At 43.5% G+C, this 250,558-nt stretch overlaps 2 protein-coding genes across 6 annotated transcripts; one reads left to right on the top strand and one right to left on the bottom strand.

Moving 5' to 3' along the window:
• Positions 1–11,521: 11,521 nt before the first annotated feature.
• Positions 11,522–237,110, top strand: mcf2la (mcf.2 cell line derived transforming sequence-like a). Of its 5 annotated transcripts, none has more exons than XM_059967758.1 (30): positions 11,522–11,593; positions 73,393–73,473; positions 83,780–83,894; positions 95,615–95,705; positions 106,342–106,461; positions 117,937–118,053; positions 118,637–118,786; positions 120,802–120,926; positions 121,726–121,840; positions 141,563–141,682; positions 155,235–155,426; positions 158,443–158,634; positions 159,704–159,869; positions 164,838–164,926; positions 168,286–168,359; positions 170,204–170,270; positions 180,543–180,658; positions 181,715–181,784; positions 182,659–182,751; positions 187,475–187,567; positions 191,329–191,454; positions 199,441–199,662; positions 209,315–209,407; positions 213,896–213,974; positions 216,560–216,626; positions 224,765–224,865; positions 228,455–228,570; positions 230,835–230,947; positions 234,142–234,245; positions 235,731–237,110. In XM_059967758.1, the coding sequence occupies exons 1-30, from the start codon at positions 11,563–11,565 to the stop codon at positions 235,823–235,825; spliced, it is 3,333 nt and encodes a 1,110-aa protein (XP_059823741.1). In that variant the 5' UTR covers positions 11,522–11,562; the 3' UTR covers positions 235,826–237,110. The 5 variants fall into 5 exon arrangements, with proteins under 5 accessions (XP_059823741.1, XP_059823746.1, XP_059823743.1 ...); XM_059967760.1 differs by lacking the exon at positions 11,522–11,593 and adding an exon at positions 11,608–11,906; XM_059967761.1 differs by lacking the exon at positions 11,522–11,593 and adding an exon at positions 11,621–11,748.
• On the bottom strand, positions 14,346–17,122 carry LOC132393037 (plectin-like). The gene is made up of 2 exons (XM_059967765.1): positions 14,748–17,122; positions 14,346–14,469 (listed from the first exon to the last, which is right to left on the bottom strand). The coding sequence occupies exon 1, from the start codon at positions 16,767–16,769 to the stop codon at positions 15,072–15,074; it is 1,698 nt and encodes a 565-aa protein (XP_059823748.1). The 5' UTR covers positions 16,770–17,122; the 3' UTR covers positions 14,346–14,469; positions 14,748–15,071.
• Positions 237,111–250,558: the final 13,448 nt, after the last annotated feature.

Genomic DNA, 250,558 nt, shown 5'->3' with positions numbered 1-250,558 from the left:
GTGTCCTCAATGTTGTCAAGGGTAAATGCTTCCAATAACAGTTATGAAACAAACTGTACAGCAACTTCACCGGCGCCCCGGTGCCGAGGATGGCTTTAACTTGACTTCCATCCATCCGTAACAACACCTGTGCGCATGGCCCCTCTAGGCCTTCAGGAATAGGGTCTGTTCCTTTCGGGAATTCCTTGGTACATTGCTGGGAACGTGCTCCCCCAGAGACCCCAAGCCGTTCCCCCACTGGGCCTCCTCTAAGTTTCCCGACACCTCTCGAATCAACGGAACAACTGATCCCCTTGACAGATCCCCTTGGCACCACAAGCAATTTATCTGCCCCCCTAGGCAAAAAGGGATACCCTAAAAACTTCCCACCAATCTCCTGCCACAGATATAATAAGCCCCCCAGCTGCGGCATTTGACTTCCAGTCGAACCACACGCATTTTCCCACACTTTCCCAGAACTGGCAGCGGTCACTTCGAGGTAATTGCGCCTGACAGTTCTAACAAAGTCACCAGCCCGCCTACTCAAACTTTCAACCCGTCCCTGTCGCTTTTCCTCAGCCAAGCACTGCCACTCACCCAACAACTGAGGGGTCCGCTCCGCCCACGCCTCCGCCCCTTTAGGGCTGGACATTATTCCAATAACTGGGCGGAGCTCACCACTGCTGAAACATCCCAACCTGTCACTCCTCAATCTCCAAACAGTACGGACAACCCATGGTCCCACCACCATTTCGTCAGCACTAGTCGGAACTCAAACAACGACAATTGCTACCAACAGCAACCACCCCACCCAACACCGCGATAACCAGCAATCGCACACCCACAAAGGCACACCAGCTCTTCGCCGCAGACACAATTTAAAGAGGGTGATCACACAGCTTCCACAGAAATCAATCCCGGACGAGCCCCCACAATGTAACTCCCTGGGTCGCCTCAGGCTTGCTCAGCTCGTTCTCGTCCAGGGGGAGCAGCCTTCGGCCCCGCCAAACTGGGTAATCAGCTGGTGTGGATGCTGTGTGATGTCCCCGCCTCGCCCAAAACCAGACAGTACACCATATGCGATTAAATGAGTACAATTTATAAAGGTTACTATAACTAAGTGATTAATAACGATACAGTATATATGAAGAGAAAATTAAAGAAAAGGCGCCAAACTTATCAAAGTCCAAACCACTTCGTGCACAACCGTTGGAGCTCAATTACTGAAGTCTTCTGGCCACCATTCGATCCCCTCCGAACTCCTCGACTCGCAGCTCAGGACCCTCCGAACTCCTCGACTCTCCAAACAGCTCAGGACCCTCCGAGTGGTCAACCAAGCACATCTAGCTTCATCCCCCCCCCCTCCTCGGAGAATCTCCCGGCCTCGGACCCCCCTTTGGGGTCCGATCCTCGCCCAGCTTAGAGCATTGCGTCCTCTCTTTCGACCCCCTCGCGCCGATCTGCCCAAAAGCCCGTCAACAAAAGCTTACAGACTCAGAAGAAAGAACATTAATCCCCATTTGGTTTACAAAGGAATACCATTCTCGTTATCAGTAAATTAGCATTCCTGCTAGTTAACAAAAGGAAACCCTTTCCTAACAGTAACAAAGAAAAAAAAAGAAACCCCCTTTACAGAAGCATAGAGAGTTGTTAGCATTGCTGGAAGGAACATTTTCAAGCTCTCTTCAACTGTGACTGTGTCCATGGTATAAACCTCTTCTACTCCATTTCTGGGTAACTAATTAGTCCACTCATAGAGCCATTTATGACCAGTTTGTGGTACTAGCCGTATGCTAAGTAAAGAGCAACAAAGCTTCAGGGGGAAACATGATCTCCACTGAAGTTCAAAAATGTGGTGAAGAACTGCAGTCACAAATACACAACATCAACTTCCACATCTGGGATGATGAGAACATACCAGAGGCCTTCAGTTGTACCAGAGAGACAAATCTGATTGTAGCCTGGTGGTCCAAAGCTGCACCCTGAATCTCATTGTGAATTAGCTTCATTTCAAGACATAATCTTCACTAAGCAAATAAGAGAAATAAGAGAAATCAGGAAGCAGCACCAATCTTAAACTTCTTACTTAGTCTTTTTTGACTTCTACAAAAACTCAACCAAAAATGTATTCTCAGATTTAGCTACTGATTAATTTCTATCTTACATCTGTTGCATGATGGCAAGAAGTTGTGATCTTAACCAAAAAATCAAAGTGCTGCTGTCTTTCTCTTGCTCTCCATGATCTTAACCAATGGGTCCACAGCATACCTGGTCTCTGGGGTCAAACAAGGTGGCATTATTGCCCTCAGACCCTGATCAGTGTTTCTTGCTGTACTTCAGCAACATTGCCTCCAATAAGCTTCCTGCTGAAGTAGAGGTAAGTAACAAGGCAAGTGGGATATTTTTCCATCTACTTCATCTCCACTCCAGAACCATTATGACACCAACTTCAGTCATTAGGTTGTAATACACAAGGGCTTCTGTGTATTCAGGTTCTGAGGCCCAGCTCCAAGTTATTATTCGTTCATTCACTGAAGCTAATCAGAGAACGTAATGCATAAAAACTGCAAAACAAAGGTTCTCAACTAACCTATTTACTGTGCAACACCACTATTCGATAGGAGAGAACCATGAGGAGATGTAGCTGATATTGTCTACATCTCATAGGCTGATGAGAGTTACCCATCATGTTCAATACGACAATCTATTGCCTTTTACCATAGAACCATAGAACATTACAGCATTGGAACAGGCCTTTTGGCTTTTCTTGGCTGTGCCGAACCGTTTTTCTGCCTAGTCCCACTGACCTGAACCTGGCCCATATCCCTCCATACACCTCTCATCCATGTACCTGTCTAGGTTTTTCTTAAATGTTAAAAGTGAGCCCACATTTAAACTTTGTCTGGCAGCTCATTCCACACTCCCACCACTCTCTGTGTGAAGAAACCCCCCCTAATGTTCCCTTTAAACTTTCCCCCTTCACCCTTAACCCATGTCCTCTGTTCTTTTCCTCCCCTAACCTCAGTAGGAAAAGCCTGCTTGCATTCACTCTATCTATACCCATCATAACTTTATATACCCCTATCAAGTCTCCCCTCATTCTTCTACGCTCCAGGGAATAAAGTCCTAACCTATTCAACCTTACTCTGTAACTCAGTTTCTCAAGTCCTGGCAACATCCTTGTAAACCTTCTCTACACTCTTTCATCCTTATTACGTAATATCCTTCCTGTAATTCAGTGACCAAAACTGAACACAATACTCCAAATTCCTTATACAACTTAACCATAACATTCCAAATCTTATATTCAATACTTTGATTTATAAAGGCCAATGTACCAAAAGCTCTCTTTACTACCCCATCTACCTGTGATGCCACTTTTAGGGAATTTTGTATCTATATTCCCAGATCTCTCTGTTCTACTGCACTCGTCAGTGCCCTACCATTTACCTTGTATGTTCTACCTTGGTTTGTCCTTCCAAAGTGCAATACCTCACACTTGTCTGTATTAAACTCCATCTGCCATTTTACAGCCTATTTTTCCAGCTCGTCTAGATCCCTCTGCAAGCTTTGAAAACCTTTCTCACTGTCCACTACAATCTTTGTATCATCGGCAAATTTGCTGATTCAATTTACCACATTATCATCCAGATCATTGATATAGATGACAAATAACAATGGACCCAGCACTGATCCCTGTGGCACAGCACTAGTCACAGGCCTCCACTCAGAGAAGCAATCCTCCACTACCACTCTCTGACTTCTCCCATTGAGCCAATGTCTAATCCAATTTACTAGCTCGCCATGTATACCTAGCGACTGAATCTTCCTAACTAACCTCCCATGCGGGACCTTGTCAAAGGCCTTACTGAAGTCCATGTAGACAACATCCATTGCCTTCCCTTCATCCACTTTCCTGGTAACCTCCTCGAAAAACTCTAATAGATTAGTTAAACATGACCTACCACGCACAAAGCCATGTTGACTCTCTCTAATAAGTCCCTATCTATCCAAATACTTGTAGATCCTATCTCTTAGTACTCCTTCCAATAATTTACCTACTACAGACATCAAACTTACTGGCTAATAATTTCCTGGATTACTTTTTGAGCCTTTTTTAAACAACAGAACAACATGAACTATTCTTCAATCCTCTGGCACCTCACCCGTAGATACTGACATTTTAAATATATCTGCCAGGGCCCCTGCAATTTCAGCACTAGTCTCCTTCAAGATCCAAGGGAATACCCTGTCAGGTCCTAGGGATTTATCTACTCTGATTTGCCTCAAGATAGCAAACACCTCCTCTTCTTCAATATGTATAGGTTCCATGACCTCACTACCTGTTTGCCTCATTTCCATTGACTCCATGCCAGTTTCCTTAGTAAATACAGACACAAAAAACCCATTTAAGATCTCCTCCATTTCTTTTGGTTCCATATATAGCCAGCCACTCTGATCTTCAAGAGGACCAATTTTATTCCTTACTATCCTTTTGCTCTTAATATACCTGTAGAAGCTCTTTGGATTATCCTTTACCTTGACTGTCAAAGCTACCTCATGTCTTCTTTTAGCCCTCCTAATTTCTTTCTGAAGTGCTTTTTTGCATTCCCCAAGTACCTTATTTGCTCCCTGTTTCCTATACATGACATACATCTCTTTCTTCTTTATCAAGAGTTCCAATATCCCTAGAGGACCAAGGTTCCTTATTCTTATTCACTTTGCGCTAAATCCTGACAGGAACATACAAACTCTGCACTCTCAAAATTTCTCCTTTGAAGGCCTCCCACTTACCAGATAACCATATAACCATAATACAATCACAGCACGGAAACAGGCCATCTCTGCCCTCCTAGTCCATGCCAAACTCTTAATCTCACCTAGTCCCACCTACCTGCACTCAGCCCATAACCCTCCACTCCTTTCCTGTCCATATACCTATCCAATTTTGATTGGCTAGGTATATCCAAATAAATGACACAACTGAACTGGCCTCTACTACTTCTACAGGAAGCTCATTCCACACAGCTATCACTCTCTGAGTAAAGAAATACCCCCTCATGTTTCCCTTAAACTTCTGCCCCCTAACTCTCAAACCATGTCCTCTCGTTTGAATCTCCCCTACTGTCAATGGAAACAGCCTATTCACGTCAACTCTATCTATCCCTCTCAAAATTTTAAATACCTCGATCAAATCCCCCCTCAACCTTCTACGCTCCAATGAATAGAGACCTAACTTGTTCAACCTTTCTCTGTAACTTAAGTGCTGAAACCCAGGTAACATCCTAGTAAATTGTCTCTGCACTCTCTCTAATTTATTGATATCTTTCCTATAATTCGGTGACCAGAACTGTACACAATATTCCAAATTTGGCCTTACCAATGCCTTGTACAATTTTAACATTACATCCCAACTTCTGTACTCAATGCTCTGATTTATAAAGGCCAGCGTTCCAAAAGCCTTCTTCACCACCCTATCTACATGAGACTCCACCTTCAGGGAACTATGCACTGTTATTCCTAGATCTCTCTGTTCCACTGCATTCCTCAATGCCCTACCATTTACCCTGTATGTTCTATTTGAATTATTCCTGCCAAAATGTAGAACCTCACACTTCTCAGCATTAAACTCCATCTGCCAACGTTCAGCCCATTCTTCTAACTGGCATAAATCTCCCTGCAAGCTTTGAAAACCCACCTCATTATCCACAACACCTCCTACCTTAGTATCATCGGCATACTTACTAATCCAATTTACCACCCCATCATCCAGTTCATTTATGTATATTACAAACAACATTGGGCCCACAACAGATCCCTGACGCACCCCGCTAGTCACCGGCCTCCATCCCGATAAACAATTATCCACCACTACTCTCTGGCATCTCTCATCTAGCCACTGTTGAATCCATTTTATGACTCCAGCATTAATACCTAACGACTGAACCTTCTTAACTAACCTTCCATGTGGAACTTTGTCAAAGGCCTTGCTGAAGTCCGTATAGACTACATCCACTGCCTTACTCTCGTCAACATTCCTCGTAACTTCTTCAAAAAATTCAATAAGGTTTGTCAAACATGACCTTCCACGCACAAATCCATGCTGGCTACTCCTAATCAGATCCTGTCTATCCAGATAATTATAAATACTATCTCTAAGAATACTTTCCATTAATTTACCCACCACTGATGCCAAACTGACAGGTCAGTTACCAACGACATCTTTGCCAGAGAACAACCTGTCCCAATCCACGCTTTTTAGATCCTTTTTCATTTCTTCAAATTTGGCCCTTTTCCAGTTTAGAACCTCAACCCAAGGACCAGATCTATCTTTATCCATGATCAAGTTGAAACTAATGATGTTATGATCACTGGAACCAAAGTGTTCCCCTACACACACTTCTGTCACCTGTCCTAACTCATTTCCTAATAAAAGATCTAATATTGCATCCTCTCGAGTCGGTACCTCTATATATTGATATAGAAAATTTTCCTGAAGACATTTTACAAACTCTAACCCGTCTAGACCTTTAACAGTATGGGAGTCCCAATCAATATGTGGAAAATTAAAATCCCCTACTATCACAACTTCATGTTTCCTGCAGTTGTCTGCTACCTCTCTGCAGATTTGCTCCTCCAATTCTCACTGACTATTGGGTGGTCTATAATACAACCCCATTAATGTGGTCATACCTTTTCTGCTTCTCAGCTCCACCCATATGGCCTCGGTAGACAAGCCCTCTAATCTGACCTACCTGAGCACTGCTGTAACGTTTTCCCTGACTAGCAATGCCACCCCCCATCCTTTATCCCTCTGCCTCTATCACGTCTGAAACTTCAGAACCCTGAAACATTAAGCTACCAGTCCTGCCCCTCCTGTAGCCAAGTTTCACTAATGGCTACAATGTCATAATTCCATGTGTTAATCCATGCCCTCAGCTCGTCTGCCTTCCCCACAATATTCCTCGCATTGAAATAGACACACCTCAGAAGATTATTACCACCGCACACAACTCTTCTATTTGTGACTTTGCATGAAACTTTAACATAATTTATTTTCACCCCCACTCCACTATCTACTCTGTCACTCTGGTTCCCATCCCCCTGCAAATCCACCCCCCCCCCCCAATAGCACTAATAAATTTCCCTGCAAGGATATTGATCCCCCTGTAGTTCAGGTGTAACCTGTCTCTCTTGTACAGGTCCCACCTGCCCCAGAAGAGGTCCCAATGATCCTGAAATCAGAAACCCTGCCCCCTACACCAGTTCCTCAGCCACGTGTTCATCCTCCAGAGCATCCTATTCTTACCCTCACTGGCACGTGGCACAAGTAGCAATCCTGAGATTACCACACTCGAGGTCCTGCTTTTTACCTTCCTACCAAGCTCTCTGTACTCACTCTTCAGGACCTCCTCACTCTTTCTTCCTACGTCATTGATACCGATGTCTACCTTGACATCTGGCTGATCACCCTCTCATTTCAGAATGCTGTGCACGCGATCAGAGACATCCCTGACCCTGGCACCCGGGAAGCAGCTAACCATCCAGGAGTCTCTGTCGCAACCACAGAACCTCCTGTCTGTACCTCTAACTATCGAGTCCCCTATCACTACCGCTCTCCTCTTCCACCCTCCCTTCTGCACTGCAGAACCAGACCCAATGCCAGAGATCCGGCTGCTGCAGCTTGTCCCAGTAAGTCATCCCCTCCAACAGTATCCAAATCGGTATACTTGTTGTTGAGGGGAATGGCCACAGGGGAGCCCTGCTCTGCATGCCCTTTCCCCTTCTCTCGCCTGACGGTAACCCAATTACCTGTGCGCTGCTCCTTTGGCGTAACTGCTTCCCTGTAGCTACTTTCTATAAACTCCTCATTCTTCCGAATTATCTGGAGGTCATCCAGCTCCTGCTCCAGTTCGTTTGTTAGGAGCTGCAACTGGATGCACTTCTTGCAGGTGTCGTTGTCAGGGACACTGGGGATCTCCCTGACTTCCCACACCCTGCAAGAGGAGCATTCCAACATCCTGCCTGGCATTTTCTCTACTCTAAACAAACAAAACAAAACTTACTGGAAACCTACCCTTGCCTCTGCCTGTTCACGCCAAAGCCTGTTGAGCCAAAGCCGTCCCACTCTGACTCAGTCCACTCCGACGATGGCCGCTGTATATGGCAGTCTTTTTTTTAAACCTTTGGCGTGCTACGTCATGCACCTGCGCAGTCTAGCCTCTTTGCCCCGATCAGTTAAAAAAAATGACTTCTCTCCGAGATTCCTTTGCTTCTTCACTCTCTGCCTTTTGCTTCAACTTAAAAGACCGTTGAAAAATTCCTCTCCTTTTTAAACCTTTTGTAGAAGCTTGATTATTGTAATTTCAAACCTTTCACAAAGTTCATGATCTACCAGGCAGCTCTGATCCTGCTTTCCTGTACACTTCTCAGAGAAATGTGAAGTACACATACCAGACTATTTAAAGCACCAAGGAATTGTTACCAGTGCTGTCTCAGCGGAGTCCTCCAAATCTATTGGCAGTATAGGAAAATTGCTCTCAGGCCATTATTCCACAAACTGAGGGCCTAAATGCCTTCAGTCATCTCCAAAGCACCATCTGCATGCCTAAAACCAGGCCACCCCAAAGAAAATGCCATTCCCGGCTCTATCACATGTAATATACCACTGGACGGACAGAAGAAAAGATTCAAAAGTTATGAAATTCTTATTAAAAGAAGTATAACATTTCCACAGACCTATGGAAATTCTTGGTCCATGCCCTCTTAAAGTGGAGAAAGAAGATTTGAACCAGTCTATTTGTTGTGAACCCACAGAAACCCAATGTACTGTACATGACTATAAAGTGTATACCACCTCCAAAGCTATTTACTCTTGCACCTCATGTCTATTTGCTCCCAATTTAGCCTCATTGGCCACTTGAGAATCCACAAACTGAAAGAGTAAGTAAATCATTACTTGTGCTGTAGCCAATCAAAGATGAAGGTGCAATGAAAATAATCCAGCACTTGGTTAATGAAATGAGATTGTGTGTATGTTTTTTGAATATTTGTCTAGGGCTATGGATGGAGGCTTATGTGTGTGGTTGGTTAGGGTAGATTAGGAGATTCTTTGACATATAGAGATAACAGAATAGAGAAGAATGGACAGAAAAATAAAGTCCTAAAAAGTAATCCTGACCCCCTTGTACACAAACTTGTAGATCTGTTCATGACTTTTGTTGTGGGTGCGTATCCAAGAATATGTTTTCTTTATTGTAAAATTCAAACATGGGAATGATGGTCAGCCATGTAATAGTTCAGGTCTGTTCTAGTGAGGTCATGGTTCATCTCTGACCACATATCCAGCTTTTAATAGCTTTGGTTAACAAAAACTTATTGATCTTGAGTTTAGGATTAATAATTGATTGAGCCTAAACTAGTCTGGAGAAGACATTCACAGATCTCCACAGTACTGTTCCTTTTCAAGCCTGAATAATCATTTCATTTTTGGACTACTTGTCACATTTTATATAATGTAGAAATGGTCATTCAGCTCATTGAGTCTGCATCAGCCTTTAGAATGTTCTCAGCAATCTAATTTCTTCATTAATATCTGTGTAATCTAATATCTCCCACATGCTAATCAACTTGCTACTCCTGCTACTATAAATGGTAATTTATAGCACTTATCATCCGGCAAGCCTTTGGAATGTGGCAGGAAACTGGATCAGCCAGGGGATACCCATATGGTAAAAGAACACTTCAACTTCTTCAAATGACGCTTGATCTCAAATTCTGAGAGTGGAAATAAATTCTAAATATTAGTTCCTCTTAGTATCTTTAAAACTTTGGTCAACATCTTAAATCAAGGGACTGCAGCCTGAGTTTAACCCTTGAAGTCCATATACTGTACTGGCTTTTTCCAGGTGCATTCAAGTAAATCTCTTCAATACCCTTTTAAGGGTGACTCCCATAGCATAACATAAGAAGTGAAAGCTGAATTAGGCCAATTGATCCTTCATACTTCCTTCTGCTATTCAATAAGATGGTATTTTATCTTTTCTAGACTAATCCCATGTCCCTCGATTCTCTTAATAACTAAAATTGCATGGATCTATGTTTTGAAGAAACTTCTTAGCTGAGCCTTCTCAGCACTCATGGTTGTAGAATTTCAAAGTTTTACTGCCCGGTTGGTGAAGACATTCTTTCTCATCTCTCACCTAAATGGTTGATCTTTGTTTTGCCATCATGACCCTGATTCTAGATATCCCAACCAGGAAAACCTCTTCCATACTCTGTTAAACTCTAAATTTACAACAACTTTCGGATTCTCACCTTTTGTTTACCATAGTGGATGACGTTGTATACTTTCCACCCATTCTATCTTGCCACTTCTTTGATTATTAAACTTAACCTGTCTATATATATCCCTCAAGAGCTGTCTCACATTCATGCTGCCACCAAGCTTTGTATTATCAGCCACCTCAGATATATTACACTGAACAGCAACTGTAACCATGTCACTGCTTTGTACTGGCTTTGTGAGACCCGACTTTTGTACTTCATGCCTCTTCTTCATAAAGCTCAGTATTCCACCTGTATTTTTGACTGTTAGGTTAACGTACCCATCAACTTCAAGGAAATATGCAGATTTTTCAATTTTTACATCTCCTTTAAAATGCACCATTTAACTTAGTCTTTGTTCATTTCTCCCATTTCCTCACACTTGATTTCAAATTACCAGCTTTTCCCCATTTTGTCACGTATATTTTCTCTTGAGGCATTTTACTACCTTTCTCACAGTTTATTACATATCAGACATCAATCTGATCATCTTCACAGTCTATCTAAATTCTATCATTCCGTGCATAATATGATTATCCTTACTGGCCTCATAAAGTGTACATTGAAATCAGTTTGCCACAGTTTTCCCTATTCGTGCAGTCCATTAATAACTGTAATTTTATGCTTTCATTTGGATCATTTGTAGTTGACAGATATGTCGGCTTATTTGGGAAATCTATTGCGGGAAAGAATCAAGTTCACTTCCAAATTTTATAAAGCTGTGGACATTAGACATGTGATTAGGTTAAATACCCATTTTGCAATATATTTGCTTTGGATGAAAGTATTGTTTAATAACTATTTGAACTATTATTTTATTCCCCAAAAAATAAAGTGTAGAGTAATCATGAAGAGATAGATAGGAGTGTTAATTATTGTCTAATATCGTCATTTTTTAGCCACCAGGGTTGGATTTTATGTACAACCTTGTTAACAGGTAGTGGCATTTGAATTCTCAATCAGAGGACATGCTGTCCATTTTCTTAGAACAGTATCACCTGACAGGATCTATTAAATCTCCCTCAAAGGGCCCCTTAGGGAGGTTTTAAACCATCGACAAACAAGTGCACAATTTAACTTTTAATTGCTTATGTGATTATGTGAGATTATTCTTTAAAGGTGGAAATTTTAAGTACATCTGTCTTGATTAATTATTAGTGGAATGTGTTAACAAGTCCAAGAGGACAACACAGGTGTATGTAAGATTTCACCACATTCAGATATACCCTGCAGGACCTACCCAGGCTGCTGGATGACATGCATAATACTCTCCTGAGTGTGGTACAGGGTGAGCCCTTGGTCTTGTTGCTGTTGCTCAATGAGAGAATGAATAGCTCCACTCCTATAATGTTTATCTTGTAAATTGGCACAATGAATAACAATTGGTTTCCTTGTTGTGTGAGACTATTGCTGAAACGTGGCTGCAGCTGAAACAATTGGCAGGTGCGTTTTGAACGGGCTGCTTCTATTGCTATTCTCCAGAGATTGAATAACCACAAGTGTTAAGTATCATAGGAGCAGACAGGCCAGCAAGCAGAAGTTTGAATCTATATCTGGTGGAGCAATTCACTCACTAAAATCGGAATGAAAACGCATCTGCTGTAAGTACTCACCTTGTAAATGTGTCACTGAAGGTGGGAAGGCACTGATGTTGTTGGTGGACCTGGATCTATCCAATTTACAGTTTGTGAATGGGGACACATCAATGAAGCTGAGGCAAGACATGCTTGTGCACTGAATCTGTTTCTGCCATCGATGTGGTCAGGGTCACCGACAGAGGGACAGGGACAGGTCAGGGTCACTGACAGAGGGACAGGGACGGGTCAGGGTCACCGACAGAGGGACAGGGACGGGTCAGGGTCACTGACAGAGGACAGGACTGGTCAGGGTCACTGACAGAGGACAGGACCGGTCAGGGTCACCGACAGAGGGACAGGGACCGGTCAGGGTCACTGACAGAGGACAGGACTGGTCAGGGTCACTGACAGAGGGACAGGACTGGTCAGGGTCACTGACAGAGGACAGGACCGGGTCAGGGTCACTGACAGAGGGACAGGACCGGGTCAGGGTCACTGACAGAGGGACAGGACCGGGTCAGGGTCACTGACAGAGGGACAGGGACCGGTCAGGGTCACTGACAGAGGGACAGGGACTGGTTAGGGTCACTGACAGAGGACAGGCCCAGTCAGGGTCACTCATATTCATATTAGTTTATTATCATTGATGCCAGATTGCAATGAAATTTCTTGTTCGCATAAAGCCAACAGAGTAAATGGTGTAATGATAAATATAACAGGAAATACAGGACTGAATGTAAAAACATCCTGGTGAGAAGTATAGTAGTGCACACCCATATAGTGCAAAACAAAATGTTGTAGTGACAATAACTGAGAGAGGTAAAATTTGAGTTTGTGACGACACCATATAGAATGGTGTGTGAAGGAGGTGATTGCTTCAGAAGTTTGGTAGCAGTGGGAAACAAATGAGTTTTATTGTCTGAGCTTTCAAGCTCTTGTACCTTCTCCTGGAAAGTAAAAGAAAGAAAATAAATAGCCAGAATGTCAGGTGACACTATTGACAACACTATTAAATGTCCAGATGCAATGCACGGTGAAGGAGGACTGGATGGAAGAAGATGATCAGACTGTGATGGACTGGGCAGTATTCCCACCCTCTGCTGGCTCTGTCACTCCAGAGCAGAGCAGCTGACATACCAGGCTGAGATACAAGCAGTCAGGACACTTTCTATAGCACTTCTCTGGATGGTCAAGAGGAGATTTGTGGACAAGCTAAATCTTCTCAGGTGCTTAAGAAAATACTTATGCTGATGGTCTCTATGTCAGTATGGAGGGACGAGGAGAGGTTGCTGGAGATACGAATGACTGGGAACAGAACAGTTGACCATCCCTTTTGCCCACCATTGATGAGGATAGGGTTGTGTATACCCTGTTTTATTAAGTCAACAACCAGCTCTTTCAACTTGCTGACATTAAGGTCTGGGTGGTTGTTCAGAATGTATTGAATGACACCGGATTTGCTATCTCTTTCCCGCACTCTGTCCTGGGCCTCCAACAGTGGTGCCTTTGGTGAGGCTGAGTTGATACTGTATGTGGCTACATGGAGTAGAGCAGTGGACAGAGCACACAATCTTAAGTAGCACCAGGTTCAAGGGACATGGTGGATGAAATGTTAGGGACTGATTGGTGTCTCAAATAGTGGGAGGGGACCGTTCAGTGTCTCCGGTGGTGGGAGAGACTGGTCAGTGTCTCCAGTGCTGGGAAGGGACCGGTCAGTGTCATGGATGCTGGCTGGAACCAGTTTGTGTCTCTGACAGTGGGAGGAGACTGGTCAGTACCTCCGATGGTGGGATGGGATCAGTGAGGGTTTCCAGCATTGGGAGAGGACTGGTGAGTATGCCATGCCCTTAATATGTAGATTAATACCAGTGAAACAGTACTGTGTGCTGTTTGTGACTGTTCTTTATTTTTTCAAACTTTCACTTTGTATAAGGAGGTTAAAAAAATCATATTGTGAATTCAAGAAATGATGTTCTGTGTTTGCCTTCTTCCACATATTTCCTTGCAAATAGGGAAATTAGTTTGGATTATGGTGTTTTCAGATGTATTTGACAAATAGTATGATTAGACCATGAATGTTGATAGGAGGAAACTACATGAGAGTATCATCAGCGATGGGCAAGGATAGTTGGATGCATTTGCTACATTACCAGCTTTAATTTTTGCCTACACATCACCCTTATGGATAGAGATTGAGATTGGGATGCAAATTCATTTGCAAATCACCAAATGCAAAATTTGTCATGGTTCAGCATGACAATCTAAAATATTCAATCTAAGGTATGTTATTTGAAAGGCAACCTGGTAATTTAATGTGACTGAAAATAAGTTTATCACAAAAATAAATTGTTGAAGAGCCTCTTCATTTCAAAACCATTTTCTAGTTACATTGCAGTGCAGTAGTGAATATAGTAATTGTAAAAATAATCATTAAAAGCTTTTAAGGTATGGCTGTCCATGTAACGTTCTCCTTCGGGTGTAACGAAACGCCGAATTTAACGTCCGGATAAACCACAGTTAATAAGAACCAGATCGCAGTAAGATTAACCATTTACTGTTCACTCTTCACATTAACATATGGTGAAAACTGTTGATAAAACAATACAAGATTGATACAGTATTTGTTCCTTCCTTAATATCACATTTCAAGTGTAAATACTTGCAAAGGTGACTATAACTACATTACACTAAGGTGCAGTATACAGGGAGAGTTTACCTGCTCCATTGACTACTTTAAATACACTTCCATGCAAACTATCCGCGACTCTTTAACTAACGAAAGCATAAACATTATCTACCGTCGTTACCTCTAACAGGATCAGCATTAACATCTTAGTTCAATATATCGATTATCTATTAACTTACAGCGTTGCTCTCACTGTGATTTCTCATGCCTGCAAAACTGCTTGTGCTCAGGTGAGCCTCGTGGAAAGCCCCCACCCTCGCGCTAATTTCAAACCGGTGTTTTCCCACAAGACGCGGCGAAACCGGATGTGACGTCATCGCATGCCGATATATTTTACATGCAATGAATACACTTTAAACACTTCTAATTCTAACTAGAAAATACTATTGAATGAATTACTAAGCGAAAATATTATAAACTAAATAACTGTCGTAAAGACAGCACACTCCCCGCTTGACCTTCGTAAGGTCACAATGAGCAGAGTACAAAACTTAGTCTCTTAATCAGTCATTGGGTAGAAGTAGAATAACTTCTGTAACTGGCCCTTGGTAAATTTTCACATCGCCTTGGTCGGTAGTCTTCAATTCGATCTTCCTGACATGTCCATCCTCGCTAGGGAATGTAGCAGTGATTCTGGCCGTTGGCCAGCTGTTGCGAGCGACTTGCTTGTCCCTGAGCAGGACTAAGTCTTCAACTTGAAGATTCCTTCGGGGTTCTGTCCACTTTTGTCTCTGTTGCAACAAAGGTAGATATTTTTGTCTCCAGCGAGGCCAGAACTGATTTGCCAGAGCCTGGACTTGTCTCCATTGCCTTGTGTACAAATTCTTGTCTGAGAAGTCTCCTGGTGGAGGAGGTGCTCCTGCCTTCTGCGTAAGGAGCGTTGATGGCGAAAGTATAAAGGGGTTTTCTGGGTCAGAAGACACAGGTAGGAATGATTGTGCGTTTATAATGGCTGTGACCTCTGCCATTAGGGTGCACAGTACCTCGTGGGCCAATCGGGTGTGTTGCTGCATTTCAGGTTTCCTTTTCCGGGTTTTCCGTAAGGACGTGAACCGTTTGACTGCCTGCTCTTTGTTATCTGGTGAGCGCTGGCGTGGTTCTCTGATTGGCAATGGGGCAACCCCATTATTTGCTTCATCTCTGAAGACCTTGGTGTCTTTGGGTTTTAAAGAAATGGTATCTTGAGCTGATTGTGCAAGTTTGTTTCCGTGCTCGGTTTGAACGAAAACTGACTGACCTAGCGTCTCGTCGGTTACTTTACGCTTGGTAATGTCTTGTTGTGCTTCTTTAGGGTACACCTCAGTGAGGCAGATCTCGGAACAAGAACGGCTTGACTGAGTTTGACCGCAAACTTCTGTACAGTTCGAGCCGACAATTGTTGTCCTGGAGTGAACCTCTCCCTCCCCGCCGTCCTGTTGTGGGGGTGAAGGAGCGTTGTCGGTTCTTTCATTCTTGACTTCATCACGGAGCCGTGAGGGTAAATTTCCTTCCTCGTATGGATGTGATGCAATCGTGACTCTCTGAGGTTCCTCGTAGCTGGGGAAGTTATCGAATACGTATGGAGAGGGGAGACGAGCCTGCCTGTCTATTTGAGATTGTACATAGTCGCTTGTGCGTTCCAGTCTGGTCCTTTCTAAAGTAGATCTTACTTCGGTCAGATCACGCGACCCTTCAGCTTGTTCTATGTACTTTGCTTCCGCCATGGCAGCTTCTTCTTCTCTTTCTAGCTGCAGCACTTGCAACTCTGTCGATATTTTTGCCATTTCCAACTGGGTTTCGGCTTCTCTGGCGGCCTCTTCTCTTTGTCTGGCAGCCTCTTCGGCTTCTCTGACTGCCCTTTCTTTCTGGATTTCGGCTTCTCTGGCAGCCTCTTCTCTTTGTCTGGCGGCCCTTTCGGCTTCTCTGGCGGCCCTTTCTTTCTGGATTTCGGCTTCTCTGGTGGCCAGTTTCATTTTCAAAACTGCTTCTTGTCTGGCGTAACGCAGTAGCACCTTGGCGGCTTCTGCCTTGGCTCTTGCCTGTGCGGACTTACTTGATGTCGTTCTACTGCCCTTGTCGCTGGGCGCCATCGACTTGATCCCGGATCGAGCTGACATTGCAGCACTTGGAACACCTGATAACGCCCGGGTGGGCTTACTTGATGTCGGTTTACTGCCCTTGTCGCTGGGCGGCGTCGACTTGATGCTGGATTGAGCTGACATTGCAGCACTTGAAACACCTGATAATGCCGCTTTTTCACTGTAACGTTCTCCTTCGGGTGTAACGAAACGCCGAATTTAACGTCCGGATAAACCACAGCCAATGCAAACCAGATCGCAGTAAGATTAACCATTTACTGTTCACTCTTCACATTAACATATGGTGAAAAAGCGTTGCTCTCACTGTGATTTCTCATGCCTGCAAAACTGCTTGTGCTCAGGTGAGCCTCGTGGAAAGCCCCCACCCTCGCGCTAATTTCAAACCGGTGTTTTCCCACAAGACGCGGCGAAACCGGATGTGACGTCATCGCATGCCGATATATTTTACATGCAATGAATACACTTTAAACACTTCTAATTCTAACTAGAAAATACTATTGAATGAATTACTAAGCGAAAATATTATAAACTAAATAACTGTCGTAAAGACAGCACAGTCCATATTCTTGTTGCCACACATACAGCTTATGTTTACAGGCCTTTAAAGCCGGCTAGTAGATAGTCAGTACAAATTCCAAATGGTGACAAGGCTTGAAGTTAGGGCGTGCCTAGTTTTTCAGGTAAATATGTTCTAGTATGATGTTTTTAGTGCTCAAAGAAATAAAATATTCCAATAACTCAAGTGAGAAGGCACAGATTAATGGAAACTCTGGGCTATAAGTACAGATGTAACAGTGCTGTTCATTCCAGTTGTTAGTTTCAGTGTTTGGTTCAGAAAATTGCAGTCAACAATATATAATTATTTGATGCATAACCCAAGGAGAAGGTACAGCAATGAGATTCTCTTGGGATTGAATTATGTTTTGAATTCCTTGCACATCCTTTGTGAAGAGAATCTAAAATACAAGAGGCAGACATGAATAATTCAATCATCTGGGGTTAGAGACTGTAAATGAACAATTGGGGTCAGAGCTGGAATTATCTGGCCTTGATTCATCTAGCTACAAAGGATTCAATAAAATGAGATTATTAAATTATATTTCAGTAGTCTGCTCATTTCGAGTTTTCAACTATATCTCACAATTCTACTCATGGTACAGTTTTGAAACTTATTTCAAGTGCAGATAAACACTTTTGATGGGAGGCCATAGCAGTTACCAACAATGAACGGGAAAAGAAAGGATCGAACTACAAAGAAGTGGAGTGGTATGGAAGTGGAAATCACTTGAAGTAGCAAAACAAGTTAGCAAAGCCACTAAAGGTGCAAACTAAGGTTTATATCTAACCAAGTAAATTTAAAAAGTCAGAGATGTTACCTTAAACTTCAAACTGTTGTAAGAGCGCAATAGACTGTCCTGTTCTCTATGTAATTAGAAGGAAACAGAAACACTGAAGAAGGCACAAGAAGTATGTACCAGAGGCTATATCTATCATGAAAGACTGAAAGGACTTGAGCAGAGGCTCCCAGTGTTTTTTATGACATAGATCCTTACCATTAACTGAGGGGTCTGTGGGCCCCAAGTTGGGTACCCCTGCTCTAGAGTTTGGAGATGCAAGAGATTGTGAAATCTGGAGGACAAAAGGAAGGATCTCAGTGAAACCTACTGGACGATTAAAGGCCCAAATAGAGTGGATACGGAGAGAATGGCTCTATTTTAGGAGAGTCTAGGGTCTGAGGACACAGCCTCTGAATTAAAGGATGGCATTTTAAAACTGAGATATGGGGGAAAAAAAATTTATCCAGAGGCGCTGAATCTTGAATTCATTGCCACACATGGTTGTGGAGGCCAAATTGCAAATTCTCTCCAATCTGTAAGAATGGAGTAAGCAGAAGAAAAGGAAATTATAGGCCAGTTAGCCTGATTTTAGTGGTTGGGAAGATGTTGGAGTCCATTATCGAGGATGAGGTTTCAGGTACTTGGAGGCATTTGATAAAATGGGGCAAAATCAGCATGATTTCCTTAGGGAGGAAATCTCAGCAAACAAATCTGTTGTAATTCTTTGAGGAAATAACAAGCGGGATAGACAAAAGCGAGTCAGTGGATGTTGTTTACTTGGATGTTTGGAAGGCATTTGACAAGATGCCACACCTGTGGCTGCTAAACAAAATAAGAGCCCATAGTGTTACAGGGATGATACTAGCAAGGAATGGCTCTGGTTGGCTGCCATTGACATTATATGTCAATGATTTGGATAATGGATTTGATGGTTTTGTGGCCAAGTTTGTAGATGATGTGAAGATAAGTAGAGGGGCAGGTGGTGTTAAGGAAGCAGAGAATCTGTAGAAGAACTTAGATTGGGAAAATGGGCAAAGAAGTGGCAGATAGAATATAATGTATGGCCATGCACTTTGGTAGAAGTAATAAAGGTAGACTGTTTTCTAAATAGGGAAAAATCAGAAATCAGTGATTCAAAGGGACATGCAAGATTCACTAAAGGTTGACTTGCAGGTTGAGTTGGTAGTGAGGGAGGCAAATGCAGTGTTACATTCATTTGCGACAACTTGAATGTAAGATCAAGGATATAATGCTGAGGCTTTATAAGGCATTGGTCAGAGTGCTCCTGGAGTATTGTGAGCTGTTTTGGGCCCCTTGTCTATGTTTTATAACTCAAAAACATAACTAATTGGAAGAAAAGCATGAGCCTGGGGATGCAAGTCTTAGTTTCATTTTGCTTTCGATGAGGCACACACTTATGATGTATACCATTCATGTACTTTTACATATAATCTATAATGAATTATTTAAATAACAAAGAATGCTTAATCAAACAACATATTTACAATATTACTGAAATATTAAATACAAAAAACTCCTTCCTGCTTAGCTATAAACTAACTCAATATAAAAGACACCCCCCCCCCCTTTTATCACCAGATATCAGAGGTGGCTGACATAGGAAAGTCCTACCAATGGCTGGAAATGACAGGGCTGAGGGACAGCACAGAGGTGCTGCTTGTGGCTCCACAAGAGTAATAGAAGCAGGGGTCTATCACACCAGACAAGACCCAAGGTGCAAGGAATTTGCTGTAACCATCCAGCACATTGTAGCAGGATGTAAGATGCAGGCAGGGACAGCACATACTGAACAGCACAACCAAGCTGCAGGAATTGTATACAGGAACATTCCCAATTCCAAATGGGAAACACCAGAGAAGGTAATGGAGAATGACAGAGCTAAGATCCCGTGGGACTTTAAGCAGGTATAGGCCAACCAGCCAGACATAGTAATACTGTACAAGGAGTAAGATTAAGCAATAATAATAATAATATTAATACATGTGGCAATCCTGAATGACAGTAACATCAGGAAGAAAGAATACGAGAAACTGGTGTAGAAGATGATGAGAGGCATTGATCGTATGGATAGTCAAAGGCTTTTTTCCCCAGGGCTAAAATGGCTAGCATTTTTAAGGTGCTTGGAAGTAGGTACAGTAGAGAGGTCAGGGGTAAGTTTTTTTACACAGCGAGTGGTGAGTGCATGGAATGGGCTGCCAGTGATGGTGGTGGAGGTGAATACAATAGGGTCTTTTAAGAGGCTCCTGGATAGGTACTTGGAGCTTAGAAAAATAGAGGGGTATGGGAACCCGAGGTAATTTCTGAAGTAAATACATGTTCAGCAGAGCATGGTGGGCTGAAAGGCTTGTATTGAGCTGTAGGTTTTCTATGTTTCTAAATACCAGGGCTTGAAAGGATGTGGAAGGTTAAAACCAGAGTAACCCCACTGGTGATATGAGCACTTGGAGCTGTGACTCCTGGACTGGGAGAGTGGCTCCAACGAATCCAGGGAGCAACATCTGCGATCTCGGTGCAGAAGAGGACACTACTAGGAACACCAAGGATACTGAGCCGAACCGTCAAGCTCCCAGGACTCTGGTAGAGGACCTGAGATTGAGGAAGAAATACAATTACACGCTACTCATAAGATGTGATAGAAATCCTCTGTTGACAATGTTTAATCACTAGGTAACCAGTTGTTTTTTGGTGAATGTGAACAATTATCTTCATTGTTGCTAGAGTCCCCACATGCACTTAATGTATCCTCTTTCATGTGGGTTGCTGTTAAAGTAGCATTCCACAAATTCCATGTTGTCCCATCTCATCCATTTATGGTTTGATTTGGTAGCCAGTTTATCGACAGATGGTCCCGGTTCCCCAACCATTGGCATGGACCTTGTTAATCCGGTGATGTCAGAGCTGGCATGACTCTTCTTGTTCTTGTCACTCTCATCTGCAGGTTTTTGTGGGCAGATTTAACATGAGTGTGAGGGATCCAGCCCAACACCCCTACTAGACTGTCACCAATGGGACCCGAACCTCAGACCCCTGAACTACAGCTGGCAGCAGGGCAGAGCCCAGACAGTTCCTGGTGTTGGCCTCCACTCCCAGCATCCTCAGGCTTGACCCGAGTTCCGGCAGTGCCCCGTTGATTCTAAGTAGTTATGTTATTGTGGTCTTTCTCTGTTGTAAATGTCATTCCCACAGGGGTTGTCTTTTCTCCAATATGAGTTCTCAGTTGGATATCTGCAGGCTTCGGTTTAGTATGTTTGAAATGGCATCTACAAACTCTTTTGGTGGAATGACTGAAACAGCTGAGCTAGTGTGCAGTTCCATCTTAATTAATTTGCCGTTCACTTCTGGTGTAAGCCATATCACTTGTCTATTGTCAGTTTTCATATTGTAAATCTCAAGACCATTCAGTCCTGTATCATTATCAGATATTTCATCAACAGAATGCATATTTGATCTCTTTTTGAAACTGCAACTTGACTTTTTATCTATTGCTCTTCGCTGTGCAGTCTATTTAATTTTTGTCTGCCAAACATGCTCTTTGTACGTGTCCTACTTTTTTGCAATATCTGCAGGTTTTGCCTTCAAATCTTTATAGTGGGCCCTATAGTATCTTTATAGTTTCTGTTTCTGCAATTTTGTTCATGCTCACTTTCATTCCTGACTGTAACTCAACAGTGTCTCTGTCTACTGTTTCTATTGATACAGCTGCTCTTTTCAATGTGAGTTATGGTTTTTGAATGCTCTCTTGTAGGTTTCTACAGACTAAATATCTCTCAGTGCATCACTAAGCCTATCACTGAACTGACAATGCTCACACAATCTCTTCAATTCTGCAATCAAGAATGGATTTTAGTTCTAAATGTTCCTGCATTACTTTTACAGTATCAACAAAACTCTGTTCGGCTGGTTTGGTTGGAGCAGTTAAACTTTTAAGCAAACTGTATACTTTTCCAGCCAATCCACTCAGCAAAACTAACACTTGCTTTGCAAGGGCTTTTTCATTTGCTTCAAAATAGTGCTTAGTTTGTTCAGTATTCAATTTTTAGTTATCTGTTGTGAAATTGAACATGTCTTGCAGTATCTTTCCAATGTAGCCATTTATTTCTGCTGTTTTTTGTATTATCAACTGGTACTCACTGTTGGTAAACCCGTGAATTCATCCATTTTCTGCCTTTTTTAACTCAACTATCTCTGTCCCTTCCCAAAGAAGCACATGCTGCTCCAAAGAAAAAAACGTGCTGTGCTTTTTTAAAACTCAAACATCTCACTGTGCTTCAAAAGGTAGGCAGTTGTGTCAAGTTTGTTTAAACTCCCTCATTGCCATTGTTATGTTTTGTATCTCCAAAAGATATAATTGGAAGAAAAACAGTGAGCCGAGAGATACATGTCTTAGTTTTGTTTTGCTTTTAATGAGGCCACACTTATGAAATGGCGTCATAATGATGTATGCCATTCATGTACTTTTACATATAGCCCATTATGAATTATTTAAACAACAAAGAATGCTTAAATCAAACAATATATTTACAATATTACTCATACCAATTAAATATTAAATACACAACAATTGCCTCAGCTCTCCTCAACTGATCAATGTGTTGTCTGCAGATGACAACAGACACAATCTCCACAATATAATGGGGGAGTCTTGAGAATCCCTGTGCAGTTGAATCCTGGATTTCCTCACTTGTAGACCCCAGTCAGTCCAGATTGGCAAAAACATCCCCTCCACAATCTCCATCAGCACAGGAGCATTGCAGAGGTGTGTACTTTGACCCCTGCTCTACTCGTTTTACACCTATATGGCTAATAAGTCCAACACCATATAAAAGTTTGCTGATAACATCACTGGTGTGAGCTGTATCAAAGAGGGTGATGAATCAGCAAACAGGAGGGAGATTGAAAACTTGGCTGTGTGGTGTAATAACAACAACCTCTCACTCAAACAGGAGAAAATCTGCAGATGCTAGAAATCCAAGCAACACACACAAAATGCTTGAGGAACGCAAGAGGCCAGGCAGCATCTATGGAAAAAAATCACAGTTGATGTTTCGGGCCAAAACCCTTTGGCAAGACTGGAGAAAAATAGCTGAGGAGTAGATTTGAAAGTGGGGGGGGGGGGGAAGGGGAGAGAAAAACACCAGGTGAACACCTATCCTCTCACACAATATCCATAAGACCAAGGAACTGATTGTAGACTTCAGCAGAGCCAGTCATCATTCAAGGATTGGAGAGGGCCAGTAACTTTAACTTCCTGGGCAAAGGCAAAGAGAGAAGCAATTTAGTATTGGTGTATGAGGTGGGAGGAGCATGGATTAAACAAGGGCATGTTCTTTGATAGGCTGAGACAGAATGACATAATTAACAGTTAAGGGGCGAAGTTAATGGTGAAACTGCTTAAGGTGTGTGCGTGCGCGTGTTTGAAAAAAAAAGATGTTTTTAATAGTAAGACTGTGGACAAAAAGAGGAAAAGCTGAGCCAAAATGATGGTAGACCAAAAAGGTAACTTGATCATTTCCAATGACTATTTCTCATACAAAGCGAATGAGCTAATCATCAGGAGTATTCCAAATCACGTTCTGTAGGCTGCCAAAGTTAAAACATACTCTTAGTTTCCATCTTGTGATACCTCCCAAGAATCTTATGTTTTGAAAGTCACCTCTCATTCTTCCAAACTATTTAGGACCAACCTGCTCATCATCTGCTTATAGAACTAACTAAATTGACGAATGATCTCTCTTTAAATAAGAAGACCAAAACTGCGTGCAGTACTGTAGTTCCTCAGAGCAATCTACACAGAAAGGACTACCACTGTTCAAGAATGCATTTCACCACCACTTTCCCAAAGTTAATTAGTGACATAAGATAATAAGTACTGGCCTTGTTAACAATGTGCTGATCCTGAAAATGAATGCATTAAACAAATGCTGTGGTTTCTCAACATATTATGCAGTTGTGACAAGTTTTCTGTATATTTAAATTCTGTCGTCTTTGCAGTAAAAGCTAGCTTGTAAAGCATTAAAATGTGAAGTCATCCACTTTGGTAGAAAGAAAAGTCAGAGTGTTTATAAATGATGAGAGATTGAAGGCTATTGGTGTTCAGAGCAATCTGCATTTCTTTCTACACAAATCACTGGAATTTAACTATATAGATACAGCATCTAAGTAGGAAGGCAGAGAGATATGTTAACTTTGAGTAGAAGAGCAGAGAAGTGTTATACAGAGTCCTGCTGGGACTGCATCTGGCATACTGTGTATAGGTCTGGTCTCCTTGCTGAAGGGAGGATATTCTTGTGATAGAGGGACTGCAGTAATGACCAGTGTGATTCACTTGATGGCAGATTTGTACTGTCGGCACTCCGTATCCGTGGGTTCCGCATCCACGGATTCAACCAACTGTGGATCGAAAATATTCAAAAAAAAATAATTCCAGAAAGTTCCAAAAAGCAAAACTACGCTGAGTCCACGCGAATGAAGTGATGTTCCCTGCTGTAGCCTCCCGCCATTTCACAGATCCTCAATCTCTCTACAGCACTCATTGTTTGAGCATTGTTTGCCTCGTGTCTCGTTCGTTTGCTACTTGTATTGTGAATGAAAGGAAGGTGTTTAAGGCTAGTAAGGGATGGCTGGCTAGCTATGTGAAGCACTACAGCCTCAAGAACTTAAAGATCACGGAAGAATCGGCATCAGCGTTCCCAGAAGAGCTACGATGGTTGCATCTGTACTGAACATGTACAGACTTTTTTTCTTGTCATTATTCCCTAAACAATACAGTATAACAACTATTTACATAGTATTTACATTGTATTAGGTATTATAAGTAATCTAGAGATGATTTAAAGTATACGTGAGGATGTGCGTAGGTTATATGCAAATACTATGCCATTTTATGTAAGGGACTTGAGCACCTGCGGATTTTGGTATCCATGGGAGGCCCTGGAACCAATCCCCCGTGGATACTGAGGGATGACTGTAGTATGAAGAGAGATTAAATAGACTAGGATTGTGCCATCTTGAAGTGGAGAACTACAGAGATCTCATGGTTTGGCTTGTTTCCGTAAGGAGAAGGATGGTAAGGTAAGGGAACGTTGGATCACCCAAGAGCTTTTAAATTTGGTCAGAAAAAAAGGGAGCACATATAGGATTTAGGAACCTAAAATCAAACTGGGCCCTTGTGGAATATAAAGATAGCAGGAAAGAGTTCAAGGAGATGATTAAGAAGGTCAAAAGGGGCCATGAAATGCCTTTGGTGAGTAAGATCAAGGAGAATCCCTAGGCATTTTATACTTAAGATAATTAAGGAGAGGGTAGGTCCACTCAAGGATAAAGGAATGAATTTGTTCTTGGACTTAGAGCAAGTGGTTGAGGTACTATTAGGTACTTAGTGTTACTGTCTATCAAGGAGAAAGATTTGAAAGATTGCATGCTAATGTGATGTGGGACATTGAGATTGAAGAGGAGGTAGTTCTGGATTTTCTGAAAAGCATTAAGGTGGATACTGGTAAATCACCATGATCAGATGGCATACATACTAGAATACTGAAAGGATCAAGTGAGGGGATTGTTGGGGCTTTGACAAAAATCTTTGCGTCCTCACTAGCAACAAGTGAGGTCCTTGAAAATTGGAAAGTAGCAAATGTGCCAATGTTCAAGAAAGGAAATAGATATAATCCAGGAAGTTATAGCCCATTGAGCCTCATGTCAATGGTAGGGAAGTCATTGAAGGGAATTCTGAGGGATAGGATTTATGCGGATCAGGAAGGCATGTCTTATTTAGGGGCAGTCAGGATGACTCTGTGCAAGTCACGCCTAACAAACTTCATAGCATTTTTTTGAGGAAGACAAAAGAATTTGATTATGATAAGGCTGTGGGCCTTATCTGCATAGATTTCAGGAAGGTATTTGATACTCATGATAGTTTGATTCAGAAGTAAAAACGTATGGGACCCAGGGTGAATAGCAAGTTTGGATTCAGAATTGGCTTGCCTGTAGAAGACAAAGAACGCTGTTTTTCTGGATGGAGGTCCATGCTGGGACCTCACTGGTTTGTGATGTATTTCAATGCTTTGGATAAAATTGTAGATAGGTGGATTAGCAAGTTTCAGGATAATACTACCATCAATCCTGGATTGGTGCAGTTTTGGACAGTGTAAAGGATTACCAAAGAATAAGGCGGTGTGTAGATCAGTTACAGAAATGAGCAGGTGAAGTTTAATCTGAGCAAGTGTGAGCTGTTGTACTTTGAGAGGTCAAATGAAAAGAGAAAGATTTCCATTAATAGAACTGAGGTACAGAGGGATCTTGAGATCCAGGTTTGTAGTCGCTATGCAAGTGGATAAGATGGTAGAAACAGATTTGGTAGGGGTGTTGAAAATCTGAGTAACAAAGTCATGTTGCAGCTATATAAAACTTTAATCAGACACTTGGAGTATTATGTACAGGTCTGAATGCTGCATTATAGGAAGGATGTGGAGAAGGTGCACAAGAGTTTTATCAGGATGCTGCCTGTATTAGCCTCTATGATGTATATGAAAAAACTTGGGTTGTTCTCTCTAGAACACCAGAGGCTGAGGGGAGACCAGACAGAGATTTTAAAAATTATGAAAGGAATAGACAGTCAGAATTTTTTGTCCAGAGTGGAACCATCAAACACCATAGGACATGAGTCCTAATGAAGGGTCTCGGCCCGAAATGTTGACTGCTCATTTCCATGGATGCTGCCAGACCTGCTGAGTTCCTCCAGCTTGTTGTATGTGTATCTTTGACCCCAGCATCTGCAGTGTACATTGTGTTTATCATAGGACATGCTTTTAAGGTTAGCAGCATTCTTTTAATGCAGTGAGTGGTGGTGCCTGGAATAGATTACCATGGTTAGTAGTCGGATCAGGCACTCTGGTGGCATGTAAAAGGCTTTTAGATACACGTGAATATGAAGGGAATGGAGGGATAGGGATGATACACAGGTGGAGGGCATTTAGTATAAATTGGCACCAAGTCTGCACAAAATCGTGGGCTGAATTGTCTGTCCAGTGCTTATACTGTTCCATATTTTATGAACAAATTTCTTACCTTGACTGGATTAATTTCAGTCCTGAGCTTTGCTCTGGCTAGGAGTCCAGAAGCAAGCATCACAGTCACAAAATAAGGATTGGTCATTCAGGGCAGACGTGCAAATCTTTGGAATTCTGTACGGTGGCTCAGTTTCTGAATATGTTCGACCACTGAGAATGATAGATTTTTTGGATTTTAAGGGAACCAAGGGATAATGGGGTTAGTGAAGAAAAGTGGAACTGAGGTGAAAGATTTTATGTATTTGCAGACCAGGCACTTCTCATTATTCTGACCTTACAGTTTATCCATATTCCTTTAAAGATTCTTTATGCTTTCCTAATAGTTTGCTTTTAGACTTTATGACTTAGAAGTAAAATTAGACCATTCAGCCCACTGTCTGCTCGACCATTTGATCATGACTGATTTATTTTTCCCTCACCATCCATTCTTCTGTCTTCTCCCTATAACCTTTAATGCCTTTATCAAGAACCTGTCAACCTCTGCTTTAAATATACCCAATGACTTGGCCTCCACAGCCGTCTGTGGCAATGAAATCCACATACTTAGTGTCCTTTGGCTGATGAAATTCTTCTTCATCTCTTCTAAAGGCACATCCTTTTGTTCTGAGGCTATGCTCTCTGGTTCAAGATTCATCCACTATAGGAAACATCCTCTCCACCTACACTCAGCTTTGAATATTCAATAGATTTTAATAAGATCCTCCCTCATTCTTCTGAACTCTAACAAGTACAGGCCAGGAATTATTTTCATAAACCTTCTCTGAACCTTCTCCAATGGCAGTACATCCCTTCTTAGATATGGGGCTCAAAATTGCTCACAATACTCCAAATGTGCCCTGCCTAATGCCTTACAGAACCTTAGCATTACATCCTTGCTTTTGTATTCTCACCCTCTGGAACTGAATGCTAACATTGCATTTGCTTTCCTTACTAATTTTTAGGGAACCCTACTCTGGACTCCCAAATTCCTTGCACCTTCAATTTCTGAATTTGCTCCTCATTTAGAAAATAGTCTACACTTTTATTCTTTCTAACAAAGTGCATAACCATACACTTCCCTACATTATATTCCATCTGCCACTTCTTTATCCATTCTCCTAATCTTCTGCAGATTCTGCTTCCTCAGTACCACCTGCCTCTTCACTTATCTTTGTAACATCTGCAGTTTCCCCCCAAAGTTTCCACTTTTTATGTTAATTAGCAAATTTGGCTACATCACACTCTTCCCTTTATCTAGAGTCAACCATAGAGATTTTAGATAATGTTGAGGGGTCTGGCATACCAGGGACAGCAGTAGGGGCTTAGTCTCTGACACTGAGTCTGGCTCAGTGGGTCAGAAGAGAAAAAGGGAGAAGCAAAGAGTGGTGGTGATAGGGGATTCATTAGTTAGGGAATAGACAAGAGGTTCTGTGGATAACAAAGAGACTTCCAGGTTCCTAGGTCAGAGATGTCTAGGATCAAGTACCTGCATTCTTAAGAGTAGAGTGAGGAGCCAGAAGTCATGATAACGTTGGTACCAGTGACATACCTAGGAAAAGGGATGAAGTTCTGAAGCGAATTATAAGGAGTTAGGAAGAAGGAAGCTAAATTATAGAACATTGAGGGTGGTAATCTTTTGATTGCTGCCTGCACCATATGCTGGTGAGGGTAAGAATATGATGATATAGCAAGCAAATGCATGGCTGAAGATTTGGTGCAGGGGTCAGGGCTTCGGATTTTTGGATCACTGGGATACCTTCTAGGGAAGGTATGATCTATACAAAAGGGACAGGTAAACCTGCACTCAAGAGGGACCAAGTCCTCATGGGCAGGTTAGCTAGAGCTGTTAGGGAGGATTTAAACTAGGATGTCAGAGCAATGGAAACCAGAGTGTGAAGTGAATGAAGCAGTTGGTGCAAAGGTAGATTCAATGTGCAGAGAGACTATGAGGAAGGATAGGCAATGGACAGAGCATTAATGCAATGAGTTAGATGGGTTGAAATGTGTTTAATGTGAGGTTATTAAGGAGGGTGATGCATGGACTGGTACATGGAATTATTATATTGCGACCATTATGGAGACTTGGCTTTCACAATGGCTGCATGATATTCCAGGGTTATTCCAAGGATAGAGAGAGAAGTAAAAGAGGCACTGTCAGGGATACTTTCACAGCTGCAAAAAGGGAGGACATTGTGAAGGGATTGTCTCCCGGGTTAGTGTGGATAGAAGTCACAATTAGGAAGGGAGCAATCAGTCTATGGAAGTAATTTATAGGCACCCTCCACCACCTGGGGCAGAATTTTTTAGATGTGTCTAAGAAGGATTCCTGTCACAGTACGTGGACAGGCAATAAGCCTGGTCAGATGACAGACTTCTCTGTGATTTTTTTCAGAAACAGACACTACAACTCCCTGATCATTGAAATAGCTATGGACAAGGATAAGTGCTGAGAGTATAGAAGAGTATTTGACTGGAAGTGAGCTAATTATGATGGTATTAGGAAGGAGCTTGGGAATGTCTATTGGGAACAGATATTCTGAGGAATATGCTCAACAGAAATGTGGAGGCTATTTAGGAAGCATTTCCATGAGGGAAAGGATGGTAGGTAGGAGGGAGGAACCAAGAATGGTGGAATTTTAGTCGAGAGAATGAAGGAAGCATATTTAAGGTTTAGGAAGCAAAATATCAGTCAGGGCTTTTCATAGTTATAAGTTTGCCAGGAAGGAGCTTAAGAGAGGACTTGGTAGAGTTAGAAGGGGACATAAGAAGATCTTGGTGAGTAGGATTAAAGGAAGTCTAAAGGCATTCCACACATGTACGAGTAACAGGAGGATGACTAAAGTAAGGGTAGAACTGCTCTGGGGAAATGAGAAAGGATGTGCCTGGAGTTCAAGGTGCTAGGAAAGATCCTTAATGAATACTTGCTTCTGTGTTTGTCAAGAATATGACGTCAATGTAGAACAGGCAAATATGCTGGGACATGTCAAGTTTAAGGAAGAGTCACTGTTAAAGCTTGTGAAAAAGCAATAGGCATAGGTAAGTCTCTTGGACTGCATGGGATATACCCCAGGTTACTACAGAAAATGAGACAAGAGATTGCTGGGGCATTGATGATGACATGCACCCTTTCTGGTCACTAGAGAAGTACCAGAAGATTGGAAGGTGGCAAATGCTGTTCCATTGGTCAAGAAAGGTAATATGGATAATCCTGGGAATTATAGACCAGTGAGTTACATCAATGTTGGGCAAACTAATGGAAATGATTCTTAGGAATAGGACTTACAAGCATTTGGAAAAGCCTAGTCTTAGTAGGGATAGCAGAGTTTTGTGAGGGGCAAGTTGTGCCTCATGAGCCTAACTGAGTTTTGCAAGGCAGGTTTGCTAGAGTTGTCTGGGAGGGTTTAAACTAATTTGGAAGGGGAGTGGGAACTCGAGTGATAGTACTGAGGATGAGGTAGTTGGTTTACAAACAAAGGCAATCTATAATGAGACTCCTAGCAAGGAGAAGCTGAAGACAGGGCAAAATTGCAGTCAGCAGGATGAGTTGTAATGTAAGAGGCAATGTAAAATCAAAAAGGGGGAATACAGGACTGAAGATGTTACATTTGAATGCACGCAGTGTATAGAATAAGGTAGATGAACTTGTAGCGCAGTTATAGTTTGGCACGTATGACATTGTGGGCATCACTGAATCACGGCTGAAAGAAGGTTATAGCTCAGAGCTTAATGTCCAAGGATACATGTTGTATCAATAGCACAGACAGGTAGGCAGAGTGGGTGGTGTGGCTCTGTTGGTAAAGAATAAAATCAAATCATTAGAAAGAAGTGACATAGGATTGAAAGGTGTTGCATCATTGTGGATAGAGCTAAGAATCTGCAAAGGTAAAAGGTTCCTGATGGGAGTTGTATACAGACTCAAACAGTAGAAAGGATGTGGTCTATAAATTGCAACGGGAGATAGAAAATGCAATGTTACAACAATCATGGGGGATTTCAATATGCAGGTAGAGTGGAGAAATCAAGTTGGTGCTGGATCTCAAGAGAGGGAATTTTTAGAATGCTTATGAGATGGATTTTTAGAGCAGCTCATGGTTGAGTCCACTAGGGGACCAGCTATTCTAGATTAGGTGTTGTGCAAAGTACTGGAATTGATGTTAGAGAGCTCAAGATAAAGAACCCTTTAGGGTAAATAATCATAATATAAATAAATTCACCCTGAAATTGGAGAAGGAGAAGCTAAGTTCAGATGTATCGTTATTACAGTGGAGTAACAGAATTACACAGGCATGAAAGAGGAGTCCGTCAAAATTGACTGGAAAAGTACACTGGCAGGGATGACAGCAGAGCAGCAATGGCTGGAATTTCTGGAAGCAATTAGGAAGGCACAGGATATATACATCCCAAAAAGGAAGAAGTATTCTGAAGGCAAGATGACACAACCGTGGCTAACGAGAAGTGAAAGCCAACATTAAAGTCAAAGAGAGGGCATATAATAGTGCAAAAATTAGAGGGAAGTTAGAGGATTGGGAAGCTTTTAAAAAAAAACAACAGAAGGCAACTTAAAAAGTTATTAAGAGGAAAAAGGAGGAATATGAAAGTAAGCTAGCCAATAAAATTAAAGAGGATACCAGAAATTTCTTCAGGTACATAAAGTGTAAAGAGAGGCAAGAGTAGATATTGGACCACTGGAAAATGATTCTGGAGAGGTTGTAATGGGGGACAAGGAAATGGTGGATGAACTGAATAAGTATTTTGCATCATGGAAAGTATTTTGCATGTGGTGATGTTCCACAAGGTTCCTTGTTGGGACTGCTTTTTACATTATATGTCAATGATTTGGATGATGGAATTGATGGCTTTGTTGAATGATTTGTGGATGATACGATAGGTGGAGGGGCAGGATGTTTTGAGGAAGTAGAGTCTACAGAAGGACTTAGACAGATTAGGAGAATGGGCAAAGAAGTGGCCAATGGAATACAATGTATGTGGTCATGCACTTTGGTAGAAGAAATAGGAGAATAGACTATTTCCTAAATGGAGAGAAAATTCAAAAATCTAAGGCACAAAGGGACTTGAGAGTCCTTGTGCAAGATTAACTGAAAGTTAATTTGAGTCTGTGGTGAGGAAGTCAAATGCAATGTGTGCATTCAATTCAAGAGGGCTAGAATATAAAAGCAAGGATGTAATGTTGAGACTTTATAAAACACTGGTGAGGCCTCACTTGGAGTATCATGAGCAGTTTTGAGCCCCTTATCTCAGAAAGAATGTGTTGACACTGGAGAGGGTTCAGAGGAGGTTCACATTCATAATTCCAGGATTGTATGGCTTGTCATATAAAGAGTGTTTAATGGCTCTGGGCCTGTATTCACCGGAATTCAGAAGGGTGATCTAATTGAAACCTATTGAATTGTGAAAGGTCTTGATAGAATGAATGTGGAGAGGATGTTTCCTATGGTGGGATGGTCCAGGTGTCAGAATGAAGAGGCGTCCATTTAGAATGGAGATGAGGAGGAATTTTTTCAGCCAGAGTGGTGACCCTTTGGAATTTGCTGCCACTGGTGGCTGTGGAGGCCAAGTCCTTACGAATATTTAAGGCAGAGGTTGATAGATTCTTGATTGGTTAAGGCATGAAGGGATATGGGGAGAAGGCAGGAGATGGGGCAGAGAGGAATAATGAATCAGCCATGAGGAAATGGTGGAGCAGACTCAAAGACCCAGTTGGGCCTAATTCTGTTCCTGTATCTTATGATCTTATGGCTTAAAATCAAATTGAAGGTAGAGCGATGAATGGGGTGTACATAGGACTTAGTAAGGTGCTTGTCAAGGTTTCCCATGGTAGGCTCATCCAGAAAGTCATGAGCAATCTGATCCATGGAAGTTTGACTGCATGGATTCAAACCTGGCTTACTTACAGAAAGCAGAATGTGTTAGTAGTTATGCCTGAAGTTTGGTGACTAATCTGTTTTGGGATCCCTGCTCTTTGTGATTTTTAGAAATGACTTGGATGACAACATGGAAAGGTTAGTTAGTAAGTCTGCAGAAGAAACAGATGTTTTGGATAGTGTAGAAGGTTGTTGTGGGCTACGATGGGATATAAGCAGGATTCCGAACTGGGCAGAGAAATCGTAGATGGAGTTCAGTCTGGAAAAGTGTGAAGTGATTCACTTTGAAAGATTGAAATTGATAGTGGAATACAAGTTTAATGCCATGTTTCTTATCAGTGAAGAAGCATAGAAGGACCTTGGGGTCCAAGTCCATAGATCTGGCACAAGTTGATAAGGTGGTTAAGAAGACATATGGTGTTGGCCTTCCCTAGTCAGGGGATTGACTTCAAGAGAAGGTTTCAGCTCTTGCGAACTCTGGTTAGACCCACAATTAGAATCTTGTGTTTAGTTTTGGTCACCTCATTAAAGCTTTAGAGAGGGTAGAGGAGATTTACCAATATGCTACTGGATTGGAGATCATGTTTTATGAGGAAAAGTTGTGTAAGTTGGTGCTTTTTTATTAGAATATACAACATAGAACATTGCAACATAGTGCAGGCCTTTTGGCCCATGATATGCTGACCTTTTAACCTCCTCTAAGATTAACCTAAGCCTTCCAAAATTTTTCTATCATTGATATATCAATCTAAGAGTTTCTTAAATGTCCCTAATGTACCTACTTCTACCAACACCCCTAGCACCCACGATTTTCTGTGTAAAGAACTTACCTCTGACGTCTATGCTATACTTACCTCCATTCACCCTCATATTATGCCCCCTTGTATTAACCATTTCCTCACTGGGAGAGAGTCTCTGGCTATCCATTCTATTTATGGTACTTATTATCTTTTACCCTTCTGTTGTAGGGTAACGTAATCGGGAGAAATGTATGTAATTCATAACCACTGACTTTGAGTTGGGGTTTCACTTTAAGGGGTTGGTCTGACATGATGATGTTGTTACGTAAGGATTTTAGCATGTTTTTGTGGTGTAGGTTTTGGATTTCAATAGGATGCGTTACTGGTTTCATTAAACTTAAAATGCCTCACTTTGTTTTATTTGTGGAAACCTACATTGGTAACCCCAGTGCTCTAGGGCCATTCTGGGGTTATTGAACATGTTGACCAATGCAGTTGCTTTGTAGTTTTGGGAGCAAAATACAGTCACTTGGTTTGTATAAGCTGAGGCCCATTTTGCCCTGCAAGAAATCTCTGCTAACAACACCAAATATTTCAATGTGGTTGAATCCTCAGCAATTCCACAGCAGCGAGAGTGGTGTGTCTGCACACTATAAATACCGATCACTGAAAACTCACTTTTGGACCATTGGAGTTTGAGCTCACCACAGTTGTTCTCCTTACCCAATCTTGTCAATGGTAAGCCTTCAGAGCTAATGGACCATGTGCTGTCTCTCCTAGGAAATCACCACCCTTGTTTTATTTTTAAAGAACTCTTCATGCAGAAAATGCCTGATTCAGTTCATGTAACCCTCGTTAATGCTCCTGTGATGGACTATAGGGAGCTTGCTAAAAGAGCTGACAGTCTAAACTCAGCTAGGCAGCAGTGCACCATTCCTCCTTCTCTCTCTACCTCAATAGGCCCCTGACAGGCTGCGAAACAGATGAAGCCGGGCCTGAGCTATTACCTTGTTTGCTTTGGCAGGAACACTAGGAAGTGCTGACTGCCTTGCAGCTTCGATAGAGTCAGAGCATTGGGACATCAGAGGTCTGATAACACTGTGGGTTCCATCTGCCATTCAGTTCATCACAGACACCCTTTCAAGGCGACGTCTCCTATGTGGCACAGATGCTCAAGTAAATGGTGTTACTGGCATTGCATATTGGTGAGAAGGCAAAAAGTGATGAAACATCTCTGGAGGCTGCCAACAGCAGCAGGAACCAGACTTATGGATCATGATGGCTGATGCTGTACTTCAGTGGAAAATGATACACTTGGGATTTCATCCTGGCTAAAATGGCTAGACCTCTGCTTGGTGCAGATTTCCTGTGAACCCAAGGGCTGTTAAATACTGCCGGTTCGTGGATGTCAAGGACTTCGGGGTGTTACCCTACTCCCCGGAAAGTTCCCCACAATGACTCTGTCAAGAGCATGGACCAGTGCATGTGAGTTTACTCAACTGTTGGGTGAATTCCCAGATCTCTCCAAGGCCACATTCTCCATACAGTCACAAAAAGTGGGGTGAAGCACCACATTCCCACAACGGGCCTGCAGTCCATGCCCGTGAGTGTAGACTGGACACAGAAAAGCTGACAACCACGAAGGGTGAGTTTGCGAAAGTGAAAAGACTCGTAATTATACACCAGTGGTATAGCTCCTGGGCTTCACCCCTGCATATGGTCTCTAAATGCAATGGTGGTTGCCGCCTAGCTGGTGATTACTGACGCCTTAAAGAGGCCACCAACCCCTATCATTACCTGGTCCCACACATTCAAGACATTTTGGCACATTTAGCTGGAAAGTTAATTTTTTCTGAAGTTGGTCTAGTTCAGGGCTACCATCAGGTGCCTGTATGCTCTGGAGGACATTCCCAAATCAGCTGTGATCACCCCATTTGACCTTTTTGAGTTTCTGTGCATGTTGTTTGGGCTAAAAAATGCAGCACAGACTTTCCAGTGGCTGATGGACTCTGCATTAAAAGACTTGGATTTTGTTTTTTGTTTATCTGGATGACATACTTGTTGCCAGTGCATCCAAATCCGAACACTTATCTCATCTCCACACACTTTTTGAGTGCTTAAGCCAACACGGGTTGATTATTAGCCCTGCTCAATGCCAATTTGGGTTGTCAATTGTTGACTTTCTTGGACATCACATCTTTACAGCAGGTGTGAAATCCCTCCTATCAAAGGTAGCTGCTAGTATTGATTTCCCACCACCGCGCACTACTAAAACACTGCAGGAGTCTTTAGGGTTAGTTAATTTCTGTCACCACTTCATTCTGTGAGCTGCTGAACTTGTGCTTTCCCTGTAAAAGGGGAAGCTTTTAAATTCTCATTTAAAGTCAATACCACTAGTCAAGTGCTTGACTGGTCAGTGGACATGAGCAGGAAATTTGATGATAGCAAACGAGCTCTTTCTAGTAAGACCCTGTTGGCACACCCGCTCCCCAACCCACTTCAGACTGTGCTGTGGGTGCTGAGCACGGACAGTTGGTCAGAGACGTGTGGCAACCGCTCGCCTTCTTCAGGTGGCAGCTCCGACCCTCCAAAAGGAAGTACAGCACATTTGACCATGAGCTTCTCAGACTCTATCTGGCTGTCTTCCATTTTTGTTTTCCTCTAGAGGGTCACCATTTCACACCATTCATTGACCACAAACCCTTCATGCATATGATGGCCTAACTATCAAACCCTTGGTCTGCACAGCAGCAGCACCAATTGGCCTACATATTCAAGTTCACAATGGATATATCAAGGGGAAACTTAATGTTGTGGCGATTGCTCCTCTCTGCCAGCCATTGAGGCCGTACACATTGGGGGTTTATTATGCCTGTATGGCAGCCAACCAAGTTACTGACCCAGAAATCCAGGCTTACCAGACAGCAGTTACAGGCCTGTGGTTGGCTGACATTAAGTTCAGGAAAGTTGGGGTTTCTGTCCTGTACAATGTCTCAACTGGTCATCCATGCCCCATTGTTCCCACAAACTGGAGATAGACTGTCTTCGACTCCATACATGGCCTTTCATATTTGGGCCAGAAGGCCTCACAGAAACTGGTGACACTAAAGTTTGTTTGGCACAGCTTCAGAAAGGACGTGCGTGATAGAACTGCAGCCAGTGTGAAGTGCCAGTGAACAAAAATTAACCATCATATTCAGACACCATTGGCACCTTTTGAGGTCCCTGAGCAACGGTTTGATAATGTCAACGTAGACCTTATTGGTCCACTTCCCCCCTCTTGTGGTTTCATGTACCTTCTGACCATGGTGGACCATACCTTCAGGTCACCAGAGGTTGTCCATCTAGCATCGATGATGGCCACGGACATTTCACCGCTGCTTAAAGGTTGCTCTGAGGGCTTTGCTCACTGGTTTGTCTTTGCACGATCATCTCCCATGGGTTCTGCTGGGGCTCAGATCTGCTCCAGCAAAGCACCAGCAGTCACCTGTGGCTGAATTGGTATGTGGGCAGCCACTCTGAGTGCCAGATGTTTTCATTCCTGATGCCATGACTGCCTGGTGGGCTCTGAATAGTGTTCCACCCTCCTCAGTAAATTCAATTCCGTTTCACCTATTTCTACCTCCCTTCATGGCGTACAGCATTCTTGGGTTCCTGCTGACCTATGTTCCACCTTGTTTGTTTTTGTCTGCCATTAGATCCCTTTTTGATGGCCCATTCTGCTTTTTGGAACAGGAAGAAAAGACTTTTATCATAGATTAGACAAGTAAACCTGAATGTATTTCAGTATTACAGTGTATTCCAGTGAGGATGCAATGATCATTGCCAAAAGCACAGCATTTTCTTCCTCCTTTCCCATTGCAACCTAGGTATATCCAATCTGGCCTTCAGAAGTTCTAGCATATCCTCAGTATATTAGCCTGTTTTACACTGTCCTCTCATTGGTCACTCTGCCCCTCTCTGGTGAATATTGAAGCAAAGTATTCATTGAGGACCTCCAACACCAGGTACATGTCTCCTCTACTATCCCTGATCAGTTCTACCCCCACTCTGGCCATCCTGCTGTTCTTCATATATGTGTCAAAATTCTTGGGAGTTTTTCTTAACCCTACTCGACGGCTTTCTCACTCTCCTATGTCCATTCTTCAGCTCCTTCCTGGCTAGAGCCCTGTCTGATCCTTGCTTTCTAAACCTCTGAGTATGTTTCCTTCTTCTTTATGAAATGTTCCAGCTCTCTTGTCAGTTACTGTCGTTTACCCTACCATTTTTTCCGTCTCAATGGGAGAAACCTATACAATACCCCCAGCAAGTGCTCCTTAAACTACCTCCACCTTTCTTTTGTGCATTTCCTTGAGTACATCTGTTCTCAATTTATATTCCTCAGTTCCTGTATAATAGCATAACTCGCCCTCCCCCAGTTAAATACTTTCCTTTACCATCACTTTCCAAGACTATAGTAAAAGGACACTATCTCTGAAATGCTCTCCCTCTGAACGTTTTGACACCTGATCTGATTCATTGCCTGGCACTAAATCCAATTTGGCCTTTCCTCAAGTTGGTCTACCGACATATTGAGTCAGGATTCCATTCTGGACACACCTAACAAATTCTGTCCCATCCAAGCCTTTTGCACTGAGGAGCTGCCAATCAATATGAAGGAAGTTGAAGTCCCTCATGACAAAAACTCTGGTATTTTTGCACCTTTCCAACGTTTGCCTACCAAATTGATGAGGATGTCTATAGAATACTCCCAATAGACTGATTGCTCCCCTCCTGTTTTTGACTTGCACACACACTGACCCTGCAGACAACCCCTTATGATGTCCTCCCTTTTTTGCAGCTATGATACTAGCTCTGATTGGCACTGCCCCTCTCCCACCTCTTTTACCTCCTTCCCTGTCCCTTTTGAAACATTTAAACCCTGGATCATCCAGCAAGCCATTCCTGTCCTTGTGACAGCCAAGTTTCCTTAGTGGCCACAACATTGTAGTTCCATGTACTGACCCCTGCTCGAAGTTAATCATCCTTGTTCCTGATATTTCTTGCATTAAGACTGTCAGACATAGGAGCAGATTTAGGCCATTCGGTCCATTGGATATGTTCCACCATCCATCATGACTGATTTATTTCTCTCTGCATTGTAACCTTAGATACCCTTATGAATCAAGAATCTATCAGCTTCTGTGTTAAATATGCCCAATGACTTGACCTCCACAGATTCACCACCCTCTGGTTAAAAAAAAATCCTTCTCATTTCTGTTCTAAAGAGACATCCTTCCTTCTGGTCCTAAGCTTCCCCACTATAGGAAGTATCCTCTCTACGTCCACTACAGACATCCCACCTCTCCCAGAAGTTCGGGGAGTCTCCCATGTATTGATAGCGGCTCCCTGACACCTGCAAATTATATACAATATCCTGGAAATCGATTTTTTTGAGAGGGGGAGGGAGAGGAAGAGTGAGAGGGAGCATCCTGATTCTACTCTCTTCATGCTAAGTAGAACTATCAGTTGTCTCTGTGGGTGGGCTTTACAGTTGACCTCAAAAATAATGACAGTGTTGCTCGCTGCACTGTTTGCTACAGTGACTTTTCTATTGCCCATGGTGGGTTAAAATGTAAAAGACATGTTGAGGTGAGTTTAACAGGTGTCATTCAGTCATTAGCATAGCTAAAGTTATTTAAACTAGCTGGCTAGCTGCTAAGGAGCTACTCTATTGATGTCCTACGTGATGAGGCCAAACTCCCTGTAGACTTGCTTAAAGTTGTAATAGAATAAAAACATGACTCCATGATAATATAAGTACATATTTTAATGTCACATTTTCTGCATATACCCAACTTGGTTTACAGATTAGACAAAATCACTAAACGAAGTATTACATACACTCTTGGAGTCAACTGGGGTTGGGGGTGCTACCTCCCTGAAACGAGTTTTTACAGGGTGGGATGTCTGCAACAACATCTAGGCCTTTCAATATCTAGTAGGTTTCAATGAAATCCCCCCTTATTCTTCTAAACTCCAGTGAGCAATCAGATGCTCTTCATACATTAGTCCTCTCATTCCAGGGATCATTCTCATGAACCTCTTCTGGACCCTGTCTCATGCCACACATCCTTTCCTAGATAAGATGCCCAAAACTGCTTATAATACCACAAATGCAGACTGACCAATGCCTTATAAAACCTCAGCATTACATCGTTGCCTTTATGTTCTAGTCCTCTAGAAATGAATTTATTTGCCTTTCTCAACACCAACCCAACCTTTAGGGAACCCTGCACCAGGACTCCGAATATCTATTGCACTCCTGATTTCTGAATTTTCTCCCTGTTTAGAAAATAGTCTATGCCTTTATTCCTTCTACCAAAGTGCATTACTATATAGTTCCCTGCATTATATTCCATCTGCCACTTCTTTGTCCATTCTCCTAATCTGTCAAAGTCCTTCTGCAGTCTCCCACTTACTCAAAATTACCTGGCCTTCCACTTATTTTAGTATTGTCCACAATCCTGGCCAAAAAGCTATCAAATCTATCATCCAAATCAATGACATATAACATGAAAAGAAGTGGTCCAAAGACTAACCACAAGACTATAAGATATAGGAGCAGAATTAGGCCACTCAGCCTATCAAGTCTGATCATATCTGATCCAGGATCCCACACAGCCCCATAAATGTGCCTTCTCGCCATAATCCTTTGATGCTCTGACCAATCTGGAAACTATCAACTTCTGCTTTTTTTAGTTAATTTCTGTTGGTTTTTAAAAGTTTCCCAATTCCTTTAACTTACAATTAATTTTTGCAATATTTATATGCCCTTTCTTGCAGACTTTCCTTGTCTGCAGTCGGCTCATCTTCCCTTTAGAATGCTTCCCTTCTTTGGGATGGATCTACCCTGTGCCTTCCAAATTGCTTCCAGAAATTCTTAGTCATTGCTCTTCTGTTGTCATCCCCGCTATTGTACAGTTCCAATCAACTTTGGCTGGCTCCTCTCTAACGCTCTCGTGCCTCTGCAGTTCCCTTTACGCTATTGTAATACAGTACTGATAAATCTGATTTTAGCTTCTCCCTCTTAAATTGCACGGTAAATGCCATTGTATTACAATCACTACTCTAAGGGTTCCTTTACCTTAAGCTCCCTGATTAAATCATTTTCATTACACTATACCCAATCCAGAATTGCTTTTCCTTAATGGGCTCAAACCAAAGCTGCTCTAAAAAATCCCTTGCAGCTCTTAACTCTACCCACAAGGACTCTGCATCTTACTATCCAATATCACCTCTTTCTAAGGATTTAATTTCATTTTTTTATCAGCAGAGCCCACCATCCCTTCTGCCTACTTGCCTGTACTTTCGATGTGATGTGAATTCTTGGATGTTAAGCCCCCAGCAGTGATTTTCTTTCAGCCAGGCCTCAGTGATACCCACAATATTATACCTGCCATTTTCTAACTATGCTACAAGGTTGTCTACCTTATTTTGTGCATTCAAATATAACCTCTTCAGTTCTGTATTCATCATCCTTTACAAATTTACCCCCAGGTTACCAGAAATTAAATTCTTATCCCATTCTAAACTTATTGTCTTTTTATTTACTTTGGAGACTTTTGTAATATCTCCTGCACTCTCCTTCCCTTTTACTTTAGAAACATAGAAAACCAACAGCACAATACAGGTCCTTTGGCCCACAATGCTGTGCTGAACATGTCCTTACCTTAGAAATAGCCTAGGGTTACCCATAGCCCTCTATTTTTCTAAGCTCCATGTACCTATCCATTATCCTCACTTTTCTAAACTGTTGGACTGTTGAACCTAATATCTAGTTTAAAAGTTCAAAGTACTTTCATTATCAAATTACATTTACTATATACTACCTTCAGATTCATCTACTTACAGGCAGCCACAAAACAAAGAAACTCAATAGAACCCATAGCAAAGCAAGCAGATCTTAAGGTTGTATAATTTATACATTTTTTGATAATAAATGTACTTGAATTGTAGAAAAATGAAGACTATCAAACACCCTAGCGTGCAGAAAAAAACCAAGTTGTACAAACAATAAAAGCAAGTGAATAACATTTAGTAAACACAAAGTACACGTTGATGCTGTGGTCAAATCAACATGTACAAATATGCTGGGGGAACTCAGCAGGTCGGGCAGCATCCATGGAAATAAGCAGTCAACGTTTCGGGCTGAGACCCTTCATCAGGACTGAAGAAGCAGGGGGCAGGGGCCCCATAAAGAAGGTAGGGAGAGGGGGGAGGGTGCCAGGTGAAAAACCAATCAGAGGAAAGATCAAGGGGTGGGGAAGGGGAAGCAGGGAGGACATAGGCAGGAGAGGTGAAGGAGGAATGTAAGGGGAAAGCACTATGGGTAGTAGAAGAAGGCAGAATCATGAGAGAGGTGATAGGCAGCTGGAAGAGGAGGCAGAGTGAAAGCGGGATGGGGGAAGGGAGAGGGAGGGAATTACTGGAAGTTGGAGAATTCGATGTTCATACCAAAGGGTGGAGACTACCCAGATGGTATATGAGGTGTTGCTCCTCCAACTTGAGTTTGGCTTCATCATGGCAGTAGAGCAGGCCATGTATGGACATATCAGAATGGGATTGTGAAGCAGAGTTGAAGTGAGTGGCAACCGGGAGATCCTGTCTGTTGTGGCGGACGGAGTGGAGGTGCTCGACGAAGCAGTCCCCCAATCTGCATCGGGTCTCATCGATGTAGAGGAGGCCGCACCGGGAGCACTGGATGCAGTAGATGACCCCAACAGACTCACAAGTGAAGTGTTGCCTTACCTGGAAGGACTGTTTGGGGCCCTGAATGGTGGTAAGAGAGGAGGTGTAGGGACAGGTGTAGCACTTAATGCTTGCAGGGATAAGTGCCAGCTGGGAGATCTGTGGGGAGGGACGTGTGGACTAGGGAGTTACAGAGGGAACGATCCCTATTTAGAACTGAAGTTCACGAAAGTGAGTCCCCAGCCACGAAGTTGGTCATCACTACAGCTGATCCAGTGAGACTGACCTATCATCCTGCTTCTTATCCCCCTGCCAAGCTGGTTTAAACCCTCTCCTATATAGTTCTAGCAGATCTGCCCATAAGGGTATTGGTCCCCTCAGGTTTAGAGTGAAGAAGCGTGAGATGTGACTTGATAGAGGAGTGTAAGATTATGAAAGTCATAGCTAGAGTGGACAGTAGTGGATTTGACCCAGTATATCATGAGTAAAGACATCCCAACCTTTCGGCACATTTACATGCTAGAAAAAGTCCATTAGTTCCAGGTAATGTGATTGGGTGGAGAAAAACAGAGTTTATACACTGTTGTGACCTTTAAGATAACCTTTATCTTAATTACTATATTCCTTTTTATATATTTAGTATTTCATTTTATATTTCTTATCATGTTTCTCGCACAATCTTAGGTGAGAGTAAGCATTTGGCACGGACTAGAAGGGCCAGGATGGCCTGATTCCGTGCTGTAATTGTTATATGGTTATAATCTATTTTTCCTCTCGTATTTTTGTTTGTCTTTTGTTCCTAAATTAATGTTCTTTCGGGTTTACTTTTTTTCCAGTTTGATACTATCCTTGATATCCTTTCTTTGTAATGAAAGAATCATCCTTTTTGTAAAGTTTTATTTCATAGTGGGATATTTCCATGAAATTTATAAGATATCCCTTTAACCAACTACCATTTCTTATCCAATTAAGAAAAATCATTCTCTTATTACACACTTTGCCTCCACTTTCATAAATGTCATAACTTTAAGAAGTTAGTTTCAGGTCTAAGTTATGCTAACTGTTCTGTGGTTCCTGCTCCATGAGAGATTTCCCTCATCCCTTCTCATTACTCAACATTTCTAAACTAGCCTATTCCTTGACCAATTCCATGTTAGACAAGAGAATGTCTCCAGTGTATTCTGTGAACTCCTCCAAAGATACTCTTGCAGTTTAGTGCCTTGGGAGGGTATCAGGTGGTTACAGAGCTTCTCCTTTCAAAGTTATTCATCTTATTCTTCTGTACTTACTTGTCATTTGTCCATGTGATAAAGGCAGATGTTTGGACCGTTCTAGAAGGAATTTGAAATAAGTTATCCCCATGATGGCTTACAGTGGGGTGAGGATAGATAAATGGTCAAAGCTTTAGAGGGCAACAATTGAATATGGCATTGTCATCAAGTGAGACTGAGTGGCATTTTATTGAGCAATTAGATGTCTGAAGGTCCTATAGACCTTAACAATTCTGAACTTCTCAGCACCTAGGGAAGTGTTGCTCAACGAATAGATGCTTACCCGGGCTTTGCAGGCACTTCCGGCAATTGCTTTCTTTCAATTTAAATCCAAGGAAGAATCTTATAGAATTGTCAGAAATAGTGCATTTGAAGATGAGAGAATTTTATACTTCAGAGAAGATGGACCAAAATAAAAAAAGGCAGAAAATTCAAATACAGTAACAAGAAACATAAATACAGCTATAGTAACTATCGAAAGTTCTTAAAAAGGCAAAGTTTGAGTGCTTTAAAGACAGACCACAGAATGTATAACTAGAAATAAGAAATGAGTATAATAATTAAACCATGACTTTGCATGAAACTTAACAGAAGAAGATATGCAAAACCTACTGGATTTACTAGAATATGAATATATTGATAAGGATGAGGAACTGAAAGAACCAAGTCAACAAATAGTACAAGAGTAGTTGGTGGGCTTGAAAGCCAATAGATTCTAAGGAGCACAATGATCTACATCTGCGCACTTTGAAGGAGTTGTCTTTAGAGGTAGTGGAATTGCCTTCTAAAGCTCTGTGCATTCTGGAGTGTTCCTAAGGATTAGAGGGTGAGCTAATGCAATTCCACTATTCAAGATAAGAGGGAGAGCAAAAACAGGAAAGTTCAAACCCATTAGCCTGGTATCTGTGGTAAGGAAAACATTGGAATCTATAATGACGATTGTAATATATTGCAATTGTCAGAGCCAATAAGGAAATATCATGGTTGACAAATCTGCTGGAGTTCTTTAAGGATGTGATGGCTAAAACCTGTGGATTTTCTGAAGGCACTCGATAAATTGCCACACAGGAGGTTAGGGCATCCACAATCTGATGTGGATTAAACATTGGCTATTGTAAGGTAAAGAGTGGAAGGGATTCTTCTTATCTTGCTAAACTGTGTCTAGGTTGGTGATGGGGTGGGGAGAGAGAATTAGTGCTTGGTCTTTAGCTTTTCACAATCAATATCAATGACTTGGCTGAGGAACTCAATTTCTTATTTCTTAGTTTGCTAACAAAACTAAAATAGGTGCGACCGTGGGTACGGAAAAGATTGTAATGAAGTTTCAAGGCACATGGAGGAGTTAAGCGAGTGAGGCAGTCAACTTAGTGTATCTTGTGGGAAAATTCCCGCTGCTGCCTGTAAGGAGTTTGTATGTTCTCCTAGTGGCTACGTGGGTTTCCTAGTCTTCTCCCATTGTCCAAAAACATATCAATTGATAGGTTAATTGGTCATTATAAATTGTCCTGTGATTAGGCTAGGATTAAATTGGAGGACTGCTGGGCAGCATGACTCAAAGGGCCTACTCTATACTGTATGTCAATAAATTAAAAAACATTGTGGAACAATCCACTTTGGTGCACATAACAGAAAAAGAGACAATTTTGTGAGATAGTGAGAAACTGGGTGGTGATAATATTCAAAAGGACCTTGTATACCTGTCACTGAAGACCCAAATATAGGGTCAGTAAGTGAATGAATAGGACATAGTATGTTGGCCTTTAGGTTGAAATAATTTGAAGACAGGAATACAGAAGTCTTATTGCAACTACATTGATTACACAGTTTTGATTTCCTTACCTCAGAGGATGTGTTGGCTGCCAAATGAGTGTAGCAAGATTCACTAGATTGGTTCCAGGGATATCAGGATTGCCTAAAGAGGAAAAATTGACGAGTCTGGCACTGTATTTTCATTGAGAAATACAAAGCATTTCTGAGCTTGCAGGCTGGATGCAGGGAAGATGTTTTCCATGGAATAAAGGCTCTAGGACCTGGGAGACAGCTTCAGGAGAAAGACGTGGACATGTTCTGTATAGCTGAGCTACTGTTTTCTGGGAATAGGTGCCAGTCACAGCTTAATCTTGCCATCCTTTCCATGCATGCTGAAATCCTAAGGAAGTATTGTTGTTTCCTAGAAACTTGGTGCAGTTCTTTCTCACCTTGTAAACTGTAGACAAAACTATTCTGTAGTGCTGTAAGATCTCAACAGAACTGGATAAATTCTCAAATAACAACCTGCTGTTACCTCTAATTCTGTTCACAGTTCCAGAAATCCCGAGCAGTTGTGGATTGCGGTAATCCACTATCATTGTTGGTGAGAGTTATTTACGTAAATGACTCTTTAAGGATGGTATTGCAATAGTATTACATCTGCTAGCATGTAGTGCATTGCTGACTCAGATTAGCCAGACTCAAGCTTTAGACGTTGTAAAGCACAGCAGACTTCAGTAACAGAATTTGTGCTACATAGCAATCTGCTTTATCTTAAATGTCAATTTGTTTTCTGCTAATTGAGTTTGGGAAGTCTCCACCCAACTTCTAATGGCTTCAGCAAAAAAAATCTTCATCTAGCATTCTGATAATTGTTGTTTTGAAGTGTTCAGTAGGAATATGGCCTAGAAAAAAGAACAACAGACTCATAACTGAAAAGTTATTTGATAATCAATCGTTCTGTTCCGAGCTTAATAGAAGTGGATGCCTGAAATATTTAAGTGTTCCACCCCCATAGCCAGCATCACATTAATTTATTCAAAGTTAATACAGGTTTCATGAAATCACCCTGACCATCATCCTTCTTTGCAGTATCATCTAATATTTCTAATATTGTGGTCTGGATCAAATATGTTCACCTTTTGGAAGAAACATACACAAGTTGACTGATAGCAGATTTCTGTAAACGGAGGCTCCATCTGCCCGTCTGGTGCCCAGCTTGGGGCACAAGCTGAAGAGGAAGGAGGTTCCTCTGCTGGGTCAAAACTTATCCCTCATTTTTGCTGTAAGTGGGACTTTGCTGGGCACAAGTTGGCTGCCATGTTTCCTTCAATTGTGTGCGCACAATTACTTAATTGACCATAATGCATTCGGTAAAGGCATTGAATGAATGCCATTTTGTTAACCCATGCAAAAAGCTGACAAGGCTGCAGAAAACAATGAAATATCTTCAGAAATATATTTGAATAGATAAGTGGGGACTATTTTGCATATTGTGCCAACACAGCTCCATGTCTGACAAGTAGAAGTTTCACTCCTGTCTGGGTAATTCTGAAGCAGACGTTGCATCCTACAATGCAGATGTGCTTTATTCTTTGAGTTCCTCAGTTTAAGGTCGGTGTTTAAATTTAGCTTGACTATTACTAGCCAGGAAGGAAGCATGCACACAGAGCCTTCCTTTGGGCTTATTGTATTTGTTGTTGTAATTGATTTTTAAATAGGATGAGTGGCTGTTTCAGCTTTACCAGAGTGCTTCAGTCATTATAAAGACCATTGATTGCCCCAGTTTCGTGGTAAGGACAGAGATGCTTGACTTGTATTGTTGCTGAAAAGCTGGATAAATGATTGAATTCTCCTAGCTTGCTTGTGCTTGTTTTAAAAAAAACACAAAAACTGACTGCTCTGCAAAACAAACAGGAGAACCTTGGAACATTCTCCGTGAAATACGGTAGTTATTTTTAATTTTTTTCAGTAACAGTGCAATTGAAATACATAACTATTAAGTAATAATAAGAGAAATAAGTTCTCCCATATTTAGGCAGATGACTTGATCTTGTTGAAGTGGTATTAGAAAGTTCACACAAACCTTTTTTAATGTGTTTTCAATTTTGCAACAATGGTCAGAGGTAACACCAATCAGAGATTAAAACAACTTGAGGTAATTTAAGGAAAGCTAGTTTATAGATTTATAAAAGACAAATCAGCTTGAAACATAATTAAATTGATGAAGCAACAGAAAATTTATGAGGGGAATGCAGTGGAAATTGTCAATATGGATTTTTAGAAAGAATTTCAGACAAAGTGCTGTTCAACAAAAGTCAATTTAAATAAAAAATAACAGTGAATCATGATAACTAGTTATTTTTAATACTGGAGGATGGTAGAGACTGTCAGGTCCACTGTATTTGTTTTGATACATGTCTAAATGACTTGGGTATTAGTATCGTTGGTAAACTTTAAACTCGGAAGGATTTGAAAAAGGACATAGGCAAGTAGAAAGAATAAAAAGGGAGATGGAATTTAAACAGAAGAGAGGGGCTGCTACATTTGGTCAAAGGGATGGCTAGTGATAATGGAGACTTTATGGCCATTGTAAAGATTGTGCGGGAACAGAAGGATCTGGGGATTCGTGTTCAGATATCTTTAGCTGTGACAGGATACACTGAGGGATCAGATTACGAAATATATGGATTTTCAGGCATCATAAACAGAGGCATTGAAAATTAAAACTGAAGTTATGTTGAACCTATAGAAGACTCTGCTCACTCACAATTAAAGTACCACATTTATTTGCGGTCGTCATAATTTAAGAAATGTGCAGGTGTTTGAGAAACTGCCGACAAGATTTTTCAGAATAGTTCCAGGAATGAGAGATTTTAGCAGAAGGCTGGATTGCAGGAACAAGGGTTGTTTTCTTTATAATAAAGCAGGATGAAGAAGTACAAGATTATGACATTTTTACATCGAGTAGATAATTCTCTTCCCATTAGCTGATGATATAAGTACTGAGAGATGAAAATTAAGGGCAAAGAGACACAAGGAGGGTATGTGGATTACAGTTGTTACCCATTCTGCCTCAGAAGATGGTAGAACTGGAGAACATTAAAAGGAAATTGCAGACACATTGGCCTTTGACAAGGTCCCGCATGGGAGGCTGGTCAGGAAGGTTCAGCTGCTTGGCATTCAGGATGAAGTAAGGTAGTACATTGGAATTGACACTGGCTTCAAACGAGAAGTCAAAGCATGGTAGTAGACGGTTGCCATCCTGACTGGACTAGTGGTGTGCTGCAGAAACCGGTGCTAGGCTGTTGTTGTTTGTCATCTATATCAACAGTCTTAATGATGATGTGGTAAACTGGATCAGCAAATTTGTGGATGACACCAAAATTGGTGGTGTAGTGGACAACAAGGAAGGCTATCAAAGTTTGCTGTGGAATCTGGACCAGCAGGAAAAATGGGCTGAAAAATGTTAGATAGAATTTAATGCAGACAAGTGTGAACTATAATGCTTCATAACTCCAAACTAGTTGAAAGAAAAGCATGGAGTTGTGGATAACCTGTAAGGCACACACTTTTAGTGAGGCATACACTTTTGACGTGGTTGTGTAATGATGTCTGCCATTCATGTACTTTTACATGTAAACTGTAATGAATTGTGTAAACAACAAAAAAGCTTAATCAAACAATATATTTACTTATATAATATACTGTACTGTATATATAATACAACTCCTAAACAGATGTCCACAGCATAGTAAATTTTAAATTGTCCTATTCAGGCCTAAAGATTTAGTTGCTGTGGAGGATTTCTTACATAATTGGGATAATGTTTTTCCTGCATGGCAGGTGAGACTTGTGGCTGTGAAATAATCTCAGGTTCCGGGGCCTTGTGGCGGCCCACTTTCTGCGCAGGCAAACCGGCTCACAAATAGTCAGTGCGCGGGGGGAGACTTTGGTACTGCACCTCTGACGTAATTTCCGCCTGGAGAGGGCGGGCGCGAGGGATTAAATGCCAGCGCCACGAAGTTTGAATAAACTAGTCTCGAAACGACTTACCGACTGTATGTCGTTATTTCAGCGCTGTGTGTAGCACATCGCTACATTGGTGACCCCAACGGTCCATACGGGATTTGGACCAAAGATGACCGACTCTTCATCTGTTCACGCAGTTTCGCTAAAACTGCCGACTTTCTGGACGCTGCGACCACGCGTGTGGTTTAGCCAAGCAGAAGCCCAGATCCAGATTCGGCAGATATCCTGATTCCATGTGTTACTACCACGTGGTGAGCGCCCTTGACCAGGAGACGGCCGCCCAGGTTGCGGATTTCATACAGTTGCCCCCGGCAGAAGGCAAATATGAAGCATTCAAACTGCTGCTCATTGGGACCTTTGGCCTCTCATGGCGTGAGCGGGGTGCCCGCCTGCTTCACCTGGACGGTTTGGGAGACAGACTGCCGTCAGCATTGATGAACGAGATGCTGGCCCTGGCTGATGGACACAAGCCCTGCCTCATGTTCGAGCAAGCGTTCCTGGAGCAACTGCCCGAGGACGTACACCTGCTGCTGGTCGACGCAGATTTCAGCGACCCCAGGAAGGTGGTGGTTTGGGCAGACGTGCTGTGGAAAGCCGAGAGGGAGAGCGTGGCATCCGTCGGTTAGATTACCAGGCCACGCGCCCAACAGTGGACCAGACCAGGCCTGGCAGGAGGGTGCACACAACACAGAGGCAGGAGTGAGGAGGCCAGTGAACAGTGGTGTTTCTACCACCAGCGGTGGGGCACAAAAGCCTGCCGTTGTCGCCCACCCTGCCAGGGCCAGGGCCAGCTGCCGCTAATGACTGTGGCGGCTGGCCACCAGGACAGCCTCTTGTACGTCTGGGACAAACAGTCGGGACGCCGCTTCTTGGTCGACACCGGAGCGGAAATCAGCGTCTTGCCCCCGAAGGGGTACGACACCCGCGACAGGAAGCCAGGACCCTTCCTGAGGGTTGCAAATGGCAGCACAATACGGACCTATGGCACCCGCACAGTGCAGCTGCAGTTCGACACCAGCCGGTTCACGTGGGACTTCACACTGGCCGCCGTGGCCCGACCACTCCTGGGGGCGGACTTCTTGCGAGCTCACAGCCTGCTGGTCGACATGCAAGGGAAAAGACTGGTACATGCCAAGACTTTCCAGACGTTCTCCCTGGGTGAAGCCAAGCTGCCGGCCCACACCTGGACTCCATCATGCTGTCAGACAACGAATTCACCAGAATCCTGGTGGACTTTCCATCGATTCTGGCACCGCAGTTCACGGCAGCCATGCCCAGACATGAGGTACAGCACCACATTCCGACCCAGGGACCACCCCTCCACGCCTGCGCACAAAGTCTCCCCCTGGTAAAGCTCTGCCTGGCGAAGGAAGAGTTCAGGAGGATGGAGGAATTGGGGATCGTACGGAAGTCCAACAGCCCATGGGCCTCCCCCCTGCACATAATGCCCAAAGCAGCCAGGGGTTGGAGACCATGCGGTGACTACCGCAGGCTGAACGAGGCTACCACTCCAGACCGCTACCCCGTGCCGCACATACAGGACTTTGCAGCAAACCTGCACGGGGCAAGAATATTTTCCAAAGTAGACCTCATCCGGGGGTACCATCAAGTCCCAGTGCACCCTGAAGACATCCCCAAAACTGCACTTTTCACTCCATTCGGCCTGTTCGAGTTCCTCCGAATGCCGTTCGGCTTGAAGAATGCCGCACAGACGTTCCAACGGCTAATGGATGCGGTGGGACGCGACCTGGACTTTGCGTTCATCTATTTGGCAACATCCTTATAGCCAGCAGTAGTCGCCAGGAGCATCTGTCCCACCTCCGCCAGCTCTATTCCCGTCTGAGTGATTTCGGCCTCATGATCAACCCGGCCAAATGCCAGTTCGATCTCGATACCATTGACTTCCTGGGCTACAGGATTACCAAAGACAGGGCAACACCTCTGCCCGCCAAGGTAGTCGCGATCCGCCACTTTGCCCGGCCTAACACAGTCATAGGCCTGCAGGAGTTTGTTGGTATGGTGAACTTCTACCACTGTTTCCTCCCCTTAGCAGCCCGTATCATGCACCCTTTGTACACCCTGATGTCGGGTAAAGGCAAGGACATTACTTGGTACGAGGAGGCCGCGGCCGCTTTCATTAAAGCCAAGGAAGCCTTGGCAGATGCCATGATGCTGGTGCATCCCAGAATGGACGTTCTGACCGCACTCATGGTGGATGCATCTGACACAGCAGTCGGTGGGGTGCTGGAGCAGCTCATCGAGGGGTGCTGGCAACTACGACCACCCGAACTCCGAACTCAAGTACAGTGCTTTAGACCGGGAGCTGTTGGCACTGTATCTGACAATCTGGCATTTCAGGTACCTCTTAGAAGGCAGGCTGTTCGCCACATTCACGGACCACAAACCGTTGACCTTCGCGTTCACGGAGGTGTCCAATTCCTGGTCGGCTCGCCAGCAGCGACATCTGTCCTACATTTCCGAGTACATGACGGACATCCAGCATGTCTCGGGAAAGGACAACGTTGTGGCGGACGCACTCTCCAGACCAGCTGTCCAGGCCCTGTCCCTGGGGGTGGACTATGCAGCACTGGCGGAGGCGCAGCAGGCAGACGACGAGATGCCCAGCTACAGGACCGCAGTCTGGGGTTTACAGCTGCAGGACTTTCTTGTAGGCCCAGGCGATAGGACCCTCCTGTGCCACGTGGCTACCGGCCAACCTCGCCCCATCATCCCAGCAGCCTGGAGGTGGCGGGTTTTTGACTCCATACACGGTTTGGTGCACCCATCTATCAGGACAACCGTCCAGCTGGTCTCCAGCAAGTTCGCGTGGCACGGACTTTGCAAGCAGGTCAGTGAATGGGCCAGAACGTGCGCACAGTGCCAAACAGCCAAGGTGCAGCGGCACACTAAAGCCTCACCACAGCAGTTCGAACCCACCCACCGGAGGTTCGATCACATTCATGTGAATGTCGTGGGCCCCCTACCAGTGTCCCGAGGACCGCGGTACCTCCTAACGGTGGTAGACCGATTCACGAGCCGACACATCTGCTGATTCCGAGCACTGATCGCAACCTGGGTAGCACGCTTCGGGGTACCGGCCCACATTACCTCCGACAGAGGCGCCCAGTTCACCTCCAGCCTGTGGTTGGCTGTGGTCAGCCTGTTGGGAACACAGCTACACCACACAACTGCCTACCACCCACAGTCGAACGGACTAGTGGAATGCATCCACTGTCACTTGAAGTAGGCTCTCATGGCCCGCCTGAGAGGACCTAACTGGGTGGACGAGCTTTCCTGGGTCCTGCTTGGAATTTGTACAGTGCCCAAAGAGGATCTGCACACCTCGTCGGCTGAGTTGGTGTACGGCGCACCCCTGGCCGTCCCGGGAGAGTTCATACCAGCCCCAAGGGGGCAAGAGGAAGAACCTGCGGTAGTCCTGGTCAGGCTACGCGAGAGGCTCGGCAACCTGGCCCCCGTGTCAACTTCACAGCACGGACTGACCCCGACCCATGTACCCAAAGACCTGCAAAACTGTAATTTTGTGTCTGTAAGAAAGGGCGGACACCGGGCACCTCTACAACGGCCGTACAAGGGGCTGTTCAAAGTGATCAACAACAACAGGTCCACGTATGTTCTAGACATTGGGGGGAAAGAGGAGGTTTTCATGGTGGACCGACTCAAACCAGCCCATGTGGACTTGGCGCAGCCGGTCGAGGTTCAGGCACCGTGGCGCAGAGGCAGACCTCCCAAACAGAGGCTGATCCAGACTGTGGACATTGGGGGGGTGTATCGCCGGTTCTGGGGGCATTGTATGTGGCGGCCCACTTTCTGTGCAGGCGAACTGGCTCACAAATAGCCAGCACGCGGGGGAGACTTTGGTAATGTATCTCTGACATCTTTTCCGCCTGGAGAGGGCGGGCGCTAGGGATTAAATGCCAGCGCCGCAAAGTTTGAATAAACTAGTCTTGAAACGACTTACCGACTGCATGTCATTATTTCAGCGCTGTGTGTAGCACATCACTACAGCCTCCTCCGTGGTGGTTGTAGGAGTTGACTCCGGGCCTGTAGGAAGTGGTCCAACAGCTCTGGACACCTTTCTTCTTTAACAATTGGCTCTGCTCTCCTTTAACTGATCAATGTGTTGTCTCCAGATGACTTCAGATTTAATTTTCACTGTGTAGGCGAGTGGTCCAGTTCTGTCCTTAATTTTTCCAAGTACCCACTTTTGATCAGCTCTATAGATGCACACCAGGACTGCTTGTCCAGGAGTGAAACATCTAACGTCCTTTGTTGAGAAGCTGTTTGTCGTGCACACCTCTGACATTGGATTTTGAGTGTATGCAAGGGACAACCCAGGAACAGCATCAAGAACAAATAAGTTAATAAGAAGTTAAGTTAAGAAAAATTCCACATGGTGTTGGTAAATCCTTGTGGATACCGCTTCATATGAAACGAAGGTCTGAACGGGCAGGGAAATGGAAAATAGAGAAAATCCCTGTGGATACCGCTTCATATGAAATGAAGGTCTGAACGGGCAGGGAAAGGAAAATAGAGAGAATCCTCGTGAATACCGCCTTAAGAGATGAGGGTCTGAATAGACGAGGTGCAAAGAGCAAGTTCTGTGGGTACCGCTCTGAATAGAGGTCTGTACGGGCAGAACAGAATAGGAAACAAGGACAATCCAATATATAGTTTAAAGCACTGGTAGATAGATGATAGACTAGGCATAAAATTAGAGTAAATAATATTATCCAGTAAACGAACTGTGAATCTCTGAAATACCTTAAAAAGAGAGAACAACATGACAGGTAAAGGAACGGCAGTAGAGATTCTGAGCAAAAAATTCCCGGTAAATAAATATGAGATCACAAAAACTTCAGAAAAATGGGAAAAGAGAACCAAAAGCCTGGTCACAAAATGGCTAAGAGAAGGAACGTTTGATGTAAGTTTGTGCGAAGAAATGGAGACACTTATTAAAAATTACAAACCAAAAGATAAATCTAAGAAAAGAGGGCAAAAAAGAGAACGAGAAATGGAAGCTAAAACTCTTCAGAACGGAGGGAGAAAGGCTGAGGAAGACAGGTAGAATATTGATTACAAACGAGGAAGACACTAAGGTGCTGGAGAAACAGCCTGTTAGAGAGAGAGGTAGGTATAGTGAGAAGCTGGCTTCAGCTCCATACCCGGATGCATAAGAAACAGAATAGCCCCCTCCCTATAATGAGGAAGGAACCCCTAAGCAGTGCCCCTGCTGACGGGAACAGTAAACGTGCAGGGAGAAGTACAAGTTTGGGATAATGAGGAGGAAAAAAGACAATACGAGGAGGAAAAAGTGGCGAAGGAGATACAGGCAGAAAGCATAAAGGTGGAACAGGCAAAGAGAGAAATGAAAGAAGAGACTGAACGGATGAAATACTCGAGAGAGGAAAAGGAGTATGAGGAGTATCGGTTATACTGTAGAAATAAACAGACCAGAAAAAAAATTGGCTCATCAGGGCAGGAAGAGATGAGGCATTCAAGAGGAAGTGGAAAAAAGATAGGAGATGAGAGTCTTGGAGAAACACAAGAGAGAAGGGAATCAAGCACAAGTAAGGATCATGAGGAGTCCCTGCCACAGGTGTACAGACACGGACAGGAAGAAAGAGAAGGTGACTCATTGGAGAAGCAAGAGTTAAGTGGAGAGAGAGAGAGAGGATGCGAGAATTCGTGGAGAAGAGGTAGGAGGCCTAGAAGAGCAGAAGGAGGTGGTCGGGGAGCGACTTGCGGAAGTAGAGAGAGAGCTAGATAAGATACTGAGAGGGGATTGCCAGAGGAGATGCGAAAAATACTCCAGGAGCCAACCAAATATTGAATCAGGACAGAAAGGAAGGACTCCACAGGGAGACCGAGGGAAGAAGAGGACCCCGGAGAAATTTATGTGGGAGGCAGTAAAGACATAGCCTGAGACAGATGGGGAGTCAGGTGAGGAGGAGAGCCAGGGCAGGTGGGAAGAAGGAAGAAGACTAATGCTGTTGTTAGTTAAAGGATCAGGACAAGTGCAGTATATCCCTTCGGGATCCCAGGACCTAGAAGGGCTGAAAAACACTGCCCAATCTACATGAAGGAGCAGGGAAATGGATTAGAGCCTTTGAAGAAGAAACGGCGGGATGATTATTGGCTATGGCACTATTGATAAGGTTGATGGGAACCTCCAAATTTAACGAACTAATGGAAATGGTTGGCATAGTAAACTCAAACGACCCGAGAACTGATGGAGACGGGTTTGTTTGACAGAGTGAGGCAGAGGGTATGGCAGGCCCTCAGGAAGCTTTATCCACCCAAAGTGGAACCCAAAGCCTTAAGAGGGGATCCACTGGGAGACACTGAAAACCCAGCAGCCTACGTAGAAAACCAGTTGAAAAGGTGGAGACTGGAGACTGAGCAAGAGGTGGAAAATAGCTTATTTATCACCACACTGTTCCGACATAGCATTTTGGATGCAATGCCTCCGCAAGTAAAATCCAAACTGGAGGAAGTGGTTGGGCTAACGTCAAAGACCCCACAAGAATTTAGAGACCACGTAGTCCATGTGGTTGAGAAATACCGGAAAGACAAACGAAGATTGGCTGAGCAGCAGGAAGAGGTGCAAAGAAAGTTAATACAAATGCAGTTCGAAGAACTCAAAAAGGAAAAAGAGAAAAGCAAAAAGATGCTGCCAGCAACCACCGGTCCGAGTACAGCCATCGAACTGGACAAAGCACCGCTATATGGAGGAACCGATCATACTGTAAGACAAGGGCCGGAAAACCCCATGCCAATAATCAGCTTCTTTGGAGGAGCATTCCCACAAATGCCCTATCAGGAACAGACTAAATTCAAACAGCCCAAACAGGACTGGAAGTCCCAAGGAGGGGGACAGAAGAGCTATGGGCAGGGCAATCAGCGGCCCAGGGTAACAGGGAGAGAATACTTTGAGGTTTTGGTGCAGAAAATTATAGTTTAATCCGGGATTTGGGAATAAGTGCTTGAGTTTATTGGGGCTTTTGTGAGCGGACTCTTAGTCTTTCTCTGTGTGAGACCCTATCAAAGGGGGGATATATTGGAGTATAAAAGTTGCATTGTTTGCTGTGTAACCAAAACTATGTAGTCAGTTTTGATGTAGATTATGTAGTCTGTGTGTGCTATTTGCTATGCATGTATCCAATTTAGTAGGAGAATGAAATCTTAGGAATGTAGAAGACAATGGTGTGTTAATGAGAGGTAGCTAAGAGATGTAGATTAGAACATGATTAAGTCAATGGGTAGAAACAATAGTGGTGGATGTACTTGTGATACGCAACTATAGACCGATTGGATATGCTAATGCAACTAAACCAGGAGATTGCTATAAAACATGCGATGTACAAGGATCGGTGGGCAGTCAGCGACTAGCTCAATGACTGTCTCAGCTTTGATTTGCAAATTAAAGTTTAATACTTCTTGAAGAATCTTCTGCGTCTCCTGGTAGGGCACGAGAAACCACGACAGTAGCTGCATCCATTGCTACCAAGAAATTTATGCCCATGAATGGTCTGGCAAAATCCATGTGAATCTTCTGCCAGGGCAATGCAGGCCATTCCCAGGGATGGAAAGGGACTGTTCTTGGCAACTTCTGGACATGTTGGCATTCTGAACAGAGCATGGCAAGCTGTTGATTTATCCTAGGCTTCCAGACAAAGTTTCAGGCCAACACTTTCATTTTAACCACACCTAGATGACTGGCTTGTAGCTTCTCCAACATTTTAGTTCTCAGCTTGCATGGCACAACAACTTTCAATTCCCACAGAAAGCAACCTCTGTCAAGGGCAAATTAATCCTGGCACCAGTAAAAATGGAGGAACTGGAATTTCTGCTGCACATATCAGTCATTTTGGATTGCCATGTAGACCTGAAATAGTGTGGTTTCTTTTCTGGTTTCCCTTTGGGTCATCTCTGCCATAATAGAGAGACCATTGATTTGCATTAGGAAGAATATTGCAAGAGGAAGGTCCTCTTTTGTAGAATTTTTAGGTATTTTATTTTCCAAAGTTGAGTGGAGCCCATGAAAATGGAACAATCCATCAACGTTTCCATGATTAGTTGTTCTTTTGAATTTGATCTTGTAGTTGTGTCCTCCAAGAAACAGAGCCCATCTCTGTATTCATATTGCTGCTGTTAGTGAAACCCCCTTCTGTGGATTGAAAAAGGACAATAGCGGCCGATGGTCAGTAATGTGGGCATACACTCTCCCATACAAGTACTGGTTGAAAAATGCTTTACCCCAAACTAGACTCAAGGCCTTTCTGTCAATTCTTTCCTGCAGCAGTAAGGGATTGTGATGCAAAGGGTATGAGGCGTTCATTTCTATCACTCATAATTTGATTGACTGCACTCACACCATAAGGTGAGGCATCGCAGGCAAGCTTCACTAGACCATGTGAATCGAGATGTGTGAGTACAATGCCTGATGCCACCATTTCCTTTGTCTTTTGGAAAGCCACCTCACACTGCTTTGCTCATCGCCATTTCTTCCTGATCTGTAGTAATGAGTTGAAGGGGTGGAGCACAGTAGCCAGGTTTGGCAGGAACCTGTATAGTAATTGACAAATCCTAAGAAGCAACTGTAACTGTAACACATCCTTTTCCTTGGGTCATCTACCACTACTTGAATTTTTGCAGCTCACCTGTGTAATTCTTGTGTGGTATGGTGTTAATGCAGTAAGTGGTGCTTGGTTTAAAGAATTCACACTTGTTGCAACATGTGCAGAACCCATAATCTTCTAATCTTTTTAACACTATTTTGAGGTTTTGGGGTGTTACTTGTCATCCTTGCCCATAACAATGATATCATCCGGGTAACACTGCATGCCTGGCCAGACTTGCAGCACCTGGTCCATTATTGTCTCCAGAGTGCAGGTGCAGATGCTACTGCAAAATCAAACCTATTATAGTGAGAAACACTTTGGACTCTTCTTCCACCTCCATCTGTAGGTAGACCTCAGTTAAGTTCACTTTCAAAGTGTTTCCCTTTGGAAATGTTTGCGAAGATATCCTCTATCCTGGGCAGAGGGCATTGATCTACTTTAAGTACTGGGTTGATGGTGACCTTAAAATGACCACAGATCCTGACAAGACCCTTTCTTCTTGTCCACCATTGGTGTTGCCCATGGATTCCACTCAATCTTGGAGAGAATTTCATCAGCTTCCATATGATCTAGCTCACTGGCTGCTTTATCATAGTTTGTATAAGGAACCAGATGGGCTTTGTAATTACACCTCCCTCCCCTTTCTTGATCTTTCTGTCTCCATCTCTGGAGATGGCTTATCTACTGATATCTACTATAAGTCTACAGACTCTCACAGCTACCTGGACTATTCCTCTTCCCATCCTATCTCTTGCAAAAATGCTATCCCCTTCTCACAATTCCTCCGTCTCCGCCGCATCTGCTCTCAGGATGAGGCTTTTCTTTCCAGGATGAAGGAGATGTCTTCCTTTTTTAAGCAAAGGGGTTTCCCTTCATCCACCATCAACTCTGCTTTCAAACGCATCTCTCCCATTTCCCGCACATCTGCCCTCACCCCATCCACCCGCCACCCCACTCGGGATAGGGTTCCCCTTGTCCTTACCTACCACCCCACCAGCCTCCAGGTCCAAAGTATAATTCTCCATAACTTCTGCCACTTCCAACGGGATCCCACTACCAAGCACATCTTTCCCTTCCCCCTCTTTCTGCTTTCCGCAGGGATCGCTCCCTACACAACTCCCTTGTCCACTCATTTCCCCCCCCCCATCCCTCCCCACAGATCTCCCTCCTGGCACTTATCCTTGTAAGTGGAACAAGTGCTACACCTGCCCTTACACTTCCTCCCTCACCACCATTCAGGGCCCCAGACAGTCCTTCCAGGTGAGGCGACACTTCACCTGTGAGTCAGCTGGTGTGGTGTACTGCGTCTGGTACTCCCGGTGTGGCCTTTTATATATTGGTGAGACCCGATGCAGACCGGGAGACCATTTTGCTGAACACCTATGCTCAGTCCGCCAGAGAAAGCAGGATCTCCCAGTGGCCACACATTTTAATTCCACATCCCATTCCCATTCTGTTATGTCTATCCACAGCTTCCCCTGTTGTCAAGATGAAGCTACACTCGGGTTGGAGGAACAACACCTGATGGCATGAGCATTGGCTTCTCTAACTTCCGTTAATACCCCTCCTCCCCTTCTTACCCCATCCCTGATATATTTAGTTGTTTGTTTTTTTTCTTTCTCTCTGCCTGTTCTCCATCTCTCTCTGGTGCTCCCCCACTCCCCCTTTCTTTCTCCCGAGGCCTCCCGTCCCATTATTCTTTCCCTTCTCCAGCTCTGTATCCTTTTTGTCAATCACCTTTCCAGCTCTTAGCTTCATTCCACCCCCTCCGGTCTTCTCCTATCATTTCGCATTTCCCCCTCCCCCACTACTTTCAAATCTCTTACTATCTCTCCTTTCAGTTAGTCCTGACGAAGGGTCTCAACCAGAAACGTTGACAGTGCTTCTCCTTATAGATGCTGCCTGGCCTGCTGTGTTCCACCAGCATTGTGTGTGTGTTGTTTGAATTTCCAGCATCTGCAGATTTCCTCTTGTTTGGGCTTTGTAAAACTTAGGTTGGCATTTTCATTTAACACTATGTTACCCTTTGCAGTTTGCAGTCAAACACATTGCTGTTAGACTGGCAGATTTTACAGGCTAGAATGGGTAAAAGTGGCAAATTTTCTTCCCTGTTGTCCTCTGTACTGTGGGATTTTATAGAACATAGAGTGTAGAACAATACTGACCAGAAAAGGACCTTCAGCCCACAATGTTGAGCTGACCCTTAAACCCTGCCTCTCATATAACCATCCACCTTAAATTCCTCCATATACCTGTCTAGTAGTCTCTTAAACTTCACTAGTGTATCTGCCTCCACCACTGACTCAGGCAATGGATTCCACGCACCAACCACTCTCTGAGTAAAAACCCTTCCTCTAATATCCCCCTTGAACTTCCCTCCCCTTACCTTAAAGCCATGTCCTCTTGTACTGAGCAGTGGTGTCCTGGGGAAGAGGCGCTGGCTGTCCACTCTATCTATTCCTCTTAATATCTTTTATACCTCTATCATGTCTCCTCTCATCCTCCTTCTCTCCAGAGAGTAAAGCCCTAGCTCCCTTAATCTCTGATCATAATCCATACTCCCTAAACCAGGCAGCATCCTGGTAAATCTCCTCTGTACCCTTTCCAATGCTTTCACATCCTTCCTATAGTGAGGCGACCAGAACTGGACACAGTACTAACCAGAGTTTTATTGAGCTGCATCATTACCCCGCGACTCTTAAACTCTATCCCTCGACTTATGAAAGCTAACACTCCATAAGCTTTCTTAACTACCCTATTCACCTGTGAAGCAATTTTCAGGGATCTGTAGACATGTACCCCAGATCCCTCTGCTCCTCCACATTCACAAGTATCCTGCCATGTACTTTGTACTCTGCCTTGGAGTTTGTCCTTCCAAAGTGTACCACCTCACACTTCTCTGGATTGAACACCATCTGTCACTTCTCAGCCCACTTCTGCATCCTATCAATGTCTCTCTGCAATCTTCAATAATCCTCTACACTATCTACAACACCACCGATCTTTGTGTCGTCTGCAAACTTGCCAACCCGCCCTTCCACCCCCACATCCAGGTCGTTAATAAAAAGAAGTTCCAGAACTGATCCTTGTGGGACACCACTAGTCATGACCCTCCAATCCGAATGTACTCCCTCCACCATGACCCTTTGCTTTCTGCAGGCAAGCCAATTCTGAATCCACCTGGCCAAACTTCCCTGGATCCCATGCCTTCTGACTTTATGAATAAGCCTACCATGTGGTACCTTGTCAAATGCCTTACTAAAATCCATGTAGATCACATCCACTGCACTACCTTCATCTATATGCCTGGTCACCTCCTGAAAGAACTCTATCAGGCTTGTTAGATACGATCTACCCTTCAAAAAGTCATGCTGACTGTCCCTGATCAGACCATGATTCTCTAAATGTCCATAGATTCTATCTCTCAGAATTTTTTCCAGCAGTTTTCCCACCACAGACGTAAGGCTCACTGGTCTATAATTACCCAGACTATCCCTACTACCTTTTTTGAACAAGGGGACAACATTCGCCTCCCTCCAATCCTCCGGTACTATTCCCATGGACAACGAGGACATAAAGATCCTAGCCAGAGCCTCAGCAATCTCTTCCCTCGCCTCGTGGAGCAGCCTGGGGAATATTCCGTCAGGTCCTGGGGACTTATCCGTCCTAATGTATTTTAATAACTCTAACACCTTTTCTCCCTTAATATCAACATGTTCCAAAACATCAACCTCACTCATATTGTCCTCACCGTCATCATTCCCTCTCAATGGTGAATACCGAAGAGAAGTATTCATTGAGGACCTCGCTCACTTCCACAGCCTCCAGGCACATCTTCCCACTTTTATCTCTAATCGGTCCTACCTTCACTCCTGTCATCCTTTTGTTCTTCACATAATTGAAGGGTTTTCCTTTACCCTACTCACCAAGACCTTCTCATGCCCCCTTCTTGCTCTTCTCAGCCCCTTCTTAAGCTCCTTTCTTGCCACCCTATATTCTTCAATGGACTCATCTGATCCTTGCTTCCTAAACCTCATGTATGCTGCTGCCTTCCACCTGACTAGATTCTCCACCTCACTTGTCACCCATGGTTCCTTCACCCTACCATTCTTTATCTTCCTCACTGGGACAAATTTATCCCTAACATCCTGCAAGAGATCCCTAAACATCGACCACATGTCCATAGTACATTTCCCTGCAAAAACATCATCCCAATTCACACCTGCAAGTTCTATCCTTAGAGCCTCATAATTTGCCCTTTCCCAATTTAAAGTTTTCCTGTCCTTCTCTGATTCTATCTTTTCCCATGATAATGTTAAAGGCCAGGGAGTGGTGGTTACTGTCCCCCAGATGCTCACCCACTGAGAGATCTGTGACCTGACCTGGTTCGTTACCTAATACTGGATTTAGTATGGCTTTCCTCCTAGTCAGCCTGTCAACATACTGTGACAGGAATCCATCTTTATCACACTTAACAAACTCTACCCCATCTAAACCATTGGAACTAATCAGGTGCCAATCAATATTAGTGAAGTTAAAGTCAACCATGATAACAACGCTGTTATTTTTGCACCTTTCCAAAATCTGCATCCCAATCTGCTCCTCGGTATCTCTGCTGCTACCAAGGGGCCTATACAATACTCCCAATAGAGTTACTGCTCCCTTCCTGTTCCTGACTTCTACCCATACTGACTCAAAAGGGGATCCTGCTACATTACCCACCCTTTCTGTAGCTGTAATAGTATCCCCGACCAGTAATGCAACCCCTCCTCCCCTTCCCCCCCATCCATTTTAAAGCTCTGAAATCCAGGAATATTGAGAATAAAGGACTATGAAGGACTATTTTCTTAAGTCATTCATTCAGTTATGTAGGTAATTTTAGATATACCACAGATTTATGAATGTAGCATTGGGAACTTCATTGGTCTCCACTAATGCTGCCATTTACTGACACAAGAAGATAAATGTCTAGTAAGTCTACTAAAAGTCTAGTGACAAGAAGGCGTACAGGAGTGAGATATATCAGGTAGTTGAGTGGTGTCGCAGCAACAACCATGCACTCAACATCAGTAAGCACACAGAATTGATTGTGGACTTCAGAAAAGATAAGTTGAGGGAACACACACCAGTCCTCATTGTGGAAAGAGTAGGGTGAGCAATTTCAAGTTCCTGGGTGTCAACATGTGTGAGGATTTATCCTGGGACCAACATAAAGTAAGGCATATTCATATATTTCATTAGGTGTTTGAGGAGATTTAATATGTCAGCAAAGGCAATTTCGAATTTCTACAGATGTACCATGGAGAACATTCTAACTGGTTGCATCACCATTTAGTATGGAGTGGCCATTGTATAGGATCAAAATAATCTGCAGAAAGTTGTAAATTCAGTCAGCTCTATAATGCCTTCCCAGCATCCAGGATATCCTCAAGGAATAATGCCTCAAAAAGGCGGCATCCATCATTAAGGATCTCCATCAGCCAGGACGTGCCCTCTTTTCATTGCTACTTCAGGGAGGAGGTACAGAAGCATGAAGGCACACAATGATTCAAGAACAGCTTTTTCCCTTCAGACATCTGATTCGTGAAAGGACATTCAACCCATGAACACTACCTCACTACCTTGCATCCACCACTTCCGCTGGCAGATCGTTCCACACTCTCACCACCCTCTGAGTGAAAAAGTTGCCCCTCATGTTCCATTAATCATTTCACCTTTCACTCTTCACCCATCATATCTAGTTCTAGTCTCACCCAAACTTAGTGGAAAAAGCCTGCTTGTATTGACCCTATCAATACCCCTGATAATTTTGTATGCCTCTATCAAATCTCCCCTCATTCTGCTATGCTCCAGGGCAGGGGTTCCCAACCTGTTTTACGCCATGGACCCCTACCATTAATCAAGGGGTCTGTGGACCCCAGGTTGGGAACACCTGCTGTAGGAAGTAAAGCCCTAACATATTCAACTTGGGTCCTTCACTCCCTGCAATATCCTTCTCAATTTTCTCTGCACTCTTTCAATTTTATTGACATTTTACTACAGATAGGTGACCAAAATTGCAAATTAGGCCTCACTAATGCCATATACAACTGCAACACAACATCCTGATTCCTGTACTTATTACTTTGATTTATGAAGGTCAGTGTACTAAATGCTTTCTTTACAGCTCTATCTACCTTTATGCCACTTTCAAGGAATTATGGATCTGTTTTCACAAATCCCTCAATTCTACTGCACTCCTCGGAGGCCCACAACTCCCCATCCAAGTCCTACAAACACGAGAAAATCTGCAGATGTTGGAAATTCAAACACACACAAAATGCTGGTGGAACACAGCAGGCCAGGCAGCATCTATAAGGAGAAGCACTGTCGACATTTCGGGCCAAGACCCTTCATCGGGACTGATCTAAGTTACCTAAGTCCTACCCTGGTTTGTCCTTGCAAACTGCGACCCCTCATACTTGTCTGCATTCAATTCCATTCACCAATTATCATCCCGTTTTTCCAGCTGGTTCAGATTCTGCTGTAAGCTTTGATAGCCTTTCTTGCTGTCCACTATGCTTCCAATCTTCGTTTCACCTGCAAATTTGCTGATCCAGTTTACCACACTACCATCCAGATTATTGATGTAGGTGACAAACAACACCGATCGCTGTGGCTCGCCACTAGTCTCAGTGCTCCGAACAGAGTCACATCCATCTCCTCCTACTCTTACTTCACCCGCCAAACCAATTTACTAAATCCTCTTAACCAGTCTGTCATGTGGGACCATGTGAAGAACATCGCTTGCCTTCATGAACATTCCTGTTAACTTCTTTGAGAGACTCTTTAGGATTGGTTAGACATGACTTGCCATGCACAAAGCCATATTGACAATCCCTAATCAATCCCTGTCTATTCAAATACTTATATATCTGGTCTCTTAGAGTATTTTCCAATAACTTGCCCACTACTGATGTCAAGCTCAGCAGCCTATAATTTCCCAGTTTATTCTTAAATAGTGGAGTGACATTAGCTATCTGCTAATCTTCTGGCCCCTCAGCTGTGGCTAAGGATGTTTTAAGTATCTATGCTAGAGCACCTGCAATTTCCGCACTGGCCTCCTGCAGTCTGATGCAGCAACATGTCAGGCCCTGGGGTTTCTCCATCCTAATTTGCCTCAACAGCAAATAACTCCCCCTCAGTAATCTATATAGGGTTCTTGACCTCGCTGCAGCTTTGCCTCACTCCTATAGACTCTGTGTCCACCTCCTGAGTTAATACACTTGGCACTGTGCATAGATAACCACTCTGATCTTCCAGAAGACTAATTTTGCTCTGTAGAAAGCCCTTGGGATTCTCCTTCACCTTATCTGCTAAAGCAACCTCATGTCTTCTTTTGGCACTTCTGATTTCCCTTTTAAATGTTCTCTTGTATTTCTAATACTCCTTAAGTATCTCATTTGCTCCTTCCTGTGTTATGGTCCGGTCTGGAGCCCGCATTCCAGGTCTTGATCCGGTCCGTGGACTCCGGACTCTGGGTCTTTTAGCCGTCCCTCCTTTTACCCTTAAGCCCAAATAAGATCAAGTTGGCTTATGGAGGTGCACCTGATGCCTATCGGCTGGCAGGTGTATATAAGGGGCTCTGGGACCGAGTCTAGTTGGGGGATTGTCCTGTTCCCCTGTTTGTCTTGTACCTGCTGTTCTGTCTGGTTTGCCTTGTTCGTGCTGTTGCGCTGTTTGCCTGGCTATCCTGTTTTGACCCTGGCTTGGAGTACCCACTGTTAATCATCTAGTTCTGTAAGTCTGTTCTTGTAATCACCCTGGACCGAGCTCCCTTCCGATCCCTTGCCTCCGTCGGGTAAGCAGGCTGGACTGCCGTTGTCCGGCGGGGGACTCTGACACTTTCCTACCCCTCTCTTCTGATAGATTGTGCCCCACAACCTGCCCAGGTACTCTGCGTCTTGCCCAGGCCCTGTGTTCCTGCCTGGGAGGCGGTCCTGCCCAGGAGCTATGCGGCTCGGCCTGAGGACTCTGACCTTTTCCTACCCCTTGCTTCTGATGGGTTGTGCCCCGCATCCTGTTCAGGTGCCCTACGACCTGCCCAGACCCCTGTGTTCTTGCCTGGGGGGCTGGGCACTGCCCAGAATTAATGTGGCCTGCCCAGGGGGATATCCTCCCAGCATTCCTTGTCCCATAGACCCATCCTTTCGCCATGAACTCCAGGGTCTTGCCTTTCGCCATGAACTCTCTGAACCCCAGGATCACCTTTGCATGCCACGGTCTCCCCATCTTGTTCTATCCTTCAGTTGTTCCTGTCCTGCCCCTAGTACTTCAGTGCCTGCGACCTGCATTTGGGTCCAATCTCCACGTCCCCTTGTGACACCCTGCTGCCTTCTTCTTAACTATGGCCTCAATATCTCAAAAATCAAGGTTCCCTATCCTCATTTTTTATTCTGAAAGAATCCTAGATAAAGCACTCATCGTCACAGGAAGAACATGCAAACTGCACATGGATAGCACTGGAGGTCAGAAATGAACTCAGGTCATTAGAACTCAGAAACATTGGCTCTACAAGCTGTGTAATAGTGCTGTGTATACAGTTCTCATTTACATGCCTTAAAGATGATACACAGCAACTGACTTGGGTGGCAAAATGAGTTGCAACTATGGTACCAGAAATGCAAATAGCAGGAAAAGAGTGGATCAAACTTCCAGAGAGTGAACCTGTGGAAAGCATCTGGCCTGGATAGTGTCTTTGAATGTATCCTTAGATCATGAGCAGATCAGCTGCTGGAATATTTGTAGACATTTTTTTTTAAACTTCTCTAAGATTCAATCTGAGATTTTCTAATTCTTTTATAAGATCACTATCATCCCAGTACTTAAGAAAAACAAGGTTACATGCCTGAAAGATTACCACCCATTGCCTCTGACATCCATCATCATGAAGTTTTTCAAGAGGATGGTCATGGCATGGATTAGTTTCAGCTTTCTAGAAACATCTACCCACTGCAACTTACCTACTGACAAAACAGGTCTGTGGCAGATGCCATCAGTATTGGCCTACATTCATCTCTGGAGCACCTGAACAGTAAAGACACCTACATTAGAATGTTGATTATTGACTCAACATTCGGCACTATAATTCCAAACATTTATCTCCAAACTCCGAAACTGGGACTCAATGCCTCCTTTTGCCGCTGGATCCTTGACAGACCCTAATTAGTAAGATAGGCAGCAATGCCTCCACCAATATTATCCTCCACACTGGAGACCCACAAGTCTATGTCCTCAACCCAGTCTATTCAAAACTATGTAGCCAGAATCTGCTGTCACTCCGTTTGCAGATGATACCCCTGTAATGGGCTGCATCTCAAAGAACATTGAGAGTACAGGAACAAGGTAGATAGCCTGGTAATATGGTGTCATGACAACAGCCCCAGTCTCAGCAAAGCAAAGATCAAACAGGAAGGGGTGTAGTACACATGTCCTATTTACATCAGTGGTGCTGAGGTTGAGAGCATCAAGATCCTCGGAGTGACATTATCAATAGCCTGTGCTGGTCCATCCATGCAGATGTCACAGATATGAAAAATGCACCAACACTTTTGCTTCCTGAAGAGGCTAAAAAATGTTGGCATGTCCCCTTTGACCCTCACCAATTTTTATTGAGGTACCATAAAGCATCATTTCCGGATGCATCATAGCTTGGTATAACAACTACTCTGCCTGAGACTGCAGGAAACTGCAGAGATAATCAAAGACTCTGATATTAGATCACCGAAAACCTACAGCACAATACAGGCCCTTCGGCCCACAATGCTGTGCCGAACATGTACTTATTTTAGAAATTACCTGGGGTTACCCATTGCCCTCTATTTTTCTAAGCTCTATGTATCTATCCAGAAGCCTCTTAAAAGACCCTATTGTATCTGCCTCCACCATCAGCAAATTTATTAACCCATCCCTCCACTTCCTCATCACGAAGAGAAGGGGTTCCAGAACAGATCCCCGAGGCACAACACTAGTCACTGACCTCCATGCAGTATATGACTCCTCTGCAACCACTCTTTGCTTTCTGTAAGCAAGCCAATTTTGGATTCACAAAGCAAGGTCCCCTTGGATCCCATGGCTCCTTACTTTCTCAATAAGCCTTTCATGGGGTACCTTATCAAATGCCTTGCTGAAATCCATATGCATGACATCTACTGCTCTACCTTCATCAATATGTTTAGTCACATCCTCAAAAATTTCAATCAGTCTCGTAAGGCATGACCTGCCTTTGACAAAGCCATGCTGACTATTCCTCATTATATTATGCCTCTCCAATTGTTTCTTAAATCTCTAAATCCTCAGGATCTTTTCCATCAACTTACCAACCATTGAGGTAAGACTCACTGGTCTATAATTTCCTGGGCTATCTCTACTCCCTTTCTTGAATAAGAGAACGGCACCTGCAACCCTCCAATCCTCCGGAACCTCTCCCATCCCCATTAATGATGGAAGGATCATTGCCAGAGTCTCAGCAATCTCCCCCCTCACCTCCCACAGCGTTTCATCCGGTCCCAGAGATTTATCCAACTTGATGCTTTCCAGAAGCTCCAGCATATCCTCTTTTCTGTAGTGAATACTGAAGCAAAGTATTCATTAAGTATCTCTGCTATCTCCTCCAGTTCCACACACACTATTCCACTGTCACACTTGACTGGTCCTATTCTCTCATGTCTTATCCTCTTGCTCTTCACATACTTGTATAATGCCTTGGGGTTTTCCTTAATCCTGTCTGCCAAGGCCTTTTCATGGCCCCTTCTGGCTCTCCTAATTTCATTCTTAAGCTCCTTCCTGCTAGCCTTATAGTCTTTTAGATCTCTATCATCACCTAGCTTTTTGAACCTTTTGTAAGCTTTTCTTCTTGACTAGATTTTCAACAGCCTTTGTACACCATGGTTCCTGTAACCTACCATCATTTCCTTGTCTCATTGGAATATACCTATGCAGAACGCCACACAAGTATCCCCTGAACATTTGCCTCATTTCTGCCGTATGTTTCCTGGGAACATCTGTACCCAATTTATGCTTCCAAGTTCCTGCCTGACAGCTTCATATTTCCCCTTAATCCAATTAAACACTTTCCTAACTTGTCTGTTCCTGTCGCTCTCCAGTGCTATGGTAAAGGAGATAAAATTCTGATCACTGTCTCCAAAATGCTCTCCCACTGAGAGACTTGACACCCGACCAGGTTCATTTCCCAATACCAGATCAAGTACAGCCTCTCCTCTTGTAGATTTATCTACATATTGTGTCAAGAAACATTCCTGAACACACCTAACAAACTCCACCCCATCTAAACCCCTTGCTCTAGGAAATGCCATTCGATATTTGGGAAATTAAAATCTCTCACCATGACAACCCTGTTATTATTACACCTTTCCAGAATCTGTCTCCCTATCTGCTCCTTAATGTCCCTGTTACTATTGGGTGGTCTATAAAAGACACCCAATGGAGTTATTGACCCCTTCCTGTTTCTAACTTCCACCCATAGAGACTCAATAGACAATCCCTTCATGACTTACTCCTTTCTGCAGCCCCCACTATCTCTGATCAGCCACACCCCCATCTCTTTTGCTTCCCTCCCTGTCCTTTCTGAAACATCTAATGCCTGGCACTCTAAATAACCATTCCCGCCTCTGAGCCATTCAAGTCTCTGCACTGGCCACAACATCATAGCCCCAAGTACTGATCTACTCTCTAAGCTCATCCGTTTTATTCATGATGCTTCTTGCATTAAAATAGTCACATCTCAAACCTTTGGTCTGAGCATATCTCTTCTCTATCACTTGTCTCTCGCACTGTCTCCAAGCTTTCTCAATTTGTGAGCCAACCACCCTTTCCTTCATCTCTTCAGTTCGGTTCCCACCCTCCAACAATTCTAGTTTAAACTCTTCCCAATAGCCTTAGCAAACCTCCCTGCCAGGATATTTGTCCCCCTTGGATTCAAGTGCAACCCATCCTTTTTGTATAGGTCACGCCTGCCCCAAAAGAGGTCCCAATGATCCAGAAATCTGAATCCCTGTCCCCTGCTCCAATCCATCAGCCACTCATTTATCCTCCACCTCATTCTATTCCTATACTCACTGCCGAGATTACTACCTTTGAAGTCCTGCTTCTCAACTTCCTTCCGAACTCCCTGTAGTCTGTTTTCAGGATCACCTACTTTTCCTGTCTGTGTTGTTGGTACCAATATGTACCACAACATCTGGCTGTTCACCTTCCCATTTCAGGATATCTTGGATGCAATTAGAAACATCCTGGACCCTGGCACCTGGAAGGCAAACTACTATCCGTGTTTCTTTCCTGCATCCACAGAATCGCCTGTCTGACCCCCTAACTATAGAGTCCCCTATCACTGCTGCCATCCTCTTCCCTTCCCTACCCTGCTGGGCCACGGGGCCAGACTCTGTTGCTTTGCCCAGGTATGCCCCCCCGCCCCACAACAGTACTCAAATAGGAGTATTATTGTTAAAGGGTACAGCCAGAAGGGTACTCTCTAGTATCTGACTCTTGCCCTTCCCTCTCCTGACTGCAACCCACTTAACTGTCTCCTGAGGCCCCAGTGTGATTACTTGCCTATAACTTCTCTCCATCACCTCCTCACTTTCTCTGACCAGATGAAGGTCATCGAGCTGCATCTCCAGTTCCCTAATGCGGTCCCTAAGGAGCTGCAGCTCGACGCACCTGGTGCAGATGTGACCTTCTGGGAGGCCAGGAGTCTCCTGGACTTCGCACATCTGACAGCCAGAACAGAACACAGGCCTCACAGCCATGTGCCCTGTTTCTATTCTTCAGAAGTAACCTACCTCACCTTGACCTGTTATCGCTGAAGCCCTGTTGAGCCAAAGCCCTCCTATTCTGTCCACCTCTACTCCGTCACCTGCTCCTCTGATGTCCACTCTATAAAGCTGCCTTCTTTTTAAACTCTTCCCGCTGGTTTAACTCGTTGACATCCACATGCCTGCGTGGTCATTCCTCAATCAAACCTTATTCTTTGAGTCTTTGAGAGTTGAAGTCCAGGGAGTCTCTTTTCTCTCCCCAACCATCAGGCAGAAGATTATAAAAGCTTGAAAGCGTATACCACTGGCCTCAAGGACAGCTTTTATCCCACCTTTATAAGACCACTGAATGGTTTCTTGTACAAGAAGGTGGACTCTTGACCTCATAATCTTCCTCATTATAAGCTTACATAGAAACATAGAAAATAGGTGCAGGAGTAGGCCATTCGGCCCTTTGAGCCTGCACCGCCATTCAGTATGATCATGGCTGATCATCCAACTCAGAACCTTGTATCTGCTTTCTCCCCATACCCCCGATCCCTTTAGCCACAAGGGCCATATCTAACTTCCTCTTAAGTATAGCCAATGAACCGGCCTCAACTGTTTCCTGTGGCAGAGAATTCCACAGATTCACCACTCTGTGTGAAGAAGTTTTTCCTCATCTCGGTCCTAAAAGGCTTCCCCTTTATCCTTAAACTGTGATCCCTTGTTCTGGACTTCCCCAACATCGGAAACAATCTTCCTGCATCTAGTCTGTCCAATCCCTTTAGAATTTTATATGTTTCAATAAGATCCCCCCTCAATCTTCTAAATTCCAGTGAGTATAAGTCTAGTCGATCCAGCCTTTCTTCATATGAAAGTCCTGCCATCCCAGGAATCAATCTGGTGAACCTTCTCTGTACTCCCTCTATGGCAAGAATGTCTTTCCTCAGATTAGGGGACCAAAACTGCACACAATACTCTAGGTGAGGTCTCACCAAGGCCTTGTACAACTGCAGTAGAACCTCCCTGCACCTGTACTCAAATCCTTTTGCTATGAATGCCAACATACCATTTGCCTTTTCCACTGCCTGCTGTACCTGCATGCCCACCTTCAACGACTGGTGTACAATGACACCCAGGTCTCTTTGCACCTCCCCTTTTCCTAATCGACCGCTGTTCAGATAATCTGTTTTCCTGTTCTTGCAACCTAAGTGGATAACCTCACATTTATCCACATTAAATTGCATCTGCCATGAATTTGCCCACTCACCTAACCTATCCAAGTCACCCTGCATCCTCTTAGCATCCTCTCACAGCTAACACCGCCGCCCAGCTTCGTGTCATCCGCAAACTTGGAGATGCTGCATTTAATTCCCTTGTCTAAGTCATTAATATATATTGTAAACAACTGGGGTCCCAGCACTGAGCCTTACGGTACCCCACCAGTCACTGCCTGCTATTCTGAAAAGGTCCCATTTACTCCCACTCTTTGCTTCCTGTCTGCCAACCAATTCTCTATCCACATCAATATCATACCCCCAATACCATGTGCTTTAAGTTTGCACACTAATCTCCTGTGTGGGACCTTGTCAAAAGCCTTTTGAAAATCTAAATATACCACGTCCACTGGTTTTCCCCTAGCCACTCTACTAGTTACATCTTCAAAAAATTCTGTAAGATTCGTCAGACATGATTTTCCTTTCACAAATCCATGCTGACTTTGTCCGATGATTTCACCTCTTTCCATATGTGCTGTTATCACATCTTTGATAACCGACTCTAGCATTTTCCCCACCACCGATGTCAGACTAACCTGTCTATAATTCCCTGGTTTCTCTCTCTCTCCTTTTTTAAAAAAAAGTGTGGTTACATTAGCCACCCTCCAATCCTCGGGAACTAATCCAGAATCTAAGGAGTAAGCTTGTAACTGTTTGCCTGCTTACACTGCCCTTTCTCTGTAACCGTCCTCTATTCTGCACTCTGTATTGTTTTACCTTTTGCTACATTAGTGCACTTTTGTAATGAATTGATCCATACGAATGGTATGCAAGGCAGGTTTTTCATTGTACCTTGGTAAATGTGATGAACCAGTTTACCAAGCTGGGTCAATTTCATTTAAAAAAAAGTCATCTGCAATATGATCAGTATAATATTTCAAAGGAAGTGTTTTGTTAGATAGCATGCATGCAGTTTTTACTGGATGGAGAGGAACATAATTAGAAGCCATTAACATGAGGGAGTCACTTGGAAATCAAATAGGAAACCGATTACAGACATAAGTGATTGCAGATGCTGGAACCTGGAGCAACACAGAACATAGTCGAGCTGAAGGTTCTCACTGAAAACTTCAGCTGTCCATTTCCCTCTTGTGCTACTGAGTTCCTCCAGTGTTTTGTGTGTTTGTCCAGTGAGTGGAGTGAATTGTCATGTACATATGTGAGGCATATTTGTGGTGATTCATTTAGGAGGAAACTAAATAAAATACTTATTGTTCTGTTTTGCAGATGAGATCATGCATCAAGACAGCCCTTTATATGCTGCTGACATCACTGAACAGCTGGCCAAACAATTTGCCTTTCGATCAGGTAAGGGTCTTTGAGCACGCAACATCATTTCCTCAAAGTCTTTGCCTTGTCAGGATGTGTGGAACTAAACTGAAGCTCTAGTTCCTTTTTCTGTTCCAAGATGGGAAAAGCATGATTTGTAAATATTGTAACATTTCAATAGGACATTGACTTTCAAAATTCAGATATTATGTATAGAAGTGAAATTTCTCTGTATTGTTAGCCTGCATAAAGCAGAGAGTTGAGAGAAAGGAACAGAAAAACCGAGTAAAGAGGAAATGTCTGCTTTTGGTTCAGTAGCCACGTTGTTGTGGAAGCGAACTGAATGATACAACATTAAAATGGTGCAGATGAAAGGAGCTTGATTTAACTGATTATGTAATCCGCCTGTATTATCAGTGGAGACAATTTGTGAAGGACTGCATATCAAATTGTGTTATAGTGGTTTTTGTTTCTGCTTCTTCATATTTCATGAACTGGTTGCATGTCTGTTATTATAGTACAGAGCAATACAAAACAAATACAGGCTCTTTTGCTGACCATAGTGCCCAGTTTCCTGCTCTTGGCCATGTGTCTCCTCTACGTATCCCTCCTAGTGCTTCCTAAATGATACTACTGTACTGCTTCAACTGCTCCTTCTGGCAGCTCTACCACCCACTGCATTGAAAAATTGCCCCTCAGGTCCTTTTAACTCTTTCCTCTCTCACCCCTAAACTTTGCCCCTAGTTTCAGTCCTACCTACCTACTATTATCGATAAAATATTTCAATTATATTTTGGTAATTTTCTGTGTGTGTATGTATATATTAAACATCCTTGTTAATTTAAATAATTCATTATGGGTTATATGTAAAAATACATGAATTGCATATGTCATTACGCTAGATGTGATACACATGCGCCTTGCTTAAACTTGAATTAGACCTGTATCCCTAGACTCTGGTGTGTTCTTTGAATTAATTTAATGTTTTGAAGTAACAAACCATAACACCTATGTTGGGAAACAGACTACCACCAACCAGCTTAACTACACCTCTTACAATTTGAAACACTTATAAGATTGAAGAAAACCTTTCCTTCTCCTATGTTCCATAGAATAAAGACCTAGGCAGGCCAACCTTTTCCTGATCACATTTATTCCTATATACAGTATCTATGTATAATTGTAGCTATAGTAAGTTGCATCTTTAAGTGGAAAGATGACAACATTTATCCTTGAATGAGTTTATCACTCTGATGCTTCTTGAGAGTTCAATTGCTTGGACAGTTAAATGCAGCAGTATTGGACAAGTGATTATGGCTGTACTAAGAAGCAGCCTGATGTAGCAGTTATTAGGAACTTTTGGCGGGAAGATAGAATTGCCAAATATTCTGCTGCTTAGTCTAACTAGACAACTTAGTCAACTTAGTCTTCTCAAGTCACTGATGAACTATAATGATGCAGCAGGCTGGTCTATAAGTGGCTGATGGAAGTATTTGGACAGAGTCACTTCCAAAGTCTTTGAGTTATGAGCAACAGCAAGTTTAGAAAGTAGTTATTTGCAATATGTATCATCTTTGTTATTCTCTTTGATTTAAACACACTTTAATGAACACAATTCACTCGGTTTTACATTTGTTATATTGAAAATAACTTCAAAGGGGCAATTGCTTTTCAAAATTCCTTTTCCTTAACTCAGAAACATAATTATGTTGTGCACCATTCAAGGGATATGCATCAGAAGGGTTAAGTGTTACTGACCCTGTGTCCTTTTGAGCAGTTGAGGAATCTGAAGAGTTTGACTGGTGGAGATGATTATTTCCTACTCCAGTTCACTGTCAGCATAAAGGTTCTTTGATGATGCTCTCGTGAAGTGCCTTGGAACCTTCCAATATGTTAAGAGGGCTGAAGTCCAACTATAGATTAGAAAGACCTGGCACAGCCTTTGTGTTGGGTGCATAAATAATATTGCATTTTTGGTCAATTGAATAACTAATCAGCCAAATTAACTTAGCACCCTGTATTCTGGATATTCACTAGGTATTTCCATATTTTCTTCACATTCTGATACAAAGTGATCTGGATGTCCTCCTGCAAGATTGACAAAAGGCTAGCATGCAGGTAAAACAAGTAATTGGGAGACCTGGCAGAACGTTATGATTTACTGCTGTGGGGAATGAATACAATAGTGGGGAGGTTATAGTTCAGCTACATTGGGAATTGATTTGAGACTGGATATGGAATATCCTGAATAATATAGACTAATATCTGGATTACGCAGGTTGTCTGATGAGGAAAGGTGGACAACCAGAGATTTACGTGCTGTAGTTTAAGAAGTGGGAAGTGATTTGACAGAAGCATATACAGTAGTATCCTGAAGGTCCTTGACGGGACCAATGTGGAGGTAATGTTTATCTTCTAGAAGAATCTAGAATTTACGGGTGATTGTTTTAAAAGAAGGGGCAGTTAATTTAAATCAAAGAAAAGAGAAATACTTTTCCTACAGTGGATTGGAATACTCTTCCTCAAAAGGTGGTGGAGGCAAGGTCTGGATATTTTAAATAGAAGCTTGTTAAGCAAGGTGATCAAAGGGTACTGTTGGAAGGAATAATGTGCGGTTGAAATTAGTCACATTAATAGCAGAGCAGGTTTGAGGGGGCAGGGCCCACATTTGCTTCAAATTGGTATGTTCCCTGTAGAAATAAAGCTTCAATCCAAACTTTATGCAAAGTGCTCAGAGCCCTAATTTACATGTCATTTGGTTGCCATATCCTGCTGCTTCTTGAGGACAGCAGAAATAGAACATAAAGAATGAGCGTAACACTCAGGAGACCCTTCCCTAATCTTCCAGATTATTCTTGAGTTTCTGTGAATTCTGGACTGATATCCTGGATGCTGCTCTGAAAAAGCCAAAAGAAAAATCATATTCTCAATAAACAAAGCTCTTTATTAATTTTTTGAACAATGTAATACATACACTATATTAACACTAAAGATGAAATAGTGGATATAGTGTTTAACTGGATAGGGAACAATTGAAGATTGATTGGTTATATTGGTTATGTTACCTGGGTTTCAGCACCTAAGTTACAGGGAAAGGTTGAACAAGTTAGGTCTTTATTCTTTGGAGCACAGAATGTTGAGGGGGGACTTGATAGAGGCATTTAAAATTATGAGGGGGATAGATAGAGTTGATGTGGATAGGCTTTTTTTCGTTGAGAGTAGGGGAGATTCAAACAAGAGAACATGAGTTGAGAGTTGGGGGCAAAAGTTTAAGGGCAACACGAGGGGGAATTTCTTTACTCAGAGAGTGGTAGCTGCGTGGAACGAGCTTCCAGTAGAAGTGGTAGAGGCAAGTTCGGTATTGTCATTTAAAGTAAAATTGGATAGGTACATGGACAGGAAAGGAATGGAGGGTTATGGGCTGAGTGCGGGCCAGTGGGACCAGGTGAGAGTAAGCGTTCAGCACAGACTAGAAGGGCTGAGATGGCCTGTTTCTGTGCTGTAATTGTTATATGGTTATATAATGACATCTGCAGGAATAAATTCAACTAAAGAACATAATCCCACCCATTTGCCTGTAGTAAGTCCTGTGAGGAGTTATAACATTAATCCTTCAGGCTCTTTAGCTATCAAATTCTTTAGTTCCCTTCAGATCCTGAAACTAAACAACGCTAGTCATGACCAAAGGCTGAGCATTCTTGTTATTGACATGAAGAAGCAAATAACAAAGATGATTCCAGGGAAGTGTTTTAAGGAGAGATTAAGGAAGCCAGTCCACAATTGCCACCCCAGGGTACTGGATGATGACTCTTTCATTGCCCCTGCCAATTCCCACACTGAACTTTGCTTTCTTTGATTTCACCATCCTTGGTCTTCTCCACTGCCAGGGTGAGACCTAATGCAAAGTAGGGGAATCATACTTCATATTTTAATCGATATAGTCTACAACCCAATCAGAATGAATTTTATAACCTTCATCTCTGGAATTTTACCCCCATTCTTTCTCTGGTTGTCCCATTTTTGACCCCTCTCCCATATACTCCCTCCATCACCCCACAACCCATTTTCATCTCCTGTCCCTCCTAGTTCCCTCCGCCTGCTACCCACACATTGCAATATTAAACTCTCCAGGTCCATCTCTCCCCATCTGATTCTGGTTCTATTGGCTCTTCACCTCTCCGCTATTGGTTCCCATCATCACTTTCCCCTCTTATCTGATTCCGGCATTGATAGCCTCTGCGTTCCTGTTTTTCACCCTTCCCGTAGCTGACCCCATCTTCACCCTGCCCTTCGTGAGGTAACCTGGCTTTACCTGATTTTAGTTTTGCTTGCCTCTGTCTCCCAAATCCAGTCCTGCCCTGCCCCACCTTGCTCCATCTGCCTGTTATCTTTCACCCTTCCGTGGTTCATCATTTACTCCTGTCTCATTGCTTTGTCTCTCCTCTTTTTATCAGCTATCTTCCCTTTCCACCTAGTCTTGATGCAGGATTTCCACCCAAAACATTGACAATTATTCCCCCTCAAAGATGCTGCTTGACTCACTGAGTTACTTCAACAGGTTTTGTATTGCTCCGGATACCAAAAACTACAATCAATTTGTCTCTGTCTTTCCCTTCTAAGGAGGTCTGTGACCTAAAGTCCTAACGATCATAAGGGGGATTAATTAAATTTGACCAGGGTAGCCGTTCACTGGAGTTTTCGAATACCATTGAACAGAGATTAACAGCATAGCAATCAGTTGTAAACAACAAAGATGAAGCAATTCCCCCTTACCTTCATGCACAACATTATCTTTCAGGAAGTCATAAGGTAAAGCTATTGCTTTGTGCTATTTAAAAGGGGTTCAATTTATGTATGGACTACCTCTAATGTCCTGAAAACGTCTTCTTGTGCCAGTGGAGTTATCTAACAAAACCAGGCACTGAGGATGTAATGAAGTATTCAGAGAAACAGTCAAGAGTCCAGAATGATTCCATGCGGTGATCCTGAAAGGTAGTTGGGCTGCAGGAGATTATAGAGACAGGGAGGAATGAGGCCATGAGGAGATTAAAATGCTTACCTGAAGATCTTAGTTACAAGTGAACTCAGGCAAGGAGGGCCAATGATACTTTTATTTGTGAGAGAGATATGAGTGAGAAGCTTTGAGTAAAGTAGAGAGAGATGGTTGCAAAGACCCTGGATTGGCCTAAGACAATAGTCAGGAAGAGGGTTGGATTTGGTAATTATGGATGGTGAATGAATATTGGATGCTGGGCAAGTAATGTAAGATCAGAGGGAATGGAGAAGTGGGAACAGGTGATGATATGTGGAGCAGTGTACTTTTGGATCCAACTTGCCAAGGGCTGGCATATGGAATTGTAGGAGACAAAAATAAATATTTGGGATAGATATGAGGTGATCTTTCTCCCCAGTGAGAGATTTAACAGAGACTTTAAAAGATAACTTTTCCATCCAGTGGGTGGTCCATATATGAAAGGAAGAGGTGGTTAAGGAAGGGATATGGACAGGTAGATGGATAGGATAGGAATGAATTAGAGGCATAAGGGGAAAACACTAGAAAATGGGGCTAGTATCTTGGTCATCATGGACCATCTGGGCTGAGGTCTGTAAGACCATAATATATAGGAGCAGAATTAGGCCATTTGGCCCATTGAGTCTGCCCCACCATTTCACCATGGCTAATCCATTATTCCTCTGATCCCTAATCTCCTGCCTTCTCCCTGTGTCTCTTCATGCCCTAACCAATCAAGAATCTATCAACCTTTACCTTAAATATACATAAAGACTTGGTCTCTACAGCTGCCTGGGCAATTACTTCCACAAATTCACCGCTCTTTGGCTAAAGAAATTCCCCCATCTCTGTTCTAAAAGGACACCCCTCTATTTTGAGGTTGTGTCCTCTGGTCCTAGACCATAGAAATCACCCTTCTCAGATCCATCCTATCAAGACCTTTCACAATTTGATAAGTTTCAATTAGGTCACCCCTTAGTCTTCTGAATTCTAGTGAATACAGGCCTAGAGCCATTAAACACTCTTCATATGACAAGCCGTTCAATCCTGGAATCATTTTTGTGAACTTCCTTTGAACCCTCTCCAGTGTCAGCACATCCTTTCCAAGATAAGGGACCCAAAACTGCTTACAGTACTTTAGTGAGGCGTCACCAATGCTCTATAAGGCCTCAACATTATATTCTTGCTTTTATATTCTAGTTCTCTTGAAATGAATGCTAACATCACATTTGCCTTCCTCACCACAGATTCAACCTACAAATGAACTTTTAGGGAATCCTGAACAAGGACTCCCAAGTCCCTTTGTGCCTCAGATTCTTGAATTTTTTGGTCCATATAGAAAATAGTCAACCCTTCTATCAAAATGCATGACCATACATTTCTTGACACTATGTTCCATCTGCCACTTCTTTGCCCATTCTCCTAATCTAAGTCCTTCAGTAGCCTCTTGACTTCCTCAAAACTTCCTCCATCTATCTTCATATTGCCTGCAAACTTTGCAACAAAGCCATCAATTCTGTCATTAAGTGACATACATGTAAACTGAAGCGGTCCCAACACAGACCCCTGTGGAACATCACTGGTCACTGGCACAGAGTCACTGTATCACTCTATGACTCTTTGAAAGCTGGGTCTACTAAACATTTCCACTGCCCATGTGTTTGGTCTGGACATAAGCAGCAAACTCTACTGATTGAATTAAGACAGGAAAAATAATAGATACAAGGATGACATTGGAGCCATTTCTGTTCTCGTGTTTGTAGTGAGGACTGAGGCAATGGAGAAGGAAACTGTGAATTAGGTTATGAATTGTGAAGAAGGCAGAGACTCTTGTCATACACACCTGCTTGCACCCTTGTGTTTGGCAAATCAGCAGATCCCAGCTACTAAACTCGAGAAAACTGGTCCTACTTGAAAAGGTTTATCATAAGTCCTCTCCCAGTAATAAAGTAATCACTTACCATCACTGTAGTGAGTGTGCCTATTTTTAACATTATGCAATGGAAGCCACGTGTATCTGGTTGGTAGGCCTGAATTCAGATCTACATGGCAACGGAGCGATACCTTGGTTGCCTTGGTCACTATCTATATTTACCTGTGTGCATTTGTAGTTCCTGGGAGCAATTCTAATCCAAGCAGGAAATAAACTGTCACTGCCTGTTTGAAATCATTAGTTTGAGTTCTTCATCCATACTAAAAGCATTTTACTATTTATAACAGGTTGACTTCTGTAAGTGTAACCAAGGTGATGAAACCCAAAAAATATTCCAAATGACTTGAAATCAAAATTTGGCCCCTATCTGCCACGTTTACAAGACAAGATGTAAAGGTTGTCACAGGACTGAGGCTTGATGAACATTGATGCTGTGTGGAAACGTGCATAAATAGGGCCGAGACAATAGACCAGTGGTAATACCATGCAGTTTACTGGTGTGTTCATTTGCAGAGTTACAGCACCATGTGTGATGCCGCTGGTCAATACAGGAAGCACACCAATGAAAGGACATGGAAGTTGTTCTTTGTGTCAAATTTTAAAATATAGGAATGATGAGACCTGAATATCTCAGTTAGGGGATAGAAATACCTAGAACAGTTCATCATATAATAGAGTGCCCTCCTGGTGAGAAGCTACCAGTAGTAATGTCTTCTTGGCAAGGGACACCAATGGTAATGCCATTGGGAGTGAGTATGCCATAACAAGAATGATCAATTTTTGTCATATCTGTGAAATAAGATGAACAAAATGCTGGGCGAATAGTGTTATGTACCCCTCGGGTTCATTTTTTCTGTGGACTGTCACTTTAAAACGCCGGGAGAATGAGACTGACTTCTGGAGACTTGGATTTCTGCTGACTGCGGAGTTGCTTGCTTGCCATGGTGGAGAGAGGTGGAGTTATTTGATGGGCAATAGAATGTTATGTTTCCTCTGCAGCTTGTTTACTTTTTACAAGGACAGTCACAGACGCACAAAAAGCCACAGTCAGAGTCAAGATGGATTCAGTCAACGAAAGACACCAGTGAGTCGGTCGCTGGTTTAAACTTTCAGTAGCCAAAAGGGGTGAGTTGAGATCAATCCAGTGTAGTGATAAATGACTCTCACAAGTTGCCGCAACTAGAAGAAGTTTGCAGAGAAGAGGAGGAGAGGAAGGTTTGAAACAGAAGCAACCTAGTGACAGAGAGATCACTGTCTGGACTCTCTCTCCAAGTAGGCCGTGAGGGTGAGTTTGTTTCCATTTGGCTACAAAAGTGCGATTGTCACTTAGTTAATCCACAGAAGTGGGTTCTCTGGTGAGGGAGGAAACCTTTGTGAGTACCACATGTGTGTTTACCCTTTGTCTAGGTGTGGTAGTTCACTGAAGAAAGGCATCCCTGTGGCAAATCACCGTTGGAGTTATTTTGTATGTCATGGAACTGGATAAGTGGCTATCACGTTGTGTGTGATTGGGGTAACCCTGTGGAATCGACTGGTGTGCTTACCCTTGCCTGGGTGGTGGTTCCCTTGAAGATGGTCCCCTTTGTGATAAGCTACTGTTGGTGATAATCCATACGTGGATTCTGTTTGAGTATCCTGTGGCCAACGCTTTGGGATGACCTGTAGCTGAGTTCGGGTGTGGTACCACTTGTGTTGAAAGGATATTCGTTGAAGATCTCTGTCGGTGATACTTTGTGTGTGGAGTAGAACAACTTTGGAGATAAAACCTACTGCTGTTGTTATTTTGTATCGCTGTTGTGGAATCTGTGGAATATCGACATAAATTGCCTTTTCACAACATTCGCCTTTGGATTACAAACATCTTGCATTAATTAACCTGTGCATCTGAACTGAATTTTCTTATATACCATGTAAGACTGTATTACTTACCACCTAAAGTTGAAGAAGTTTGGGGATTTGTATATTTACACCTAAATATGCATAACACCGTTAACTCCTGATTTACCTGGTTTAAGTTACTATATGACATAGTTACTAATAAAATAGTGTTTTGTTAACAGTAAAACCAGACTCCAGGTGTGTCCTATTGCTGCTGGTACTTCTACAGGGTTGCATGTACGTGACAAAAGCAATACTTAACAATGCTTTGACTATGGTGATAGGGTTGTGTCTTACGCAATTGAATTGGAATTATTCCTCTGACATGACAAATGGATCGAGCTATTGGGATTCGTAAGTTCTGGTGGCTGATTGTCAAGGATAAACTTGTCAGTGAGGACTGTTGACTTTAAGGGTTAGTGGATGATTGTGAGGGTTGGTTTTGACTGAGGACTATCTGTGGTCAGGGTTGGTGATTGTAATTGGCAATTGATTGGCACAGTTGATGAATGTAATAGTTGGGGTTTGACTGGTAGGTCTGATGATTTCAATGATTGGTGACTGGCAGGACTAATGATTTTAATAGTTGTGATTGATTGCCAGTGTTAATGATTGTGGCTTGATTGTCAAGTTTGATGATTTGTAATGCTTGGAGGTTGTAATGGTTACTTAGTTACTTATTGCCCATAACACCACTGGCATTTAGGGCAGCAATGGGGGTCCTCCATCTCTGGCTGTGTTCACAGCTTCCTTTTATCACACCAGTAGCTTCCTCTCGTTTTTCACTACTGTCAATCCAACAAGTCCTGGGTAGATACTCAGGAATACTGTCACACTCAGATGTAGAAGGATTCTTCATTGCTGTTTCCGTAACAATTTTTTTTTTAACTAGTCAGGGTTGTTAGTCCTGAACAGAACCCCTGACTCGCTCACTCTGTCCTCTACACTTTGACCTGTTTGGCATGGGTGACCCTACCAAGAGCCAAAACATAAAGCCTTGACACAAATCTTCAAGTTCAAAGACAAGGTTGGAGTCCTTTTGGAGGGGTTGTAATGGTTGGTGATGAAATATTTGGTGATGTGCTAGGTGTTTAAAAGCCAGAAATGTTAATGGAACCACAGAAATTGATGGACTTCTGTCTATAGATTAATATTACCCCAGGACTGATATGATTAATAATTACCTTGCAGTGTAAACTTGACATTATTGTAAAAGCATTTCCAAGAATGTATAGAGCTGCAAAAGATGAACCCTTACCAATACATAGAGCTAGGGATATGGAAATGATAAGTACAGGGAAGGGAAAGGAAGTCCTGGATGAAGATGGATGCGTACAGGTGAGAAAGCATTAAAGTATCTACTACTCCAGTTAAGGTGGATTCGGAGGTGGTCGATCATGCTGTGTAACCACAGTGTCTGATTCAGTACCTTTGTATAACCAGCTTCCTTTGTTCAGTTTAAGTGTGCAAAAGTTTAAAAAATTGTAATGATGATAATTCTGTAATATTATTTTTCCTTACAGGCGGTCGAGGAGATGGTGGGTGTCCAATTATAACCTTTCCTGAGTATCCAAACTTCACTGATATCCCTGAGGAGGAGTTCCAAAATGTTATAACATATCTGACCAGTGTTCCAAGGTAAGATTCAGGTAGTTCCTATAGTAGTGGCTTCCAAACATTTCGCCTGAATGACCCATTAGTTTCATCTCAGTTACTTCAATAAAATTGAAGTCCCACGGACTCCATAATCCTTGGCATTTATACCCCACAATCTCTGACATGAAGGGGTGGTTTACAGAAAAGCAGAGCTCTTGCTGGAGCTGCCATTTCACCAGGAATGATGTTAATTACATGTTTTATTTAGCTTACTGCAAGTGAAGACTAATAAATGTAACGCAAGAAAGAGGTGTCATTAAATGATGAGTGCTTTAACTTCTGAATTTCTAATACCTGGACACCGTGCAGGGTTTTCAGTCCACCAGATGGACTGAATGGCGGTATCAGGAAAGGGCAGAGGTATATCAAAGGTACATCCTGAGACCAATACGTGTAATTACAAGGAAGGCATAACAGCATCTCTATTTTCTCAGAAGTTTGCGTAGATTTGGCATGAAACCAAAAACTTTGACAACATTCTATAGATAGTGGAGACTATCCTAACTGGTTGCAAGATGGCTGGTACAGAAACATCAGTACGGGGAACAGAAAAGACCATAGAAGGTGGTAGATATAGTCCAGTCCATCACAGGCCAAGCCCTCCCCACCACTGAGTATATTTAAGTGGAGTCCTGTCACATGAAAGCAGCAGTCAACACAGAGACCCGCATCATTCACACCACGCTCTATATACACCGCTACCATCAAGCGGGAGGTGTCACATCACTAGGTTCAGAAACATTTATTACCCTACAATCATTGTACTCCTGAACTGAAATGTATAACTTCACTCACCACAACTCTGAAATTATTCCAAGCTCCACGACCTTTACTTTATTGTCACCAAACAATTGATACTAGAGCGTACAATCATCACAGTGACATTTGATTCTGTGCTTCACGCTCCTTGAAGTACAAATTGAAGTAAATATAATAAAAATTTAAATTATAAATCATAAATAGAAAATAGAAAAGGGAAAGTAAGGTAGTGCAAGTCAGGTCCGGATATTTGGAAGGTACGGCCCAGATCCGGGTCAGGATCTGTTCAGCAGTCTTATCACAGTTGGAAAGAAAATGTTCCCAAATCTGGCCATATGAATCTTTATGCTCCTGAACCTTCTCCCGAAGGGAAGAGGGAAAAAAAGTGTGTTGGCTGGGTGGATCGTGTCCTTGATTATCCTGGCAGCACTGCTCCGACAGCATGCGGTGTAAAGTGAGTCCAAGGATGGAAGATTGGTTTGTGTGATGTGCTGGGCTATGTTCACGATCTTCTGCAGCTTCTTCCAGTCTTGAAGAGGACAACTTCCATACCTACAGACTCAATTTCAAGCACTCTTTACAACTCATATTCTCACTATTAATTTTTCTTTATTTACAGATTGGTTGTTTGATAGTCTATGCTTATGTTTAGTTATTTATAAATTCTAATGTACTTTTTAATTTTTCTTGTTGATGCCTGCAAGAAAATGAATTTCATATGGTAACATGATGTATTTTGATAATAAATTTACTTTGAACTTTAATTCAAGAACAGAAAGAGATCTAAATAATAACTAAAATAAATGCATATGTAAGTGGAGATTTGAGACTGTAGTTGCTGGATTCTGGAGTGAAAATTGATCTGCTGGAAAACACAATGGGTCTTGTAGTATCATGGAAGCAGAGGGATGGTTAATGATTTGGCTTGAGATCCTGCATCATGACACAAAACTTCAAATGACCCTTTGCGTCTACCATTGCTGCTTGATTTGCTGAGTTCATCCAGCAGATTTTTTTTTGCTACAAATAAACTGCGTACATGAGTAGACAATTAGTCTCCTTGAGCCTCCTCTGTCATTCAGTAAGATAACAACTGATTTGATCATAACCTCCTCTCCGCATTGTGGGTAATCTTTCACCAACCCTTCCTCCACCTTCCCCAACAAGAGTCTATCCCCAGCTTCCAAAGATTCTGCTTCTGCAGTCAAGAGTTCCACACAATCCGGGGAGGGAACATTTTCAGATCCAGAGAGAGTGATTAATTTTTTTTTCTCTCGGCCCTATTCTCCTGCCTTCTACTTTTTGATGCCTTTACTAATCAAGAACCTAACAACCTCCTCTTTAAAAGTACCCAATGTCTTGCCCTCCTCAGCCTTCTGTGGCAATGAATTCCACAGATTTATCACTCTCTGACTAGAGAAATTTCTTCTTATTTCTGTTCTAAGTGATGTCCTTCTATTCTGAGGTTGTGCCCTCTGGTCCTAGACTCTCCCACTATAGGGAACATCCTTTCCACACCAATGGTATCTAGACCTTTCAGTATTTGATACGTTTCAATGAGATCCCGCCCCCCCCCCCCCCCCATCCTGCTAAACTCCAGCAAGTACAGGCCCAAAGCCATCAAATACTCCATATACATTAACATTTTCATTCCCAGGATCATTCTCATGGACCTCCTCTGCAACCTCTCCAATGCCAGCACATTCTTTCTTAGATAAGGGGCCCATACCACTTACTCAACCTGCAAGTCAACCTTTAGGAAATCCTGTATGAGGATCCCCAATTATCTTTGCAGCTTTAATTTCTGAATTTTCTTCTGTTTAGAAAATAGCCTATACCTTAATTCCTCTACCAAAGTTCCTTCTACCATACATTTCCCTACATCACACTCCACTGGCCCTTATTTCCCCATTTTCCTAATCTATCCAAGTCCTTCTGCAGACTCCCTTTTCCAACACTATCTGCCGCTCCAGCTAGCTGCAAACCAAGCCACAAAGCCTTCCAATTCATTGACATAAAACACGAAAAGAAGCAGCCCCAACACAGCTGCTAGCCACTGTCAGCCAATCAGAAAAGGCTCTATTTATGTCCACTCTTTGCTTCCCGAAAGACAGCCATTCTTCTAATTATGCCAGTCTCTGTCCTCTAACCCAATCCCTGGGCTTTTACTTTGCTTACCAGCCTCATGCGTGGCATCTTGTTAAAGGCATTCTGAAAATCCAAGTAAACAACATCCATTGACTCACCTTTGTCTATCCTGCCTGTTATTTCCTCAAAGATTTCCAACATATTTACCTCCACACCTGTCTCTAAACCACTCCTTGCCTTTGTTAACATATTCAAAGATCTTGGTCCTGTGCTTATTTTGGAATTGCTGTCCTATCAGATAATTAAACTTTATACGTTATTACGTAATACTATCACATAAAACCAGTTTGTTTTTCGGGAGGAATATGCATTTACAGATCAAGGATAGGCTCTTCACCCCTCTGACCCATACTGATATGGTCATTCCAATTCTATGGACTTATTGCCACCTTCTGGAGATCTTTGTACACCTCAAAGAGGCACAGAGCGTTCAAATGCCTTTCATTACAGGACATGGGCCAGGGATTATCAGAGTCAGAGAGAATGTTGCATTTATTCAGAGATCTTTTGAAAATAGTTTTGAACTTTCTCTTCTATTTACCAATTAATTGTTCACCATGAAGCACTTCTTCAGAAGTCTGGTGTAAGGAATGCAGTTATTGACACAGGGAAGATGGCAGTGCACTTGGATATAACGGCCACTCCAGGTCCAATCGAAGGTGTATTTTTTCATCTTGTATGTCTTCTTTATAATTGCAAGTCACTGCTGGATACTAAGAACATCAATTACTGCAGAATTATCGCATCAGTGAGTTGTTCGATAGTGATAGAGCTGGACTTATTGTGTACCATTGTTGTGTATCAGTGGACAGTGTGCAGTGGGAGTGATGGTCTTGGACAGTTTTATTGTGCTTGCAAGACCTGGCTGGACATTGGTAATGTGGAATACTGCAAATCTGGTTCATTGGTGAGACTAACGGTGGTGCAGTTGCATTACCTCGGTTGTGGAGAGGACTAGGCCGAAGCCGCGGAGTCACCTGCTTCAGCTGACCAGGAGAGGAGACACCAAGGTGGTGTGGGAAAGCCCTTGTGGGGCATGCTGGAATCAGTATTGGGTTGGAGCTGGCTTCTCTGTCAGTGCTGCTCTCCAGTGTTTGCTCAGTGCTGCCTTCTGGTGTTATCTCGGTGGAAGAAACAAGTTGGATCAGGACAACTTACTAGCAATTCTACAGTCGTGCCATTCTGGGACTTGGGCTATATTATTTAATAGGTTTCAATAGGTGTATGTAATGTCAGAGAAATGTATACAATATACATCCTGAAATTATTTTTCTTCACAGACATCCATGAAAACAGAGGAGTTCCCTAAACAATGAATGACAGTTACAACATTAGAACCCCGATGTCCCCCCAACTCCCCCTCCCACGCACAAACAGCAAACCCCAATGCCCCCTCAATTCCCCCTCCCACGCACAAACAGCAGCAAGATAATGATCTCCCACCCCCCACCAACCGAAAAAGCATCAGTACCCTCTGAGCACTCAATCCTGCAGCAAAGCATCAATAAAGACAAAGACTTAGATGACACTTAGATGTTTATTTGAGACTGTGTTTGTTTTTCCAAATGTGCTATTTGTGCTCCACAGTTCCTGCCAAAAGACCCCAAACCAGACCACTGTCTTTCAGAAAGCTCTTCCCCACAGCTCTCTAGAACCTTCTTTCACATCCCACAATTCTGATTGGCTGACTCACATTTCTAAACTGAACATCGTCTTAGCTGAACCCAAAGCACACTTTTCTGCATGGGACGCTGCTTTTGCAAAAAACTGCTAATATAAACTACCTCACTGCATAGCAGTAGAAATCTTAGCCAGGACATTACACTCTCCCCCCACTGAAAATAGATATGTCCTCATGACTTTGGAACTTACTCAATCATTATTAACAACAATGTACAATATTCAAATGATTTTCATGATTTCAGGATCCCCAATCCATTTGTACATAAAGTAAATGAAGTAAAAGAAACATCGCTTTCAACTGGATCTGGGCAGACCAACACTGGTGTGTCAGTTACTCCAACATCTGCTTTCGAAAACTCTCGTTTTAATGACAAGTAACCAGCATATGGCTACTCATCAGTACTAAGCTCCCAAATCTCAAGGGCACCGAGTGGCATCAATGGTAAATGTATCAAATAATGGTTGTAAGAGGATCAATAAAGTAAAGTAACTTGAGAACCTCCGAATTTCCATCAACTGCTGAAGGATCCATTAGACCTTTCACATCGGACAACTCTTCCCCTCACTTTGCAGAAACGAGAACAACTGTCTTTAAAGTCTTTACCCTCAGCTACGTGCCCCCTTCTCTAAAAATATGGACTGCCTATGACCCTGCCTCTCTGGGGTCTTCCAATCTAACAGGTACGGCAACTTCAGTTACCTCAGTGCTTGCCTTGGGCTAACACAGGCATGGGCAAACTACGGCCCGCGGGCCATACGCGGCCCATTAAGCTTTTTAATCCGGCCCGCAGAACTTGATGAAATTATATTAATAAACCTTGTTAATGTTTTTTCCCCGCAATTCTGGCGTTTTCCCAATAGATGACGCACTCTATATACATTGACCTTTGTTGAGGTGCAGTGTATTACTCCACATTTGCGCTTTACTCTTTGTTCGGCTTGACCTATTTGTGTGAACAGACGTTCAGCGTCCTGAACATCAACAAAGCCAGCCACAGATCCAAGTTAACTGACCAACACCTCAGATCCATCCTGAGAATCGCCACAACAAAACTAAATCCAGACTTTGATGCGCTGGCTAAAAAGGGAGACCAACAACACTGTTCCCACTGAAATTAAAAATAAGTTTCTTCATTGTGTTATGTAAAAAAAAAATGCATTTGAAAATATTTTTTTCAATAAGCCTTACATGTTACATGTCATTTCTGTTAAGTGATGGACATGAGTAGTGCGCAGGCGCACGTACGTTCTCAAAATAAAAAATGCGCTCCAGATCAAATAACGCACTCCGCATACTGGTGCGCTGTCATTGTTCTGTCCTTGTGCTGGTCGTTGTTGAGTTTTGGCACAGGGGACAATTGAATAAGAAGGAGCAGGACAAGTAGACCTGCATCTCCTACCGTTTTTGAAATAAAGACAGTCAGGAGGAGAGTGATGATGATAATATCTTGAAGGATAACAGAATTTTCAGTGCTTTAAAATAATAACTGTTACTATTAAAAAAAGCTGTATTTTATTCATTTAATTTTCAGTGTTTTAAAAATCATTTCAATAAATAGCTAAATACCATGGGACTTCAAAGACAGATATTTTGTTGTAATGCATGTTCATTTTCAATTGAAATTAAAGCACATGTTTTCTACATATCCCATGATATTTTATTTTCTCTTATGAGGTGTATTACCAAAACACTCCGTCCATCTGCTCCTGGTCCAGCCCCCCTGTCAAATTTTAGAACCCTTTGTGGCCCACAAGTCAAAAAGTTTGCCCACCCCTGGACTAACATGACATCTTTACCAGCTGATTAGTCAAAACACTGGTTAATCAGTGTAACTTTTCCCCATGCTTTTACAGACCTCAGCACTCTCAGTAGCAGTTTGTCAGGAATTTGGACATCCACCCCATTCAGAACACAAGTGTAATTTGTGGAAAACTGATTCACATCTCCCTGCAGCATCTGTAATAAAGTACCTCGTCACTTTCCCCAACACTAGTTTAAACACAGGCTTTAACACACAAACCACCTAATTGATCCTAAAACAGCATTCAAACAACATCTGAAATCACCAGTCTTGATAGCTAACTCAGCTAATAGCCACAGGACTTAGCAGTAAGGAATATACGTCTCGGGTCAGTATGATTTTGGATTCAACCAAGCGGAAACGTCATGATGTTCCAATTAAAGAAACTGTGATTTGAGTGAATGCTGTGTAAATACTGCCCATAATTATCTGTTGGCAAGAAATAGCAGATCGTACACCACATAAAATTATAAAGAAAGTATATTCACCAATTTCAGCTTTATCAAACAGTTAACAGGAAAAAAGAAAAGAAGGGATTATTACATTAAAACCAGTCCAATGTGCCCATAAGCATTGGAGCTCATACTGGAAAATTGGGGGGCTGTAGCTCTTACTCACGTGCTGGATCCACAGCCTCCTATACACACCTGCCACATTTTTGAATTCCCCTCAAAGTGTCTCTCTCTCTCTCTCTCTCTCTCCTCCCCCTCCTCTCTCTCCCATCTCTCTCCTCCCCCTCCTCTCTTTCTCTCCCCTCTCTCTCCTCCCCCTCCTCTCTCTCCTCCCCCTCCTCTCTCTCCTCCCCCTCCTCTCTCTCCTCCCCCTCCTCTCTCTCCTCCCCCTCCTCTCCCTCCTCCCCCTCCTCTCTCTCCCCTCTCTCTCCTCCCCCTCCTCTCTCTCCCCTCTCTCTCTTCCCCCCCCCCTTCCTTGGAGCCATTCATCTGCACAAAGCACTTCTTACAGCAGCATTCTGTGGCATCTTCCCATCTGTCCCAATCTGCAGCTCCTGCCAAAAGACCCCAAACCAGAATACTATACTTCAGAAATCTCTTCCCCACAGCTCTCTAGAACCTTCTGTCACATCCCACAGTGCTGACTCACATTCCTAAGTTGGGCAACATGGCTGTTTATCTTAGCCAAAACCAAAACACACTTTCCAGTGCGGCACACTGCTTTTACAGAAAACTGCTAAACTACCTCACAGCAGAGCAGTGGAAATCATACACAGGGCATTACACACTTATTCACATAATGCAGAACAAAATTTCCAGAAGTTTACTTTGTATAAACACTAGAGGCATGTTAAACTGTTATGGCCATTAGGAATCATAGTGAGCACTTGTAATTAAATAATTATGTAAAATACTAGCAGATAATTAATAGTTGAGCCGCAAAGAAAATGATGATTAAGTGGTCGGATACAACAAAAATCATGCATAGTGGTTAGTACTGCTCCCTGCATTTCCTAGAGTTCTCAAGCAATGAAGACCATGTTCATTGAAACATACACAAAATGCTGAAGGAACTCAGCAGGTCAGGCAGCATCTATGGAAATGAATTCCCTGTTCCTGACCTAATGACACTCAGTAGAGTTCCCTGATTACTACCCAATGCCATACCAATCTAGTTTCCTGATTCCTTCAGAATCCCATAGCACCACCGAGTTTTCTTATTCCTACTCAATCCTTCACAGTTCCCCAAGCTCTCCATCCAGTAGAGTACCATGTTAGAGTTTCCTGTGCCATAATTTATACCCTTTTACATCAGCAAAGTTCCCAGTTCCTTGAGCCTTGAATAAACCTACACTTCCTAAAGGAAGGAGGCACTTGATATACAGAGGGTGTGGTGAAGTTTCTTCAGACTGGTTCCTGGTAAGGCTGATCAAGAGTCAGGAGCGTTACAGCACAGAACACGCCCTGTGACTCACCTTGTATGTGTCAACTGTCAACAAGCGTTTACACCAATCTCCCGTTTTTAGTTCTCCTCTACTCCCCAAATTTTAACATTCACCTACACAGTAGATTGCTGAAAGTTCAGTCTTGCCTCAACTAATTTCCTGTGTAGCAAGGTGAACATTCTCCAACATTTTGCATTGCTTTGTGTATATAATTACCAAATCATAATACATGTCATAGAGAAGAACAGCACAGAAACAGGCATCTAGTACATGTTGAAAACATTTAAACTGCCTACTCCCATCAACCTGCACCAGACCATATCCCTTCATATTCCTGCTATCCATGTACCTATCCAAACTTCTCCTAAACATTGAAATCAAGCTTGTATACACCACTTGTGCTAGCAGCTCATTCCACACACTCGTGATCCTCTGAGTGAAGAAATTTCCCCTCATGTTCCTCTTAAACTTTTCATCTTTCACCCTTAATCCATGACCTCTGGTTGTAGGCCCACCCAACCTCAGCAAGAAAAGCCTGCTTGCATTTACCCTGTCTAAATTGTTCATAATTTTGCATAGCTCTATCAGATTTCCTCTCAGCCTTCTATATTCCGAATTATACAGTCCTAACCTATTCAATCTTTCCTTTATAACTCAGGTCCTCCAGATCTGGCAACATCCTTGTAAATTTTCTCTGCAATTTTTCAACTTTTTTTACATCTTTCCTGTAGGTAGGTGATCAAAACTGCACACAAATTAGGCCTCACCAACGTCTTACACAACTTCAACATAACGTCCCTTCTCCTGTACTCAATTTATGAAGGCCAATGTGCCGAAAGTTTTCTTTACAACCCTATCTACCTGTGATGCTATTTTCAAGGAGTTATGGACCTGTATTACCAGATCCCTTAGTTCTCCTCAGTGCTCTGCCAACTCTGTAAAATCTACCCTGGTTGGTCCTACTGAAGAACAAAACCTCGCTCTTATCTGCATTGAATTCTATTTGCTGTTTTCTCCCCATTTTTCCAGCTGATGCAAATCCCTCTGCAAGCCACGATAGCCTTCCTCACTGTCCACTAAACCCCAATCTTGGTGTCATCCGCAAATTTGCTGATCCAGATAACTATATTATCATCCTGATTGTTGATATAAATGACAAACAACAACAGACCCAGCATCAATCCCGGCAGCACAGCACTAGTCACAGGCCTCCAGCCTCTAGTCAGAGAAGCAACCATCCACTACCACTCTTTGACTTATTCCACAAAGCCACTGTCTAATCCAATTTACTACCTCAACCTGAATGCTGAGTGACTGAACCTTCTTGACCAGCCTCCGGTGCAGGACCTTGTCAAATGCCTTGCTAAAGTCCATGTAGACAACATCCACTGTCTTCCCTTCATCCACTTTCCCAGTAATGTCCTCAAAAAACTGTGTAAGTTTGGTTAGACATGACCTACCATGCATGAAGCCTTGCAGACTATCCTTAGTCAGTCCATGTCTATCCAAATACTTATTTATTCATTGTTTAGAATTCTTTCTAATAACTTTCCCACAATCTGTTTATAGTAATCACTTTTTGAACTAAATTGGACATATACACTCAGTGGCCTCTATTAGGTACACCTTTACACCTGTTTGTTATCGTAAATATCTAATCAGCAATCAAGTGGCAGCAACTCAATGCATCAAAGCATGCAGACATGGTCAAGAGATTCATTTGTTATTCAGACCAAACATTAGAAGGGGGAAGAAAAGTGATCTAAGTGACTTTGACCGTGGAACGTTTGTTGTACTAGTATCTCAGAAACTGCTGATCTGCTGGGATTTTCACAGACGACAGCCCCGAGAGTTTACAGGGAATGGTGTGAAAAGCACCCAGTAAGCTGCATTTCTATGGCTGAAAATGCCAGTTAATGAGAGAGGTCAGAGGAGAATGGCCAGATTGATTCGAGCTGACAGGAAGGTGACCATAATCAAATAACCGTGAGTTATGACAGTAAGTATACAGAAGAACATCTCTGAACACACAACACATCGAAGCTTGAAGTGGATGGGCTACAGCAGTAGGAGATACACCTGTAGGTTCATGAGATGCCTTATAAAGCGGCCACTGGTGTATGTTCCTTTATTCAGTTTGAAGGTGGATTCAGGAAATGAAGAGCGACGTAACAGAAGACAGGATTGTTTATACAGAGACAATATGGCCAAAGGGGCCTTGATAAAATAAATAAATAATAACCTGAAGGTACCGATTGAAGTTTGCAGGCAAAGGAACAAGAGTAGTTGATAAGGAAGATTTGTTTTGTTCAGCATGTTGTTATGGTCAGGTTCATTGCTTGATTAAATAGTGAAAGTGGTTTCAATTGTAATTTTAAAGGGAATTACATTAATGATATGTAGAGCTATGGAACCAGAGAGCAGTGTGTGGGTTTAACTCCATAACTCTCTCAAAAGCTTACGCCGGCATCTTGAGCTAATTGTTCTTGAGTGCTCTTCCTTTCACTCTACAACTGTCCTCCCTGTAATTCTCAAACCATTTAAGGAATGTAATTTGAAAATATAAACCAGGTTTTTGCTCACCTCCTCCACCGATAGTCACAAAACACTGCAAGATCTCAAGATTGAGATGAGAATGTTGCTGTCGAACAAATCATGCAGGTGCTATGCCACATACTTGTGCCCCAATGAATAAAGAAGAAGAATTTTACAGTAGAGCTGCTGAGTCTGATGTCTGTATTTTGGTTCCATGTCAGTCCCAGAACCAGGAATAGAAATGATTGCTGTCAGTAGACGTGCTAGCCCATCTTTTAAATCCCATGTGGGTAGCCAGAAGCCAAGTTCTGGCATTGTACAGTCGGTTCAAATTTACAGGGTCTGTGGTTTGCAGACTCATTTGGCACCATCTGTGACACGAGTTGTTGAGTGAAAGGTAAATATGAAGCTGTTTCTGGCGAATCAGTGCTAACCCCCTCCCCCCAACTAACTTACCCTATGTCTGATTGCATTCTTGTTTCATTCATGAGGAAATGTTGCAGTTTGATTTTCTATTAGAATTACCATAGATCTGGGAGAATTCCTGAGTCTCTTTGATGAAAATAATTTATAACCTACCATTAGCATGTTCCCTCGTCAGCAACAGTTACCTAACGTAATGCATGATGCGGAAAATGAGCTTTGATTGTGCCCCCAACCTGGGTCATGGCTGCATCTGGCAGCAGTTAGTGTCTCGCTAACAAATGGGAGTCGAGGCTTTGAACCCTTTCCTCGGTGCCAGGAGACTTAAGATCCATGAGGGTGTGTGCAGCAGGAAGATCAGCACACTGGGGGGCTTTTGATGGTGTAATTATCTGGGACAAGCTGATGTTCTTTTCTATTATTAACTTATTTTCTGAACTGCTTTTCTTGTTCAGCCTTCAAGACGGTGGCGTTGGATTTATTCTGCTCGTAGACAGGAGACAGGACAAATGGACCTCTGTAAAGGCGTCGCTGCTGCGAATTGCGGTGAGTTTCATTTCATTACAGACTTCTGAACCTTCATATCTTTAAGTCAGGTGCTGAATAATAAAGAAGTCAAAAGAAATTCAGTCATCAGTGACACATGATCAGCATGGCATGGAGTGCATTGGCCGGAAGAGGACTGCCAGCTTTTGCCTGTGTGCAGATGTTCAGAACTGCACTGTGAATCTCCGCACTGCTAAATGAGACTGTTGTACTTGGCCATTGGACTTCCCACGAAGTCCAGCTGCTGAGTGTAAACCTCTGCAAATGTTCTTGGGCTTACACTAAGACAGCCTAACATGCACAGGTTAGCACTGCAGTGTCCTATGAGCCCCTTCATTAGAGAGGAAAACATATCTGCAAGGGAAAGGGATGTACAGTGATTTTAAATTATTTTTAATAATTTTGTGTTTTATTGTTAAATGCTAAAAAAATTAAAACGTGCAGTTTTCTAGGTTAATCGGCCTCTGTAAATTGGCAGTTTCTGAGCTGTAGCTTGGTGATTCTATGGTAATTTTATCTTTTATATACAGGCTGTCTCTGGATTATAACCCCCAAATTTATGGACACCCCTCCATACAAGTATGTCCATACATACATCTCTATGAATGACAAAACCAATTTCCACCCTCCACTTACAGTAATTGTTGTTTCATATCATTCTTGGTGTTTGATAATGTTTATGGTTATCAGAGATGTGAAGAACATTCAATCTCTGATGAAAAGTAACTCTGCTCGCCTCCACAGATGCTGCCTTACCTACTAAGTGTTTCACCATTTCCTGTTTTCATTCCAGGTTTCCATCATCTGAAGTTTTCTTGATTTCCCTTCGGCCTCATTGATAGCTTTGAGAGGTGATGATGTGGTTTCAAAGGCTGTCAGTTAGGGTGGAGGGACTTGTGGTGTATGATGTGAGCCGGCAGCCAGCTTCCGAGCGTAAATCCACTCGCGGGGTGGTGGCAGCCAGCTTCCGAGCGTAAATCCACTCGCGGGGTGGTGGCAGCCAGCTTCCGAGCGTAAATCCACTCGCGGGGTGGTGGCAGCCAGCTTCCGAGTGTAATTCCACTCGCGGGGTGGTGGCAGCCAGCTTCCGAGCGTAAATCCACTCGCGGGGTGGTGGCAGCCAGCTTCCGAGCGTAATTCCACTCGCGGGGTGGTGGCAGCCAGCTTCCGAGCGTAATTCCACTCGCGGGGTGGTGGCAGCCAGCTTCCGAGCGTAAATCCACTCGCGGGGTGGTGGCAGCCAGCTTCCGAGCGTAATTCCACTCGCGGGGTGGTGGCAGCCAGCTTCCGAGCGTAAATCCACTCGCGGGGTGGTGGCAGCCAGCTTCCGAGCGTAATTCCACTCGCGGGGTGGTGGCAGCCAGCTTCCGAGCGTAATTCCACTCGCGGGGTGGTGGCAGCCAGCTTCCGAGCGTAAATCCACTCGTGGGGTGGTGGCAGCCAGCTTCCGAGCGTAATTCCACTCGCGGGGTGGTGGCAGCCAGCTTCCGAGCGTAAATCCACTCGCGGGGTGGTGTTGCAGGTTTAGTGGCTGGGTGGCTAACTCATTGTGATGTACAAATGTGGCAGTTCTGTCTCAGTCCTGCTCATCCAACCTAAAAATCATCTAATGGTCAAAAATTTGTCTTTTTATCTGCCATGAGAGTAGTCTGCCATCAACCTGGTAGCAAAGTACATTACACCTCAGGTCAATGCCAGGCAGGTACTAGAGGAGCTGAGCTCCATGATCAGCAGTCATGAAGAAGCAGACACTGATGCGGGGGATTTCATCCAGGCCAACTTGAAGAATTCTCCGAACAACTACCACCAGCATATCACCTGTAGAACCAAAGAAGCTAACACACTTGACCACTGTTATACCACCATCAAGAACTGTGGTGTACAAAGGCTGTTGTAAATCTAGTCAAGAAGAAAATAAGAGCTTATGAAATGCTCAAAAAACTAGGTAATGATAGAAATCTGGAAGAATATAAGGCTAGCAGGAGGGAGTTTAAGAATGAAATTAGGAGAGCCAGAAGGGGCCATGAGAAGGTCTTGGTGCACAGGATTAAGGAAAACCCCAAGGCATTCTTCAAGTATGTGAAGAAAAAGAGGATAAGACGTGAGAGAATAGGACCAATCAAGTGTGACAGTGGAAAATTGTGTATGGAACTGGAGGAAATGGCAGAGGTACTTAATGAATACTTTGCTTCAGTATTCACCATGGAAAAGGATCTTGGCAATTATAGGGATGACTTGCAGTGGACTGAAAAGCTTGAGCATGTAGATATTAAGGAAGAGGATGTGCTGGAGCTTTTGGAAAACATCAAGTTGGATAAGTCACCAAGATAGGATAGGATGGTACCTCAGGCTACCGTGTGAAACGAGGGAGGAGATTGCTGAGCCTCTGGCGATTGTCTTTGCATCATCAATGAGGACAGGAGAGGTTCCAGAGGATTGGAGGGTGTCAGATGTTGTTCCCTTATTCAAGAAAGGGAGTAAGGATACTTACTTCAGTGTTGATGGTAAGTTGATGGAGAAGATCCTGAGAGGCAGGATTTATGAACATATGAGAGGAATAATATGGTTAGGAATAGTTAGCATGGCTTTGTCAAAGGCAGGTTGTGCCCGCTTGCCTGCTGGGTTGCCCGCAGAAGGCAAAGAGTGGTTGTAGACGGGTCATATTCTGCATGGAGGTTGGTGACCAGTGGTGTGCCTCAATCTGTTCTGGGACCCTTAGTGATTTTATTATAAGTGACCTGGATGAGGAAGTGGAGGGATGGGTTAGTAAATTTGCTGATGACACAAAGTTTGGGGGTGTTGTGGATAGTGTGGAGGGCTGTCAAAGGTTACAGTGGGACATTGATAGGATGCAAAACTGGGCTGAGAAGTGGCAGATGGAGTTCAACCTGGATAAGTGTGAGGTGGTTCATTTTGGTAGTTCAAATATAATGGTAGAATACAGTATTAATGGTAAGACTCTTGACAGTGTGGAGGATTGGAGGGATCTTGGGGTCCGAGTCCATAGGATGCTCAAAGCTGCTATGCAGGTTGACTCTGTGGTTAAGAAGGCATACGGTGTTGGCCTTCATCAATTGTGGGATTGAATTTAAGAGTAATATTGGAGCTATATAGGACTCTGGTCAGACCCCACGTGGAGTACTGCGCTCAATTCTGGTTGCCTCACTAGAGGAAGGATGTGGAAACCATAGAAAGGGTGCAGAAGAGATTTACAAGGATGTTGCCTGGAAATTGGGGAGCATGCCTTATGAGAATAGGTTGAGTGAACTTAGCCTTTTCTCCTTGGAGTGACGGAGGATGAGAGGTGAGCTGATAGAGGTATACAAGATAATGAGAGGCGTTGATCGTGTGGATAGTGAGAGGTTTTTTCCCAGGGCTGAAGTGGTTAGCATGGGAGGGCACAGTTTTAAGGTGCTTGGAAGTAGGTACAGAGGAGATGTCAGGGGTAAGTCTTTTACGCAGAGAGTGGTGAGTCCGTGGAATGGGCTGCCAGCGGCGGCGGTGGTGGTGGATACGATAAGGTCTTTTAAGAGACTTCTAGATGGATACATGGAGTTTAGAAAAATAGAGGGCTATGGGTAAGCCTAAGTAGTTCTAAGGTAAGGACATGTTCGGCACAACTTTGTGTGTCAAAGGGCCTGTATTGTGCTGTAGGTTTTATATGTTTCTATGTTTCTCTAACCCTTACTGTGCCATTGCACATCCACACTTTGGAAAGTCCGATTACTTGGCTGTACTTCTACTCCTTGTGTTTAGGCAGACGCTAAATACCTCAGCACTAGTGGTAAGGACCAAGAAGGTATGGTCAAGGGAGGTGGAGGAGCATTTACAGGTCTGCTTTGAGTCAGTGGACTGGACAATATTCAGAGATTCATCTTTGAATCTGAATTCATGCCATAATTGTCACTGATTTCATCAAAACCCATGTGGATGAGTGTGTGACTTTGAGGACATACTCCACATACTTAAATCAAAGCTGCGAATGAACTAGGAGATTTGTAGTCTGCTGAGGGCTAGATCTGTGGCATTCAAGACTAGCTATCCAGATCTATGCAAGAAGTCCAGGTATGACCTACAGAAGACTTTTTTAAAGGCAAAAATCAATTCTAATTGAGGTTAGAGATGGAAACACATATCCATCAGCTCTGGCAGAGTTCACAGGCCATTGCTTTCTACAAAGTGAAACCTAACATCATGAATGGCTGTGGCGCCTCACTTACAGATGAACTCAATGCCTTTTGTGCTTGCTTTGAATGGGAGAATAAAACTACATCTATGTAAATTTCTACAGCATCTGGTGACCCTGTGATTCTATCTCAGAGGCCAACATCAGAACATCTTTCAACAGAGTGAACCCTCGCAGGGTATCAGGCCCTGATGATGTATCTGGTAAGGCTCTGAAAGCTGTGCCAACCAATTAGCTGGAGTAATCAAGGGCATCTTCATTTTTTCACTGCTGCAGTCAGAGGTTCCCATCTGCCTCAGATACCAAGAAGAGCAGGGTGAGCTGCCTCAATGACCATCAGCCAGTGGAACTCACATCTACTGTTCAAAGTGCTTGGAGATGTTGAGCATGGCTAGAATCCACTCCAACTCCTGCCTAAGCAAGGACCTGGACTTGCTGCAATTTGTCTGATGCCACAATAGATAGCGGATGCAATCTTACTGGCTCTCCACTCGCCCTTGGATCACCTACACATTAGTGATACTTATGTCAGGCTGCTGTTTATTGACCTCAGCTCAATGTTCGACACAATCCTACCCTCTGCCCTAATCAACTAACTCGAAAACCTGGGCCTCTGTGCGTCATTCTGCAACTGGATCCTTGACTTCTTCACAGGGAGATCACAGTCTGTGTGGATCGAAAATAGCAATCAACATGGTGCAAGTGAAGGTTGCATGCTTAGCCCACTGCTCTACTCTCCCTACACCCATGACTAGGTGGCTGGGTATAGCTCAAATACTATCCATAAATTTGCTGATGACACAATTGTCAGAATTTCAGCTGGTGATGAGGCATACGGGAGTGAGATAGATCAGCTGGTTGAGTGGTGTTGCAGCAGTAACCTGGCATTCATAGTCAGTAAGACCAAGGAACTGATTGTGGACTTCAGGAAGGGGAAGAAAAGGGAACATGTGTCAGTGCTCAACGGGGGAATCAGAAGTGGAAAGGGTTAGCAATTTCAAGTTCCTGGGTCTCGACATCTCTGAGGATCTATCCTGGGCTGGAACATATTGATGCAAATACAAAGAAGACCCAACAGTGGCTATATTTCATTAGGAGTTGGAGGAGAATTGATATGTCACCAAAGTCACTCCATAATTTCTACAGATGTATCATGGAGAGCATTCTAACTGGTTACATCACTGTCTGGTATGGAGGGGCCACTGCACAGGATCAGAAAAAACTGCAGAAAGTTGTAAACTCAGCCAGCTCCATCATGGACATTATCCTCCCCAGCATCAAGAATATCCCCAAAAGGCTATGCCTCAGAAAGGTGGCATCCATCGTTAAGGACACCCATCACCCAGGACATGTCCTCTTCTCCTTGCTACCATCAAGGAAGAAGTACAGGAGAAGTACACACACGTATCATGAACAGCTTCTTCCCCTCTGACATCAGATTTCTGAATGGACAATGAACACATGAACACTTCCTCAGTGTATTTTGCCCTCACTTTTTGCACTACTTATTTAATTATTTTTTCAATATACTTGTAATTTATATTTTTATTACTAAGTATTGCAATATGCTCCGCCACAAAACAACAAATTTCACGATATATCCTGGTGATATTAAACCTGATTCTGATTTGAGTTGCTTGCTGATCAGTAGGATGTCTATGACAAAGAGTTTTGTCGCTGGCAGTCAAGTCAAACGTTTTGCTTCGGAACTCTATGGTACTTGTCAAAGCTGATTTCAAGAATGAAAGTTCCAAAAACATTGGGTCAATGCAGGGTTCCACTCTTTACTCTCTGACAGGAAATGTAGCTTAGAGATCAGGCATACCTCAACACATCTGCTCCCTAGTGGGACAGCACGGTCACTGATTTTATTTAATACTGTAATGCACAGCCACATTCTAGGCCTTTTTATTGTCACTGTATGTCAAAACTTAAATCCTTCAATTAAGGGTTTCTGGTGCTAAAAATTATTTCACCTAGATGTTTTTGTGCTCAATGTGATCTACTTAACCTTTGCACAGGTTTGCACTTTGTTTTAGATGCCTTTCCTCCCCCATATGTATGACATGGAAGCTTCTATGTCCTATCTTATTGAAAGAGGCTTCTGTGCAGTGTATCACATACTCACAAAAAACAGAAACTGTTTGGACATTGTTATGCGTGGGGAACTAAGGCTTTTGCTGTCACAACTTGATCCAGATATTTCAACTCCTGCTAAAAACGATCAGGCTCAAGGATCACATTGAGATCGAAGCTGCTGCACAGAGCATAGGCACTGTGTAAACTAGGTTTAAAGATAAATAAAAATTTAAAGCAGAACCATTTTTCTCATGTTAGTACATGGTAGACATTTTTTTACACAATGGGGTGCTGGAAAGTGTATTGTACCTAAGGTGGGTTTTGGCAAGTATGAAGGTGCTTTGGTAGGGGGGGGATGTTGGCAAGTACAAAAGTGCTTTAGGCGGTCTTGGGTGAGAAAAGGTTACAAAACACTGATCTTGGAAGTACTGTGATGTAAAATAGTGTGCCCTACATCTTTTGATCTTGAAGGAAAATATCTATTTCAGGACTTTGGTATTATGCCTGTCCATTGGAGTCAAATGAGTATAACTAGAACCTTGCTATGGACCCAGGAGAGGATGTTGACATTGATTCACTTATCCTGCCCTGGATTTGGAAGATTTTGAGGAGAACGCAATGCTGGTATCTTTCTAATGCTTTGAAGAGCCTCCAGGAGAAAGTCCAGGTCTCAGAAGATTGAAGGAAGGAGAGAAACTGTGTTTTGTGTAAGGCCCATTCTCATGCCCACTTCAGTGGCAATGGTGGCAATGATTCAGAGCAGTCTCTGAAAAGGTACCAACGTAAGCAGCTTGTTGGCCAGGATTAGAGTGGTGTGGGTTATGGGGCAGAGGTGATGTTAGCTGAATTGCTTCCTTTCAGACTTGTCGGTTAGTCCCACTCCAGTAGAAATCTTATTGATGATGAGGTGTGGCATTGTGGCAAGAATGGTTGAATAAAGTGTTGGCCCTATGGTATAGCCTTAAATGATGCTGGTCTGTTGTGGTTCTATTGGATAAATTTGCAGATCTCATACTTAGATGAAAGATAAATTACCGAGGCAGCCAAATTTGATAAAGGAGCACAAAAGATCTTCTTGACTTAGGGCTTTTGTGCGTTTATAAATGCCCATGTTGATGCTGCTCTCTGGAGCTCTCTTGGAGTTGGCATGGGGTGGAGGTCAAACCTATTGCACCTTCAGAGAGACAGATCTGTCTGCTCACCAGAAGGGGCTGACTGACCAATGTAACCTCTACCAACGTAACTCTACATTTTGCTCGATGAGTCAATTAATGTAAGCCTTGATATTTGTACTCGAACTTCAACATCCACAGTCTTCTGAAGAGAAAATCCCACATTTCCATTTGTGAAGAAAGCTTCTGCCTGGTCTAAATCCAGAACAGCTGGGTGTGAGTGATCTGGGACCAGTGGAGGAGCCAGCGTTTCCTGGCATCGGGATCTTGGTGGAGAAGTGGACTATCTTTTCTGCCTTAGCTTCATACCTCCACAGTGTCATGCTCTTCACCTCTCATTGCTTAAAATCCTCCATGACCTGGGTCAACATGTTGCCATCGTGTGGAGGGTTGCGTGCTTCAAGGACACCCAACAGGCGATACCAACTCAGGGCAGCCCATATGGGAACAGCTGTGGATGAGATGCCAGATGAAGATCGATCCATCCTCAGCTCCTGAATGAAGAGACTCATGTTTGCCCCTCCTGGGCCACACCTCATCATAAATCAAGCCAACTTTTCAATATGTACTGACTCAGTCACCACCCAGAATAACAAGGTCCACATTCAAGGTGCCTAGAGTCTGCCGTGTTTGAGAAGTATACTAGACGCAATGAGCTCAGTTTGCCGCGGTTCATCGATGCGGCCGTGAGTTGGTGGAGTGGCTTGACAAAAACCAATCAGAGGTGTGAAGAGAAAGACAGCTGCCATATTAAACAATTGACTAACATTGTGGGGTTGGGGAAAGAATGATAATAGAATCCAAGTGAATGTTCATAAACTTCAAAGAATAAGCTGAAGTTATCCAACCTGCTGGTTATGTTAACAGGATGCTCTGCAGACTGAATCAAATGGTGGAGGCCACCATGAAGAGAATCTGCCCTTAGACCAATCTTGTCCGCCCACCGCACCCTATTAACAGCTCCATGTTCTGATGACCTGTCCCATTTCCTGTGTCCTTCATTTCCCATTCCTTCACCCCTGACCTTCTTCCCTTCAGTCCAGATCTTTCCCCTAAGCTGGTATCTGGACCTGTGGTCACTCTTTGTTCTCTGATGCAGACAGCTATCCTCTCAGTGAGTTATTTGAGCCTCGTGAATAGTGATACGTTTGTAGCAATGGGACTGAAAAGAAATATTCCTTGGCTCATTGTTCATTGCCAATTGCGATGGCTTTACAGCTGCTGAGAATTTCTAGTCCTGGTGACTGTTCAGTTGCCTCATTGCTTATTGTAGGGTTTTACATTAAGTAATCAGTGAATGCACTGTCTTTTTCCTAAGTTTAGGGAATGAAACACTGGAGGATATGGGTTTAAGATGAGAAGAGAAAGATTTAATAGGATCTCGAGTGGCAGCTTTTTTTTTAAAACATAGAAGCTGGTGCATATTTGGAAGGAGCTGCCAGAGGAAGTGTTTGAGACAGTTATAATAATCTATTTTAAAAGAGAATTGAATAGATATACTATATATGGATAGGAAAGAGAAAGAAATGGGTAAAATGTGAGCAAATGGGACTAGCTTGGATGGGCATCTTCGCTGGCATAGGTCAGGGGCCAAAGGTCCTGTTTCCATGCTGTATGACTCTATGACACTAAATTCCTTGCATCACCAACTCTTCCCAAAACTTGCATTGGTTGTGCACTTTTAGGGAACATGAATGCTTGAAGGGTGAAGAAGTTGATAACAATTTGTTTGTTCTGTGCACTCAGAGAACCAAAGGCACTGTAAACTGCAATCACAAATTAGTCTTTGATTCAATCCTCTTTTCAACCAATAAACTGGGCAAATGTGGCAGCATTAAATACTGAGTGGGTGAGGCCTTTGTCAGTCAGGGTCGACTTTGGATGTTGCATCCTAGCTGTCGAGATATGCAAGCCTGGGCAGTACAATATGGAGAGCAAGCTGTTGCCCATGTGGCAAGCTCCCCCTCTCTGTGCATCTGATGAACCTAAAAGAATGACAGAAACCGATACAATTTGACATTAGCAGTGTCGCAGGAGTTGCCAGTCAACATTGAATTCAATGTAGGACTGCCTTAGGAAATCCAGCTCCAGATTTTTTCCTTGGGGTTTACTCCTGAAGCCTTCCCCATGAGTGAGTATAGCTGCAACGCAGCAGAGGTTTGAGGTGACTTTTCCTTCTCCTAGATGAGCTGCCAACTATGGCTGATGAGCCACATCTTTCCAAAGCAACTGGTTTTAAGGCACCCCTTCTCCTTTTGCCCTTCTCCTGTCAATAGAACTAGACTTGGTTGTCAGAGGCTATTTGAGGCACACACCATTGGGAGCATTTAATAGGTAATGGGAGCTTGTCCCTCATTACCCCCCCTCCCCCAGCTATAACAACCTTTAAGAACCATTAAATACTATGGTCTAGGAAATCTTTGGAGATATTAGATTTACTGAATAAGATAGCTGATGACCATTTTGCGCACATGGAAAAAGTCAGCTATCCCAGCACATAGTTAACACCATCAGTTGTGGGCCTGACTGGTGTTCGGAGGGGAAAGGAGTGCTGGGAAGCTTTGTGAGAGGGGTTGTGGGGAGTAGGACAGGAGGTGTACTGCTCTCCTTGTGCAGGAAGTACACAGATAGTGCTGTCCTTTAAGAACTAAGCCAAAGCTTACAGACAATAATTTACGATGGTGTAAACAAAGGAAAGACAAGACTTGATTATGTAAGTATGCTTCAGTCCGCCTGAAAAAATCCAGCCAAGACAAAATGACTGCTCTCCTCAGGTGCTCCATCTGAATTTCAAATTTAAAGGCGGCAGTACCATTAGAATTAAAGTCAGCAGTCTGAAATAAAAGTCTGAACAGGGGGTTGAGATGTGTTGGGAAAACTTTCCATTGTTGATATATGTCTTACCTATGGAAGCCTTCTTTCAATAGAGGCCACTACATCCTGCCATAAATAATGTGGAAATCATGTTGTCAGCATGGGATAATCAGGAATGCTCAGTCAAATTTCCAAAGTGTTTCATCTGACTTGGAAAATAACACAATTGTTCTTCCCCCTCCCCCCAGAATGAAATGAATTACAGCACTAGGAAAAGAACTGTCCAATGAAACACAATTCATGGCCTTACAGTAATTGCCTACATCACTTCTTAGAAGAGAATTTTTAGGAAATTAAGTTGACCTCTTTTTTTTTCTTATTTTAGGGATCATTTCCAGGAAACCTTCAATTAGTTCTCGTACTTCGGCCTTCAGGAATCTTTCAGCGAGCAATCTCTGATTTTAACCTGAGGTTCAGTCGAGATGACTTTAAGCTGAAGGTACCGGTAGGTGAAATGTCTCGATCTGATTTTCATATTTGGGTTGTTGATCATAAATGTTGTATCTAGTAAAAGGAATGGATCCAAAATATTGGTTAGCATCCTATGAGGCAGGATCTGCCCACTGCTTGCCAAGGGCAGCACATTGGTACAACTAACAGATCTGCTGCCTCATAGTTCTAGGCACCCAGGTTCAATCCTGGTCTTGCGTACTGCCTGAGTGGTGTTTGCATTTTCTATTTGTGACCACGTGGGTTTTCCCCACATCCCAAAGACGTGGCCTAACCACACCAACCCCAAAACTCTGTTTTTCTATTTCACAGACACCTCAATTCCTGTTATAAGTACATTGGGAAATAAATATTGGCCAGGGGTTTGAATCCTACCACTGTCTGTAAGAAGTTTGCACATTCTTCCCACGACTGTATGGGCCTCCTCCGTGTGCTGCGGTTTCCTTTCACATTTCAAAGTTGTACTGTGGACACGTTATGTTGGCTCTGAAAGCATAGCAACACTTGTGAGCTACCCAGCATGATGCTCGCTGATTTGACCTGATGCAAAGACAGCACTGTTCACTGTATGTTTCAATGTACATGTGACAAATAAAGCTCAGCTCTTTATCTCTCTTTACATCAGGGTAATTTTCTGTTTTAACTAACTGGGGACTTGTTGGTGTTGAAAGAAGATAAAGTTGGATCTGCAACTTTTCACTTCATAAATTATTGACCTGGATGAGGGAATTGATGGCATTGTGGCCAAGCTTGCAGATGATACCAAAATATGTGGAAAGTTAAGTAGCGTCATTGAGACAGGGAAAATGCAGAGGGATTTGGGCAAGTTGGGAGAGTGAGCAAGGAAGTGGCAGATGGAATGCAGAGTGGGGTTATGTGATTTGGCAGGAAGGGTAAAGTGTAGTCTATTTTCTAAATGGAAAGAGAATTCAGAAATCAGAGGTGTCACAAATTTGATGTCACCTAAGTCAATGACAATAATTCTAATTCTGATTCAAAGAATTGGGATTCCATCAAGGTTAACTTTCAGGTTAAGGCTGTAGTTAATGAAGGGAAATGCAAAGTTAGCATTCATTTTAAGAAGACTAGAATATATAAACAAGGATATACTACTCAAGGTTTATAAGGAGTTGGAACTCATTGGGATATTGTAAGCAGATTTGGGCCCCTTACCTAAAGAAGGCCCGGGAGCGGGTCCAGAGGATATTTGGAAAAATGAAACAGGAATGAAAGGCTTAATGTATGAGGAGTGTTTGATATCTATGGTCTATACTAAATAGAATTCAGAAGGATGATTGGGGATTTCATACTACTGGATACTGGGAAGCCTGGATAGAGTGGAGAGGGTGTTGTCGTTATTCGGAGTCGAGGATCCAAAGTCAGTCTCAGAACAAAGGGTGACCTTTTAAAAATGGAATAAGGGTTGTGAATTGGTGGAATTTGTTGCCACAGAGGGCTGTAGAAGCCAAGCCACTGGGTGTATTTAAGGCAGATATTGGTAGATTCTTGATTGGCAAGAGGGTTAAAGGTACAGTTAATTATGTTCCCATGTCTGCATATTAAGAAAAAATTTAACTGGACCTATTGGGTGCAAAATATTCTGACTCATTCTCGTGGCTTTTGTCATTAATGATTGTTGCTATAGAATAAAGTGGTTACTGGATGACGTCCTGGATGCTGGCATTTTAAACTTACCCAGGCAATGCACTAAAGTGAAATGCTATTTCATGTTTCTGCACAAAATCAGTAACAAACACCATGCCAAATTAAACACTTTGCTGCATTTAATCCTGTATCTTGAAATGTTGGACATTCCTGTGTCTGTGATTTCCATTTGCCAAACATCAATGATACATGGTAAAATTAGTGTTGAAATGGTGAGATGCTGTGCCATGTAGAGGAACCAAGAAGAGATAAATACAGACTGGGTGAAAAATGATATAAATGAAAATTATTTTAGGCTTTTTTTGAATTCCTAGAACCAGATTTGGTATGTTGTCCAGCCATTCACGTGGAAGGTAAAATAGTACTTTGTATAGAGCTTACATCAAAACTGTGAACTATTACAGAATGAATATAACTGGAAGATTCAACCAAACTGTAGATAATAGCTGACAAAGCTGGGGGTAAAACTGTGGAAAAAAATATTACCTCACCAATGTTTGCCACTCAAAATAGGAGCTGTGGTACTTTGGCATGAATGTGGTAGACCAGTTACTGGCAAATACCAGTTATCTAATATTTCACCCCTGCCACTGCTGTGGACAAAGACCTCCCAATATAAAGTGAGTCAGTTTGCCTCTAAAAGCTGCAAAAAGCTAAAATCTTGTTTTGCAATATCTGGAGGGGAAAAAACAGGCTTTTAAAACTGCCAAGATTTGTTTTTCACTAAAGCACATAACATTAAACATAACCTTTTCCAAATGCTCCCCCAAAGTTAGCCAAAAAGTACTTCCAAACTGCACGGCATCTTTCTCATTATAAGAAAATAGGACAAATCAACTCTGGCTATTTGACACCTGGTAAGTATTTTCTCAATCTTCAGCAGATGCTGGAACAGTGCTATCAAGTGGCACTGAGTCTTCATAAACTTGTTCACTGATGTCTAGCTTAGATTTTTCTAGGACCACTTGGTTGCAAACATCATCACAGCCTTGGACCAAATGTGGGCAATGCAGAGGGTGATGCCCTTTGACATCAGGTAGCATTTGTCTGATTGTGATATTAAAGAGCTCCGATAAAGCTCAAGTCAATGGGCACACTCCAAAGTTTGCAGTCATGTTTTGTTTGAAGGAAAATGGGTGTGACTTTTGAAGGACAACCCACCCAGTCCTAGGGAATCACTGGAGGAACAAAACAGAAAATGTTGGGACAGTGTGATAGTGTAGCAGTTAGCATAATGTCGTTACAGAGGCAGCGAACCTGGATTCACTTCCACTGTTGTCTGTAAGGAGTTTCTATGTTTCCCCTGTGTCTTTGTGGGTTTGCTCTTCCAAAGAGTGCAATTCCAAAGTTGTATGGGTTTGTAAATTGATAAATCTCATGGTGTAACTGGACAGTGAAGGCTCATTGGTCCAAAAGGGGCTGTTGCTGTGCTTATCTCTAAAATAAAATAAAGTTAAATATATTGAAGCTCAGCAGGCCAGCCAGCACCTTTGGCAAGAGAAAGAGATACTGTTTTAGATCGAAAACCCTTCATCAGAGCTAAAATGTTCATTCTATTGCTCTCTTTGGGATGCTTCCTGATTTGCTAAAAAATTCCAGCATTTTCTGCTTTTATTTCATACTTCAAGCATCTGATGATTTTGCTTTTCAATTCCCCTCACAGCAATGTGCTTAGCCTAAAGATTTTCCTCAGCTTTATCAGTTAGATATGTTTACTGTGTTCAGCACAGTGTTCAGCTGCATTTGTGAATGGAAGCACTCCAGCCCTGCATTTATCAAAAACTATCAAATGCCGAAGGACATTGTGGGATCCCTTCATCAGAAGGACTGCAACAGTTCAAGGTGGCTCTCCCCCATCTTCGAACGTCAGTAACTAGCAGTGGCCAATAAATGCTGGCTTTGTTGTGACATCTGGATCCCAGAAAATGAATAGGCTAAAGAAAAATAATTTCCTCATTCCACTCCTTCCCTCTCTTCACCTTGCTAGACCCAAACTGATGCTGCCTGGTCCAGGTCCATCTTACAATCTCACTCATACTGAGGCCTCTCACCACTCAGAGATCCAAGCCCAGTGGAAGTGGATGTTTACTGGCTGCCGGAGTCCGGCTTCACCAGTCTGACAATCATTGAGGGTCTCCAATCCACCAGACAATAATAAACTAATTCCAATTTCAACTTACCATATAATAAATATGACTGTTGGCTATCTTTATTCTTTTCCATAGATGCTGCCTGACCTACTGAGTTCCTCCAGCATTTTGTGTGTGTTGCTCTGGATTTACAGCATCTGCAGAATTTCTTGTGTTTATGACTGTTGGTTATATTACCAGTAGTTTATCTTGGGTTTCATTAGTTACATAATGTGATTATTCAGTCAGAATTATTACTAAAAATTTTTCTGACCAACCATCTCATAGCACAGACATTTTTCTCTCAGCTCCCTTCCCTTATAAGCCTTTTCCCAGATCTGCCCTCCATCCATTGTCCTATTTCTCTCCCATTCCCTCTTCCGAACCAGTTGGTTTGTGTTATTGACCATTCTTCATGTGACTGCTGATAACTTCTCTTCCTAGTTCTCATGTCAGCTACCACTTAAGTTATTCTATGTATCTCCCTCTCAGAATCCCAATCAAATGCAAAAACTACACTATTTGTAATTGATATACTATCTCCTGCCTTCCTTACTTTTCAAAGCTCTTAAACATATTGTTGCCACTGTAGATGAATGTGCGTTGAATTTCTATTTGAACTATTCATGCAGGATGTAATTGTGACCATAGTGACTGTGTGCCAGCCTTCTGATGACAAAACACTCAAAGGACCTTTTTCACTTCAAAATGCACTTACACCACTTTCTCACTTACAGCAAGACCTCTTCCATTTATACTGGTTAGAAACATATCACTATTCCTGCATCAAGAGTTCCTTTAATCGAAGCACTGGATAAACCAGAAGATTTGTAATCTGCTAAGAGCTAGATCTGTGGTGTTTAGAGCTGACAACCCAGAGTCATATGAGAAGTCAGACAGACAGACATACTTTATTGATCCCGAGGGAAATTGGGTATAACCTCATATTGCAAGTACAAAGAGGCAATTTTGGTCTAAATTTTGGGCTTGCACAATATAACTTCCTACAAGGCAAGATCAGCTGGATTAAGTAGCAATGACCCATTACTCTTGGAGGAGATCAATGCTTTTTACGCATGCTTTGATGAGGATAACTAAATAAGCCCAACCCCACCTTCTCCTCATCCATCTCTGGATGACCCTACAATTTCCGTGTCTAAGGCCAACACTGGGCATCCTTCAAAAGTGCAAATTTACAAAAGACATCTGTTCCAGATGGTGTACCCCAAGTACTAAAAGTCTGACCGGTTTGTACTGGTACCCAATGATCTGCCTCAATGACTACTATCCGGTATGTATTTACTTCAATTATAATGAAGTGCTTCAAATCAGCTTGTGCTTGAGAGATAACACGGATCTGCTCCAATTTGCCTACCACTATAATAAGCCAATAGCAGATGCAATTTTCTCTGGATCTTCACTCTGTTCTGGGTGATCTGGACAAGAGGATATGCTGCAGTTTATAAACTACAGTTTGGTATTAAACATAATCATCACATTCACATTCACCATTAAGCTTCAAGACCTGTGCTGCTGTAGCTCACTCCAGACATCCCACCCTGCAAAAACTCATTTCAGAGAGGTAGCACCCCACTCCCTGCAACCCCATATTCCACCCCCCACCCCCCAGGTCGACTTCCAAGGGTGTATGTAATACTTTGCTTAGTGATTTTGTCTAATCTGCAAACCAAGTTGGGTATATACAAAAAGTGTGACATTAAAATATGTGCTTATATTATATTATCATGGAGACTTTTTTTTATTCTATTACTTTAAGCAAGTCTACAGGGAGTTTGGCCTCATCACGGAGGACATCACTTAGTCCCCTTCTCTACTCTTTATACTCTACAACTGTGTGGCTAAGCAGAGCTCTAATGATATCTTCAAATTTGCCAATGACACTCCTGTTATTGGGTTAAGTACAAGTGGTAACAAGTTAGCTTACCAAAACAAGATAGGGCACCCATTTGAACAGTGCCACAACAAAAATTTCTTGCTCAACATCAGTAAAACTAAAGAACTGAAACTAAACTAAAAGAAGGAAGGACGGCAATTTATGCCAGTCTGTATGGGGGGTCTGCAGTGGAGCTTTAAATTCCTGGGTGTTAACATATCAGGTGACCTGTTCTGGGCCAAGTACACAGGGCCAATTCTAAGGAAAGTGCCTTTGCTTACTTCGGAGGTTAAGGTGTTTCAGCTTGTCACTGAACAACCTGACAAACTTCTACAGGTGTACTGCTGAAAGAATCACACATCACGGTCCGGTACAGCAAAGCAAATGTGAAGAAACTGCAAAGAGTAGTGGACTCTGCCCAATACATCTCAGACACTTCTCTCCCCACCATTAGCAACACCTACTGAAGGCATTTCCTCAAGAAGGCAACATCCATTATCAAAGGTCAGCCAGGGGATACAGAAGCCAGAAGCCCACAACATAAGGCTCAAGAACGGCTATTTCCCTTCAACTATTCAGCTCTTGACCTAGCTGCTAAACCCTAGTCACTACTGTTTAGCAACACTGTGACAACTTTGGTCACTTTGCACTAAAATGGACTTCTATTTTTTTTGGTTCTAATTGTGTCTTTCTTGTAAAATGTTGTGTATAATTCATGTTTAATTTATGTTTTTCTTTGAATGCTGATTGACTGGAGCGACGTTCCTATGAAACTGCTATATATATATATACTTGTGCATTAGACAATAGACTCAACTTTGATTTTGCCTCAGGTAGACTTCTTCCTATTCACTCCAGACACACCACAGAAAAATAATCAGAAATTGTTTGCATTAAAGATAAATTTGTAATATTGAGTGATGCCTGTTCCTTGAATATTCTGAGTACTGTTTCCTGGTCATGATATTTATAGAAAGCAGATCATCTTCAAACAGAATTGCACAGTTACATTTTTACTTAGAGTACATACAAAAATATCTGTAGTCTTGAAGAATCACAAGGAATTTATAGTAACCCTTGGGATGGAGAGGATGTGCCTTAGACAGGCACATTGCTGTTCATTCAGGATAAACCACAGGAAATAACCAACAATTCTTTCATAAGATATTATAGCAGGAGTAGTCCATTTAACCCATTGAGTCTGCTCTGTCATTTGATCGCAGCTGTAAGAATTATTTTTTGTCTTCATAAAACCAGTTACATTATGTGATGTCACTTGCTTGCCTTATACTGAGTACTGTTCCCATTACAATAAATCTGTAGTTGTTTCAGTGACCGTTCCATCAAAATATTATCAGAGGAAGTTGATACTCTTGTAGGATAACACAATCACATACGATTAATAGAAAGTTTCAAGGTTTTGGTATAGTGCCTTTCAAAAGATTTCACCCCCACCCCGGAAGTTTAAATTTTTATAGTTTTACAACATTGAATCAACAATGGATTTAATTTGGCTTTTATTGACACTGATCAACAGAAAAGAAAACTCTTTTATGTCAAAGTGAAAACAGATTTCTACAAAGTGATCTAAATTAATTACAAATATAAAACTCAAAATAATGGATTCACCCCCTTTAATTTGGCATACAAATCATCACTGATGCAACCAATTGGTTTTAGAAGTCACATGATTAGTTAAATGGAGATCTCCTGTGTGTAGTCAAGGTGTTTCATTTGATTGTAGTAAAAATACACCTGGATCTGGAAGTATCCTAGCAAAAACTACATCATGAAGACGTAAGAACATTCCAAACAAAAATACATGAAAAAGTTATTGAAAAGCACAAGCTAGGAGATGGATACAAGGAAATGAATATCCCTTAGAGTACAGTCAATCATCAAGAAATGGAAAGGATATGGCACAGCTGTAAATCTGCCGTTCTCAAAAACTAGTGATCATGTAAGGAGTTGTCTGGTGAGGGAAGCCACCAAGAGACCAATGACAACTCTGAAGGTGTTACAAGCTTCAGTGGTTGAGGTGGGAGAGACTGCACGTACAACTGCTGCCCTGGTGCTTCACCAGTTGCAGCTTTATGGGAGTGGCAAAGAGAAAGCCACTGTTGGGGAAAAAAAACTCACATGAAATCTCAGCTAAAATTGCCGGAAGGCATTTGGGAGACTGAAGTCAGCTGGAAGAAAGTTCCATGGTCTGATAAAATCAAAATGAAACCAAAACTTTTGGCCATCGGACCAAATGCTATGTTTGGCATATAATCAGAAACGCACATAATCAAAAACATACCATCCTGACCATGAAGCATGGTGGTGGCTGCATCATGTTGTGGGGATGCTTCATTGCATCAGGCCCTGGAAGGCTTGTGACGGCAGAGGGTAAAATGAATGCAGCAAAATACAGGGAAATTCTAGAGAAAATTCTGATGCAGTCTACAAGAGAACTGTGACTTGGGAGTAGCTAAACAGGAAACAGCAAAGTTAATGTCCTAGAGTGGCCAATTCAGAGTCCAGACCTCAATCCAACTGAGAATTTGTGGCTGGATTTGAAAAGGGCTGTTCACTCACATTTCCCATGCAATCTGACAGAGCTTGAGCAGTTTCGTAAAGAAGAATGGGGATAAATTGGAGTGTCCAGATGGGCAAAGCTGATAGAGACCTGTCCACGCAGACTCAAGGCTGTAAATGCAGCCAAAGGTGCAACTACTAAATACTGATTTGAAGGGGGTGAATACTTATGCAGTCAATTATTTTGTGTTTAATAATTGTAATAAATTTAGACCAATTTGTAGATATTTGTCTTCATTTTGACATGAGTCTTCTGTTGATTAGTGTCAAAAATGCCGAATTAAATCTATCATAATTCAATGTTGTAAATCAATAAAATGTGATTTTAGTGGTGGGGGGGGTGAATACTTTTTATAGGCACAGTATATATGCAAATACTTTGCTCCTTGCTAAAATGATTACCTTGATATGTATCCTTTCAAATAATGCATATTCCTAAACCTAGTGCTCAATGAATTCATCTCAGAATTGTTGTTGCCTGTGAAAAACTACACCTTGATTTCAACCTCTTGATTTTACAAGGACACAATGCCTTGGAATCTAAATTCCTCATCTGTCCACAATTGAAATAGTATAGGTACTTATTGCGCATGTGATGGAGTTGCTGATGAATAACTCATTATGTTGCATCTACAACAGTGTCATTCCATACAGAATCCTACTGAACGTTTGGCAGTCCTTGAGATATCTGGAACAAAGGAGATGGTTCTTTGGTTGTTTCAGTCAAGTTGCAACCGGCGATTCGAAAGATTTCTTCTTAAACACTTTATCAATGCCTAAACCATGATGTGTCAATTATTAGTTATTGGATCTGTGTTCGTGCTCGTTAGTCCAAATGCTTTGAGTATTATTTGTCTTTCGATCGCTTAGACATGCTGGATGTCAGGAAGTGCATGTACAGAATCTGATTGTGGCTGCGGGGTGTGTTTTTTCTCCCATTGTGCTTTAAGTCATTCTGTTATGTCAGAGTTGCTGTGTACTGTCACTCTTGTTGATATAATAAAAACAGAAAGTGCTGGAAATACTGAAGAGGTCAGTCTGAATCTATGGAAGGAGCGGTATAGATAGATAGATGGATGGGTGGATACTTTTTTGATCCCAAAAGCAGTTACACTGTCACAGCAGCATTACAAGTGCACAGATATACAAATAATAGAAGAGAAGTAAGAAAGAATAAAAAAAAGTTCTCTGAAACAGTCTAACAGGAGGGGATCATCACTCCCCTGGCTATAGGTTGACTCATTGTAGAGCCTAATGGCCGAGGGTAAGAATGACCTCATGTAGTGTTCTTTGGAGCAGCACCGTTGTCTTAGTCTATTAATGAAAGTGCTCCTCCGTTCAGCCAAGGTGGCAGGCCAAGAGTGAGAAACATTGTCCAGAACTGCCAGGATTTTCTATAGATTTTCCTTTGTTCTACCACAGCCTCTAGTGTGTCCAGTTTGACTCCTATAACAGAACCAGCCTTTCTAATCAGTTTATTGAGCCTGCTGGCATCACCCATGTTGATGTCATTGTCCCAGCACACCACAACATTGAAGATTGTACTGGTGACAACAGACTGGTGGAACATATGGAGGAGAGGCCTGCATACTCCAAAGGACCTAAGTCTCCTCTGGAAGTAGAGGCATCTTTGGCCCTTATACACAGCCTCTGTGTTGGTGCTCCACTTGTCTGTCATCCAGGTGTACTACCGGTACCTGAAGGTCCTCACCATCAATAGTAACTGGGAGCAGTGTAGGCTTATTCTCCTAAAGTCCATCACCATCTCCTTTGTCTTACTGATATTGAGCTGCAGATGATTCAGCTTGCACCAGGGCACTGTATTCATCCTCCCATACTCCCTTTATACATTTAGCTATTGCTGAGTCATCAGAGAATTTCTGCAGATGACATGACTCAGTGTTGTATCTGAAGTTGGTGGTAAACAGGAAGGGAGCCAATATAGTCCCCCATGGGACCTCAGTGCTGCTTATAACCATGTCTGACACACAGCTCTGAAGCTGCACAAACTGTGGTCTGCCAGTCAGGTAGTCCATTATCCAGGATACAATGGCAGAGCCAGCCTGCATTGAATGGAGCTTCTCTCCCAGCAATGAGGAATCAAAAAACAATCCTCACGGAGCTGCCCTGCTTATCCAATGGGAGTAGGCTCTTTTCAGCAGGTAGATGACAGCATCGTTGACTCCAATGTACTCCTGGTAAACCGCAGGGGATCGAGGGCTGATCTGACCAGGGGTTGGAGGTGAGCCAGGACCAGCCTCTCTAAGGACTTCGCGATGGATGAGTATAGTTAATGTTTCACATCAAAGACACCTTCATTAGAATTTTTATTTTTCTAGCATTCGCATTTTCTTTGATTTTCACTGTTCTTGTGGTGTTAACTTATCAAACTCCGATTCATAAGAGTGTACTAGTGAGTAGATGATGTGGGTTACAAATAGCCCATGTTGGTTCTGTTGGATAGAGATAGAGCTAGAGAGGCAGTGAGAGAGAGATAAAGAGACAGAGTGATCATATATATTTATATAATAATATTCCAGATGTTCAGGATCAACTGTAGTTTATCCTAAACAAATAGCAATTTTCTTTTCTGAGACACATCCTCTCCATCCCAAGGGTTATTCCAAAATCAGGTATTGGCGGTGTTACAGATGCAGTGCTGTGGACTTATTCATCCAGCATCTCCACTGCATGTATGGAACATATCTTTATTGTCTGCACATAACTTCCATGCTCTTACCTCTTCTGGACGATTCAATGAGCTGTGGTAGCCTCTCATTCCTTGGCCATCTGTTCACTTATGCCTCTATTGTACCTCTTCCATAACTTGCATTCAGGCTCTTGCTTTTATATACCCTGGATATGCTTAATACTGAGTCAATGACCCAACTACTCTGTATACTGTAGGAGAAGGGTTAGCAGTGAAATATTAACTCTCTAACCAGTAAGTTAACCGGTGTAGTTTGTGCTACAGATGTATATCAGTCCATCTGTTGCCCGGTTAGAAGCACTCCTGCAACCTTATTACCCAAGCAACTGAGAGTGTTCATTAAACTCGGACAAAGTTCATGAAAATTAATAAACACATCTCAAGGTTTTCAAATAACTAACTGAATGTTCTGTGAGAGATTGACTTGATGTAATCCCAGGTTTATTTTGCAGCGAGATAGACTCATTGCTTTAAGAATGTCTTCCCTTGCAGGTCATAATGCTGAATTCAATCTCAGAATTACAGAACTACATTGATAAAACACAGCTGACAGAAGAACTCGGGGGAACCCTGGAGTATTGCCACATGCAGTGGTTCTGCCATCGCACTGTAAGTTTCCTTCCTATCTTTCCTCCTGATTAAGTTTGAAGTACTGAAAGTGTCATTGTAGCTGTGATGTTTTTAGGTCACTTGGTACTGTACTGTTATCCTCAGACATCCTGTCCAGATACCTGCGTATTACCTGCTGGTAAGCTATCTGACTTCCTGAGCAGCAGAATTGACCCACCACACCCACTCCTACCTTCCATCAAATCTATCAAATATCTGTCCTTTGCTTAGTTAGCACAGTTTTGTTAAAACTGGTGCTCAGTTCAACTAGGAATTGATGATGAATTGAACATGGGGCTTCTGTATTCTGCAACACATAGTCCTCGACAATGTGCTACAGATCAAAAGAGTTATAGAGTTGCTCTGACGGCTGCTGATGCAAATAGGCCAATTTATTTTAGCAGACATGTACAAATAAGGAATTTGCATTTAAAACAGGTTTACAATTCTGTCTCAAGTGCTTTTTTTAAAAAAAATATCCATGCCATGATTTTCATCTGGGTTCGTAAATTAACCACTCTGGTTCCATCCAATTTACCATATTCGATCTAGTTCATATTTCTGATGTCTTTGTTTGCATTAGGCTATTGAAAGTTTTGCTGTCAAGGTAAAGGAAACTGCCCAGGTGCTTCAGATGTTTGGGACAGAACTTGCTGAAACTAAATTACCAAATGATGTTACCACAACCATGGGTCTTGTAACAAAGCACACAGAGAAAAAAGAAATGATGAAGGTAACGTGCTAGATGTAATGCATACATGTTTCAAGGAATATATAATTAGTAATTTACTAAACAAGGCATAAATCTTCAACAGTAAACCTAAGTTGGGATTTCGAGTTGTATTTACCTCTTGTACATGTCAACATACACTGTCTATTGTATCTGGCTACTTTTAGACATGCAGAACAGGATTATAAATAAAAGTCCGTATGCACCCTTCCTGAATGGAGATCCTTGTCCTTGATGAAATACCATCCCAACCCTCACCTCAACATAGTGAATTTGGAATGCAATGTGGCTATCCTCCAGTAGCTGATTCAAATATCTCTGCTAGGGCCCCTGTAATTTCTGCACTAGCCTCCTATAGTGGCCAAGGGAACCCCTTTGTCAAGACCTGGGGATTTAACCACCTTAATTTGCCTCCGACAGAAAACACCTCCTCCTCTGTCATTTGTGTAGGGTGCAAGACATCACTGCAGTTTTGCCTCAGTTTTATAGACTTTGTGTCTGACAGTTCAGTCTTATTGTCAGTTCAACCATATGCATGTTCCTCCAGGCCAAAGTACATAACACACTATGTATAACTCACACAAAACACATAAAGTAATATTGCTGCAAATAAATTATCAAATATTAAGATGCATTTACATTACAAGTTTAAAAGTAAACAGTATGACACTACTGGTGTTTCATACGTGATGAGACCTGGTTGGTGGCAGGGAGTTCAGTAAACTCACGGCCTTGGAGAAGAAGCTGTTTCCCATCCCAACAGTCTGTGTCAGTACATCCTGCCTGATGGTAGCAGGTTTAGGAGATTGTTGGATGGGTAGGAGGGATCATTGACAATGCTAAGTGTTTCTAATGGATGGAAGACAGATCCCAATGATCTACTCAGCGGTCCTCACAATCCTTTGTCAGGTCTTGTGGTCGGACGCCTTGTAATTCCTATACCAGCTGGTCAGTACAAACTCAATGGTGCTTCTGTAAAAATTGGTTCCCACAGGGGGTGGGAGGGGTGAGCCTTGCTCTTCCCAATCTCCTCAGGAAGAGGTGGTGTTGAGATCGTCCGTTATGTGCTCTCCCAGAAACTTGGTGCTCCTAACTCTCTCCGCAGAGGAGTCATTTATGTGCAGTGAGGAGAGGTCAGGCTGCACCTTCTGAACATCCACATTCACCTTGTTAGTCTTGTCAACACTGAGACTCAAATTGTTGTGCTTGCATCCAAACATATAAACGAGCTCCCTTAATATTGTTAGATTCTGAAGTCCAACATAGGTACATAGTTCACTCCTACGAATGGCATCATTCTTCTCTCCCTCTCTCCTTCTAGTTATTGTTCTTATCAGTTTTATGTGCATTTGATGTCATTCACTGTGGAGGTATGGTTATATTGAGTGATTATTGTGTTTTCTGACTTGCTGACATCTGACTTGAGCACGTCTGTAAAATTGGAATCCATTAATTACTGCAATATGCCATCAAGTGTTTGTATAAAGCATTGGGGAAGCAGATTTGTATTATATTGTTATATTGAAGAACATTACAAAAGCACTAAAAGTCAGTTTTAATTATTGTGATTTTCAATCTGTTTACTCTGATGCATTATGTTGGTGTAGTGTAAGTACAACTGTTAAATACACAAAATTAAAGTGGGGGAGAAGGTATTTAAGAGTCACTCCAATCACCTTTTCCAGAGCCTCTACAAGCTTTATTAAGGTGGAAGGAACAAATCTTTGTAGCAAATTCATGTTAGGCATTTCAAGCTGTACTTGGACAATGGTTTGGTATACTTGAGGGACAAAGCATCAAAGGCAATCTTCATACAATCAACAATTTGGAACAGAATCAACAGCCAAATGTTAACCCAGTGGAGTGAACCTATAACACACTTCCATTCTGGTTTCAGCACAAAGGGAAATCCAGAATATTACTTCCACAGTCGAGATTTACCAGAAGTATGTACTGTAAGTTGGAATTCTTATTCTACTCATGAATTTTCCTTTCTCTCTCCTTTCGCTCTCTAAAAGAATGATATAAGCCAGACACGAAGACAGGGTTGTTCTCTCCTCTCCTGTATTCTGGAACCGGTCAACAGAAATCCAGGGCATCAGCTGAACACAGATGAGCTGGATAATCAGAGCACTGTAGAACGGTGAGCTTTTTTTGCCTTTTTCATTGGTAACACGATCTGTTGATCTTTCCAAAATAGAAGATCATGACTACAGAGAATGGAAATCTCATCCTAAAATCAGGGGGTCTGTTTGTCTTACTCTTTTCCTTTATATGGCTAACCACTGAAAGAGCCACATGCAGCAACTCAGCTTCAGCATTGACTGTCTCATGTGGCAGGATACTGGCAAGGAACTTTGCTTCTATTAAAAAGAAACAACCAAAGAACACAGCAGATGACAATTTGTGATGTTGTAAAACAAGCATACTGGAGATCAGTTAACGTCTAGAGAGAAAATGATTAAAAAGTGAACATTGGGGTTTGAAACCTCGACAAGAACCAGTTTGTAAGATTTGTAACCTGTAAGTGAATACACTGTTCTCCCCCTAGATGCTGTATATGACAAGTATTTTCCTTCTCTTTCAGTTTCTGATATTAGTATCTCTAGTTGTGTACATCACTTGGGAATTACAGAATCGCATAATAGTCTGTGCTGATCTCTAACTGCTGCTTAAGAAGTGTGGGTTGTTCTGGCCAACATCCCACTACATGGGACAACTAATGATGCAACTGAAATATCACATTTCAATGGTTCTGTTTAGAAATTTCAACACAATAACATTTGAACTAAGCCAGCATTAATGCAGCACCTGAGACCCCTCCCAATTTCCTTTGTCGAACTGTATCCTGGCGGCGTGGAAAGAATGCCCAGCTGTATTACACTAGTTACTTCCCTATTATTCAGTGAGGTTTGTGTCCTAAATTTTCCCTTTACTCTTAGGTTGCTTGCACAGTTGTGTGAGACTGAAGTGGCCTTCGATGAGTTTTGGAGTAAGCATCAGCTGAAGCTTGAGCAGTGTCTGCAACTCCGACACTTTGAGGAAGATTTCTGTGAGGTGAGTGTGCAGGAGAGAAATGGGCGAGGCAGATCCCGGTCACTGACATTGTCTACATGTGGTTGTTAGGGTATTGGACCCGTTGGCATTATGTACAAACATGAATTCAAATTCGTTGCCTCAGTAGCAAGGATTCTGGAAATTCTTGCTGGAAAGATCACTCTAAGGAAAGTTATTTCTAAGTTATATGGCACTGGTAATAGTTGCTGCTGACCACAGAATCTGGTTCATTGTGCTTGTGAGGTGACCCCTGGACTAATGGGTCATTGTAGGTCAGATGTCTATGTCACAAAATTATATGGAAAATAGGCCAACCTGTACTGGTATTATCCAGGACACCAATTGTTTCTTATTCCTTCCATTCCCCTCTTGTCTTTAGTCACAGGGTACTACAGCATAGAAACAGGCCATTCAGCTCAGCTTGTCTATGTTGACAACAGCATCCTCGCTGCTAGCCCCAGTTTCCCATTCTCAGCCCATAACCCTGTAAGTCCCACCTCTCCAAGTACTAACTGCCTCTTAAATTTTGCAATTGTCTCCACCTTGACCATTTCCTCTGGCAGGTATGCAATACCCTTTATGTACAAAAATTACCTCTCAGGTAGCTTTTGAGTCTTTCCCCTTTTATCACGTATCTGTTCCCTCAGGTTTTGGATTCCCCAGCCCTCCCTGTCCACCTTAACAGAACCTGGTTTAATATCACTGCCATATGTCCTGAAATTAGTTGTTTTGTTGCAATAGTACATTGAAATACATAGTAATAAAACTATAAATTACAGTAAGAAATGCACTGTATTTAAAAATATAAATTAAATAAGTAGTGCCAAAAGAGTGAAGTAGTGTTCATGGGTTCATCTTCCATTCAGAAATCTGATGGCCAAGGGTCGAAATCCTCTCTATTGTGCCCTCCTCTTCCTCTATCCCTCTCCATCTCTTCCCTTTCCATCACCCCCTCCCTTCTCTCTCTCCCCCTCACCCTCCACTCTCCCCCTTGCTCCTACCTTCCTCTCTTCATTTCTCCTTCCTTTTGTTCACCCTTCATCTCTCTCCTCCCCCTTCCTTCTCCCCACCCTCAGCCACCTTCTCCATCCTCTCCCTCAGTGCCACACTTCTCCCTCCTCCCTTCCCACCCTCTACAACAGCAGCAGTCACTGGTAGTGTTTACTGGTCGGTTGTTTAGGTTGTGATTGTGATGTAGATAGCTTTGTCCCTATGCAAAGCTTTTGTGTCATCCTGAAAGATTCAATTGGTTTCAGTAGGTACATTTAATGTCAGAGAAATGTATACAATATACATCCTGAAATTCTTTTTCTTCACAAACATCCACAAAACCTGAGGAGTGCCCCAAAGAATAAATGACAGTTAAATGTTAGAACCGCAAAGCCCCCCCCCCCCCGTGGCTCCCCCTTCCACACAAAAGCAGCAGCAAGGCAACAAGCCCCCCCCACCAGCAAAAAAACATTGGCACCCCACCCCACCGAGCTCTCAAACATGCAGCAAAGCATCAATAAAGACTCAGTACCCCAAAGACTACTCATTCACCCGGTAATTTGACATACCACAGGCTCTCTCTCTCTCTCTCTCTCCCCCTAATAAGGGAAAAAAAAATGTCCCCGTTTCACAGTGAGAGGGGAGACGAAACAAAGCAACTCTCTGATTCCCTGCTGAAGTTCCCAGAGATTCTCTCCAACCCAGGTAAATTGTAATATGCTTTTGCAGTCAGTACCGAGTTGATGTTGCTGACCACAGACCACGAATCTTGACCATTTGCTTCTCTTTAGTTTATTTTAGCGATACAGTGCAGAGTCTGCCCTTTCTGCCTTTTGAGCCAAGCCACCCCAGCAACCCCCAATAAACCTGATTAAATTTAACCCCACTGCAAGAATGTATAGAGACCCCTAACAGAGCTACCTTCTTGGACAGGGAAGGTGGCATTGGCTTGACTACTCAGTGTGGGAAAATCCTTTGGTTAGTGAAAAGCAAAGTGTAATAGTCAGTGAGACGTTTTGTGTTTGGAGGGCTCATTCCACAGTGCTGTGCTTTTATAGTATGAATATATGATTTGAATCTATGTATAATTTAATATGATATGATTTAATGGATTTAACAGGGAGATAGTTCCACACTGAAAGAAGACTAGTCATAGGGCACAAAAATCCAATCTGTTTAAGTGTGAGGCAATGCATTTCATGAGGATAAACAAGGTGGGGGAGTATGTGCTAAGAGTGCAGAGAAAAAGAGGGTTCTTAGAATCTAGAACAATATCTCACCATACATGCCTTTCAGTCACCTCTCGTTCTTCTTCAGTCTATCGAGAAAAGCCCTAGCTTGCTCCATGGTTTCTAATCCAGGTGGCATCCTGGTAAATCTCCTCCACACCTTTCCCATGATGAGGATGACCAGAAATGAACACACTATTCCAGTTGTGGTCCGGAGCTGCAACATTCCTCGTGGCTCTCGAGCTCCATCTCCTGACTGATGAAGGCCAGCACACTGTATGCCTTCGAGACGACCTTATCAACTTGCACAGCAAATTTCAGGGATCTATCAGTGGACCCCAAAATCCCTCTGTCCACCCATCCTGCTAAGAATCCTGCCATTGACCCTGCTGTAAGGGTTACTTGAAGAGAAACCTAAGCCAGGGTACTCGACACTAGATGACATGCTTCCAAATTATGAATTTCCAAATCAAAAAGGATACGTTCCACCCTTTATTACAAAACAATCCTGGAATGATAAAAAATTAACAAAACTAAATCAGCGATACAGCGTTCAAATTAGCAAAGTAATAAAGTTAACGGCTGAGCTAGCGTATTCAAGTGATATCAGAATTAGTGTATTTAAGTGTCCAATAACATTCCAATTAACAGACAACAAAAAACATCACTCCCGTGAATTACCTACTCAGCACTAGACTAAATTAAAATAAAACTAACCCCAAGCATGAAAACATAATTATACTCATTTGCTTCTACTGCACCCCAAATCGCATGACAGATTACCATAATAAATCCACCACAAATACAATACAGACAGAAAATAGATACATGGCTCCAACATCTCAGCCCCTTAATTATTACACTATAATAATTACAACTACATACTACTAAGATAGGAGCCATAAAATTTTCAGGGACAAGCATCTTAAACAAGTGTCATCTTTCTTCTTCCAGTTATCATGTGTGACAGTCATCTCGACCAGAGATTACTAGCACTTAGCCTAGTACAGAGAGATGAGAGTGAGTTACCACCACTCTCTGTCCGGTCAAAGTCATGAAACTTCTAAAACTGTAGCTCCTCAAACTTCTGCCTCCTGTAGAAGACAGATTTTGGCTGCTTCATGTGCATCTGCTGCACAAATTCTCTTCTGTCTGGAAAGACTGGAATGGCTCTTCCTATGGTCCATGAGTTTTGAGGTGCTGAGCCATCAACTATAAACACAGTGTCTCCTGGGATGAAATTGCATTTTATACCCGACCGTTTCTGATGTCCTGTAACTGTGGTAAATACTCCTTGACCCACCATTTCCAAAACAAGTTTGGCATGTATTAACAAACAAGAGAAAATCTGTGGGTACTGGAAATCCAAGCAACACACACAAAATGCTGGAGGAACTCAGCAGGTCAGGCAGCATCTGTGGAAAAAAGTACAGTTGGCGTTTCAGGCCGAGACCCTTCGGCAGGACTGGAGGACAAAGCTGCGGAGTAGATTTACAAGGTGGGGTGGGGGAAAGAGAAACACAAGATAACAGGTGAAATCGGGTAGGGGAGGGATGAAATAAGGAGCTGGGAAGTTGACTGGTGAAAGAGATACAGGGCTGGAGAAGGGGGAGTCCGATAGGAGAGGACAGAAGTCCATGGAAGAAAGAAGAGGGGGGAGGAGCACCAGAGGGAGATGATGGGTGGGCAAGGAGATAAGGTGAGAGAGGGAAAAAGGGGGTGGGGAATGATGAAGGAAGAGGTGTTACCAGAAGTTTGAGAAATCGATGTTCATGCCATTAGGTTGGAGGCTTCTTCTTCCATCTCAGGCAACTGAAGAAGTTTGGCATGAGCCCCCAAATCCTCAAGACCTTCTACAGGAATCATAATGCAAAAATTTTTACTCCCTCATGTTATGGGATGATGTAAGATTTAAATTCAAATGTGTTGTGCAAAATAGGTAGGTCACTGCTCCATGGCCATCTTCGCTTGCGTCTGTAAAGTGGTGTAACTGTACCGCAGTAACTTCTCCAAAATCCAGGGTTTTCAAACATCTGACAGCCTTGAAGTCTTTCAAATGGTTGGAAGAACAGTTACACCACTTTACGGCTGGTCAGTGAGCTCCAAGAATGGGAACTCATCCGCCATAAAAAAAAACAGTTTTGAGTGCTGTTGTAGATCAGGGACCTCAACAGAAACTCAGAAAAGGTGAAAAAGAGATACTAAAGGGAGGAGTTTCCGCAGGTGAGCTTGAAGGGGCAGCCATTTGGCACCATCTTAGCTCTTCCAATTTCTATCATGACTTTGTATCCATTTGTGCTAAAGGTGGCTTTCAGCTCACAAAGTGGATAAGCATCAGACTTAGTGTGCTAGCTGTGCTACCAGAAAAGCAAAGAGTGAAGGACATGAAGGACTTAGATATGGAGTAAGTGCAGGGTGTGCAGTGATGCATTCAGTCTGATACTTTCAACTTTAATATCACGATCCAAAGTAGAGCACTCAGCAGAAGGGGAATCCTCTTCACAGTTAGTTCCATCTATGATCCTTTACGAATCTTGAATCCGGTGGTACTATCTGCTACAAAATCTATGTAAGAAATGGCTTGGCTGGATTGATACTATACCAACATCAGTTGCTCCTGAGTGGGACACTGACACAAGAAGCAATGACATAGAAGCAATGCAAAATCTTATCCACTGTCTCACAGCTGGACTGTTCTCCATTATTTTCTGCACATTTCCTAAGAGTTGGCATAGTTCAGTGATGAAGTTGCTACAAAGAGATGTATTGCCATTCTAAAGCCCTCCACATCTTGGCTGAGGTCACCATTAAGCCAGCATAGAAACCTTAGCAGATCTGCATCTTCCACTGGTACTTTAACCTGACGGAACATTGATTCAGTATCTGCCATGATCACCACTGGTTCTTTTCTGAATCTGGTTAAACATAGAAAACATACAGCACAATACAGGCTGTTCGGCCCACAAAGCTGCGCTGAACATGTCCCTACTTTAGAACTCCCTAGGCTTTACCCATAGCCCTCTATTTTTCTAAGCTCCATGCAGCTATCCAGAAGTCTCTTAAAAGACCCTATCGTTTCCGCCTCCACCACTGCCGCCGGCACCCCATTCCACACACTCACTAGTTTCTGTGTAAAAAACTTACCCCAGACATCTCCTCTGTACCTACTTCCAGGCATCTTAAAACTATGCCCTCTCGTGCTCGCCAATTCAGCCCTGGGAAAAAGCCTTTGACTATCCACACGATCAATCCCTCTCATTATCTTGTACCCCTCTATCAAGTCACCTTTTATCCTCCTGGTTATGACTCCAATCAGTGAGCTAATAAGATCTGATCCCTGTAAAATCTGAACATTAAGTGATGTCTCCTGAAAAGTTGCTCCACAGTCAAATACAACAGAAAGTTTCCATTTTCTGGATGATAAACACCATGATGTGGCATATACCAGACTTTCCCATCACTGCATTCCAGATCCCTTGCTGGCAGTCTTTCGGCATAATCTTTGGAGATGACATCCTTCATGAAAGCTGTGTAGTCAGCATGAAAATGACAAATCTTTCTTAAACCTTTTCCTTAGACTCAGAGCACGCTGTTCAGCAATCTTTGGCATATCAACCTTTTTCTTTCTCAAAGGTAAACTAGTCTGGCTCCATAAACATACGATCTTCTCTTGACAAACCAGGTTGTTCATGCTGACTGCACTCAGGGAAGTCCGCCTTGAACTGCTTTGCCAAAGTTCGTACAAGTACCAAACTAGGATCCTGTTAATCATTATCTCTATCATTAACACTGCGTATCACTTGCAACAGCTCCAATGCTTTAGACACATTTGTTCTCTATCAGCTGCTCAATTTCTGAATCAATCTCTGGCAAACAGACGTGTTTCATGCGAGACTATCCCTGTTGTCGAATGTTCCTTTTATGGACAGGCATACTTTCCTGTCTATATATGTGAGGTAGTTCACAACAGTTTTCACCATCTAAGCCAGCCACTTCCAATCCTGAAATAATGTAGCTATTCATGATCTTCTCGTGACCCATGTCCTTTTTCCAGTGAGGCTGAGCTTTTCATGAGGCTCACTGTGCCAAACACTGCTGTATTTCCTTCATCTAGGAAAGCGTAAGTAACCACTGTCTAGTTATCCTTCTTAGACTTCACCTGTACTGTAATTACGAGAAGATTACAATCATGATCGCTTGCCCCTGTAAGACTATGAGATACCAAGGCACTGCTCGCTGCTGCGTCTGATTCTTTCGCAGCTTGTTCTGACTTTTCACCCTTTCGTCAGAGAGAATATGAAGTATGCGGGGATGCTTACCACTATATACCTCGCATGTAAGATGCTTCCTGCTACCCTTGCTGATGTGTCCCGTACACAAACACCAAAACCATCACCATTTTTCTTTAGAAAAGCAATTTTTTCACTCTAAGCCCCTTTTTCCATCTGTGGGTACAAATGCAATGCGCGTTCACCCTCACAGAACAGACACACTTCTTTGGCTGACAAGCTCATTTCCCTTTCATTAGTTCCAGCTTCATTTTTAGCTTTAATTTTCACAGTGGCCAATGTAATGGCAAAGCTGTTTCCTTTAGTCTTAGAATGATATTGTGACTTAGTTTTGTTTACACCTTTGCTTATTGCAGGTGATGGAATATCCTGTTTATTCCAAAACACCAGATGTGTAGCAATCTTTACTTGCCTTTCAATAAAATCAACAATGTCAGTGGAAGTTATCTTATGGTTGTGCCTCTGTTCTCCATTTATCCCAAAGCATATAGGGCAACTTCTTTACGATAATCAACATATTGACAGGCCGGTACAGTACTTCTTCCATGTGATTACAACAGCCTCTTTCATGTCTTCAGATTTGATAGGTAACCAAGAAAGAGCCTTTTGCATATAGGCAGATGCTGTTTTCTGTTCATTATCAAAAGTAAAGCTTTAGCTTTTACATATCCTTTCTTAGGATCAACATGCTGGCGACTTCTGGCAAGTTCTCTCAGCCAACCACTAGTGTACTGTTCAAGGAAATAGAGGCAGTCACTATAGCTGTCAGTCTTCAACACTGTTCATTGATTCACTGACACTCGAGGAATGAATAAATTAACATTGACACTGGGTGTCTTTGTTTCTCTTTGTGCCTTCTGAATAGGGGAACTTGCATCCTGCTGGAGTACTTTGAGTATTTAGCACATTAACTTTGACCATATGTGTGGCAATTTCTTCCTGATTTTTCCTTTTCTGTAGCTTCTACTTCCGTTTCCATAGAATCCTCTCTTGCTCTTACAGCACATGTTTGTCCTTCAATAGTCACCTGTAGGTCACCTCTCTGCGTAATCAAAACATGCCTTGGAATTTAGGAAGCATTGTCTTGTGGAAGGTGAGGCACATATTCGCTTAATGAAGCAACATGACTTTCAAAATCAAACACGAGGAAATCTGCAGAGGCTGGAAATTCCCTTTCGTCAGGACTCGGCCCGAAATGTCGACAGTGCTTCTCCATATAGATGCTGCCTGGCCTGCTGCATTCCACCAGCATTTTGTGTCTGTTGCTTGACCTTCAAAATAACATGTTTGGGTCAACCATTGTTTCGTACCCTCTGTGAATGCACTACAATAGTGATCAATGTTTGAAAAAAAATGGTTTTACTTATTCAGTCTTGGGAAGTAATGAGTTTAGTTGCTGAGCAACAACTTCACAGAAATTAGTCAAATCTTCAAAATGAAATTGCACTTATAAGCCATTTTCTTTGTTTTTCATAAGATTGATGGTACTAAGCCTTTAATTTTGCTCACATTTGTTTCAATAGATTTCAATAGGTAGGTACATTTAATGTCAGAGATATGTGTACAATATACATCATGAAATTCTTTTTCTTCACAAACATCCACAGAAATAGAGGAGTACCCCCAAAGAATGAATGACAGTTAAATGTTAGAACCCCAAAGCCCCCCCAGCTCCCCCTCCACACACAAGCAGCAACAAGGTAATGATCCCCACACCCCCACCTGCAAAAAAGCATCGGCACCCCCCACTGAGCACCAAGTGTACAGCAAAGCATCAATAAAGTCACAGACTTTCAGTACCCCAAAAAACTGCTCGTTCATACTCCTTTTGAAGACTTTTGATTTGATTAGCCTTAGCTTTAGCTTCAATTTCTTTTAGCAGGTCCCAACTGCAGAATCACTGGTGCCAATTCCATGCTTTGATACACTCACGTCACTTTTTCCAGTTGTGCGACTTATAATTAACTTTTTTTTGCCCGTAGTACTGGTAATATTTGATTCAATAAACATAATCAACTAACAAAATATCCAGAAATCCATGGTGCTTAAACCAGACCAAACAACCTTTAGTTCAAATACTGGCAACTGGAATATTTCAGCAGTTCAATAAAACAAAGCAATGATCCCTTAGGCAAACTCCACACAATTGAGCAATGATTCCCAATAGATGGGTAGTGCTGACCTTTCAAAAACTGTTCAAACCACAGAGACACAGTGTGAATCAACAAAAGGTCGTTTACTTGCTCCAGGCTGCTCCAGTTTCATGCTGCCCGACCTGCTGAGTTCATCCAGCTTGTTTGTACGTCTTGATTTGACCACAGTCTCTGCAGTGCACTTTGTGTTTCCAGTTTCATCAAGAAATCCAAGGTAGTTCTTTGCCATAGACGGTGTTCGTTTTTTTTGTTGAGCAAATGTAGTGATTATTGAAGGTAAACCAAAATCACTGAAAGACTAAGCCTGGGTATGACACGCTTCCAAAATAATGAATTTCAAACTGAAAAGGGTACGTTCTATCCTTTATTCCAAAACTAGTAAAGCCACATGAAGGTGCAAAGACTTTGAGAATGTTTCTTTGAAGTGCATAGTTAAAAAAAAGGGACTGGCTCAATTGGATTTATATTCATCAGAGCAAGAGAGACCAAGTGAGATTTAATTGAGACACCTATAATTACCAGAGGCCTAAAAAAGGTAAGACCTATTTTGTTAGCAGTAAAGACTATAAGGAAGGTGTAAGTTTAAGTTATTTGTGTGAAAGATTAGAGGACAAATGAGAAATTAAACACTACATGACTAGTGGAGATCTCCAACTCACTGCCTCAGTTTTCAAAAGTACATGAATATGCACCTGAAATCCATAATCTTTTAGGCTACAGACAGGGAGCTGGGTGATGCACCATCAATAACTCACTCTGAGACGTAAGGCGAGATATCGGCTTTTATTGACTGAAGAAGGAACCAGCAGTGAGTGACCATCATATTACATCCTGGAGAATGAGGCAGAGGATTAGACCTGAATCACCTTTATACAGGGGCCTGTGGGAGGAGCCACAGGAGCAGTCAGAAGGGGGCGTGTCCAGACAGGCACATAGTTCACCACATTCACCCCGCCTTTGTTTGAAAGAGTCCCCATGTGGCGAAGTTTCTTTTAGGTCAAGTCTATCAGGTGGTCGAATCTGTCGTTGCGATCTACGTAGCACCGACTGTGATTGCACCAATGCCGGCAACATTGGAGATTGCACAGGAGACGGAGGTTGTGCTGGTTCCAGCTCACGCATGTGCGAGGCACCTGGTATATATGTGTCATGAGGAGTCCATGTAGGGCCTGGTGAGCGCGGTGTCACCTCGGGTACAGGGTTCATAGTTACCGGAGAGTGTTCAGGGTAGTGGTCTGCTGCACCTGCGGGCGCCAGGTCGCGGATGGAGACCGTGTCCTCCCGCCCATCAGGTAAAACCACGTAGGCATACTGGGGGTTCGCATGCAGAAGGTGAACCCTCTCGACCAGCGAGGAGTATTTATTGCTCCTCACATGTTTCCGGAGCAGCACTGGCCCCGGGGACGTCAGCCAAACTGGTAGAGCGGTCCCAGTGACAGACTTCCTGGGAAAAGAGAATAGGAGTTCGTGAGGGGAGGGGGGGGGTGGGGCCGCCATCCGACCACCTGGGCCCTCCAAGGGCTTGTGCTTGGCTCAATGATCCCCTCCCTGAGCAGCCGCTGCACCTCTGACTGAATGAAGGCCCTGTCCCCCGCACTGTACCTCCTGCTTTTAGTTGCCACAGGCTTACAGTCAGGGTCAGGTTGGCGAACAGCGGCGGGGGAGGGACCTCGAGAGTGGAGAGACTGCAAATGGTGTCGGTAGCGCAGCTGTCGTGTTGGATGGGATGTGTGTGTCGCTGTGTGTGTGTGGTCAGTAGTGATGAAGGCCCACAGAACTGAGGATTTCGGACAGTGAGTGGTGGGAGGGGCCCGTCATATACCATAGTCACACTTTCGAGATGGTTCTGGAAGTCCAGCCCCAATAGTACAGGTGCGCGCAGTTTAGGCATGACCAGTAGCTCAAAGTTCCGATATTCTGTGCCCTGCACCACCAAAGTCGCTACACAACCCGCCCGGATGTCTGCAGATTGCGACCCAGAAGCCAAATGAATCCTCTGACTTACCGGCCGCGTTGCGAGTCCGCAGCGTTGCTCTGTGTCCGGGTGAATGAAACTCTCAGTGCTGCCCGTATCAAACAGGCATCTAATCCTGTGCCCCTCCACCAGGATGTCCATCATTGACCTTGCAAGCTGGTGTGGGGCGCCTTGGTCGAGAGTTACAGTGGCCAGAGTTGAATCGCCGTCTTGGCGCCCGGTAAGCATCGGAGGGTCAGGGGTGGGGCGTGCTGACGCCGACAAAGATGGCCGCCCACATCCGGGGTACCCGGGAAGCATCGGAGGGTCGGGAGCGGGGCATGTTGACGCCGACAAAGATGGCCGCCCACATCCGGGCATGCAAGATGGCGGCCCCCACGTCTCACCCGCAGCGCTGCACTCCGCTCGCAGTTTAGACTTACAGACCTTGGCAAAATGGCCCCGCTTTCCGCAGCTGGAGCAGGTCGTTTCTCGCGCTGGGCAGCGTTTACGAGGGTGCTTTTTGTGGCCACAAAAATAACAAAGCACGGGCTTCTGACGGGCTGCCGCTGTGGTCGGGTTTGGGGAGCTCGTGGAATCGCGACTGGCAGCGGCGATTTCGCTCGTGGGAGCCGGCGGTGGCGGGGTCTGAGGCGTCCACGGAACAGGCGGGGAATCGCGCAACTGGACAGCGTCGGCGTAGTGCAGCGCAGCTTCCAGCATGTCGGCCGTCTCGATCGCCGAGCGTAAGGTAAGGTCGGCATTTTCCAGCAGTCGCTGGCGCATGTACACTGACCTCAGTCCCGTCACAAAGGCGTCTCGCACTAGCAGCTCCGCATGTTGTTCTGCCGTGAGCGTCTTGCAGTCACAAGCTTGGACGAGTGTCTGTAGTGCTCGGAGAAACTCGGCGCTCGATTCTCCAGGCCGCTGTCACCGGGTAGCTAAACGAAGTTTTGCGTAGACGGTGTTCACCGGCCGCAGGTACTGTCTTTTGAGGGCATCCAGTGCCCCTTCTTAGGTCGGCAGGTCCTGGATAATGGAATAAACTTTTGGGGTGACCCTCGAGAGGAGAATTCTGTACATAACGGCAGGGTCAGTCGCACGAAGCTCCTCCAAGTACGATTGGAAGCATGCAAGCCAGTGTTCAAAAGCGAGAACTGCGTCAGGGTCTTGAGGGTCCAAATCCAACCTTTCCGGACGCAAAACGGTTTCCATGTTTTAAAACTTTCAGTCAATAAAATTGATACACCATCAATAACTCACTCTGAGACGTAAGGCGAGATATCGGCTTTTATTGACTGAAGAAGGAACCAGCAGTGAGTGACCATCATATTACATCCTGGAGAATGAGGCAGAGGATCAGACCTGAATTGCCTTTATACAGGGGCCTGTGGGAGGAGCCACAGGAGCAGTCAGAAGGGGGCATGTCCAGACAGGCACATAGTTCACCACACTGGGTAAAGGATTAATCCATACGCTGTGACTCCTCTAATCTCTTTAAATCAGCAATACAGCTAACTTTGCTACAAATCACACATCACTACTCCATTAGGGGCACAAGAGTCTGAATGTGCTGAAATCCATAGTTAAAAGACGAACTGCTGAAATACTTCCTACTCCAGGCCTTGCACCGACAAAGCAAGGATTTTCACAGTTTGTACATGCTGCTAAACATTCAACCACTCTTCCTGCAAGATCCAGACTCACTGCACAACACTCACAAGCCTTCTTCCAACCGTTATAGGGCAAGATAGGATATGAATGTTGCCAGCGTCAGTGCTAATGGCAGATCTGCCCTCTGGGAGCTGTAGAGAACACTTTGGTCACTTTGTAGCAGCATTATCAAATAGCATTGAATACCAAGCCACATAAGGTATTAAAGGGGAAAAAGGTGAAAGCTAGCCAATATCAGATATCAGAAGTTTTTTTGAGATATATGAAGAGCAAAATCAGGAGAAGAATAGATATCATACCACTGGAAAATGATACTGCAGAGGTGGTAATGGGAGTCAAGGAAATTTGGATGAACTGAATAATATTTTGCATCAGTCTTCACTGTAGAAAACACTTGCTGGAAGTTCAAGAGTACCAATGGGCAGAAGTGAGTGTAGTTGCTATTACTAGCGAGAAGGTACTTGGGAAACTAAAAGGTCTGAAGGTAGATAAGTCACCTGGACCAGATGGATTATACCCCAGGATTCTGAAAGAAGCAGTTGAAGAGATTGTGGAGGCATTAATAATGATCTTTCAAGAATCATTAGATTCTGGAATGGTTCTGGAGAACTGGAAGATTGCTAATGTCACACCACTCTTGAAAAAGGGAGGGAGGCAGAAGAAAGGAAATTGTAGCCCAGTTAGCCTGACCTCACTAGTTGGGAAGGTGTTGGAGTTGAAGTTTCAAATTACTTGGAGGCAAAGCCAAAGTCAACTTGGCCTGTTTAAGAGAAAATCTTAACAAATTTAACAGATCTGTTAAAATTCTCTGAGGAAGTAACAAGCAGAACAGACAAAGAAGAATCGGTTGATGTTGTGTACTTGGATTTTCAGAAGGCCTTTTACAAGGAGCCGCACTTGAGGCTGCTTAACAAGATAAGAGCCTATGCTATTACAGGAAAGATACTAGCATGGATAGAGCATTGGCTGATTGTCAGGAGGCAAAGTGTGGAAATAAAGGGTGCCTTTTCAATTGGTTGCTAGAGACTAGTGGTGTCACATGGGGGTCTGTATTGGGACTGCTTCTTTTTACATTGTATGTCAATGATTGATGGATTTGTAGTCAAGTCTGTGGATGATCCAAAGATAGGTGGAGGGGCAGGTAGTGTTAAGGAAACAGGGAGGCTGTAGAAGGACTTAGATTAAAAGAATGGGCAAAAAAGAGGCAAATGCAATAGAGTGTCAGGAAGTGCATGGTCATGCACTTTGGTAGAAGGAATAAAAGCAGAGATTATTTTCTGAAAATTCAAAAATTCGAGGTGCAGAAAGACTTGTGAGTCGTCGTGCAGGATTCCCAAAGGTTAACTTGCAGGATGAGTTGGTGGTGAAGAAGGAAAATGCAATGTTAGCATTCATTTTGAGAGGACTTCCACAAAGCCAGTATCTAATGCAATTTACCTACCTTACCCTGATTGCCGAGCGACTGAACCGTCTTCACTGCCTCCAATATGGGATCTTGTAACATGCCTTACTGAAGTCCATGTAGGCGACACCCACTGCCTTGCCTTCATCACTTTCCTGGTAACTTCCTCGAAAAACTCCATAAGATTGGTTACACATAACCTACTACATACATAGCCATGCTGATGATCAATCCACATCTATACAAAAACTTACATATCTGGTCCCTTAGAATACCTCCAACAACTTTTCCTCTACTGATGTCAGACTCACTGGCCTATAGTTTCCTGTTTTATGTGTAGAATCTTTTTTAAACTGCAGGACAACATTGGCTATCCTCCAATCTTTTGGGACCTCTCCTGTCACTAAGGATAATTTAAATAGCTCTGCTAGTGCCCCAGCAACTTCTGCACTTGCATCCCATAGGGTCCAAGGAAACACCTTGTCAGGCTCTGGGGATTTATCCACCCTGAATTGCCTTAGGGAAGCAAACACCTCCTTCTCTGAAATCTGTATAGGGTTCATGAAGTTGATGCCGCTGAGTAAATACAGATGCAAAGAACTGATGTAAGATCTCCTCCATCTGTTCTGGCTCCACACATGGATTACCATTCTGATCTTCCAGAGGACCAATTTTGACCCTTGCAATTTAGTTATAAATATCTGTAGAATCTCTTTCACCTTGTCTGCTAGAGTAACTTTGTGCCTTCTTTTAGCCTTCCTGATTTCTTTCTGAGTGTTCTCTTGCATTTCTCGTACTCCATAAGCACTTCATTTATTCATACATGCCTATACCTACTATGCACCTCCTCTTTTCTCTTAACCAGGGCCTCAATATCTCTTGAAAACCAAGGTTCCCTACACTTGTTAACTTTACCTTTTATTCTGATAGGCACATATAAGCTTTGTTCTATCAAAATTTCACTTTTGAAGGCTTCCCACTTATCAAGTATCGCTTTGCCAGAAAGCAGCTGGTACCAATCCACACTTGCCAGATAATTTCTATCAGACTCTGTCATATCTGAAACAACAGAACCCTGGAATATTGCGCTGCCTGTCCTGCCCCTCCTGTAACCAACTCTCACTAATGGCTACAATGTCATAATTCCAGGTTTTGATCCATGCCGAGAGCTCATCTGCCATTCTTATGATACTTCTTCCATTAAAATATACACAGCTCAGGACACTAGTTTCACCACCTTTTGATTCCTGACTTTGTCTGTAGTGAGAAGTTACACGGAGAAGGCAGTAGAATAGAGTTGAGAGGGAAATGGATCTGCCATAATGAAATGGCGGAGCAGACTCAATGAGCCTAATTCTGCTCCCATTTCTTATAGTCTTTTTAGAATATAGTTCTACCAAAGTAATAGATTGTAAGGCTTACCTACTATAATGATGTCCCAGTGACGAGTCTGAAAAAATATGGAATCAGAAAGAGAAAATCTGCAGATGCTGGAGATCTGAAGAACACGCAAAATGCTGGAGAAACTCAATAGGCCAGACAGCATTTATGGAAAAAAGTACAGTTGACGATTCGGGCTGAAACCCTTCAGCAGGACTGGAGAGAAAAAGCTGAGGAGTAGATTTAATAGATGGGGAGGGAGGGGAGAGAGAACCACCAGGTGATAGGTGAAACTTGGAGGGGGAGGAGATGAACTAAAAAGCTGGGAAGTTGATTGGTGGAAGAGACAGAAGGCCATGGAAGAAAGAAAAAGGGGGAAAAAGGACCAGAGGGAGGCGATGGGTAGTCAAGGAGAAAGGTGAGAGAGGGACAAGGGGATGGGAAATGGAGGGGGTGGGGTGTTGGGGAGCATTACTGGAAGTTTGAGAAATCAATGCCATCAGGTTGGAGGCTACCCAAATGAAATATAAGGTGTTGTTCCTTCAACCTAAGTGTGGCCTCATCATGACAGATGTACATATGGGAATGGGAAGTGGAATTAAAATGGGTGGCCACTGGGTGACGCTTTCTGCATCTGTGCTGAACTTGTCGACTTCATCCACGTTGCCCCTAACTTCCACCCTGCCCTCAAATTTATCTGGTCTATTTCTGACACCTCCCTCCCTTTCTCGATCTGTCCAGAGACAGCATATCCACTAATGTCTATTACCAACCCACAGATTCTCACAGCTACCTGGACTACACCTCGTCCCACTCTACTACTTCAAAAACACCTTCCCCTTTTCTCAATTCCTCCACCTCTGCTCTCAGGATGAAACTTTTCATTCGAGAATGAAGGGGATGTAGTCCTTTTTCAAAGAAAGGGGCTTCCCTTCCTCCACCATCAATGCTGTCCTCAACGACATTGCTTCCATTTCTCACACATCTGCTACCCCATCTTCTTGTCACCTTTCCAGGGATAGGGCTTCTCTTGTCCTCATCTACCACCCCCACCAGTCTCTGCATCCGGCACAGAATTCTCCAAAACTTCCACCATCTCTAATGGGATCCCATGACCAAGCATATCTTTCCCTCTCCCCCACTTTCTGCTTTCCGCAGGAATCGCTCCCTACATGACTCCCTTCTCCACTCGTCCCTCCCAACTGATCTCCTTCCTGGCACTTATCCTTGCCAGTGGAACAAGTGTTAACACCTGCCCTTACACCTCCTTCCTCAGTAACATCCAGGGCCCTAAACAGATGAGGAAACACTTCACCTGTGAGTCTGTTGGGGTCATTTATTGTGCTCAGTGCTCCCGTTATGGCCTCCTGCACATCGATGAGACCCGACGTGGATTGGGAGACCACTTTGCTGCGCATCTACACTCCATACGCCAGAACAAGTGGGATCTCCCGGTGGCTACCCATTTTAAAATCCACTTCCCATTCCCATTCTGATATGTCCATCCATGGGCTCCTCCACTGTTGTGATGAGGCCACACTCAGGTTGGAGGAACAACACCTTGTATTCTGTTTGGTTAGCTTCTAACCCAGGGGTCAGCAACCTTTACCACTGAAAGAGCCACTTGGACCCGTTTCCCACAGAAAAGAAAACACTGGGAGCCGCAAAACCCGTTTGACATTTAAAATGAAATAACACTGCATACAACGTTTTTTTTGCCTTTATGCTATGTATAAACAAACTATAATGTGTTGCATTTATGAAATTGATGAACTCCTGCAGAGAAAACGAAATTACATTTCTGCATGCAACAAAAACATTTTGAACTCCGAAAAAAAGACGTTGGGTTGAAAGTTACTTTTAAGTAAAATATTCAATGTCTATTTGAGTCCTTCTTGTATTTATGAAAAACGCCGAACTTAAATTTTCCGCCAGCAGCAAACCAAAAATAACGTCAGCCAGCTGTCATCCTGAAAAATGAAAGGACTATTTCACTGAACAATGAAAAAATATGAATATAAGTAAAATAATAGGCAATTAAAATATTTATCATACTTGGTTAATGGGATTTCTGCTCCTGGACCTCAGCGCACAGCGTCTGCACATCAGGGCTGTATGATGTCACCTTCATCTTTACACAGGATCGCAAGCTGTCATCTGTGAGGTTTTCAATATCACTCCATTTGTGTTTCTGAGCAAGAACGGCCTTCTGACGGGCAACATCTTCAAGGTCTGCTGTCAAGCGTCTAAACTTGGACACCCATATGTCTTTGTCGGCTATGTCAGCCAGTTCCATCTCAAGATCAGGTTGACTCACACCTGCCAATGCAGTCGTATTCAGTAGGGAAGGATCGATGCTTAAGGGAGTGACCGGGAAGGATAATGTGTTTTTTTCCTCTCTGAACTCACAGAAGCGTTTCCCAAACGATGTTTGCATTGCGATGATTGCAGAATGTAAATACTCCGAAATTATCATGTCGTGACCTTGTTTGAACTCTCTCAAATTGGGGAAGTGAGACAAAGTGCCTTTCTGTAAATCTCTGGCAAGCACTGTCAACTTGCGCTCGAATGCCAAAACATCCTCCAACATGTGCAGGGCTGTACGTCCTTTCCCCTGAAGAGCTGTGTTCAGCGTGTTCAGGTGCGCTGTCATGTCTACCATGAAGTGTAGCTTTTCCAGCCACTCTGGCTGTTCCAGCTCAGGAAAGGTGAGCCCTTTGCTGCCCAGGAAAGTTTTCACTTCTTCCAGACACGCGACAAAGCGTTTCAGCACCTTCCGTCTGGACAGCCAGCGATAAAAACACGTTGTAGCGGTGTCAGTAAACTGCAGTCAAAGATAGCTTTATTCGAACTAAACAGCCTTGCTTTTAAGCCTCCCTCAACCCAGCCCCCATGGACGCAGATGCTGCAAAAGACGCGTACTCACAAACCCCCGTAGGCTATCTCCCTTAGCCGGAATGCTGGCTAATTGTGAGCCGTTTCGGATGTGGCAGGAAATGTGTCGCTACACTTAGGTTGTACAAGATCACCATAATTACATTTCAAAAGCTAACAAACTAACATAAAATACATTTTAATTAAATACTGACCAATTATTTCCCAAAGCCACAGGGAGCCGCAGCACAGAGGTGAAAGAGCCACAAATGGCTCGGGAGCCGCAGGTTGCCGACCCCCGTTCTAACCTGATGGCACGAATATCAATTTCTCAAACTTCCAGTAATGCTCCTCCAACCACCTCCCCACCCATTTTCTCTCTCTCACTCTATCTCCTTGCCCATCCACCACCTCCTGCTGGTGCTCTTCCTGCCTTTTTCTTTCTTCCATGATCTTCTGTCTCTTACACCAATTAACTTCCCAGCTCTTTACTTCATCCCTCCCCCTCCATGTTTCATCCATTGCCTCGTGTTTCTTTCACCCCCCCAACCTTTTAAATCTACTCCACAGCTTTTTTTCTCCAGTCCTGCTGAAGGATTTCGGCCCAAAACATCGACTGTACTTTTTTCCCTAGATGCTGCCTGTCCTGCTGAATTCCTCCACAATTTCATTTGAAGAAATATGGAGATCACATTGTGGCACTGAAATTGTATGGCGATCTTGTGGGTCTGAAGGTGAATGGTGTCTCATTGTGGGAATACCAGAAATTACAGAGTTGAAGAGAGAAGTAGTCCTGAAAGAATTTGAAAACTAAAGAGTGAGCATCTGAAACTAAGGCATCATTGTTGTACAGGTAACCATGTAGCCTAGAAAGATGGAGGAATGGAAAAGGATGGGTGTTAGGAAGCTGGCACAGCGTTTTGTAAAAGATCAGTATTAGGGAGGATGCAATCCTCACGCGTATTTGAAAAACCAAATCTAGAAATAACTAAGGCAGAGATAGCATTTTCAGAAGTCAGTAATGTAAGCCATTGTGGAGAGAAGAGATACTGCAATGAACTTTCTGCTGAGACACTCAGTGAGAGGCTAGGTACGATGCAATCCTAAGCTTCTGAGGAGCCAATGAGCGAGATAAACCTTGTGCCTAAATATCAGATCCTGTGGCAAGACCAAGAACTGTGGTTTAGGCCTTTCTAACATAAAGGCAGATCCTGTTAATCTAAAGTTTGGCTTTGTACAAGCAGTATGATATAGTGAAGGGCAGACAGAGGATATTGTGAGGTTGAACTGGGTGTTGACTGCACTCACATGGAGCATACTGTATGTTCAGGTGATGTTCTTGGAGTGCAGCTTGCAAGTATGAGGTAAGATAGGGTAATATTGCAGAAGAGAGGATATTGCAGGAAATGTTGTGGCTGTTACTATTAGCCAAGAAAGGAAACGGGCAATGTCAATGCTACTCAGTTGCTATTTTCAAGTATTATAAGTTAAGGAGCCATGTAGACATCAGTCCATGGGGCATTTAAAGAAGAAGGAAATAGTGAGAGACTTCGCTTTAAGTAAGGGGACCTTGTCGGCCAGATTAGGCAAACAGTCACAACTTTAAAATACCCCAAATGAGAATTCAAGCTGCATCTTGAACACTTTCAACAAACACTAGAAATAATATTATCAGCAATATTTAAATTTTCAGTGGAATAAAACAGATGCTGCACATCAGATTTGGAAGACATGATATCTAATGCATCTTCTCTGTCCTCTCTCCTTGCTGTTTTAGATCAAAGCAGCTTTGGACATCATAACAGAACGGTACTACATTTTCTCTGATATTGGAAACAGCTCGACCCACGTGAACCACATTATCAAGGAGCTTTGCAGCCTTGAAGAAAAATCTCAGGTAATCATTATCATGGTCTACATTCTGGCAGAAATGTAATCTAGGAATTGCTGCATTGCTTCTGTCGTTGGCCCATGGTATTGACTAAGTGAAATGAAAACCTCAATGCTGGAAATGTTGGCAATCAGTGGAATTGTCTGCCCAATGAAGCAGTGGAGGCCACCTCAGTAAGTATATTTAAGCCGATGTTGGATAGTTTTTTGCATAGTAGGGGAATTAAGGGTTATGGGGAAAAGGCAGGTAGGTGGAGATGAGTCCATGGCCAGATCAGCCATGATCTTATTGAATAATGGACAAGATGACCTACTCCTGCTCCTATTTCATATGTTCTAAGAGAGAGAAGACTTTGCTTCACTTATCATTCCAGTGGATAAGACATAAGAGCATAATAAGGCCATTCAGCCCATTGAGTCTGCTTTGCCATTCCAATCATGGCTGATTTATTATCCCTCTCAACCCCATAGTCTTGCCTTCTCCCCATAACTTGTAACACCCTGACTAATCAAGAACCTCTCAACGTCCATCTTAAATATACACAATGACCTCCACAGCCATCTGTGGCGATGAATTACACAGATTCACTAACCTCTGGCGAAAGAAATTCCTCCTTAACATTATTCTAAATGGACACCCTTCTATTCTGAGACTCACCCACTACAGGAAACTTCTTCTCCACATCCACTCTGTCTTGGCCAGGGTTTCTCAACCAGGGTACTGTGAGAGGTCGCAAGGTGTTCTACGAGAAATCGGGATTAAAAAAAACCTTATTTTTTAATAAAGCTCCCAATGGTGGGTAGTGACCAAGCAGCCCCATTAGCAATCTCGTCAGAGGTCTCTCGGCAATGTGAAGTAGGACCGTGTTTATTCTGTTTTTGACACGAGATAGAAGAGGCCTTTGATTATTGGTGAGTGCTATATTGCTTGGAGGGGAGGACAGTACGTTGATATTTGGTGAGTGCTGTATTGCTTGGAGGGGAGGACGGTAGGTTGATATTTGGTGAGTGCTGTATTGCTTGGAGGGGAGGACAGTACGTTGATAATTGGTGAGTTCTGTATTGCACGGAGGGGAGGACGGTAGGTTGATAATAGGTGAGTGCTGTGTTGCACGGAGGGGAGGACGGTAGGTTGATAATTGGTGAGTGCTGTATTGCTTGGAGGGGAGGACAGTACGTTGATAATTGGTGAGTTCTGTATTGCACGGAGGGGAGGACAGTAGGTTGATAATTGGTGAGTGCTGTATTGCACGGAGGGGAGGACGGTAGGTTGATAATTGGTGAGTTCTGTATTGCACGGAGGGGAGGACAGTAGATTGATAATTGGTGAGTGCTGTATTGCACGGAGGGGAGGACAGTAGGTTGATAATTGGTGAGTGCTGTATTGCTTGGAGGGGAGGACGGTAGGTTGATATTTGGTGAGTGCTGTATTGCACGGAGGGGAGGACGGTAGGTTGATAATTGGTGAGTTCTGTATTGCATGGAGGGGAGGACAGTAGGTTGATAATAGGTGAGTGCTGTATTGCACGGAGGGGAGGACAGTAGGTTGATAATTGGTGAGTTCTGTATTGCACGGAGGGGAGGACGGTAGGTTGATAATTGGTTAGTTCTGTATTGCATGGAGGGGAGGACAGTAGGTTGATAATTGGTGAGTGCTGTATTGCTTGGAGGGGAGGACGGTAGGTTGATAATTGGTGAGTGCTGTATTGCACGGAGGGGAGGACGGTAGGTTGATATTTGGTGAGTGCTGTATTGCATGGAGGGAAGGACAGTAGGTTGATATTTGGTGAGTGCTGTATTGCTTGGAGGGGAGGACGGTAGGTTGATAATAGGTGAGTGCTGTATTGCACGGAGGGGAGGACGGTAGGTTGATATTTGGTGAGTGCTGTATTGCACGGAGGGGAGGACGGTAGGTTGATAATTGGTGAGTTCTGTATTGCTTGGAGGGGAGGACAGTAGGTTGATAATTGGTGAGTTCTGTATTGCTTGGAGGGGAGGACGGTAGGTTGATAATTGGTGAGTGCTGTATTGCACGGAGGGGAGGACAGTGGGTTGATAATTGGTGAGTGCTGTATTGCTTGGAGGGGAGGATGGTAGGATGATAATTGGTGAGTGCTGTGTTGCACGGAGGGGAGGATGGTAGGTTGATATTTGGTGAGTTCTGTATTGCACGGAGGGGAGGATGGTAGGTTGATATTTGGTGAGTGCTGTATTGCTTGGAGGGGAGGACGGTAGGTTGATAATAGGTGAGTGCTGTATTGCATGGAGAGAAGGACAGTAGGTTGATATTTGGTGAGTGCTGTATTGCTTGGAGGGGAGGACGGTAGGTTGATATTTGGTGAGTGCTGTATTGCTTGGAGGGGAGGACAGTAGGTTGATATTTGGTGAGTGCTGTATTGCTTGGAGGGGAGGACAGTAGTTTGATATTTGGTGAGTGCTGTATTGCACGGAGGGGAGGACGGTAGGTTGATAATTGGTGAGTGCTGTATTGCATGGAGGGGAGGACGGTAGGTTGATAATTGGTGAGTGCTGTATTGCATGGAGGGGAGGACGGTAGGTTGATAATTGGTGAGTGCTGTGTTGCACGGAGGGGAGGACGGTAGGTTGATAATTGGAGAGTGCTGTGTTGCACGGAGGGGAGGACAGTAGGCTGATGGTGAGCGTGAAGCGTGTTTTCTGAGCATTGAATGGACCCGCCCATTTTGTGCTATGATGTGAGCCTATTCCTCCTGAATTACAACCCCCAACTTCCCCTGACGCACCAACGACCGACTTATGGGAGCAAGCGAACTACCACTGCAGTAGAAAAAACTTTCATTCTGAAGACGGTCCAGTGTGGTGGTTTTTGAAGAGGAGGATTCTGGGCCTAGGCCTGTGGACAATTCTGATAAGGTTAATGATGAAGAATTACAATCTTCTGAGTCATTTCACTGCACTAGTGCAACAATGAACACAAAAATTCTGACTTTCAAAGGAAAGCTACTTATCAGTGGGTTTTACATGGACTGGTATCCTGTTCCATTGTGCCCAGTCTGTGGCAAACAATGTACAGATGCAGCTATGGCTCCAGCAACACTGAAAAGACACTTAACTACAAATCACAGCCATATGGCATGTAAAAATGCTGATTAATTTAAACAATCATTGCAAACTCAAAAAAACTGCTTAAAGCTTCTGAAAATAAAGTCACAATCAGTAGAAGGACTTGGGAAGCATGTTATTTCGTAGATTTAAGAGCAGTTCACTCAAGGATATTTCTCAAAAATTGTGAAAATCTGGACAAAGAGCACACCAAAATCCTGCTATTTACAGAAATCTGGAGGCTTAGCAAAGGAAGAGTTCTCAACAGGGTGTTTAAGCTGAAAGGTGAATTGCAGGAGTACTTTCAAGAGTTGAATTGAATTAACTTTATTTCTTACATCCTTCACATAAACGAGGTGTAAAAATCCTTATGTTAAGTCTCCGTCTAAATGTGCAATGTGCAATCATAGTACTTTATAATAATTTATAATAAATAGAACAGTCAATGTAATATAGAGTACACTCAAATCAGTGTGAGTTAATCAGTCTGATGGCCTGGTGGCAGAAGCTTGATGCACCATCAATAACTCTCTGAGACGTGAGGCGAGATATAGGCTTTTATTGACTGGAAGAAAGTGCAAGCAGCAAGTGACCACCATACTACATCCTGGAGACTGAGGCCGCAGCTACCGTCTTTTGAGGGCGTCCTGTGCCCCTTGGTAGGTCGGCAGGTCTCTGATAAGGGAGAATACTTTTGGATTGACTCTGGAAAGGAGGATTTTGTACATTGTGGCAGGCTCAGTCACTGGAATCACTTCGAAGTATGATTGGAAGCATGCAAGCCAGAGTTCAAAGGCAAAAGCTGCTTCTGGAGCTTGAGGGTCCAAGTCTAATTTTTCTGGGTCACCACAAAGCTGTCCTGGAGCCTGTTGGTATATAATAGGCCAGATTTTGCTAAGTGCTTTGAAGATGAAAAGCAGCTGCAGAAACTAGCCTAGTTAACAGACATTTTTCATCATATGAACCAGTTGAACAAATCTCTGCAAGGCCCTGGAGAAATTGTTTTGACTTCAAGTGACAAGATTCTTGGATTTAAAAGGAAACTGAATCTTTGGAAAAATTATGCTGCAAATGAAATCTTGAAACGTTTCCACTGCTGCTTGGGCTTGAAAGTGAGGAAGGATATCAGTTGTAGTTGTAAAATACACTTTCTGGTGCTATTTGGACATGTCTTCAGTGATGAACCTGGGGTGTCGTAGGATGTTTCGGGTCTTTACTCATCAGACACCCTCGCCTGGGTGACCCAGCTGGGGGTGATCAGCTCCTGACTTGTGTCTTAAGTGGCGCACTAATCCACGGATCCCCCCTCTGGATCCGCAGTCTCCGCGAGGCCTTTTCAGCAGCCTCCAGAATGTTCCTGGTGGCTCTTCTGCACTGCAGTCCTTTAACTCCAAGAAGTTTAAGAGTCTGCTGTAATGAATAGCCAGCAAAGCCCCGACACCCAACTTCGACTGGCTGACAGCGAGCTCTCCCCAGCGTTCTGCAACAAGATCTGTGTATTTAGCCCTCTTGCACTCGTTGGCCTCTTCAATCTGGTCTTCCCAGGGGACAGTAAGAAAGTCTCAAGTCTTACTGAAACCACCGAGAAGAACTGCAGAACAAAATTGAACAGTACTTTTCCTCCCTTTCAACTCAAGTGTATGACTGGGTGAAGGATTCTTTCACTGAAACTTCTGCTCAACCTGAGCGCTTGACTTTGAGAAAAGAGGAAGAACTTAGTGAGCTGTACTCTGACTGTGCACTCAAGACGAGATTTACTGATCTGTCCCTGGACAAGTTCTGTGTTTCACTGAGAGAAGAGTATCTTGCCATTCATAGGAAAGCAATGAACATTTTGCTGCGGTTTTCAACTTCTTACATGTGTGAGCAAGCTTTTTCTTGTTCAACAAGCACCAAGGATACAAATCATCTCATTTCAGTTGAATGTGAAATCTGTTCAAACCAGAATTGAGAAATTTATTATCTTTGCCTTATGAGTTTTTATAATTTATAAAAGAGAACGAAAGAGTAATTTTAAGCTTTACTATCTGTCTTTTTTCAAGAAAGGTTGGCTAAAAATTCATTCTCTACTCAAAAGAGCATTGGCAATTATTTTTGGATTATTATGCAAAAGCTGCAGAAAAGGTGGACGCCATGGAGGGATTGTCTATGGAGTCTCTGTGGGTGGAGGTTAGGAACAGGAAGGAGTCAATAACTTTACTGGGTGTTTTTTATAGGCCACCCAGTAGTATCAGGGATATCGAAGAGCAGATAGGGAAACAAATCCTGGAAAGGTGTAATAATAACAGAGTTGTCGTGATGGGAGATTTTAATTTCCCAAATATCAATTGGCATCTCCCTAGAGCAAGGGGTTTAGATGAGGTGGAGTTTGTTAGGTGTGTTCAGGAAGGTTTCTTGACACAGTATGTAGAGAAGCCTACAAGAGGAGAGGCTGTACTTGATTTGGTATTGGGAAATGAACCTGATCAGGTGTCAGATCTCTCAGTGGGAGCACATCTTGGAGATAGTGATCATAATTCTATCTCCTTTACAATAGCATTAGAGAGAGATAGGAACAGATAAGTTAGAAACATGTTTAATTGGAGCAAAGGGAATTATGAGGCTATCAGACAGGAAATTGGGGGCTTAAATTGGAAACAGATGTTCTCAGGAAAAGTACAGAAGAAATGTGGCAAATATTCAGGGGATATTTGTGTAGAGTTCTGTATAGGTATGTTCCAATGAGACAGGGAAGTTATGGTAGGGTACAGGAACTGTGGTGTACAAAGGCTGTGATAAATCTAGTCAAGAAGAAAAGAAAATCTCACGAAGGGTTCAGAGAGTTAGGTCATGTTAGAGAACTAGAAGATTATAAGGCTAATAGGAAATAGCTTAAGAAGGAAATTAGGAGAGCCAGAAAGGGCCATGAGAAGGCCTTGGCAGACAGAATTAAGGAAAACCCCAAGGCATTCTACAAGTATGTGAAGAGCAAGAGGATAAGATGTGGAAGAATAGGACTTATCAAGTGTGACAGTGGGAAAGTGTGTATGGAACCAGAGGAAATAGCAGAGGTACTTAAAGAATACTTTACTTCAGTATTCATTATGGAAAAGGATTTTAGTGGTTGTAGTGATGACTTGCAGCAGATTGAAAAGCTTGAGCATGTAGATATTAAGACAGAGGATGTGATGGAGGTTTTGGAAAGCATCAAGTTGGATAAGTCACCAGGACCAGATGAAATGTACCCCAGGCTACTGTGGGAGGTGAGGAAGGAGATTGCTGAGCCTCTGGCGATGATCTTTGCATCATCAATGAGGATGGGAGAGGTTCCGGAGGATTGGAGGGTTGAGGATGTTGTTCCTTTATTCAAGAAAGAGTATAGAGATAGCACAGGAAATTAAAGACCAGTGAGTCTTACCTCAGTGGTTGGTAAGTTGATGGAGAAGATCCTGAGAAGCAGGATTTATGAACACTTGGAGAGGCATAATATGATTAGGAATAGTCAGCATGGCTTTGTCGAGGGCAGATCATGCCTTATGAACCTGAATGAATTTTTTGAGGATGTCACTAAACACATTGATGAAGGAAGAGCAGTAGATGTACTGTATATAGATTTCAGCAAGGCATTTGATAAGGTAACCCATGCAAGGCTTACTGAGAAAGTAAGGAGGCATGGGATCCAAGGGGATATTGCTTTGTGGATCCAGAACTGGCTTGCCCACAGAAGGCAAAGAATGATTGTATTCTGCATGGAGGTCAGTGACCAGTGGAGTGCCTCAGGGATTTGTTCTGGGACCCTTACTCTTCGTGATTTTTATAAATGACCTGGATGAGGAAGTGGAGGGATGGGTTAGTACATTTGCTGATGATACAAAGGTTGGGGGTGTTGTGGATAGTGTGGAGGGCTGTCAGAGGTTACAGCGGGACATTGATAGGATGCAGAACTGGGCTGAGAAGTGGCAGATAGAGTTCAGCCCAGATAAGTGTGAAGTGGTTCATTTTGGTAGGTCAAATATGATGGTAGAATATAGTATTAATGATAAGACTCTTGACAGTATGGAGGATCAGAGGGATCTTGGTGTCTGAGTCCATAGGACGCTCAAAGCAGCTGCGCCGGTTGACTCTGTGGTTAAGAAGGCATACAGTGTATTTTCCTTCATTAATTGTGGATTTGAATTTAGGAGCCGAGAGGTAATGTTGCAGTTATATAGGACCCTGGTCAGACCCCACTTGGAGTACTGTGCGCAATTCTGGTCCACTACAGGAAGGATGTGGAAGCCATAGAAAGGGTGCAGAGGAGATTTACAAGATTTCCCCTCCCCCTATTGATGACCCCTTCTCCCATCTTCAACCCTTATCGTCCTGGACACCTCTCCCCCATCTCCCCGGGCCTCTACCTACACTCGATCTTTTCATCTCCAACTGTCTCCGAGACATCAACCGTCTCAACTTCACCACTCCTTTCTCCTGTTCCAACCTCACTCCCTCTGAACACACTGCCCTCCACTCTCTCCGCACTAATCCTAACCTCACCATCAAACCTGCAGTCAAAGGTGGTGCCCTAGTAGTCCGGCGGACTGACCTCTACCTCTCTGAGGCCAAACGGCAGCTCTCTGACACCTCCTCTTATTTACCCCTGGAACAGGACCCCACCAAAAATCATCAAAACATTGTCTTCCGTACCATCACTGCCCTTATCAACTCCGGAGATCTTCCATCCTCAGCCAAAAAACTCGTAATTCCCACACCCCGCACTGCTCGCTTTTACCTCCTCTCCAAGATCCATAAGCCTGACTGTTCTGGTAGGCCTATAGTTCCGGCCTGCTCCTGCCCCACCGAACTCGTATCTGCCTACCTCGACTCCATTTTGTCACCCATAGTTCAGTCCCGTCCTACCTACATCCAGGATACATCCCATGCCCTCCACCTCTTCAATAACTTCCAGTTCCCCAGTTCAGACCGCTTCATTTTCACTATGGATGTCCAGTCCTTATACACTTTAATTCCCCATCAAGAAGGCCTCAAAGCCCTCCGCTACTTTCTTGACAATAGACCTCACCAGTTCCCCAACACCACCACACTCCTCCGGTTGGCAGAACTGGTACTCACACTTAATAACTTCTCTTTTGGCTCTTCCCACTTTCTTCAGACCAAGGGTGTAGCTATGGGCACTCACATGGGCCCCAGCTATGCCTGCCTCTTTGTGGGTTATGTGGAACAGTCTATGCTCAAAAGTTATACTGGTACTGCACCCCAACTTTTCCTTCGCTACATTGACAACTACATTGGTACTGCTGAGCTCGTCAATTTCATCAACTTTGCCTCTAACTTTCACCCAGCCCTCAAATTCACTTGGTCTATCTAGGACAGTTCTCTCCCCTTTCTCGATCTCTCGGTCTCCATCTCTGGAGACAGACTGTCCACTGACATCTTTTATAAACCCATGGACTCTCATAACTACCACGACTATACCTCTTCCTACCTTGCCACATGCAAAAATGCTATTCCTTATTCCCAGTTCCTCCGTCTCTGCCGCCTCTGCTCCCAGGATGAGGCTTTCCATTCCAGGACATCTCAAATGTCCTCTTTCTTTAAGGATTGTGGTTTCCCTTCTGCCATCATCAATGATGCCCTCACCCACATCTCCACTTCCTGCACTTCGGCCCTCACCCCATCCTTCCGTCATCACAACAGGGACCGTGTTCCCCTTTTCCTCACCTACCACCCCACCAGCCTCTGGATCCAGCACATTATGCTCCGCAACTTCCGCCACCTTCAACAGGACCCCACCACTAAGGACATCTTTCTCTCTCTACCCCTCTCTGCGAGGATTGTTCCTTCCACGACTCCCTGGTCCACATGTCCCACCCCACAGATCTCCCACCTGGCACTTATCCCTGCAAGCATAATTGCTACACCTGTCCCTACACCTCCTCTCTTACCACCATTCAGGGCCCAAAACAGTTCTTTCAGGTGAGGCAACACTTCGCTTGTGAGTCTGTTGGGGTCATCTATTGCATCTGGTGCAGCCTCCCCTACATCGGTGAGACCCAATGCAGATTGGGGGACCACTTTGTCGAGCACCTCCGCTCCATCCACAACAACAGACAGGATCTCCTGGTTGCCACCCATTTCAATTCTGCTTCGCATTCCCATTCGGATATGTCCATACATGGCCTCCTCTACTGCCATGATGAGGCCAAATTCAGGTTGGAGGAGCAACACCTCATATACTGTCTAAGTACTCTCCAGCTCCTGGGCAGAACATTGAATTCTCCAAGTTCTGATAATTCCCTCCCTCCCACTTCCCCCATCCCAGTTTCAGCTGCCTATCATCTCCCGCATGGTTCTGCCTCCTTCTACTACTTCCTTCTTTTAAGGGGAAGTGCTTTCCCCTTATATTCCTTCTTCACCTTTCCTGCCTATCCTCTTCCTGCTTCCCCTCTCCCACCCCTTAATCTTTCCCCTTACTGGTTTTTCACCTGGCACCCACCAGCCTTCTCCTTCCCACCCTCCCCCCTTCTCCTTCCCACCCTCCCCCCACCTTCTTTATAAGGCCCCTAACCCCTCCCTCTTCAGTCCTGACGAAGGGTCTTGGCCAGAAACATTGATTGCTCGTTTCCACGGATGCTGCCTGACCTCCTGAGGTCCCCCAGTGTGTTGTGCATGTTGCTTTGACCCCAGCATCTGCAGAGTATTCTGTGTTTACAAGGATGTTGCTCCTTGGAGCGAAGGAGGATGAGAGGTGATCTGATAGAGGTGTACAAGATGACGAGAGGCATAGATCGTGTGGATAGTCAGAAGCTTTTTCCCAGGGCTGAAATGGTTGCCACAAGAGGACACAGGTTTAAGGTGGTGGGGAGCAGGTAGAGAGATGTCAGGGGTAAGTTTTTTACTCAGAGAGTGGTGAGTGCATGGAATGGGCTGCTGGCAATAGTGGTGGAGGCAGACACGATAGGGTCTTTTAAGAGACTTTTAGATAGGTACATGGAGCTTATTAAAATAGAGGGCTATAGGTATACCTATTAATGTCTAAGGTAGGGACATGTTCGGCACAACTTTGTGGGCCGAAGGACCTGTGTTGTGCTATAGATTTTCTATGTTTCTATTATATCTACAACTTACTGATCATGCTAACATACTGTGAACTTTAGGTATAATGACTTTTATGTAGGGGCTCCCTGAGACCTGAAAAATATTTCAAAGGTTCCTCCAAGGCAAAAAGGTTGAGAAAGGCTGCTCTAGGCCTATCAATATTAGATAGGTTTCAATAAGATTCCCAATCATTCTTCTAAACTCCAGCAAGTACCAGCTCAAAGCCATCAAATGCCCATATGTTAACCCTTTCATTCCCGGAATCATCCGCATGAAATTCCTCTGGACCCTCTACAATGGCAGCACATCTTTTTTAGATAAGGGACCCGAAACTGCTCACCATACACCAAGTGGAGTTTCCCAATATGTCTAAGTCCTAATGCAGACCCTGTTTCCTCAACTCCACCTATCAGTTACAACTCAGATGTAAGACCAATTATTACAGATAACACTATTTGTTATGAGATAATTAGATCTAAAATATGTAAAATAACCTGCAACTTGCCTGCATCCTCAAAGCCATTGTTCTCCTTCTCCATCTTGGCAAACTTCATCAGATAGTTTTTTTTTAGCATAGATGCTAGAGAAGTGTAGAAAGTTGAAGTGAAGAAGTCCTTTGCCAGAGTGCAGTTAAAATAAAAGAGGATCTCATGGGGTGCTGGTGATTTTAGTGCTTTTGTAAGAATTCCAAAAATCCTGACAGTTAACCTAAGTTCTGCAATCATCATCACCATGACAGCACTGGGATGTCAGTAGGAATTGCAGGCGGATCCAAACAGAACCAGTGGTTTCTCAAAAACTTAGCCCATCCTATCTTGTTGTGGCAATTTGGTACAACAGATCCTCTTGTGAGAGCTCAGTTAAAAGATAACCACGTGGTTATTAGTCTGGAGTTGCAGATAAACCTGAAGGACATCATTGAACCAAATTTTTTTTTTAAGAATTTGTACATTTCTTGGTCACCCTTATTGCTACTAGCCCAGGTTATATAATTAATTAGTTTATATGGTGGGATTTGAAATCATAATCCAGACAAGGTGGCACCAATGACCAACAGTGACATCTTGCAGACAGCTGACAAAACTGCTGGATACTCTTTTCCTTCTTTTGAACTGGGATTCATTGTAGCCTGTAACTTCCCTCTTAAGAATGTATTTTAGGGTCGACTGAAGAATCTGGTGCTTCTGCGGTCTCCTGAGAGATTCGGCATAGTGTGCGGCTACAGCTGTTGCTGGATTGATTCCTAATGGCGGAACACAAACCTGTAATCGGCTCGATCACTACGTGTCGATTAAAGCATCAAGGAAGATTAAAATTGGCAAGGACATGAGCAGAAAGCAAATGGGTGTTTAGTGCCATCTACCAGTCTGCCTCTCACTGCTGCCAGCAAAAGGTGCAGGAGTCTTGTGTTGGTTCAGTTGCCTCAGTGGCTCATGGCACATGGCTGTGGTTTGATGTTTAATATCCTCAGTGCTGAACACCCTTTACTATTTGTGCGATTTGATCATAGCGCTTCAGCATGAAACTGTGATCTGAAGCCATTGTCGCTGCACTGAGCTGACTGACTAGTAGCTGTGCCTCAGCAATTCGTAGCTGTGGGCTCACTTTTGGCTTGATTTTTGGTTTGATATTTAATGTTTTATGTGTTTTTGCTCGCTTTTTGCTGTTTGCAGAATTTGTTCTTTTTCTCGCATGCCTAATGGCCTTGTCTTTAAACAGGTTCTACTGTGTTTCTTTGTTTTGTGGCTGTATGCAAGAAGATGAATCTCAAGGTTGTATATACTTCGATAATAAATTAACTTTAAACTTTGGATCTGTATAAAGTAAAGATGCTTAAATTCATAAAGTTCAGCTAATAATTGGAGGGAGGAGACAGATGTGTAGAACGTTACCCTGCCCAGTCTCTTTTACACAGATGTTAATTGCTTCCATGGGTTCATGGTTTCATCAGATTGGTTACACTGCTTCCTTATTTCCAACTTTATTTATAGTGAAATCATTCAGAAAAATTAGTAGATACAATGCTTTTATCATCATGTTGTTCAGCTACCATGTTCTTGTGGGCTTTCTCAAAATCCTTTCGGAATTTTGTTTTGGACCAAAATCCCACAGGTTCATTTAAGGGAGAATTAATTGTTTGTGCAAGTGAAGATGCGATTGGAAATTAATCTCAAGAGTGCAAAGCAGGAATAGGAGTCAGATACTTGGCCCTTTGAGCCTGATTCACTATTCCATAAGATCATGGCTGATCTGACTGCAAGCTCAGCTCTGTGTTCTTGCAAGCTGTCAGTAACCTTTCACCTTGTTGATTATGAAATATCTCTCTACATCTGTCTTAACCATATATAATCATATAACAATTATAGCATGGAAACAGACCATCTCGGCCCTTCTAGTCTGTGCCGAACGCGAACTCTCACCTAGTCCCACTGGCCCACACTCAGTCCATAACTCTCCATCCCTTTCCTGTCCATATACCTATCCAATTTTACTTTAAATGACAATACCGAACCTGCCTCTACCACTTCTACTGGAAGCTCATTCCACACAGCTACCACTCTCTAAGTAAAGAAATTCCCCCTCATGTTACCCTTAAACTTTTGCCCCCTAAGTCTCAACTCATGTCCTCTTGTTTGAATTTCCCCTACTCTCAATGGAAAAAGCTTATCCATGTCAATTCTATCTATCCCCCTCATAATTTTAAATACCTCTATCAAATCCCCCCTCAATCTTCTATGCTCCAAAGAATAAAGACTTAACTTGTTCAATCTTTCCCTGTAACTTAGGTGCTGAAACCCAGGCAACATTCTAGTAAATCTTCTCTGTACTCTTTCTATTTTGTTGACATCTTTCCTATAATTCGGTGACCAGAACTGTACACAATACTCCAAATTCGGCCTTATCAATGCCTTGTAGAATTTTGACATAACATCCCAACTCCTATACTCAATGCTCTGATTTATAAAGGCCAACATACCAAAAGCTTTCTTCACCACCCTATCCACATAAGATTCCACCTTCAGGGAACTATGCACCATTATTCCTAGATCACTCTGTTCTACTGCTTTCTTCAATGCCTTACCATTTACCATGTATGTCCTATTTGGATTATTCCTACCAAAATGTAGAACCTCACACTTCTCAGCATTAAACTCCATCGCTCAGCCCACTCTTCTAACTGGCCTAAATCTCTCTGCAAACTTTGAAAACCTACTTCATTATCCACAATGCCACCTACCTTAGTATCATCTGCATATCATTTTAAACATAAACCTGTATTTGAAATATGTCAATATATGAGAACATAATTAAAAAAAACTAATTTTTGATTTCTGACTTGTTGATTTAAAGGAAAACATACAATTTATTGCTTTGTGGAACTCAAATTGCTTGTGTTGTAACAGGAAACACTGAACAGAGCTGAGGCCTTGATGGTCCAGGGAGATAAGCTGATAGAGGACAATCACTATGCTGTTGATTCAATACTCCCCAAATGCAATGAACTTAGACGTGTCTATGACAATCTAGTGAATGGAATAAGAATCAAGAAGGAATTGCTTAATCAAGCAATGGAGTTGCACTCGCAGCTGGAACAGGTATGATCACTGATGTATTACATTAAAAGTTATAAATAGGTTACAATTCTAGCATTGAATTTAAGGGAAAATGCTCAAGTTGAATATTTTAGGTGAATAGCATTTAGCATTGGTGGACTTACTGACAAATATTCAGAATCATTTTTCTGCGTTATCTAAGCTAAATATACATAATTAAACTGCACATGTATTTTGAAGAATAACTATAGAAAGTTCTTCAACTACCCCCAAACAAACGGGAAGATGTCTTCATTGAGAGGTTTGATGTGTGGGGAAGAAGTTGGTGATTACATTCTTACAGCTTATTTTATTTTTATTTATTTATAAATATAGTGTGGAACAGGCCCAATGAGCCCCACAATCCAGTAACCCACCTAGTCTAACCACAGGACAATTTACGATGATTAATTAACCTATTTACTGTTGCATCTTTGGAATGTGGGAGGAAACCCACGTGCTCAGGAGAAGGACTTACAAACTCCTTACGGACAGCATCAGAACTGAACTCCAAACTCTGATGCCCCAAGCTGTAATAGTGTCACGTGATCTGCTAGTTCTAAATCCATCTACAAGTTTACAGATGATGTCATTGTAGTTGCCATATCTCAAAAAATGAAGAGTCAGAGTACAGGAAGGAGGCGGAGAGCTTAGTAGTATGGTGTTATGACAACAACCATACTAATTTGCAGATGACTATCCTACTTCTGTGGCTGAGTATCTGATATTTCTGGCAGAGAGGTAGATGGACTTCAAGTTCTTAGGGGTGAATATCACCAATAGCCTGCACTGATTCAATCATAAGACGTAGGAACAGAATTAGGCTATTCAGCCCATCAAGTCTGCCCCACCATTCCACTGCCACTTGTGGCAGTGAATTGTCTGTGTAACAAATTAATCTATGAATAGTATGCAAGACGAGCTTTCACAGTACCTCAGCACATGTGACCATAAAAAGACAAGTCCAATTTCAGTACACCACAGAAAATGCTATATTGCTGAGCTGTAGGCTACAGACATCACTGTGTCTGGAACTACTTTGTATCCAATTAATAGCACAGTACAGAAATCTGGATGTTGTAATACCCAGCCCTTCTACCTGCTGCCCTTTTGTAGTCTTTGCTGGTGATATTTGAACAGATACAAAACTAATTTGCAGGTTTAGAATGGAATTAAACTGATTTTTAATAACAGTATGCTTCCTCTAATTCTTTGTGAAGCTTTCATTCTGAATTTGGTGTCTGTTCAATGATTTATTTCCAATGTTTTAATACTTCTGGGGTTTGTGTGTTGAATGTTGTTTTTCATTCTCAGAGATGCCACAGATTCTCTGCAGAGAATTCTGAATTCAAGCACTCTCAGAAGGGCAGGAAGTTCTACTGACGGGCTGGCTCAACTTCCCTTGGCAATTATAATAGCAGCCAAGGGCACGAGTTCACGAAGTTATAAGGCATAAGACACAGATGATATGTGTAGCATACTTTATTATATTTTAAATCCTTTTATCAAGATATGGTTCTGTGAAGTGCAAGCAGAGTGTAGTGACACTGATTCAATGATGGAATTTAGCCATTAAATCCATGTAAATCATACTTTTTAATGACTTCATGTGTTTAAATTTGATTCCATATTAGAGTCATAGAGAGCACTGAAACAGGTCATTCAGCCCATCAAGCATTCATTCCGACACATCCTTCCTTAAGCCATTTTATACTTTGCAGTTTCCTGCTAACTCTCACCACACTGGGGGCAGTTAACCTCCTAGCCGACGCGAGGAAATCGGATCACCCAGGTGAAGGCCAGCCTGTCACGCGGGGATTGTGCAAACTCCATGCAGACAGCATGGAGGGCAGGATTGAACTCAGATCGGTGAAGTAGCAGTTCCGTTAGGTGCACTATTGTGCTGACAAGCTCTTCCTGGAGTTAAAAACTGTTTGTGAAGCAGGGAAAGGTGTTTCTCTGCAATTGCAGACTTTACAAAGACATGAACTCCCAACTAAAGAATGTGGTGGAGCACATACTAGGAAGGTATTCACTTTTGTGGAAGTGGACTCCCAGTGTAAACATTGGTCAGTTTATAGACCTTACTGAACTATGAATTCAAAGCCTAGTGGGAAGAGACTGGGTAAAGTGGTCCCTACCCACCCGCATCTAATTTCGATGGAGAGCAGGATGAAGGAAAACAGGGATTGAGGGTCAGGCTCCTCCTCTCACCGGTTCAGACCCATGCCCAGGCTCCCCTGTGTTGTGTCAGTGCTTCGGAGCTGCACCACCCTCCAGATCATTTCCCTAATTAAGGACTTCACAGGAAAGTCCAAGACAGTAAGATACATGCGCAGGGTCGAAAGTATCTTAAGTTTTATAGTTTTTTTATTTAGAGATACAGCACAGTAACAGGCCCTTCTGGTGCAATGAGCCCACGCCATCCAGTTACACCCATGTGACCAGTTAACCTGCTAACCTGTTCATCTTTGGGATACGTGAGAAAACTGGAGTGTGCGGAGGAAATCCACGTGCTCACAGGGCAGAATGTACAAACTCCACAGACAGCAGTGAAACTGAACCAGGACTGCTGGCACTGTAGCAGTGTTACACTGACTATTACACTACCTTGCTGCCCTGTGCAGAGTTAAACAGCACAGATCTAGGCCCCTCACCCTTGCTGACACTAATGCCAGTCGCCAGCATCTTGGTCTGCAGCTCAGTAAGGAAGTATGGAAAGCTGGAGGGTCTAACTGACAACTGTACCAAGCATGGGACGGGTCTTGGAGGTAACCTTGTGATAATGAAATGGGGATATTTGTACCTTGAGTTTGCTAGAAATGTTCCAGCCATATTGAAGCAATAGCTTCCATCAAGAAACAACTAATGCCTGTGAATTTACGATTATTACCTGCTGTTTATCCATGAATTGCAATGTAGTCTTCTGAACTTTTACAGTTTGATGTTTCCTAATGAGATGCTCTTGTGTAACTCTGGCCTTGGACTGAATGTTCTTTTCTCTCCTTTTTCCCCACAGGCTATGCAGTGGTGTGATGCTGGGATTTACTTGCTGGCGTCACAACCTGTCGATAAATGCCAGTCCCAGGACGGGGCAGAGGCTGCCCTGCAGGAGATTGAAAGGTACTTGGACACTGCCACAGGGCAGAAGCTGGAGGACTTGACAAACATCCGCAACAAGTATGGGGCAATTCTTGGAGGTGACCTTATGGTAAGTATATTGGGGTGTAGGACACTACTGAAGGGACAAGGGGGTGCTGGTTCATTTTACCCCTGTAAGTTACATCATTTGTTAATTAATGAAGACTTGGGTGTTAGCTGTGGTGCAAACTGTAATCTTGAAATAAAGGGTGGGTTTGTATTAAGAAGAATGTTGTAAAACAAAATATAAAATCCTCCCTAACCAAACTGAAGAAGGGTGGGAGATGTCCACTTAAATGATACAATGCAAGTGTGAAGGCCGAAGAGGAAATGGACTCAATATCAAAAAAGGGACTCTTTATCACTCAAGATGAAGAGTCTTGACCTGAAATGTCAACTCTCCTTTACCCTCCACAGATGCCGTCTGAGCCACTGAGTTCCTCCAGCATTTTATGTATTGCTTCAGAATGTGGCATCTGCCGTCTCTTGTATCTCCGGGTAATCAAAGTCTTGGTTGAGAAGGAAGATTTAATGAACATGTTAAAGCATTAATGATGTGGTGAAGCAAAGAGTGTTATGGAGGGTATTTGGGAGCTTGAAGCCTTAAGTGTGGCCTCCAAATAAAAGCAAAATTTGAGCAAGATACCAAAAGTTTTGGATTGTAGCACTCTAATTAGCCAGTTAGCCTGGAAGGGAAGGGGTTATGAGGCTATGAAATGTTCTGAACCAGGATAATGATTTTATAATTGAAGCACATTCAAAGCAGAAAGATATCAGCAAGCATACGCCTAATTGTGAATTCAAGCGTCAGTAATGTAAATTATTAATATAAACTCAAGTGTCAGTAATATAAATTAAGCAATGGTGTACGAGTGGAATTTTATTCAACAAGCATTGATTCTGGGAGGAAGTAGTGTATAACAAGGCTTTGAGTACAGAGGAGATATTATACAGTGAGGAATAGTTTGTGTGATTGGATAGAACAGAGTCAAAAACTACAGAGCAGAATTGTAGCTGAGGGAGGGGAATAGCAAGTGAACTCAGTAGGGAAGAAGGTGAGGATGAAATATGAGGTTTTAGGCAACAGCCATGGCTTTGTGCTCTCCTACAAGCATTGTGTCTTTTCATTCATCTTGCAGAACCATGTTCTGAAAATCTTCCAAAAGCAGGAGGCAATGGAGGAGATGTTTGAAAAGAGACGAGTAAGCCTCAAGAAGCTGGCTGCAAAGCAAACCCGCCCAGTGCAACCAGTAGCTCCCCGACCAGAAGGGATCCCACGGTCTCCCATTCTCTTCTCCAGAACAGGTACCATTTAGCTTTATCAGAGCTTTTGCCTTAACAATTCAAAGCCAATAAAACATTTGTTAGTATTTGAAGTTTGCACATTTGCACTGCTGTTAACTGCAAAACATAGAAACATAGAAAACCTACAGCCCACAAAGCTGTGCTGAACATGTCCCTACCTCAGAACGTACTAGATTTACCGAGAGCCCTCTATTTTACTAAGCTCCATGTACCTATCCAAAAGCCTCTTAAAAGACCCTATCGCATCCGACGCCACCATCGTTGCTGGCAGCCCTTTCCACGCACTCACCACTCTCTGGGTAAAACACTTACCCCTGACATCTCCTCTGTACCTACTCCCCAGCAGCTCAAATCTGTGTCCTCTTGTGGCAACCATTTCAGCCCAGGGAAAAAGCCTCTGACTATCCACACGATCAATGCCTCTCATCATCTTATACACTTCTATAAGGTCACCTCTCATCCTCCATTGCTCATTGCTCCAAGGAGAAAAGGCCAAGTTCACTCATCCTATTCTCAGAAGGCATGCTCCCCAATCCAGGCAACATCCTTGTAAATCTCCTCTGCAGCCTTTCTATGGCTTCCACATCCTTCCTGTAGTGAACTGACCAGAACTGAGCACAGTACTGCAAGTGGGGTCTGACCAGGGTCCTATATAGCTGCAACATTACCTCTCGGCTCCTAAATTCAAATCCACGATTGATAAAGGCCAATACACCATACGCCTACTTAACCAGTGAGTCAACCGGCGCAGCTGCTTTGAGTGTCCTATGGACTCAGACCCCAAGATCCCTCTGATCCTCCATACTGCCGAGTCTTATCATTAATACTATATTCTGCCATTATATTTGACCTACCAAAATGAACCACTTCACACTTATCTGGGTTGAACTCCATCTGCCACTTCCCAGCCCAGTTTTACATCCTATCAATGTCCCGCTGTAACCTCTGACAGCCCTCCACACTATCCACAACACCTCCAACCTTTGTATCATCAGCAAATTTACTAACCCATTCCTCCACTTCCTCAGCCAGGTCATTTATAAAAATCACGAAGAGTAAGGGTCCCAGATCAGATCCCTGAGGCACTCCACTGGTCACTGACCTCCATGCAGAATACAATCATTCTTTGCCTTCTGTGGGCAAGCCAGTTCTGGATCCACAAAGCAATGTCTCCATGGATCCCATGCCTCCTTACTTTCTCAAAAAGCCTTGCATGGGGTACCTTATCAAATACCTTGCTGAAATCCATATACACTACATCTACGGCTCTACCTTCATCAATGTGTTTAGTCACATCCTCAAAAAATTCAATCAGGCTCATAAGGCATGATCTGCCCTCGACAAAGCCATGCTGACTATTCCTGATCATATTATGCCTTTCCAAATGTTCATAAATCCTGCTTCTCAGGATCTTCTCCATCAACTTAACAACCACTGAAGTAAGACTCACTGGTGTATAATTTCCTGGGCTATCTCTGAATAAAGGAACAACATCCGCAACCCTCCAGTCCTCCGGAACCTCTCCCGTCCCCATTGATGATGGAAAGATCATCGCCAGAGGCTCAGCAATCTCCTCCCTCACCTCCCACAGTAGCCTGGGGTATATTTCATCTGGTCCTGGTGACTTATCCAACTTGATGCTTTCCAAAAGCTCCAGCACATCCTCTTTCTTAATACTTACATGCTCAAGGTCTGCTGCAAGTCATCACTATAATCATCAAGATCCTTTTCCATAGTGAATACTAAGTAAAGTATTCATTAAGTACCTCTGCTATTTCCTCTGGTTTTATACACACTTGCCCACTGTAACACTTGATAGGTACTATTCTTTCACACCTTATCCTCTTGCTTTTCACATACAGTGGCATGCAAAGGTTTGGGCACACGTGGTCAAAATATCTGTTACTGTGAATAGCTAAGCAAGTAAAAGATGATCTGATTTCCAAAAGGCATAAAGCTAAAGATGACACATTCCTTTAATATTTTAAGCAAGATTACTTTTTTGTTTCTATCTTTTACAGTTTCAAAATAACAAAAAAGGAAAAGGGCCCGAAGCAAAAGTTTGGGCACCCTGCATGCTCAGTACTCAGTAACACCCCCTTTGGCAAGTGTCACAGCTTTTAGACACTTTCTGTAGCCAGCTAAGAGTCTTTCAATTCTTGTCTGGGGGATTTTTGCTCATTCTTCCTTGCAAAAGGCTTCTAGTTCTGTGAGATTCTTGGGCCATCTTGCATACACTGCTCTTTTGAGGTCTATCCACAGATTTTCAATGATATTTAGGTCCGGGGATTGTGAGGACCATGGCAAAACCTTCAGCTTGCATCACTTGAGGTAGTTCATTGTGGATTTTAAGGTGTGCTTAGGATCATTATCCTGTAGAAGCCATCCTCTTTTCATCTTCAGCTTTTTTACAGACGGTGTGATGTTTGCTTCCAGAATTTGCTGGCATTTATTTGAATTAATTCTTCCCTCTACCAGTGAAATGTTCCCCGTGTCACTGGCTGCAACACAAGCCCAAAGCATGATCGATCCACCCCCGTGCTTAACAATTGGAGAGGTGTTCTTTTCATGAAATTCTGCACTCTTTTCTCTCCAAACATACCTTTGCTCATTGCGGCCAAAAAGTTCTATTTTAACTTCATCAGTCCACAGGACTTGTTTCCAAAATGAATCAGGCTTGTTTAGATGTTCCTTTGCAAACTTCTGACACTGTATTTTATGGTGAGGACACAGGAAAGGTTTTCTTCTGATGCCTCTTCCATGAAGGTCATATTTGTGTAGGTGTTGCTGCACAGTAGAACAGTGCACCACCACTCCAGAGTCTGCTAAATCTTCCTCAAGTTCTTTTGCAGTCAAACAGGGGTTTTGATTTGCCTTTCTAGCAATCCTATGAGCAGTTCTCTCGGAAAGTTTTCTTGGTCTTCCAGACCTTAACTTGACCTCCATCGTTCCTGTTAACTGCCATTTCTTAATTACATTATGAACTGAGGAAATGGCTACCTGAAAATGCTTTGCTATCTTCTTACAGCCTTCTCCTGCTTTGTGGGCATCATTTATTTTAATTTTCAGAGTGCTAGGCAGCTGCTTAGAGGACCCCATGGCTGCTGATTGTTGGGAGAAGGTTTGAGGAGTCAGGGTATTTATAAAGCTTTGAAATTTGCATCACCTGGCCTTTCCTAACGATGACAGTGAACAAGCCATAGCCCTAACAAGCTAATTAAGGTCTGAGACCTTGGAAAAGTTATCTGAGAGCTCAAATCTCATGAGGTGCCCAAACCTTTGCCTGGCACTCCTTTCCTTTTTTCCCCCCACTCTAAAGTTGTACAAAACAAAAATAATACACTAATTAAAATAAAAATTGCTTAAAATGTTGAAAAGAATGTTTCGTCTTTAACTTTATGACTTTTAGAGATCAGTTTATCTTCTACTCACTTAACTATTCACAGTAACAGAAATTTTGACCAGGGGTGCCCAAACTTTTGTGTGCCACTGTTATTGTGGAATGCCTTGAGGTTTTCCTTAATCCTGCCCACCAAGGCCTTCTCATGGCCCCTTCTGGCTCTCCTAATTTCCTTCTTAAGCTCCTTTTTAGTAGCCTTATAATCTTCTAGATCTCTAACATTTCCTAGCTCTTTGAACCTTTTGTAAGCTTTTCTTTTCTTCTTGACTAGATTTATTACAGCCGTTATACTCCACGGTTCCTGTACCCTACCATAACTTCCCTGTCCAGTTGAGTCGAGATGGGTCAGCTTGGAAGGGAATGTTAGTAATCAGATTTATACACCCAGATCAACATGAAGTATTTATACTCAGTATCTCCAGTACCTCACTAGTGGAGTTTTAAGATACAGATTTCGATAAATGCATTAACAATTAAATTTTAAAATATTGTAGATGATGGAAATCTAAAAGTTCTGATGAAGGGTCTTTAAGCTAAAATGTTATTTGTATTTCTCTTACCACAGATGTAGCCTAACCTGTTGAGTATTTAGTGTTTTCCATTTTTATTATAACAAGAAGAATGGTGTGCATTTACACAGCAGCTCAATCTGAGGCAGACTGGGAGAATACTCTTCCCATAGCCATGACCAGACCCTGTATACATACTTGCTGACAGCCTGTGTCCTGGTGTGGTCCCAAATGATCAAAGGACAAATACTACCAGAAACCGCTTAGCAAGTAGCTGGAGTTCTTTCTTTATTGTGTCTTAAACACAGCTGTGTAATAAACAAAATATTGCACATGTTGAAACTAGGAAGGAGAAACTGAAAGTGCTCAATCCAACCAATTCCCCTTTGTTGCCTACATCTTCACCACTTGAGACCCTTCACCTTAAATCACCTTCATTTCCTTTTCATTTCTCCCTGACTCTAACTTCTTTCCACTCTTCAACAGAACCTCCACACACTCCTTCAAACCCTTCCTCTCTGGGCAAATTTTTCTATGTTCTTGGCTCCCAGGCACCCAGTCCCAGCCTTGATCCAGTCACTGACAAGTCTGTCTACTGCTAGCTTAGCAATGCCTTAGCCATCCACACTCAACCAATAGTTCAGAACAGCACTCCAAGCCCTGTTATTGGTTGTACAACCACACACCTGAACCGCACACTTGGTACCTGCTCCAGGTTGAATATCTGGTCTCCAATCGAAGCCCTGCACCTGGCTCCTGTCCTGGGACACTTATGTGTGAACCTGACTTGGGGGCATTCAGACATAATCAGGTGGATGATTGCCTCACACTACTGGTTCCTCAGCCAAGCATGTATACTGAATATCCATGTTTGACGTTCGACATATGGCTCCCACTCTGGACTGCACAGCTAGCCCCGATCTCATCCAGCTGTTCTCCTGGCCCCATTCCCTCTGCTCTCCACCAGGGCCCTGCTTCCTGCCGAGACAGACAACTTGTGTTCACATGCTCAACGGAGGAACAACTGTGTTGAATTTAATCTTCTCTTTTATCTTTCAGATCACAGAAAAGGAAGTGACCCTAATTCTAGCCACAAAGCAAGTGTCACAGAGGTTAATCCACTTAACAAAAACAGAAGTCTTTCAAAGGTACAACCACCTTTACAGTAAATCTTATAAGCTATTACAATTATTACCTGTGTCATGGTCCAGAGTAATGTTTGGCTTGTAGTGGCACTAAATGAAAGGGAGTAGTACTGAATGTGGTCAATTTCCTCAATGGCTTTTTCTTCATTTGCTCCCAGAGCATCCATTCTTTAAAATATTGACATAGAAATGAAAAATATGGTAGAGGGATTTACTTTTTGTACCTCCTCTCCTCTTGTCCAATACAAGGAATTTACTATCTCCATATTGAATGTAAAACACATCTTGTGTTTTACCATGTGTATAGGGAAAAAGCAAAAGAGTGGTGTTGGGAAAAAAACCCAGCCACAATAGAATGGCAGAGCAAACTGGATGGGCCAAATGGCTTAATTCTGTCCTGCATCTTATGGGTATATGATCCTCTTCATAGAATTTTCATGTAATGAACATTTTAAAATTGAGGGCTTGAAAGCAAACCCAAACTGCAAATGACATTCTGGCATCAAAAATGGATTTTATCTCTATTTTTAGCATCATAAGAGTATCGTTAATCAGAGTGGTAATGGAAAGGGCAAGGGAAAACTGTGTCCTAACATAGATCTTTAAAATTATGAATGGTTCTGAAAGATTTGATGCAGAGAGAATGTTTTCACTTGTAGAGAAGAGCACACCTTGAGGATGTCAACATTACCTAGTAAATTCAATGAGTGACGAGAGTGTGGAACTCAGTCCCATAGCTGGAATGAATAGACCATATGACCATAACACATGGGAGCAGAATTAGGCTATCTGGCCCATCAAGTCTGCTCCACCATTCAATCACGGTTGATCCTATTTTTCTATTTCCTCCTCAATCCCAGTTCCTGGCCTTCTCCCTGTAACCTTTGATGCCATGTCTAATCAAGAACCTATCAATCTCTGCCTTAAATACGCCCAGCGACCTGGCCTCCACAGCTGCACGTGGCAACAAATTCCACAAATTCACCATCCTTTGGCTAAAGAAATTTTTCCACATCCCTGTTTTGAAAGGGCGCTCCTCTATCCTGAGGCCGTGTCCTCTTGTCATAGACTCTTAGTATGGAAAACATCCTTTCCACAACTACTCTGTCTAGGCTTTTCGAAAGGTTTCAATGAGATTCCCCCCCACTATCCTTCTAAGTTCCAGTAAGTACAGACCCAGAACAATCAAACGTTCCTCGTATGATAACCCTTTCATTTCTGGAATAATCCTTGTGAACCTCCTCTGGACCCTCTCCAATGCCAGCACATCTTTTCTAAGATGAGGAGCCCAAAACTATTCACAATACTCAAGTTGAGGCCTCACCATTGCCTTATAAAGCCTCAGCATCACATTCTTCCTGTTGTATTCTAGACCTCTTGAAATGAATGCTAGCATGGCATTTACCTTCCTCACTACTGACCTCAACTTGCAAGTGAACCTTTAGGGTGTTCTGCACAAGGACTCCCAGGATTCCTGGATTTTCTCCCCATTAGAAAGTAGTCCACACATTTATTTCTACCACCAAAGTGCATGTACATGCATTTTCAAACATTCTATTTTCCAACATTGGTGACTACCAGAGGCGCAGTATCCATTCGACCACAACCGACGGAGGCCACAGACATAGATTTCATTTGCCACTTTCTTGCCTATTCTCCTAATCTGTCCAAGTCCTTCTGCATCCTAGCTGTTTCCTCAACACTACCTGCCCCTCCACCAATCTTCGTATCATCTGCAAACTTGGCAAAAAAGCCATCTATTCCATCATCTAAATCATTTATGTACAGCATAAAAAGAAGTGGTCCCAACACCGACCCCTGCGGAACACCACTAGTCACTGGCAGCCAACCAGAAAAGGATCCTTTTATTCCCACTCGCTGCCTCCTACCAATCAGCCAATGATCTAACTACACCAGTAACTTTCCTGTAATACCATGGGCTCTTAACTTGGTAAGCAGCCTTGTGGCACCTTGTCAAAGGTTTTCTGAAAGTCCAAATATTCAACATCCATTGCATCCCCTTTATCTATCCTATTTGTAATCTCCTCAAAGAATTCCAACAGGTTCATCAGGCAGGATTTTCCCTGAAGGAAACCATGCTGACTTTGTACTATCTTGTCCTGCATCACCAAGTGTTCCATCACCTCATCCTTGACAATTGACTCTAACATCTTTCCAATCACTGAGGTCAGGCTAACTGGTCTATAATTTCTTTTCTGCTGCCTTCCTCCTTTCTTAAAAAGTAGAGTAATATTTGCAATTTTACAATCCTCTGGCACCATGCTATAGTCCAATGATTTTTGAAAGGTAGTTTCTAATGCCACCACAATCTCTAACACCACCTCTTTCAAAACGCTAGGGTGCCGTTCCTTTGGTTCGGGTGACTTGTGTACCTTTAGGTCTTTCAGCTTTTTGAGCACCTTCTCTCTTGTAACAGTAACTGCACCCAATTCTTTTCCTTCACAGACTACAATATCAGGCATATTGCTAGTGTCTTCCACAGTGCAGAATACTCACTTAGTTCATCAGCCATCTCGTTGTCCCCTGTTAATAATTCTCCTGCTTCATTTTCTAGCGGTCCTATATCCACTCTTATTTTTATATCCACTTTTATTTTTAACATACTTGAAAAAACTTTCACTATCCACTTTGACATTATTTGTTAGCTTGCTTTCATATTTCATCTTTTCCCTTCCAATGAATTTTCTCTGTAGGTTTTAAAAAATTTCCCGATCCTCTATCTTCCCACTAATTTTTGCTTTGTTGTATGCCCTTTCTTTGGCTTTTACAATAGCCTTGCCTTCCCTTGTCAGCCGCTGTTGTATTATTTTGCCATTTGATTATTTATTTGTTTTTGGAATAGATCTATCCCGCACTTTCCTCATTTTCCCCAGAAACACACTCCATAGCTGCTCTGCTGACATCCGTCAGCAGCTCCTTCCAATTTACTTTGGCCGACTCCTCTCTCATTCCGCTGTAATTTCCCTTACTCAACTGACTCAACTGAAATACTGCTACATCAGACTTATTGTGATCACAGGTTCCTAAGGGTTCATTTACTTTAAGCTCCCTAATCACCTCCAGTTCATTACGTAACACCCAATCCTGTATAACTGATCCCCTAGTAGGCTCAACAACAAACTGCACTAAAAAGCCATCTCTTAGGCGTTCAACAAACTCACTCTCTTGAGATAAGATAGATGTATTTAAAAAGAAGTTAAGGGATATAGATGGAGGTAGAAAGTGTCTTGAGTGGAACATCTAGATATCTCCAAATTCTGTGCTTTGCAACTTGCATCATTGACAGGTAAATCACTACAGTAGTTATGGAAAATATTAAAAGGCATTTCTGCTTTCTGTAGACTGAGATGAATGAGCTTGAAGGAAGGAAGTGCTCTTCATCTGATGATGAGGTGAACCTGACAGTGTTACGAAGGTAAGAACAGCAACTGATATTAGTAAGAGATGGCTGTAAAAACATTTTAAAAAATTGAAAGTACTTCCCATCTCTGAAGTGTTATCTACCCCTAAGCTGTCTGTCTCTCACCTATAACATGCCCCTTAACTGTCCATCTCTGATCCATGAGCATTGTCATTGTCTGACTCATGACCTGCTTTTAAATACTGTCCATTTGTGGCCTGTAATATTTCATTTAACACTGTTAACACAACATGCAGTTCTTGTGACCCAGATTAAACCCTTACCCTCAATATCTGTGTGAAGTTTGAATTTTCTCTGTGTTCCTCTGCATTTAATGCCATGTGTATGTTGGTAGATTAATTGGCTGCTGTGAATTGCTTCTAGTTGATGGAATTTGGGGGGTTGCTGATGGAAATGTGGGGAGGATAAATGGGATTAGCATAAGATTACTGTCAATGGATATTTAGAGGAAAATGGATTTGGCAAACCAAAACATTGTTTGCACACTCTCTAGCATACAACTTGATCCTAAACACTGTGTGGAGACTATGGTGCATGTTGGCCTCAAATTGCTCTGAGCCTTGCAGTGATTGTGTTCCAATGATGGCAATTGCTAGGGAGTTCCATGGTGTTGATGTGCTAACAAGAGGTAATGTACACATTCAGAATGGGGAGCTGAAAGCAGATGCTGTTCTCAGAACTTCTGCTTCCAACCTTCTCAGTACTAAAGTCGACTGGAATGGGATGCTTAGAGGTAACTTTGGTGATTAGCGTCAATGATTCTTATGAATCCTCTTTGTTATAGCTGCTGGGTATTTGAAGTGTGAAGTTTCACGTTGAGTTCAGTAGTTAGAACACCAGTCTGGGTTGCTTCACACTCCTTGAATGTTACATTTTAATCCATCCCTGTAAATGGTGATCCCTCCAAGGAAGGAATGCCAGAGCATTCCAGAGATTGTTGCTAGATTCTGTGCTGGGTTAGGGGTTGGTACTTTCCATTGGGGCTGCACTCCAGTGAGAAGATAGGCTAGACTGGCTTCGTCTGCAACTGCACTGTGTGATAATGAGGAACTGCTGTGGGCTGTTCTTGCAGAAGTTTGACTCCAGGACAATTTCCATGCACTATCAGTTTACAGGCCAATGCACTCAGGGATTTGGCCTATATAATTATTATTTTTATATTATTATTTTGTAACTGTCATAATTATGTTATATTTGCTGTGTGCGGTTGTTGGTTCTGTGCTTTGCAATTGGGCCTCAGAGGGATGCTGTTTCACTTGGCTGTATTCATGTGTAGGGTTGAATGACAATTGAACTTGAGGTGAGTTCCATCACATTGCTGAGATGAACTTAGTGAGTGCATAACAGATCTTGAGAGAATGATAGTGAACCATTCATTGCAGTCAATCAAGTCACTGTCATGCTGTTGTTGTGGTATCATTGCTGTTAGGCTTATGGTTAATGGTAACACCATAATATTGATGAACCTTTGGGGTGGGAAGAATTGCCCTACACATCCAGAATAACAACATGGGGTCTTTTCTATCCACAACAGCAAAGTCTTGATTTTGAATCTCATCTGAAAAATGACATTTCCTCAGGGTAACATTGCAGTTCTATACTGGATGGTGTCCTTGGGGTGAGATGAAGTCCAAGGACTGTGCTCTGATCAGTTTATGCAATCGCAGTTTTAACTTTCATATTGTTTCCTGCATTGCTTGCCAGACTCAAGTACCACAACCACTGTTTGATGTGCTGGCACTATTCTTTAGAGAAACGTAAGGCTGTAGATCTGTATAGCTTTTGCAGTCTTGTGGTGCTTATTTAGTAACATGTGACCAGATTATCTAATTCCACAGCCATGTAATGAATGAGCTGATTGAAACTGAGCGGGCCTACGTGGAAGAATTACTATGTGTGCTTGAGGTAAGACAATTTATGATGGATTTTTCTGAATAATAATTCAGTCAGGCAGCTTTATTGTCTCTAACCTGTTCCATCAACAAGAGTGAGAAATTCAGCTTTGTCTAGTGTATTTATGTGTACACTGTCAGATAAGATTTGATATTAAGCTACTGATTGATTAAGGAGAAAAAGGAATGCAGAGATATTTAGAGATACTGTCAAATAATTAAAATTGTGTTCAAAGTTCAAAGTAAATTTATTATCAAAGTGCAAATATATCACCATATACAACCTTGAGATTCTTTTTCTTGCAGGTATACTCAGTAAATCCATAACAGAATAAAAAACATTCTAGAATTAATGAAAGACTGCAACAACTTGCGTGTACAACTAGTGTGCAAAAGACACCAAACTGTGCAAATAAAAAAAATATAATAATAGTAAGTAAGTAATAAATATCAAAAGCATGAGATGAAGAGTCCTTGAAAGTGAATCCATAGTTTGTGGGAACATTTCAATGATAGGGCAAGATTCTGATTGTAGAGGGGTAATAACTGTTCCTGAATCTGGTGGTGTGAGACCTGAGGCTCCTGTACCACCTTCCTGACGGCAGCAGAGAGAAGAGAGCATGACCTGGGTGATGGGGGTCCCTGATGATGGATGCTACTTTCCCGTTACAGTGTTTTATGTAGACGTGTTCATTGGTTAGTGGGGGGGTGGTGGTTAACCCGTGATGGACTGAGCCATATCAACTACTTTTTGTAGGAATTTCCATTCAAGGGCATTGGTGTTTCCATACCAGGCAATGATGCAGCCAGTAAATACTCCACTATACATCTATAGAAGGTTGTCAAAGTTTTAGATGTCATGCCAATTCTTCGCAAACTCCAGGAAGCAGGGGCACTGCCAAGCTTTCTTTCTAATTGCACTTGTGCACTGGGCCCAGGACAGATCCTCTGAAATGACAACACTGAGGAATTTAAAGGTGCTAACACTCTCTACCTCTGATCCTCTGACGAGGAGTGGCTCATGAACCTCTGGTTTCCTTCTCCTGAAGTCAATAATCAGCTCCTTGGTCTTGCTGATGTTGAGGAAGAGATTGTTGCGGCACCACTCAGCCAGATTTTCAGTCTCCCTCTATATGCTGATTCACCACCACCTTTGACTCAGTCTCAGAGGCATCAGCAAGCTTGAATATGACATTGGAGCTGTGCGCGGCCACACAGTCAGAAGTGCAAAGGCAGTAGAGCAGGGAATGAAGCACACAGCCTTGTGAAGCACTTGTATTTATCGAGAGTTATGGAGATGTTGTTGCCAATCTGAATTGACTGGGGTCGGCAAATGATTAAATTGAGGATCCAACTGCACAAGCAGGTGTTGAGGCTAAACTCTTGAAGCTTATTGATTAGTTTTGAGGAGATGATGGTATTGAATAGCATCATCCCCTTGTGCAGAACACCCTGAAGCTTAACTTGCAGATTGAGTCAGTGGTGAGGAAGGCAAATGCCATGTTAGCATTCATTTCAAGAGGTCTAGAATATAAGAGCAGGGTTGTGATGCTGAGGACTTAAGGCACTGGTCAAGCTTCACCTTGAGTATTGTCAACAGTTTTGAGCCCCTCATCTGAGAAAAGATGTGCTGGCATTGGAGAGGGTCCAGAGGAGGTTCACAAGGATGATTCCAGCAATGAAAGGGTTATCATAGCAGGAACATCTGATGGCTCTGGGTCTGTACTCACTGGAATTCAGAGGATCAGGGGGAATCTCATTGAAACCTTTTGAATGTTGAAAGGCTTAGACAGAGTAGATGTGGAAAGGATGTTCCCCGTGGTGGGAGAGTCTAGGACAAGAGGGCACAGCCTCAGGATAGAGGGGTACCCTTTCAAAGCAAAGATGAAGAGAAATTTCTTTAGCCAAAGGGTGGGGAATTTGTGGAATTTGTTGCCACATGTAGCTGTGGAGGCCAGGTCGCTGGGCGTACTTAAGGCAGAGATTGATAGGTTCTTGATTAGACTTGGTATCAAAAGTCACAGGGAGAAGTCTGAGAACTGGGGTTAAGGAGGTAGAAAAAAAGATCTGCCATGATTGAATGGTATAGCAGACTTGATGGGCCAAATAGCCTAATTCTGCTCTTATGTCTTATGGTCTAATACCAAATTGTAGTCAATACAGAACATCCTGTCGTACGCCCTATGCACCTTTGCTGTCCAGATGTTCCAGAGTTGAGAGAAGAGCCAATGGGAGAGAGAAACCGGGGAATTATAGATCGGTTAGTCTGACATCGGTGGTGGGGAAAACGCTAGAGTCGGTTATCAAAGATGTGATAACAGCACATTTGGAAAGAGGTGAAATCATTGGACAAAGTCAGCATGGATTTGTGAAAGGAAAATCATGTCTGACGAATCTTATAGAATTTTTTGTAGATGTAACTAGTAGAGTGGATAGGGGAGAGCCAGTGGATGTGGTATATTTAGATTTTCAAAAGGCTTTTGACAAGGTCCCACACAGGAGATTAGTATGCAAACTTAAAGCACACAGTATTGGGGGTATGGTATTGATGTGGATAGAGAATTGGTTGGCAGACAGGAAGCAAAGAGTGGGAGTAAATGGGACCTTTTCAGAATGGCAGGCAGTGACTAGTGGGGTATTGCAAGGCTCAGTGCTGGGACCCCAGTTGTTTACAATATATATTAATGATTTAGACTATACGAGGGAATTAAATGCAGCATCTCCAAGTCTGCGGATGACATGAAGCTGGGCGGCGGTGTTAGCTGTGAGGAGGATGCTAAGAGGATACAGGGTGACTTGGATAGGTTAGGTGAGTGGGCAAATTCATGGCAGATGCAAATTAATGTGGATAAATTTGAGGTTATCCACTTTGGTTGCAAGAGCAGGAAAACAGATTATTATCTGAACGGTGGCCGATTAGGAAAAGGGGAGGTGCAACGAGACCTGGGTGTCATTGTACACCAGTCATTGAAGGTGGGCATGCAGGTATAGCAGGCGGTGAAAAAGGCAAATGGTATGTTGGCATTCATAGCAAAAGGATTTGAGTACAGGAGCAGGGAGGTTCTACTGCAGTTATACAAGGCCTTGGTGAGACTGCACCTAGTATATTGTGTGCAGTTTTGGTCCCCTAATCTGAGGAAAGACATTCTTGCCATAGAGGGATTACAAAGAAGGTTCACCAGATTGATTCCTGGGATGGCAGGACTTTCATATGAAGGAAGACTGGATCGACTAGGCTTATACTCACTGGAATTTAGAAGATTGAGGGGGGATCTTATTGAAATGTATAAAATTCTAAAGAGATTGGACAGGCTAGATGCAGGAAGATTGTTTCCGATGTTGGGGAAGTTCAGAACGAGGGGTCACAGTTTAAGGATAAAGGGGAAGCCTTTTAGGACCGAGATGAGGAAAAACTTCTTCACACAGAGGGTGGTGAATCTGTGGAATTCTCTGCCACAGGAAACAGCTGAGGCCGGTTCATTGGCTATATTTAAGAGGAAGTTATGGCCCTTGTGGCTAAAGGGATCAGGGGGCATGGAGAGAAAGCAGTTACAGGGTTTTGAGTTGGATGATCAGCCATGATCATACTGAATGGTGGTGCAGGCTCGAAGGGCCGAATGGCCTACACCTGCACCTATTTTCTATGTTTCTTTGTTTCTATCTGCTGTGGATCTGTTGCTCTGGTAGGCCGATTGGAGCGGATCCAAGTCACTTCTCAGGCAGGACTTGATATGTTTCATCACCAACCTCTCAAAGTACTTCATCACTGTGGATGTAAGTGCTACTAGATGATAGTCATTGAGGCAGGTTACCACGTTCTTCTTAGTCACATGAAGCAGGTGGGTATCTCAGACTGCTAAAGCAGAGGTTAAAGATCTCAGTGAACACTCTAGCTGTTGATCAGCACAAGTCTTTAATACTTGGCCGGATGCCTCCTCTGGATCAAATGCTTTTCATGGGTTCATCCTCCTGAAGGCTGCTCACATGTCGGCCTCAGAGACTACAGAAGATTGTGATGGCTCCTGTGTTTTGACTGTCAAAGCGAGCATAGGAGGCATTGAGCTTATCTGGAAGTGAAGTCCTGTTGTCACCCATTATGCTTGATTTTACTTTACTAGAAATAATAGCATTCAAGCTCTGCCACAACTGTCAAACATCCTTCATTGATTCACGTTTAGTCCAGAATTGCCACTTCACCCTTGAGATGGCTTTCTAGAGAATGTACCTCTTATAACTTTCATGGTCACTGGACCTGAATAGCTCTGACCAGCCCTCAGCAGATTGACAATCTCATGGTTCATCCAGGGCTGCTGATTGGGGATTTTGTGGGGACACACTCATCTACAACAGTTTTAATAAAGTCCATGACAGTCGTTGTGTATTTATTCAGATGCATAGATGAATTCTTGAACACGGCCCGTTCCACCAACTCAGAGCAATCCCACGGCTGCTCCTCTGCCTCTTGCAACCACCTCTTTATGTCCTCATCTCTGGAGCTTTGTTCTTTAGCCTCTGCTTGTATGCAGGTAGCAGAAAGCCAGCCAAGTGATCGATTTACTGAAATGTGGTCTAGGCATTCCTTATTTTAGTGGTCTAGTGTGTTGGGACCTCTGGTGCTACAGTTTATATGCTGCTATTTCTTCAAACAAGCCTGCTTGAAGTCCGTGACTATGATTTGAAATGCATCAGGATGGATTGTTCCTAGTTTGGTGATGGCATTATGCAGTATCTCAAGTGCATAATTATAGTCAGCCATGGATGATATGTAAACTGTGGTCAGGATAATGGAGTGGAACTCCCTAGGTAAATAGACCGGATGGCCTTTGGTCATTAGGTGTTCAAGGTCGGGGGACCCTCAGTTTATTGTGAAATACACACCTCCACCTTTTGCTTTTTCCAAATCAGCAGTTCGGTCGATCCTGTAAATCGAGAAACCTTCAAGTCTGATCCCATAGCTGGCACGCTGAGAGCAAACCAGAACATAACAATCTCTTATTCCCTCCAATGCTGCAATCTTGCCCTCACATCCTCAGTTTTGTTCTCCTGCAACTCCAGATTTGCTAACAAGATGCTGGGTAGAGGGGTCTCATTCCTCTGTGTTTCAGCCTGGCCTGGAGTCCATTGCTCCTGCCTCACTTCCAGCCATGGTGATGATCCTTCAGCTACTTACCTGAGAGTTAAGTCTGCTGCATCCTTCAGAGGATTATGAATTCTGTAGTTCATTAAGTTGATTTAAAATGTTTGCTTAAAGGGCAATTTCATGCTCTAGATTGCAGTAAGTAGTTCAAAAAAGTCATAGTGTCATAGAGAAGTACAGCACAGAAACAGGCCCATCAGCCCATCTAATCCAAGCTGAAACCATTTAAGCTGCCTACTCCCATTGACCAGCACCTGCACCATAACCCTTCATACCCCTACTATCCATGGACCTATCCAAACTTCTCTTAAATGTTGAGATCAAGCTCACGTGCACCACTTGTGCTGGCAGCTCATTCCACACTCTCATGATGCTCTGAGTGAAGAGGTTTCCCCTCATGTTCTCCTTAAACTTCTCACCTTTCACCCTTAAACCATGACCTCAGGTTGTGGTCCCATCCAGCCTCAGTGGAAAAAGCTCGCTTGTATTTATCCTATCTCTACTCCTAAGTAATTTTGTATATCTTATCAAATCTTCTCACAATCTTCTGCATTCTAAAGAATGCGGTCCTAACCTATTCAATCTTCCATTACAACGCAGATCCTCCAGACCCGGCAATATCCTTGTAAATTTCCCCTGCACTCTTTCAAACTTGTTTACATCTTTCTTGTAGGTAGGTGAGAAAAACTGCACACAATACACCAAATTAGGCCTCACCAACATCTTATACTATTTCAACATAATATCCCATCTCTTGCACTGAATATATTGAATTATGAAAGCCAATTGTGGAATTTTTTTTTACGGTCCTATCCACCTGTGACACCACTTTCAACAAATTATGGACGTATATTCCCAGATCCTTTATTTCTACTGCTCTCCTCAGTGCCCTAATATTCACTGTGCAAGACCTACCCTGGTTGGTCCTACTAAAGTGCAAAATCTTGCACTTCTCTGCATAAAGTTCCATCTGCCATTTTTAGCCCATTTTTCCAGCTGATGCAGATGAGGTGTATTTAAAAGTATTGCATAGACAAGTTGAAAGAAAGCAGATAGCATTTAGCCTGGAACAGTTTATAGAGGGAAGCAGAGCTTGACCAAAAGATACTGAAGGTTAAAGAATATAGTGATGGAGGTGAAAGAAATTTAGTGGGAGTTAAAGCATGGAAGCTTGCTAGATTATAAAGGGGAATCAGAGCTCTGAAATTGGTGAATCAATAGAGAAGCACCCTGCTTGGTGGGCACCTCATTTGATAGCCAAGTTCAAGGAAGACTTGTTATTAGTTGGATGTATTTTCATTTTGAAGCTTTTTTGAATCATCTCTAGTACTGCTAACACTTCCTTCAGTTCCCTCAGCTTTGATTCCTCTTTCCTGAGACCCTTCTTTCATTACAGTGATGTCTGCTCCCCTGGGGGTGTCAGATGCCTGAACGTCTGGCACAGGAGGTTGTAAGGAGTGGGTGCAGGTCATCCCAAGGCAGCCATCATCTTTATTAAATCGTCTATTTCACTTTTGGGTGCCAATGGGGCACTGGCCGGTAGGGGGAGTTGTGGATAAAGTCCTGTAACAGGTTTTGTTTCAACCCCAGCCTTCTCTGTTTCAGGCTTTCTTTGGAGGTTGGTGTCTTTTAGCCACGTCCTTACATCATTTAAAACGGCTTTACATGTAATCAGCCTCCCAATTTGGATCGCCGTCCCCATTTTGGGTGGCGTCCTCCCAGTACTGGATTAGTCTCAAATTAGTCCCATACAGCCAATCCTCTTGTGACCACTCATGCAAATCCTTCATTCCAATGAGAAGGAAGGATTCAAAGAGGGGGAAGGGTCCACAGTGGTTGACAAAGGAAGTCAGAGATTGTATAGCATTAAAGAAAAAGAAGTATGACAGGGCTAAGATGAATGGGAATACAGATGATTGGGAAAGTTTTAAGGAACAGCAGATCTTAACTAAAAAAGCAATACGGAGAGAAAAAATCAGGTATGATCTCAGTCTAGCCAGGAATATAAAAGGGGATAGCAAAAGCTTTTTTAGCTATGTGAAGAGAAAGAAGATAGTTAAGAACAATGTTGGCCCCTTGAAGAATGAATTGGGAGAAATTGTTATGGGAAACAGGGAAATGGCAACAGAATTTAATGCGTACTTTAGGTCTGTCTTCACCAGGGAGGACACAAGCAATCTCCCAGATGTATGGATGGGCCAGGGTCATAAGATATCAGAGGAATTGAGGCAGATTGACATTAGGAAAGAAACTGTGATGAGTAGACTGGTAGGACTGAAGGCTAATAAATCCCCGGGTCCGGATGGTCTGCATCCAAGGGTTCTAAAGGAGGTGGCTCAGGAAATTGCGGATGCATTGGTGATCATTTTCCAATGTTCCTTAGATTCAGGATCAGTTCCTGAAGATTGGAGAGTGACTAATGTTATCCCACTTTTCAAGAAGGGAGGGAAGGAGAAAACGGAGAACTATCGCCCTGTTAGCCTAACGTCAGTCATGGGGAAAATGCTTGAGTCCATTATTAAGGACGAAATAGTGGCACATCTTGATGGCAGTAATAGGATTAGGCCGAGCCAGCATGGATTTACCAAGGGCATATCATGCTTGACTAATCTGTTGGAGTTTTTTGAGGGTGTAACAAGGATGTTAGACGAGGGTAAGCCAGTGGATGTTGTGTACCTAGATTTTCAGAAGGCATTCGATAAGGTGCCACATAGGAGATTGGTGAGTAAAATCAGAGCTCATGGCATTGGGGGCAGGGTTTCAACATGGATAGAAAACTGGTTGGCAGATAGAAAGCAAAGGGTAGCAGTGAATGGGTGTTTCTCGGACTGGCAGAAGGTGACTAGTGGTACCACAGGGCTCTGTATTGGGGCCACAGCTCTTTACGATTTATGTCAATGATTTAGATGAGGGCATTGAAAACTATATCAGCAAGTTTGCTGATGATACTAAACTGGGTGGCAGTGTGACATGCGAAGAGGATGTTAGGAGAATACAGGGAGACTTGGATAGGCTGGGTGAGTGGGCAGATACTTGGCAGATGTCATTCAATGTGAATAAATGTGAAGTTATCCACTTTTGAAGCAGGAACAAGAGGGCAGAGTATTGCCTGAACGGTGTAGAGTTAGGTAAGGGAGAGATGCAAAGAGACCTAGGAGTCCTAGTTCATCAGTCAACGAAGGTGAATGAGCAAGTGCAACAGGCAGTGAAGAGGGCAATTGGAATGTTGGCCTTTATTACAAGGGGAATTGAGTACAAGAGCAAGGATGTCCTTTTGCATTTGTACAGGGCCCTGGTGAGACCACACCTGGAATATTGTGTACAGTTTTGGTCTCCAGGTTTAAGGAAGGACATTCTGGCAATTGAGGAAGTGCAGCGTAGATTCACTAGGTTGATTCCTGGGATGGCAGGGCTGTCTTACGCAGAGAGATTGGAGGGATTGGGCTTGTACACACTGGAATTGAGGAGATTGAGAGGGGATCTGATTGAAACGTTTAAGATAATTAAAGGATTTGATAGGATTGAGGCAGGAAATATGTTCCAGATGGGAGAGTCCAGTACCAGAGGGCATGGATTGAGAATAAGAGGTCAGTTATTTAAAACAGAGTTGAGGAAGAGCTTCTTCTCCCAGAGAGTTGTGAAGGTGTGGAATGCACTGCCTCGGAAGACGGTGGAGGCCAATTCTCTGGATGCTTTCAAGAAGGAGCTGGATAGATATCTGATGGATAGGGGAATCAAGGGATATGGGGACAAGGCAGGGACTGGGTATTGATAGTGAATGATCAGCCATGATCTCAGAATGGCGGTGCAGATGCGAGGGGCTGAATGGTCTACTTCTGCACCTATTGTCTATTGTCTATTACTGAATGTTAGCACATAATGATCAGCTCTGGTCTGTCTGATTACCATATCCGCCAGGGATCCAGGCAGGACTAAGGAGTCTCCTATTTGCTGGTGGTGTCGTTTTATCTTATTAATCTTTTTTTTGCTGTCTTTTTTCCTACCTGTAGTTGAGTGTTCAAAGCCTTCGTCTTACCTCCGAAACTCTTTGGTTTATTAGCAGGATCAGCGCTAGCCGATCGACTGCTCACACTTCCCGTTTTTCCTGTTTAGGATTTCAATTTCAGTTGAGACAGCACAAAGTTTCTTTATTCACTCTGTGTACGCAATGAGTGCTCACTGGTGTGTTTCCTCTCTCTCTCCACAAGTCTTTGAGTTCAGTCATGGAATAAATCGATAGCTACCTTGGTACTCCCATGAGCACCCCCTGCTATATCCCTTTCAGCTAGGACACTGGACATCTGTCTCCCCTTTCAGCTGGGAGACCAATTTTCCTATGGGCCCCCGCCGCCCCACTTTCAGCTAGGACGCAGGGCACCTGTCTTCCCCTTTCAGCTAGGAGGCTAGATTGAGGATCCCATCCTTGTTGCCAAACAGTTGTCGAAAAAAATCTCAGGAGCAGCAGACAAAATAGATCAGGCCGACTCAGAGAGTTGTTTCAGACTACAGGGTTTTATTGCATGATGTCATAGAGAGCCCAAACTCCAAAAGCGGTGCTCTGCAGCTCTGCTTAACAATGGATTCCACTCTTATTTATACACCAGGCATACGTGACAAGAAGCACTTAAATCTGAAAAAGGAGGGAACTTCAACTACAACTCGTTAGAATAGCAAAGTTGCACGATATGTCCTTGAGCGGTTATACATTTTTTTAAGTGTTAGCTCTCAGGACAGTATATCAGGCTTTCCCAAGTGCAGACATGTGATGATTCTTAGAACAAGGAAGCACGGGCATAGTTATTTTCTCACCTCGTATACGAAGCACATTTCAGTCACACAGTGTACATTAGTTTGCAGATAAGGGGTCATTAACCCCTTAACGTTCGTCATAATGTCTTACTATTTTTCTTCCACATAAACCTTATTTACCAGTAAGTAAAAACCTTTGGATCACTGCTCAATCACAATAACCTACTCATAAGCCAATTCTCAAGGATAGTGATGTAAGATTCCAGAATCCCTGATATGTTTCTACACATAGTAGACGTGACCATATCAATAAGCTGAGGATGTTGTCATGGTGAGGATGTCTTTCGTCAGTCAGTGACAGGAAAGAGTTGGTTTTAGCCCTGTGTTTCTCATTGATAGGGATATGCTGCTGAGATGGAAAACCCTTCAATGATTCCATTCATCCCAGTGGTTCTGCAGAAGAAGAAAGATGTGCTGTTTGGAAATATGTCTGAAATTTATGACTTCCACAACAGGTATTCTAAGCACAAGGCAACAGAAAGGGACATGTCGGTGGGAGGGAATTCCTCATTTACAGAAGGATTGAAAACCTGCACACTACTCGCAGGTGCATCTCCAGTGTCTACCTGCCCTTGCAGCTAAAAGATACTGGTGCCATTTCCCCCAACTCCACTTTCTATCCAGGAAACTAGGTCACTTCACTTTACTGGATGCCCTTCCAGTGGACTGACTTGGATTCTAGCAATCATATTACCATAGAGTTCATTCTATTCATTGGTAGCACAAGCTTTCATCCACCCCACATTACAACGTGCCTTAGTGTTGCAGCCATACACCATTAGAACAGCTTACTTTCAAAATGAGGCATTAAAACATAGCTTGTTGTAAAGGACCTTAGGGCAATTTTAAAAGAAAGATGGGATATTCTTCTTCAGGGAGATACCAGAGAACAGGTGCTGGAACCTCGAGCAACAAACTATTTGCTGGAAGAACTCAGAAGGTTGAGCAGCATTTGTGGGAGGAAAGGAGTTGCCTTTCAGGCAAAACCCTGCATTAGGATACTGGTGCAGAGTCCTGAGCTAAAAAAAATCAACAATTCCTTACGCACTGACTGCTTGACCTGCTAAGCTCTTTCAACAGTTTGTTTTTGGTTCCCCTGAATGTTTTGACTAAAATTTTCCCATTGACTAATGGTCACTGCCAGTTGTGGGACTTTGCTTTGCACAAATTGTCCTACATTATATCAAACCATTTGACTGTTGATAATGCTTAATTGATGTGTGAAAATTATTTCATTAGTCAAAAATTACTTTATGTTATCATGTGCTTACATATTATTTTCTGAGCTTGGAAATCTAGTGATTTCAATGTACTAAGTTCAGGCATACATCCTTTGCTGGTGTTGGCTTTGCTAGTGGTGGGGACCAAGATTCTACTCCTTACAAGGCTGGCTACAGATGTCCAAGGTTACACTGGACACAATTCATGGAAGTTTTAAAAATAATTTGAAAGGGCCAAACTATGTTGCATTTATGCTAGATACTAAGAAATGTATCCTTCTTTCTGTTTAGAATATTCCTAAAGGAGCTGGAAAATTACATTGATTGCCCAGAGCTGGTGGGACGCTGTTTCCTGGAGCGGGTATGTAAAGTCAGTATGAGCGGTGTTAGTTGGTCTCAAGATATTGTCAAATTTAAAGTTAAAGACTAGTCTATGAAACTATCAACTCCCATAATAGACCCTACAAGTATTACCAATTTGAATACTAATCATTCGCCATTAAGTCCCAGGGCATGCTTCCTGTGCTACTTCCAAACTCACTGAGACTCACATCTCAGATAGACCCAATCTTCATTTTCTCTATTTCTCTTTCTCTCCACCTGATTTCACCTTCACCTTCTTTCCCACTTGCTCTCAATCTTTGGCTTTCCATTACAGTCACCCACTTACACATTTCTAATCAAGATTCAAGATTATTGGTCATATTTACATCAAAACATACAATGAAATGTGTCATTTGCATTATAATCAACATACACCTGATGGTGTTCTGGGGCAGCCTACAAGTATCAACACATATTCCCGCACAATTAATTTTAATCTGAATCAAAACATCAATTTTGCATTAATCACTTTCACTGCACTAATCCCTGAAATGGGTAGGACATCTTACGTGGAAAGGTTAATCAAGCTAGGGTTTCTTTCCCTGGAGTTTAGAAAAGTGGGATTTGATTAAAACTTGTAAAGTCCAGGTCTAGAGGGACTTTGACAGAGTGATGTAGAGATGGCATTTCCTCAGTGGGATGATCTAGAACTGGAAATAATTGTTTGAGTTATGAAATGAGTTGTGAAAATCAGCTCCTTTGGTTCAGTATTTTGTTTTAAGTGTAGAAAGACTTAAACATTTTCACCTCAGGGGAAAAGTACTGTCATTCATCAAGTGTCAGACTAAGTGGAATGTCAGAAATGTCCAAAAGTGATGAATCTCTCAAAATAAGATTGCTTGTATTTATAGATGGAAGACCTTCAGATTTATGAATGGTACTGTCGCAATAAACCCCGCTCAGAAAGCTTGTGGAGACAGTGTTCAGACTGCATTTTTTTCCAGGTACTTTTATCTCTTGTAGTTAACTCACCTGCCTGTTATTAATGCTTGCTGCAGCGGTGGAGGGTGCTGGTGCTTTTTTGCTGGTGGGGATGGTGGGGGGGAGGGGGGTCATTGCCTTGGAGGAGGGGGGAGCTGTTAGGGGGCTTTGGGGTTCTAATGTTTAATTGTCATTCATTCTTTGGGGCACTCCTCTGTTTCCGTGGATGTTTGTGAAGAAAAAGTATTTCAGGGTGTATATTGTATACCTTTCTCTGACATTAAATGTACCCATTGAAACCAATTGTTCTGTACTAATTTGTTCATTATTAAACTGCTAGTATAGTTAAGTTGTTGGAAGACAACATAGAAATGGGCCCCTCAGCCCACTGAGTCAAGCATTTATTGACACTAATTCTACACTAATCTTCCAACATTGCCGTCAGCTTAGTTTAGTGGCATGTACAGCTTTAAGCTCCTGGATGTCAACATTTCAGAAGTTCTGTCCTGGGCCAGATATACTGATGTAATCATGCAGAAGGCACACCAGCAGCTCTACTTTGTTAGGAGTTTCAGGAGATTCGGTATAATGCAAATTTCCATAGATGTACGGTGGAAATCATTAACTGGTTCCATCACATCCTGGTACAGAGGCTCCAATCCATAGGGTTGCAAGAGACTGCAGGAAGTTGTAGACTCAGCCAGCTCCATCATGGGCATAGTCCTCCCTACTTTTGAGGACATCTTCAAGAGGCAGAACCTCAAGAAGGTGGTATCCATCATTGAATTCTCACTATTCAGGACATGCCCTATTCTCAATACTATCATCAGGAGGGAGGTACAGGAGCCTGAATACACACATTCAATGATCCAGAAACAGCTTCTTCCCCTCTACCATCAGATTTCTGAACAGTCCATGAACACTACCTCATTATTCCTGCTTTTTGCACCATTTAATTATTTTGTAATTCATAGTAATATGTTTGTACTTGCACTGTACTGCTGCCGCAAAACAAGAGAATGGTGCAAAGATGATAGTGCCCTCTAAATAGTGGAAGAAGAAATGCTAAACTGATGGCATAACTAAGGAAGGCAGAACTTCCCTCAGATTCTACTCTCTTGTACACACTAGAAGCAGTTTACAGGGACCAGTTAACTAACCAATCCACACGTCTTTGGGATGGGGAAAATTGAGCACCTAGGGCAAACCCATGTAGTGACAGGCAGATCAGCTCCAGGGGTCAGGATTGATCTTGGGTCGGAGCTGTGAAACTGCAGCTCCACCTACTGCACCATTGTGTTGTCCTTCAGTTTCATTGAAACACAGGTGTAATCCCATCAGAAAATCAGAATGCTCTCAGAAAGCCTTCACTCCAAACTAACAGGGTATTTATGGCTTTCATCATGCCACAGTATTTAAAAGTCTCCATTTTAAAGAATTTGCTATCATGGGAATGCAACACTGGTTACTTGAGTTTGCTACATTCCATAATTGAAGTGTGATCGGTAAATACAGATTGAAGATTAAACCGAATTAAAACAATGAAGTTCACTTTGAATTTTCCACTGATTTACCAAGTGGTCTCTAGATTCGAATATATTGCTCATTACATATAAGCCCCGTTATAGATGCAAAGGGGAAGATTACTTATAGAGTGATTATCATAGGTGAGTTTTGTAGGGAGCTTGTTGCTGATTGCAGAGGTATGAAGGTGAAAGAAGCTGCAGATACCAGAAGTTACAGCTCAACAGGTTGAGCAGTTTTGGGATCTGTATCTGAGGAAGAATGTGCTGCCCCGGGGAGAGTTTAGAGAAGGTTCACGAGAATGACCCCTCTGGGCCTGTACTTAGTGGTGTTCAAAAGTACAAAAGGGGTCTCACTGAAACCAGCCAGGCACTGAAATTCCTGTAAATAGTGAACATAGGGAGGATGTTTCCATTATCCAGGAGAGTTTAAGATCTGAGGGCACAGCTTCAGAATAAAGAGACTTCCCTTTAAAATTGAGATAAGGAAAAATTTCTTCAGCCAGAAGGTGGTGAATCTGTGGAATTCATTGCCACTGTGTAGGCCAAATCATTTTTATTTTAGGCATAGGTTGATAGGTTTTGGATTGTGAAGGGGCTTAAGGTTACAGGGAAAAGGTGGGAGAATGTGGTTTGAAAAAAATGTGTCTGAATAACAGAGCAGGTGGGCTGAATGGCCTTAGTGTTATGGTCAACCAGCACCTGTAGACATAAAAGATATAAATCGATGTTTTTGGGAGAAATTCTAAATCAGGACTGACAGTGAACAGGGAAGTTAGCCAGTGTCTATATTGCTAAATACTGGCCATAGTTCCTGTCCCCTTTTTGTTCAGTTCCATAAAAAGGAGAACACACACCTGGAGTAAATACCCTAAATTAATTCATAAGGTGTTGCATAAAAGACTTATCCATACTTATAAGGATGCATGGAGTTGGGAGTAATGTATGACACAGATGGAGGATTGGTTAACCGATAGAAGGCAGAGATTGAGGATAAATGGGCATTTATCTGGTTGATAGTCAGTGGTGAGCAAACTGCCTGCATATGATTTGTAAAAAGTTGCTCTGCAGGTGCAACAGGTTATCAAGAATGCAAACAGAATGTTGACCTTCATTGCTAGAGGTATTGAATTTTAAAGCAGGGACGTTCCTGGAGTACTGCATGCAGTTCTGGGCTCCTTACTTGAGGGAATATATTCTGGCTTTGGAGGCAGTGCAGAGGAAGCTCACCAGGCTGATGACAGAGATGAGGGGCTTAGCCCCTCAGAGTTGAAGAGGGATTGAATCACTTGGGATTCTGTACATTGGAATTCAGAAGAATGAGAGTGATCTTGTAGAAGCATACAATTATGAAAAGGATAGGCAAGATTGAGGCAAGAGAAGTTGTTTATACTGGTAGGTGAGACTAGACTAAGGGGACATAATTTCAAGCTTCAGGGGAATAGATTTAGGACAGAGATGAGGAGAATCTTCTTTTCTCAGAGAGGGGTGAATTTGTGGAATTCTTTCCCCAGGGAAACAGTAGAGGCAACCTCAAAATATATTTAACACAATTAGATAGATTTTTGCATTGCAAGGGAATTAAAGGTCCCGGGGAAAAAGGCGGGTAGGTGGAGCTGAGCCCACAGCCAGATCAGCCATCATCTTATTGAACATTGGAGTAGGCTCAATGTGCTCCTATTTCTCATCTTCTTTTGTGAGTATGTTCTAATTCAGGTATGGCACTTGGGCACTTTTCTAAATGAACTCTTTACATACAATAATAACGCTGAGGCAATGATCAAAAATTGTTAATTTACTTTGGTTATTAAGAACTATTGTGTCTGACTACACTGTTTTTTGAAAGTTAATAGGGAGCATAGTTGATGTAGTCCAGTTGGATATGAGCAAGGCAGTGTCAAGACCCATAAAGTAAAAACCCATGAGATCCACATAAAAATAACAAAGCAGATCTAAATTTGCTACAGTGTCAGAGGTAAGGGGAACAGTTAATTTTTAGTGGGAAGAAGATTGTGTTCCATTCCCTGCTTTTCCACAAGGTTAAATACTAAGTCCATTTCTTAATGCTGTCTATCAATGGATTGAACTGTTGGAACCATGATTAGCTTTAGCCATTATCAAAATTACCAAAATTCCTCTTGCTGTTAAAAGTTACAATCCCAGAATCAATTTATTGAGTCTTCACCAGACATCCCCATCACAAGTATAAGCTTCCTTAGACCTGACTTGAAAATATTCCAAGGTCAGTGAGCTGCAGGCACATCTAACTTCATGCACAGTAACAAAGACGCAAATAAAGAATGCTCACATATTGTGAAGATCTGCGTTTAAAAAGGAAGAAAGGAAGGAGTTAGGACTGGAGTGAACATGTCCTAAAATAATGAAGAATGGAATTGAGAATTAAGTATCAGTGGAAGAGTATTCACACCACTGGGACTATTCTGTAGGCTACCGATTAGTGGGAAGAATAATGAGGGCGAAATACAGATGAAATTGCAGGGTTCTGAAAAAATCATATAGTATTAATATTGGGAAACTTGGACTATCCAAATATAGACTGAGACAGCAAAAACATAATGAGTAACGATGAAAGGAGTTTCTGAAGAGGTGGAGAACGCCATTGAATAGTGAGCTTCTGGCCCAAGGAAAGTGTCATATCTAGACTGTCTAGAAAATCAGCTGGGGTAAGGGGAACAAATATCAGTGGGAAATGCTTAAGGATAATGATGATCCAATAAAAAGCATAGCGATCCAATAGGTTCAACAAATAACATGATACATGTGGATTGGAAACAGTATACTTCAACACATTTTCCTAATAATGAGACAAGGTAAAGTGAGTACTAGAGCTATTTATATTGGCACATTCAGTCTTGTCAGTCAGCTCACATACAGTGATCGATGTCTGAGTGCTCGGACAGAGAGAATGGTTAAATGCTATGTGGGGATCCCTGGATTTCTTAGCTAGATATTGAAGATGCTAAATGGCTCCACCCACCCTGAGTGATCTATGACCAGCTTTCCAATACTGGGCTGTTTGCCGACAGGAGCATCCCATGCTCAGTAAAGCATGCAGTCTCATTTCACATTACAGCAGTATTTTATATGCCTTTGTTATAGCCAGGGTTCTTTGCTATTGCTTTCTGTATATGTTAACAGCAGCATTCAAAAATTCCAAACTCTATTCTGATCTCCATGCCTTTTGTGTAACTTTCTATTCCAGGAATGTCAGAAAAAGTTGGAACACAAGCTGGGCCTGGATTCCTACTTGTTGAAGCCAGTACAGCGGATAACCAAGTACCAGTTATTACTCAAGGTGAGGATGAGCATTAGGACTGGATGACTCTCGCTGCATTGAGTACCATTATACAGATAACCTACACAGTATCCACAGTCTCAAGCTCAACAATTACTGACAATACATGGAATTCTACAGCACAGAACAGGCCTTTAGACCATAAGGCTGCGGTACAGAATTAGACATTTGACTCATCGAGTCTGCTCTGCCATTCCATCATGGCTAATTTATTATCCTTCTCAACCCCATTATCCTGCCTTGTCCCCATAACCTTTGATGCCCTTACTAATCAAGAACTAATCAACCTCCACTTTAAATAGACCCAATGACTTGGTTCCACAGCTATCTGTGGAAATGAATTCCACACATTCACGACCCTGGGCTGAAGAAATTCCTCAGTATCTATTCTAAAGGGACATCCCTTTAGACTGGGGCTGTACCTTCTTGTTCTAGACTCCCTCACTATAGGAAACATCCTCTTCACATCCACTCTATCCAGACCAGTTAGTATTTGATAGATTTCAATGAGATTCCTGCTCACTTTTGTTAACCCTTTCATTCCCAGGATCATGCTAATTGACCTCCTCTGGATATTGTCCAATGCCAACACATCTTTTCTTAAATAAGGGGCCAAAAATACTCACAATACTCCAAGTGTGGTATGACCAATGCTTCATAAAGTCTCACCATTACTTCCTTGCTTTTCTATTCTAGTCCTCTCAAGATGAATGCTAACATTGTATTTGCATTCCTTACCACCGACTCAGCTTGCAAGTTAACTTTGAAGGATTCCTGCATGAGGACTCACAGGTCATCTGATTCTTGAATTTTCTCCCCATTTAGAAAATTATCTACACCTTTACTCCTTCTGCCAAAGTACATGGTCATACATTTCCCTACACTGAATTCAATCTGTCACTTTGTTGCCTATTCTCCTAATCTGCCAGAGTTTTTGCAGACTCCCTGCTTCCTCAACACTACTTGCCCCTCCACCTGTCTCTGGATCACCCACAAATTTAGCCACAGAGTCATCAATTCCATCATTCAATTCGTTGAAATATAATGTGAAACAAAGCAATCGCAACACTGACCTCTGTGGAACACCTCTAGTCATCAGCAGTCAACCAGAAAAGGCCCCTTTTATTCCCACTTTGCCTCCTGCCAGTCAACCAATCTTCTGTTTGGATCTTTCCTGTAATACCATGGGCTCTTGTATTGTTTAGCAGCCTCATATGTGGAACCTTGTTAAAGGCCTTCTGAAAATCCAAGTAAACAATATCCACACTCTCCTTTATCTATCCTGTCTGTTATTTCCTCAAAGAATTCCAACAGATTTGTCAGGCAAGATTTCTCCTTAAAGAGACCATGCTGATCTGGCCTATTTTGTGCCTCCAAGTGCCCTGAAACCTCATCCTCAATAATGGAGTCCAACATCTTCACAACCACTGATATCAGGCTAACTGGCCTATAATTTATTTTCTTTCGCCACCCTCCCTTCTTAAAGAATGGAATGACATTTGAAATTTATATTATATGCCCTCTCTTGTTTTTCTGCTGTCTTTGACTTCTCTTGTCAGCCATTTGCCTCATCCTCCCATTAGAATACATCTTCATTACAGCCCATCTTGTCTATGCTGAATGTGATACCTGTATACTAACCCATTTGCCCACTTTAGGCCTACATCCCTCTATCCTTGCAATCCAAGCACCAGTCCAATTGCCTTTGAAACATTTTAGTTTCCTGCAAGTTTCATATGTCATTTCAGAGATAGACTTAATGAAGCACTCAAAAATCAGCTGTAATCTGTTGTGGATGAAAAAAATGGCACAGGACGGTATAGTCTTGAGAATTACAATGTGAAAATTAACAAGTAATATGACTCACATCAGAAGTGAACAGAATAGGGTCAGCTTCTTCAGTCATTCCACAAGATGAATTTGAGTAGCATTTCAAAGATAATGAATTGAAACTTGCAGGTATCCAACTAAGAATATATGCTGGAGAAAAGATAACTCCTGGTGGAATGACATTGATGACAGTGAAATACAAGCCACATTGAGCTTTAATGTAGTGAAAACAGGAGGACCAGCATTATGAGCACTTGAGTGGCTGAAACAACTACAACTTGATAGGAGCACCATCCACCATCTGTATGCCACATCTTGTATAATAGAGTCAACTGAAAGGGAATTTAGAAAGGTAGTGGATGATGCCACAACTGTCTCCATGCTGTACACCATGAACTGTTTCCCTACAGAGGGCAAGCAGGTGTTGGTGCCTTCCTCTGTGTTCTGGTTGGAAAGCACATTGGACGAAGGAAAGACCATGCTGCTCAGAGGAATCATGAAAGTGATGAGAACAGTGGCCCAACTACAACAGCTTTTGTAGGCAACATATCTGATACATTAATCAGGCAGTTACTTGTGAAATGTGGCTTGCTTTTAAGTTGGAAGAGAGATCAAGGATCTTCAGAAAAGTTGTAAGCATTTGTGAATACAAAGAACCAGAATCTGCTCTGAGCATTAAGGTTATTGCATGAACTTCAAGTGGGAGACAAAAAGCTGCTTGTAAAATTAGACACAAAGACAAAAGTCCAGCTGGATGAATGGAGGGCCATAAAGAAAGGAGTCAATGGAGATATGAAAACAGATGATTCATCAGACGATGTTGTAGATGAGTAAACCAAGAGGAGACCAGATTGTAAAGGGAGCAATAGATGGATGACTAAATGCACATTCCAAAGATCAAGATTCATATCCTAGAAAGAAAAAGGAAGGTGAGAAAAAGGCAAGTTGAAAAGGAGATAGAGAGAAAGAATGTGAGTGAAAAGATAGGCATGTAAATGAGAAGGAACATGAAAAAGAAATGAAAGAAAGTGGCTGGGAGAGAAGCAACAATTGAAGTTGATCCAGAGAGAAAAACTGAGAAAAGGACAATAGAGGTGGCCGTTGCTGTCAGAACCACTTCCTAGAGTATCAGAGTCAACTCCTACAAGCACCACGGAGGAGAACTGGAACCTGACATTGTTTCACAGCCGCAAGTCTCACCTGCCTAGCACAGTGATGCCCCTTGTCAGGAAATATGTTAGCACACGAGTAAGAAAGTCACCACAACAATTAAATCCTTAGGTCTGAATGGGACAATTTAAAAGTCTACTATGCCATAGATATCTGTATATAGTAGTTGTATTATATAGCATACCGTGTATATCATCGAAATGGAATCTCTCATGAGAAAGAGATTACAGCCAAACAGGGAGGAGTGTTGTGCATTTAGTATTTCAGTGGTATGAGTAATATCGTAAATATATTGTTTGATTAAACATTTTTATTCATTTAAATAAGTCATTATGGTTTATATGTAAAAATACTTGAATTGTATACATCATGATGCTACCATGTGATAATTGTGGGCCTCAGTTAAAGAAGATATAGTTAGATACATTACTCCAGATTTCCTTGTTTTTACTTTGACTAGTTTTTAAAGTTTTGGAGTTTCCAAAACGTAACACAAATGCCCAGGTGCACCTTTCAATCTGCAGGCAATTCCCATCTCTAATATGAAAGAAGCCCCTTGATACCTCCATGCTGCAGTCACTGGTGCGGCAGATAATAAGACACTGAGTGACAGTGAATGATCGCAAGGAACCTCTGTTTACTGGTATATGATAGGGAGAGCAAAGGACTTGCTTGCATAAATAATCCAATGTTTTTCCACCAATATCTCAAAATTAAGCTTGCTGTTTTTGGGGACTTAATAAGCGTGCCTGGTTTCACAGGAGTTGCTGAAGTACAGCAAGAACTGTGAGGGAGCGGAGGATCTGCAGGAAGCGCTGGCAGCTATTGTCGGAATCCTGAAGGCTGTGAATGATTCAATGCACCAGATTGCCATCACGGGCTATGAGGTAAGTCATCAGCTGACTTAATTGAGAGTTGCTGGTGATATGATATTGTGTACCTCACAGAAATGAGACCTAAAACTTTGACTCAGGTCTAAAGTTCAAAGTTCAAAATGCATTGATGTTCTTGGCAATGGTGCCATGATGGAACCAGTTAGGACAGTCTTCATCATGCATCTATAGAAGTTTGTCAAGTTTTGGTGAAATGCCAAATGAACTTGGAGCTATGATGTTGTGGCCATTACAGAGACTTGGATAGCTCAGAAATGGCTGTTTCAAGTGCCAGGCTTTAGACGTTTCAGAAAAGACAGGGAGGGAAATAAAAGAGGTGGGGGTGTGGCACTGTTGATCAGAGATAGTGTCATGGCTGCAGAAAAGGAGGAAGACATGGAGGGATTGTCTACTGAGTCTCTGTGGGTGGAAGTTAGAAACAGGAAGGGGTCAATAACTCTACTGGCTGTTTTCTGATAGACCACCCAATAGTAACAGGGACATTAAGGAGCAGATAGGGAGACAGATTCTGGAAAGGTATAATAATAACAACAACAGGGTTGTTGTGATGGGAGATTTTAATTTCCCAAATATTGATTGGCATCTCCCTAGAGTGAGGGGTTTAGATGGGGTGGAATTTGTTAGGTGTGTTCAGACACAAAATTCTTGACACAATATATAGATAAGCCTACAAAGAGAAGCTGTACTTAGAAACATAGAAACCCTACAGCACAATACAGGCCCTTCGGCCCACAAAGCTGTGCCGAACATGTTCTTACCTTAAAACTACCTAGGCTTACCCATAGCCCTCTATTTTTCTAAGCTCCATGTATCCATCCAGGAGTCTCTTAAAAGACCCTATCGTATCCGCTTCCACCACCGCTGCTGGCAGCCCATTCCATGCACTCACCACTCTCTGTGTAAAAAACTTACCCTGACATCTCCTCTGTACCTACTTCTAAGCACCTTAAAACTATGCTCTTTTGTGCTAGCCATTTCATCCCTGGGAAAAAGCCTCTGACTTTCCACACGATCAATGCCTCTCATTATCTTGTACACCTCTATCAGGTCACCTCTCATCCTCCATCACTCCAAGGAGAAAAGGCAGAGTTCACTCAACCTATTCCCATAAGGCATGTTCCCCAGTCCAGGCAACATCCTTGTAAATCTCCTCTGCACCCTTTCTATGACTTCCATGTCCCTCCTGTAGTGAGGCGACCAGAACTGAGCACAGTACTCCAAGTGGGGTCTGACCAAGGTCCTATGTAGCTGCAACATTAAACTCAATCCCACAATTGATGAAGGCCAATGCTCCATATGCCTTCTTAATCACAGAGTCAAACTGCACAGCAGCTTTGAGTGTCCTATGGACTTGGACTCCAAGATCCCTCTGATCCTCCACACTACCAAGAGTCTTGCCATTAATGCTATGTTCTGCCATCATATTTGACCTACCAAAATGAACTACGTCACACTTATCTGGGTTGAACTCCATCTGCCACTTCTCAGCCCAGTTTTGCATCCTATCGATGTCCCGCAGTAACCTCTGACAGCCCTCCACACGATCCACAACTCCTCCAACCTTTGTGTCATCAGCAAACTTACTAACCCATCTCTCCACTTCCTCATCCGGGTCATTTATAAATGAAAATCACAGAATAGGGGTCCCAGAACATAGCCCTGAGGCACACCACTGGTCACCGGTCTCCATGCAGTATATGACCCAACTACAAACACTCTTTGCTTTGTGGATCCAGAACTGGCAATGTCCCCTTGGATCCCATGCCTCTTTACTTTCTCAATAAGCCTCATATTGGGTACCTTATCAAATGCCTTGCTAAAATCCATATACACTACATCTATGGCTCTACCCTCAATGCATTTAGTCACATCCTCAAAAAATTCAATCAGGTTTGTAAGGCACGGCCTGCCTTTGACAAAGCCATTCCTGCCCCTTAACCATCCAAGTCTCTGTAATGGCCACAACATTCATAGCTACAAGTACCTGTACTGATCCACGCACTAAGCTTATCTGCTTTCTTCATAATACTTGCTTGAAAATAGACACATCTCAAAATATCAGTCTGAGTGCGTCCCTTCTCTATCACCTGCCTATCCTCCCTCTCACACTGTCTACAAGTTTTCTCTATATGTGAGCCGACCTCCCTTCCCTCTGTCAGTCAGTTCGGTTCCCACCCCCCCAGCAATTCTAGTTTAACCTCTCCTCAATAGCTTTTGCAAACCTCCCCGCCTGGATATTGGTCCCCCTGGGATTCAAGTGCAACCCATCCTTTTTGTACAGGTCACACCTGCCCCAAAAGAGGTCTCAATGATCCAGAAATCTGAGTCCCTGTCCCCTGCTCCAATCCCTCAGCCACGCATTTATCCCTCACTTCATCCTATTCCTATACTCACTGTCACGTGGCACAGGCAGTAATCCTGAGATTACTACCTTTGAAATCCTGCGACTCAACTTCCTTCCTAACTCCCTGTAGTCTGTTTTCAGGAGCTCCTCCCTTTTGCTGCCTATGTCATTGGTACCAATATGTACCACGACCTCTGGCTGTTCTCCTTCCCACTTCAGGATATCCTGGACGCAATCTGAAACATCCCAGACCCTGGCATTTGGGAGGAAACTACCATCTGCGTTTCTTTCCTGCGTTCACAGAATCGCCTGTCTGAACCCCTGATAATAGAGTCCCCTATTACTACTGCCTTCCTCTTCCTTTCCCTACACTTCTGAGCCACAGGGCCAGACTGTGCCAGAGGCACGGCCACTGTTGTTTCCCCCTTTTAGGCCATCACCCCAACAGTACTCAAACAGGAGTGCTTATTGTTAAGGGGGACAGCCACAGGGGTATTCACTAGTATCTGACTCTTGCCCTTCCCCCTCCTGACTGTTACCCACTTATCTGTCTCCCCAGGTCCCTCCTCACTACCACCTATAGGTCCTCTCTATCACCTCCTCACTCTCCCTGACCTGACGAAGGTCACCAAGCTGTATCTCCAGTTCCCTAACACGGTCCCTCAGGAGCTGCAGTTCAATGCACCTGGTGCAGATGCGGCCGTCCAGGAGGCTGGGAGTCTCCAGGACCTCCCACATCTGACTCTGAGTACAGAAAACTGGCCTCACGCACATACTTTGTCTTTATTTTAAACAGATAACCTACCTCGCCTCAACCCTTTATCGGAAAGTCTGGTTAAGCCAAAGCCTTCCTACTCTGTCTCCTACTTCTCTATCTACCGCTCCTCTGATACCCACTTTGTAAAGCTGTCTTCTTTTTAAACTCTTCCCGCTGTTCTCACTGGTCAACCTCCAAGCACTTGCGCAGTTGTGCCCCATTCAAACTGCTGAGGAAACTTGATCTGGTATTGGGAAATGAACCTCATCAGATGCCATGTCTCTCAGTGGGAGATCATTTTGGAGAAAGTGAACACAATTCTATCTCCTTTACCCTAGCATTGGAGAAAGATAGGAACAGACAAGTTAGAGAAGTGTTTAATTGGAGTAAGGGGAAATATGAGACTATCAGGCAGGAACTTGGAAGGATAAATTGAGAACAGATGTTCTCAGGGAAATGTTTAGCAGAAATGTGGCAAATGTTCAGGGGATATTTGCGTGGAGTTCTACATAGTTACATTCCAATGAGACAGGGAAAGGATGGTAGGGTACAGGAACCATGATGTACAAAGGCTGTTGAAAATCTAGTCAAGAAGAAAAGCTTACGAAAGGTTCCGGAAACTAGGTATTGGTAGAAATCTAGAAGAATATAAGGCTAGCAGGAAGGAGCTTAAGAATGAAATTAGGAGAGCCAGAAGGGGCCATGAGAAGGCCTTGAAAGGCAGGGTTAAGGAAACCCCAAGGCATTCTACAAGTATGTGAAAAGCCAGAGGACAAGATTTGAGAGAATAGGACCAATCAAGTGTGACAATGTAAAAGCGTATATGGAACAGGAGGAGATAGCGGAGGTACTTAATGAATACTTTGCTTCCGTATTCACTACAGAAAAGGACCTTGGCAATTGTTGGGATGACTTACAATGGACTGGAGCAAATAGATATTAAGAAAGAGGATATGCTGGAGCTTTCAGAAAGTTGCAAGATGGATAACTCACTGGGACTGGATGAGATGTACCCCAGGTTACTGTGGGAGGTGAGGGAAGAGATTGCTGAGCCTCTGGCGATGATCTTTGCATCATCAATGGGGACAGGAGAGGTTCTGGAGGATTGGAGGGTTGCAAATGTTGTTTGCTTATTCAAGAAGGGGAGTAGAGATTGCCCAGGAAATTATAGACCAGTGAGTCTTACTTCAGTGGTTGGTAAGTTGATGGAGAAGATCCTGAGAGTTAGGATTTGTGAACATTTGGAGAGGCATAATATGATTAGGAATAGTCAGCATGGCTTTGTCAAAGGCAGGTCATGTCTTATGAGCCTGATTGAATTTTTTGAGGTTGTGACTAAACCTGATGAAGGTAGAGCAGTAGATGTCATGTGTATGTGTATGGATTTCAGCAAGGCATTTGATAAAGTACCCCATGCGAGGCTTATTGAGAAAGTAAGGAGGCATGGGATCCAAGGGGACATTGCTTTGTGGATCCAGAACTGGCTTGCCCACAGAAGGCAAAGAGTGGTTGTAGACGGGTTATATTTTGCATGGAGGTCAGTGACCAGTGGTGTGCCTTAGGGATCTGTTCTGGGACCCCTTCTCTTCATGATTTTTATAAATGACCTGGATGAGGAACTGGAGGGATGGGTTAGTAAGTTTGCTGATGACACAAAGGTTGGAGGTGTTGTGGATAGTGTGGAGGGCTGTCAGAGGTTATAGCGGGACATTGATAGGATGCAAAGCTGGGCTGAGAAGTGGCAGATGGAGTTCAACCCGGATAAGTGTGAGGTGGTTCATTTCGGTAGGTCAAGTATGATGACAGAAGACTTTCAAATATGATGGCATTGTGGAGGATCAGAGTGATCTTGCGGTCCAAGTCCACAGGACACTCAAAGCCGCTATGAAGGCATACGGTGTGGAGGATCAGAAGGATCTTGGGGTCCGAGTCCATAGGACACTCAAAGCTGCTACGTAGGTTGATTCTGGTTAAGAAGGCATACAGTGTCATCAATCGCGGGATTGAGTTTAAGAGCTGAGAGGTAATGTTGCAGCTATATAGGACCCTGGTCAGACCCCACTTGGAGAACTGTGCTCAGTTCTAGTCACCTCACTACAGGAAGGATGTGGAAACCATAGAAAGGGTGCAGAGGAGATTTACAAGGATATTGCCTGGATTGGGGAGCATGCCTTATGAGGATATGTTGAGTGAACTTGGCCTTTTCTCCTTGGAGCAACGGAGGATGAGAGGTGACCTGATAAAGGTGTATAAGATGATGAGAGGCATTGATCGTGTGGATAGTCAGAGGCTTTTTCCCAGGGCTGAAATGGTTGCCACAAGAGGCCACAGGTTTAAGGTGCTGGGGAGTAGGTACAGAGATGTCAGAGGTAAGTTTTTTACTTAGGGTGGTGAGTGCATAGAATGGGCTGCCAGCAACAGTGGTGGAGGCGGATATGATAGGGTCTTTTAAGAGACTTTTGGATAGGTACATGGACCCTAAAATAGAAGGCTATGGGTAAGCCTAATAATTTCTAAGGTAGGGACATGTTCAACACAACTTTGTGGGCCGAAGGGCCTGTATTGTGCTGTAGGTTTTCTATGTTTCTATCTATGTTTAACTGCCAATACCCACTTATTCAAGCAGTGGCCCCCTCTCCCTACCAAGGAGAAGATACTTCCAGCTAACAAAGTAGTTTAAAACACAAACAAAAACACAAAACGCTGACAGAACTCAGCAGGCCAGACAGCATCTATGGGAGGAGGTAGTGACAACATTTCAGGCCAAAATCCTTCATCAGGAGTTGAAGGGTTTCAGCCCGAAACCCTTTTATTTACAGTGATGCATATTTAAATCCACATAACACTCTTAAAACACATTTAAAACTTAGAGGATTTCCATCTTAAAAATTTTCGAGTTACAAACCGTTTCAAAAGCGCAAAGCAGTTTTCAAACATTTAAGGATTAAGTATTTCAAAAACAGGTATTAGTTATTGATAAGCTAAATGGTATAATCTATCAAGTCAGCTGGTCTGTCTGAAATAAACCAATTTAAAGAATCCGTTGTCTTATACTCTAATTTTGAGCAATAATAAAGCAGGTGCAGTGACTCTTTACAGACAGAGTGTCTTCAAAATACAGAGCCCATTTGCAAAGCTATTCTATGGCAAATGCATGTTTAACTTCAAGCTGCATTCCACTTACATTTTAAGCACTGAAGACTGATTTCCATTCATGACCAGAAGTTAAATAAAACAATATTGTGAAAGTTTACTTACAACTATTTGTGACCTTTCAAATGGCAGCTGTTGTTTAGAAAGCAAGCTTAGCAAACATGAAATAGAAGCGAATATCTAACAGTCCTCCAATCATCTGTACCTCACCAGAGAAAATTTAAAATATTGAGACTTCTAAAATTTAAAAAAATTTGAGCCCCACCATCTCTACCCTTCACTTCCGTAGCTGCGTAGAATAAATTTCAAATGGCTCTGAGGACTTAGCCACCTTTATCAAAGCCTAAAAGACCCACAAACTAGCAGCAAAATACCCATATAAATCAGCCAAAGTTGGTGATCACAGCAAGTTTGGACATCAAGTCACCAGGGAATCATCGGTAGTGCATCTGTTCACAGAGGCCAGGATGAAGACATGTTGGATAGAACAAGCATTGGTGCCCTAGATGGAATCTATGGTTCAGTCAAGGACCAGTTGAGGTTTGGAAAACATCAGGTCAGTTAGACAGATTTTCATGGCATGAACCAATCTCCTAACTGGTTTTCATCATGAGTGATAACTAACCCATAAGAAAGGTGAAGAATTTCAATGGAGCAAACTTAGATATACAAGTGATAGAAGTGATATCAGATACAAGTGTCTGATAGAAACACTTCTACTTCCTGAAGATTGGTAATTGGTTTATTGTTGTCACATATACTGAGATCGGGTTAAAATCTTTTGATTGCATGCCACCTAGACTGATTAAGTACATTAAGGTAACACAGGGCAAAGCAATGACAGTACGCAGAATAAAGTGTTATAAGTGCAGAGAAAGAGCAATGCAGGCAGGCAATAAGGTACGAGGACCATGATGAGTTACACTGAGAGGTGAAGTGTTCATCTTTATCATATAGCACGTCCATTCAAAAGTCTTCTGCAGCAGGAAAAAAGCTGACAAGCCTGGCTGTATATATTGTCATGCTTGTGCATCTTTCTGATTAATGGGAGTGGAGAGAAGAGAGAATAACCTGGGTGGATAGGATCTTTCTGAGGCATCAGGAAGTATTGACAAAATCCATGGCTGGTTTTAGTGAAGGATGGAAGTTCGGAAATCTTCCACCAACAGCTGTTGATGTTCGTTCAATTATTAATTTCAAATCTGACAATTTACTCTCATTAACTAGAGATAATAAAGAATTTCAGGACAGGGTAAGACTTGGGGCTAATTCATAGATCAGTTATGAATGGAGAGAAGGTTTGAGGAGCTAAATAGTCTTCTTCCTTTCCTATGTCTCTAAAGTCTGATGGCATTCAAACAAAATTGCAAAATAACCAATAACAAAGGTGAAGAATTTCAGTGGAGCAAAACTTGTATATTCAAGTGATGAAAATAGCCTGCCATTTCCTCGTACTCTACTGGGTAAATCACAAACCCCAGGAGGTAGCTTTGTTGAAATAAAGTACTGACTAGAGATGGAGAGATACTAGCTTTTTGGCTCATATTCCCTTCATGTGAGATCCAGCTGAGTCTGAGCGATCATTATTGTGTTTGCATCATCCACCCATGGAATTGAAGTTTAAGGACATGAGGTCATGTGAGCCAAATCATTAAAACATCTTGCTAAATTGCACTGGATTATTTGACCTTTGAGTCTCACTAATGTGGTTTCTCTTTTCCAACAGGGTAATTTAAGTGAACTTGGCAAGCTGTTGATGCAAGGGTCATTCAATGTCTGGATAGACCATAAGAAGGGTCATGCAAAGGTCAAAGACCTGGCAAGATTCAAACCAATGCAGAGACATCTATTCCTCCATGAGAAGGCATTACTTTTCTGCAAGAGAAGAGAAGAAAATGGGGAAGGGTATGACAAAGCCCCTTCCTACAGTTATAAACAGTCCTTACATGTAAGTACTTTGCAATTAATTTGCAAACAAAGCACTTGGGTTAACAATCTGTCCCTGATGTTTTATTCTTGCTCAGACTTCTGTAACTAGGCAGAACTGTAATCTGTAACTGTAACATCCTTGTCTCTGAACTGCTCAAGAGGGAACGCTGATGGAATACTCTTCCCTTGCCTGAATGACTGCATCTTCAACAAGACCCACATCAACAAAAACAAAACAACCCATTTGAGTGGTAGGCACAAGAGACTGTAGTGACCAACTGAGTTCCTCAGCAGATTGTTGATGGCTCCAGTTGACTGGTATTTAGTGCCTCACCCATATCCTCTGCCTCCACATGACTCACCTCCCTTTTATCCTAGAGTGATCCTAGCTATTCTTTTGCTCTAGACTGTGTTAGAATGTCTTGGGATTCACTTTAGTCCTGCTTTTCATGGCATCCTTTAGCTTTCCCTATTCCCTTCTTGAGTCTTTCTGGCTTCTTTGTAATCCTGAAAGGCTCAGTTTGCTTTTAGCTCCATAAACCTTACCAACACTTCCTTTTCTTTCTTGACTAAATTCACCACCTCCCTTGACATTTTAGGTTCCCTAACTTTACCAACCTTTTACTTAAGAAGTAGGAGCAGGAGTCGGTCATCTGGCCCATTGAGCCTGCTCTGCCATTCAAGAAGATCATGGCTGATCGGATCATGGACTCATCTCCACCTACCTGCCTTTTCCACATAACCCTTAATTCCCCTTCCTTCTTAGTGGAACATACTGTTGTTGTTCCTTGCCACACATTGTGGCACATCAGCAGCAACCTTTCCGTTTCTTTAGCATTCGTCTGGCTTTTATGAGGCTGAGTTGCTAGTTCAACGCTCAACCCAGGATGGATGGAAAGAGTGCAAGGAGCAGGCCGGATTCAAACACTGAACTACTCGCCTCTAAGTCCAGTGCAGATGCCTCTACACCACCGGCTGGTGGGGCATACTGTACCTGTCCCATACTCTGTGCTTTAAACATACTCTGGTCTTTAAACACTTGCCCAAAAACAGCCATTACCAATTAACTCCCTAGTTTCTGTCTAAAACTCTTCTAACTTCTCCTGCTCTAATTTAATACTCTTTCATAGGGTTCCTACCTATCCTTATCTGTGGCTATCTTAAAACTTAAGGAGTTGTGATCACTGTTCCGTAACTGTTCTCCCACCGCAAGGCAGTCACCTGGCCAAGCTCATTACCCAACACCAGGTTGAGTATGGCCCATCCTCTTGTTGGACTATCTACATATTGATTTAGGAAACCCTCCTGACAAACTTGACCCTGACTAAACTTCTTGCACTGAGAAGGTCCCAGTTTATTATTAGGAAAGTTAAAGTCATACATGATAACAATGCTATAGTTTTTACACTTTTCTTTGATCTGCTTGCAGATCTGTTTCTCAAAGTCCTATTAACTACTGGTGGAACTGTGGTATAATGCCATCAGAGTGATTGCACTTTTCTTATTTTTGAGTTCTACCCATATAGACTCTGTAGATGAGCCCTCCTTTATGTCCTCTCTGAATACAGCTATGATATTGTTCCTCATTAATTAGATAACTTCTCATTCTGCATGTTATCTCTGTAAGGGGTTTCTTCTTTATGTTACTGCCTATGTTAATCACAATGGCTTCTTTGTTAAGTTAAAAGTAAGAATGCTTCTTTGTTATGGTAACTGGTGAGAGAGTGCTTTCTCTTGCAGCTTGTTTGGGTTATGATTACTGATAACAAGAATTGTATTCATTTGTTAACCAATTGGGATATTCTTTCTTGTGGGTCTGTAAGCTGTTGTTGCATTGGGCTTTTGGACATTTGGAGGGGAGATTGTGAGGAAGGTGGATGGTGCTGGATGCACTCTGGTCGACCACCAAGGTTGGTCCCAGGCAGTGGATCATGGAGGTCGGAGAAGATCGAATAGTGGACCAAAGACTTCAATCATTGAGCTCCAACGATTGTGCATTAATGGACTGAACCCTGATAAGTTTTGGTGCCCTTTCTTTCCTTTCTTTTCTTTCATATCTATTGTATCGCTATTAATCAGTTAGTTCTAGTAAGATTTATAAAGTGTATTCTGTAAATGTACATGGTGTGTGGTTTGATTGTGTGTGTGTGTGTGTTTGAGTTTGTACCAGTGTGCATTTCACAGCATCCATGTATACGGGAGGCACGGTTTGGCGGCTGGATGAATTTTCCCCTAGACATACACCAGCCAATTGTGTGCGCGTTACATTTGTGGGGGCTCATCCGGGATTGAATTAGCGGTAAGCTATGTAAATCACCACTTTCAGTAGTGCGGAGCTGAATTGGGATAAGATTGTAAACTGCTGTGATTTAGAGGATGTACTGGTGAATTATGCATGTGTGTTAAGCGGGGTGGATTTTGGCATTTCGGAAGGTGCATTAGTGTGGGGATTGAGTTCGGTCAAAGATATGGGGCAGGTAGAACTGGTAGCTGAAGGTGCAGTAAAGAAGTGAAGTCTAGCTGGGTGCTGGTTCATACGAGTGCTGATGTCATGACGTTGGAACTGCCAGTGACGGTCTGCGTCCCAGGGGAGGCAGGGCCGTGGGGCCTCCACATCCTCCCGGAGGACGAAGATAAAGAGACACCAGAGGAGGAGCCTCAGGGGAGGTGCCAGTAACCAATGGGGTGGGGGGGTCAGAGTAGGAAGGCTTGGCTAGGCCCTACACCCCAGCTAGAAGGGAGTCCTCTGAGCTGGCAGCTGCCCTTAACTCCCTGGGGTGAGGGGCCGAGGCCATGGCCAAAGCTGGGGGTTTTCTCAGGAGCCACGCTTACCCCGGAAGGGGAGGTTGACTATGATACCTGGATCAAAAACACGTCCCTGTTGTTAGAGGCGTGGCCAGGCTCAGATGAGGAAAAGAGACAGCGATTGATGGGAAGTTTGAGGGGTGGGGCAGCCGGAGTCATCTGGGAGTTGAATGCTGAACAGTCCTCAGCTTCACTGATGGAATCTTTAGAAGCTTTGGAGGGAGCATTTAGAATGTCAGGGGCTCCCTGGGAGTTTCATCACATGGAGCAGGGTAGGGGGAAAAGCTCTCAGAATACATATTTCGGCTGGAGAAAATGCTTAATGGGTTGCGGCACCAGGGATGGGGGGTAGTGAAAGCGGATGAAGTGGCGAGGGTGAGGATGAGTCAGATATTTAGTGTTTCCCTGGAGGAGGACAAGGTGGCTTGGAGTCTCTGGCAGTCCTATAAAAAGAGCCCCCCTCATCACTTAGGCAGCTGATTAGAGAGGTGTGGGAGGAAGAGAGCGTGTTGGGCCGAAAAAGGGGCTCAGGCCACCGGGGACAATTCTCAGCGGTACAGGAAGTGGTGGCTGGGTTGAGGACCAAGAAACCCAAGGGGTCTCTGTTTGAGGGGATGGACAGGGAGAGTACCCTCTTTGGGGGATGACCAGTGCAGTGGGCTGGGAGTGGCGGGCGTGTGCTACAGGCTGTGGGAAAGAGGGACACTTTCAGAGGGATTGTGAGAGACAAGGCGACCTGTGGAGGGCAAGCCCCCGGGTGACTAAGAAGGGAGAGGTGTCGGGAAACTTAGTAGAGACTCAGTGAGGGAACGAACCGAAGTCTCTGGAGGAACACGTTCCCAGAAATCAGCCAGGGGACCACCGAAAGCCCAAGCCTTTATTCCGGCTGGGCTGGTGGGACCCCGTTCCAGCGTGTGCCTACGGATAGAGGGAGCTTACGCAAAAGCCATCCTCGACACAGGATCGCAGGTTACCTTATTGTACCAGTCATTCTACAACAAATATCTAAAGCACTTGCCAGTAACCCCATTTAATGCACTGGAGATTTGGGCTGTAAGTGAGGGCGATTATCGGTATGATGGGTACCTATCAGTGAGATTGAAATTCTCGGGGGCGATGTGGGAGTGTCTGAAGCTCTTGAGACGTTGGTGTTGGTTTGCCTGGACCCAGTGGAAAGAGATGGCGCTGCCCTTTTGGTGGGGACTAACTCGCCTCTTGTACGATGGCTTCTGGGAGTCTGTAAGGAGAAGGCGGGGGAGAACTTTCTGGAGACCCTCTGGGTACACCTAGTGTTTTGAGCGGTGTTCGAAGAAGTGGGTGACCTCCCCAAGGGCTGGATCCTGAGGGCAAATGAGGGATGGTGTGGTGAACACAGGCAAGGCCTAAAGTGATACGGCCAGGGGAGGTAGCACTAGTGATGGGAACCCTTAGATTCCCTGGAGTGCCGGTGGGCGAAGCCCTGTTAGTAGACGCCCCGGACGATCTCGAGGGGGAGACACGATTTCCGGCAGGGGTGCTGGTGAGGCCCGAAGTGCAGAGGCCAGCGGTGGTACATGTGAGGCGGATGGCCGTAAGTGTCAGGAACACTACGGGGAGAGAAATCACCTGTAAGAGAAGGATGCCATTGGCACATTTGTTCCCGGTGACGGTTATGTCTAGCGCACCGGTGAGGTTCACTAAGGGGGAAGGACTGGAAAACAGAGGAAAGCTGACCGCTGAGGCCTTTAACTTTGGGAACTCTCCTGTGCTGCTGGAGTGGAAATGCAGGCTGGTGGAGTGGAAATGCAGGCTGGTGGAGTGGAAACGCAGGCTGGTGGAGTGGAAATGCAGGCTGGTGGAGTGGAAACGCAGGCTGCTGGAGTGGAAATGCAGGCTGGTGGAGTGGAAATGCAGGCTGCTGGAGAAGATGTTGATGCTGGAAGATGTTTTTTCCCTTGGCGAGGTTGATGTGGGCTGCTCCAAGAGCACTCGCCACACCATCCGAGTGACTGAGGACACCCAGTTCAGAGAGAGGTCACGGCGACTGGCCCCTGCAGATGTGGAAGACGTGCGGCAGTACTTGTGTAAGTTGAAGGAAACTGGAATCATCACAGAGTCCCGAAGTCCCTATGCGTCTCCAATAGTAGTGGCCAGGAAGAAGAATGGAAGGGTAGGCATGTGTGTGGACTATAGGACTTTGAATTGGCGAACTGTCCCTGACCAGTATACCGTCCCGAGGGTCGAAGACGCACTGGCTTGTCTGAGCGGAGCGAAGTGGCTTAGTGTGTTGGACTTGAGGAGTGGATATTACCAGATCCCGATGAGTGAGGCTGATAAAGAGAAGATGGCCTTTATCTGCCCACTGGGATTCTTTCAGTTCAAATGAATGCTCCAAGGCATATCGGGGGCCCCAGACACCTTCCAGAGGCTCATGGAGAGGGCTGTGGGGATATGAACCTGCTCAAAGTGCTGGTGTATCTGGATGATCTGATAATGTTTGGATCTACTTTGGCGGAACATGAGGAGTGGCTGCTGAAGGTGTTAAGCCAGCTTAAAGAGGAAGGGTTGGAACTTTCCCTGGACAAATGCCAGTTCTGTAAGCTGTCGGTCAGCTATATTGGCCACATAATTTCACGAGAAGGAGTGGATACTAAGATAGACGCTGTGACCACCTAGCCGAGACCCCAGAAGGTGAGCGCCCTACACTCATTTTTGGGGTTCTGTGGGTATTACCGGCGATTTGTGAAAGGATACGCTAAAATGAGTCACCCATTAAACCAGCTATTGTGTGGCTATCCACCTTTGGGGAAGAAAAGGAAGGGGGACCGAGAGCAAGAAGCAGGAGGGTACTGGAACTTTTGGATCAAGATGGGATGATCAATGTGAGGAAGCGTTCCAATCTCTGAAGAGGGCGCTGACCCAGGCCCCGGTGTTGGCTTTTGCCGATCCCCAGAAGCCGTATGTGCTGCACACGGATGCCAGCCGAGAGGGTCTCGGGGCTGTCCTGCACCAGGAACAGGGCAACGCATTGAGGCCAGTGGCGTTTGTCAGCCGAAGCTTGTCGTCATCTGAGAGAAACTATCCCACTCACAAGTTGGAGTTCCTGGCGCTGAAGTGGGTGGTGGTGGACAAGTTGAGTGACTATCTATGTGGGGCCAAGTTTGAGGTGAGAACGGATAACAATCCTCTCACTTATATCCTGACTTTGGATGCCGTAGGCCATCGATGGTTGACAGCTTTGTCGGTATATGTTTTCAGCCTGAAGTATCTGCCGGGAAGCAAGAATGTCGATGCGGATGCTTTGTCACGTCAGGAGCCGGGGGAACAGGAGACAGACGAGGAATGGGAGAGCATTCCTGCCCCTGGGGTGAAAACCATGTGTCAGTTTGCTACCACCACGAAGGCCAAGGAAAAAGGGAGACCAGAGTGAGCTGTGGACCCACTGGGGGCTTCTGATGATGCCCTACCCCCGAGTTACTGTGACCTGACTGCACTGAAGACTAAACAGTTGCCGGAACTAAGTCCGGGGGAAGTGGCAGCTGCTCGGCAAGATGACCCGGGCATTGGCACTGTGTGGAGGGCGGTGGAGCATGGGGATGGGGCGTGGGCGGAGAAGCTAAAACACCCGACCGTACCTCTGTTATTGAAGGAATGGCCTCGGTTAAAGTTGAAGAACCAAGTCTTGTACCGAGTCACGGTGCCTCTGGACCAACCCCGGCGTTGGCAGCTGGTCGTGCCTGAGAAATATCGGAAGACTGTGCTCCAGGCACTGCATGATGATTCCGGGCACTTGAGGGTGGAAAAGACCTGTGGATTACTCAAGGACCGGTTTTACTGTCCCCGGATGAGGGGGAGATTGAAGAATATTGTAGGAAGTGCAGTCGTTGCATCAGGAGGAAGACCCTGCCTGCGCCGGCTGCTCCTTTGTCGTACTTGCAGAGTGCGGGACCCCTGGACGTGGTGTGTATGGATTTCCTGTCTATTGAGCCTGACACCAACAACACTGTGAATGTCTTAGTCATCATGGATCACTACACTTGATATGTAGTGATATCACTATACTACACTTAGGCGTTTCCCACTAAGGACCAGAAAGCCACTACAGTGGTGAAGGTGTTATGGGAGGAGTACATTGTTCATTATGGCGTTCCCAGGTGGATCCATAGTGATCAAGGGCGGGACTTCGAGAGCCAGTTTATCCATGAATTACTGGGTATGCTTGGAGTTGAGAAATCCAGGACCACCCCCTATCTCCCACAGGGTGATCCTCAGCCCGAGAGGTTTAACTGGACACTGTTGGACATACTCGGGACTCTGGAGATTGGTCAGAAAGTTAAGTGGGGTCAGCACATCGGGGTTTGGTTCACTGTTACAATTGCACTCACAATGACGCCTTATTATCTGATGTTTGGGTGGGAAGCGAGGTTGCCCATTGACTTGTGCTTTGGGACTGAGGCAGGTGAAATACCTTCGAAGCCATACCTGAAATATGTGTCTGATATGAGGGGAGAGTTGAAAAGGGCGTACGAGTTGGCTGAGGCAGCGGCCACCAAGCAGAATCAGAGGAATAAGAGGAGGTATGATCGGAAAGTGAAGTTCGCTCAACTATTGCCAGGAGACCGTGTCCTTATACGGAATTTAGGACTCCCCGGTAAGCACAAGTTGGCGGATTGCTGGGCAGTCACCCCCTATGTGATAGAGAACCAGATGGTGAATCTACCTGTTTACCAGGTGAGGCCCAAGGATGGGAAGAGGCCTGTCAAAGTATTCCATCGGAACCACCTGTTGCTCCTGGGTCAAGAAGTGCAGGTGGATCAAGAGTCCGAGTGGGAAGTTACGCCTAGTACGAGGACTCTGCGAGGGCATGGGGCGAGGGAAGAGCCCGCTGCGGAAGTGACAGGACTGGTCCTCGCCCCAGAAAAGGATACTACTTCGGAAGACAATGGTTCAGATGTGTGGCACCTGTTTCCGTTTGCTAATTCCCCAGTACCGGAAGTAGAGGCTCCTGGCCCTTCCCCCGCTGAGTTAGGTGAGAGGAGGGAGGGTGTTGAGGGGCAGACTGAGATACAGCCAGCATTGGGGGGAGAGAGGGTGGAACCCGAACACGAGACAGAGGGCCCTCAGGTGAAGAGGGATCCCAGTGAGGGTGAGGGTCCGACAGGTAGACCGGGGGTGTTCCCCGTGGTGTCTGAGCCGGAAGGGTCAGCAGAGGAGGTACGGAGGTCAATCAAAAAATCATTTGTTAATCAAAATGGCTTCTTTGTTAAGTTAAAAGTAAGAATGCTTCTTTGTTGCGGTAACTGGTGAGAGAGTGCTTTCTCTCGCAGCTTGTTTGGTTATAATTACTGATAACAAGAATTGTATTAATTTGTTAACCAATTGGGATAGCTGTTATTCTTTCTTGTGGGTCTATGAGCTGCGGTTTTGTGGGTTTTTGTGGAGTTGGAGGGGAGATCGTGAGGAAGGCAGACGGTGCTGGATGCGCTCTGGTCGACCACTGAGGTTGGTCCCAGGCGGCGGGTCGTGGGGATCAGAGAAGATCGAATAGTGAACCGAAAACTTCGATGATTGAGCTCCAACGATTGTGCACTAATGGACTGAACCCTGATAAGTTTTGGCGCCTTTTCTTTCATATCTATTGTATCGCTATTAATCAGTTAGTTCCAGTAAGATTTATAAAGTGTATTCTGTAAACGTATATGGTGTGTGGTTTGATTGTGTGTGTGTGTGAGAGTTTATACCAGTGTGCATTTCACAGCATCCACGTATACAAGGGGCACAGTTTGGCAGGTGGACGAATTTTCCCCTAGACATACACCAGCCAATCGCGTGGGCATTACATCTCCTTCCATCTTTTCTAAAACATTGAAACCTTGGAATATTAAGCATCCTTTCCTATCCTTCCAATAAAGTCTCTGTAATGGCCACAATATCACAGTTCAAAGTACTGATCCATGCACTAAGTTCAACATATTTACCCATTATACACTTAGCACTGATGTACACACACCTCAACCTATACATCCCATTGTTATGACACCTACCTCCTCTCAATCCTTCCACTTCCTGACCTAGTGCTCTGATTCGCATCTCCTGCCAAACTAGTTTAAACTTTCCTGAGCAGCTTCAGCAAGTTTTCTGGCAAGTATATCGTTTTCCCTCCAGTTGAGGTGCAATTCATCTCATGTACCGATCAACACCCCTCCCCACCCCAGGAAAGATTCCAAAGATCTAAGAACCTGAAACCCTGCCTCTGCACTATTTCCCCAGCCACACATTCTTCTATTCCATTTTTCTATTCTCGTCCTGACGTCATACCAGGGGTAATCCAGAGGCTGCTATTCTCAAGGTCCTGTTTTTAGTCTCTTTCTAACTCCCTAGGATCTTGGGAGAAGATCAATTTTCTGTGTCACAAGTGCCAATGTACCCCACTACCTTTGGCTGCTCACCCTCCCACGAGAATACTCTGCATCTGCTCTGAAACATCCTAAACATGTCTGGCACCTCTGGAAAAGAGTACATCATTCTAGTGAATTTCATTTTAGCTAGGATATGTCAAAAAGTAATTACCATAAATATAGCCTCACACTTGGGAGAGTGAAGGCAACAGACCAAACAACTTTACACAATTAGCAGTGAGTGTACAGAATAGCCTGCGCTGTTCTGATAATATCATTGAATAGAAAGAGTTGTGTATGTCAACTTGGAAATACTTGCTAATGAGGCCAGTATCACAATATCCCGCTATCTTATTTGCAAAATTAGGATGGTAGGATATCTTGGACATTGGCTACTTGGACTCACTGGATGGGTCAGGCTAGTGCAGAGCACTTTGCGTGCGTAATCTATCCTTTGTATGTTCTTACAGCCGGTTTTCCATTTTACAGATGTCCACTGTGGGTATCACTGAGAACGTTAAGGGGGATAACAAAAAGTTTGAAATATGGTACAATGCAAGGGAAGAGGTTTATATAGTGCAGGTAAGTGTGCACCAGAACATAATTATCTAGTGAATTATCCATTTAAATTAAGCTCACTGCAGCCCTTTAACACAGAACAGCCTGCACGGATGCCACTCAGGAGACGCTTCATAGCTTAAAGAACAGATGAAAATATAATTCACCTCGCACTTCCATAGAAGGGGATCTTACACCACAAAACATAGCAGCAGAATCAGGCCACTTGGCCCATCGAGTCTGCTCCACCATTCCATCATGGCTGATTTATCATCCCTCCCCCTAAACCCCTTTCTCCTGCATTCTCCTTGTAACCTTTGTCATCCTGACTAACCAAGAACCTATCAACCTATGCTTTAAATATACTCAATGACTTGACCTCCACAACTGTCTGTGGCAATAAATTCCATAGATGCACCACAGAGCTGTGCCTCTGGTCCAGGACTCACCCTTTATCGGAAACATCCTCTCCACATCCAACCTGCCTAGGCCTGTCAATATTTGATTGGTTTAAATAAAATCCTCCCCATTCTACGAAACTCCAGTAAGTACTGGCCTCAGTCATAAGACAATAAGATATAGGAACAGGAGTAGGCCATTCGGCCCATTGAGTCTGCTCCGCCATTCAATCATGGGCTGATACAATTCTTCCAGTCATCCCCACTCTCCTGCCTTCTCCCCATACCCTTTGATGCCCTGGCTAATCAAGAACCTATCTATCTCTGCCTTAAATGAACCCAATGACTTGGCCTCCACAGCCGCTTGTGGCAATAAATTGCACAGATTTATCACCCTTTGACTAAAGTAAGTTCTCTGCATCTCTGTTCTAAATGGATGTCCTTCAATGCTAAAGTCGTGCCCTCTTTTTCTGGACTCCCCTACCATGGGAAATGACTTTGCCATATCTAATCTGTTAAGGCCAATTAACATTCAGAATGTTTCTATGAGATCCCCCCTCATTCTCCTGAACTCCAGAGAATACAGCCCAAGAGCTGCCAGACATTGCTCATACGGTAACCCTTTCATTCCTGGAACCATTCTCGTGATTCTTTTCTGAACCTTCTCCAATGTCAGTATATCCTTTCTAAAATAAGGAACCCAAAACTACACACAAGTGTGGTCTCACAAGTGCATTATAGAGCCTCAACATCACGTCCCTGTTCTTATATTCTATACTTCTACAAATGAATACCAACATTCACCACCAACTCAACCTGGAGGTTAACCTTTAGGGTATCCTGCACAAGGACTCCCAAGTCCCTTTGCATCTCTGCATTTTGAATTCTCTGTCCATCTAAATAATAGTCTGCCCGTTTATTTCTTCCACCAAAGTGCATGACCATACACTTTCCAACATTGTATTTCATTTGCCACTTCTTTACCCATTCCCCTAAACTAACTAAGTCTCCCTGTAGGCTCTTGGTTTCCTCAACACTACCCGCTCCTCCACCCATCTTTTGATTATTGGCAAATTTAGCCACAAATCCATTAATCCCATAGTCCAGATCATTGACATACATCATAAAAGGCTGCGTTCCCAACACCTACCCCTGTGCAACTCCACGGCTAACCAGCAGCCAGCCAGAATAGGATCCTTTTATTCCCACTGTCTTCTGCCGATCAGCCAATGCTCCACTCATGCTAGTAGTTCCCCTGTAATTCCATTGGCTCTTATCTTGCTAAGCAGCCTCATGTGGGGCACCTTGTCAAAGGCCTTCTGAAAATCCAAGTACACCACATCTACTTTGTCTACCCTGCTTGTAATTTCCTCAAAAAATTGCAGTAGATTAGCCAGGCAGGATTTTCCTTTCAGGAAACCATGCTGGTTTTGGCCTATCTTGTCATGTGCCTCCAGGTATTGTGCAATCTCATCCCTAATAATCGATTCCAGCAACTTCCCAACCACTGATGTCAGGCTAACAGGTCTATAGTTTCCTTTCTGCTGCCTCCCACCCTTCTTAAATAGCAGAGTAACATTTGCAATTTTCCAATCATCCGGTACATTGCCAGAATCTATCAGTTCTTGAAAAATCATTGTTAATGTCTCCGCAATCTGTCCATCTACTATCTTCAGAACCCGAGGGTGCATTCCATCAGGCCCAGGAGATTTATCCACCCTCAGACCATTAAGCTTCCTGAGCACCTTCTCAGTTGTAATTTTCACTGAACAAACTTCATTTCCCTGACACTCTTGAATGTCTGGTATACTGCAGATGTCTTCCACTGTGAAGACTGATGCAAAACACACATTCAGTTCCCCTGCCATCTCTGCATCTCTCATTACAATATCTCCAGTATCATTTTCTACTGGTCCTATATCTACCCTGAACTCTTTCACACTTTCTATACATAAGCTTTCAGTATCTTTGATTAATAGTAGTTGCCAGCTTCCTTTCATAATTCATCTTTTCCTTCCGAATTACCTTCTTACTTTTCTTCTACAAGTTTTTAAAAGCTTCCCAATCCTCTATATTCCCACTAGCTTTGCCTTCCTTGTATGCCCTCTCTTTTGCTTTTACTTTGTCTCTGACTTCACTTGTCAGCCACGGTAGTGTCCTTCTTCCATTCGAAAATGTCTTGTTATTTGGAATATGTATGTCTTGCACTTCCCTCATTTTTGGCAGAAACTCCAGCCATTGCTGCTCTGCTATCCTTCCTGCTAGTGTCTCTTTCCAGTCAAGTAGATTCCAGTAGAGGAAGTGCAGCGTAGATTCACAAGGTTAATTCCTGGGATGTCTGGACTGTCTTATGCAGAGAGGTTAGAGAGACTGGGCTTGTACACGCTGGAATTAAGGAGGTTGAGAGGGGATCTGATTGCAACATATAAGATTATTAAGGGATTGGACAAGATAGAGGTAGGAAATATGTTCCAGATGCTGGGAGAGTCCAGTACCCGAGGGCATGGTTTGAGAATAAGGGGTAGGTCATTTAGGACAGAGTTAAGGAAAAAATTCTTCTCCCAGAGAGTTGTGGGGGTCTGGAATGCACTGCCTCGGAAGGTAGTGGAGGCCAATTCTCTTATCTTATGGATAGGGGAATCAAGGGATATGGGGACAAGGCAGGAACCGGGTATTGATAGCAGATGATCAGCCACGATCTTAGAATGGCGGTGCAGGCTCGAAGGGCTGAATGGTCTACTTCTGCACCTATTGTCTATTGTCAACATTGGCCAGTTCCCCTCTCATACTATTGCAATTTCCTTTATTCCACTGAAATACCGACACACTGGAATTTAGATTTCTCCTTCTCAAGTTTCAAAATGAACTCAATCATATCCTGGTCACTGTTCCCTAAGAGTTCCTTGACCTTAAGCTCTCTTATCAACTCCGGATCATTGCACAACACCTAGTCCAGTGCAGACAAACCCCTAGTGGGCTTAACAACAAGCTGTTCTAAAAAGCCATCCCTTAGACATTCTACAAATTCTCTCTCAAGGTCCAGTAACGGCCTGGTTTTCCCAATCCACTTTCATGTTAAAGCCCCCAACAATTATCATGACATTGTCTTTCTGACATGCCTTTTCTGTCTCCTGCTGTCATTTGTAATCCACATCCCGGCTGTTGCTTGGAGGCCTATATACAACTGCCACTAGGGTTATTTTACCCTTACCATTTCTTACCTTGATCATAGAGACTCTACATTTTCCAATCCTATATCATCCTTTACTAATGATTTATTATTTCTTATTCACAGGGCTACACCACCCCCTCTGCCTACTAAACTATCTTTCTGATACACGGTGTTTTAGAAAGGTTGTTTTCATTATCAAGGACCTCCAGTACCCAGGGCATGCACTTTTCTCACTGTTACCATTAGGTAGGAGGTACAGAAGCCTGAAGACACACACTCAGTGATTCAGGAACAGCTTCTTCCCCTCTGCCATCCAATTCCTAAATGGACAGTGAATCTTTGGACACTGCCTCGAACGAGCTTCCAGTAGAAGTGGTAGAGGCAGGTTCGGTATTGTCATTTAAAGCAAAATTGGATAGATATATGGACAGGAAAGGAATGGAGGGGTATAGGCTGAGTGTGGGTCAGTGGGACTAGGTGAGAGTAAGCATTTGGCATGGATTAGAAGGGCTGAGATGGCCTGTTTCTGTGCTGTAATTGTTATATAGTTACCTCACTTTTTAAAAATATACAGTATTTCTGTTCTTGCACTTCTTTAAATCTATTCAATATATGTATACAGTAAATTATTTACTTATTTACTATTTTTAAAAAAATATTTATTATCTTTTTTCTCTGCTAGATTATGTATTGCATTGAACTGCTGCTAAATTAACAAATTTCACATTGCATGCCAGTGATAATAAACCTGATTGAGGTAAAATTCAAATTACTAACTGTCACCTTAGCATCAGTGTTATTAATCACTTGGCACATTGAAAGAACTTAACTAATTACTGTGCATTTCAAAGTATAGTGCCATGGTCAACAAGAAGGCTGTGTTTGGTGGAATAGAGTACCCATCTGTTAGAAATAAGAATGTGCTTCTTCATCTCTCTTTAGGCATCAACCCAAGAAGCTAAAAACATATGGGTGAATGAAATAAGAAAAGTCCTAACAAGCCAGCTAGAAGCTCGTAGAGGTAAAGACCATGCATGGAAAACCATGAGCTAGTTAATGATATATATATCATCCCATGCCAGAAGTTTGCGGGTTTATTCCTCTAAAAATAGAGCATTGAGAAGGTCTATTTGAATGCATCTGTTTTCTGACTTGAAAAATGAAGAACATTTGGAATCTCGATGATCCTGTAACAGTCTTCTCAGATGGGCAGGTACCTTTCCTGAGATTGACTACTGATCTTGAAGTGCTGCAGCTTTTCCTTACCTACAACACTGGATAGGAAATCAAGTTGTCCCTTTGCAATGGTATGGGCATGGGTGCAGTATCAGTAGTTGGAGTTGAAAGTCAACAGGACAGATCTCATTCATCTAGTTAGGACTATTGTGGAAGTTAAGGGGAACGACTGCAGAAAAAGCATGCAAAAAGAGTGTGACTTGATAGAACTTATATTAAGTGGGCTCAGATGTTCCACAATTTTCTGTTGTTTGGTTAAATTATTTGTCATTTTATTGACCACTCTTTTCTTTTACAAGAAATTCTTACAGAGGCATACGGTGTGTTGGCCTTCGTTAGTAGGGAGATTGGACTCAAGAGCTGTGAGGCAATGTTGCAGCCCCATAAAACTCTGGTTCGTCCATGCTTGGAGTATTGTGATCAGTTCTGGTCACCTCATTATAGGAGGACATGGAAACTTTAGAGAGGGTGCAGAGGAGATTTACGAAGAAGCTGCCTGGATTAGAGGACACATTTTCCGATGAAAGTTTGAGTGAGTTGGAGCTTTTTTCTTTGAAGCAAAGGAGGATTAAAGGTGACTTGATAGAGGTACACAAGATGATAATGGGTATAGATAGAGAGGACAACCAGTGTTTTTTTTTATTGTTTTGACTGGAGGCCTGTGACTAGTGATGTACTACAGGGACTGGTGCCGAGTCTGGTGTTTTCATCCACATCAATGACTTGGATTATAATGTGGTTAACCAGATCAGCAAATTTGTGGATGACATCAAGATTGGGGTTGTTGCAGACAACGAGGAGACCATCAGAGCTTGCAGTGGGCTCTGGACCAGCTGGAAAAATGGCAGATGGAATTGAACGCAGGCAAATATGAGGTGTTGCACTTTGGGAGGACAAACCATGGTTGGACTTACACATTGAATGGTAGGGCACGGAGGAGTGTGGTAGAACAGAGGGAATTGGGAATACAGGTCTGTAATTCATTGGAAGTGACATCACAGATAGTAGGGTTATTAAAAAGAGCTTCTGGAACATTGACTTTCATAATTCAGAGTATTGAATACAGGAAATGGGATGTTATGTTTAAGTTAATAAAGATATAAATCAGATTGAAAGAGTACAGAGAAAATTGACAAGGATTTGCCAGAACTTGGAGCTGAGTTCTAGGGAAAGGTTGAATCAGTTAGGACTCTTTTCCCCCTGGAGTGTAGGAGAATGGGTGGAGATCTGGTAGAGGTATACAAAGTTATAAGCAGTATAGGTAGGGTAAATGCAAACAGGCTCTTTACACTAAAGGTTGGGTGAGAGTACAACCAGAGGCCATAGGTTAAGTGTGAAAGGTGAAATATATAAGAGGAGTCTGAGAGAAAACTTCTTGAGGGTGGAGTGAGTGAGGAACGAGCTGCCAGCGGAGGTGGTAGATGTGTGTTCAATAGCAACACTTCAGAGAAATTTGGATACTACATGGATGGAAGGGGCATGGAGAGCTATGGCGCAGGTGTGGATCAATGGGACTAGGCAGAATAACAGTTCAGTACTGACAAGAAGGGATGAAAGGCCTGTAGTATTCTCATTCTATGACTCTCTAATCTACCCCAAGACTCTGATAGTTGGCCTACCCGACTTCTATGTTACTTCTTCCCCAGCCTGTAATTTAATTCCTCTAACCACTTACTCATATGAGTTAATGCTAGTTGCTATTTTTTTTTTTACCCTTCATGTCTTTTTTTTAAAGCTATACCCAATCCATGGGGGAATACAGAGTTTGATCCAAAAGAAATGGTGTCCCCTGTGAGTGAGTTTTGCCCCACATCTTCCACCCGGCAGTGTAGCCTGTGCTACAGCATTGAAGCTACACCATAGTCTCATCAGTTGTGGAGAATGTGGAGATGATAGCTTGCATCTCCAGTTATTTGGGTATAGTGGGGATCTAATGTGCAGTATTGTGTAGTGTTTGTTTTCTCTGTGACTCCATGGTGTCCACCAAGCTAGACCCATTTGTCTGAGTTTGGCCTATATCTCTCTAAACCAGTCCTTTCTCTGTACCAGGTGACTGGCAAGAGAATTGGGGAAGTGTTGATGAGTAGTGAGAGGGAAAAGATTACAGAGTATTAAGAAGGGATGCTGGTAGGGAGCTAGCATTCACTCAATGGGCCAAATGTAGTAAGCTTTGTCAATCGTCTAAACTTCAGGTGAGAAGGGGAAAGGCTGTCTTCATTCAGAGTGCAATTGTCTCACTCAGTTTCATGTGATTTATTTTACTGCTGACCAACTTAACTGGTGTTTTCACGCTTTTGTTTCAATACATCTTAGAAGTTGTGTTACTAAATATGTTTATCATAAATTAAACAATCTAATTTCCTTTTTCAGTTTCTACCCAACACTTAAAGTTAGAGCATTTTTCTGTGGCTCCTTTAACCCTACCCATTAACAACAGGTAAGTAAGTAATCTGTTGTATACAAGGCTCACTGTTATCTTGGTTAGTTACTATTTACCAAGCATGGCAGGCAAAGCACTGTTCACGTTCCTCATGATGTTTGGATGCATTAGATATGATTCAGTTGAATCACCCCCTTTCTCTTAACATAGTAAGATTCAATGTTGAAGTTTGAATGCATTGAATAGTTTGGAATAGGAAATAATAACTGGAGTGGGACAGATGTCTCCTCAAGCCTGCTGTACCACTCTCCTAACCAATACTTAAATCTATTTTCCTTGTTAGAACTCCAAACTATAGAAATCCCCATCTTGAATATATTTCACAGTAAGTACAATAACCTCAATGAGACATCCTAAAGATTCACACCCTTTTGAATAAAGTATTTTTACATATCTCAGTCCCAAATGGTTCACCTTGTATCATGAGACAATACTGTGTGGCTTAGATGTCTTTAATCAGGATAATTACAGAACCTTGCTAAGCCTCTCAGAATCTTTTTGTATTTTGGAAATATCATTTGATATCTTCTAAACCCCAAATTACATTTGCCAATTGAGTGTTTATAGTTTAGGCAAAGATGAAGGTAGGTAATGATTAAATAGGTAAAAATTAAAGTCACCAACAACCCTTGCATCAGCTTCCTTCCAACCTCTTATTTCTTGATTCATAATAATTGTTAGGGGGTTTACAAATTACCTCCACAGCAACTTGTTTCATCTTTGTCACTTTTTATGTCGCGGACAGCACAGTGGCCACTGCAACAGAGCTTCAGTCCAGAGCTCCAGTCCAGTCTCTGTGGAGTTTGCATGTTCTTTCTGCAACTGCACAAGTGGTTCCAGCTACTCTTGCTTCTCCTACATCCCATAGATTTGCTGATTAATTGGCTAATCTAAGTTACCCTTTGTGTCTAGGTGGGTGATAGGAGATTTGGGATGCTGGGGAGAGTTTAGATTATAAAGAAAGAAGTGGGGGAAATGGGATTGCTCAGAGGACTAGTGTTAACTTGGTGGGCTGAATGGCCTCCTTCCATGCTGGGAGAAATGAAACCCTGTGCACAAAGATGGAAAATATCTTTTGTCAAATAAGCAAATAGTTGAAGCTCCTTTATCATTACATCCTGGATTTATCTAGATTAGACAATAGTTTAAGGGCAGTGGTCAGTGACCTCCAATTCCTGATTACTGCCTGGCTGCGCTGTAATCTACTCTATGCTGAGGGGTGTGACTGCTGCCTACCTGATGCTTCAGTAAGTGAGCAAGGCCTTCACCATTTTGGGTTTCCTCTGTGACTTACTGTATCAGCGTTCTCAGACAAAATTGGAAAGAACTGTCTGCCCCTCTCCACACTGCCAGCATGGCACCACTTTAACACGTGCTTTCCAGCGCTGAAGGATTTCTACCCTGTTTTTTAACACCAAAACATGAAACAGGTTCAAAGGAAAACAAAAGAGCTGAGAGACGAGATTCTTATTTTGTGTTTATTTTAAGCAAGGTGCGCATGTATTACGCAGTAGTGTCATGAAGTATGCAATTCACATAAAACCCAGAATGAATTATTTAAATGAAGAATGCATGAACAAATATATGTATAACATTACTCAAATATTACTTAAATATTAAAACATAATACCCCTCCCTGCTTAGCTATAAACTCCAACCCAATATAGAATGTATCTCAACTATATACACAGTATATTATGTAATACAATTATTATATACAGACATCCACAGCATAGTAATTTTTAAAAATTGTTCCATTAAAGCCTAAAGATTTAGTTGCTTTGGAGGCTTTCTTACTCGTATGATAACATCTTTCCTGACAAGGGGGATCACCCTGCTTGGCAGGTGAGATTGTGGGTGTGAAACAATCACAGGTTCTGGAGCTTCCTCCTTGTTAATTGTAGGAGTTGACTCTGAGTGCAGAAAGTCTGCAGACAGCAGTAGCCACCTTTGTCTTTTTGTCAGCTTTTCTCTCTGAATCTGCTTTGATCCTTGCTTCTCTCCTGGTTTTGGCTTCTTTCTCCTACATTCCTACTCTTTTTTCTAGAATGGATATCTTGGTCTTTGGAGGGGCCATTTAGTTACTAGAGTATTCTCTTATTAATCCTTCTATCACTCCCTTACAATCTGATCTCTCCTCTTGGTTTCCTCATCCACACATCATCTGACAAATCCTCTGTTTTGTATCTCCATTGACTCCTTTCTTTTTGGCTTTTCATCCAGCTGGTCTTTTTGTCTCCCACTTGAAGTTCTTGCACACAGAGTAGATTCTGGTTCCTGATACTCACAAAAACTGAATGCTTGCAACTTCCCTGAAGCTCCTTGAACTCTTCCAGCTTAAAAGCAAGACACATTTCACAAGTAACTGCCTGATTAATGCATCAAAAGCTTTCTCAGATATGTCTTCTACAAAAATTGCTGTAGTCAGACCGCTGTTTTTGTCACTTACACATGATCCCTCTGAGCAGCATGGTCTTATGGTCTTTCCTTGGTCCAATATGCTTTCCAAGCAGAGGCACAGAAGTTGGCACCAACACTTATTTGCCCTTTCTTGGGCAACAGTTCATGGAGCACGGAGGCAGTTGAGGCATCATACAGTACCTTTCTTAATTCATTTTCAGTTGACTCTATTGTAGGGGATATGGCATAAAAATAGAGGATGGTTCTCCAGTCAAGTTGTAGCTGTCTCAGCCACTCACATTCCCAGAATGCCAGTCCTGCTGTTTTTACCACATACCAGCCAAATGTACCTTGTTGGTTGTTGTATTTCACTGTCACAAACATCATTCCCGCAGGAGATCTTTTCTCCTGTATATGTTCTGTTGGATTCAATTCAGTACCTTTGGAATGCCATTCAAACTTATTTTGTGGAATGATTGAAGCAGCCAATTCTAATTTAATTTATTTCACTTCAGGAGTAAGCCATATTTCTTGTCTTTGTTAGTTTGTTGTAAATTTTAAGGCTATACAGTCCTATGTCTTTCTCGGACATTTCATCAACAGCACAAGTTTAGTGCTCTTTTTGAAACTGAAACTAGACTTTATCTTTTTCTCTTCCCTGTATAGTCCATTTATTTTTGTCTGCCCAATATGCTCTTTGTATTCATCCAACTTTGTTGTATTTTCTGCAAGCTTCACCTTTAAATCTTCATTAGTCTGGTGTATGTGTGACCCTGCCACAATGGTAATACAATTTATCAGGCCAGACTGGTTTCTATTTTGAGATTGCAAATTTGTTCATGCTTACTTTCATTCCTGACTGCAATTCAATTGCATTTCTGTCCGCTATTTCCATTGATTCACCTATTTCAACTGCTCTTTTAAATGTGTTTTGCTTCAGTTAGCTGTTTTTGACTGCATTTTTGTAAGATTCCACAAAGTAAGCAATCAATGCAACATTAGGCCAATTACCAATCTAACAATGCTCAGATAATCTCTTCAATTCAGCCACATACACTGAAATGGTCTCTCTTTCCTTTTGATTCTGCTTATGAAACATGCAGCACTCTATCAACGTTTGATTCTAAATGTTTCTGTATTACTTTCACATTATCAGCCTCTCTCTAGTCCCATCTTACATAATCATTTTTTTTAACCTTCTATGCAAGACTTAACATTTCATGATTGGTATAGAATGGGCATTAGGCACTTTGAAGATCTTTACAAAGATAATCGTTCTGCAACTTTTCAACAACTCTCTGCAAAATTTAATCTACCTAATACTCATTTCTTTAGATACCTTCAAATTAGACATTTCATTAACCCTTTATTGTCTAATTTTCCTGAGACATGTCAAAAACTAAATTGTCACGGTTTTATCCTGACTTTAGTCCTGTTTGTGATAAGTGTAAAGGTGGCGAGGCTTCTTTTATCCATACGTCCTGGACTTGTACTAGTCCAGAGAAATTTTACAGAGATATTTTTAAAATCTTTATCCCATATTCTTAATTGTCACTTAGAACCTAATCCTCTGATTGCTCTTTTTGGTATCTCGGGTGAGGCAGACATGCATTTGAGTCTAACTAAATGTCAAAAATCTTTTGCCTCTCTTTTGGCTAGACACTTGGTTCTCCTTAGGTGGAGAGGTGTTGATGCTCAATGATATTATGTCCCGTTTAGACCTTGAAAAAAATTCATTACTCACTTCACAACTTCAAAAGGTGTAGGGACATTTTCTTGAATATTTTCATAACTCTTTAGATTAAGTTTATTCTTTTTAATCCCTTACTTTCAGCTTTTTTTCCTCTATGGTTTCTTTTTGATGGGAATTACATTAGAGTTTTGGTAGTAGGCATTATTATTGTTTTATTTATATTTACAGTTTTAGGGGTTTGAATGCTCTTTTTTTTAAACATATTGTAACAGTTGGCCTGGAGTTTTTCCAGTGGGAGGGAGGGGAGGATAAGGGTGCTGTTTCCTTATTATGAATTATACAATTGATATGTTTATTTTGCACTGTATTAATCTTCACTTGGCTGTCTTTTAGTTTGTAGTTGGTTTGTAGAAATGCATAAAATGCTAATAAAAAACAATATCAGCTAAGCTCATTCTGTCGTTTGGTTGGATCAATTAAACTTCAAAACAACCTATATGCCTTTAAATTGAATACACTCAGCAAAATTGGCACTTGCTTCTCATCAGTTTTTCCATTTTCTTTAATACTGCTCATTCAGCGTACAAAAGACCATTATCTGTCACATAATCAAACATATCAATTCTTCTGATGCAGCCAGCCATTTCTGCACCTTTTGTTATGATTATTATCACCTGGTACTCACTGTTTATGAACCCATGAATTCTTCCATTTTCAGCCTTTTTTGTAAACTCAATCTTGTGTTCCCTTTCAAAGAACATGTGCTGCAATTCCACAAGTAGGTAGTCATTGCAAGGCCTGACTGTTAAATGTTGCAAGCTAACCTGCATCCACCAATTTCACAGGCATCTTATTGTACACTCACATCACCCTCTAAGTGAAGAAATTCCCCCTGACTACAGAAGCTTTGTGACTGGTTATCAAATCTAACTATTACTATCCTTTGGCCTTAGTAGTCACATGCTTACAGATACTGATTTCAACAGTAAACCCACCTATCTTCCTCAGGCACATTAGTCGAACAAGTCCCCCTGGAGACACCTCTTTGTATAACCACTTGAGTGAACAGAGCATGGGCAGGACTTAATGCTCAATTCTGATTGGCTGGATCTGATTTGCCTATTCCTGATTGGTTAGTTTGAATTGGCCTTGTTCTGATTGGTCAATTTTTATTTTAGGCTGCTTCTCCCCCCCCCCACCCCCTTTAGGACTGTGTGGTCCCATTAAGGGTCCCAGACTCTTAGAACCTACATTTATGTCTTCTACATGCTGGATTCAGATCCAGCTAATTAGGATTGAACATTAAGTCCTGACCATGCCCTGCTCACTTGAGTGGGTATATCAGGAGGTGTCTCTAGGAGGACTTGTCATTTAACACGAGGAAATCTGCAGATGCTGGAAATTCAAGCAACACACACAAAATGCTGGTGGAACGCAGCAGGCCAGGCAGCATCTATAGGAAGAGGCACTGTCAATGTTTCGGGCAGTGACCCTTCATCAAGACGAAGGGTCTCGGCCCGAAACATCGACAGTGCTTCTCCTTATAGATGCTGCCTGGCCTGCTGCGTTCCACCAGCATTTTGTGTGTTTTGCCTGAGGAAGATACGTAGCTGGGTTTACTGTTGAAGAGTTGCAATCAGTATCTGTAAGTGTGTGACTGTTAAGGCCAAAGGATATTATGGTTAGGTTTAAGTTCCGCTCGAGCTCCCCTTAATTATTTCCCTAATCACCTTTAACTTATGACCTCTAGTTCTAGTCTCTCCCAATCTCAGTGGAAAAAGCTTGCTTGCATTTCCAAGTAAAGATATCTAGCCTATTCAATCTTTCCCTGTAACTCAGGTCCTCAAATCCCAGCAATATCATTGTAATTTTGCTCTGTACTCTTGCGATCTTATTGATGTCTTGCCTGTTGATATTGTAGGTGACTAGAATTGTATATTTCACCTTATCAATGACTTATAGAGCCTCAATATAACATCCCAGTTCCTGTATTCACTATTCTGATCTACAAAGGCCAAAATGCCAAAAGCTCTTGTTCTACCCCCCCATCTATCTGTGACAGGCCTTTCAGGGAATTGTGGATCTGTATTCCCAGATCCCTCAGTTTCACTGCGCTCCTCATTGCCCTGCTATTAACTGTGTATGTCCTATCCTTGTCTTTCCTTCCAAAGTGTAACACCTTGATTGCATTAAATTCCATCTGCTATTTTTCAGTCCATTTTTACAGCTGGTCCAGATCCCAGTGCAAGCTTTGATAACCTTCCTCGCTGTCCACTACATTCCGAATTATCTGCAATGGACTCAGCAATGATCCAAGCGGCACTCCACTAGTCACAGGCCTGCAGCTGGAGAGGCAGCCATCTACTGCCACTCTCTGGCTTCTTCTGCTAAGCCAATGTTGATTCTAATCTACTACCTCATCCTGAATGCCAATTGACTAAACCCTCCTGATCAGCCTCCCATGTGGGATTTTGTCTACATGGACTTTAGCAAGGCCTTCGACAATGTCCACTGCCTTTCCAGTAACCTCTTCAAAAAAACTCTAAGATTGGCGAGATTCAATCTATCATGATCAAAGCCATGTTGACTATCCCTAATCAAGCCTCATTTTTCCAAATACAGTACTTGTATATCCTGTCCTTAGAATGCCCTTCCATTAATTTACTCCTTCTGACGTCTGACTCACCTGCCTAAAATTTCCCAATTTACTCTTCGTGCCTTTCTTGAACAGTGAACACCATTAACTGTCCTCCGGTCCTCCAGCACCTCATCCATAGACAAAGGTGTCTCTCTACTAGCCTCCCACAAGGTGGAAAGGGTTACCTTGTCAGGACCTGTGAACCAACTGCACATTACTTACTCCTCCCCCCCCCATAATGTGCATATGGTTAGTGAGTTAGTGTTCATAGTTTCATGAACCATTCTGAGATGTGATAGCAGAGTGTAAGAGTGTAAGAACTGCCTATGAATCTCTGAGTCTACGTCTTCTCCCCAATGGTCATATGAGAATAGGTGTGTCTGGGATGGTGAGGGTCCTTAGTGGCGGATGCTGCCTTCCTGAGGTACCACCTCTTGAATTTATCCTTAATGGTGGGGATATTCCTGCCCATTGGACTTGGCTGAGTCGACAATCCTTTGCAGCATCTTATGATCCTCCATAGCAGACTTTGAAACAACCAGTCAGAATGTTCCCTGCTTACATATGGTACCCACTATAGAAATTCACAAGGTGCTGCCATCTTGATTGCATCACTGTGTTGGTTGCAGGGTAGGTCCTCTGAGATGTTAACACCCAGGAACACGTCATTTTTGTTCTTATTTGATGGGGTGGCTTTAAGCAGTTGATTCAGTATTATTCACTGTTATATTTCACATTTATTGTCATAGGTATATATATCCAGGGTGTAAATGCCATGAAAATTAACCTTTTGCAGCAGCACAGTACATAACAAACATCAATTTAAATTAACGTTAATTTATACATGCATAACAACATAAACAAAAATAAGCATGAATGCAAGTTGAGGGAAATTTAGGGTTTTATAGGAGGGTTCACGAAACTGATGAGAGTGGGGAAGAAGCTGCTGTTGAACCTTGAGATATGAATCTTTAGGCTCCTGCAGCCCCTGCTTGATATCAGCACTGAGAAGAGGCTTCATGTATACTTCATCAGTTAAACATGATTATACTTGCTCTGTCCGTTTATTTTACCTGTGTCACTGTCTTCCTGCACTTTGAATTGGAGTTTAACTGTCCTGTTCTCATTTTATCATTCTAGAGCTTTTGTCCATTCGTCTCTCTATCTAACTCTATTCCATTCTGCCCCTTGTAACAACAAGGCCAAACTTCTGATTTCATCATCTCATCTATTGGGGACATAAAATGCAGCTTAACCAATAGGCTATAGAAATTTCTAAAGCAGTGAAAAACAGTTAATTATTTAATAATATAACCAGTGTTCTTGTAAAAACCATCAGTATTTTAATCTGTTTTCATTTGTTTTAATGTGATTGTTATGCACTCTATTTTGCACCATTCCCAGTGCCTTGTGGAGCCCACAGAAAGTGAGAAGAGCTGAAATTATGAGCCCTGATAATCGCATCACTTCAGTTACCACACCAAAGAAACAGGAAAAAAGGAAAGGTATGGTGTGCTCTCAGATAGAAGATGGTTCATTCGTTATGTGCCATGTAGTAAAATGTGGGTGATCTGGGTCTTTTCTGGCCTAGACAGATTTTTCTACAGAAGTAGTTTGCCATTGCCACCTTATGGGCAGTGTCTTTACAAGACAGGTGACCTCAGCCATTATCAATACTCTTCAGAGATTGTCTGCCTGGGTCAGTGATTGCATATCTAGGATGTGATAAGCACCAGCTGCTCCCATGGCTTCATGTGACCTTGATCACAGGGATAGGGGTGTGGGAGGGCTAAGCAGATGCTATGCCTTGTCCACGCAGGCTAGTGGAGAGATGGAGCAACTTGCACCTCCTTTGGCAGAGACGTATCTCCACCTTGCCACCCTGGTGAAAGATATAGGGTGGTTTGATAAGTGATCTGACTGAAGTGTGATATATAATAACTGGGAGGAATGATTCATATCAGTAAGACTGCAGAATAAAATGGATTGCACGAGGAGGAATACCACACAGAAACAGGGCCTTTGGCTACCCATATCCCTCTAAACCTTCCCTATTCATGTTCCCTTCCAAGTCCCTTTCAAATGTTGTTATTGTACCTACCACAAACCCTTTCTGAGGCAGCTCGTTCAATATGCCCACCAACCTCTGTGTGACGAAGTTATGACTCAGGTTCTTTTTAAATCTCTCCTCTTCCATCTTAAATCTAAGTCTGAAAGTTTTTGATTCCCTTTCTCTGGGAAAATACTGAGTGCATTCACCCTATCTGTGCCGCTCATGATTTTATACAACTCAGTCTTCTACAGTTTAAAGAATAAACTTCTAGCCTGCCCAACCTCTCCCTCTAACTTGGGCCCACAACACCAGGCGACATTCACATAAACCTGATGAAGAAAGCAAAAGAGCAAGCTTGGGAGGCTTTGATATCAAAATTCAATCCTCCTGACCTCGATCAGTGACAAAGGATTGGTGGACTGGCTACACTGTCCTATTAGCGGCTTCACATCTTCAGTCAGGGGTTGAATCTGGCCTTGGGTGCTGTCCGTGCAGAGTTATCCCAGTGACCACGTGGCTCTGGTGTCCTCTCATATTCCAGTGACGTGCTGGTTGTAGGTCAATTACCTGCAGGGTAGATGCATAGGGTGGAGGGTAGCTGACTGAGATACTGGGAAAAAAATATTGTGTACATGAACAATTGATAGCCATCATGGATACAGCTAAATGAAGACCCTTGTTTTCATGACTTGTGATTGAAGACTCCATAGATCCTATTGGAAGGTTCCATTAAGGTCAAAGTCAAGTTTATTGCCATAAGCACAAGCACATGTGTGTACTGGAGCAATGAAAAACTTGCAACAGCATCACAGGCATACAGTATATAAGCAGCATTCACAAAATAGTAGTAGGTGGCCGTCGATCTCAGGGGATCATGGGGTTGCACCTCTGGTAGACTGTGTCCTCTCCAGAGCTCAAGCCTGGGTGGGTAGATTTGAAGAACCGGCTGTTGCCCATGCAGTGGGCTCCCCCTCTCCAAGTTACTGATTTAGTCCAAGGGAACGGCTTGGCACCAGTGTCATCACAGAGGTTGCCAGAGTGAACTTATAAACAACATCAAACTGCCTTAGTCAAGTCAAGTCACTTTTTATAGTAATTTCAACCATAAATGCTGGTACAGTACACAGTAAAAATGAGACAACGTTTTTCAGGACCATGGTGCTACATGAAACAGTACAAAAGCTACACTGAACTACATGAAAAAAACACAAAAAGTACACTAGACTACAGAACTACGCAGGACTGCATAACGTGCACAAAACAGTGCAGGCATTACAATAAATAATAAACAATAGGCACAGTAGAGGGCAGTAAGTTGGTGTCAGTCCAGGCTCTGGGTATTGAGGAGTCTGATAACGTGGGGGAAGAAACTGTTACATAGTCTGGTCGTGAGTGCCTTTTCCCAGATGGCAGGAGGGAGAAGAGTTTGTATGAGGGGTGTGTGGAGCCCTTCATAATGCTGTTTGCTTTGCGGATGCAGTGTGTGGTGTAAATATCTGTAATGGCAGGAAGAGAGACCCCAATGATCTTCTCAGCTGACCTCATTGTCCACTGCAGGGTCTTGCAATCCGAGATGGTACAATTTCCGAACCAGGCAGTGATTCAGCTGCTCAGGATGCTCTCAATACAACCTCTATAGAATGTGATGAGGATGGGGGGGGGGGGGGGAGATGGACTTTACTCAGCCTTCGCAGAAAGTAGAGACACTACTGGGCTTTCTTTGCTATGGAGCTGGTGTTGAGGGACCAGGTGAGATTCTCTGCTAGGTGAACACAAAGAAATAACAATATAACCATATAACAATTACATTACGGAAACAGGCCATCTCGGCCCTTCTAGTCCATGCTGAACGCTTACTCTCACCTAGTCCCACTGACCTGCACTCAGCCCATAACCCTTCATTCCTTTCCTGTCCTTATACCTATACAATTTTGCTTTAAATGACAATACTGAACCTGCCTCTACCACTTCTACTGGAAGCTCATTCCACACAGCTACCACTCTCTGAGTAAATTTGGTGCTCTTAACGATCTCTACCGAAGAGTCGTCGATGTTCGGCGGAGTGTGGTTGCTCCGTGCCCTCCTGAAGTCAACAACCATCTCTTTTGTCTTGTTCACATTCAGAGACGGGTTGTTGGCTCTGCACCAGTCCGTTAGCCACTGCACCTCCTCTCTGTGTGTTGACTCATCATTCTTGCTGATGAGACCCACTACGGTCGTGTCATTGGCGAATTTGATGATGTGGTTCAAGTTGTGCATTGCAGCACAGTCATGGGTCAGCAGAGTGAACAGCAGTGGACTGAGCACGCAGCCCTGGGGGGCCCCCGCGCTCATTGTGATGGTGTAGGGACCCCGGCTCCAGATTTCTTCCTCGGGGTTTACGCCCGAAGCCTTTCCCATGGGTGGGAATGGCTGCAAAGCAACTGAGGTTTAAAATCAGAGTTCTCCTTCTCCTAGGTGGGCTGTCGTCCAGAGCTGATGAACCCCATCTGCCCAAAGCAACTGGTTTTGAGGTGCTAGTAGTCCACTTTTGCCCCTTCTCTTGTCAGTAGAAACAGTTCCGCCAGGCCTAGTAGCTAAGCCACACATGAAGGCCAAGAGTTGGATTTGGTTATCAGAAGCTGTTAGAGTTGCATGTCATTTGGAGCACTTTACAGGTAGTGGGAGCTTATCCCTCCTACCACTCCCTGGTTATGTATGGTTAGGAACCATTCACAAAATATATATACATAAACATAACTTATACACGTTTGACAATTAGAACAAGTAAAGTCTGTTTTAGTGTTTAATGATATGAGCGATTTAATAACCCATGCAGGTACTCCAGGGATGAGCAACAAATTCTGGCACTCAGTTTAAGCTTAAAATATAGAGTATTTCTTATTAGTTAACCCCAATCTTTAGAATAAAATTTTATATGTAAAAATTTAAATGATCTATCTTGAGGGATTTTGTCCATTTAGTTTTACTTGTTAACATCCTTTACCATGATATGTGTTTATTATCTCAAACTGTGCTTAGTAGATCTGTCTACCCTGTAGGCTGGACCAAGGTGTCACATTCCCTAGATATACCAGAAGAAACCAACGATGGCTGGTCCAGTGCTGATGACCAACTCAACTCTTCAGACTGTGAAGAGGATGCAAGTAGAAAGTTGGTAAGTGCAACCTCTTGTCACCATTATGGTGTGAGTACTTTCAAAGGTGCTGGGCTGTGAGCTGCTCTTAACATCTCAAGTGTATTGCAAGTCTAACATTCCATACTGATGCCAGGATGTTGCTTACTGACTACTGCTCAGTGTTTAACACAATCATTCCTACAGTTCTCTCTGAAAAGCTCCAGAACCTGGGCCTCTGTACCTCCCTAATTGCTCGATGTCATAACCAGAAGACCACAACCTGTGCAGATTGGAAATAAAATTTCCATCTTACTGACTATTAACGCTGGTGTATGTGTTTAGCCCACAGCTCTACTCTCTCCACACCCATGACTATGCGGCTAGGCACAGCTCAAAACGCTGTCTGTGAGTTTGCTGATGATACAACTATTGTTGGCAGGATTTCAGCTGGTGATGAGAGGGTGTACAGGAAAGAGATGTATCAGCTAGCTGAGTGGTGTTGCAGCAACAACCTTGCACTCAACGCCAGTAAGACCAAAGAACTGATAGTGGACTTCAGAAAGGGTAAGACAAGGGAGCACATACAAGTCATCATAGAGGGAGCCGAAGTGGAACAAATGAGCAATTTCGAGCTCCTGAGGATCTGTCCCGGACCCAACGTATTGTTGCAGCTGCATAGAAGGCATGGCAGCAGCTATATTTCGTTAGAAGTTTGAAGGGATTTGGTATGTCACCAAATACATTCACAAATTTCTACAGATGTACTGTGGAGGGGATTCTAACTGGCTGCATCACAGTCTGGTATTGGGGGAGGTGGTGGACTACTGCACAGCATCAAAGTAAGCTGCAAACTTAGTCAGCTCTATCATGGGTGCCACTGCCTGTAGCGTCCAGGACATCAAGAAACGATGCCTCAGAAAGGCATCACTGAGGACCCCTACACCCAGGTCATGCCTTATTCTCATTGCTACCATCAAGAAGGAGATACAGAAGCCTAAGAAATCGATGTTCATGCCATCAGGTTGGAGGCTACCCAAATAAGATGTTGTTCCTCCAACCTAAGTATGGCCTTATCCCGAAAGTGGAGGGGCCATGGATGGACATTTCAGAATGGGAATGGGACATGGAACTAAAATGGGTGACCACTGGGAGATCCCGCTTGTTCTGGCAGATGAAGTGTAGATGCTTAGCAAAGCGGTCTCCCAATCTACGTTGGGTCTCACCAATATACAAGAGGCCACACCAGGAGCACCGAACACAGTATATGACCCCTACAGACTCTCAGGTGAAGTGTTGCATCACCTGGAAGGACTGTTTGGGGCTGTGAATATCAATACAATTTTGACTTTGAACTCCTGTTTCTCATGTAAGTGCAGATGACATTGCTTTCCTTGCATTACAGAAAATTGAAGGGCCTGTTTGCTAGGAACACAATCACTGCAATACAGTGGTCACCTGCATTAATAGTTTCATTATTTGATCAACAAAAGTATCTTGAACCTCTCTAGTCTTCAGAACACAGAATTAGACTACTTTCATTGTGTTTATCACTGCTTCCTTTATTTCATACCCATTTATTTAGTTTTTACATGATTGTAGGAGCAAACTAGAATGCCACATGGAGTTAGTGTTTGACATAATTAATGATTTATTTAAAAAAGAAACTAGTGCACACCAGGAGACTAGCATCCCAAGAGAAGGAGTTCATAGAATGCCTATGAGGTGGCTTTATAGAGCAGCTTGTGGTTGAGCTCTCTAGGGAAAAGGCAGTTCTGGATGGGGTGTTGTAAAATGAACCAGATTTAATTAGGGAGCTCAAGTTAAAGGAAACTGTGGTTGGCAAGAGAAGTCAAAGACAGTATAAAGGGAAAAGAGAGAGGGACTGACATGACCTCACCAGTTGAAACAGACAGTACACAACAAGAATACTGGGGATGAATGATTAAAATAAAGCATTTATATTTCACCTTTTCCATTCTACTCCGTCTTCCTCTGGCTGTCCTTTCATCTGGTCTCGCCCTAGCTGTTTCCCCCTGGCCTCAGCCCAGAAATCTGCTGTCTGTCACAAGTTTGTGCAGGAGTCTCTGTGACCATGTGGGTTTCCTCTGATTTCCTCCCACATTCTAAAAATCTACGGATAATAAGTTGTGGGCATGCAATTTTGGTACCGGAAGCATGTTAACACTTACCAGCTACCCCAGCACATTCTCGGATTGTTGGTCGTCGACACAAGTGACGCTGTGTGTTTCAATGTTTTGCTCGGCATGGGACAAATAAAGCTAATCTTTTATCTTAATCTTTAGCTTCCAGGGAAGTACACAGTTACAGCAGACTTTGGGAAGTCAGGAGGAGATGAGCTGATCGCGTGCAGTGGGGATATGTTACAGCTGATCTGTGAGGGCCGGGAAGAACGATGGTATGTTTACAGATTGCCTTTTGTTCATCTGGTGCACACTTCACAACATTCTTGTGGAAACATTCAGAGATCAAGACGAATGTATGATGAGAGAAACAGTTAAAGCTTTGAATTGTTTACATTTAATCAGAACTGGGAATAAATTGGAGAAGGGTGAAGAGAGGAAAAGGGAGATTGTGATGGGGTGGAGGCTAGGAGGGAGTGATGCAGGTTGAGAGTGGTTGACACAAAGATACTGTGGGGAAGTGTAAACAGGAGATGAAGGCAACTTGTAATTTTATGTAAAGGTACAACGCTATCTGAGGTACATTATCATGGTGTATTATATTAACGAGTTCAATTATCATGGTGCATTATATTAATGAGTTCAATTCAGTCTTGAAGTTTGTTACTTTTTTCTTCCTTCTCAACCCAAAAAATTTTCCCCAACTTGCATGTGCTGACCAAGTTGCCTAATGGTGTTAATTCTATTTGTTTTTATGTGGCCTATACCCCTCTGAATTTCCCCATCCATGTAACTGTCCAAACATCTTTTAACTGTTGTTATTGCACCCACTGCTAGCACTTCCCCTGGCAACTCATTCCATACACACACCATCCTCTGTGTGGACAAGTCACCTCACAGGTCACTTTTGAAGCTTTCTCCTGTCACTTGAAACCTATGCCCTCTAACTGGGCTCTCCTACTGTGGCAAAATGACTTTGGCTATTCACCTTATTGATGCCCTTCATAATTTCATTAACCTCTATAAAGTAGCCCCTCCGCTTCCTATGGGAACCATTCCCAGCCTATCCAGCTTTCCTCATAACCCAAACCCTCCAATCCAATTAGCATCTTCATAAATCTTACTTCCACCCTGTCCAACTTAATGACATAGCTCCTGTTGTAGGGTGATCAGAACTGTATGCAGTACTCCTAATATGTCCTTGCCAGCAGTTGTAGTGTGAGCTAGCTGCTGTTCATTGTCACGCATTCTACCAACTTTGCATCTCTCCTTGGCCACACAAATTGCAGACGCTGTTTGTGCTGCAATTCTTGGGACACTGGGGAAAACCATGGCAACCGGATCCTCCAGCACAGGAGGAGAGGAATCAGCACAGTCAGCCTGTTACATTCCTGCCGACAGGCCGTATAGGGAGTGACCCAGTCATCTTGGTATTTCAAGCACCCAGGTGACCCGTGTCATGTCAGTCACATTACAGGAGCTGGGGCAACATTCTCCAGTGGCTGTCAAAGTGACCATCCCTCCCACAACCTTTGCCACGGGATCCATCGAGGTCTGTGGAGAGTACTTTGCAGTCAGCTGTGTACCAGTGTAGAAGGCTCTGTTACTCTGTTTTCTATCATTGATGAAACTAACAACTGCTTGGGCTCTGTGTCGATGACGATAAGGTCTTCTACAAGAACACAAGCTAAGGAAAAACAACCAGTAGCATGCAACCAGGCTCCTTAAATCTGCTTCACTATTCAATATGGCTGATCAATGCAGGCCCAATTCCTGTTTTCTTCAGTTCCCCTAGTAATTCCTTAATATTAAACATATCTAATGATTCAGTCTACCACTCTCAGTGGTAGAGTATTTGAGGAAGTCACTCCGTTCTGAGAGAAGAAATTTCTACACACCAGATTTATGACAGTCATTTGGCAGTCATGTCCCCTTCTTCATGACTCTCCCACTCGGGAAAACATTCCAACATTTACCCTGTTAAGCCCCTTTTAGATTTGATATTTTCAAATAAAGTCACCACCATTCTTCTAAACTCCAACACATCAATGCACAGCCAGTCTGTAAGCTGACAAGAATGCCATTTATACAGCTGTTGACAAGACTCCCTGAAAGCTGGCCTGATGCTTTTACCCTGGATACACCACTTTCCCCAATTTCGTCCCATGCTCCAGCAGCCTTACTGGCCAAGTGTTCAAAGATAAGAGATGCCCACAAAAAATGGCTGCAAACCCAAGCAAAGAGGGGCATCACCCAAGCCAGTGTGTGAGACTGAGCAAGCCATTATCATGGTGGCAATGTGCTTCTGATGCTTGGAACAGTAGTGAAGACACCTTCAATATGTAGAAGCCCAGGGTGACAGGAACAGAGTGCACAGCACTCCACAGTAACAAACAACAGGACAACTTGGGATGAGGAAGAGCGAGAGAAGGTAGATGAAAGGAGTAACACACACTGCAGCCCAAGTTGCTGTTTTTACCATGTACTTCATTGAATCTGAAGCAAGCAGCCATTGGCATTCAATGTCAAATCTCTGTTCAGCCCTCTTCCATTGATAAAGGTAGTCATGCATACCTTTCGTAGTGTATCATTATTCAGTAACAACGCTGGAAGAAATCAGCAGGTCAGGCAGCATCCGTGAGAAAAGAGTAGCCAATGTTTCAGGCCGAGACCCTTCATCAGGAATGGGGGGGAAGAGAGGGCGGAAGCCCAGTAATAGAGATGGGGAGAGCCTAGAGGCACCAGGTGGAAAACCAATCAGAGGAAAGATAAAGGGGGGAGGGGCATGAAAGAACTGTAGAGATAAAGAAGCAGAAAGTTGAAAGGGCAGAGAGGCAAAGAGGGACCTGGGATAGGGAAAGGGGGAGGGGGAGGGAATTACCGGAAATTGGAGAATTCAATGTTCATACCACCAGGCTGGAGGCTACCCAGACGGTAGATGAGGTGTTGCTCCTCCAACCTGACTTTGGCCTCATCATGGCAGTAGAGGAGGCCATGTATGGACATATCTAGATGGGAATGAGAGGCAAAGTGGGTGGCAACCGGGAGGTCCTGTCTTTTGTGATGGTTCCTGGTCCCAGTCTCAGATGGTCTATTTCCAATCACTTTAGAGTTCATTTGCAATATGTTTATACTGACTGGTCCAGAACACTGATGGACCCCAGTTGCTGAGCACAATGTAAGCAATTGGCTGCTTTCTTTATTATCCTGTCTGAATGTGATCAGAACTACACATCACTTGGAGGAGGAAATACAGTGTTTGTCAAAAAGTTGTCAAAATTTTTTACCAAATGTTATACAGTTAATTATTCATTCCGGTTCCTTTAGAGTTAACTCCAGAGCATTTTTGCATGTATTAGCTTTGTAAGTCCATATTCAGTGATTACTGGCCCAACAATCAGTATGTTGTTACCTCCGTGCTAAAAATGGATTAGGGGTGAAGCTCATACAGGTTTTATTTTGCTCTAAGGCTCGTAAGAAATCTCAATACAAATAAAGAGGGCTGGGTTCCAGCTACAACCCTACAGACACTGCTCAGAGATTCTAGTTCTTCTCGGTCCATAAGCAGCTCAGGTAAGAAAGATCTCAGATTGGCTGCTCGCTGTAGGCCAGCATTATTAACACCCCAGGATCCAGCAGCCATCATGAATGGCACCCATCCACCACAGCACATCCACTGATGGTTATTATTACTCTTGCTTTACTAACATATTGCCCCCTCCATTAGTATGTTCTACCTCCATTGACTTATCTCCCTTCTCACCTGTTACCCCAGGTTCTTATGCTGCTCGGCCCATTATTATGTTGTCCAGCCTGTTACGTACCACACCAGAGAGCTAACTAACCCCATTATTAATTTGTTCCTTTATGCTTTTAGAGTACTACAATCAGTGAACTGACCTATTTGTCCTAATCTCGTTAACACCAGTTTGGCCTAGCGCACAAACAAATTGAAAACTCAGTGCTCACATAATGGGTATGAAGGTGACACAATTACTGTTACTTTGTAGAATATAGAACATCACAGTGTACAGTCAACACAAAATGCACTGGAGGAACACAGCAGGTCAGACAGCACCTGGAGATCAGATGACGGGTCTTGATCTGAAATGCTGACTCTCCATTTTACTCTGTAGGCTCTGCCTGAGCTGCTGAAATCCTCCAGCAATTCTTGTGTTGCTCCAGATTCCAGCATCTGCAGGTTTCTGGTGTCTCCCTTGGGCCTACAATGTCTGTGCTGAACTCTCTTCTGCCTGTGTGACTCTTCTGCATATGACCCTATTCCCTGCATATCCATGTGTCTAATAGCTTCCCATTCACCGCTATTCCTGACAGTCTGTTCCAGGCATCGACCATTGTGTGTAAAATAAACCTAGCCCTGCACATCTCCTTTCAACTTCCCCCTCTCACTTTAAATACATTTCCTCCAGTATTGACATTTTTAATCTGAGAAAAAGAATCATATTATTTGCATTACCTATGCTTATAATTCCCTAAACTTTTACTAGTCTCCCCTCAGTTTCCAGCACTCTGGATCAACATTTTAAGTCCGTCCAGCCTCTCCTTAAGGCTCATGCTCTCTAATCCAGTTAGCATCCTGGCATTGTCTCCAAAGCCTCCACATCCTTCCTACAATAGGGTGACCAGGATTGCACACAATACTCCAAGTGCAACCTAACAGCTGTAACGTTTCTTTCTGACTCTTTTACTAAATGCCCTGACCAATAAAGGCAAGCATTCCATTCATCATCTTTATCACCCTATCTACTTGTGTGGCCAATTTAGGTAAGCTATGAACTTGGACCCAACATCACTCTGTGCATTAATACTGTAGAAGATACTGTGAGCTTTCCTCTTCCCAAATGCACTTTTCACACTCACTCATATTGTACTTTACTATGTGAAGTGAAAAGAATGAACTGCGAACTGTCCAAACTCTAAGTAAGCTACTAGCTTTTGGCCTCAGAACAGGAAAAGCTTTTATCTCTGTATTTGGTTCAATATCCTTGTGGTACTTGTTCTTAATTTTTTATTCACTCTCTCTCTCTTTAAATCTAGAGTCAGCCAGTGCTTCAAGTACTCTGAGCTCTGCATCCAGCTGCACTGACCATTATACAGCCAGTGGCATCAGCATCAGCGACTTAAAGGGCTAATACTTACAAAATTGGTGGTCCTTCTTCTCAAACCTTTCCTTTCCAATGTAACCGGCACTGAGGTAGAGAGTCCATGAGTTGTCCTGCTGCTTCTTCGCACCCTGGGCTTACGGTCAATGCCAGCTGTGGTATTAACGTTTCCAGAACTTTTCCTGGAGTGGAGATTGCCACCGATATCCCTGGAGCTGAAACTGGGTGCCTTCAACAATGGGGAGCCAGGAGCTAAATAACATCCATGAACACTGAGGCTGCGCTCTGTGTGAAGCTTGACCACTTTCTGATGGACAAGAAGCTAAGGTGTAGGCCCAGGCAGCATGGTAGAGTAGAGAGGAGTGATGAAGGCAGTAATGTGAGACCATGTTAGGAAGAGAGCACTTATCATGTAAACAATGGTGACAATACTTCAACAGGAGCTCTGAATATTTTTGGGAAACCGGCAATTGTATTGAGCTCCACTTCCTAGCGCTTAACTGTGATTTTTGGATGCTTCTAAGTGTGTGTGCCCGTTACATTCATCTGTTCCCAGGATCTAGTGCATGGGAGAGGAACCTCTTCTTAATAACCCCTGAGAAAATCTGATCTAGAAATGCTGAACATTTACCATTTCAAGATGAAATATTTAAGAGTGTCTACATTACAAGCTTCCATGTTATTTTTTTGTTTTCCATCACTTTTTCCATCCATCTGTTGAAGTCCTGTGTTGCTCCGTCCCACCCCCAGCATTCCATAGTCCCACAAGCTCTATATCATAGAGACGGCAAAATTGCTGCCATTATCAATTGACGTATTAGGAACTCTTTATCAAGAGTATGTTACAAATAGAAGATTCTCCACAGTGTCCTTGAACCTTGGTGTTTGAGTACATTGTAGCAAATTACTTTTGTTCTTGGCCATGGACGTGAACTTGAGAATACTTCCAGATATAATAGCTTACTTTGGTGCTATCTGCACAGAGAGAAATCTGCCTGCTGCTCCTCACCCAGTGTCACCCTTGCTAGCAGATGAGTCAGTGTCTGATGGGCATTAATAGCCTCAGCTGGGGCTGATGTCTCAGTGCTTGTCAGGCCTTTTAGGATTTTCATGGGTCCAATATTTGGCTATTGATCACACTTTTAAAATGCTCTCTTTTAGATTTTGCAATGCAGTAAATGTCTTGGCACTTCTGGCTCAGCATACTCAGTCCACTTTAATAACTGATGTCCATCATTCAGATCCTGTCCAAGTTGTGTCCAACTGTATTTTGTGTATGGAAGCATGTGTACAATAAAGTAAGAAATAACTGATACATACTATTGGAATAGCTCTCATCTATTATATTGTACTATTTATAAGGATTACTTTCTATAAGTTTGAAATATATTGCAAAATAATTGTGACACAGCATATGTATATAATAACTATGATAATTGTTTAACATCAACTCCGTTTGCTCATCATATTTGAAACACACAAACATGTCACCACAATTTCTTACACATACACCTCTCCAAATGTCTCTCTACACCACAGTAACATGGTGGTTAGTGTGACACTATTACAGTGCCTGATGAAACGTGCTGGATAAGGAAGTTCTTCCCGTATGTGCATGGGTTTCCTCCAGGTGCTCCAGTGTCCTCCCACAGTCCAGTGAGGTAGTGGTTAATTGGTCATGATCAATTGCCCTGTGATTATCCTTGGGTAAAACAGTGGATTAATGGGCAGCACAGTTCGTCGGACTAGAGGGGCTGTTCCATGCTGGATCTCCAAAATAAATGAATTTGGTGTGGCCAAATTTGGAGTATTGTGTACAATTCTGGTCACCGAATTATAGGAACGATGTCAACAAAATAGAAAGAGAACAGAGGAGATTTACTAGAATGTTACCTTGGTTCCAGCACCTAAGTTACAGAGAAAGGTTGAACAAGTTAGGTCTTTATTCTTTGGAGCGTAGAAGATTGAGGGGGGACTTGATAAAGGTATTTAAAATTATGAGGGGGATACATAGAGTTGACGTGGATAGGCTTTTTTCCATTGAGAGTAGGGGAGATTCAAACAAGAGGACATGAGTTGAGAGTTGGGGAGCAAAAGTTTAAGGGTAACACGAAGGGGAATTTCTTTACTCAGAACGAGCTTCCTGTAGAAGTGGTAGAGGCAGGTTTGATATTGTCATTTAAAAAAAAATTGGATAGGTATATAGACAGGAAAGGAATGGAGGGTTATGGGCTGAGTGCAGGTCAGTGGGACTAGGTGAGAGTAACCGTTCAGCACGGACTAGGACGGTCAAGATGGCCTGTTTCCGTGCTGTAATTGTTATCATGTTCTAAAATAATTTTACACAGTTGTCCAGCAACCAGCATTCCTGCACACATTACAACCAAATAATTCTGCATTCAGTATCACACATTTCTGGAAATGGATTCCTTGTACACAAACCTTCCACAAACGATGCTACAATCATATTTCTGACACAGCCACACACAACTTTGCATATGTAGCAACATATAAAGATGCTAGAGGAACTTAATAGTTCAGGCAGCATTTGCAGAGGAAGAGGGTGGTTGATATTGTGGTTTGGAAATTATGTCAGGACTACAATACCTAGATTGCCCCTTAAAACTAGGGATGACTTCCTTCCACTCCAGTTGTGTGTAATGACGCAAGGCCATTGGGGAAAACAAAGTCTGTGTCAGAGATGGGCCAGCAGGTAGGCACTTGATGGGATAAGTCTATGGATATTATATGCAATGATTTACTCCTTCCACCATTCACTCTGGGCTTCTGTGTGTTCCCAATATATGCAGTATGTAGACCTAAGGTTCTGTCTACTATACTGAATGCTTTTTAAACACTTCGACTCTTCATGAGGTTTTGAGAATGATGCATGTTTTTTTCCAAGGTTTTGACTCTTTTCTGAGTACATCCTTCCTAGTTAAGGAGACCCAAGCTCCACACAAAACTACAGACAGGGTCTCACTAAGGCCTCCCAGTTGCTTGTTGCTGCATAGACAGGTTGAGGAATGGTAAGCTGGAGGGTAGGATATGGCAATGGTGGGTTGGGGAGTGTGACTGGGAGATGGTGGAAAGATTGGGAGATTGTAGGCAGGAAGATGGAGAGTGGGAAGGTGATGGTGGGTGGGAAGATGGAGAGTGGGAAGGTGATGGTGGGTGGGAAGGTGATGGAGAGTGGGAAGGTGATGGTGGGTGGGAAGATGGAGAGTGGGAAGGTGATGGTGGGCAGGAAGATGGAGAGTGGGAAGGTGATGGTGGGTGGGAAGGTGATGGTGGGTGGGAAGGTGATGGAGAGTGGGAAGGTGATGGTGGGTGGGAAGATGGAGAGTGGGAAGGTGATGGTGGGTGGGAAGGTGATGGAGAGTGAGAAGGTGATGGTGGGTGGGAAGATGGAGAGTGGGAAGGTGATGGTGGGTGGGAAGGTGATGGAGAGTGGGAAGGTGATGGTGGGTGGGAAGATGGAGAGTGGGAAGGTGATGGTGGGCAGGAAGATGGAGAGTGGGAAGGTGATGGTGGGTGGGAAGGTGATGGTGGGTGGGAAGGTGATGGAGAGTGGGAAGGTGATGGTGGGTGGGAAGATGGAGAGTGGGAAGGTGATGGTGGGTGGGAAGGTGATGGAGAGTGGGAAGGTGATGGTGGGCAGGAAGATGGAGAGTGGGAAGGTGATGGTGGGTGGGAAGGTGATGGAGAGTGGGAAGGTGATGGTGGGCAGGAAGATGGAGAGTGGGAAGGTGATGGTGGGTGGGAAGATGGAGAGTGGGAAGGTGATGGTGGGTGGGAAGGTGATGGAGAGTGGGAAGGTGATGGTGGGCAGGAAGATGGAGAGTGGGAAGGTGATGGGTGGGAAGATGGAGAGTGGGAAGGTGATGGAGAGTGGGAAGGTGATGGAGAGTGGGAAGGTGATGGTGGGCAGGAAGATGGAGAGTGGGAAGGTGATGGTGGGCAGGAAGATGGAGAGTGGGAAAGTGATGGTGGGTGGGAAGATGGAGAGTGGGAAGGTGATGGTGGGTGGGAAGGTGATGGAGAGTGGGAAGGTGATGGTGGGCAGGAAGATGGAGAGTGGGAAGGTGATGGTGGGCAGGAAGATGGAGAGTGGGAAGGTGATGGTGGGTGGGAAGGTGATGGAGAGTGGGAAGGTGATGGAGAGTGGGAAGGTGATGGTGGGTGGGAAGGTGATGGAGAGTGGGAAGGTGATGGAGAGTGGGAAGGTGATGGTGGGTGGGAAGGTGATGGAGAGTGGGAAGGTGATGGTGGGTGGGAAGGTGATGGAGAGTGGGAAGGTGATGGAGAGTGGGAAGGTGATGGTGGGTGGGAAGGTGATGGAGAGTGGGAAGGTGATGGTGGGTGGGAAGGTGATGGAGAGTGGGAAGGTGATGGTGGGTGGGAAGGTGATGGAGAGTGGGAAGGTGATGGAGAGTGGGAAGATGGAGAGTGGGAAGGTGATGGAGAGTGGGAAGGTGATGGTGGGCAGGAAGATGGAGAGTGGGAAGGTGATGGTGGGCAGGAAGATGGAGAGTGGGAAGGTGATGGTGGGTGGGAAGGTGATGGAGAGTGGGAAGGTGATGGAGAGTGGGAAGGTGATGGTGGGTGGGAAGGTGATGGAGAGTGGGAAGGTGATGGAGAGTGGGAAGATGGAGAGTGGGAAGGTGATGGAGAGTGGGAAGGTGATGGTGGGCAGGAAGATGGAGAGTGGGAAGGTGATGGTGGGTGGGAAGATGGAGAGTGGGAAGGTGATAGATGGGAGATGGTGGGCAAGAAGACGATGGGTGGGAAGGTAATATGTGGAGTTGCCAAATGGCAGCTTTCTGAATAGTAGATTAGTGGGAAGCGACTGGGAAGAGTAGGTGGATGGGAGAATGATGGTGGAGGGTAGGTGATGGAAGGGTGATGGGTGGAAGATGGTGGATGAGAGGGAGATGGGTAGAGGGTGGGTGATGGTGGGGGAGGTGGGTAGGGGGTGATAGGATGGAAAGTGGGTGGGGCTTACAGAATAGGTAACTGAAAAAGGCATAGATTCAAGGCCCAGATAGTGAGTCAGAATGGGTTAATTATTTGTTTTTCTGATAGCTAGGATGCACAACCGGTCCTCCCTCTGCATCTTCCTCAGCATGAGTGTCCCCAGGGAGGTGTGCTGAGCCTATTGCATTGCTCAGACAAGAGTGCATGGCCAAACACCCAAGCAATCACATCATCAACTTCACTGAAGATGTGATGTTGGTGGGGCTCATCACCAACAATGATGAGATGGCCTGCAGAGGAGGTGGAAGAGTTCAAGGCTTGGTACTATTGGAGAATAAAGTTGCACTGTTTGCTGTGTGGCCAGTACTATGTAACCAGCCTTGTGTTTGCTATTTGCTATATATCCAATTTATTGGCCAGAATGTAATCTCTGTATTGTCTCTATACTATTGAACGCATCAGTGCCTTGAGAATGTAGCTAACAGTGAAAGTAAGCATGTAGAGATAACGGTAGTAGACGGGATCGTGGAGTGGTGTGATGGTATGGGGACCAGTCAAAGTATATGCTAATGTAACTGAGATAAGAAATTACTATAAAGAATACTGTGAACTAGGTTCGGCAGGCAATTAGTGACACGTTCATTAATTGTCTCAGCTTTTGTTTGCAAATAAAGGCTTAAATTTCTCGAAGAATCTTCTGCGTCTCCTGATTGTTTCAAGAAACCATGACAGTACCAGACAAATAACCTTTTCCTCAATGTCAACAAGACAATGGAGAGTGTTTACTAAACTCAGAAGAACTTGTAACATGCAATCCCCTCTTTCCATCGGCAGCACAGCAGTGGAAACTGCGAGCAATTTCAAATTTCTGGGAGAGCACATCTCTCACAACTTCTCATGATCCCAGGAATCATATCCTACACCCAGGAAAGCTCAGCAATGCCTGAGGAGGCTGGAGAGAGTTGGGACTGTGCACATGGTCCAGCTCCCTTCAGCCCTCCCCTCCATCTTTCTTCACAGATAAAGATCCCCCACCAGCGTTCAGCACATCGACACTGAGCCTTGTCGCAGAGAAGCAGCATCCATCATCAGTGACCTCACCACAACCATCAGGAAGAAGCTATAGGAACCTCAGGGCTCGCACCACCAGGTTCAGGAGCAGTTACTACTCTTCAGCCATCAGGCTCTTGAACCTTCACTCATCTTCACTTGCCCCATCACTAAACTGTTCCCACAAATAACAGGCTCTCTTTCGAGGTCCCTTCATCTCGTGTTCTTGATATTTGTTTACTTATTATTATTCTTTCTTTTTTTTACTTTCTTTTTGTATTTGCCAGTTTATTATCTTTTGCACACTGGTTGTCCACCCTGTTTGTGTGGTCTTGCAATGATTCTATTATAGTTATTGGATTTATTGAGCATGCCACAGGAAAATGAATCTCAGGGTTGTATATGGTGACATATTGAGTCATAGAGAAACAGGCCCTTTGACTCATCTCGTCTGTGCCAAAACATTTAAACTGCCTACTCCCAGCTTCTAGACCATAGCCCTCCATACCCCTACCATCCATGTACCTATCTAAATTTCTCTTAAACATCGAAATCGAGCTCATATGCACCACTTGTGCTGGCAGCTTGTTCCACACTCTCACGATCCTCTGAGTGAAGAAGTTTTCCCTCATGTTCCCCCGAAACTTTTCAACTTTCCCCCTTAACCCATGACTTCTAGTTGTAGTCCCATGAAACCTCAATGGAAAAAGCCTGCTTGCATTTATCCTATCTATACCCCTCATAATTCTGTATACCTCTATTAAATCTTCCCTCAACCGTCTGCATTCCAAGGAATAAAGTCCTAATCTATTAAATCTTTCCTTATAACTCAGATCCTCCAGACACAGCAGCATCCTTGCAGACTTTCTCTGTATGCTTTCAATCTTATTTACATCTTTCCTGTAGGTAGTTGATCAAAAATGCACATGATACTCACCAACATCTAATACAACTTCACCATAATATCCCATTTCTTGTATTCAGTATTTTGATCTATGAAGGCCAAACTACCAAAAGCTTTCTTTATGACCCTGTCTACCTGTGCAGTACTTTCAATGAATTATGGACCTGCATTCCCAGATCCCCATGTTCTATTGCACTCCTCAGTGCTCTATCGTTCACACTTACTGAAGTGCAACGTCTCACTGAAGTGCATTAAGTTCCATCAGCCAGTTTTCAGCCCATTTTTCCAGCTGGTTCAAAGGTCCAATTTAATGTCAGAAATGTATACAATATACATTCTGAAATGCTTTTTCTTTGCAAGCATCCATGAAAACAGAGGAGTGCTCCAAAGAATGAATGAGAGTTAAATGTCAGAACCCCAAAGTCCCCCCCCAACTCCTCTCCCTCCCGTGTGTAAGCGGCAGCAAGCAACGATCCCCCCTACCCCCCACTGGCAAAAAAAGCATCAGCACCCACCGCTAAGCACTCAAGAGAGAGCAAAGCAACAGACTTGCAGTTACCCCAAAGGCTTCGCATTTCACCCTGTATACGACATACCACAGGCTTTCACTCTCCCTAATGAAGGAGAAGGAGGTGTCTCTGTTTTCCCAGTGAGCAGGGAGACATACTGCAAGGTCCCACTGCAAACTTTCATAGTAATCCTCAATGCACTGCAACTCCGGTCTTGGTGTCGTCCACAAATTTGCTGATCCAGTTTACCACATTATTAACCAAATCACTGATATAAATGAAAAACAACAAAGGACCCAGCAGCACACCATTAGTCACAGGCCTCCAGTTAGAGAGGCAACCATCTACTACCACTCTCTGGCTTCTCCCACAAAGCCAATTTCTAATCCAATTTACTACCTCATCCTGAATGCCAGGTCTCAACCAACTTCCCATATTGGATCTCATCAAATCCTTCCCTAAAGTCCATGTAGACACCATCCAATGCCTCGTCTTCATCAACCTTCCTAGTGACTTCCTCAAAAAACTCTATAAGATTGGTTAGACATGACCTACCATTAACAAAACCATGCTATCATAATCAGTCCATGTGTAACACTTAACCAACAGGCTGGTGTATGTCTAGGGGAAAAGGAGATCCAGCCACACACCAATCTCACCTCCCATACGCGCAGGTGCTGTGAGAATCAAGTTTATGCCTCGCGCCCACACACAGTATCAAATTCACACCAGATACCGTTATTAAATACACTTTAAAGAGTTGACTAAAACTAAAAGAGTACTAGGCAATACAATATATATGAAAGAAAAGAAAAAGCAAAAGGTGCCAACTTATCAAAGTTCAGTCAGTTTAGTGCACATCGTTGGAGCTCAACCATCGAACCATTTGACCCCTCGTCGCTTGCCTCCGACCTCCACGTCTTCGTACCCGGGACCACCCCCGGTGGTCAACCAAGCAGTGCAGTGCACGTCCACCTTCCTCGGCGTCTTCCTCCCGACTCTCTTGAAAACCCGCGAAAACCCCTCCCAAGTTCCCAGCCTCACAAGACAAAGTAACATTCCTCTTTGGTTAACAAATGAATACAATCCCCATATCAGCAAGTCTAAAGCTGAACAACTGCGAGAGAAACACTTATCAGACAAAGAAGCTTTCCTACTCTTAACAAACCAAAAAAAGCCATTTTGAGTCACATACACAAGACATTGTACATTCTCCCCTCACCAGCAAATGTCATGCCCTCATGGCATTACTAGAGTTCCCCAAAGCTTCTTGCAACACACAAAACCCAACCCAGGTGCAGAAAGCAGTGACATAACTACCCAGAACAGTAGAAATCACACTTGGTTCTCCTGGTACCACATATGTCAACCGCTCCGGGGGGGGGGGGGTGGGGGCGCCTACTTCTCTGAGATCTCCATACCCCTTCTGCCTCACTGGGCTCCCTCTTCACCTGTGAACCCACTGTTTTGGACACCCCAGGTCTACCTGACAGACCCGCACCCCCTTCCTCACGGGGTTCCCCCCTCACCTGAGAACCCAACAGCTCACACTCGGGTTCCACCCTCTCTCCCCCCAATGCTGACTGCCTCTCCATCTGACCCACACTACCTTCCCTCCTCTCACCCAATTCAGTATGGGAAGGGCCAGGAGCCTCCTCTTCTGGAATTGGAGTGTCAGTGAATGGGAACAGGGCCCACTCATCTGAGTCGTCCTCCTCTGAATCGGTAGCCATTCCCGGGTGAGGGACCCGTCCCCGCTCTTCAGCAGCGGGCTCTTCCCTTTCTCCGTGCCCTCGCAGAGTCCTTGTACTAGGCGCAACCACCCACTCTGGCTCCTTGTCCACCTGCACCGCCTGACCCAGGGGCAGCAGATGATTCCGATGGAGTACCTTGATAGGCCCATTCCCATCCTCAGGTTTCACCCGGTAAACGGGCAGGTTCGACATCTGGCTCTCTATTACATAGGGGCTGGCCGCCCATCGATCTGCCAACTTGTGCATACCAGGGACTCCCAAATTCCATAAAAGGACCCGGTCGCCCGGTAATAATTGGACAAACTTCACCTTTCGGTCATCCTCTGAATTTTTTTGGTAGCCGCCGCCTCGGCCAACTCGTACGCCCGCTGTAACTCCCTCTTCATGTCGGACACATACTTTAGATAGGACTTCCCGGGTAATTCACCCACTTCAACCCCAAAACACAAGTCAATGGGCAACCTCGCTTCCCGCCCGAACATGAGATAATAGGGTGAATACCCTGTAGCATCATTGCGAGTACAATTGTAACAGTGAACCAATTGTACAATATGACGACTCCACCTGCTTTTCTGCCCAATCTCCAGCGTCCCGAGCATATCCAACAGGGTCCTGTTGAATCTCTCTGGCTGAGGATCTTCCTGTGGGTGGTAAGGGGTAGTCCTGGATTTCTCCACCCCAAGCATAGTCAGTAATTCCTGGATAAGGCGGCTCTCAAAGTCCCGCCCCTGATCACTATGGATTCGCCTGGGAAGGCCGTAATGCACAAAGTACTTCTCCCATAACACCTTCGCCACTGTCGTCGCCTTCTGATCCTTGGTGGGAAATGCCTGAGCATAGCGAGTGTAATGATCGGTGATGACTAAGACATTTGCGGTGTTGCTGGTGTCAGGCTCAATCGACAGGAAATCCATACATACCAGGTCCAGAGGTCCCGCACTCTGCAAGTGCGACAGTGGAGCCGCCAACGCTGGCAGGGTCTTCCTCTGGATGCAACGACGGCATCCCCTACAGTATTCTTCGACGTCCCCCCTCATCCGGGGCCAGTAGAACCGGTCTTTGAGTAATCCATATGTCTTTTCCACCCCCAAGTGTCCAGAATCATCATGTAAGGCCTGGAGTACAGTCTGGCGATATTCCTCCGGCAGGACCAGTTGCCAACGGCGGGGTTGGTCTGGAGGTGCAGTTACCCGGTACAAGACTTGGTTCTTCAACTTTAACCGAGGCCACTCCTTCAATAACAGAGGCACGAATGGGTGTTTCAGCTTCTCAGTCAACTCCACATCCCCCTTCTCTACCGCTCTCCACACAGTGCCAATGCCCGGGTCATTTTGCTGAGCAGTTGCCACTTCCCCCGGACTCAGTTCCGGCAACTGTTTAGTCCGCAGTGCGGTCAGGTCACAGTAAACTAGGGGTATGGCGTCGTCAAAAACCCCCAAATGGTCCACGGCTCGCTCCAGCCTCCCTCTTCCCTCGGCCTTCACAGTGATAGCAAACTGACACATCGCCTTCACTCCAGGGGCAGGGACATTCTCCCACTCCTCATCCCTCTCCTCCTCCCCCGGCTCCCGACATGACAATGCATCCGCATCGACATTCCTGCTTCCTGGGCGGTACCTCAGGCTGAAATCATATACCGACAATGCCGCCAGCCACCGATGTCCTGTGGCATCCAGCTTCGCCGAAGTCAAAATATAAGTGAGAGGATTGTTATCCGTTCTCACCTCAAACTTGGCTCCGTAAAGGTAATCGCCCAGCTTGTCCACCACCGCCCACTTCAGCGCCAGGAACTCCAACTTGTGAGTGGGATAGTTTCTCTCCGATGGCGACAAGCTTGGGCTGACAAAGGCTACCGGTCTCAATGCTTTGCCATGCTCCTGGTACAGAACAGCCCCGAGACCCTCTCGGCTGGCATCCGTGTGCAGCACATATGGCTTCTGGGGATCGGCAAAAGCCAACACCGGGGCCTGGGTCAGTGACCTTTTCAAAGATCGGAACGCCTCTTCACATTGATCATCCCATCTCGAGCCAAAAGGTTCCGCCGGGTTCCAGTATCCTCCAGCGTCCTGCCTCTGGTTCCCCGTCCTCTTCTTCCCCACCGGGGGATAGCCACACAACAGCTGAGTTAACGGGTGACACACTTTGGCGTATCCTTTCACAAATCGGCTGTAATACCCACAGAACCCCAAAAATGAGCGCAGAGCGCCCACTTTCTGGGGTCTCGGCCAGGTGGTCACGGCCTCTATCTTGGTTGGATCAGTAGCCACTCCCTCTCGCGAAATGATATGGCCAATGTAGTTAACTGACGACTTGCAGAACTGGCATTTGTCCAGGGAAAGCTTCAACCCTTCTTCATTAAGCTGGCCCAACACCTTCAACAGCCTCTCCTCATGTTCCTCCAAAGTCGATCCAAACACTATCAAATCGTCCAGGTACACCAGCACCTCCAACAGATTCATATCCCCCACAGTTCTCTCCATGAGCCTCTGGAAGGTGACTGGGGCTCCGGATATGCCTTGGGGCATTCGTTCGAACTGAAAGAACCCCAGCGGGCAGATAAAGGCCGTCTTCTCTTTATCGGCCGCACTCATCGGGATCTGGTAATACCCACTTCTTAAATCCAGCACACTGAACCACTTCGCACCGCTCAGACAGGCCGACGCATCCTCGACCCTCGGGACAGTATATTGATCAGGGACAGTTCGCCGATTCAACGTCCTGTAGTCAACACACATGCGCACTCGCCCATTCTTCTTCCGTGCCACCACTATTGGAGACGCATAAGGACTTCGAGACTCAGCTATGATTCCGGCCTCCTTCAACTTGCGCAAGTGCTGTCGCACGTCCTCAACATCTGCCGGGGCCAGCCGCCGGGATCTCTCTCGGAACGGGGTGTCCTCCGTCACCCGGATGGTGTGGCGAGTGCTTTTGGCGCAGCCAACATCAAACTCGCCCCGAGAAAAAACAGCTTCCATCTTCAGCATCTTCTCCACTAGCCTGTGTTTCCACTCCGGCGACACTGGGGAATCCCCGAAGTTAAAGGCTTCAGCGGTCAGCTCCCTTCGATGCTCCGATCCCTCCCCGTTAGGGGTCTGCACTGGTGCGCTAGACATTACCGTCACCGGGAACAGATGTGCCAGCGGCATTCCCCTCTTAAAGGTGATTTCTCTTGCCGTGGTGTTCCTGACACTTATAGCTATTCGCCTCGCATGTACCACCCCTGGTCTCTGCACTTCGGGCCTCACCAGCGCCCCCGCCGGAAATCGTGTCTCCCCTTCAAGATCGTCTGGGGCGTCTACTAACAGGGCTTCTCCCGTCGGCACTCCTGGGAATCTGGGGGTCCCCATCACTAGTGCTACCTCCCCTGGTCGGATCACCTTGGGCCTCGCCTGCGTACACCACACCGTCCCTCGTTTACACTCCGGGTCCAGCCCTTGGGAGGCAACCCCTTCTGCGAACACTGCTCGAAACACTGGATGCACCGAGAGGGTCTCCAGAAAGTCTTCCCCCCCTTTCTCCTTACAAGCTCCCAGGAGCCGTCGCACAACGGGGGAGTTAGTCCCCACCAGGAGGGCAGCACCACCGGTTTCCACCGGGTCAGGACACACCAACACCAACGTCTCAATAGCTTCCGACACTCCCACATCGCCCTCCGAGAACTCCAATCTCACCGATAGGTACCCATCGTACGGGTAGTCACCCTCGCTCACACCCCAAATCTACAGGGCGGCAAATGGGGTTACGGGCAAATGCTTTAGATATTGATTGTAGAAAGACCGGTACAATAAGGTCACCTGCGATCCCGTATCAAGAACGGTTTTTGCGTAAATTCCCTCTATCCGTAGACCCACACTGGCACGGGGTCCTACCAGCTCATCCGGAACAGAGGCGTGGGCACCCGGTGGTCTTCCGGCTGATCTCTGGGAACGTGTTCCTCCAGAGGCTCCAGTCCTTTCCCTCACTGAGCCTCTCCTAAGTTTCCCGACTCCTCTCCCTTCTTAGTCGCAGGGGGGCTTGCCCTCCGCGGGACTCCTTGTCTCTCACAATCCCACCTAAAGTGTCCCTCTTCTCCACAGCTATAGCACACCCTTGGCTGCCCACAGTCCCACCTGAAATGCCCCTCTTTCCCACAGTTAAAGCACATGCTGCCTGCCGCCCCTCCTCTCCCAGGACGGCTCCTGCTCCCAACCCACTGCACTGGTCGCCCCCGGAAGTGGGTACCTCCCCTGTCCCTCCCCTCCAGAGAGGGTTCCCCACCCCGGGGGGTTGTCAATCCTCCACCCAGCCACCACTTCCTGTATCGCTGAGGATCGCTCCCGGTGGCCCGAGACCCTTTTCCGCCCCAACGCTCTCTCTTCCTCTCGCACCTCTCTAATCAGTTGCCCGAACGATGGAGGGGGGCCTTTCCTATAAGCCTGCCGGATAGACCACGCCACCTTGTCCTCCTCCAGAGAGCCACTGAATAGCTGACTCATCCTCACGCTAGCCACGTCAGGCGCCTTCACTACCCCCCGGCGCCGCAGCCCCGAGAGCATCCCCTCCATCCGAAATCTGTACTCGGAGAGCTTTTCCCCTCTCCATTGTTCCAGGCGTTGAAACTCTGCTAAAAGCAGCCAGGGTTCCCCTGACAACCCAAACGCTCCCTCCAAAACTTCTATGCATTCCTCCACTGAAGCTCCAGGCTTCTCAGCTTTCAACTCCCGGACTGTTTTGGCTGCCAAACCCCTCAAACTTCCCACCAATCGCTGCCTCTTCTCCTCCTCCGAGCCTGGCCACTCCTCTAACGTCAAGGACGTATGCTTGATCCAGGTCTCATAGTCCTCCTCCCTGTCTGGAGTAGGCTTGGGTCCGGAGAACACCCCCAGCTTCAGCCGTGGCCTCTCGGCCACCCCCACCAGGGAGTTAAGTGTGGCTGCCAGCTCCGAGGCTTCCCCCATACCTGGGGAGCGGGGCTTAGTCACGCCTCCCTCCTCCAATCTCCCTTTACTAGTGCCGGGCACCTCTCCAGAGGCCACTCCTAGTTCTAGCTCCTCCTCCGGTGTCTCCTCATCCTCATCCTCGGAGAGGGTGTGGAGCCCCCACGGCCCCACCTCCCCCGGAACACTGACCGTCGCTGGCAGTTCCAACGTCAAGACGTCAGCACTCGTACGAACCAACACCCAGCTAGACTCCACCACTTTACCACACTGTCTAGCTACCAATTCTACCTGCCCAATACCCTTCACCGAACTTAAGCCCCGCACTAACGCATCCCCGAAATGCAAAAATCCACCCCGCTCACTACACAGGCATACTGCACCAGTACATCTTCCAACTCGCACCAGCTAACAATCTTATCTCCGTCCATCTCCGCACTGCTGCCTGCGCAATTCCACAGCCCCTGACAATCCAATCCCGGATGAGCCCCCACAAATGTAACACTTAACCAACAGGCTGGTATATGTCTAGGGGAAAAGGAGATCCAGCCACACACCAATCCCACCTCCCGTACACACAGGTGCTGTGAGAATCAAGCTTATGCCTCGCGCCTGCACACAGTATCAAATTCACACCAGATACTGTTATGAAA

The sequence above is a fragment of the Hypanus sabinus genome, chromosome 4, assembly GCF_030144855.1.
Source record: "Hypanus sabinus isolate sHypSab1 chromosome 4, sHypSab1.hap1, whole genome shotgun sequence".
In the NCBI taxonomy this organism is placed as follows: Eukaryota; Metazoa; Chordata; class Chondrichthyes; order Myliobatiformes; family Dasyatidae; genus Hypanus; species Hypanus sabinus.
This window is presented reverse-complemented; position numbering and strand designations above follow the sequence as displayed.

Coding starts and splice junctions, on each gene's coding strand:
- mcf2la (XM_059967758.1), top strand. CDS start 11,563: ATGCATAATACTCTCCTGAGTGTGGTACAGG. Junction 73,474..83,779: donor ACAATTTGCCTTTCGATCAG/GTAAGGGTCTTT, acceptor TTTTCCTTACAG/GCGGTCGAGGAGATGGTGGG. Junction 182,752..187,474: donor CAGACTGCATTTTTTTCCAG/GTACTTTTATCT, acceptor TTTCTATTCCAG/GAATGTCAGAAAAAGTTGGA.
- LOC132393037 (XM_059967765.1), bottom strand. CDS start 16,769: ATGTCAGCTCAATCCAGCATCAAGTCGACGCCGCCCAGCGACAAGGGC.